This window comes from Triturus cristatus, chromosome 7 (genome assembly GCF_964204655.1).
Source record: "Triturus cristatus chromosome 7, aTriCri1.1, whole genome shotgun sequence".
Lineage (NCBI taxonomy): Eukaryota > Metazoa > Chordata > Amphibia > Caudata > Salamandridae > Triturus > Triturus cristatus.
Window position 1 is genome coordinate 1,202,128,844 of NC_140590.1, and position 288,358 is coordinate 1,202,417,201.

The 288,358-nt window shown below is 45.9% G+C and overlaps 1 protein-coding gene across 1 annotated transcript; it reads right to left on the reverse strand.

Annotated features, from left to right (window-relative positions):
- Nucleotides 1-298: 298 nt before the first annotated feature.
- On the reverse strand, nucleotides 299-161,482 carry LOC146811601 (extracellular calcium-sensing receptor-like). Its single transcript, XM_085615079.1, has 6 exons — nucleotides 161,287-161,482; nucleotides 149,357-149,517; nucleotides 126,980-127,816; nucleotides 87,785-88,012; nucleotides 37,189-37,312; nucleotides 299-1,218 (listed from the first exon to the last, which is right to left on the reverse strand). Exons 1-6 carry the CDS (start codon nucleotides 161,480-161,482, stop codon nucleotides 299-301), a joined length of 2,466 nt encoding a protein of 821 aa, XP_085471205.1.
- Between the last annotated feature and the right edge of the window lie 126,876 nt (nucleotides 161,483-288,358).

Here is a 288,358-nt window from a genome sequence, read left to right on the forward strand (position 1 = left end):
GGTGTAACCGCTACTTGGTTGCCCCTTACTGTTTTGTTTCATATATATTGTTAAGGTACATATATGTGAAGTTAAATTTAGTAAAATGTTGCTTACCTATAGAAATTTACCTTCACAATATTTTTGCCCTCGATATTCTTGACACAATTTATCAACACTATATTTTTTCTTCAATATTTTGTCTAAACACCTGTGCTGTTATAATGTCAGAACCTAAGTATTACATATTCTCCATCACGTTGTTTATACTGCAACTCACTAGAAACCAAATAGGTGCACATGTACAATTGCTAGCATTTTAATTAACTTTTGTGGTTACCTTTGTTTTTGACGTTAAATATTCTCGTGAATTTCTCTCTGGCCTCCAAAATATTATAAATACTTTGGGGGCAAATATACAAAAGAGGAGACCAGCGCTTGAGGATAAAATAGCAAAAATTTCAACAGCAACCAGATACTTTCCCTTTGTGCTCAGATACGCAGGAATAAACGTCAACCAGACACTGACAAACACAAGCATGCTGAAAGTGATGAACTTGGTCTCATTGAAGCTGTCAGGTAAGTTCCTGGCTAGGAAGGAAACAATAAAGCTCACACTGGCCAACAATCCCATAAAGGCCAACATGCTGTAGAACCAGATGATGGAGCCCTCGTTGCATCCAAGGACTATCTCTTTCATGGCAGGGCTTGTGTTGTGTTCTGGAAATGAAGGGGATATTGCCAGCCAAGCAATCCCAATAGTCACTTGAATTGAAGTGCAGGTCAGAACGAGGTTGTAGGCTACCTTTGGACCTAATAACTTCTTGAGATTGCTGTTAGGCTTTGTGGCTCTAAAGATAATGACAACTGTGATTGTTTTAGCAAGCACACAGGAAACACACAGGGAGAAAATGACTCCAAAGATGATCTGTCGCAACATGCAGGTTACTTCCATCGGCCGGCCAATGAAATTCAAGGCACAGAGAAAACAAAGCATGAGAGATACAAGCAGGAGGTAACTGATGCCGCGATTGTTAGCTTTCACCACTGGAGTGTCCCTGTACCAAAAGAAGACCCCAAAGATGCAGCAAGCATTAAGGAAGAAGAAAATAGATATCAACACTAAGATTAAACCCAGAGGCTCCTCAAAGGACAGAAAGTCAATAGATTTTGCTATACATTTGTCTCTTAAGTCACTGGACCAGTGATCCTCAGGGCACTTCAAGCAGTCTGTAGAATCTAGGAAGACATTGAAAGATTATGTAACATACGGATCAACTGCATTATGTATATCGTATATATCCTATATAGCAGCGCTAACTATAACTTGCGTCCCAGGCATGCACTGCTTATGACCTCATATATGACATCACTCATGTTATGTTCTATGACATAATTTAAGAACTCAATGATGACATCTCAAATGTCATCATTGATGACATCCCTGATGACATCATCCAAGCTTCTTTTTCCCACATTTTGCTGTATAAATTGCTATAGATTTACTCGAAGCATAGTTCTCATTAACAATCAACCGCAGATATATGTGACATCCTCATTGAGTATGGTCTTAAATCTGTTCATAACTTCCTCCTTGTCCATGTAACGGCATTTCTCTGCAATCAAATTTACATATCTTCTTCCTTTGCAAATTTTATAAGCAACTCCGCCATAGATTTATCCGACCACTCATGCGCATATATAATTTTACCAAATGCCACTCAGGAATGTACTTTTTATTATCACTGCCTAATCATCTGGTATGTTACTCTGTGGATTCTTTCTTACTTCTCTCATGGAAGACTAGACGACTGTGCAATATCTCCATAGGAATTGTGTGTTTTTATACATATTTGTAACTATTTATTGTTAATATTCTTATTATGAAGGCTGTAGCTCAACTGTGCATGTTTCTACTATTTTTTTATTTGAAAGTACAAAAGCCGATACAAAGGTTGAGAACAGTATCAAGACAACCCTCTACCCTGCCCTTCCCCCACCCCCCACCCCCATCCCCAATGCTAAAAACAGCAGAATTGGCTCGTGGTGAAGAAAGTCCTAATTCATACACACAGTTGCTAGGTATTTCTAAAGTCGTCAAAAATAAAAAGAGAAAGAAATAAAAGTTGCAATGTACAAGGCATAGTCTCATGACAAAGGCTATCAATTTAGTAGCTATACATTTAATCACTACATGGCATAAACAATGTTAACCGAATAGTGTCCCTATCATAAATTCCGTAAGAGTCAAACGGAAAGAGCTTTCCTATCTTCGGGTGTCACATACATTCCAGATTCGTTGAATTAGTAGGTCATACTTAGTAAACCAGGGAGCACTAAAAAGAATGAAAAACATGAATTAGTTCTTACTTTTCAGAGACCCCAATAATTGTATCCATCCAAGCCAAGCAGTTAAAGGTTCCCAGACAGCGAGGCCCTTCTTTTATCCCTGGTTACTCCTTCCTGGAAAATATAGCCTTCTCCATATGGCAAGAGTCAATATCAGTCGGACCAATACAGTGAGAGAATAATGGGGGATTTGGGTCTATCCAGGATGACGCTATACAGATATGAAATATGGTCATTGCCACTAAGATGAGTGTACCTCCGCTCTTTCTGCTGATCTTATTTTGCATTCCTAGTAGAACAATCGTGGGAGTTAACTGGATATTCTGAGAAAGGACTTTGGCAAAAAAGTCTTGTATCTGTCTCAGCAGAGGTGTAAGTTCGGGACATGTTTCGAACATGTGTATTGAGTCTGCGCTAAACTCTGAGCATCTAGGACAGAACGTTCCTGTCCCTGTTCCCCATTTGGCAACTCTGCTAGGTGTGATATATTAAAAAAATGCGGTCTTATAAAATTGTGCCTGCAATTTAGCAGATAGTAGATCGCTCTTGGCGGATTGCACGGCCTGATTAAAGATGTTATCAGGAATATTCAATTTCGCCTGCCATTTATTAGCTATGATAAGCATATCATCAGGCATTAGACTAATTAATGTAGTATAGATAAATCCAATCCTGGGTACAGTGGGATTTTTTTAATTTATCGATAAGGTCCACCTTTGAGAATCAAGCAGGCCCCTCAGCCTTGCGGGTCAAAAAGTCTCTTATGGCAATGTATTTAAAAGTATCTCGTTCCCTCAGATGATATTCAGTTTTGAGTTCAAGGAATGTTTTAATACCATTGGTAGTTATCAGGTCTCCCAATTTTAGGATTCCCGCTCTGTACCATTCTTGAAGATAGGAGGTCCGAAAAACTGCTGGTAGATTAAAATTATTATTAATGGGAGAGTAATAGTTCAGTCTACACAGCCCTAAGGTTTTACGGATGTTGCAAAAAACGATATAAATACTCATCAAGGTCTTAAATCTTACCTGTTTCTAATATCCAAATGAGAGTTGCTGCCAGAGACATCCACGGGTCTCTTCCCCTAATAACAATTGGAAGGGAGATGGGAAACCTGCATTTGGAGTGTATGATTGTTCTTCAAGCAGCTCCTCACTATACTGTAGGACCGAGGCTCAATAATAAAATCTTAAATTTGGGAGCGCCCAACCGCCTCTTTCCCTGGGAAGGGAAAGCTGCTTGAAGGCTCGCCTTGGTCGAGAGTATGCCCAAACAAATTGGGAGAAAATCTGGTCAAATCTCTGGAACATTGCTTTGCCAATTTCTAAAGGGAGAGCCCTAAAAAGGTATAGTAGTTTAGGGACGTAGGTCATTTTAATGACATTACACCGCCCCACGATAGTTAGGTGCAACTTATTTAACCGATTGAGCGCCCGTTTAGTTTCTGTCACCAGCGGAATCAGATTTTCCTCTACTATCAGGTCGGTGTTAGTAGCTAAGGTAACCCCCAAATATTTCGCTTTCTGAACCACCCGACCATCTACCCAGTTAATTTCGTTGTTAACAATAACCTGGGTTTTGCCTTGGTTAAGGGCATACCCCGAGATTCTTCCAAACTTTTTTGCCTCTTGTTCTAATGCATTAACTGCGCTTAGAGGGTCAGGGGTCACTACCGCCAGGTCGTCGGTGTAGGCCATGATTTTAGTGTCTAGCCCAAGTCTGATCACCGCATGAATAGATTGATTGTTTTCTATTGCCTTTATAAAAGGATCTATATATAGTGCGAAGAGCAGAGGTGAGCACGGACAACCTTGGCGAGTCCCCCGTGAGATTTAAATCTGCTCCGTCAGTATCCCATTGATAGATATGTTAGCTGTGGGATTAAGATAGAGAGCTTGTATGGCTTGGATTGCCTTAGGCCCACAGCACATCTTTTTCATGACGGCCCAGAGGAATAACCAGGAGACCCGATCAAATGCTTTTTCAGCGTCAAGCAGAATTAATGATATCGGGTCTCCTGATACCTGAGCTGCGTCCAATAAGGTGATGGCCCTATGGATGTGTTCGGTGGTACTTTTTTGGGGGATAAACCTGTGTTGCCACTGCAACACCAGGGGCTCTATTCTTAGGGATATTGTCATTGCGAAGATCTTAGCATACATTTTAGAGTCACAATTAATTTAAGTTATTGGTCTATAAGATCCCATTTCAAGTGGTGACTTATCCTTCTTTGGGAATATTATAATCTTAGCATTTGACCAGGAAGCGGGTGGGGTGCCCCGTTAAAAATAGAAACTACCAATAATGTAAGATGAGTATTTAATTGAGGGACGAATATTTTGTAGAACTCAACCGGGATGTAGTCAGCACCAGCCGCTTTCCCATCAGGTAATCTTGCCAGGGGTTTGGCTATCTCATCCCATGCGGGAGGTTCCTCTAGTCGGTCATGATCTTCTACACTGAGCTCTGCTAGAGTGATTTGGTCGAGATATTCCAAGCTTTCTGTAGGAGAGTAGGATCTGCTTCACATGGGTACCCCCACTTTTTGCTGGTGTTTCACTGTTTTTCGACCTTAGTCTGGCTGTGGCCCTGCTAATCAGGACCACAGCCTAGCTGCTTCCTCTCTAAAATGGTTTCAATGTACATTAAGTACATATCTAATTGGATTCTTGAGTGCCTTATAAGCCCCTAGTATATGGTATACTATGTACCTAGGGCATAGGTACCTCAGAGGCCTACCAGGGGCTGAAGCATGTATTATACCACCCCTGGGAAGCACTACAAAATGGCACCACAGGTCTGCTACTGCAGCCTGGGTAAGGGTGTGCTTGCACCCTTTACAGTGGTATAGGCTACCTATATCACTATCATTGCACACACATATAAAACCTATAAGTCACTCCTATGGCAGGCCTTAACAATCCTGAAGGTAGAGTGCTTGGTTTTTATGTGAGAGGGTGCCCCTGCATGAGCAGAGCCCCTCTGCAGCGTTCGGAGTACCTCCTCTGATGCTGTTTGTGGTGCAGTCTGACCATATACTCTTAAGTGCATTATAACCTCACGGTAAATGCTAACTTTGGTATGGCTGCATGGAAACATGTCGTGTTTGGTGTCAACCGCTTTGAAATACTACCCCCCCTGCCAGTTCTGGTGGCGGGGGTAGCATTCCACCCTTCTAGAGGGAGAGACATGTTCACACTGGTCTAACCCAGTAGGACTTTCTACAGCCCTGGCATCACAAAATGGATGCCTCTGCCATAGACACGGGTCTGGCCTCCTGCTGCTGACCGAAACTCCGGCAGGGGAGACCTGGACAATAGGTTTCCTGTCCCAGGGAGGTGTAACCACCTTCCCAGACAGTCAGATGTGTATTGGGGCTGAGCGGGAGCACTCTCTGGTGCTTTGAAGTCCTGCACTGGGGGCACACTTGGTGTCCCTGTGCATAGTCCAGTTCAAACCGGTTGCAGGGGCTACCTGCCCTTGCTCTAGCGCAAAACTGGACAAAGGAAATGGGTGTAACCACCCCTCTTTCCAAACCCTCCCATAGGTGGGTCCCTAGAGTATGTCCAACCCCCAAACTTAGTATAAGTATGGGAACCCAGTCCTTGCGACTTTAGATTACCCTGGACGAAACTCTGCAATATATATCCAGGATCTTCGACGTTCTATCCTGACTAGAAGACTGAAGAAATCTCCCTTGGAGTCAAGGAGTGACACCCCTGCTTGGCAGGCATCAAAGAAGCAACTGTCCGGTCTGCAATTCCGAAGCTCCCGTTGGATGCCGAAGTTTCTGCATCACCAGAGGTGGATTTCCTGACTTCCCCGCGGCTACCCTGAGCCCACAGCAAAGCTGAGGCCCGTGGCTACCGTGGGTGATGAGGAACTGTGACCCCTGGGCACCGCATACTATTGCTGGTACATCAACTTCCTGTTTATCCTTGAAGTTCTGCTTTGTGCTCCGAGTAGCCCCAGCCTTGAGCACTGACTGCACCAAAGATCTCCGGCCTCCACTCCCCGAGTGACCCGTGGGCTGGGTTCCAGTGCGACCGCTTGGGGCTCCTTTGTGATCGTTAGCCTGCTGGCTAGTGGGTCCCCACGAAGGCAAATCCTCTTCTGCTTGGACTTGCCTTGTTGCTCCAGACGTGCCCTGACTTACTGTCACTGGGTGAGTCCCTCAGACCTTGCTGGTCTGAACCGATGTCCTTCTTCTCTTTCCACAAGACTTGGCGTTGCCAAGGCTTGTTGGGTCCAATCTGGTCGCTGACACTGCAGCACTCGACAGATTTTGTGGGACAGCTCGAATCCAGCTCATGGACTTCTTTGATGCCTCCTGGACCTCGTGGCTGAAGAGTCAAGACACCTGTCAACTCACCTGAAGCACCCGACATCTGTGGGCATTGGTCCATCCTGTCCTTGGTCACTGGCAAGTGACCCAGACTCTGTCCACTCGGCTTTCAGGTTCCTTCCATCCTAGATACAGGCTTGGATCTCTTCGGACACTTCTCCTATTCACGCAGCAGCAGTTCTTCGCCAGCTTCCATTGTAATCGACAACGCGACCCGACACCAAAAGACACCTATGCACCCGGCTTCCCTGGGTGAGGTAACTCGACTACTCCGGTGCTCTCGTGGGTGCTAGCCCTAGAACTTCCTAAGTCCAAAAGGGTTTGGTCCTGACTCGATTCTAAGTGTCCCTAAACATTGCTCATAGAAGCTAACAGGAACCCGCGGTTGTGTTTACACACTGCACACGGCCCCCGTGATCCCCCTGTGTCACTACCTTGGGTGGTTCCTTGGGGTCCCAGCGATTCTACAGGCTCTAGGCCTTGTGTTTAGTTCAGTCATGGTTCTTATACCACTTTATTGGTATATGGTTTGGTTCGCCCCTAGGGCCCAAACGTGTATTTGTGCTAGTACTGTTGATTGCTAACTTGTAAATTAAGTACTTCGAACTCCAGTCTCATAAAGAGACTAGAGGGGTGTGTTTAATCTTAAATACGTATATTTTAAATATATACCTGGTGTGGTTGTCCTTTCATTTGATCATTCAAGAGATTATAGACTGGTAAAACAAGCTGCTTTACATTCCTTCAAGACTTAGCCTGAAGGCTGCTCTCCATAGCTACCACTAGGATAGCTTTCAATAAAGGTTGTCTTTAACCTATTCACCATAAGGGGTTGTTTGGACTGATACAAGATGCCCACTAGAACTAGTGGACAGCATATATAAGGCCACCTTCTAACATTGGTGCGCAGCGTGTTGGATTCCAGCTTGCTATTGTTTTACCAGATAATCTCAATTGAATTGATCAACTGAAAACCACTAAAGGTACCTAAGGTACATATAATATCAAGTTTAGCTACAGTAAGTTCTACTGGACTTAGAGTTGTGTGTTAAGGGATAGCACACCCTTTCTACAACTCAAGAGAGTTTAGTAGGCCACACTAGTGTAGGTAGTGCAATAGACCACACCACATTATGTTATGTTATGTTATGTTAAAATAATTTCTATAGCGCTCTGTTACCCAGAGGTGTCCTGGCGCTGTGCACTACCCACCTGAAATTAACCTGTGGTTATTGCTGAAAAAGGAGATTATATGAATAGCCAGGTTTTTAATTCTTTTCTAAAAGGGAGAAGCTCAGTGATGTTTCTAAGGTGGAAAGGCAAACTGTTCCATTCCTTAGCAGCACAATGGCAGAAACTCCTGCCTCCCCAATTAGCTTTGTTATGGCGGGGAAGGGTCACTAGTTTGGCTTGAACCGAGCGTAAAACTCTTCCGGGAACATACCACTGAAGGGCATGTTTCAGAAAATCAGGACAGGCTCCACTGAGTGCCTTAAAGACTATGCACAGTGCCTCAAACTGAATAATTTGTTCTCCATAATATATCTTTTTGGTTTCAAAAACCAATTTTATATATATGGAGAGACATACTTTCTAGATCTCTTTTTCATACATTTCATACCCTTTCCTCCACTTACGTTCTAACTTTTTGCGCTCAAGTTTATGTTTTTTAAGATTTTCAGTATACCATGGGGCAGATGGCACTGCCCGTTTGAGAATGCATTGTTTGCCTGGCGCTAGTTTCCAACATTAGTAATGTCTAGTGAGCCAGGAACCAGTGGGTCCCTGCCAGGAACCAGTGAGCTCCTCCCCTATAAATATGAGGATCTCTCTTTTGCACAGCTTAGGACCTTATGTTCCATTAGGAAGCTGAAGACAAGTAAAAGCCCAACCACCCACCATCTCATAAAGATACTTAAGCTGGATGATATCTCAGGGCCTAGTGGGCCTGATGGGGTAGGGAGTGTGGGTGGGGCAGCAGGTGAGGGTGGGCCTAGGGGTGGAAACTCCCCTGACCCTACCTCTAATGCTGACCAGACTGGTGACAATGACCAGAATCTGGTGAACCCAGCTCTCCTGGATGAGGATGAGGAGGATGACATTAATGCTCCCTCCTTTATTCCTCCAGGAAGAGTTGAAAGTAGGGCTAGAAGGGATAGATCTCTCTCAAGGGGATCTGTCCAGTCTAACTCCTCTATAGAGACCTCTGTCTCTTCTCACGGAGGGAGGGAAACTTCCCAGGAGAGGAGAGAGAGACTGCTGAAGTATGAGCAAGATAGGCTCAACCTCTGAAAGCAGCAGATGGCCTTAGATAGGGAAGCCTAGAGCTCTACAGAGCTAGTATAAAGAAGGGACTAGAGTTCCTTGGTGGCAGCAATTTCCCTAGAGATAGGGAGAGGTCTTCAGACCATAGAAACCTAAGTAAGATTGTCCCTCCCTACCAGAGTGGGAATGACATCCACAAATGGATAACTGCCTTGGAGAGGGCCTGCAAAGTACAGAATGTCCCTCAAAGTTCAGTGGGCAGCAATCTTATGGCTCTCCTTTGCAGACAAAGGTAGAGACAAGCTCCTCACTGTAAGGGAAAAGGATGCTGATGATTACCAGGTCTTGAAAAGTGCACTAATAGATGGGTTTGGCATAACCACTGAACAATACAGGTTAAAGTTCAGAGACACCCAAAAAGCACAAAATCAAGACTGAGTTGACTTTGTTGACTGTGCTGCTAAGGCTCTGGAAGGTTGGTTATTCGGCAGTAAAGTGTGTGACTTCATAGGATTGTACAATCTGATAATGAGGGAGCAGATTCTTAATAACTGTCAAAATCAGCTGTTCCACCAGTACCTGGTAGACTCTGATCTGACCTCTCCCCAATAATTGGGAAAGAAGGAAAACAAATGGGTCAGAACCAGGGTGAGGCAGAAGGGACAGAACCAAGGTGGTGACCCAAAGAAGCAGGATTCTAAGAACTCTGACAAGGGTGGGGACAAGGGTAAAAACCAGAAGTCTTCTCAAGGGCCCCAACACTCTTCTTCTAATGGGGAGACACAGTCAAGTAAGGGTAAAGGCCAAAAGAAACCTTGGTGCAAAATCTGTAAGCAGAAAACTCACTGGACCAGTGACTGCACCAAGGCCAAAGAATCTACTCCAGCCCCTAAGGCAACTGTTCCCCCTAGTACAGCTACAGTAGGTGGTGGCAATGTTAGAATAAGGGTGTAGTAGGGTTGACCCTGGGTTCTGAGATGGACTCTGGCCTAGTCAGAGTTCCAGCTCTGGCTGTGCTTGTCTGTGATGGGGGCATGGATATGTCCCCATGTGTGAGTCCCAGTAATCTGGGCAAATACAGACAACAGCCTTTGATAAATGGAGTAGAAGCTTGGGCATTCAGGGACACAGGAGCAAGTGTCACAATGGTGACAAAAGATCTTGTGGATCCTGGGCAGATTATACTTGGTGAAATATACCAAGTGACCAATGCTAGCAATGTCAGAACAGACCATTCTCTGGCAGTTGTTAACTTCTCCTGGGAAGGGGTAACTGGCCTTAAGAAGGTTGTGGTAAGTGCAGACCTACCAGTACAGTGCTTGCTTGGCAATGATCTAGAGATTTCAGCTTGGGCTGGAGTGGAGCTCAGGACACATGCAGAAGTGTTAGGGATCCCTGCTCATGTCTTTACTGTGACTAGGTCACAGGCCAAAATGTCTAAAGCTTGACAGGTCCTGGATTCTGGAATAATGGACCAGGTGCCTCACAAGAAGAGGAGCAGTAGGGTTAAGGCAGAGCCTTCCCACCTGACTCAGAATGCTGATCAGTCTCCTCATGGAGATGATCTTGAGCCTGAAGACGGAATTGTCCCAGAGGAGCTTGAACCTGACCAGGTTGAGTTCTTGGGGACAGGGAGCCCTTCCAGGTCTGATCTGAGCCAGGAGCAGAAAACCTGCCCCTCTCTTGAACCCCTCAGAAAGCAAGCTGCTGATGAGGCTGCTGGGAGTGCTAGTGGCACCCATACAGTTTATTGGGATGATGGACTCCTTTACTCAGAGAGTAGAGACCCCAAACATGGTGCATCCAGGAGGTTGGTTATACCTCTGAAGTTTAGGGGTTTCCTATTGACACCAGCCCATGATATTCCCCTAGCAGGACACCTAGGCCAGAACAAGACTTGGGACAGAATTGTCCCTCACTTTCACTGGCCCCACATGTCTGAAGACACAAAGGATTTCTGTCCCTCCTGTGTAACCTGCCAAGCCAGTGGCAAAGCAGGTGGCACTACAAAGGCCCCCCTGATACCACTACCTGTGGCGGTGGTGCCCTTTGAAATGGTAGGGATTGACATTTGTTGGTCCCGTGGACCCCCAAACAGCATCTGGTCACAGGTTTATACTGGTGGTGGTGGATCATGCCACCAGGTACCCAGAGGCAATTCCCCTAAGGGCCACTGCAGCACCTGTAGTGGCAAGAGCTCTCTTGAGTGTGTTCTCAAGAGTAGGCTTTTCTAAGGAGGTAGTATCTGACAGGGGTGCAAACTTCATGTCTAGTTACTTGAATGCTATGTGGAAGGAGTGTGGAGTGAACTACAAGTTCACCTCCCCCTATCACCCACAATGCAATGGTTTAGTTGAGAGATTCAACAAAACCTTAAAGGGCATGATTAAAGGACTCCCAGAGAAGCTTAGGCAAAAATGGGACCTACTCTTGCCCTGCCTTTTATTCGCATACAGGGAGGTTCCTCAAAAGGGGGTCGGTTACAACCCATTTGAACTTTTGTTTGGTCACGCTGTCAGGGGTCCATTGTGTTTGGTGAAGGAAGGATGGGAGTTACCTCTCAAGCCCCCAAAGCACGTCATAGTGGACTATGTACTTGGTCTCCGCTCCAGTATGGCTGAGTACATGAAAAAAGCAAACAAAAACCTTGAGGCTAGCCAGGAACTGCAAAAAGCCTGGCATGACCAAAAGGCTGTACTGACTGTTTATCAGCCAGGACAGAAAGTGTGGGTGTTGGAGCATGTGGCCCCAGCAGCCATCCAGGACAAATGGAGTGGCCCCCATACAATTGTTGAACAGAAAGGGGAGAATACCTACTTTGTAGGCCTTGGAACCCCTAGGAGTCCCCACAGGGTACTTCATATCAACAAACTTAAACCATATGTTGACAGGGCAGACCTGGGCTTGCTCATGGCTACTGATGAAGGACAGGCGGAAGAGAATGACCCACTCCCTGACCTGCTTTCTCAGAACCCTGATGATGGGTCAGTTGATGGTGTAGCCTTGGCAGGCAGCCTCACTGCCCAGGAGCAAACTGACTGCAGAAATCTTCTCAGCCAGTTTAGACATATGTTTTTTTCTGACTCCAAGTCAGACCACCTGGTGCACTCATGAAGTGGACACTGGGGACAGTATACCTGTGAAGAATACGATCTACAGGCAACCTGACCTTGTCAGGGACTGTATAAGGACCGAAGTCCAAAAGATAGTGGATTTGGGTGTGATTGAACCCTCAGTTTGCCCTTCGGCTAGTCCAGTAGTCCTGGTACCTAAACCTCACACCAAAGATGGCAAGAGAGAAATTAGGTTTGGGTTTGTGTAGACTACAGGGGTCTCAATGCAGTCACTAGGACTGATGCCCATCCCATCTCCAGGGTAGATGAGCTAATAGATACTTTGGCCTCAGCCAAGTTTCTAAGCACATTTGACCTGACAGCTGGCTACTGGCAGATCAGACTAGCTGATGATGCAAAGCCAAAGACAGCATTTTCTACCCCTAGTGGGCACTATCAATTTGTGGTAATGCCCTTTGGTTTGAAGAATGCATCTACCACTTTCCAAAGGTTGGTGAATCAAGTCCTTACAGGCCTGGACGTCTTTAATGCAGCATATCTAGATGATATTGCTGTCTTTAGCTCCACCTGGGAGGATCACCTGGTCCACCTGAGGAATGTTTTGGAGGTCCTGCAAAAAGCAGGCCTAACTATCAAGGCTACTAAGTGCCAGATAGGGCAGAGTCAGGTAGTGTACCTGGGCCACCTTGTAGGTGGAGGCCAGGTCCAACCATTACAGAGCAAAATCCAGACCATAATGGACTGGGTTGCTCCAACTACCCATACTCAGGTGAGAGCCTTCTAAGGCCTGACTGGGTACTATAGGAGATTTTTCAAGGGGTATGGATCAATAGTGACACACCTGAATGACTTAACTTCTAAAAAGATGCCCAAAATGGTTCAGTGGACAGCTAGCTGTCAAAAGGCATTTGATGACCTGAAGCAGGCCAGGTGCATTGCTCCCATTCTGCAGAGTCCTAACTACTCCAAAGTTCATTGTCCAAACAGATGCATCTGAATTGGGAGTAGGGGCTGTACTGTCACAACTGAATGATGAAGGTCAGGATCAGCCAGTAGCTTTCATAATCAAAAGGCTGACCCCTAGAGAGAAACGTTGGTCAGCCTTTGAGAGGGAGGCGTTTGCTGTGGTTTGGGCTCTGAAGAAGTTGAGGCCATACTTGTTTGGTACTCACCTCCTTGTTCAGACAGACCATAAGCCCCTCCTATGGCTAAAACAAATGAAGGGTGAAAACCCCAAACTGCTTTGGTGGTCCATTTCCCTACAGGGGATGGACTTTACAGTGGAACATAGACCTGGGAGTAACCATGCCAATGCAGATGGATTCTCTAGGTAATTCCACCTAGAACATGAAGACTCAACTGGTCAAGGTTAGTTTAATGTCCCTGCGTTTGGGGGCGGGGGGGTTGTGTAGGAGAGTAGGATCTGCTTCACATGGGTACCCCCACTTTTTGCTGGTGTTTCACTGTTTTTCGACCTTAGTCTGGCTGTGGCCCTGCTAATCAGAACCCCAGCCTGGCTGCTTCCTCTCTAAAATGGTTTCCATGTACATTAGGTACATATCTAATTGGATTCTGGAGTGACTTATAAGCCCCTAGTATATGGTATACTATGTACCTAGGGCATAGGTACCTCAGAGGTCTACCAGGGGCTGAAGCATGTATTATGCCACCCCTGGGAAGCACTCCAAAATGGCACCACAGGTCTGCTACTGCAGCCTGGGTAAGGGTGTTCTTGCACCCCTTACAGTGGTATAGGCTACCTATATCACTATCATTGCACACACATAAAACCTATAAGTCACTCCTATGACAGGCCTAACAATCCTGAAGGCAGAGTGCTTGGTTTTTATGTGAGAGTGTGGCCCTGCATGAGCATAGCCCCTCTGCATCGTTCGGAGTACCTCCTCTGATGCTGTTTGTGGTGCAGCCTGACCATATACTCTTAAGTGCATTATAACCGCACAATAAATGCTAACTTTGGGATGGCTGCACGGAAACATGTCGTGTTTGGTGTCAAACGCTTTGGAATACTACCCCCCCCCCCCCACCAGTTCTGGCAGCGGGGGTAGCATTCCACCCTTCTAGAGGGTGAGACATGTTCACACTGGTCTAACCCGGTAGGACTTTCTACAGCCCTGGCATCACAAAATGGATGCCTCTGCCATAGACACGGGTCTGGCCTCCTGCTGCTGACCGAAACTCCGGCAGGGGAGACCTGGACAATATGTTTCCCGTCCCAGGGAGGTGTAACCCCCTCCCCAGACAGGCAGATGTGTATTGGGGCTGGGCGGGAGTACTCTCTGGTGCTTTGAAGTCCTGCACTGGGGGCACACTTGGTGTCCCTGTGCATAGTCCAGTTAAAACCGGTTGCAGGGGCTACCTGCCCCTGCTCTGGTGCAAAACTGGACAAAGGAAATGGGTGTAACCACCCCTCTTTCCAAACCCTCCCATAGGTGGGTCCCTAGAGTATGTCCAACCCCCAAACTTAGTATAAGTATGGGAATCTAGTCCTTGCGACTATAGATTACCCTGGAAGAAACTCTGCAATATATATCTTGGACCTTCGATGTTCTATCATGACTAGAAGACTGAAGAAATCTCCCTTGGAGTCAAGGAGTGACTCCCCTGCTTGGCAGGCACCAAAGCAGCAACTGTCTGGTCTGCAATTCCGAAGCTCCTGTTGGACACCAAAGTCTCTGCATCACCAGAGGTGGTTTTCCTGACTTTCCCAAAGCTATCCTGAGTCCACAACAAAGCTGAGGCCCGTGGATTTCGTGGGTGATGAGGAACTGTGACCCCTGGGCATTGTGTATTATTGCTGGTACATCGACTTCCTGTTTATCCTTGAAGTTCTGCTTTAGGCTCTGAGTAGCCCCAGCCTTGAGCACTGGCTGCACTGAAGATCTCTGGCCTCCACTCCCCGAGTGACCCGTGGGCCAGGTTCCAGTGCGACTGCTCTAGGCTCCTTCACGATTGCTAGCTCGTTGACTAGTGGGTCCCCAAAAAGGCAACTTCTCTTCTGCTTGGGCCTTCCTGGTTGCTCCAGACCTGACCTGACTTACCTTAGCTGGGTGAGTCCCTCAGACCTTGCTGGTCTGCACCGACGTCCTTCTTCTCTTTCCACGAGACTTGCCGTTGCCAAGGCTTGTTGGGTCCAATCGGGTCACCGACACAGCTGCACTCGACAGACTTTGTGGGACAGCTCGAATCCAGCTTGTGGACTTCATCAACGCCTCCTGGACCTCGTGGCTAAAGAGTCAAGACACCTGTCAACTCACCTGATGCACCCGACATCTGTGGGCCTTGGTCCATCCTGCCCTCGGTCACTGGCAAGTGACCCAGATTCTGTCCCCTCTGCTTTCAGGTTCCTTCCATCCTAGATACAGGCTTGGATCTCTTCCGACACTTCTCCTCTTCACGGCAGCAGCAGTTCTTCGCCAGCTTCCATAGTAATCGATGACGCGACACGACACCAAAAGATACCTATGCACCCGGCTTCCCTGGGTGAGGTAACTCGAGTACTCCGGTGCTGTCGTGGGTGCTAGCCCTAGAACTTCCTAAGTCCAAAAGGGTTTGGTCGTGACTCGATTCTAAGTGCCCCTAATCTTTAAATTTCCAACTGCGACATTGCCCGTAGAAGCTAACGGGAACCCGCGGTTGTGTTTACACACTGCACACGGCCCCCTTGGGTCCCCTGTGTCACTACCTTGGGTGGTTTCTTGGGGTCCCAGCGATTCTACAGGCTCTAGACCTTGTGTTTAGTTCAGTCGTGGTTCTTATACCACTTTATTGGTATATGGTTTGGTACGACCCTAGGGCCAAAATGTGTATTTGTGCTATTACTGTTGATTGCTAACTTGTAAATTAAGTACTTTGAACTCCACTCATAAAGAGACTTGAGGGTTGTGTTTAATCTTAAATACATATATTTTAAATATATACCTGGTGTGGTTGTCCTTACATTTGATCATTCAAGAGATTATAGACTGATAAAACAAGCTGCTTTACATTCCTTCAAGACTTAGCCTGAAGGCTGCTCTCCTTAGCTACCACTAGGATAGCTTTCAATAAAGGTTGTATTTAACCTATTCACCATAAGGGGTTGTTTGGACTGATACAAGGTGCCCACTAGAACTAGTGGACAGCATATATCAGGCCACCTTCTCACACTATTCTCCCTCTATCAGATTTAATGGCCCTACATTGTCCTCGGGATAGAGATTCTGGTAAAATTCACAGAATGCCTTTCAAATCTTGGTTGCATAATTCGTGATGTCTCCAGAGTTAAGTTGGATTGAGAGAATTTCGCTGGCAGACACCTGTTGTCTGATTCTGAGGGCCAGTTGATGACCAATGCGGGCTCCACATTCGTATATTTTCTCCCTGGCGGAGGCCTATTTCGCGGCGGCTTTCTCAGCAAATGCAGACCCTATTTCAGCCTTGCTGAATATTACTTCAAGTTGAGCAGCTTCAATTTCAGCTCTAAATTGAACTGCCAGGGTTAATTTCTCCTCTGCCTTTTTCATCTTATCTTGCAGCTTCAAGAGCTGTTCTTTCTCTTTTTGTTCTTCCTTATAAAGTACCGCAAGGTCTCCCCTCGGATGCCCGCCTTCATTGCATCTCATACAATTCTCACTGTGGAGGACCCTATATTGAGCTCCAGAAACTCTTTGAGACACCCCTGCATATATATTCCATATCCCTCATCATAGAGTAAGGCTTTTTCAAAACTCCAGTTCGAGGTTTCCCCCCTAATACCCAGCCCACTGATGATTAAAATGAGAGGGTTATGATTTGGCATGAATCGTGGGGCGATCTCTATAGAGCAATCTTCGAGTAATGAAGAAGAAACAAAAAAATAATCTAATTTTGCAAGGGAGAGGAGCTGGGCTGAGAAGTATGTATAGCCCGGCTGAGTAGGTTTTAAGGTGGCCCACACATCACTAAGCCCATGAGTTTGTATTAAATTGAGCAAGGCTTGATATGCTTTGGGCTTTCTACCTGTATAGGGCCAGTGATCGCTTGCTTTCCAATTGCTAGGTAAGTTGATGTTTAGGTCCCCACATATGACAATTGGAAGTTGCCAGTGAGCGAGTTCTCCTGTGATCCAGTTAATAACCCCGGGATCGTCAGTGTTGCTCCCATATATAGTGTAAAAACCAAATTAGGAGGAAGATGGCATTCCACAATAACCCATCTACAGAGAGGGTCAGATTTCACCCTGTTTGAGTTCCATGGGTGTCTATTTTGTACCAAAACCACTACCCCTTTTGTCTTTGCCCCCTGTGTGGTTCCTCCAATAACCCTATTCACCAAAGAGTTCAGTAGATGCTTCTGGGATCCCTCCACATGTGTTTTCCTGACGGGTAATTACTTCAGCTCCCAGTAAACGCAGACCCTGAGCTTCCTTCTGTCTTTTCAGGGCGTCAATCACACCACAGACATTTACTGACACAATTTTTAAGGAATATTGGTTGTTCATACTAAATACCTTTTTGCTTTTCCCCTGAGTAGTCAGATTTGACCAACATACATTGTGTGTACCCCACATTATCATTATTTTTATTTTCTATGTAATGATACCTCGAAAGGCTCTGAAGACTCCTCCCTACTAGTGCCATGTGTTTACTCAGTTTGTAAATTTTTTATTTTCCTTTTCTCTTTTCTTAGTTTTTTCCCTTCTTTTTCTGTATTTAGGTGACTCCTAACAGTATCATACTCTCAAGTAACGTGATCCCCAACACCACAGTGCAGTGACCCCAAAATCACCCGTCCCTCCCTCCCCCATAAATAGAGCAATCAGGAAAACCCTGAATTATGGTTGTCAGCGAAAGCTCCTTGCCGATAGGCCGCACCTTATATTTTAACAAGAGAAAATATCGGCCTTGAGCTATTTGTACCATATATGATTGAACACAAGGGGAGGAAGGAGAAAAAAGCCTAAGCGAAAGAAATGCAAAGCACAACCACAAGGTCATAACCAATATAAGAGAGGGCTCCCAACCCCTGATGGTCTATCAGAAAGCCCCAGAATGTATGTCTGGCAAATAACATCCCAAGCAATCAGGTGTAATAAGGGAGAGGCATTCCATTGGACTAATACTTATTCGCTAAATTAGCATGCTTCTCTTATTCTAGTAGATTTCCTCTAGTCTTTACTTGCTCCCTTTTTATCTTTGACCTCCCCCAGGATAACTTTCAATCTGGCAGGATTCGTTAAAAACACTTGGGCACCTAGCTGCTGAAAGGGGGTGATTTGTTGGCGCAGATGCGCTCTACCGTTGTGTGACAGAAGTCAGGTTTAACAAAAAACATCACACCGTTAGCCCCCTTCAATGAGTTCGGACGGGCCTGATCCTAGACAAATTGCCTGAGAAGGAAGTTCCCAAAGAACGCTTGGAATGCCCTGGGTTTTTCTCCAGATGAGCTACTGCCATTTCGTCGTTTCAAATTGAAGGGGAAGTGATGCGCCCATTGGACTTTGTAGTTCCAGTTCCGGTTCGATTGATCTGGGAAGGTTTCATGAAAAAGTTTCACGATGCAATGCCTTGGGTCATCTCCCTTGACTCCTTTCGGGATACCTAGCAGGCGGAGATTGTTTCTGCGCTGCAGATTCTCCTGCTCCTCCATTTTCATCTTTATATCCATCAGGCATGCATCATGAGCAGTTACTTCCGTTTCTAGACTCTCTGTGCGGCCTTCAACCATGCTGACACGATCCCTGATGTCGGTGCATAATTTGTTTAGCTTTCGCAAGCCCCCTTGCAACTTTTTAGCAGCCCCCTTAGCTGCTTGGTTATCGGAGCGAACCTCTTCTTGTAATTCTTTAATAGAAACTAGGATTGAGGCTAAAGAGGGTTCTGCCATATTTTCTGTTTTTGGTTTAGCATTTTCGCAGATTGAAGTCTGTTCTGCTTCTTCACAAAGGGGATAGGACATTTGCGAGTCTAAATAGTCCCATTTGAGTTGACTGTGTCTCTTAGGTGGGTTTCTGATTTTCTTTTGATGCTGCACAGTTTCAGTGCCTCTAGAGGGCTCAATGCTGAGGTCTTCGCTTGAGCTAGTTTGGTCTCCATCAGAGGTCGTCAGAGAGCCGTCTGAGACAGAATAGACGTTTTCGCCATTGATCTCTGGGGTCCAGGGGGCTCGTAGGCCGGGATTAGGTTCTATACCAAGAATATAATCCGTGATGCCTGTTGCTAGGCATTTTGACCCAGTCTCGGTTTCGACTATCTGCATGGCGGAGTCCGAAACTAAGGAGACTGAGAAGGCGGAGTCCGGAAGTGACATTAAACCTGAGTCTGATATGGATCTAACAGCATCTTCGGTAGGAGGAATAAAAGAAGGTAAGTTTGCGGATAGATTCACTGAGGCCAGCAGTCCTTCTGTGCTACTTTGATCTTCCGGCTGCTCGCTAAGGAAATGAGTTCTCATTTTGTACAAGAGGGCAGCTTACTTTTAACACTTGGTTCAAGGTTCAGGCTCCTTTGTGTTTCCGCGAGTGAGCTGTCTAGTTCGAGCTCAGCAGTGGATGTGGAGTTTAAAGCAGTGTCTAAAGCAATGTCTGATATAACTGGTGGTGCCTTGGGTCCAGTGAACATTTTTACAATAGTTGGTTGAGAGCCCTCTCTTGCACCCCCACCACCCCCAAATCACCCGTAGCTCTTTTGAAGCTGTTAGCCTCTCGTTTACCTTTAATCGGATTGTCCAACGTCGCTGCTTCCCCAAGAGCAGTACTGACTTGAGCAGGTTGGACTGCCTTCAACTTGTTGCTTTTCCTGATTTTGGCACCTTTAGATGACATCCTTGAGCTCTGCTGCCGTCTTCGGAGCGAGCGCAAAGGCATCAAAGTAGCACAGTATCCAGTGACTCAGAAGCGAATGTAGCGCTCTTCCTAGAGCGGCGAATCCACAGCGAATGCCAGTGCCCTTAGCACTTCCACTAGCTTGAAAGTGGAGCCGAATCACTTACGTCCTGCTCCCTCCCAGGTTCAGCATCGCTGGTCAGTCCGCATAGCCGATGGTCGAAATGCACGACGTGCGTGGCTGAGCAGCGTAGATTCACGCTAACACCATCTTGCTCCCAGACTACCAATACATTTTTGTACTTTTATGATCTTATTCTTAAGAATCGAATAAAGTGATTGACTGACTGCACATAACTGTTCAGAGAAAGCCAAAATAGTGAATGCCAATTCCAAAACAAATGCTCAACTATGGACTAATTTTATTTGTATCAACTCTCGACATACACCTAACCTACATTAAGAAATGAATCTGAGTACTGTAAACAGTCCTTACTCTATGGAGAGAATTTACTTTATACCACGCTGTTTGCAAACAATGAAACCTTCATAAGAAATACACCACAGACTATTAAAACATATCATCGGAAGAACAGTGTACACTCTATGCAACAGCTGTCAAGAAAGACACAACTTGCAAATAAATAACTAAGGGGCTCATTATGATGACAGACGGAAGCCAATCCGTGCTGGTGGCGGTGGTGGAAAACTGTAATGTTTTCTGCCCCAGGTGCGGTCACTGCGACCACCAAATCACAATGGACCTACAGAGGCCATTCACCGTCCACCGCAGACTCACAGGCTATGCCCGTTTTTTGCTTACGCAAGGGTGGCGGATGGAGCAAACAGCAGGACCGGCGTGCAGAAACACGTTCAGTCCGCCAACCTAATCACGATGTTGCAGGCAGCCCTACCCACCGCCGTGTAAAAACCACCACATTGTGGATGGCGGAAAAACAACAATGGAGAGGAAGTGCCGAGACAGAAGCCATCCAAACCCCCGGATCCGCCATGGATCCTGTGCAACAGGCTTTCCCGCTGCATTACCTGCTGCACCTCTAGCAGACAAGGCGCCACCGCGCTCAACAGCAGAGGTACGTAAGAAACATCTCCACGCATGCAACCCCAAAACAACTACAACTCCCAGCAAGCATTGTGGCACCACGATGAATGTGGCAACCTGCCAATTGCAAAGTGCGAATCCCACCCAATCCCCATGAGTGACCCGCGGTGCCACTGAAGGCAATTGGGCCAATGACACGGCCTGCAGTTGCAGAGCGCGCACACCGCAATGTCTAAATATGTACGCCACCGAAGGCTCCCATTGGCTGATGGCTCATTTGCATAGTGTGTGCCACACCGCAGGTGGCCCGGAAGCTGCGACCGCAATCCTGCATCATTCAATTGGGGCCAATGCCTGTCATCACTGCGGATGCCAGCTAACACACATGCAAGCACATACTTCATTTGCATTGGTGCCCTGCGAATTACATCACACATCCCAACTAATTTGCCCAAAGTGATTGGTGCACCCCATGTGTAATGTTGTGGGGCAGGGGGCCCCCATGCATATCAAGTAACCACACAGACACCGTACATGTATAGGAGAACTGGCTCAGGGGATGTGCGTCCTGCTCCATTTGTTGGCATGGCCACATGTCCAGTGATGCCTGTGCTGGGTGGCTGTGGGGTGGAGGGTAAGTCAGCCCTCAGGGAGTGGCTGGTACATCAGACCAACTAGAACAGTGACCAGCTGCTCACTACACTGTGAAGGGGTGAGAGAGTGTGACCCGTGAGCCAAGTCTTCACACACATGGAATGTCCAAGGAGAGTGAAATTACATACACAGTCATGCCTCATGGCTAGATGGACTTAAATGAGGGAAGGAGTCAAAAAGGACAAATGCCTCTTGCACTGTACCAATGTTCTGTAATTAAACATCCAACCTATGAACTCCGCTTGAATCTCCCTTGACATCTGACTGGTGTCTCTTGGCCAGAGGTCGTCTTGTGATGGGTCAGTGACGTTGGCAGACAAACAGAGGTGTCCATTATCTGCAAATCAGACATACGTGTAATTCCTAGCACTCCCAACACACATTCTGGTGTGGCGTGCAGTGTGCCTAGCTGCCAATTGCCTGTAAATGTTCCCACACATGCCCTGAGTCAGTACTTCTTCAGACCAAACGCCCTCAAAAATCCTGTCCACCAGTATGAATGACATGTGATTACCACACCTTGTAATCCTCATTGGCCTTTGTGACATTCCGTGTAGACTGATGTACTTACATACTTGCATGAGTGATTGTCTCTGTACAATGTGTGCATGATGTAAAGTACTGTCACACCCTACACTGATATTAGTAGCGCCATCCAACAAATGAAATGCACATGAGCGAGTGGGTATGGAGAGATGAGGGGTGCAGGACGAGGGTGGCAGTGAGGGAATCCTAGGAGGAGGGCATGAGTGAGAGCATGAGAAGTGTCACTTGCCTGATACTCCCCCCTCAGGAAACCTCCTCCACCGATCAGGAGGACCTTTAATGGACAAAAACATACTTCTTGAGAGTAAAAATCCGATTGGCCGCACTCTGCTCGTCCTACCAGCGTGTTACCCCAAAGCATTGTGGTTCATGAAGTAGCGTCGGCGGGTACGCCTATGCCAAAAGTTTAAAATGAAAATGAGTGTCGCGTTAGCCATCCCTGGACACGTGTTTCGAGGTAGTTGCCTCTCGTAAGCAGGGAGTAGGTATGTGTGTGGGGTTGCTCCGTAGGCTGCCGAAAAATATTCTCAGGTAAAGTACCACTCAAGGCGCGCAGGTGCGTAGCCATGGGCTCGTCAGCCCCACCGGCTCAAGGGAGCCTGAATATAAATAAAAATCCGATTGGCCGCACTCTGCTCGTCCTACCAGCGTGTTACCCCAAAGCATTGTGGTTCATGAAGTAGCGTCGGCGGGTACGCCTATGCCAAAAGTTTAAAATGAAAATGAGTGTCGCGTTAGCCATCCCTGGACACGTGTTTCGAGGTAGTTGCCTCTCGTCAGCAGGGAGTAGGTATGTGTGTGGGGTTGCTCCGTAGGCTGCCGAAAAATATTCTCAGGTAAAGTACCACTCAAGGCGCGCAGGTGCGTAGCCATGGGCTCGTCAGCCCCACCGGCTCAAGGGAGCCTGAATATAAATAAAAATCCGATTGGCCGCACTCTGCTCGTCCTACCAGCGTGTTACCCCAAAGCATTGTGGTTCATGAAGTAGCGTCGGCGGGTACGCCTATGCCAAAAGTTTAAAATGAAAATGAGTGTCGCGTTAGCCATCCCTGGACACGTGTTTCGAGGTAGTTGCCTCTCGTCAGCAGGGAGTAGGTATGTGTGTGGGGTTGCTCCGTAGGCTGCCGAAAAATATTCTCAGGTAAAGTACCACTCAAGGCGCGCAGGTGCGTAGCCATGGGCTCGTCAGCCCCACCGGCTCAAGGGAGCCTGAATATAAATAAAAATCCGATTGGCCGCACTCTGCTCGTCCTACCAGCGTGTTACCCCAAAGCATTGTGGTTCATGAAGTAGCGTCGGCGGGTACGCCTATGCCAAAAGTTTAAAATGAAAATGAGTGTCGCGTTAGCCATCCCTGGACACGTGTTTCGAGGTAGTTGCCTCTCGTCAGCAGGGAGTAGGTATGTGTGTGGGGTTGCTCCGTAGGCTGCCGAAAAATATTCTCAGGTAAAGTACCACTCAAGGCGCGCAGGTGCGTAGCCATGGGCTCGTCAGCCCCACCGGCTCAAGGGAGCCTGAATATAAATAAAAATCCGATTGGCCGCACTCTGCTCGTCCTACCAGCGTGTTACCCCAAAGCATTGTGGTTCATGAAGTAGCGTCGGCGGGTACGCCTATGCCAAAAGTTTAAAATGAAAATGAGTGTCGCGTTAGCCATCCCTGGACACGTGTTTCGAGGTAGTTGCCTCTCGTCAGCAGGGAGTAGGTATGTGTGTGGGGTTGCTCCGTAGGCTGCCGAAAAATATTCTCAGGTAAAGTACCACTCAAGGCGCGCAGGTGCGTAGCCATGGGCTCGTCAGCCCCACCGGCTCAAGGGAGCCTGAATATAAATAAAAATCCGATTGGCCGCACTCTGCTCGTCCTACCAGCGTGTTACCCCAAAGCATTGTGGTTCATGAAGTAGCGTCGGCGGGTACGCCTATGCCAAAAGTTTAAAATGAAAATGAGTGTCGCGTTAGCCATCCCTGGACACGTGTTTCGAGGTAGTTGCCTCTCGTCAGCAGGGAGTAGGTATGTGTGTGGGGTTGCTCCGTAGGCTGCCGAAAAATATTCTCAGGTAAAGTACCACTCAAGGCGCGCAGGTGCGTAGCCATGGGCTCGTCAGCCCCACCGGCTCAAGGGAGCCTGAATATAAATAAAAATCCGATTGGCCGCACTCTGCTCGTCCTACCAGCGTGTTACCCCAAAGCATTGTGGTTCATGAAGTAGCGTCGGCGGGTACGCCTATGCCAAAAGTTTAAAATGAAAATGAGTGTCGCGTTAGCCATCCCTGGACACGTGTTTCGAGGTAGTTGCCTCTCGTCAGCAGGGAGTAGGTATGTGTGTGGGGTTGCTCCGTAGGCTGCCGAAAAATATTCTCAGGTAAAGTACCACTCAAGGCGCGCAGGTGCGTAGCCATGGGCTCGTCAGCCCCACCGGCTCAAGGGAGCCTGAATATAAATAAAAATCCGATTGGCCGCACTCTGCTCGTCCTACCAGCGTGTTACCCCAAAGCATTGTGGTTCATGAAGTAGCGTCGGCGGGTACGCCTATGCCAAAAGTTTAAAATGAAAATGAGTGTCGCGTTAGCCATCCCTGGACACGTGTTTCGAGGTAGTTGCCTCTCGTCAGCAGGGAGTAGGTATGTGTGTGGGGTTGCTCCGTAGGCTGCCGAAAAATATTCTCAGGTAAAGTACCACTCAAGGCGCGCAGGTGCGTAGCCATGGGCTCGTCAGCCCCACCGGCTCAAGGGAGCCTGAATATAAATAAAAATCCGATTGGCCGCACTCTGCTCGTCCTACCAGCGTGTTACCCCAAAGCATTGTGGTTCATGAAGTAGCGTCGGCGGGTACGCCTATGCCAAAAGTTTAAAATGAAAATGAGTGTCGCGTTAGCCATCCCTGGACACGTGTTTCGAGGTAGTTGCCTCTCGTCAGCAGGGAGTAGGTATGTGTGTGGGGTTGCTCCGTAGGCTGCCGAAAAATATTCTCAGGTAAAGTACCACTCAAGGCGCGCAGGTGCGTAGCCATGGGCTCGTCAGCCCCACCGGCTCAAGGGAGCCTGAATATAAATAAAAATCCGATTGGCCGCACTCTGCTCGTCCTACCAGCGTGTTACCCCAAAGCATTGTGGTTCATGAAGTAGCGTCGGCGGGTACGCCTATGCCAAAAGTTTAAAATGAAAATGAGTGTCGCGTTAGCCATCCCTGGACACGTGTTTCGAGGTAGTTGCCTCTCGTCAGCAGGGAGTAGGTATGTGTGTGGGGTTGCTCCGTAGGCTGCCGAAAAATATTCTCAGGTAAAGTACCACTCAAGGCGCGCAGGTGCGTAGCCATGGGCTCGTCAGCCCCACCGGCTCAAGGGAGCCTGAATATAAATAAAAATCCGATTGGCCGCACTCTGCTCGTCCTACCAGCGTGTTACCCCAAAGCATTGTGGTTCATGAAGTAGCGTCGGCGGGTACGCCTATGCCAAAAGTTTAAAATGAAAATGAGTGTCGCGTTAGCCATCCCTGGACACGTGTTTCGAGGTAGTTGCCTCTCGTCAGCAGGGAGTAGGTATGTGTGTGGGGTTGCTCCGTAGGCTGCCGAAAAATATTCTCAGGTAAAGTACCACTCAAGGCGCGCAGGTGCGTAGCCATGGGCTCGTCAGCCCCACCGGCTCAAGGGAGCCTGAATATAAATAAAAATCCGATTGGCCGCACTCTGCTCGTCCTACCAGCGTGTTACCCCAAAGCATTGTGGTTCATGAAGTAGCGTCGGCGGGTACGCCTATGCCAAAAGTTTAAAATGAAAATGAGTGTCGCGTTAGCCATCCCTGGACACGTGTTTCGAGGTAGTTGCCTCTCGTCAGCAGGGAGTAGGTATGTGTGTGGGGTTGCTCCGTAGGCTGCCGAAAAATATTCTCAGGTAAAGTACCACTCAAGGCGCGCAGGTGCGTAGCCATGGGCTCGTCAGCCCCACCGGCTCAAGGGAGCCTGAATATAAATAAAAATCCGATTGGCCGCACTCTGCTCGTCCTACCAGCGTGTTACCCCAAAGCATTGTGGTTCATGAAGTAGCGTCGGCGGGTACGCCTATGCCAAAAGTTTATGGTTACGCACCTGCGCGCTAAGAGAGGTACTAGACCTGATTATGTTTTTAGCAGCTTACACAGCAACCCCACTCTCATTTTCCTACTCCCTGCTGACGAGAGGCAACTACCTCGAAACACGTGTCCAGGGATGGCACACGCCACGCATACTTGCACGCACTCTTGAGCATAGGTGTATCCGCCGACGCTGACCTTCAGGGACCATTTTCATTGGGGGAACACGACTGGTAGGTGTAGCAGTGTGCGACCAATCTGATGTAACTTTATACTTCTTGAGAGTGATAGCATCCAGAAAGAGAATTTGGAACGTAAGAATGAGTCTCCCTGGCCTTGTACAACTGAGGAGAGATAAAGGAGGGTCCTGAAGCAGGCCTGGTGAGAGACATAAGTGATAAATCGGCAGGCAGTGGCCCACCCGAATGCCTTGTAGGACCACACAAATAAAGATTCCTGGGACCGGCCCTGCCTGGGAGGCATCCCAAATGTTGATGGGAGCCATTGATGGTACACACATTGGCCTTGTACCACCACAGGCAAGTGATCCCATCTATGGGAACCGCAAACACTACCACTCCATCAATGTGCAAGTGGCATGACATATGTGTGCAGAGTATCTGGGGTCGGTACATGACTACTACATCTGGCGGACCAGCAACATCACCCCTGCTCCCAACCCACACATAACCAGTGACAATGACAGTGAGGAGGTAGAAGGCCTTGACCAGCGTCAACAGATCATTGTCAACAACTTCCATTGAGTGTGATTCAACAATGAGCGACTATGAATGTGTCTGTGTGCCTTGCTGTTGTCTCACAGACTTTGACAAATGTTCCTGAGATTCCGTACACATACTGGACTACGCGCAGGATTTGAGAACTTGTGCATGCAGGGATTGAGCACCCCGAAGCACCCCTACGCACAGGACACCATTGCCATACTGCCTCACTTGCTCTCTTACTCACTCTGAGGCATTCAAGCGCATGTACACAAGCAGACAAGTTGAAGACGAGAAACGTTTCTAAATGTGAAGTTTTTACTACAGTGTCAAAGCATGCAACATACATGGCACAACAGGTTGAAAATGCATTGGTCCCTAACCAGTAACCACAGTGACATATCCATTTAACATGAAGCAAGATTTCAAATCAATAATCCCTCGGGATGCAGAACCATGAGCATATCCCCACCACCCCTTGCAGGAAGGAGTTGCATGGGATGTCCCTGTTCTATGGACTTTGTCAGCAGAACCCATCACTCCGGCTATATATGGTGAAATTTACACCACATTTGCTGTGTCGCTCTCTTCACTGGATGGATCATCCTCCAAATGTGGGGCATCTAGCTCGCATTCCCATGTTATTTAAAGGGGATCAGTGTCCTCTTGCAGCTGTGAGACTTTGTTGAGTCGGGGTGCTGGGCCTGAATAGAACAGAATGACAAGCAACAATGTTCCCCGACCACGGACAGACTGTTCAGACTACTCCAGGACGCACGGAGAACAAGCTCTGCGGACACTTCTCATGTGACAGACATGTACTAAGGTACTTGCAGGGCACAAGTCCTAAAATAAAAGTGGGGGGACAGACCAAGTAAGACAAAATGCAAATGACCCCACAACGTCACGACGTAGCGCTAGGAAAGAAGTAGAATAGTGCGACTAACGTGATTTGTGCAAATACTGGGACACACTAACCCATCTGACAGTCTTACAGTGTCTGCATTGATATACAGGGATGGAACAAAGGCAAAAGCATGCCTCCCTTAAGTACCTGTGAAGAGAAGGCAGGCTGCATGCCCATGTTTCCCTCTGTGGCATCTACATTCAAATGAAAGGTTCAAGGCGGCCCCCAGTCAGCATGTACAAACAAAAGAAGACCGGATGGCCCTTTCACTTCGGCCCTGCTGTAGGTGAAAAAAGACTCACTCGCTGCCTGCACTTTGCTGCTGGGAATGAAAAGAAGTCAATGTGCAGGTGCTGCTGAACGTTTCCTGTTATCTGGAAAGTAGACCGGGACAAGTTAAGCATGTTCCTGTGGGGACCAATGTCCTGGCAGGGGGGACGGCGTTCACCCGTGCAAAGAAGGGGGTACGACGTGTACCTGCGTATACCCCCAACTCGAGCCCAGGGTACTTGCAAAAGAACAACACCATGTAATCTTCGTGCGCTACAGCTGCATAATGGAAGCCGGGCTCATGCCAGACGACAATGTCCACGACGGACAGATGACAGCCTCCACTTGCTCAGGTCTGTGGTACCAAGCAAAACAGACCACAGTCCTGAGCATAGTCCAAGCCAATGCAGACAGGGCTAAAGCCAGAGAGATGGATGACAATTCTTGTCAGGAGGCGTGAAGAAAGGGAAACGATAATTGAATCAGTCACCAACAGTTACCCTTGCTGTTAAGTAGTTACGAATCCAAGAAGGCACAGGCAGCTTCGAAGGCTATCAGTTCCAAAAGACAATCCAATTCATCTTCAGCGAAGAGGACCACCATCCAATCCAGCAGTATGAAGGAACAGATGTGCTCCTCGCACCACGAGTTTGCAAGAAGCATCCCATTGCAACCTGGGAGAGGTTCGATGTAGGCATTGCACAGGAGCCATTGAGCAAACGCACAGGCGCAGATCTCAGCCTGTCTGACACATTGGAAGGCATCCCATAAACGTGTTTCATCCAAGCAGTCTTGCACGTGGACCAACAAAGGAGTCACCCACAGCTCATGATCTAGGTCAGGAAGGTATCTGTTTGAAAGGCAGACATCCATGGTCCACTCAAACAGATATCTTCTGCAGGCAAAGACAGGTTGCACGCAGGTGAAGTATGCATTGAAGAACTTTAGCCTATAACTGATGCCCAGCACAGCCAATGGGACACATCCAAAGAGAAGCTACATGCGCTCACAGTACAGTTGCAACTGACCGGGCTTGTCCTGGACCACAGGACGGTCAGACATGGTTTGAGAGCAATCTCAGAACCAGCGCTCAGCTGTACAGCCAAAGTGATGATCTGAAACCGCAAAATGCAGAGTGCAAATTGGAGGCATGACACCCGGTGGTACTCCCGGAAAAGCATGGAAGGAAGGGACAAGACCAGACCCCACAAGTCTGATAAAAATTGTGCAACGGCCTTCAGTATCAGACGCTATCAATAATTTGTGAGTCAGTTCACCACGAAAATAGTGGGAGAGCCGTGTTTAGCAGGGACTGAATCGCACGGGACGGTCAAGACACCTGGAATTCAAAGGTCTCCTGGCTGGTGTGGAAGCAACTACTTGTATAAACAGAGGCCCTTTGTGCCTGCACATTCATTGAGTATGCTTTAGCTGTGGGAATGCGAGGCCACAAGTGAGTATCCACAATCACTTATGGGGGTTTTAGCAGAACATTGCCACAAGATGGAAACGTTGTGCAACTGTTCCCATATACGTGATGCCTGGTCTGTGCACGCAGCAGTTGGGCACATGCAGGAACAGCTAAGTACGTTTGGAAAATAGATTTGGCGTGGCTATGTTGTCAGGGACTGGTATTCATGTGGTTGAACATGCATAAATCGCACGTCTTATGTAAATCCCTGGGAAACCGTACTTGAGTGTGTGAATGCGACCATGTCACCATCGTCCACATGACAGGATGTGGTGTGATACTGGCTCTTGTGGGCACACTGCTAAGGATTTTCATTTGTCTGTGCTATGTGATCTGTGACAACTTCTGTCATGTCCATGTTGATGTTATTATGGGGATGGGAGCACACTGCTTCACCTCCCAGCACTGTTCACCCCTTGGCAGTCTGGCAAATGCAGTTCAGTCATGATGCTCACTTGTCATGGGACTGTGGTGTTTCACCCGAGTTGGGCAAGGAGAGGTACAGAGACTCAAGTGGATTGTGGCAGCTTCCTCAGCAGATACCGATCACAATGTATCATACCTCTACTGATGTAGGATGATAAGGCGACACATTCTAGGGAATCACAGCACTGAGCTGCACCAACCTTGCTGACAGATGACAATGGTGACACGAGTAAGCATTTTTGCTGATCTGCATTGGCCAGTATGCTCAGGGGTGAACTGTGTTGGGAGGTGTAGTCGTGTGCTCCAGTCCCCCTACTGTCCATATTGATGGTGTTGGCCGGTGATATCTAGAAGGCATATTGTACAGTGCTGCTTAGCGGTGTGCTTTTGCGGTTATTCCATAATCTGTCAACGCACTGTTTCCATGTATCTACCCAACTTCCTCAACTCTTTCATTGGATTTTCTCATTTACATATTCAGATACGTTGCAATGTGACATGACATGCGACTTACTGTGATGTAAATGCTCTTGACACAAAGGCATACTGTTGTGAGTTGTGTTCCTTGGCCAATCTCTGACAGATGACAGGTGATTTTGAAAGTGATGATACACGGATCGTTTGTGTAGGACACACAATGGTTGAGTTCAAAAGTACAACAGAACACTCCCATCCTCGTGGCAATGTGGGTTCTGATTTACAACAAAGTCAATGCTCGGTATTAGTGTTACAGTGGTGACATCAGCGGTTCCTCCGAGTACTGGTACGGCACGGTGCTGTGCCATGTGATCATCCTGGGTCTTTCTGGGAAGCCCCCTCAGCCGTTTGCCAGAGGGGGAGCCTGCTGCATGCTCAGAGGTGTCTGAGGTTTTGCTGTGGTGTGACTCAACCCTCCCCATGGCCGCTACTGCGGTGGTGTGACTGTCATCTGGCTGGCCACAGGGGGGGGCGGGCAGCTGTCAGAGCAGCTGCCAGGTTCTGCAGATCACCCATGAGCCGGCCCATGTACTCTGCTATTTGTCCTAAGCGAGTGTCCCTGGACCCCTGCAGCAGGCGCGGATCCCGCAGTATTTCAAGGACCTGGCCCATCTGTCCCTGGTTCTGCTGGTATGCACCATGGACATTTAGCACGGTGTCCAGGGCCTCTGTTCTGTTGTCCTCCTGTGACTGTCCACCAGTTGGCCTCCCACCTGCCATAAAGCTACACACATGTGGCGTTGCCTGGCGCCGCCACTGCACACCGTCCCCAGCATCCCTGGTGTTATTCACAACTGCTGACAAATGGATAGTGTTGGAGGCAGCGGTGGTGATGGTGGAGGTGGCTGACACATAGGTAGTTGCTGCAGGGGTCTGCGTTGGCGGTGCAGCTGTTGTGGGAGCCGTGGTGGTGGTGACAGTGAGGGCCTGAGCATGCCCTGTCCTAGGCAAGCCGGAGGGGCCATGTAGGTCCTCCTCACCTGATCAGACCAGGAACTGTGCATCTGAGGGTTCACCTTCCAAGGGGGGGGGGGCTGACTGGACTCGTCCATGGCACGGTCGCCTGCTGTTGCTTGCAAGTCACCTTTGGGAGTAAGGTCAAATTGTCAGTATGCTATGCACACAGCACAACTTTGTTTACTTACATTTTCAGGTCTTGTGATTTCCTATGTATAGCGTAATGGGAGATGAAGTTCATTCCCTTTCTCAGGTGTGTCAAAGGAAGGGGGAGTGTTTCTGCAGGTGCTTAGTGTGTGTGGCCTTTAGAGTGTTAGTTTGCGTCAGACTACATTTAACTTCATTATTTCCTTTGCATTACGACTTTTTTAATGATGTTTACAAAAACTATTTTTTACAATTAACATTGAAGGAAGAACTCAGTGTAAATATCACTCAATTGAATCAGATTAAGTAAAATATTGTTTTCACCTATAGGCTAAATGAAGAATGTTTAATGTTCCTGATTAATTCTACATGAACATTATCATGAGACACAATTACATAGCAAACCTACACATCATGAAAGAATGCTATTCAATAAGTAATTCCACCCTTGGACACTGAAGGATAATCTTCCATTCTCACACTTAATTAGAGCCAAACAAATAACATTGAATCCTGAGAAAGTTAAGGATGAAAACATGAAGATGTCAGAAAAATTCATTAAAATGAGGCTATCCCAAGGAAACATTGAACAAGGCATGCCACTGAATAGAAACAATTGACTGAACTTCAGTACTAGTGGAAAACGTCAAAACAACAGATATCCAAGTATTCACGACATAACAAAAAGATACAGAACCTCATACAGTGGACAATCATTGAAACAGATGAGTTCCTTGCCCTTATTTAAGGAAGACCACTCATGATGTCATACACCAGAAGCAAGAATTTAAAGGAACTACTTAATAGGAAAAAAATCAAAGAGGGAAGAAAGCATTACAATGGGCACACAGCCATGTTTTAAGTGCACTTCTTAAGATAATGTCAATAAATAGAATATAAGTTACCACACGATTCATAAGAAAAAGTATTACTAGAACACACATCCTCATATACTCCTTTCTGTCTACTACATTAATTGTGCATGCAGCCTTGGACATGTTGGTAAAACTGAAAGGAAAATCAAGATTCATATTGGAGAATTTAAAAACACTATACAAAATACCAACATGAAATCTGGAGTAGTCCAAAATTTCAATGAACAAAACATAATGTTTCAGAAATTGGACACTGTGCATCACAGTGAAATGAATGACAAGCTAGACTATGGTTGTTCTCTATGACACCAGACTTCATTTGTAGCAGAGTAAATTCTCTTAAAAGGTTGTCTTAAGTCTGAATATATTCAGTGTGTAGTTTTGCACATGCAGGACCGTATGAAGCAATCCAGATGATCCTGCACACTATTGTTCATATTCAACACAGATTTTAATGAATACATTCTTCATCGGTTTGGTTGTACTCACATAGCAACTTGAAATATTGCAATGCTTTTTAAGCATCTAATTCATATCGGAATTCTAAAGAAAGGGTTGCTATGTTATAGGTTTGATACCCTAGCAAGATTATGAGGTTAAAGAGGGCATCAAGCCAAGTAATTGAATGAGATTATCTGTTTTGATTCCTCTGAGCTGAGTTTAGTATTTTTGGGACACGCGTCTCTGCCCCTCTTTATCACCAGGAGAACAGCAACAAGTTTCTTTCTGGGGAGTCATGCTGAATCTTGCATAATTAGGGAATCAATAACTGGGATGCTCAGTCCACACACTATAAAAGGACACTCATTTCCGCAATCAGATGACATCACATGGATTATTACATAGGAAGGTCTTTGATACCACACCACAAAATGGTGCTCATTTTAGCAAACAGCTGACAAAATCACAGAGACTAATACAGAGGAAGGTCTATGTTGCAAAATTCTGCTCACTTCCACATAAAAAAATAAAGAACGGAATGTGATACTAACTTCTGAGAACATCTCCCACAGACTACAGAAAACCATGGCTTGGCAACAAATCTGGCAGAGAGCTCAATTCACTCAACAACTTTACTGTATTCTCCTAGGACAACAACCTCGTGGATACCTTGTACCTACCTCCACCTGAAAAGCTTTAAACTGCTCGATTAATGCTGCTCGACCCATGCTATTATTGTGAGTCAAGAGCTAAAGGATTAGTACTTGGCCCAGTTACTCCGGGTATATACTACGTCAGTCCCTGAGACAGCACGAATAAAAGGACATAACCACCACCCCCCCCATTGGGCCGAGTAAACCTTGCTTGTCCCATGTCCCTCTGAAAGGGTTTCTGGCAATTCTTGCTCAAGCAATCAATCTGATAATAAGCCTCTTTTATTGGTCATCAAAAAAAGGTGCGCACTTGTCTGGTCAAGATAACCAAGGAAGACAATGGCTGAGTTTAGATCAGTAAAACTAATCTTTGCTGTGTTCCTTAAGAGACACAAGATAGATGACAAGAGCTTTAATAAAGATGGCCACTTTAATGCTGATTTCACTTATGATTGGTCATGAAATTTGGGCATATCTTCTGTTTGAGTCTGAACCTTCCTGGGTGTTGTTTTCTAAAATTGCCTGGCTTCCTAGTAATAAATAGTCATATCATGCACCAAACAGTGGATAACAGTGTGGTGTCTGAATCTATATTCAAGAAATGTTATAATGTATGAATGATTAAAAGACACACTCGTTACAGTACGCACTGTAAATATCTTGACATGTGTAACAACCTGACTTATGACCTAGTTTCCCAAAAAGAAAATATGTTGTTTCCATAAATCCTAAATTGTTAATCTTCACTACAAATGATTTGCTGGATTACTGGTGAAGGAATATTGTCATCAGGCATTAGTGGAGTCTATTATGTTATTGTGAGCATAGTTTCATAAGAGCACAGGACAAAAAATAAGGAACTCCAGGAAGTATATGAATATATTAAGCTAGAATTGTAGATTCAAAGGAAATCCATGGACATGAATACCAAGATCATTGTATCCATAAAGTTAAACTCATGCTCATTCATTCAATCAAATCTGCTTGAGAAACATGTACGAGCTAGGTCTTAATTCTGGGCATTTGAAGACTCCATCCTATATCTCACCCACAATTATGCAAGGGTGACACAATTTGCTGTTAATAATTTTATTTGTGAACAAATATCATTGTAGTTTATACCAACTGATATTGAGAGAAATATTATTTGTAAGTTACAATGTCCTGAGGCCAAATATATTCAGAGAAGTGATTTTGAGCAACACATCTCCTCAGAAGAGTGAGCCATCCCTACCCCTAGAAAATAGCCATTAACCTACCAAAATATTCTGCCAAAAACAAGTTAAGAAGAGGTGAGTGATATTGAAATGTTTAAATGGCAGACACAACATAAAGAGACGTTTTCTTTTGTAGCTGTCAAATTCACACAACTCAATGTTCCTTGACTTCATTGTTAGAGGCTGAATCACCACTGCCTCTTTTGACCCTTTGACCTTCAGGTGTCCATACATCTCCACAAGAGACACATTATCTACTACGTATTTTTACCAAAGCAGTCACCTAAAGAAAATGTCAGAGATATTTTACCCTTCAGATAGAATTTTTTCTCATTCCTGTACAATAGGATTATTGTTACTACTTTTATCAAATAGAGAAAAGAAAAATGAAAGACTGAGTGTGTGTTCCTTGCTTGATTCAAACGTAGACATGCATGCCACAACCTCAATCTTTGTAGCAAATCTATAAAACTGGGAAACACTTTTACAGTTACTGGATTCAGTGACCTTCAGTTGTGCATGTGTCTCTGAGAATGTGCTACAACTGATGAGCTATCATATTAGGACTGGAACCAATAACCTGCACATTACTTATTAGTTTCTGCACAAGCACCAAAAAAGAAACTGAGCATTGCTTCTGGCAAAATAGAGACTGCAATGAATGTTCCTACTTCTATGTGTGTTCTTTCCTCCATTTTAATGAGAAGCCGTATGATTGGCATAGTTACCAAAGCTAATGACTTTAAGAAGGGTATTATTTAGCAAGCTTATTCCAATCTGGATGTGACTTTGGGCATTGGGCATGGCAGAAGAAGCATTTAAACTAATTACCAGACTATCCATATGATGAGTTGGAAACATTTCTTACAAGAGACAATAAATAAATGCACTAATGCCAATCTGTCAATCAAAATTGCTTCTTTTCCACTATGCACCTCAATACCCTGTTTTGATATCATGTGCCATGCTCAAACAGTATCAATCAGAGGTGAAACTAATACATCTGGCCTTCACATTCTGGTGCAATTGCCTTTTTAATTTCTTTCATTGCATATTGTTAGTATAATCATTTAATTGAAACCATACACCGATGTGGCATTTTTATTAGTATTGGATATTAGATAATAAGTCTTTCAGTTGTTCGTACATTTTAGGTGAGATAAGAATAAGTTGCTACATAACATAACACTCACATTTCAGACAGCTACAGCGTTGCATAGTCATTTAAACCCTTTATAATAGCAACTTTAAAAAGGAGATGGAAATAAGTGGGCATCTAAATGGGCATCCAAACTCCAGGCAAAATATTTGGCAATTATTTGAAGGTAATATGTAAAAAATATATTCATTAAAATACACATTGAACCAGATTTGTCACTGAAGAGAAAGGAACAGTTTTACGCAAATATGAACAATGTGCAAAGGCCTTTAGCAGTCTCTCAACAGGAATGCAAAAGCTAAAGGGGGATAACCCATACAGCATGCAGAAGTTGACATAAGCTAAATATGAATGATAATTTAATAGACCAATGAACGTAGTACACTCAGTGTTTACAACGTAAGGGTTTTTTTTAAAACCAGTAGTCTGGCAAGACCGCTTAGGCCGACTCAAAGGCCAGACCAAAAAATGCTGATTTTGAACTTCGTACATACATAGGTAAGATTTCTTTAGTATAATGACTTTTCATATATTGAGGTTTCATGAAACAAATATAAAAGGGCTGCCTCAAAAAGTGACATGAGAGAAGTGCTCGTGCAGTGCAATCAAATGACTTAAAGAATAAAAACAATGTGTTTGCTCAAATCTTTTAATGACAAAAATCAGATTGATCAGTATAGTGCCTAGTCTCCAAATATCCGGTTATGTCCAGCTATGTCAGTTCGTTTTTGTTGTTTCTCACCAGGCATCAGCTCTAGTATGGGGATGAAATATATTGTCGATGTTTTATCCCTCATTCCGTTCACACCAGAACCTGGGCTTCTATTGCTATTCTCAAGGGCATATTATCAAGACCATTATCGCCACTTTCGCAGCAGTTTCCTGCCGCTAAAGCGGCGATAATTTTAACGCCGTTCTTGATAATATGCCCCATGATGTTTTTATTTTTTAATTCACTTGATTACATTGCACAAGCACTTCTATCATGTCACTTTTTGAAGAAGCCCTTTTTTATTTGTTTCATGGAATTTCGATCTATGAAAAGTCAATACACAAAAGAAACCAGACCTATATTTGCTTGCAATCATTTATTGATATAGAGAAATGAATAGATATATTTGTTTAATCCAATTTTTGAATAAAGAAATGAATTATAGTCTTTTTCTACAACAGAGCCCATTGTTGATATATACTGTTGCATACCCAGGTATTGAGGGGCACAGGGTAACCCCACTGTTATTAATGAATGTGAACTTCCGACATGTAGTTATTCAATATGTTTATATTTCTTTATATATATTAAAGATTAGACGGTAGCCCACCTGTTTGGTTGGTAATGCTCCCTTCTGAGCATAGAATGCATTCAAAGCAACAGCTTGGCTTCCCTTCTATAGCTGCTTTTCTATAACCTTGATGACATGGCTTACTGCAAATGGAGAGAGGTACCTGAAGATCAATGAAATAGGAAATTGTGAAGGTAAGAATATAAAAAAATCTGTTAAATTGATGTGCACCTGTCATGCCAAAAGCAACACATTTTCAGCAATGGAGAGACCAAGAAAAACCAATGGAGGCAGCATTTTCTTACATCAATATGGTTTAAAAAGGTTTCAGCAGACTATCCACAGATTTGTGGATTTGTGAACATCTACCAATATTTGCTCCTACTTGCCAACTCACTTATTCAAAGAATGATAAACCCAAGTTGCAGAGGTGACAAAATCAGTCCCAAAAACATGGGGTAAGTTGCCCCTTCATCAGCAACAAAGATCAACATTCCTTTATTTCTTCCCATTCTTATTATATTATTAGTAAACAATAGTCTATTGATCAATTTTACAGCAGTAAAAACATGAAGCACTAGGAGCAGGAAAATTAACTTCACTGGTATTTGAGATGAGTAAAATAAAATGCTTTTGAATGTATGCTGTGTGTGTGAGTGTACTCGTGGGTAAGAGAATGTTTATGATTGGGTGTATATGTGTGAGTGTGTGGGTCTGTTTGTATGTGTGAGTAATTGTGTGTGTGTGCATGAAAGTGAGGCGTGAGACTAAATGTCAGGTAATGAGTGTAAATAGTGAGGATGAGGGAAACTTAGGCCCAGTAACTTAGTTTGAGTGAGCCAGAGAAAGTGAGAATGACTGGACCAGAGAAAGAATGGATGCAAGTGAGTAGGAGTAAGTAAGTGAGAATGATTGAGAAAGAGTTAGTGTGAGGCAGAGTTAGGGGGTGGGAGGGAGTGTGTGTGAAAATGAATGACAGTAAGTGTAACAGTGAGAAGAAAACAGTGAGTCACAGTGAGTGAACCTAAGTCAAAATGAGTGAGAGTAAGAGTGAGTGTAAATGAGTGTGAGTGAGTGAGAATGAATGCGAGCGACAGTAACTGACTGCGAATATACAAATGAGAATAGATTGGTCAGAGTGAGCGACAAATAAGTGAGACTGAGTGAGCATGTTGGAGTTAGAGAAAATGTGAGTAAGTGAGAGTAGGAGAAACTGTGAACAAATAAGAATGCGCGAGTGAAAGAGTGAATGAAAGAGAGTAAGTGCATGGGTGAGTGAATGAATGAAAATGAGTGAGAATATATGAGTTAGAGTGAGTGTGTGCAAATGAATGTGAGAAAATGAATGTACATGAGCATGATTGAGAATGTGGTGTTATGGTTGCAGGAGTGTACTTGGCTAAGACATACTGAGGAAAATTCTTGGATTATAGAAACACAAGTTGCAAAAAGCTCAAGACAATTGTAAGGATAGAAGACACCTGTGGCGAAATATGGGAAATGGTGCATAAGTGGTAATACTGGCCATATGGGACATCCATGGAAAAGTGGTGTCACTTGCATACTGGATGTGGCATTTGGGCACTGGTGGAAAAATGCTGGTGCTGGCACATTAGTGACAATTCTTGGGATAAGAGAGGACATCTGTGGCAACCCTAATAATATACAGTCCTTGACAGAATGGCTGCAATTTTTGGCATACAGGTTACCCATAGTAAATGGGTGGCACTAATGGCAGAGTTCTGGAGTTCGCACACTGCATGTCATTTTGGCCTGGGGTGCGTTCTTGATAAAGTGGAAGTATTCATGCAAAATGTTGAACCTGGTCAAATGGGTACACTTTTTGACATGTTGGGCCACCCATAGCTCTGTCTGTCGTATAAATAATATAGATAGACATTGCTGTTATGTTTTTGTGCATTGTATCCACTTCAAACAAAGACATAATTTTTCATGTAATTAAAAAGATGAATGAGAAAAGTTTACCTGATACAATGTGTCAAAACACTGATATTACTGGCATCTAGAACCCACTTTTGTCGGCGTTGTGCTGTTATAATAATCATATAGATATTATTGAACTTTAGCAAAGTCAATTACTGTAATGTCATCAGGGTTACATCACATCCTGGGAAGATTCAGGGTAAAAATTCGTATGATAGTACTTCCTTTGATACCACAAGGGTTAAGGAGAGGGCACTAGCACTATTGCTACCCCTAAGCATTTTGATTAATTGATTAATACCCAGACATATCATGGTAATATTGTACCTCACCTGGTAAGTCTTCGAAATGGAGGATACTTGTATAATGACTGAAGAAACAATGTTTCCATTAGTTATACCCTAATTTAATAGACTGAGATGTAAATATTGCAAAATTTGTATTGTTGACTACACCCTTCCCAGCATACTTACCAACCTTAGGACTCAGTCATTCGGATTTGATGTAGGGCAGGGCAGCAAGTCACCTCACTGTCCAGCCCTTGCACTGGAACCGTTTCATCCGCCCAATGCCAAGGCAGGCACCATTGCACTATGTCGGCAGGATTGTTTAAGTGCAGGGAAGGGCACCTTCCTGAACAGAATCAATCCATTGAGGCATTTTCGTCTTTCTATGTGTGCTGCAGAATGCAGCACACACAGAAAGAGGAATAAACAAGGAGAAATAAAGTTATTTCTCCTCACTACGCCTCGCCTTGAGAGGCATAAGGTTTTGGAGCATCCCCAGGTTTACATGGTTTGGTAAATCTGGTGAAGCCTCAAAATCCATGGGTGTTGCATGGGAACATCCACCGCAACGCCCATGGAAGGCTTCCCTAGCGCAGAGTAAGGCAGTGCAGCGATTCGCACTATCTTGCCTTACTCCATATCTATGAGGCCATTCAAAGCCATGCAAAGTGGCTTTGTGTGGCCTCATAGATATGATTTCAACACTTGCCCCACCGGAGCTTCACAAAAAGTGATGCTACGGGGGCACAAGGGGCTCATAAATATGCCCTCTAGTTTATAGTCGAAGCGAGGGTTGCAAATCTACTTTTCTAACCATTTTCATCAGACATTGTTTCTTCCGTGACTGTCCTTTTGTTTGATGTTTGTTTGGTAGAATTCTAACATCTCCTGACTTCCCGAGGGAAGCCTGACATATTCTTTTGCTCACCATGCCACTCCAGTTTAGCCCCAGCCATATGCAAATCAGTTTCGATCCTGCTCCTCATTGGAACAGTTCAGCCTGGGACCCACGTCTAGGCATACCTGTGCACAGAGGGCAAGAAAGTGGAAGACACCCAAATGATGGACAGAATGTGCAACAAATCAAGCATTCACCCCCAGTCAAGAGATCTAGGTGAAATCTATTTTTCAAAATCTCACCATGCCGCCCCAATTTAATCCCAGCCATATGCAAATCAGTCTTGACCATGCTTCTCATGGGAACAGTCAAGCCCAAACTGCATCCTGGGACTGATTTCGGGTATCACCCCTCAACAGCTAGGCTAGCTTGAATCCGGTGGCATAGTGAGCAGCAAGAGGTGGGTCTCTCTTGACTGGGGATGAGTAGTTGAAAAGTTTCAGCACTCCATCCATCATCTTGTTGTGTTTGCTATGTTCACTTAAGTGGCCAAGGTGTATGCCAAGACATTGGTCCCTTGCTTGCTGTGCCACTAGATTCAAGCTATACAACAAACAAATGATGGACGGAATGCTGACAATGCAGACATTCTCCCCCAGTCAAGAGATCTGGGTTAAATCCATCGTTCTTTTGCCCACTACACCACCCCAGTTTAGGCATGGCCATATGCAAATCAGTCTTGACCCTGTGCCTCATGGGAACAGTCCAGCCCGAACTGCCAAGCCATGTCTTCCCTGGACCGGAATCAAGCATCCTAGGACCGGTTTCTGGCTATCAGCCGTCATCAGCCAGGATAGCTTGACTCCAGTGGCGTAGTGAGCACGGGTCCCACGTCTGGGAATACCCATCCCACTTAGGGCGAAAAGCGTTACAACAAACAAATGATGGACGGAATGCTGACAATGCAGACATTCTCCCCCAGTCAAGAGATCTGGGTTAAATCCATCGTTCTTTTGCCCACTACACCACCCCAGTTTAGACATGGCCATATGCAAATCAGTCTTGACCCTGTGCCTCATGGGAACAGTCCAGCCCGAACTGCCAAGCCATGTCTTCCCTGGACCGGAATCAAGCATCCTAGGACCGGTTTCTGGCTATCAGCCGTCATCAGCCAGGATAGCTTGACTCCAGTGGCGTAGTGAGCACAGGTCCCACGTCTGGGAATACCCATCCCACTTAGGGCGAAAAGCGTTACAACAAACAAATGATGGACGGAATGCTGACAATGCAGACATTCTCCCCCATTCAAGAGATCTGGGTTAAATCCATCGTTCTTTTGCCCACTACACCACCACAGTTTAGACATGGCCATATGCAAATCAGTCTTGACCCTGTGCCTCATGGGAACAGTCCAGCCCGAACTGCCAAGCCATGTCTTCCCTGGACCGGAATCAAGCATCCTAGGACCGGTTTCTGGCTATCAGCCGTCATCAGCCAGGATAGCTTGACTCCAGTGGCGTAGTGAGCACGGGTCCCACGTCTGGGAATACCCATCCCACTTAGGGCGAAAAGCGTTACAACAAACAAATGATGGACGGAATGCTGACAATGCAGACATTCTCCCCCAGTCAAGAGATCTGGGTTAAATCCATCGTTCTTTTGCCCACTACACCACCCCAGTTTAGACATGGCCATATGCAAATCAGTCTTGACCCTGTGCCTCATGGGAACAGTCCAGCCCGAACTGCCAAGCCATGTCTTCCCTGGACCGGAATCAAGCATCCTAGGACCGGTTTCTGGCTATCAGCCGTCATCAGCCAGGATAGCTTGACTCCAGTGGATGATGATGAACGGAATGCTGACAATGCAGACATTCTCCCCCAGTCAAGAGATCTGGGTTAAATCCATCGTTCTTTTGCCCACTACACCACCCCAGAAACCGGTCCTAGGATGCTTGATTCCTGTCCAGGGAAGACATGGCTTGGCAGTTCGGGCTGGACTGTTCCCATGAGGCACAGGGTCAAGACTGATTTGCATATGGCCATGTCTAAACTGGGGTGGTGTAGTGGGCAAAAGAACGATGGATTTAACCCAGATCTCTTGACTGGGGGAGAAGGTCTGCATTGTCAGCATTCCGTTCATCATTTGTTTGTTGTAACGCTTTTCGCCCTAAGTGGGATGGGTATTCCCAGACGTGGGACCCGTGCTCACTACGCCACTGGAGTCAAGCTATCCTGGCTGATGACGGCTGATAGCCAGAAACCGGTCCTAGGATGCTTGATTCCTGTCCAGGGAAGACATGGCTTGGCAGTTCGGGCTGGACTGTTCCCATGAGGCACAGGGTCAAGACTGATTTGCATATGGCCATGTCTAAACTGGGGTGGTGTAGTGGGCAAAAGAACGATGGATTTAACCCAGATCTCTTGACTGGGGGAGAAGGTCTGCATTGTCAGCATTCCGTTCATCATTTGTTTGTTGTAACGCTTTTCGCCCTAAGTGGGATGGGTATTCCCAGACGTGGGACCCGTGCTCACTACGCCACTGGAGTCAAGCTATCCTGGCTGATGACGGCTGATAGCCAGAAACCGGTCCTAGGATGCTTGATTCCTGTCCAGGGAAGACATGGCTTGGCAGTTCGGGCTGGACTGTTCCCATGAGGCACAGGGTCAAGACTGATTTGCATATGGCCATGTCTAAACTGGGGTGGTGTAGTGGGCAAAAGAACGATGGATTTAACCCAGATCTCTTGACTGGGGGAGAAGGTCTGCATTGTCAGCATTCCGTTCATCATTTGTTTGTTGTAACGCTTTTCGCCCTAAGTGGGATGGGTATTCCCAGACGTGGGACCCGTGCTCACTACGCCACTGGAGTCAAGCTATCCTGGCTGATGACGGCTGATAGCCAGAAACCGGTCCTAGGATGCTTGATTCCTGTCCAGGGAAGACATGGCTTGGCAGTTCGGGCTGGACTGTTCCCATGAGGCACAGGGTCAAGACTGATTTGCATATGGCCATGTCTAAACTGGGGTGGTGTAGTGGGCAAAAGAACGATGGATTTAACCCAGATCTCTTGACTGGGGGAGAAGGTCTGCATTGTCAGCATTCCGTTCATCATTTGTTTGTTGTAACGCTTTTCGCCCTAAGTGGGATGGGTATTCCCAGACGTGGGACCCGTGCTCACTACGCCACTGGAGTCAAGCTATCCTGGCTGATGACGGCTGATAGCCAGAAACCGGTCCTAGGATGCTTGATTCCTGTCCAGGGAAGACATGGCTTGGCAGTTCGGGCTGGACTGTTCCCATGAGGCACAGGGTCAAGACTGATTTGCATATGGCCATGTCTAAACTGGGGTGGTGTAGTGGGCAAAAGAACGATGGATTTAACCCAGATCTCTTGACTGGGGGAGAAGGTCTGCATTGTCAGCATTCCGTTCATCATTTGTTTGTTGTAACGCTTTTCGCCCTAAGTGGGATGGGTATTCCCAGACGTGGGACCCGTGCTCACTACGCCACTGGAGTCAAGCTATCCTGGCTGATGACGGCTGATAGCCAGAAACCGGTCCTAGGATGCTTGATTCCTGTCCAGGGAAGACATGGCTTGGCAGTTCGGGCTGGACTGTTCCCATGAGGCACAGGGTCAAGACTGATTTGCATATGGCCATGTCTAAACTGGGGTGGTGTAGTGGGCAAAAGAACGATGGATTTAACCCAGATCTCTTGACTGGGGGAGAAGGTCTGCATTGTCAGCATTCCGTTCATCATTTGTTTGTTGTAACTAGATTCAAGCTAGCCTGGCTGATGAGGAGTGATACCCCGAAACCAGTCCCAGGATGCTTGTTTCCGGTCCAGGATGGACATGACCTGTGAAGTACTGGGTATTTTAGACCCAGCGGTGCAGGGGCACACACCCTATGACTTCTGGGTTCACCCTGTTCCAGACCTACAGAAACACAGAGTCTTCTTGGTGAAGTCAAAGATCGTTTATTGGCTGCAGACCAATTACAGGTATCCTAGAAGTACAACAGCGTGTATGTTCTCAGGAGACAGCTGAAAATCATAGAAACGGACTTCATCTTAAATACGCTTTTCCCTGCCTCAAGCATACATTCCTAGGTTTTATGATACGGTAATAAACAAGTGTACATTACAAAGAAAAGGCAGAGTCATGATGACCATCCCACATTCCAGTTCGGCCAGCCCACAATGATTTACACAGTAAGGTTCAGATCCCACATTTGATATCAGTAGGCCCCAATAAAACACGGGCAGCTCCTGTTTTGGGAAACAAGTCATAAAGCAGGAACAGTCAGGTGTGAAAGAGATTAGCCGGAGGCTCGTGTAGAATGAAAGGGTTTTATGATGGGTCAAACCCTGATGCTAATCACAGGTGGACGGAGGAATGGGAGCTCGTGAGACCAGTTTGACCTGGGGCAGCAGAGCCAGCTGCCCAGGTCACAGAGAAGTCACGGGAAAGCACATGTACTGTGAGGCCCGTATTTGCTCCATTATAGCCTATGTGAGGGCAATGACAAGATGGCCACCGCTTCCAAAATGGAACCCGCGTAGTGAAGCAGAATAACGTGTACACAGTGCATTCATAGCTAGAACGATATATAAAGCACTCGTACATGCCGCATTAATCATTTGCGGTTTGCTAATACCAGATAAACAGGGGTAGGGCCCTGTCCCCTACGCGGTGCCAGAGATTAAAGTACGACAGACCCTCCTTTTGCCCTTACATAGGCAATCACTATACTCATCTTAATCCGAGTCCAGGTCGATGTTCACGAAGTCATGGAGATGTTGCTGTAGCATCATCCTATTACTTAGCTCGTCCCTCAATACAGGTTTCCTTACACATAAGGTAGCACAGAGGCCACATATCGCAGGAGTACACTGTATGCACAGACAGAACAGGAAAAGAATGGCTAAGATCATTCCAATGACCATCAGAACTTTCCAACCCCAGGCAGATATCAATTCCCAGAACCACCCCACCAGTGACCAATCTCCTTTATCCACGTGTATGGATTCAGATATTTTATGGAGTTTGGAGATGGCTTGATAGACTGTTGGAGCGTTATCTGGTATGAAAATGCAGCAACTAGATTGGATAACCTTACATACCCCACCGCGGTCTGCAAGAATAACGTCTAGAACCATGCGGTTCTGCAAAGTCATAAGGCGATCCGCTTGGAGCTCAGCTGTCAGATTACCAAGGGCACCAGCCGTTACATTTACAGTGGATTCAACCACACGTGTCAGTTGTCTCAGGTTCCTACTATTCACCATAGGTCCCCAAAACGGCAGGAAGCCCAAAAAGAAGTCTCCCGCTTCTTGACCGGCAGTATCCTCCTTACTAATCACACCTCTCACAACTCTGGTCTTGTGATAATCAGAGGCAGCAGTAAATGTAGGCGGTAGCAGATTTGCAATATAACACGTGCCCGAGAAATCAGGGGGCAGCCATGTATATGCTCGGTCATGCAGATGAAATATGTGCCCTTGGCAGCCAAAAACGCAGGGGAGAACTGTGACGGGAAAGTGTACGTTTCAGTACAGTCACTTCTTCCCAGTTGAGCTCTAGGATTCTGACCATTACCCTGTAAGCAGAACCGACCTATGTGGGGTACGACCCAGATTGGGGATGAGATTTTTCGCTGTCTTTCACCCAGACTAATACTATACCCCGTCGCGTTCCATCCTACATAAGGTCTCAATTCTTCTTTGGGAATGGATGAGTATGCATCAATATATCCCTACTCATATCGGCAACTCCTTTCATCAAAGCCTTATTATTGGTGATAGGTCTGATGGAACGCGGTTGGCGAGGGGAGTACGTATCTAGAGCATAGAGAAACATGATCTGGAATGCCCATGACGATCCATTGTAACTAAATGGCAGCACCAAATAGGGGATACCCTTGTTAATGGTATGTGGCATTAACCCACACACCCAGCAATTGGTCGTGTTCATTACTAGTTGGTGCTGGTGCAAAAGCTGGATAAACGAGTTATTTACGAACTCGGATCGTCTGGTCTGTTCGTGCTCAGGCAGAGGGTGAAAAGAGTGAGAGGAGGCAGTAGAAAGAGGTATAGGCTGTACAGTGGGCGCAATGGTCTTTTGAGAGGAGAAAAACACAAATCCTACGATGAACATTATTATACTACACAGCGTAAATAGGCACAGAAATACAAAACATTTACTTTTTACAATTCTACACATCCTTGCTTTAGAGTTTATGTAATCAACGGGTCTCTCCATCTTAAAAAACTCCATCCTCTAAACGGGCCGCTCGCGGCGGATGAGTTTCTTCTGCTAAGGAGTACGCCTGTCAGTCCAGGGAAACGCCCTAGACCAACCAGAACCATTGACCTAACGTCTTCGGCATGTACCCCAAAGTCTTGGCACCGCGACCCTGCGGCTGAACCCGGATGGTGGTTCGAAAAACAAAAATCAAGAAAGTCCTTCAGATGGGAGAGCCGAAAAATGTCAAAAAGGGAATAGTAAAGAAATCTTTATTTGTCCATGGGCCTTGGTCTCAAATTATAGCGGAGACGGCCAGGTGCTGTTTGGTCTTGGAACAAAAGTTCAGGCTCAGTGGTGTCCAGTCGATTTGATGGTGGCACAGCTTCTTGCAGAATATTGGCACTCTCTTGGTCTGAAACTGTGCCTTTTATGCGTGCGTCACTGAATGGTACAAAACGAGGTACAATGTCTGTCTCAGAGTCGGCGATACCCTCCTGGACCCACCGGTCATATGGCAAAGGCAAGGGGACTACTTTGCAGTGGGTGCCATGGATCCAGTGCTTCTTCCCTTTTACTCGCACCGCTGATCTCGTTGATAAAAGCACAAGGTGAGGGCCGATCCAGCGAGGCTCGTCGTTGCTCTTGCGCTGGAAATTTCGGACCAGGACCCACGAGCCAGGGTTGATAGGGTGTCCAGGAGGTTCAGAAGCTTGGGGAAGAGTATCATGTACCTGTTGGTGCAAAACACGCAGTTTAACAGTCAAATCATACAGGTAATCGAGTAGTACTGGATGCTCAATCTCACTAAATTTTGTAGGCCTCGGTACACCCCATACGTTGGCCGGGCGGCCAAAAACTACTTCATAAGGACTAAGTCCCACTCGTGAGTGTATGGTCATTCTGGTGGACAGGAGTGCTAAAGGCAGAGCATCAGGCCATTTAAGACCGGTGCTCGCCTGAATTTTGGCCAGCCTGAGCTTTAAGGCTCCATTGTAGCGCTCTACTAGTCCAGCTGATTGGGGGTGATTTGCAGCGTGGAACTTTTGCTTTATGCCTAAACCTTCACATACATTCTTCATCACTTTACCCACGAACTCACTTCCATTATCACACCACACCATTCTTGGCATCCCAAACCTAGGGAAAAATTCTTTCACAAGGGCTTTGGCTGTGGATAGGGCAGTGTTATCTTTCAGAGGATAAGCCTCTATCCATTTTGAGAAAGCACAAACAACCACCAGTACATATTTCAGGTTGTTGCATCTTTCCATGTGAATAAAGTCCAGCTGCAAGACTTCGAATGGACATGATGGGGGTGCAAAGTGACCAGCTGGAGTTGGGGTTCCCCTACCAGGGTTGTACTTCAAGCATACCATGCAATTCTTGACCACATTCTCTGCACACTTGGGAATTCCAGCATTCTGCCATACTGGAGCCAACAACTTACAAATTCCTTTCGTACTGATATGTGCCATTCCATGTGCCATAGTAACCACTGGGAGCACATATGCGTCAGGTAACAACCATCGCCTATGTTCTGTCAGATCAATCCAACAACCATTCTCATCCAACTTACCCATACTTTCTCTCCACTTGCTTAACTCTTTCTCTGTGGCCTCAGCTTGAAGCGACTTCACACTCTCTATTGTGTTCTCACACATTCCAACATTATCTACCCATCTTGCGGGGCCTGCAACATACATTCTAGTCTTAACATTCTGTGCTGTTTCTTTCGCGGTCTCATCAGCAAACGCATTCCCACGTCCAACATCATCTGTAACTTTCCTGTGCGCACTGCATTTCATGATCGCAACTTGCAATGGTAGGGTCAGTGACTCAAGGAGATCATTCACCAACTTGCCATTCTGAATTTTAGCTCCATGCGACGTCAGAAACCCACGCTCTTTCCACAGTCGCCCAAAATTATGAGCCACGCCAAAGGCGTACTGGCTATCTGTGTATATATTCACTCTCATTCCTTCAGACAACACGCATGCTCTTGTGAGGGCGATTAATTCCGCTGCTTGGGCCGAATTATGTGGCACTCGTGCAGTTTCCACGACCGTGTGTAAAGTCGTGATAGCATATGCAGCAGTCGTGTCACCATTAGGGAGCTTGAAACACAAACCATCCACCCATAAAGTACCATCACACTCAGTCAGGGGAGTATCTTTTAGATCTACTCTCCCTTTCGTCTCTTCCTCTGTTCTGAACAGACAGTCATGTTGCTCAATCTCATCTGAGTCTGCTGGAATTGGCAATAACGTAGCTGGATTCAGCGTATTGCATCTCTTTATGTGTATGTGATTTGCTAACAGTGTAAGCTCATAGCCCGATAATCGCGCACTAGTCAAGTGTTGTGTCTTGGTCCTATTTAATAATGTGTCTACAGCATGTGGAACCATAACGATCAATGTGTTGTCCATTACCAAACCAGCAGATTGTCGGATAGACATTGCTGCAGCAGCTGTCGCTCTCAGACAGCTTGGCAATGCCCTCGCTACAGGGTCCAAGGTTGATGAAAAATATGCGCATGGGCGCGGTCTGTCGCCAAAGGGCTGTGTTAACACTGACAACGCACATCCATCTTTCTCGTGAACATACAACGTAAAAGGTTTGCTGTAGTCAGGAGTACCCAACACAGGAGCTGAGCACAATGCATTGCGCAATTCCACAAAACTTTTCTGGCACTCTTCAGACCATGGGATAGGATTCGGTGTGTCTTTGCATGTTAAGGCTAACAAAGGTTTTGCCAACAAGGAAAAATTAGGAATCCAATGCCTACAGTATGAGGTAATGCCCAAGAAAGCACGTACTTCTCTCTGTGTTCTTGGCACACTCAACTGTGCAATGGCTTGAATTCTTTCTGGGGTCAGTTTCCTTCCCTCCTTCGACAAGAGATGACCTAAGTAGGTCACTTCTTGTCGACAATATTGCAGCTTAGAGAGAGACACTTTGTGATGGAAAGCAGATAAATGGCGCAACAATGACTATGTGGCTTCTTTACAGATCTGTTCAGTATCCGCGGCGATTAGTAAATCGTCCACGTATTGAATCAGAATAGCGCCACTAGGTAAAACAAGTGCATCAAGCTGCGCTTTCAAAGCTTGACTGTATATGGATGGACTCTCACAGTAGCCCTGGGGAGCGCGTTTGAAGCGGAAGCTTCGGCCTCCCAGACTAAAGCCAAAAATATCTCTGCTCTCCTTTGCAATTGGGATGCTAAAGAAAGCATTCTTTAAATCGATCACTGAAAACCATGCAGCAGAGGCTGGAATCATCGTTAACAAGGCAGTTATATCAGGGACAACCGGAAACTGTGGCACAACAATCTTATTAACCTCTCTAAGATCAATCACAAATCTGTAAACAGGTGGCTGTGAAGGGTCCGTTCGTTTTAAGACAGGTAAAATCGGACTATTGCAAACGTTGCCTCTTGTCTCTTCAATCACACCCTTATTAATCAAGTCGCTGACAATGTCTAACAATGCTTTCTGGCCTTCATTAGAGATCTTGTACTGGGGAATACGTGGCAGTCTGACATTAGCCTTTAAAGTCACCACGTATGGCGGTATCTCCAAGAGGCCCACATCATTGGGACCAGTAGCCCAAAGGGCATCCGGAAGGGATGACAATTCAGGTGGCATTGTATTTTTAGATAAGTACATTGGGGAAATCACTTTCTTGCCTAATGTAAGCTGTACTCCTGAAGGAGAACAATACAGTGTAGCGTGCAATCTTTTCAACAAATCTAATCCTAGCAAATTCTCACCACAACCTGTCGTCAGAATCAGGGGTGCTTTCAGCTCGCAAGGCCCAATAGAAAGTGACATGGGACTAGAAATCGGGTTCCTAACCGGGGCGCCAGAAAAACCTACTGAAACATTTATATCGCCAGACAAAGGTGCGCCAGGGAGTTTTGAATGCATGATTGAATTCTTTGCAGCACCAGTGTCTAGCAGAAAGGGCTCCGTTACATTTGCTGTAGTTACCTTAACATACGGTCCACTCTGATCCACTGGCACTGAAACAACTCCCTCTCTCTGTCTACGGCTGTCCTAGTAATCATTACTTTCTGCATCACCGTCCTCTGCATAATAATCATTATTATAATACTGAGCCGTATTACTAGTCGCATTGGCTTGCTGATCAAAGCTATTAATGGCGCTTTGGGGCGGAAGAGGACGCGCGTTCTGGGGAACACTTCCACTCCCTCTGCCTCTAGGAGCTTGCTGACCACCCCTACCTCTTGCGCCATACGCATTACCGTTCCGCTGCATTAATTTAGGACAACTATATTTAAAATGACCTTCCTCTTTGCAATATGAACATTGGTTGGGACCTACAGGGACACGTGGTTGATAATACCCATTCATTTGCTGATTGTTCTGAAATTGTTGGGGTTGGTGATAAACACCTTGGGGTTGCCTATAATTATTCTGACCTCCACGTGGCGGATAGGCCTGCTGCAAAAGGACCTTCGTTTTTAACTCTTTCGTTTTCTTTTCTGTTCTATCTTTCTCGTCTTTATCTCTGTTTTCATAATACTGTGCAGTAGCCAGTATTTGCGCGGAAGAGGAAACAGCCCAAGAACTTTCTGAATCTTTTAACTTTTTACACAGGTCAGGAAGTAGATTCTGCACAAACTTATCCACAAATAACCGTTGGCCACCCTCAGTACTCATATCTTGCCCACTGTGGTCAACAAACGTTTCTTCAAACCTAGTAAAGAAGTCTGACACTGTCTCATCTTTCTTCTGCTTGCATGCAGATAACTTGTCCCAATTTACGCGCATCGCGGGCATTATTGTCTTCATATACGTGATGATTCTACCAGGCAGTTCTGCTATTAAAGGCTCAGGTTTCGCACCACCAGTTTGTCTAGCATCAGCAGCGATGATGTTAGCCCATGTGTCTCCTAGTTCTGCAGCATGATCCGTATTACGTATGGATCCCCACAAAGGCTGTGGAACCACATTCCCAAACAGCATATCTACATCAGCCAGATTCATTACACAAGATTCTGCAGTCTGTGACAACTCCTTATAATAACCAGTAGGGTTTTTACGGGGATCAGGCAATGACTGCTTGAGTGCTAACACCTCAGATCTTTTCCATGGAACATGTACCCAAATACGCTGGAAATGTGCTACGACAGGTGGATTAGCATTTGCATCAGCGGGTCTCCAAACTGGGGGAACCTCACGCATCGGATATTGGCGTGCTTTTACCCTCTTTCCCACAGAGACATCAGGTTCAAACAACGACTGTTGACAATCATCATTCCTGAAGGACAATACAACCGCAACTGCTTTATCTACCTCGCGATCCACAATTATACCAGTTCCAAAGTCAAACCTCACTCTACACAACTCCTGCGGGCTCGGGTCTTTACCACTATCCTCCAATTCTTCACAGAGAATTTCGCACATTTTCTCAAACACATATCTCTGTTTTGGGGCATCCCACTGATGGAAAACGTTGACAACTGATTCCACATCATACAGTGAAGGGAAAACAATCCATCTACGCGCCATGCTATCTATTACCTTTTTCTCATCAGGGTTAGGCAATTGACTACGCAGTTGCTTACGCTGTAAACCAGGAGTCGCACCAGATGACTCAAAGAGAGGAGACATTAATGTAGTAACCACATTAGCTAAGCGCTGTCACGCTGAAGGAGAAGCTGAGGCGAAAACAGGGGGAAAAACAGAGGGAAGAAAAGAGGATGCAGAAACAGGTACTGGAGTGGTGGAAGGAAGAGTGTCAGGGGAGGCAGCTGCTGAATTAGGCAAAGTCGCAGGAAGCGCGGGGGCAGTCGGGAACACAACTGGCGGCCCTTGAGAGGGCTGCGCTATATGGACAAGAGCCGGCTGCGCAGCAGCTGACGGTAGCGGCAAGGCTTGCAGTATATTAACTGGAGGTGGCATATTCACAAGCTGGGGAGGTGCCGTGGCATTTTGAGCATACGGGGGTGGTGAACTCAACAAATGCGACATCAGGGGATCTTTCTCCTTTTCTTCTAACTCATTCTGCTTAGAGTGTGGTAAGGCTGGGTAACATTTGTCGATCCCTAACTTACGCTGCCTGTGCAATTGCTCATTCATCTACTCCTCCTCATTATCTTTAAATTGTACAGCTGCTTGCATTACTGTCATACCTCTCTCCCTTTTATTCTTTTTCGCTAGCTTAATTTCCTTCTGTTTGGCTTCCTTTCGCCATAAGCGGAAAGAGTCAAACATTGCCGGCCGGGCTTTCTTTTTGAACAATTTAATTTCCAAATTATCTAAAATATCGGTATCGAAACTACCATTTTGGGGCCATTTTAAAACACCGTCTTACCTGGTGTAGTGGATCCATACTTCGTTATATGCAATGGGGCCGACGCCATGTTTTACATAGAGCTCATAAGTTGGAGTTCCAACCGGAGGGACCGGGCATGATTCCTCCAGCTGGAAATCTTTTCCACAACCCAAACAGAATAATCTACAAAATATTCTAGAACCAGGCATCTTTGCTCACTAGTCTAGATCCAAACGTCAAAGGATTATCAATTACGATAGTCTCGTGAATACACGAGTCCTCTGGCTTTGGCGTTTGCAAACTCCAAATTACCAAATCAAACGATCCCGAGGGATACCAAAACAAATGGGAGACGCTCCACTTATACTTAACTGAATATTGCTAATCGATGGCGTCACCAGAAGACTCTCTCGATTGTTTCGCTCTCTCAAAACTCGTCAAGGGTCCAAAACAGGTCGATTAATCAGGGCAGCAGTCCTTCGTAGCCGTCGGGACGCGGAGAACCTCGCAGAAAAGACTTTCGGACCACGTCGACATGCAGGGGTCGATGAAGTGGCGGCCTTCCTCCGGAATTTCCACACGAAGCTCCTCACGAACCTCTGGCTTGGACTGGTACCACTGAAATCGTCCCGAGTTGGGTGCCAAACTGAAGTACTGGGTATTTTAGACCCAGCGGTGCAGGGGCACACACCCTATGACTTCTGGGTTCACCCTGTTCCAGACCTACAGAAACACAGAGTCTTCTTGGTGAAGTCAAAGATCGTTTATTGGCTGCAGACCAATTACAGGTATCCTAGAAGTACAACAGCGTGTATGTTCTCAGGAGACTGCTGAAAATCATAGAAACGGACTTCATCTTAAATACGCTTTTCCCTGCCTCAAGCATACATTCCTAGGTTTTATGATACGGTAATAAACAAGTGTACATTACAAAGAAAAGGCAGAGTCATGATGACCATCCCACATTCCAGTTCGGCCAGCCCACAATGATTTACACAGTAAGGTTCAGATCCCACATTTGATATCAGTAGGCCCCAATAAAACACGGGCAGCTCCTGTTTTGGGAAACAAGTCATAAAGCAGGAACAGTCAGGTGTGAAAGAGATTAGCCGGAGGCTCGTGTAGAATGAAAGGGTTTTATGATGGGTCAAACCCTGCTGCTAATCACAGGTGGACGGAGGAAGGGGAGCTCGTGAGACCAGTTTGACCTGGGGCAGCAGAGCCAGCTGCCCAGGTCACAGAGAAGTCACGGGAAAGCACATGTACTGTGAGGCCCGTGTTTGCTCCATTATAGCCTATGTGAGGGCAATGACAAGATGGCCACCGCTTCCAAAATGGAACCCGCGTAGTGAAGCAGAATAACGTGTACACAGTGCATTCATAGCTAGAACGATATATAAAGCACTCGTACATGCCGCATTAATCATTTGCGGTTTACTAATACCAGATAAACAGGGGTAGGGCCCTGTCCCCTACGTGGTGCCAGAGATTAAAGTACGACACCTGGCAGTCCTTTGCTGAAAGACTTAATAGAGAGAAGCAGGGAGCAGGTTATGGTATGCCTGGACAATGAATAAGATGCTGTCTATATGTTACAGGCCTTCACTGGAATCTGTAACTCTGTTACTGACATCTTGACCACTGAGCGTAATGTAATCGCACGTAGGCAGGCCAATTTTAGGCTAGAAGCCTGGGAGAAACTGTACGAAGCTAGTGTAATGAACAATTACCATCTTTTCTGGAAGAAGGTTAATGCCCTCTATTTTGTAGAGACTTATATAACACCCATATTGAGGTCACTATTTTACCGTCTGGATGGGTTGAGCATTTCTATTGTGTTTATGGTAGCGACTTTGAGTCTGAGAGTATCCCTGATACTATACTATGTAAACTTCCTGGGGGTGGGCTCAGGTTAGCTCCTCCCACCTTGAAAGAAGTTATTTACGCCATAGAACAGAGCACCAGAAACAAGGCCCCTTGCCCAGATGAATTGCTTGTTTATCTATAAATTGATAATATCGAACTATGGGCACCTATATTAACTAATGTTTTGGGATGTGCTACTGTGGTCGAACCTCCAAAATCATGGTCAATTTCTACCATAGTTCCCATAAATATATGGGGCGATAGAGCAGATCCGAGATACCGTCCTATCTCATTTATCGATTTGACAAGCTAAGTTAAGGGTAGGATCTTGTTGGAGCGAATGGAAACTTCGCTTACTGATAAGGGCTGTTTTTTTATCCAAGGTCCAGTTAACCAATACTTCAATTTTCAACTTGTTAATGGCACATATACGGTTGCCAAAATAGGCTGTCTCCATTTAGCCTTTAGGATTCTCACCTCAGCCTTCGACTGGGTGAATAGAGGAAAACTATGGCAGAAAATTCTAGAACTGGGCATGGATAGGGCACTGGTCAACTTTCTGGCACAGCTACATGAAGATATGACCGGTCACATTAGATATGAAGCTAATGGGGTATGCACCGCACCCACTAAAATGAGGTGCAGCCTCACGCAAGGCTGTGTGTTAACCCCATTCTTGTTCTGCTCATATAATAATGGCCTTGACACATGGATCAACATTGGAGAGGCAGATTTGCCCAGGGTGGGCTCTAGAAAGCTTTCTGCACTGCTTTATGCGGATGATTGTGTCCTATTGGCAAGAAGTGGTGTGGGCCTTCAAAAGCTGTTGAACAAATTCGCATTGTTCATGGATGAAGTGGGTCTAAGGACAAACTTTGCCAAATCACATATGGTGGAGGTTGGCAACACAAGCTCAAACTTAAAACCAAATAACATTAATGATAACAAACTTTCTGATGTCCCAACTTTCACCTGTGTAGGCATTCCATTTGACCATATAGGCATATGGGTGCATCTAATGAAGGCTAGAAAATGTTGGTTTTCCCAAACCACCGGCACCCTTTTTAGATTTGAGGGCAAGCATCGGCTCCAAATCTATAGATGCAATGATTAACATCTATGAGGCACGCTGCTGCTCTACCGTGACATATGGAGTTGGGGTCTGGGGATATTGTGACTCCTCAAACTTACAGGTTAAAGAAAATGTGTGCCTGCGAAAGCTTTTGGCTGTACCTAACAGCCTACCCAAATTTCTCTTCCACACTGAGTTAGGCTTATGGAGCCTAAAAGACCGTATCACACTGGCCTCACTCCTGCTGAGGCATTCAATCTGGAATAACCACGAAACCCTATTGAATCAAAACATAATAAATGATTGTTTGCCCCTTGACTTGCACACAGCATTCCATTGCTGAGATACATTAAAGACCAACTTGCCTAGCTAAGGAGAGTTGATTGTTTTGACAAACCACAGAACATCTCCACTATCCCTAAACACCAGTTAAAACAGGACTACTTAGCTGTAACATAAAAGATATAGAGAAAGCCTTGTGTGGGAAAGAAGAGGATGTCTTGTTATCTTCCATTAGTAACAATGGACTCTATGGAGCCATACTTTCTGTTTCCACTCCAAAAATCCCAAAGATTTTATCTGGTGAGGTTTAGGTTTAACATAGCTCACGGTCTAGTCTCATATCCCAGTAAGGCCTCTTTGGATTTCACCCTTAATCAATCAATCAATCATAGCATTTGTAAAGCGCACTACATACCCGTAAGGGCCTCAAGGCGCTAGGGGGGGATGCTGCTACTGTTCGAAGAGCCAGGTCTTTTTTTTGAAAATTTTTATTGTGCAGAAAGAAGGGTACAAGCACGGGCCTACAACCGCCTGGGCCGGCCGCTAGTAGGTAAAAAGTTCAAACAGTGCAAACACAATGACTGGCCCACCGGGGCTCCGCACCCTACAGAAGCTCAGACTGCACATAAAGGAAAATCAGGATACACCCTTTTAACATAAATAACAACTTAAAACAACAAGCGAGGCAAGAAGACATGAGGTGGGCGTCGGACCACAGCAGGGGCACTTCCAGACCCGACCACCAAATGGCAGTCAAGAATAAGGGGAACTAAGAGGTAGGGGGGGGGAGAAACGGGAATACCAAATCTATACTCAGATGTGCCAGATAAGTAAGGAACCATCCAGGATCAGGGGGACAAGGCTACCTCAGACGTTTCCACCAGGGGGGGAGCACAAATACTTCCACGATACACATTCCACTGCCCCCAAATTCTACTCCAAGCCCCGGGTTTACCACGAGCCACATACACAGTCTTTTCCCTGAACATGCACCAGTCCATGTTCTCCTTCCAGACAGACACGGTGGGGGGCCGCTGCGAACCCCAAAGCTGCGCTATGTCCCTCTTTGCTATCATGTTCCCCAGGGCCGCCCACCGAGTCTGGGCCGCGTTATAGTCATTGGGCTCCCACACATTCAGGACACAGCGACGCACCTCCGGCAACAGCGTGACCCCGGTGACTCGCCTCATAACCTCATGCACCTGACGCCAGTATTCCACCACCTCGCGGCACTCCCACAGGATGTGGAGAAAGGTGGCACTGAGCCCACAGCCACGCTTACAGAGCCCGTCCTCAGAAAACCCCATCGAGACCAATCGGGGACCCGTCACGTAAACGCGATGGAGAATCTTAAGCTGGACCAAACGGAGATGGGCCGGGATGGCAACCTCCTTAGGAGATGACAGCGCGGACTGCCAGTCCTCGTCGTCCAACTCAACCCCATCCCCCGTCCATGCCTCCCGTAGACGCACCAAGAGGTCAGCCCGATTATTTATCAATTTTTTATAGATCAAAGAGATAGTACTATCGGGAACATGACCGTCGAGTATGCGGTCCTCAAGGGGCGAAGAAACAGGGACCGTGGTCCCTTCCCCAAAAACCAAGAGCAGGGCATGCCGAACCTGAGCGTAGCGGAAAAACTCCCTCTCACTAAGCTCATATTCGCTCCGGAGCGCCGCGAAGGTCTTGACCGCGCCTTTAACCCACAGATCCCCCACTCTGCTAATGCCGATCGTGTCCCAGTGCTCAAAGCCTTTCGTCGTCCAGAGGCTCCCCAGACGGTCTGAGGCGAACAAGGGAGTAGCACACGTTAAACGCTCACTCCAGCCCATCGCTACATTCGCCGCCTTCCACACCCGTACCGCAATCCTAGTAGGGCCCGTGAGGGTCCTACCAGCCGATCGGGAGTAAAGCGCTCTGTTATAATTACCGCCGGGAAGCAGGAATTTATCCATCTCATACGCCGGGTTCAGACCAGGAGCTTACGTGGCATGGTTAATTGCCGACAGTTGGGAGGCCCAATAGTACCGTCTAATGTCAGGAAGCGCGATGCCCCCGTCATACCAGGGGAGAGTAAGCTATGCCAGAGCTATACGCGCCCGCCCGTCCCAAACCAGTCTCCTCTGCAGACTCTCCACCTCCCGAAAGTATGCCACCGGAATGACATCAAAGAAGTTCTGAAGTGCGTAAAGAAATCTGGGAAGGGACATCATTTTAAACAGGGCCGCGCGACCAAGCGGAGACAGGGGCAACTTACACCACCGAGCCGTATCCACCCTCAAACGTCGGAGTGGAGACAGGAGGTTCTGCTCATAGCAGACCGCCGGGTCCAACGAAACATATACCCCCAGGTACTTAAAGCCGGATGAAGACGTTTGGATAGGAAGTAGAGGCGGCAAAAGGGGAGGGCCACCAGAGATAGGGTACACGCAAGATTTGGACCAGTTAATTATCAAACCAGAGTTTCTCCCAAAGGAAGTAAGGACATCAAAGAGAACATTAAGCGACTGTCGCGGCGAGGTGAGGTACAAAAGAATATCATCCGCGTACAGCGAGACCCGATCCTCGAAGCCCGGGGCCCACCGAATCCCTCTGATCGAGGGCTCCCAGCGGAGCCAGGCGGCGAGCGGTTCCAAGGCAAGAGCAAAAAGCAGAGGGGACAACGGGCACCCCTGCCTAGTGCCCCTCCCGAGAGCAAAAGGCTGAGAAGCCCGCCCATTGACAACCACCTGAGCCATTGGTCCGGCGTAAAGAAGCTTCACCCAGCTAATAAATCCCTCCCCAAAGCCAAACTTCTCCAAGACAGCCCAGAGGAATGGCCACTCAATGGTATCAAAGGCCATCGTGGCGTCTAAGGAAACCAATACGGCTGGTTCAGAAAAGTACTCCGCCCTAGCTAGGACGCCATGCAGACGGCGCAGATTAAGGGCGGTATTACGGTGGGGGATGAAGCCGCATTGATCCGGATGAATCAGATCACAGATAACGCTCAGCAAGCGGTTGGCAAGGACTTTAGCAAGGATTTTGGGTTCTGCGTTTAAGAGGGAGATAGGCCTATACGAAGCACAGCGGTCACGTGGTTTACCCTCCTTGGGAATCACGACTATAGTCGCCAGACGCTGGTCGGCGGGAAGGGAACCCCTCTCGATCGACTCCTGAAACATACGACGAAGGAAAGGCGCGATTTTATCCGGGCGTAGTTTATATAGTTCGATCGGCAGGCCATTGGGGCCCATGGCTTTGCCCGAGCGAAGGGAGCTAATCGCAGTAGCAATCTCATCAACGGACAAGGGGGCATCCAACTGCTCACGGTCCTCGACGGATATGCCGGGCAGGGCAATGTCCCGTAGTAGAAGACGAGAGTCGTCTTCATCTCTATCAGACACCGGGGAATACACCGCCCGGAGGTGGTCAGCAAAACATTCCACAATCTCGCCAGGCTCAGTCACACACACTCCATCCGCAACCAGGAGCTCTGGGACCACACGATTCACTCTCTCCTTCCTATCCAGCCAAGCAATCAATTTACCAGCCTTGTCCCCGGCATCATACAACCTGCCCTGCTGCTCCCTATACATGGTCTTGGCAGCGTCCGTGACAAGGGACTTGTACTCGAACTGCTTCAGGCTGAGGGCATGTAGCCCATCCGGGGTGACACCCGTCTCCAAGGCCGCCTCCAACCCCAAGATGTCGGTCTCCAGCTTCACCACCGCCTCCATCTTAACCTTCTTAGCCGCCACTATCTGGGATAGGGCCTGCACACGGAGTACTGCCTTAAAAGCTTCCCACAGGGACACTGCGGACAACACCGACCCATCATTCTCATGGAAGTATTGGTCAATCGACTTGACCAGGCTATCGCGGATCGTGGGGTTCCGCAGGTACCAAGGGTTAATAGGAGCGATCCGCCCAGCAGACCGCGTCCCAGTGTCAAAAAGCAACCACAGTGGGGAATGATCAGAAATACCCCGGGCCAGGTGCTTAACCTCTCGAATCCGGGCAGTCTGGGCCGCGGGCATAAGAAAGTAATCCAATCTGGAGAGACTCCCATGTGCCCCAGAGTGAAAGGTGTACTGACACTGTGTAGGATGCATAAACCTCCAGCAATCTACCAGACCGAAGGTCTCCAAGAAGCCGCCAAGCCACGCCTGGGCAGCAGGGAGGGCCCTGGGCGGGTGGCGATCCCGGTCGCCCGAGACTACCGAATTGAAATCCCCACCCATAATCAGAAGACTATCAGGAAGCTCAAGCAGCATTCGACCCAAGTCTGAAAAGGTGGAGTTCTGGAGGCCCGGGGGAACATAGACAGAGACCAAGGAAAGGGACTGCCCCTCCCACAGCCCAGTCAAAGCCACATAGCGCCCTCTATCGTCCGGGACTACCCTGGTGATCTCCAGCGGAAGTGAAGAACGCAGGAGAATGCCTACCCCTCTAGAGCCAGTGGTGAAACGAGTCGGTAACCTTCCCTGTTCATGGCATGACAAACGTTACCCACCAGATGCGTCTCCTGTAAAAACACCACATCAGGAGACATACGTCGCAAATACTGCAGCACAACACCCCGTTTGATACGATCCCCCAATCCATTGACGTTCCATGACATCAACCTCAACCCGTCCCCCCCCATCCCCTCCAAGAGATCAAGGGTCCCTCAGCAGATGGCGCAACGCCCAAAACTGGAACAGAACAAAGACCTCGCATTAAAAACAAAACACACAAATCAAAACCCCCCAACCCGCCCCCACTTCCAACTCCCCCCACCCTGCACCCCTGCGACCCAAAAAACCCCCCCAACTTGCAGTGTGCCTGTCGCCCCATAAACCCCATTCTACGGAAAGACCCCGGAGGAGGAGAGGGACCTGTCCCCGACCGCCCCCCACATAGATCATAATGAAACAAAATGCAAAAAAGAAGTTGAACCCAGCCGAACAGTACAAAATGGCAAAGTCAAGGACCAAAGTCACTCCGAGGGAGACCCGCCACCCTCGGTACCAGCAAAGGGCCCAGGCCGGTCCCCGCGGCCCGGCAGTGAGTCAAGCCAGTCACTCACAGTCGCGGGAGAGTCAAAAAAGGTAGTCTGATCGTCGTGTTCCACTCGGAGCCTAGCAGGAAAAAGCATGGAGTACTTGAGACCCAGGTCGCGGAGGCGACGCTTCACCCCCTGGAAGCCCATCCTCTGTTTCTGGACAAGTTGGGTGAAGTCCGGGAAAAAGTTAATAGACGCATTCTCATGGCGGACCGGGCCATGGGCCCGCGAGGCCTGCAAAATCACATCTCGGTCTCTATAGTAGAAAAGTTTGGCAACAATAGGCCTCGGGGGGGCCCCCGGCCGCGGCCGACCGCCCGGAACTCGATGGGCCCGCTCCACGGCAAAGAACTTACTCAGGCCAGCGGGGGCAAGCTGCTTGAGGATGAGCTCCTCCACCATGAGATCCACTGGGTGGTTGTCGGAGGTCTCCGGGACGCCTATGACGCGAATGTTATTGCGGCGGGCCCGTCCCTCAAAGTCCTCCAGCCGCCGGGCCATCAGATCGTTGGCCGACTTGAGGTCACCGAGAGTGGCCCGCTGGTCCGACACATCTGCAACCAGGGTGGACGTCCGCACGTCAAGCGATTGAACCCTCTCGTTGGTCTTAGAGAGATCCGCCCGAATCAGTGCGACATCAATAGCCACCGTGTCGATTTTACGGGCCAAGGCCTCATATTGCGTAGCAATGGTCTCCTTGATGCCGTTAATGGCGCCCATAATGTCCTGCAGGGACAAATCCGAAGAGACGGACGGGCCACCACCAGCGTCGTCCGGGGGGGCACCGGCCGCTCCAGGGGACCCTCTTCCTTGAGTATAGCGGTCCATGTTGTTCGTCTGGACCGGTCCCCCGCGGAGGGATGTCTTAGTCTTACGCCCCTCGGGGCCCCCCCTGCCACCCATGAGAACCACGCTCACCAACGGGGACCACCGGCCAAGCGTCAAGGGGGGCACCGGCAACTCAGTCAGGAGCCGCACCAGAGACCGTGATGAGGCCGGGCGAGAAAACCAAAGTCAACGGGCACACTGGTGGCAGGCGGAGACAAGGGCATCCAGCAGAGATAAACACCCAGCCGCTCCAAGCAGTTACGATTTCCAGCCCCTCAGGGATCCAAAAGTGAAACCGAAAGTAATGGAGCGGCCACTGGCACAGATCCGCTGCCGCTGTTGTTCAATTACGCCCCGGCTCCACAGTTCACCCTCGCACCGGGCACAGCCATCGATTGGGCCTCGGAAGTTCAAACCACCTTAGATCAGGATTCCCAGGTCCGATTCGATTTCTGAAAGAAGATCAACGTTCAGCCAGAATTCGCCTTCCAGATTCCATCAGCCAAGTCAGGATAAAGTCAGGATAAATTCCGAGGAGCAGCGAGGGTCCGGGGAGCCCTGTGCTCACGCGACCATCTTGGATGCGCGCTAGGCTCCTCCGCCGAAGAGCCAGGTCTTGAGGAGTCTCCTGAATGTTAGAAGGTCTTTGGTCTGCCGTAGGCGGATGGGGAGGGTGTTCCACGTCTTGGCGGCGAGGTGGGAGAATGATCTGTCACCGGTGGTCACTCTTCGGATGTGGGGGATGGTGGCAAGTGCATGGTCTGCGGAGCGGAGCTGGCGGGCGGGGGTGTAGAGGCTGAGTCGTCTGTTGAGGTACGCTGGTCCGGTGTCGTGGAGTGCTTTGTGTGTGTGGGTGAGGAGCTTGAAGGTTATCCTCTTGTTGATGGGGTGCCAGCGCAGATCTTTCAGGTGGGGTGTGATGTGGCTGCAGCGGGGGATGTCCAGGATCAGGCGATCGGAGGTGTTCTGGATGCGTTGGAGTCATTTCAGGAGTTTGGCCGGGGTTCCTGCGTAGAGTGTGTTGCCGTAGTCCAGTCTGCTGCTGACAAGGGCCTGGTTTCGGTGGGGATCCACTTGAAGATCCTGCGAAGCATGCGGAGGGTGTTCAAGCAGAAGGAGGAGACGGCATTGACCTGCTTTGTCATGGAGAGTGTGGAGTCGAGGATGACCCCTAGGTTTCGTGCAGGGTTGGAGGGTGTAGGGGGTGCTCCTAGTGCCGTCGGCCACCAGGAGTCGTCCCAGGCCGAGGGGGTGGAGCCGAGGATGAGGACCTCCGTCTTGTCAGAGTTCAGCTTCAGTCAGCTGTTCCTCATCCAGTCGGCGACGGCCTTCATTCCTTCGTGGAAGTTGGTTTTGACGGTGTGGGGGTCCTTGGTGAGTGAGAGGATCAGCTGGGTGTCACCAGTGTAGGAGATGATATTTAGGTCGTGCTGTCGGGTGACGTGGGCGAGTGGTGCCATGTAGACGTTGAACAACATTGGGCTGAGAGATGAGCCTTGGGGTACCCCGCAGATAATCTTGGTGGCTTCGGAGCGGAAGGGGGAGGCGGACGCTCTGGGTTCTCCCGGAGAGGAAGGAGGTGATCCAGTCCAGGGCCTTCTCTTGGGTTCCGGTGTCGTGGAGGCGTGCTCTTAGTGTGCGGTGGCAGACTGTGTCGAAAGCAGCAGACAGGTCCAAGAGGATCAGGGCTGCGGTTTCTCCATTGTCGAGCATGATCCTGATGTCGTCGGTGGCGGCGATGAGGGCAGTTTCGGTGCTGTGGTTGCTGCGGAACCCTGACTGGGATGGGTCCAGCATGTTGTTCTCTTCGAAGAAGCTGGTCAGTTGTTTGTTGACGGTCTTTTCGATTACCTTCGCCGGGAACGGGAGCATTGAGATGGGTCGGAAGTTCTTGATGTCCTTGGGGTCCGCCTTGGGTTTCTTTAGTAAGGCGTTGATCTCTGCATGCTTCCAGCTCTCCGGTAAGATCACTGTCTCGAAGGAGATGTTGATGGTTTTCCGGAGGTGGGGTGTGATGGTGCTGCTGGCTTTGTTGAAAATGTGGTGTGGGCAGGGGACTTCCGGGAATCTGGAGTGGATGGTGTTCATGATCTTGATGGAGTCGTCGTTGTTGGTGTTGGTCCAGGCGAGCAGGCGGTTGGTGCGGGTGGTGGTCATGGGAGCGGGGGTGTCGGCAGTTGCCGGGGTGGTGACGGTGTCGAAGCTGTCGTAGATGTCTGACATCTTGCGATGGAAGAAGGTGGCCAGTGAGTCGCACAGGTCTTGTGATGGTGGGATGTCGTTGGTGTTGGAGCTGGGGTTGGAGGGTTCCTTCACGATGCTGAAGAGCTCTTTGCTGTTGTGTGCGTTGTTGTCTAGGCGGTCTCTGAAGGCGGTCCTTTTGGCGGATCTGATGAGTTGGTGGTGTCGGCGGGTGGCGTTCCTGTGGGCTGTGTCGCTTTCCGGTGTTCTTTCGCGGGTCAAGTTTTTTTCTAGTTTTCGGCAGGTTCGCTTGGAGGCCTGGAGGTCTTCGGTGAACCAGCTGGCTCTCTTGCTGGTGTGGGTGTTGGGGGGTCTCTTGAGCAGGGCAAGGGTGTTGGTGCAGTCGTTGATCCTTTGTTTGAGGTTGCAGGCTGCGGCGTCGGGTCGGTTGGGTCTGCGGGTGGGCTCTGGGCGAGGGCGGTGGTTAGCTGGTCCTCAGTGATCTTGCCGCAGCTGCAGCGAGGCATCTGCTGGGTGCGGTGGTGTGTGGTGGGTTTCCGGAAGGTGAAGTGGATGCAGCAGTGGTCAGTCCAGTGGAGTTCGGTGGTGCGGTCGAAGAAGACATGGGTGCTTGCTGAGAAGATGGGGTCAAGCATGTGGCCGGTGGAGTGTGTGGGTGCTGTGACGAGTTGTCTGAGTCTGAGGTTGCCGAGGTTGTCGATCAGGGTGGAGGAGTTGGCGTTGTTGTTGTTCTTGAGGTGAAGGTTCAGGTCCCCGAGGAGGATGTAGTCCGTGGAGGCAAGGGCGTGTGTGCTGACGAGGTCAGTGATGGAGTCGCTGAACTGCGGTTGGGGTCCGGGGGGTCTGTAGATGAGGGTGCCTCTGAGGGTGGTGTTGGGGTCAGTGTGGATCTGGAAGTGCAGGTGTTCGGCGGTGCTGAGGGTGTCGTCGGCGTGTGTAGAGATTTTGAGAGTGTTTCTGTGAACGATGGCAATTCCTCCTGCTATTCCGTTGGTGCGGTCCTTGCGGGTGATCTTGTAGCCTTCCAGGATGGCTATGGCAATGTCAGGTGCCGAGGAGGGGGTCAGCCAGGTCTCCGTCAGGAAGGCAACGTCTGGGGCATTGGTGTCGAGTAGGTCCCCGTGTTTGCGGGCGGAGTGGGTGTTGAGCAGGATGCATCTGAGGAAGATGGTTTTCATGTTGGGCGGGTTGGCGGGCCGGATGCTGGTGAAGCTGCAGTTCCAGCAGGAGAAGGGTCCTTGGGTGCGTTTCAGAGCGGCCTTGCAGCAGGTGCGAGATCGTCTGGCGTTGAGTGCTTGGAGAGTGCTGGGGTCGTAGCGGAAGCGGGCGTCGTGGTGTGTGCGGGGGCCAGGGTTCCTGGAGCTGGGCGCGGTCCAGGCGCGGACGGGCGCAGACGGGCTTGCCTTAAGCGTGCCATCAGTGCGCAAGCGGCGCGCCCGCTGCGAGTGCCCGCTGCAAGCGTCCGCTGCACGGCCGCGCAGTGTCCGGCATACATGGGGAGGTGGGAGGGAGGAGCAGCTGTGAGGCGGGAGCAGCGAATGGGCAGTGGGCAGACATGGGGGCGGGGCCACAGGGGGCACAGGGGAAGGGGAAACGAGTGGCACAGAAAGCAAAATGGGGCACAAAAAGAGGGGGAAACAGTGGCACAGAAGCTAAAAACGGGGCACAAAAGAGGGGGAAACAGTGGCACAGAAGCAAAAAACGGGGCACAAAAGCGGGGGAAAACAGTGGCACAGAAGCAAAAAAACGGGGCACAAAAGACGGGGAAAACAGTGGCACAGAAACAAAAAAAACGGGGCACAAAAACGGAGGATGCGCACACGTACAAGCGAGTCCTTAGCAACGGCCGCTGATGCAGGGGCACACACGCGGAGCTGTGTGGTGGGGGAGTGGCCTACCAGGAGGGTCAGGGGTCGCTCTCCTCACCGCGCAGCATCCGGCATATATGGGGAGGTGGGAGGGAGGAGCAGCTGGGAGGCGGGAGCAGCGAATGGGCAGTGGGCAGACAGGGGGGCGGGGCTGCAGGGGGCACAGCGGCAGGGGAAACGAGTGTCACAGAAAGCAAAATGAGGCACAAAAAGAGGGGAAAACAGTTGCACAGAAGCAAAAAACGGGGCACAAAAGAGGGGAAAACAGTGGCACAGAAGCAAAAAAAAAAAGGGCACAAAAACGGAGGATGAGCACACTTACGAGCGAGTCCTTAGCAGCGGCAGCTGGGTCAGGGGCACACAGGCGGAGCTGTGCGGAGGGGGTGCGACCTGCCAGGAGGGTCAGGGGTCGCTCTCCTCACCGCGCAGCGTCCGGCATATATGGGGAGGTGGGAGGGAGGAGCAACTGGGAGGCGGGAGCAGCGAATTGTGAGTGGGCAGACAGGGGTGCTGGGCCGCAGGGGGCACAGTGGCAGTGGAAACGAGTGGCACAGAAAGCAAAATGGGGCACAAAAAGAGGGGGAAACAGTGGCACAAAAGTAAAAAATGGGGCACAAAAGTGGGGGAAACAGTGGCACAGAAGCAAAAAAACGGGGCACAAAAGAGTGGGAAAACAGTGGCACAGAGGCAAAAAAACGGGGCACAAAAGAGGGGGAAAACAGTGGCACAGAAGCAAAAAAAAGGGGCACAAAAACGGAGGATGAGCACACTTACGAGCGAGTCGTTAGCAGCGGCAGCTGGGACAGGGGCACACAGGCGGAGCTGTGCGGAGGGGGAGCATCCTACCAGGAGGGTCAGGGGTCGCCCTTGAATTGCACCCTTGTGATTATTTTTTAGTGGAGTCTATACTGCACTTTTTCTTTTTGGAAGTTACACGACGTTCCTAGGAAATAATTTCTAATCTATTGTTAAGATCTATTGACAATAGGAGGTGCAGACCTGCCTGTTTTATCTACAATTCTTACAGACTGAATACATCTGTCTGATGATGTACAAATGTGTTTCTGCAGCTGTGAGACTGACGACCCTAGTGGGGAAAAAGTATTTCTGAGCTCTTTTTCTACTTGCTCAGTCACTTTAGAACAATGCACTTTTTAAATTCTGCTCATTGGGCAATTTGAATACCCTAAATGCATATATTTGCACAAGATCTACTGTGATAAAATGACTTGGTGAAGACTGTGATAAGACAAGCTCTTTCCGTACTTCCTCAGTCATTTTTGCACAATGCACTTTTACCCTGACTATGACTGGGCTAGTTGGGTTTAGAGATGGGCATTTTTATATGTTATGTGACCGAGAGTTTGAGTAGAATTTTCACTTTAACCCTTTCACTGCTCGGCCTTTCCCCCCGCTGTACTAAGCTTTTTTTTGTTTTGACTATTTGGGGTGAATATATGACGTTACTTCGAAGACCATTACTACGCATGTCTGTACTGCGATGTTTTTACATCGGAAAAACCATTACTTCGCAATTTTTTATTGCGCATGATTTCACTACGCAAATACATTGATAAATTTAATCTATTCCGTTTCTTACCACATTTTTTTCATTTCTTTCATGTAAAACTAAAAAAGCCATCCTACAGCCAAAAGAATAAGATCACCGTTGAACGAAAAAATAAAAACAAGTATACATCGTACAATGTTCAAATGAACCTATAACGTTATCAAGATATTTAAACCAAACACGATTTTAGTGATAAACTGCTGAGATCCAATACAAAAAGTAGTCAAATTTTGTTCCGAGGAACCTTTCACCTCTTTTTTTTATTTGTATAGTTAGCACTGAATTGAGTCACAGTGCTAATAGTATTTACGCACAAAACGTCACATTTACATCACTTTTTACCCTCCTCGTCCCCCCTGACAACTACCCCACACTACTTAAACACTAACATAACACTACCCTAAACCCTAAATTATTACCCCCTGCACGAACCTCCCCCTTCCCTTACTCTTTGCCCTACATTCTTACACTACCCTTCACGACCCCAACACTACCCTAAACCCCACAGCACTACACCACAGCACTACCCTTAACCCTAAATTACTACCCCCTGCACGAACTTCCCCCTTCCCCTACACTACCCTTCACGACCCCGATACTACCCGAAACACTTACCTGTCTCGCCTCATGGTCCCTCTCTTCACCTTCCAGCGCGGTTCCTCTTTTCATGTGCTTCCTGTCTTCAGATTCGCGTTATACGGAAGCGCCTCAAAAAAACACAACGAAGTAAATAGCCTGCGAAGTAACGCTAGCATGCGTACTTATAGCATGCTAAGTAATAAATGCGTAGAAACAGTCTGCGCAGTTGCCGCCGCGAAGTAAGGGTAGAATACCATTTGGGGTAGTTCACACTGAGGCCCCTGTAACGTTTTGTCCACATAAGGTATCCACGCCAAGTTTGCGTCCTTTTCTTCCAACATCATGGGGATTTTAAAGGTACCCAGGGTTTGTGGATTCCCTTGGAGGGAAATTAGCCAAAATACAGCTAATTTGTTTTGTAAAAATGGGGAAAAAGTGCTGCAGAAGAAAATGTCTGTTTTTTCCCTGCAAATGGTATCTACAAAGGGTTTGTGGCGCTAAAATCACTATCTTCCCGGCTTTCAAGGACAGGCAGACTTTTGTCAGAAAGCTAAATTTTCTCCACAGATTTTGCATTTAACTGGAACACAGCCTATTTATTCTACTTTTTGTGCTTTCAACATCCTTCCAGTTAGAGGTAGAAATGGATGTTAAACCAGTAATGGATCCTATACATTTCTGAAAAGTAGAAAAAAACTCTGTATTCAGCAATGGGTCATTTGTGTAGATCCTTCAAGGTTTTTTAATAGAAACTAACAGTTGAAAATAAGAAATATTGAAAATGAGTTGAAAAAACAGCCATTTATGCAAACAATTTTTTTTTAAAGCAATATAACGATACATCCGCAGGACCCTTCTGGTTGTGGGGATATTTAGGACTTGTAGGTTCACTAAGAACCTGAGGAACCCAGAGCCAATAACTGAGCTGCGTCTTGCAGTGGTTTTTCATTGTGTACTGAGTATATACTATATATATAGCAAGTAATTTGATAAAATATAAAGAGTAAAAAATATGTATCAAGGACACCTATGTATTTCTAAAATGGGAACAAAATATAGAGTTTGGAAGCAGTAGTTATTTGCACACCCCCGAAATTGGTACCTATCCAGCATGTGAATTATAAGACATTTTTCAAAGTGACTTATTTTTTACACAAGTCAGAAATGCATAGAAATGCATAGAAAGTCAATAGGGCTCTACAATTCTGTGTTCCCCTACGTCTCCCAAAACAAATGGTACCTCACTTGTGTGGGTAGGTCTAGTCCCTGCGACAGGAAACAGATTGAAATGCAACAAGGACATATCAAATGTTTCTAGTGAAAACTGACCCTTTTTCGCAATGTGGCTAGCTGTGGATTTTGGACAACAGCTGAGCCGGCACCTGGTAAACCTAGCAAACCTGTACATTTTTTAAAACTATTCACCAAGGGGAATCCAGGATGGGGTGACTCTTGTGCGGCTCTGACAAGGTTCTGCAACCCAGACTCCCTTGCAAACCTCAAACTGTGTAAAAAAACAAACACGTTTTCCACACATGTCTGTGATGAAAAAAGTTCTGGAATCTGCTTGGATCCACATAATTCCACCCACCCCGCATTCCCCAAAGCCTCCCAATAAAAATGGCACCTCACTTGTGTGGGTAGCCTAGTGCTCCCGACAGGAAACAGGCCAAAACGCAACGTGAACACATCACATTTTTACAGTGAAATTTGACCCTTTTTTTTGCAAAGTGCCTAGCTGTGGATTTTGAACCCTAGCGCTGCCAGCACCTAGGAAAACCTAGCAAAACTATACGTTTTGGGAAACTAGACACCCAGGGGAATCCAGGATGGGGTGGCTTGTGTGGCTCTCACTAGGTTCTGTTACCCAGAATCCCTTGCAAACCTCAAACTTTGTTGAAAAAACGCATTTTCCTCACATTTCGGTGATGGAAAGTTCTGGAATCTGCGTGGAACCACAAAATTCCACCCACCCAGCATTTCCCAAAGAAATGGTACCTCACTTGTGTGGGTAGGCCTAGTGCCCGCGGCAGGAAAAGGGCCAAAACGCAACATGGATACACCACATTTTTACAGTGAAAACTGACCCTTTTTTTGCAAAGTGCCTAGCTGTGGATTTTGAACCCTAGCTCTGCCGGCACCTAGGGAAAACTAGCAAACCTATAACTTTTTGAAAGCCAGACCCAAAGGGCAATCCAGGGTGGGGTGACATGTGTGACTCTCACAAGGTTCTGTTACCCAGAATCCCTTGCAAACATCAAACTGTACAAAAAAACACATTTCCCTAACATTTCTTTGATGGAAAGTTCTGGAATCTCCTTGGATCCACATATTTCCACGCACCTGCCTTCCACAAAGCCTCCCAATAAAAATGGCACCCCACTTGTGTGGGTAGGCCTAGTGCCCGCAACAATAAACGGGCCAAAACGCTGTGTGGACACACCGCATTTTTACTGTGTTAATAGACCATTTTTTTGCAAGGTGCCTAGCTGTGGATTTTGTACCCTAGCTCTGCCAGCACCTAGGAAAACCTAGCAAAAGTATACTTTTTTGAAAACTAGACACCCAGGGGAATCCAGGATGGGGTGACTTGTGTGGCTCTCAATAGGTTCTGTTACTCGGAATCCCTTGCAAACCTCAGACTTTGTCGAAAAAACACATTTTTCTCACTTTTCTGGGATGGAAAGTTCTGGAATCTGCGTGGATTCACAAAATTCCACCCACCCCGCATTTCCCAAATTCTCCCGATAAAAATAGTACCTGACTTGTGTTGGTAGGCCTAGAGTCCACGAGGGGAAACGCGCCAAAATGCAACGTTGACACACCATATTTTTACAGTGAAAACTGACCCTTTTTTTCCAAAGTGGCTAGGAGTCAATTGTGAACCCTAGCTCTGCCTGCACCTATGGAAATGTAGCAAAACTATACATTTTTGAAAAACAGACACCAAGGAGAATCCAGGATGGGTTGACTTGTGTGGCTCTGGCAAGGTTCTATTACCCTGAATCCCTTGCAGACCTTAAACTTTGTTCCACAAAAATAAATTTTCCTTACATTTCTGTGATGGAAAGTTCTGGAATCTGTGTGGATCCACACAATTTCTTGCACCCAGCATTCCCCAAAGTCTCCTGATAAAAATGGTACCTCACTTGTGTGGGTGCGCGGAGTGCCATCGACAGGAAACAGGCCAAAACACTATGCGGACACACCGTATTTTTACAGTGAAAATTGACCATTTATTTTCAAAGTGCCTAGCTGTGGAAATTGAATTGCTGGCATCTAGGGAACACTAGCAAACCTATTCATTTTTTAAAACAAGACACCTATGGGAATCTAGGATGGGGGACTTGTGTGGTTCTCACTAGGTTCTGTAACCCAGAATCCCTTGCAAACCTCAAACTTTGTCAAAAAATGGATTTTCCTCACATTTCTGTTATGGAAAGTTCTGGAATCTGTGTGGATCCACAAAATTCCACCTACACCGCATTTCCCAAGGACTCACGATAAAAATGGTACCTCACTTTTGTGGGTAGGCCTAATGCCTACAACAGAAAATGGGCCAAAACGCAACATGGACACACCACATTTTTACAGTGAAAAGTGACCCTTTTTTTGCAAAGTGCCTAGCTGTGGATTTTCAACCCTAGCTCTGCTGGCACCTAAGGAAACCTAGCAAATGAACACATTTTTAAAAAGCAGACACCAAGGGGAATCCAGGATGGGGTGACTTGTGTAGCTCTCACAAGGTTCTGTTACCCAGAATCCCTTGAAAACCTCAAACTTTGTCAAAAGCATTTTGTGGAAAAAGTGATTTTTACAGCTAAATTTGAAGTTTGCAGAGGCTTCTGGGTAGGAAACCTTTAGGGGATCCAAGCAAGACGTTCCTTCCTGGACTCCCCAGGGTGTCTAGTTTCCAGAAATGTGTGAGTTTGGTAGGTTTCTCCAGATGGCCACCGATACCGGGTCCAAAAATTCAGGTTTGCCTTGCAAAACCAGGTCGCTGTGTGATAGGTAATTTTGATGTCTCCACAATACGTTTTGGGCCCTTGCGTGTTGCGGGTACTTGGCCCACCCACACAACTGAGGTACCATTTTTATCAGGAGACCTGGGGGAACGCTGGGTAGTAAGAAATTTGTGTCCACCCAGTGCTCCCACAACTTTCACAAAGAGAAATATGAGAACATTTGATTTTTTTCAGATAAATTTGAGGTATGCAGGGGATTCTGGGTAGGAAAACATTAAGGGATCCATGCAAGCCATACTTTCCTAGACTCCCCAATGTGTCTAGTTTTCAGAAATGTGTGGGTTTGGTAGGTTTCCCTAGATGTTCGTCGTACCCGGGGCCAAAAACCCAGGTGCCCTCCCTTGTAAAACCAGGTCGTTTTGTTATAGGTCATTTTGAAGTCTTCACAATATGTTTTAGGCCCTTGCCTGTCACGGATACTTTGCCCACCCAGACAAGTGCGGTACCATTTTTTTCGGGAGACCTGGGGGAACGCTGGGTGGTAGGAAATAGTGTCAGCCCAGTGATCCTAAATCTTTCACACAGAGTGGATGAAGAACAGCTGACTGAAGCTGAACTCGGACAAGACGGAGGTCCTCATCTTCGGTCCCACCCCCTTAGCATGGGACGACTCCTGGTGGCCTACCACACTGGGAGCAGCACCGGCACCCACCGACCACGCACACAACCTGGGGGTCATCCTCAACTCAACACTCTCCATGACCAAGCAGGTCAATGTCGTCTCATCCTCCTGCTTCAACACCCTCTGCATGCTCTGCAAGATCTACAGGTCGATCCCCACCGAAACAATAAGAACGGTCACCCAGGCCCTCATCAGCAGCAGGCTGGACTACGGAAATGCCCTCTACGAGGGCACCTCGGCCAAACTCCTGAAACATCTGCAACACATACAGAACACACCTGCATACCTCGTCCTCGACATCCCTTGCCACATCACACCCCATCCAAGGGACCTGCACTGGCTCCCTGTCAACAAGAGGATCACTTTCAAGCTCCTCACCCATGCACATAAAGCACTCCACAACACCGGACCAACATACCTCAACAGACGACTCTCCTTCTACACCCCGAACCGCCAGCTCCACTCCGCCGACCTCACCCTCGCCACCGTCCCCCACATCTGAAGAACGACCACCGGCAGAAGATCGTTCTCCCACCTGGCCGCCAAGACCTGGAACATCCTCCCCATCCTTACAACAAAAGTGTCCTCTGTGAGAAATCTTTTTTTGTGTTTTTACATACACAGTCCATAATAAATAAACAAGGGGCAACAAGCGATATTAATCCAAGTCAAAATAAATAAAGACTGAAGTGTATGTCAAATTATTAGAAGATTAAAACATCTTGCTAAATGTTTGGAATATACATTACCCGAACAGGTAGATTGGATAAGCAAAGATATGTAGGGATATAATTATTAGATAAATGCATCCAACTTCATCCTTGGCTAAATTAAAAAAAAAAAACAGGGGCAATGATTCATCTGAATGAAGGTTGATCGAGATAAAAAGTAATAAAATTTAAATTCTATGGTTTAAAGGAGATATACGTGGAGATAATATAAAAAATTTAAAACAGAGTCGAACAAATTAGGTCGATTAAGCTCGTGTTTCTGGTATCATAGCCAATAAAGTTTTCTCTCGTAATTTACTAAAAGAAGGACAAAGTAAACGAAGGGCGTCATTCTAGTTACAGCTTACATTCCATCACGGGGAGACGAGAGGGGCACGTCACCCACGTGATGGAACCACGCCGGAAGAAAATATTTTAAAAACTGTGTTACCGGCAGAGTCCTTTAGACGGAATACACGATACCAAGACGGAGGTACCGACACGCCACTGGTTTGATCTAGAAACGAGGAAGGTAAGAAGGCATGAGCAAGGCACATTCCTTTTGAGTAAAGCAAGAGGTTTTAACGATAGGGGTGAGTAGGGCACTCTTATAATTGTATAAAGTTACGGTTCAAAGTACATAACTGGTTTGACGGAAAACTTTAAAACAGTGTAATTCTGTAACTTTGACATCCGCGAGGCGGAAAGCGAAACTAACCATTGTCGATATAAATTGGGTAAAATATGAGGGAGGAACAATGATGGAGAAATACTGATCAGTATAGATTTCCATTTATGGTTTCTTTTTCAGAACCGGAAATACTAAAAAAGTATACGCTAGGAATAAAAATTAACATAGAATAATCCTGTACGGCGTGCTCGCAAAAAAACAAAGAAGATCCCTAGAAGAGACAGTAAAAAGTGTTTTTAAATACAAGGTACAGATAAATATTTAAGCAATAATTCAAATCAATGGAAATAAAATAACAAGTATAACTTAAATGATAAATCTTGTGTATGCAGCTTAATATCCGACCCGAAAAGATACAGGGATTTCTGAATCAGGGCCGAATCAAATGCTCGCTTCTGGAAATATTGGACAAAGGAAATGGGAAGGTATTATTTTAAATTTAGAATAACCATGGTAAAAATGACTTGATTAAATCGCCTCAAGTAAGTTATATATTGTTTTAAATAACTTGTACATTTATATATGTGGCTTTTGTAGACACAAAGAATGAAAATGAATTTAGAAATAACAAAAAGGTCTACAGACTATTGTTTAAGCTCAGGAATAAAACAAAAGAATATAATGATTTAAGTATGTAGATATATTTGAGGACAGGATTTGGAAGTGCGTTGGTTCACTATATTGGCATAAAATATTTTTGGATGTATAGATGTGTGGTTTAACAATTGAAAAACAGCATAGAGATGGTTGTTAATTATCTGTTGTTATGATGTCACAGTGTAATATATTGATTTACATTTATAGATTTTAAAGAACGGGAGTAAGAACATTACAGTCTTGAAAAAGAAGGTTCTATGCGAAACATACCTGAAACGCGTCGACGCTTCTGATAGTAGTCACAAATCTACTTGTCTGAGTATCACCTTAGATGCATGTAATGTGTTAGGCAACAAGGTGTATGTGTTAGAAATTGATTTTTCTTGGATTGTGGCCATTAATGACAAATGTGATTGTCTGTTGAAAACTCTCGGGAAAACATATAGGCTTTTTTGCATACCCTTTTGATTATTTTATGTTTTTAACTAGGATCTAACAGTTCTTATATTGAACAGATTGCAATGTTTTTATATTGATTTGCTGAAGTCGATGATTTACCTAATTAAATGGTTTTTATTATGTAATGCTTTGAAAACATTTTTGTTTTAATAAACTCAATTGTAATTGCATTTACTATAGGTTTTTGTGCCAATATTTAGTGGACCTAACAGCTTGGATGTGGTGGGTATGATTATACTTGAGAGCGTGTGAATGAAATTAAAAGTATAAAGTTGTATGTAGAAACACAAAAAAAGATTTCTCCCAGAGGACGCTTTTGTTGTAAAGTTCTTGTTTGAACCCTAGTCCTTTGGGTTAACCGAGAGTCCCTCTCTTTTTTCTATACACCCTCCCCATCCTTCTACGGCAGACCCAGGACCTACTTACCTTCAGGAGGCTACTCAAGACCTGGCTGTTCAAGCAATAGCAGCAGCCGCCCCCCCCCCCAGCACCTTGAGACCCTCACGGGTGAGTAGTGCGCTTTACAAATGTTCGACCGCAATCCTCTGCTGATGACGTCAGATATTACATCACTGTATTTAGACACTTATTTACCCATGTCTTCTTCCATTAATCTTTAGCTATACATATATTACAAATATTTATTTTTCATAAAGACACATATGTCATCAGTGATGTAATATCTGACGTCATCAGCAGAGGATTGCGGTCGCGTGAGTTATAGTTGCCTACAGTAACTATAACGGGGGAATTTCATAGGTTTTTTACGAGTGAAATGTCCAGCTAACTATAACATGTGTGAAACCTATGGTTTTTTAAGTGAATTTGCAAGGTTTTTTAAATGCTAATTCGTAACTATATTGTGTGTGAAACCTATGGTTTTTTCAGTGAATTTGTACGGTTTTTGAAATGCTAAGTTATGTATTAATTTTTTTTTTTCAGGTTTTTCACCGTGCGCGCACCGTGAAATTATTATTATTTTTTTAAATCGCGAGGTGCGTGCACCCTGCGCGCACGGTGCGATTCGCGCACCGTGCGCGCACTGTGGGCACTCGGTGCGCGAAGCAACCACGGTTCGCTGTGCATGCCGTCCGCGCACCGTGCGCGCACCGTGCGCACCTCGCGCGATTTTTGAAAAAAAATAAATGTTTTTTTCTCCCTTGGGGGTCCTTCTGTGACCCCCTGCCCAAGGCTAGGGGGTCAGGAACTGTCCACTCTGCCCCCTTTTCACGTTCTCCTCCTTTTTTTTTCACCCCGTCAGACTGCGAGAGACACTTCCTGGTTTCGACCGATTCAAATGTTTACCGACATCTAACAACCAATCAGAATTGCGCTCGCGCGCGGCAGGGTGCGCGCACCGTGCGCGCACGGTGCGCGCGTATAGATATTGTTATGCTTTTAAATGCTATTTTCTAACCGGCGCCAAAGTTATTCAAAATAGAATTTTGAGATTTCCTTAGAAACTAGGTTGTAACTATAACTATCTACTGGCGACCGCCAGTAGATAATATATATATATATATATATATATATATATATATATATATATATATATATATATATATATATATATATATATATATATCCAAAAAGCATTTCTCCCCTTCTGGACAGCTTGGGACCCACGTAGAGTGGTGCACGCACCGGCAGGGAAATCCGGTTCGTAATATCATTTACAACTCCAAAATATGTGCACTCTCAGAAACACGAACTCCGTACACTTGGGTGAAATCGCCGTTTATTCACAACGCGTTTCGCTCGACCTCGAGCTTGATCACGTGATCAAGCTCGAGGTCGAGCGAAACGCGTTGTGAATAAACGGCGATTTCACCCAAGTGTACGGAGTTCGTGTTTCTGAGAGTGCACATATTTTGGAGTTGTAAATTATATATATATATATATATATATATATATATATATATATATATATATATATATATATATATATATATAAATATATATATAAATACACATACGTACATGTACATTTCTATACAATTTTAAAATGATCAAATAAATTCAAATAAATAGATTAATTGTTTTAAAGTAAACATATATGAATTATTATGTATGTGTTTAACGTTTTAAATTACGTGCATTTATTATATTTTTTAACATTTATAGTATATTTACTTTATTATTTTTATATAAATGTAATTATTTAACATATTTAATATTTTACTATATATATATATTTTTTTTTATATATGTATATATATATAAATAAATATATATATAAATAAAATTCTATATTTTGCACAGCTATATTTTTTACATCAATATTTTTGGGGTGATATTTTTGTACTTACCTGTATAAGTATAGGGAGTCGATGTTTTTGCATTTCATATATTTTCATCAATATTTTTTACTTCTATATTTATTAGATCGATATTTTGTCAGTGAACTGTAATTTTGAAGTCTCCATTGAACGATTTGCGCCATTTCCTGTTGCAGCCACTTTGCCTACCCACACAAGTGAGGAACTATTTTTATCAGGAGACCTGGGTGAACACTGGGTGGTAGGAAATTTGTGGTGGCCCAGTGATCCCATAATTTTCCCACACAGAAAAGTGAGGAAAATTTTATTTTTTTTTAAGCTAAATTTAAGGGTTGCAGGTGATTCTGGGTAGGAACATGTTGGGGGATCCATGCAAGCCACACCTCCATGGACTCCCCTGGGTGTCTAGTTTTCAGAAATGTCTGGAATGGATGGAATACATATATCATTGGGGCAGATTAATAAACAATTGCCTTTTGATATGGACAGGCATACAACAACACCTTATGGAATTTTTCACATACTTGAACAATTATGACTGGAATTTGTCATTTACCTATCAGCATAGCCCAGAGAGCATTGTTTTTCTTGATGTGGAACTGTATATTGTAGAAACAGAATATGTAGCCGAATGTATAGAAAGAGTCCATCTTGCAATGCCTTGTTACATGCATCTAGTTGCCATCCCAAGTCTCAGATTGTGAGGAGGGAACCCAGTGCATTATGGAACTTAAAGGCCGAGCAGAAACGGCAATCTACCACACACCTGTGTCCCGTTTCTCCACCGCAGGACCGTTGGACAAACCCGGAACTGGGCGGAAGCAAACCAGGAAGTAGTGTTCACGGCCCAATGACTGGATTGAACGACCGGAAGGGGGAGGCACGGACCAATAGCTGTAAAGGGACGCAGATAAAGAAGATGGGAGGAGGAGATTACGGAGAACCCGGCGAGGAAGACGCGGAGATCCAGGAAGAAACAGAGACCCAGGAAGACGCGGAGCGCGAGGACGACCGGGAGGAAGCAGAGGACGCGTAAGAACGGTGGAGCGAGGAGTGGTGGTCGCCACCGGAGGAGGCGGAAGAGCGGCCGCAGCTCAGGAGAGTTGCGGCGGGCCGGGTGAGTCACGTTACGGGGGTGAACGGGGAGGGTGAGCGGGTGGCGGGAGAAGACGCAACGGGAGGGGAGCACCGGGGGAAAATGCCTGAATAGCTTGTGCACAAATCCTAGGTAATGTTTTGAGTTGGGGAGGGGGTTTACGAACCTCGGAATTCTCCTGTGTTTTTTTTGCACCTCGTTATCGTTTTCTTCCTACCACCGAACTCGTGCCAACACTTGGTTTTCATTCCTGTCTTAAACCGACAGTCAAACACTCCCGGAATTACTATCGTCCCTAGGTTGGGAGTTCCCATTTGACACATTTCTATCGTATCTCCCTGAAGACACAACACTACCTTATTCGGTCACTCCCGGGTGTGGTGATTGGTAAAGGTTCTGAGGCTTCATATAACCAGATAATTGACGGCTCCTTTTCTCTTCTCTCCTATGAGCCTCCGGGGAGACCCCATCGAGACCAGGGAGGAACCAGAACCATCGGCGCCAGCTTCCCAGTCCAGCGCCACCCCGAGCACCTCAAGAGCAGAACGAGGAAAGACTGAAGCCATATCTCCTGTACAAACTTATCCTGATAATAAATCTAGTATCGTCAGAACCTACATTCAGCCTCCTCGCTTGTATATCAAACCCCACCTCCCACACAGATTAACTCAATCCCCTTTGGCGAAATGGTCATTGCACAAAGAAATTGCAGCGAGGATGCGGAATTTGACAATATCCAGACTGTAGATTTCTCAAGAGGGGGTACAATGGATTCATTGTCGATAAAACAGCAAAATGTGCACGTCATCTATCACATTCTGAGACACTCAAACCCAAACAGAAACACAGGAAATCAACTAGTTCCAGTGATAAGACTTGTAACTAATTTTTATCCAAACCAGGTGACTAGCATAAAATTCTTCGCAAAAACTGACATATCGTGACTTTGAATAAGTCAGTCACCCCATTCGTGACTGAACACCCAAACTTGACATCCTGTGGCTTCCGGTTGGGAACCAAGCGTGTTCCTAAGGGACCCACCTGTAGAACCGTGCTCTGTGTGGCAGGCACCTTGGGGTGTCCGTGACAGGGTGCTGGTTTTTAACAACACACCCCATTTCCCCATAGGAGCTTGTGTTGTCATGCGGAACATGGGCTCCCGCAGGAGTCAACGGAAATCTGACCGAACAGTGTTCGCTCACATTGTAATCGGTTGGGCGGAACCGCTGTCCGGAAGTCGGTTGGTCCCAGTTCCGAGTGCTGTCGGGCAAAAAATTTCCGCACAACATCATAATCGGCCCCCAAGTGCATTAAATACCTCAACCTTCCTAAAATGTTGACAGCTCAAACCTTCCCGAAGTTTAATTGGGAAAAGTGTGTGGTATTTGTTGTATCATGTGGATTTTGGCACGTTAAACACCAAAATCCACATGTTATCCCCCAATGAATCACAAAACTCCTCTTCATTACACCCAATAAATAACATACATAATAAAATGGGGATGTCATTATTTATGAGGTGCAATAAATAGCACCTTGTTAACAACTAACAGGCATTAGTGTCTGTTCTACCCACTTTTGTATGCCAATTTTCCCATGGGCATTTTAATGGACAGGCATAACACTTTTTCCATCCACTGCGTTTTTCCCTAACATATGTCAACACACCCATGCTTTTACTTGAATTAATGTGCTCTCAATATCTGCCCAAAATGTTTCAGAAAAAGCACCTTCATATGGTAGTGTAGGGATCAATATCCTGCTTCCACTTTTCAATAGATGTCCTAAAGGACCCTCTCATGCAGTGCCCAATATGTAAACGAATAAGTGCCTGGGCTCGAGTCAGCAGGCCACTTCCACTTGCAAAGCCCATTGCCACTATTAATTACAGTAACAACATAACTAAATTAAACACTGCTCTCATGACCCTAGGAAAGACACCTTCACAGTACATGCCTCAGTAATACTTTGACATCCAATTAATCGTTATTGAACCACCTGCCCCAAATCCCAACCGATTATGAGAGAAGACTATTACCGTTGAAATAGATTTGGAGCAAACTCATCACAGTATTTCTCCAGTATATATAGTTCTTCAATGACAGGGATAGGCGACTAGAGAAATGATCCAGAAACTAAGATGAAAGTGCATCTGGGTGAAGCCAGAATCCAGATTGTTGTGGAATATCCCCAAAAAAGGCTCCAAGAGGCTCTTTTTGGACATGTTGCTAGCCTTCATGAAATGAAATGAGAGATTTTACCTCAAAGGAGAGGTTGGGAGAAGATATTGAGAGTGATTCTGTTATATCATGTTTATGGTTTGTTCCCATACTTCACTTGGTGGTTTCCCATCATTTCTCTCCCCCCTCCTCTTCCTCTACCCAATTGTACTTATTTTGGCATGATGATGTCAAGCAGTTATCAGTGAGGTGTGTGAGAAATATGGTGGTGACCAGGAAAAAGTATTAACTCCAAGCCAACATGCATGACAGGTTATTACTTTTGACACTGGTGAGAAAATCCTTCCACTGCGACAGCGGCAGTGATTGTCACCCTCAAAAGGATGGTTAAAATTAGCATTTCATTCAAAGGGAGGTGTACAGTGGTCAAAGTATATGTAGCAGAATAGGATTTAACTGGCTATGTTAGAAACACCAGAAAGATCTTGGAATCAAACTTGATTCCAATCAAGGTGATATTATGCTATTAATTGACATTGCATTTTTTAAAGTAAATTTTAATGGTGTGTTTAAGTTTTAACAAAGTAATAGATACATCATTGATGTTCATTAGTAATGAGTAACAAAGCTGGGGGGAGCTGAGAACATGACTCACCAGCAATGTCAGTCCTCTGTTCTGCTCTGATGGATACAAAGGCGGGCCATGGATGAGGAAGCAATTGCTAATCCTGGGACATCTCGCCTTGCAGCTGCTATGATGCCACTTCTGTCAGGGCCTGCTCCCAGTGGGGCACCGATCATCTGACATCTACCTAATTGCTCACTGTAGGACCCAGTAAGTCCAGTCAGGCCGCTTCAGGGAGAGCAAGTAGGTTGTCGCCCCTCCACCCTGGAGGAGGACATGTGTATGTGCTCTGCACCTCTGGACCAGTTGGGATTGAGCCATGTAGTTTGAGCCTAAAGGATGGGAATTCAAGCTTGCGGGAGCAAGGCCAAGGGTGGAGAGCATCAATCAAGGATGCCTAGCACCAAAGTTTCTGTGACTCGTCCCTGTTGAGAGGCAGTGTCCCTAAAGTGCAGGCCTCTGTTTCAGGAGAATGAGGGAGATCACTCTCTGGTCTCCACCAATGCCACCTGGTCAACAAGGGCAGAAATAAGGTGAGCAGATGCGAAGAGGAGATCACCAGCCAAAAGCAGGGTCCTCACAGTCCCAGATGCAACTGCTGTCCACATGATTGCCATGAGCCTGGTCAGTAAAGGAGGAACATTTACTGTCATATCTGTACGCATTATTGCAAGGATGACATTTGGTCAATGCTGGATTTCATTACATTACTGGGTGACAGCAGACAGCGGTTTTAAAACTCGACCGCTATGGTTGGCCTTCCTATTCACCTTATTTAGCCATCAACTTCCCATAAATGCAGGAAATGTGGTAAGAAAACGTACGTCCTATTCCACATCTAATGTATGAACCCCTTTAATTAGAGATTGACAGATTGTTGCAACAAAGGATAACTGAACCCACTGACTGTTCAGAATGATTGGCTCTAGTTGTGATAAAATCCAAATCCGGTAATTCTGACTTCCAACTGTGTTGAGCTTTGGGATCTGAATGACCAAATATGGGTGGAAAGACATCGCTTAAGAAGAATATAAGATATGCTAATTCTTGTCAATGATGCTTCTGACTTTAGCATCCTTGATTTATCCTCAGCATATCACCAAGTGGGATTCCATCCCGGTTTGTGTTTGCTGATGTCATTTATAACTCCACTTGGAACAAACAGGTATATTGAATTGCTATTTTGGCTTGTTTCAGAGGCTGCCGTTTTTCAACAGATCCTACAGAACATCTTACAAAGAATGCACAATATCCTTTCCTATCAGGACCACATCCTTATCTTTGTATCTCAGTAAAAGCTCTAAATCAATCTCTCTTACAAAAATGTAGTGTAGTTCACACAATTAACAGAGAGAAGTGCTAAATTAGTGTGAGGTCAGTTGAATATTTAGCCCACACTTATCCTGTGATGGAATTAAGACGACTCATTTGAAGCTGGTAGAAATATTGACGAAAGCTTCCAAACCGTCTGGTAGGGAAGAACTTAAGTCCTTTTTTGGACTTTCTGAGTTCTACTCAAGGTTCGTTAAAAGAATTACTGAAATAAAGTTGAACCAATGTGGGAACTTTGTAGGAAAGGAGTACCTTTTAAATGGTCACAAGAATTTCAAAATGCCTTTGTGGGTGTACACAATGACTCCCACAACAATCCGGCAGCAATGTGGTTAAATTACAAAATCGTCAGACTTGAACTGCTATTAGAACAACAGGTTTTCGACCAACATTCCTGTCAAGTAATACCCTATTATCTAGGGCTAATTCACTCTTGAGGTGTGGACAAACTGCTCCTTTGTCAAGTCAGATATGTAAGTAAGTGATGAGTGTTTTGACCCAATGGTCATTCGCATTTTATGGTTACAGGGAGAATTCTGTTATATAAACAAAGAACAAATATATCCTATTCTTCATGTGAATGCTCTTATTTTTATTTCCCTTAATCAATCCTCAAGTCGTCCTTAGGATTGTATCCTTGAATTACATCATATTCTTCATTCAGCCTTCATTGCATAAATTGCAATATCATTGTGTCAAGTTACAACAAACTCCATTGCATGATTTGTGTTCTGTAATTTCTGAAAACAGCCTGCTCATGTTTCACTTACTGAGAGGCTGTATAGCTTGGGGGTTTATCAAGGCTGAAATAATAAAGAAAGTGTCAATTTGCTTGTTTATGTATTGCAGTGTGTCCACCTCTGTGCGTGAAACGGATTTGTATTAAACATGTGATATCCGACCTGCATAACACCGAATGTGAGATTGTGAGATGTAGCAGGGAAATACAAGAAACAATTTTGTATCATGACACCCTTCCATTATGGTACCAAGCAAAGAGAAATCTTTTAAACATCTTTTAGTGTGGTTCTGGCATGCAGTCTTAATGTCACCAGATTGATCATCAGCACTAGATCTGTGTTTCTAACAACTTAAAAGTTATAAATTGACCAGGTGTCAGATTACAATAACACACACACAGCCTTGCAGCAAATGTTGATCAGATGTTGGTACTACCTTTGTTGTATTTAATAAGGGAAAGACCAATCCCACACATCCCATGTCACTTGTAATGTTATGTACATCACTTAAAGTAAGTGAGAGCTGGAAGGAACTGTATTATCTTTTTCCCCTGAAAATACAGTTCATATTAAACTGGAGGATTTACCAAGTGTACTTTTGAGGTAAAACGTCCATGGGCCATATACATATTCTCACCTTTATAGGATGGGGTAGCATACAGTTCGCACTTCTAATCTCATGTTGCACTAAGTCTCACGCCCATATGCCTGCACCTATTAATCATTGCATGTTTTGTTTTTGTGTGTGTTGTTGTACTTGTTTATAACTTATTTACACACATAATAATGTTCCCTTTTGTGTTTATCCTACCTTATAACTTTTAAGTTGCTAGCAACACAAATCTAGTGCTAATGATCATTCTGGTGACATTAAGATTGCATGCCGGTACTGCAATAAAAGATTTTAAAACGATTTCTCTTTGTTGGTACCATACCAGAAGGGTTTCACGATACAAACCTTTTTTTTGTATTTTACTACTACTTCGCCCTATCTCACGTTCGGGGCTATGTATGATGTATATCATGTGTTTAATACACATACCTTTCACACACAGAGGTGGACACACAGGAATACATGAACAAGCAAAAATCACACTTGTCTCAACATTTCAGCCTTGAGAAAGCCGCAGGTTGGACAGCCTGTCAGCAGGCAAAACACGTCAGCTGTTTTTGGCAAAGCCACAACGTAAACATGCAATGGAGTATGTTATAACTTAACACAATGATGTTATATGATGTTTTGCAATGAAGTCTGAATGAAGAATGTGATGTAATTCATGGATACAATCTAAACTATGACCTGAGGATAAAGTAAGGAAATTAAAAGCAAACACAATCACATGAGGAATAAGATATATTTGTCCTTTATTTATATAACAGAATTATCTTGAAGCCATCTAAAGCAAATGACCATTGGGTAGAAGCATTCATCACATGCAATGCTGACAGGGTAATTATGTATTCTCATGACAAGGGTCTTGAACAGGCCCAATTCGTTCCCATCATACAACAGTGTGGAGAGTATGAATAAAGATAAAAAAGGGTTTTCCTATTAATGTCAACGTGCCTGTATTGCATTGAGATTGTATTAAAGATAAAATGTATGCTATGAGACTTTGTAAATGTATTTTTCCTTAGTTTTTATTCTCCCACCATTCTCTTTTCATCACAGTCTTCTGTGTTGCTCCCCCCATTCCCTCCAAGCACTGTGCTATATATCTTTAAGAAGGGAGATGTATTATATAATTTTCGTTGTTTTTTGCCTTCTTTCACTTGGTGCTTTCAGTCAGTGATGTGTTTAGGAAAGATGCAATGACTGGAAAAGAGTGTTAAATCCAAGTTAACATATGTGACGAGTGATTACTGTTAAAAGGTTCTATTGACAGTAAGTTTTTACTGTCTCAATTGGTTCAAGTTGGATTTGGTTTATCTTGATAAGAATACATTCAGACTCAACCCTCTTTCCTAGCATCCATCAAATGGCAGCGCACATGGTAATTCAATCAGCAAACCTTTGCTCACAGTTCCTCATAGAATTTCTATGGACAGCCTGCCTTCATCTTTTCTTTCTCTCCAATGTCTGGTTCTCCACTAGGCCTGGGCGGTAAATTCCGTTCCGCTCGCGGAATTTGCGGAATTTGCGGAATTTGGGTAATTTCGTGTTCCGCGGAGAACGCGAAATTGCCCAAAATTCGGATTTCCGCGACTTCGCGAAATTCTTTGCTTGTTTGCGTTCTCAAAATGCGTGTTCACAAGATATTTCTCCCCGAGCACGCAAACAGCGATTGTGAACAGGAAAAAAGCATCGCGAACAAGCAATTCCGCGTGTTCGCGGAATTTTTGCGTGTTCACGGAGATTTTTTACCGTTTCGCGGAGATTTGCGTAACGCGATTACGCAAATTCCGCCCACCCCTATTCTCCACCCTCTGTCTTCAGCAATGAATACAATGCACTTCTACTGTCTGGAGAAACTGTACCCACCTTCTATCTTGTGCCATGTTAAACCCTGAGCCATCCAAAAACGATCCCATTTGTCCCTGCAAATATACACTACACACAGTTCCACTATTAAGTATTAACCATGCATTCACAATGTCTACACACACTGGATAAGCACAAGGAATGTCTGTGCAAGGAACACAATGTTATTTTATAGTGGAACTTGTATATGAGATTGAACAGTAGGTTGCACGCACTCCTAGAACAGGGAAAGGTTCTGCTGAGGGGTATTGCTCTTTAAAAAGCTGTACATTGCAACACTTATTAATGTCATCAAACAAGGACATGGACAGTAGTGAAGATGAGGGCTGACTTGGCACGCCTCTCTAGTTGACAGAACAGGATCTGGACCATGACTTTATCATGGACAGACCTATTCCTCAGCACACACACTATATTAACATAGTAGCTAGACCAACAAAAACTCAGGATACCAGTTCACTCATGGCATGGGTACTTTTCCTTATACCATGCAGTGGGCATTGCTATCACAATGGTAGGCCATGGGAGTAGATGATGCTCCCAATGGATTCAACAACAGAGTTTTTGTTCAACTTTGGGGGATGTTTTTTTCCAAAGCAGTGAGTTATGACACTTTAAAAAAATCCTCCTCTAATGCGATTTTCTGTTACCTGATTTTATCTTTGTTGTACCGGGATGTCTATGATACCCTACTATTGGTTCAGGAATAGGAGGCACAGATTGGTGAGGACAATAATGTCATATATAAATTTGTGATTACAATTTACCAATTTGCAATTGTATGGTGCACATTTTATTCATTTAGAAGGGCTATGTTTAATTCCTATTGAAGTTGACATGTTTTTGATTGTTGTTTAGTCTTTCTCTTAAAGGCTGCTTTATGCTGTTTTTGTTTTGTGATATTAAAGGGATGAGATGCTGCTGCCTTTAAAACACATGGTGAATATGGCAGAAGAAAAGTAAGGCTGCATGTAAAAATAAATTTGTGGACATGAGCTTATTAAGAAATGGTCAACAGTGTTATATGTTTAGAGATATACTTCTTTAGCAATATTCTTTCACACATTTCACTTCTACTTTACCCTGTACAATATATTGTAGTACCATCATGTTGTAAACTGATGGTAATGTAGAGCAGCTGTTCTTCACGGACACGGAAACTGTGACGGGCCAGACGGGGTATTCCATTGTTTAGAAAATAAATTAATATTAGCAGAATAATAAAGTATACATACATAAAAAAGAAAGATATAAAATTGTACATTTTTAAATGCTTTTTAAATGAAATTTAAAGTTGGAGTCTAATTTAAAAATTTTAAAAGAGTGATTTAGGATCTGGTAGATTACCCTGTTACAAGTGTGATGGATATCCCTTCTGCCACATTAGTGTCAGATGCATTATGGCACTTGTATTATGCAGATCCCATCTGCCAAGCTCTAAATCAGGCCCTAAGTTGGTATCCTTTGCATGAAACCTGGGAGTATTAGAAGTACCCTGGTATCCTTGTTAGAAGTACAGCAAACATAATCTAATATGTGCAGTTGGTACCCTCAACAGGAGCACTGACATACTCTGACAAAAAGACAGCATGCATGTGAAGCAAAAAAGAAGAATAGACTACTGTCAAGTATATTGCTTCGTCATTTAGAAATAAGACTTTTTTTTTTAAAAGCTCCAACCTTCCCAATAATTGAAATTTAAATTTGGATTTTTAATTTTGTTTGTTTGTGAAATAAATAAAATAGTTCTGCTGCATTTTTTCTGTATTGTTTATGCCAGGGGCCCTGGTTCCACTAGTTAATCAGTAGGGGCCACAGAATTCAAAAGGTTAAGAAGTGCTGATGATGAGTAAGACTGCAGTTTGGAAGTTCTTGTTCAGTTACCTCACGGGACCCTCCAGGCCATTCAATGACACCGCTGTTGATGGTGAGCTGCTGGCCTATTGGCGCATTAGCCTCATAGGTGCCCAGTTTCAGAAACCTGCTTGTATCATTCGAAGTCACCTGCCAGTTCATAAAATCGAGCATTCCTGGAGCATCCCCAAACTTATCAAAAAAGATCTCCTTGCCGACTGGGTTCCTCGCCCGAACATTCTTCAGGTAGTACAGAAACTGGAAAAAGAAAGAGTTTCGTTACTATCATTTAAGTAAAAACAAGTGGTGTTTCTGCTTTACTTTCTTCACTCTAAAGTAGCAATAAGGCAAACATCTTTAAAAACTATACTTCTTTAGAAACCTTGCGTGCATAAGTAACCAGTAAAAACACCAGAATCGACCAATCAGCCCTATCTTCATAAGCGAATCCCTTAAATTACTTAGCTCTACCTTTATTGGTCACTGGCAACTTACACCAAGCCACAGTAGTATTCATTCCTGCTAAGAGTTTCAGCATTTAGATGAAACCGTTTTGGCTGAGGAATAGTGCATAGAAGCATCACACCTTATTGTATGCTGACAATGCTATTGTTCTACACAATAGTAATCGTAAAGATATTGAGACAAATAAGAGTACAAACAACTTTGTTGGTATTCCAAGTAGAACGTCGCCCATCCCTCTGGGTTAGTAAGACAAGGAGGAAGTACCCAGGATCACACTGGTTTATATATCCACTACCGGTCCTCTGCTGATGACCATATCTGGGTTAGGAAGCATTTGTTAAAGTGCTGCAGGGAAAGTACAGTACAGCACTAACTTGATGGGCAGTGAAGATGTTGAGGAAGTAGCCTGGACACCAAGATCCCCTACTCCCTTCAAATTTCAGGGTGCTTTTATCAGGAATACAATATAGGTTTCTCACATATAAAGACACTGTATGCTGTTTTTGTTGATGACTTGCTAGTCTTGGTAAAAAACAAGGCATATTTTGTATTGAGGGCAATTGGTGGTGCATAACTGCCAACCGTCTCGTTTTTGCCGGGACAGTACCAGCAAGTTGGAGCCTTTCCTGGGTAATTCACTATTGCACTTTACTCAATAAGGAGAGAATTGCAGGGAATTGTGATGGAAATTTAAAACCTTGGTTCAAAGTAGCCAAATTGGAAAATTTCTCCAATGCAGCTGAATGGGAGAATTTTCCAACTCAGCTACTTTGGCAGTAAGTTTAAAATTCCCATCTCCATTACTCTGCAATTCTCTCTTAATTGAGTAGACCCTATAATCTGCACTTTGAGAAGTAGGCAGAGTTAAATTATGCGAATTATGTGGGTTAGGCAGAGTGGGTGTAGCTTTGGGGTAGTGGGTGTGGTACATTTTCAAGTAACTAATTGATAGCTGTGCTGCAAAATGTCACTGGAATTTTCTTTCAAATCTTGGCAAGTATGTCATAAGTCCAGTTATCCAGCAAGCACTAAGGTTATGATTTCAATAGTGCAGCAGGTGCAGTACCACTGGGACCAAAAGTTCCTGGCACCCAGGTAAACATCTAATATTGCTATATTTTATTCCTAATCAGGCAACCACAAATGCAGCTACCTTGCAGGTTGATTTGACATGATTTGAATGGTGCAGCAGGTGCAGTAGCATCGGACCCAAAAGTTGTCAGAACTCCTGTAAACACAATGTTGCTATATTTGACTAATAAACAGGCAGTCACAATTGCAGGTACCTTGCAGTTAAAAGGGACTTGATTTGAATTGTGCAGCAGGTGCAGTGACACTGGGGCCAAAAGCTCTATGGACCCACTAAACCCGGAATATTGCTATATTTTACTACTAAGGGGCCGATTCCGATGGCCGGTCGGACAGCTGTCCGTAGCCTTACCGTGCGATCGACACGTACCCGGAGCCGGTCCATCCTGTAGAGAAAGTACGATACGCATAACTGCCAAAAACACGACCGACACGTAGGCTGTGAATAAAGCCCCATTCTCCGTCCGAGCCATAACTCCTAAAGATGAACCGAGTCACCTGGAAGCAGTATCCATAGCAGTTTCCGGCATGACAAGTATGATGCGTACTTCCTACACGCCGGACGGGTTGTCACGCATGGGACGTCACAGCATCTGGAAAACAAGCATATTAGCTACGATTCGCGCCACAAATCAATACACGGCTATGAAACAGACTAGCTTGCAGCGGGTATGAGACGGAGCAACAAGCAGCGTGTACGACACGAACACATCATGAATCCCATCGCGCATGTCATACCAGTACTCTACATCTATGACCGGAACAGGGACCGACACCGGCGGCGCAGGCGGTAAGTCAGAAACCTACCACACAACAAACGACACGTACACTCAAACTGGCACACACACACAGGGGATCCACATCCTGGCCACTAGCAACAGCCCACCATAGGGGTTGCATGGGCAGCACCACAAACACCTCCACCCATAGTGGATCTGTTGCCCATCACCCCTGCCACCCCCACTCACAGGGGACCTGTTGCCCATCACCCCTGACACACCCACTCACAGGGGACCTATTGCCCATCACCCCTGCCACCCCCACTCACAGGGGACCTGTTGCTCATCGCCCCTGCCACCCCCAGCCATAGGGCTTATAATGCCCATCACCCCTGCCACCCCCAGCCATAGGGCTTATATTGCCCATCACCCCTGCCACCCCCACTCACAGGGGACCTGTTGTCCATCACCCCTGCCACCCCCAGCCATAGGGCTTATATTGCCCATCACCCCTGCCACCCCAACTCACAGGGGACCTGTTGCCCATCACCCCTGCCACCCCCAGCCATTGGGCGTATATTGCCCATCACCCCTGCCACCCCCACTCACAGGGGACCTGTTGCCCATCACCCCTGCCACCCCCAGCCATAGGGCTTATATTGCCCATCACCCCTGCCACCCCCACTCACAGGGAACCTGTTGCCCATCACCCCTGCCACCCCCAGCCATAGGGCTGATGTTGCCCATCACCCCTGCCACCCCCACTCACAGGGGACCTGTTGCCCATCACCCCTGCCACCCCCAGCCATAGGGCTTATGTTGCCCATCACCCCTGCCACCCCCAGCCATAGGGCTTATATTGCCAATCACCCCTGCCACCCCCACTCACAGGGGACCTGTTGCCCATCACCACTGCCACCCCCAGCCATAGGATGGCTGATGCGCAACACATCCAGCATACTCCAACATCAGGTATGTCCGCAAAATACATCCCCGTAACATCATGACAACAGTGTGTAGTCTGTGACAAATGCCCACAACAGTGTTTATGGCTACGAGCATACAATGTAAGTAACAGCACATGTGCGACCAACACATGAGTGTGACATACACAAGGCAAGCATCACCATAGCACTGTGGCAATGTAAAAAGAACACCCCCTCACTGTGTAGAACAGAAGTTAAGTGGGGGCTCACAAAATGCAGCAGATGTGGAGCATTGTGGTGATGGGGACCAAACCCCCCTCATCACAGTGACCAAAAGGTAAGTGTCATCATGGTCAAAGCTGCAAATAACAAACAGCATGTATGTTCCCTGCTCACAACACATAAAACAATTCTGGGGCAAACTAGTGGTTGTGTCCCATACACACAGAGATGTGGTGAGGCTAACAGTGCTGTGAAAACATAACACACTCTCGGCCATGTGCAGACAAGCATCACACATGGGGGTTGACAATGCATACAGCGTACAATGACACAACAGCAGAAGTGACCATCACCAAGCATGCACACATCTCGAAAATAGACACACCAATCAAAACAACATGTGTAGACTGTAGGTGCCAGCTCACAAACTCACATTCCATGCCAGCAATTGCACCCAACAACCAGGATGAATGTGCACAATGATGTGAAATGACTCACAGGGACAGCATGCAAAATCACAGAAACAGCATCCAGACAAAGGTCCACAACAGCAATACCAATGCACTGGTGCAGATGCACAAACACAAACAGGCAAATTCACACTGCACATCGGACACAACATGTGTGTGTGTGTCACAGTATCCCCAGGCAACTACACAACACATGAGGGGGGCTGAACCACAGTGACACAGATGCGGGCACAGTGCCATACAAAAGTAAACCATCATTGGGACACCCTCAGTGGGCAATCAGGCATTGGGAGATGAGAGGGAGCACAACAGACACATGTGACACAAGCTGGAATGAACACCAACTAACACAGCAAGAGACTGGCACACAATAACACTACCCCCAGGGACCAGACAGTGGGGTGACACAAGCATGCATGACACCTCCACTGTGATGACAAAGGCAGATGTCGTACAAACTGGGAAACCCAGACATGTGTCCTGTGCCACAAACGTATATCACACATACACAAACACAAATCACTCGGCATGGCCCCTCATCCATGGACAAATGGGAGGTAGGGGACCATCCATGCAAACATTCACATCAGTCCACCCTCAACACCACATACCCTGAACTGCAACAATGTGTATCTGTGAATCCCACATGGACAGGTGACTTGCACATACATCCATGACAAACACAGGAATGTTGGGATGAACTAAGGTGCACATACACATCACACAAGGACAGTTTACAACCCTGGGGAATGACAGACATACTGCACAGTATGTGGGACATGGCCATGACCTCAGAGCTCATGTAACCTTCAGAATCCCTGCCACAGTCCCAGGACAATGCAGATGCCAAGGAGAAACACAATGTACACATGCTGACACCTGCCAGCATCGCAGCCGTGAACCCGACAAGTGGGAGCAGTCACACACACACACAAATGTCTCAATCACTGAAAACTACCACCTATGGACAACTACATGATATTGTGAACAAACAAGTGCATTGAGGAACCCTGACTGTGTCCCATCTGTGTCTGACAACTTCATCACCACTCAGAACTGACAAATCCCAATGATGATACACCAATTAACAGTAGTGTGTCATGCACCCACACATCTGGTAGCCCATTGGAAAAGTAGTGGGATGAACCCAGTACCACTCAGCAAGCATCAACAACAGGAACATATCAAGGGAACACTGTCTGTGTATGAACAGGCCATGTCACTGGACAACACACTTACTTGAGGGGACACAACTTCTGTGGGAGCCCAGCTGTGCCAAACGTATTCACCGCAAGTGCCACTCATGTCTGCAGAACACTTGGTCAGTCAGCCATCAGTTACCACACAATGAAGGCTCTGGTCACAACAGCCTGGGTACGTGAGTCTCCCCTAAGTCATCTGCACATACCCAAAACATATGTCTAGCAAGTTGCACAGAGGCCCCAGTTCCTCCTATTACAATGATGCCCACACCTGTAGGTCCAGTGTTGATGAGCACAAAGTATGTGGAAGTGACAAATTGGACAATGGGAAGCACATCATATGCGCAGGGGTGCAAGCCACAGATGTGACCATGCCAATGAAATGCTCACAGAGAGATGTACACAAATAGTTGATCCTGACACACCCAGGTAGCTGCAAAGGATGACATGGATACCCACCAGAATAGAATACATATCTCATGGACCACAGGGAGTACCTCACATCAACACATCAGTATTCAACATTGTAAACCAAGCATTACATGTGCAAGGACATGTAAAACAACATCAACATAATGTACAGCTAAATCAAGTTCACAGGGATAAAGAAAAAAGCTTTATTCAGCTTATTAAAAGTGAAACGTCTGTTCTAACAAAAGGCCAATGGCCAGTCCATGTCCAAATGCTGACAACTGTCACACCTTGCTTGCCTGCACTGCTAAGGACCGGGTCATCCCCTCGGAGAGGCATACATGGGGGCAGGCCAGGCACCACAGGGACTGGATCAGGGCGCAGCAGAAGGAGGCAGTGAAGAGGTGGGGGATGCAGGCGAGACACTTGCAACTGCAGTGGAGCTGACTGAAGTGCTGGGTGCTGTCAGAACTGTGGGGCACAAGTCAGATGGGGTGGGTGCCAGCACAACTCCAGTGGTCAGGTCAGATGGAGTGGATTGGCTCACCACTGCAGTGCCCAAGTCAGATGGGGTGGTCCTGGACTCCAAAGCAGTGCCTACATCCATGGGAGCGGAATGGGGGACAGGTGAGGTCGGCAGGGCGGGGGGGGACACGGTCCCCACATCAGTGGCACCAACTGTCTGACCAGGTGTGGAGGAGCAAGTGCTAAGGGGGTTGGCTTTAGCATTTTGGGGATGGTGTATCTGTGTGCGGGGGAACCCGGGGCAGGGAGTGGCAGGGGAACCTCTGGAGTGGTGGCCTGGGGGATGGAGGACGGAGACTTTGCCTTGGAGCTGCGTGGTGGTGGAGGTGTCTTGCTCTTCCCGCGCCGGGGGGACTTGCGGGTGGGCATCTCAGTCTGACTGTGCCTGGGGGAGGGTGTCCGGGTGTGAAGGGCACTCCCTTCTGTGTGTGGGGACTTCCTCTTCCCCCTGTAATCAGGATCTGCAGGGTCGGTGGGGAAGAGGCCAAGGTCACAGAGGAAGAGCTTCTGGGGGGATGGTGTTGCAGGTGAGGCAAGGGAGGGGGGCTGGGAGGGAATAGGTCTCGGAGGACTGCGGAGTGGTTGTGGATGACTGTGTGTGTGTCAGCAAACCAGCCCCTGTGAGTGTGGAATCAGTCCCCTGCGCTTGCTTGTGTGCACGTCTAGACCTTGGTTTGGCTGTTTGTGTGCTTGGGCCAGGTAGGCTGCTAGGAATCGTAGGTGGTGCAGGGGTAGGAGGGGTGCAGGACTGTTGGAGGAGGGACACTGCTGCCGTCAGGGAGGAGGCCACAGACTGATTGGTCCTCTGTAGGGCAGACATGCCCGAGGAAATGTCCTCCATGAATGACACCAGTTGTGTCAACAGACCTGTGTGTGTGTGGAGGACCTTCAGCATCGACGTCTGCCCTACATGGATCTGTCGAAGTAAGTCCGCAGACTCCTCACTCAGGGCAGCAGGGGACACAGGGGCAGGGGATGCGGTGCCTGGCATGAAGGAGACATGCTCACGAACACGGGAGCCCACAGAGACCTCTGGGATGGGAGCCGATGGAAGGGGGGTGGTGGTGGTGGCGGTGGCGGGGGCAGCCTCACTAGCTGGGGTTTGGTGGCTGCTGACACCCGCCTCCACAAGGGAGTCATCCTCAGAGCTGCTGTGGCCCTCAGCTGGGGAGGACGGTGCTGACGACTCCTCTGTGTGGCTCAACTCACCCTCCGTGCCACTGGGTCCACCCAACTCCTCTCCTTCCATCCCTGAAAGGCTCTGTGGCTCATCCTGGTGGAGCTGTCCCCTCCTGTGGCCGTGGCTGTATCTGGATAGGAATAGGAATTAAGAGAACAACATCAGTCACCTGCACCGACTGCACATACCACAGTGAGTACATCACATCACAGGGCAAGCCCTGGCATCATCAGCTGAACACAGCTCAAAGTGCCAACACTGTTTAGGATAAGACAATTGTCATTCTCAACATCAACCATGGCACACATATCCCTCCTTGACTTTCACACATATGGCTGTTGCATGTTGGATGCTATTGCTAACACTCTAATGTGACAACATGCACCACCCACACATCAGTTGTACATGCAAGTGAACATGTAGGAGTCTGTCACTGTACACACAGCACATCTCTTGCTACTGACTGATAAGGAGAGTTGACTTACTCTACTTCAATGTTTCAATCCGAGTGGCTCAAGACTTCACAATGTTGCTTCCTAGAGATTGATATCTCTTAGAGCGGTAATTCCTGCATCTAGTGTGTACAAATAAGTACATTATTATGTGCATCAATCACTATATTTATTAACAATTTAAATTTGAAAGGACTTCCTTAATTATATCTGTATTTTCGAATAATGGCAGGTATATTCGGTATTTTTCAGTTTAACCGAAGCGTTTCTCACTGAAAAATAAATAATCAATGAGTGACTATACCGCTCTTAAGTAGTTCTGACCTATTTACGTACTTATTACGTTAAAAAACTAGTGTTACATGCACTTACATTAATGTAGACGCAAGTTCAGCAGTAGGGATAACGCTGTACTCAATTCAAACGACCGGATACCGCTTGGCAACCCGGAACTGGTAGATACCGTGATATAGATGTTGCGGCGCTCCAACGTACCGTAAGACATCAAGGAGGGCTACGTGTATATATACCTGCCATTATTCGAAAATACAGATATAATTAAGTAAGTCCTTTCAAATTTAAATTGTTAATAAATATAGTGATTGATGCACATAATAATGTACTTATTTGTACACACTAGATGCAGGAATTACTGCTCTAAGAGATATCAATCTCTAGGAAGCAACATTGTGAAGTCTTGAGCCACTCGGATTGAAACATTGAAGTAGAGTAAGTCAACTCTCCTTATCACTGGGGTGAGCACATTCACGCAGTAGCTTAGCAAGTGTAATTATACACTGTCCTTTTGATTATAGGATTAAGAGATACCTATCTACCGTCAAGACACATTGGATCCTTCATGGATACAAGTGCACAACTAATGGTAAGCGACCATCCGTGGCCCCCACCTAAAAAGGCCTATTTCCTTTAAGTACTATATCAATAAGGTCACTAACGTAGAGTTTTATTTTGTTTAGTCCCCAGAAAATACAGTCCTGAAGACACCCGGTATCTAGAGTGGGTCGAAACGTCGTCGGCAACACATATAAAGAGACAGTTTCTTTATTAACACTTACAAACAAAATCGAGTCTGTCCTTATATAATTTCCAATAACCTTCTTTCGGTTTTTCACCTTCGTCATACACGAGTATTTATATTAGGTTATGGTGTTTCACATGGGGTCACATGTCACTGTAAATATGAATTGTATATATGTGTAATTTGTATAAATGTATCTAATAAGTTTATGATATTAATGACCTTACAATAAAGTTATACCTGCCTCGGCTGAGGTTAGGTTGATTATATATAACAAAAAGGGAATAGCCTTTTTTTGGGTTGGGCTTACTATTGAGAATGATGTATAATTGATTTGATATGACTTTTGTAAAGAAAAGGCATATGAGGTTGTGATTAATTCAGAGTGACATCATTTGAGTCACACAGTATTGACTATTGTTCATAAATGAGTTCCTTGTGAATTTTGTTTTGTACTTTGAAAGTTTCTTGTCTGTCTTTCCCAGGGTACTTTGCCTGTTGTGTGGTCAACACTGACCCCCAACACCCAGAAGCCAACACCAGTGTTGAAGTTGACAATTCCCATCAACTGATGTACCACACATCCCTGGACTTCCATTCTCCAACACATTGTGAGCGTGCGTCCACTGTTACGTAGAATTACCGTGCAACTAGTGTGGAATAAACGTGTTGTTGATGTGTAAGGAACCTGTGCTATGCTTTGTTATGTGCGTTGTCTGTCTTCCCACATCTGAGTGACATCTGCTTACCTCACCTGTGGACTTGTTACCACTGACTGGGATTGGTGTTGTGTCTGTGCATACCAATGTGTTTCAGGTCAACATCATTGTGTGTGATGAGTAACATGGCCATGGTGAGTATGTTTTGTGTTGCCATAGTGGTGTTTGTCCCTCACATGTGTCACATCCCCATGACTCACCTTACGTTGGTGCCATTGTTGCAGTTTTTGGCATGCACTGTGTTGTGTAGCAGATCGACATCTCCCTGAACATGACAAGTTGGAATCACAACAGAAGCAAGTGTGGTGTACTGGTGAGTTTATTTACAAACATGTGTGAGGGAAGTGCACAGGATGGTGGGTGCAGTACAGTGGTTTGGAAATCCAAAGTTCACATTGGAGTTGGAAGTGCTGGTAGATGAATTGTCCAGAGTAAAGTCCACAGTCATCTGATACATTGGCCCAACATGAACCCTCCATGTCATGTGGGCGAGTTGTGTGCAATTGGACAAGGTGAACGGGTTGCGCACAAAGAACATTGTCCAGAACAGGTTTGGAGGCCCTGGGGGATGTGCTGGGACATCTGCCTCTCACATGTCCTTCTTCGGACGACCCCTCTTCTTCCGGGGGGGGGATCCTCATGTGCAAGCCTCTGCGGTGCAGGGGACTCTCCGCCAGTGTCCTCCTCCCTCCCTGTGGCACTGGCAGGTGGTGTTGCGACAGATGTTGTGGGCACACAGGGGGGCGTGGACAGGTTGGTGTTGATCTGGCGGACGCATTGTAGTATGTCCCGATGCACCGCAGTGATGTCATCCCACTTGGCCTCTACGCGGGCATGGTGGGCGACCTGCTCATGTTGCATGTCCTTGAGGATCCCCACTACCTGGCCAAATCCTCCGGTGCTATCCTGGTACGCATCTAAGATGCGTGCCAGTTGGGGGTCATCATGCAGTCCAGACCCCTCTGCAAGGCATGCCCTATGCCTCCCACCCCTCCCAGCACCCCTCTCCACATGGGCAGGACCAGCGGCAGTACGCACAGGTGACACTGGGACCCCTTGGGTGGTGTTGCTGGTGGTGTTGGCTGTTGCTTCCGGGGGGTCCTGTGTCCCTGTGCTGTGGGTGTTGATTGTCCTTGGTCTGTCTGTGTTGGCGTGGGTGCCCTGTTGGTGTCCAGATGCTGGAGGCGTGGGTACAGGGGGGGCAGATGTTGCTGCTGCTGGTGCTGCATGATGGCTCACACCGGATGGGCCAGGTTGGTCGTCGTCATCCGAAGAGGACAGTGAGAGAGTCAGACCAGAGAGGTCAGTGTCCACCAGAGTCTGGGACTGGGTATCCTCGTCATTTGATGCTGGGTGCCCAGCACCACCTGTGTTTGGAAGAGACACACAATGTGATTTATGTTTCTACATGCATCGTTGGTTCACAAACATGACATTTTCTACTTTTCAAACAGATGCCTGCCTGTACACTGCTTTTTCCCAGCTTGTCACAGACAGAGTTTGATATTGTTGCTGGCCATTTCCCAGCATGGCCTTGTGCTCCCCACAGCAGAGCCCAGTGTCAGACATCTTGTCAGTCCCTTCCCACTCCCTGTGAGGCGAGTATGGTTCAGTTTGGTCTTGCTGGGCCATGTGGGTGGGTGTAGGTTGTCTGTGACTGTGACTCCCTCCATACTCTTGGCTACACCCCCCTTCAGAGCATGCCCATGCTTCCTCCCTCTTGATTCTGCTTCCCTGTGAGGGGGTGTGACAGCAATGGCAAGATGGCTGACTGTGAAATCCTGGTGTTTGTTTGGCTACAAGTCCCAGCATGGCCTTGTGCTCCCCACGACAGAGCCCAGTGTCAGACATATTGTTAGTCCCTTCCCACTCCCTGTGAGGCGAGTATGGTTCAGTTTGGTCTTGTTGGGCCATGTGGGTGGGTGTAGGTTGTCTGTGACTGCTACTCCCACCATACTCTTGGCTACTCCCCCCTTCCCAGCATGCCCATGCTTCCTCCCTCTTGACTCTGCTTCCCTGCGAGGGGGTGTGACAGCAATGGCAAGATGGCTGACTGTGAAATCCTGGTGTTTGTTTGGCTACAAGTTCCAAGTGAGCCCCTGTGCTTCACACAGCAGCACCCAGTACGGGGTATCTTTTGCTGATATTTCAATGAGGTGTGTGTCAATGCATTGTACCCGGTGAGTTGTGTGGAGTTTGTGTTGGGGGGGTGTCTCCCCATGCTGAGTAGCATGGTCAGGGCTGTCAGTCCTCCTTCCCATCATGAAACGTGCTTCCATTGTAGGGTGTGCAAGTTGTCTTTCAGGATGTCAGTCAGTGGTGTCCTGCTTCTTATTTGCACACAAGCCCTAGCAGGGCCTTGTGCTCCCCACAGCAGGACCCAGTGTCGGCCATCTTGTCAGTCATTTTCCACTCCCTGTGATGTGGCATGTTTCAGAGAGGTCTTGATGGGCCAATCAGAAGGGGTAGCATTATCTGTGACTATAGGCTCCATCATGCTTTTGGCTACACTCACTTCACCTGCATCCCCACTATTCCTTCCTGACAGTCAGCTGCACTGTGAGGTGGTGTGTTTGTGGTGTCAAACTGTCTGGCAGGGTGTATTTGGCTTAGTGCCACTGGCTTGCTCTATTTGTTTGTAGGTTGGTGCATGTCATGACACTGTCCCCAGTCACTATGAGATGGCAGGTATTGTGTGTGTCTGACTGGCATACACATCTTGGGCTGATTATCTATTGGTTAGTGTAGCTTTGCTTGGGGTGCATGGTTTCACTGTCCCTTTGCCACACAATCTTGGGTATGTTGTTTGTGTACTCACCAGGCTCTGGGATGTGTGTTAGGCCATGGACGCTCTCTGGTGGTAGGATGTCCCGCACCTTCTCCTCCCAGGTCCTGAAGTAGACTGGTTTGGTAGGAGGGCCACCGCCGGTGCACTGACTCAGGGCGTGTTCTTTTTCGATGAGTTTCTTGACCCTCCTGCGCATGTCATACCACCTGTTCTGGATGTCGTCCTTTGTGCGCCTTGCTGGTGCTTGTACGTTCACCTTGTCCACAATCCTCACCCACATCTTGGTTTTCTGTGAGATGTGGGTCATTTGAACCAATGTACCACACAAATGTGGCTCTACTCTGATGATCTCATCTACCAGCACTTCTATCTCACTATCTGTGAACTTTGGATTCTTCTTTGGAGGCATGGTGATGGGTGGTGGTGGTGGTGAGTGATGTGTGTGTGAGGGTGCAAGTGATGGTGGTTTGATGTTGGTTTTGCTGTGTGTATGAGTGTGTGCTTTTGTATGAGGTGCTGATGGTGTGTGAGTTTTGTGATGTGTGAGTTGTGAGTGTGTCTGTGGTTGATGTGTACTGGTGTTTGCTGCTGGCTGTGTCTCCTGTTTGCAAGGGATGATGGTAGTGGTTGTAGTCCTTTATATAGTTGGAGTTGTGGGTGTGTCTTTGTCCCATGTTTTTTTTTGTTGTATTTATTGGCTTTGTCATTGCTTGTTTGGTCCTTTATTTGTCTTTTTTTCCTTTATGTTTTGTAGGCATGAAGGAGACGTTCATGTGACGGAAATGGACGCTGCTGTTGTCTCGTGCGGGCTTCTCCGCCTCGTTCACGCTGCCTGTGTTCTGTGTTTGGTACGCATCGTTCGCAGCGGTCTCTATTTCTTGTGTGCCGGGTTGTCTGTGCATGTCGGTCATGTGGCTTGGTCTCCGTGCGAGTCGGTTTTACACGCATTGCATCGTACTGCGCTAATCGTACATCGCGGGTACGGGTCGGTCGGGTTCATTCCGGGTTCGTGTTGGTCAGTGAAAATCACGTCGGTTTTCTGGCCAGATCACCATTTTCCCTACGGCTCGGTCGTACGTGTCGGTTGTAATTCACACGTGTTGCATCGTACTGCACGAGTCGTACGGCGCTGGTCCGTGACGGTCGGTATTCGGTCCGGGTCCGTGTCGGTCGGTTCGTTTTGTGGCTGGAATTGGAATCGGCCCCTAAATAAGACCGTCAAAAGTGCATTTATCAAGCAGGCAATAGGGTCATGATTTGAATAGTGCAGGAGGTGCAGTGGCACCGGACCCAAAATATGTCATGACCTTCTTGAAACGCCTAATATTGCTATATTTTACTACTATACAGGCAGACACAATTGCAGTTATCTTGCAGTTAAAAGGGGCTTTATTTGAATGGTGCAGGAGGTGCAGTGGCACCGTGCCAAAAGCTCTAGGGACCCTAATAAACGCAGAATATTGCTTAACTTTACTCCTAAACAAACAGTTAAAAGTGCAGTCTTCTAACAGGCACTAGGGCAATGATTTTTCAATGCTACTGCAGATGCAGTAGCACCAGGGCCAAAAGTTGTCAGCAATCCTCTAAACACCAAATATTGCAATATTGAATTACTAAAGTAGGCACTCACAAGTGTAGATTCCTTTCAGGCACTAGGGTCACGATTACAATGGTGCAGCAGGTGCAGTGGCATCGGGGCTCAAAACTCCAGGAACCCCTCTGAACACCAAATACTGCAATATTTAATACTAAACAGGCTGTCACACGTGCAGTTACCTTACAGGCAATAGGGTCATGATTTGAATGGTGCAGCAGGTGCAGTGACACCAGGGCCAAACGTTGTCATAACTCTTCTAAACAGCAAATATTGCTACATTTTACTAATAAACAGGCAGTTATAAATGCAGTTAACGTGAGGGCTCTCTGGGCGTGATTTAAATAGTGCAGCAGGTGCAGTGGCACCGGGCACAAAATTTGTTAGTACTCCTCTAAACACATAATATTGCAATTACATCAATGAATTCTATTATTTTCCTCATTCATTTTTTTAAATGTTGCTATTACTTACCCGCACTATACCACTAGTAACAGCACAATATATTGCCTTTTTGTAAAAGATCAAGTCATAACACTTTACCAGACTTTCTGTAACTTATATAGTGCAACCACTCAGCAAGCTACAACTTACAACAAAAAACAGCTTATTATTAATCACATAGGCGAAAACTAATGCATTTACCCCATGCTTGTTTAATAACAGTTTGCTTTATGCAATGCTGGATGAGCTTGGTATTCATTAGCCATATTTTCTCAAACTGTTTATTTTGCCCAAAAAATCTTGCTGGAAGTCAATTCAAGTAATTGTCTTTCAGAAAAATGTAATCTTTAGGGAATTTAAAATCTACTGCAAGTCTATACAGCTTCTGTTGAGGAAAAAAGTGCCAAGATTTTAAAGATTCTCTTTAACCATAATCTTAGAGGCACTGGCCACTGGTATAACCATTCGAACGAAGATCAGCATGTTCTACTTTAGGAAAATCATTAAGAGAGACTTGAGAAAAAAAACTTAGAGCTTAGAGTTACTTTTAAATAATCGGGCGAATTATCTCAATACAGCAATAAACTATTTAGGGCAGCTAGTTTTAAGAAAATTTCGTTTTTTTCTTGTTGGCCTTTCTACTATATGCCAAAGGTTATAAAAACTACTATTGGTCAGCCGCGGTCCGTGCAGGTAACAGTGGTGGGGCAGTGGGGCCACATTGGGGGTGGGGGGGGATTTCGAGGGATGATGCGGCCGCCAGGATCCAAAGCATGTGGGGAGTCAGGGTCCGGTGTCCACACCTCCTGCGTGGAATTGACAGCTTCAGCTGGACTCTAGCTATCCTCCGGGTCCAGCCCCGAAGGTCCTGCCACCTCTTCTGGCAGTTGCAGATCCGGCGCTTGTAGACCCCCACAGAACGAACAGCCCGGGCAATGGTCAGCCAGATCTCCTGCTTCTGGTGGGCATCAACCTGTGAGGAGGACAAAGTGAAAAGTACATTAACACACATGCCTCAGATTGCTGCAGCACACATTTGGATAGACATGTCATCATCACAAAGGGCAATACATTACACAGGTAGTGCAACCATGGGGATTGCAAAAGCACATGCATGTCTGACATGTTAACAATGCCTGGATAGTTTGAGCTTGCAATAATGCACTTTAGCAGCATGAAAACTATTCATTGCATGTACCTACACACTTTGGGGGATGAAAGCAGTCATTGAGACTGCTTGCCACTGGTGTACACACTGCTAGTACTGCTAGTCAGACAATATACATAATGAGGAAGGCAGTGGACTGCAGACTCACCTGCTCCCCTGGTTTCCCATAGAGCTTTCTGTACTCTGGAAGGAGCCCGTCCAGCAGGGCCTGGTTCTCCTCCTCAGTGGAAGCTGGGGCCCTCTCCAGAGTACGTGCCATACCAGGAGCCAGAGGATGCAGAGACAGCAGCAGTGGTAGCAGGGATGTGGTCCAGTAGCATGTAGTGCAGGAAAGTGAGCTCCCTGGGGGCTAGTCAGCCTTATATCTGTGCTGCAGAGGCAGACTCTGTGCCATGTGTCCCAAGTTATAGGTCCAACACGGTTGCATTCTATTAATCTGGCCAATCCATTTAAAAGTACGACTCGTACACGCCTTCCGCATCGTTCAAATCTTCACCTTCATGGAACACTTGAAATTGCAACATTGTTGTAGGCATCCAACTGAATTTCCAGTGCACAACTCGTACAACTTTGGAATCTGCATCCGTCTCCATGACAGTCCAGAGCCAATGGGTGCGCACCGCTCGTTCAACTGACTGTACAACGCATATTTTGAATGTACACAGTCACCCGTCTCCATACGATTCAATGACCAAGGTGTACGCCTGTCTCGGACCATGCCTGTCCGATGCGTATGCATGATAGTCACCCACGTCGGACCTCATTGCATTCAATGACAAAGCGTACGCACGGCTCGGACATGACCCGTGCAATGCGTACGCATTGTCACCCGTGTCGGACCTCATTGCATTCAATGACAAAGCGTACGCACGGCTCAGACAAGAACCGTGCAATGCGTACGCATTGTCATCCGCGTCGGACCTCATTGCATTCACTGACAAAGCGTACGCACGGCTCGGACAAGACCCGTGCAATGCGTACGCATTGTCACCCGCGTCGGATCTCATTGCATTCAATGACAAAGTGTACGCACGGCTCGGACATGACCTGTGCAATGCGTACGCATTGATACCCGCGTCGGACCTCATTGCATTCAATGACAAAGCGTACGCACGGCTCGGACAAGACCCGTGCAATGCGTACGCATTGTCACCCGCGTTGGACCTCATTGCATTCAATGACAAAGCGTACGCACGGCTCGGACATAACCCTTGCAATGCGTACGCATTGTCACCCGCGTCGGACCTCAGTAGTGTGACTATTATACGGATGCAACACACATATACTGGCCATGGACACCTGCGCACACCTGCTACACTATAGCATTGGCCACACAGTGTCCCATGGCAGGTAAGGCTGCATTCCCTGGGTGTTTGGGGGGGCCACAGCAGTTTTTTTGGCTGGCACTTTGTGCAGCCACTCCCAGGCTGTGCACGTGTACATGGGGGCAGAATCCTTTGTGTGTTGTGCATATTACCACTGTGATGTGCAATTGCACAGTAATGGGCATGAGTCAAGGCCACTGTGTCAGGTTGGATATGTTTAGGACATGTCACATACACCTTGAGTCCTGGGGGTGAGGGCATGTACGTCACAGTGAGACCTGTAGCCACAATACTGATGTGCACCCACAGTCTGTGTGCATGTTGTGTCTCAGATGTGTCTGATCACATGTTACCAATGGGTGACAGTCTCCACATCCATGTGGTATATGCATCAACCTTGATGGGGTGTGTGTGTAAGAGACATACATGTAGGGCCGGCAGGAACAACAGTGGCCACTACCTGTGGGACTTATGCTTGCCTTGTGGTGTGTACGGGCTACGCCATGTCCATTGCTGTGTTGATGTGGCAATACAGGGAGCCTGGGTTTCTGCATGGCAAAGATCAGTGATGCCTGGGAGACATGAGGCCTCAATTGTCACTGGGGTGTGTTTTTTTAACGTTGCAGCAGCACATAGGGTTGGGTGACACAGCCAGATGATTGGCCATTGCACTACATGGGTCTCATGTGGACATGTGGAATTGAGATGTGAGGTGGTGGTCTTGTAGGTGACATATCCATGTCCATGCCCAACAGCACACACCTCAGTACATTGTGTAATGTCATGAACTAGCATGTGATAGTGATCGTGGTCATGGCCACATGGGTGGATGTACTGACAATCTCGCTTTGTGCATCTCTGTACTGCAGGGCACCAGCTCTCCATCGTTCGTTCCCAGACCTTGCAACCATGCACTGTGGCTACTGCAGGTGGTATGTCACAAACAATGTTTAGTCGGGTGCTACACGATGTCTTGGAGGGGATGTTGCAATTCCTCGACCTGTGTATCAAGTTCCTGAGCCCAGATGAACTCCCTGAAATTAAGGATGCCTTTTATACACTGGGGAGGATGCCGAACGCCATCGGATCTATTGATGGGACACATGTTGCCCTGATACCACCACAGGCACATGAGCAGGCATACTGGAACAGGAAGCACTACCATTCGATCAATGCTCTGGTGGTCTGTCTTGCTGACATGTCAATCACACACGTGTGTGCACGGTTCCCTGGTTCGGCGCACGATGCATACATTATGAGGAGTAGTCGCATTGCAACGCTGATGTCACAGATGCCAGCTCAGCATGCCTGACTTGTCGTTGTGTACTGACTGTTTCTCATTGTGTGTGTTTGTCACTGTTGTATTCCGCACTCCTACAAAACTCAGCTACTTGTTCATTTGTGTGTGTGTAGGTGACTCCGGATACCCCAACATGCCATGGTTGCTGACACCCCTCAGGAACCCTGTGACACCAGCCGAGCTGCGCTACAATGAGGCACATGGTCGGAGCAGGAGGGTGATTGAGCGGACATTCGGCCTCCTGAAAAGCCGCTTTCGCTGCCTGGACAAGACCAGAGGTGCCATCCCATATGAGCCTGCAAAGGTGTGCAAAATAATCCTTGTCTGATACATGCTACACAACATGGCGGTGCGGAAGGAGGTGCCTCTCATCCAGGATGACGATGACGACGACCAACCTCCGTCACCTGTGGAGGATCCCGGCCTAGGCCAAGATGCCAGTGATGATGAAGATGATGGTGACGTCCGCTCCCAGCTCATCAACAACTTCTTCACCTGAATGTGAGTTTCCAGGGTTGTTTTTCTGAATGTATGGAGGTAGCTTGGAATGTGTTGAGCCAGCTCTGTTGCTGTCTGAGTGTGTCTGTGTGCCACTTGACTGGATGCGTGCCGTGATGTGTCCATTCAGGTGGTGTGTACTCCACAATAGGATAGTACTGCTAACTAGTGTTTGTGTAGGTGTTTTGCAACATGTTTTGTGCATGTGTATTGCATTTCTCTCCTGTTCTTCTGTGCTTTTGACTGTATCTTGTCTGTCCTTCCCAGGGTACTTTGCCTGTTGTGTGGTCAACACTTACCCCCAACACCCAGAAGCCAACACCAGTGTGGAAGTTGACAATTCCATTCAACTGATGTACCACACATCCCTGTACTTCCATTCTCCAACACATTGTGAGCGTGTGTCCACTGTTACGTATAAATACCGTGCAACTAGTGTGGAATAAACGTGTTGCTGATGTGTAATGAACCTGTGCTACGCTTTGTTATGTGCGCTGTCTGTCTTCTCACATCTGAGTGACATCTGCTGCCTGTCTTCTGTGTTTGGTACGCGTCGTTTGCGGCGGTCTCTATTGCTTGTGTGCCAGGTTGTCTGTGCGTGTCGGTCGTGCGGCTTGGTCTTTGTGCAAGTCGGTCTGGTTTTACACGCATTGCATCATACTGCGCTAATCGTACATCGCGGGTACGGGTCAGTCGGGTTCATTTTGGGTTTGTGTCGGTCAGTGAAAATCGCGTTGGTTTTCCGGTCAGATCACCATTTTACGGCTCGGTCGTACGGCTTGTATTCCGTATGTGTTGGTTGTAATTCACACGCTTTGCATCGTACTGCATGGGTCGTACGGCGCTGGTCCGTGTCAGTCGGTATTCGGTCCGGGTCTGTGTCAGTCGGTTCGTTTTGCAGCCAGAATCGGAATCGGCCCCTAAATAAGACAAGTGCATTTATCAAGCAGGCAATCGGGTCATGATTTGAATGGTGCAGCAGATGGACTAGTACCAGGACCAAAAGCTCTAGGCACCCTACTAAACACCTAATATTGCTATATTTTACTACTAAACAGGCAATCAGAAATGCAGTTACCTTGCAGACAACAGGGTCATGATTTGAATAGTGCAGGAGGTGCAGTGGCACCGGACCCAAAATATGTCATGACCTTCTTGAAACGCCTAATATTGCTATATTACTACTATACAGGCAGACACAATTGCAGTTATCTTGCAGTTAAAAGGGGCTTTATTTGAATGGTGCAGCAGGTGCAGTGGCACCGCGCCAAAAGCTCTAGGGACCCCAATAAACGCAGAATATTGCTAAACTTTACTCCTAAATAAGCGGTTAAAAGTGCAGTTTTCTAACAGGCACTAGGGCAATGATTTTTCAATGGTACTGCAGATGCAGTAGCACCAGGGCCAAACGTTGTCAACACTCCTATAAACACCAAATATTGCTATATTGAATTACTAAAATAGGCACTCACAAGTGTAGATTCCTTTCAGGCACTAGGGTCACGATTACAATGGTGCAGCAGGTGCAGTGGCAACGGGGCTCAAAACTCCAGGATCCCCTCTGAACACCAAATACTGCAATATTTAATACTAAACAGGCTGTCACACGTGTAGTTACCTTACAGGCAATAGGGACATGATTTGAATGGTGCAGCAGGTGCAGTGACAACAGGGCCAAACGTTGTCATAACTCTTCTAAACAGCAAATATTGCTATATTTTACTAATAAGCAGGCAATTATAAATGCAGATAACGTGAGGGCTCTCTGGGCGTGATTTAAATAGTGCAGCAGGTGCAGTGGAACCGGGCTCAAAAGTAGTTAGTACTACTCTAAACACATAATATTGCAATTACATCCATGAATTCTATTATTTTCCTCATTCATTTTTTTAAATGTTGCTATTACTTACCCGCACTATACCGCTAGTAACAGCACAATATATTGCCTTTTTGTAAAAGATCAAGTCATAACACTTTACCAGACTTTCTGTAACTTATATAGTTCAACCACTCAGCAAGCTACAACTTACAACAAAAAACAGCTTATTATTAATCACATAGGCGAAAACTAATGCATTTACCCCATGCTTGTTTAATAACAGTTTGCTTTATGCAATGCTGGATGAGCTTGGTATTCATTAGCCATATTTTCTCAAACTGTTTATTTTGCCCAAAAAATCTTGCTGGAAGTCAATTCAAGTAATTGTCTTTCAGAAAAATGTAATCTTTAGGGAATTTAAAATCTACTGCAAGTCTATACAGCTTCTGTTGAAGAAAAAAGTGCCAAGATTTTAAAGATGCTCTTTAACCATAATCTTAGAGGCACTGGCCACTGGTATAACCATTCGAACGAAGATCAGCATGTTCTACTTTAGGAAAATCATTAAGAGAGACTTGAGGAAAAAATGGGCATAGAGTTACTTTTAAATAATGGGGCGAATTATCTCAATACAGCAATAAACTATTTATGGCAGCTAGTTTTAAGAAAATTTCGTTTTTTTCTTGTTGGCCTTTCTACTATATGCCAAAGGTTATAAAAAATACTATTGGTCAGCCGCGGTCCGTGCAGGTAACAGTGGTGGGGCCACGTTGGGGGGGGGGATTTCGAGGGATGATGCAGAGGGAAAAATAAATAAATAATCAATCTTCCCTCTGCATTGTCACTCAAAATCCCCACTAACATGGCCCCACAGCCCCACCACGGACCGCAGCGGCTATTGGTCCACTCCAAATTGCTGTTTTACATGTAATCAGGAGAGTAAAGGGGGTTTGCAGCCACTTGCTTATTGCTCTTTGAATTTTGGACTCAACTGTTTTCCTTTCTAGGTGGGCAATTGAACTGTTTGTTTCCACCAGTAGTGTTTACTATGTTGTTTGGTATAGTACAAAATGATGTTTAGAACAATGTTTCCTTTTCAGGGGTGGAGAGGAATTTTGATGTTATTGCTATGTCAACAGCCTGCTCGCTTATTCTACAAAGCTGGAAGACAAATCATGTGCCACTTTTTGCTCATTGGCAGAAACAAATAAGTCCTGATAGAATCTCAATTGACATTAATAAGTGTGATACTATTTTTTGCGCTCCATTATTGACCAATGTTTACAATAGCATTAGCCCCTCACAGATCCCTAGCTCATGGGCTTCATCAGTCATTGTTCTGATTTTTAAAAAGGGTAATAGGGTGGAACCTAAGTGTTACCACCCCATTTCCCTGGTAGATATCCCAGCTATAATCCTGGGTAAAGTTCTGTACAACTGAATAATAGAATGGGTCAATGAAAAAAGTGTCCTTAAAAAGTGTCATTATGAGGTGGTATTGGGACAGTTGACCAATGCCTTAATCTAAATTTGATTATAGGAAAATACACAGTGGCCAAACAGTCCACAACATATTTAGTTTGTGGATTTGTCAATGGCCATTGACTGCGTTAGTCAGGCAAAGTGGTGGCATCTACTCATCAACTTGCAAATTGATACCTTGCTAGCACATCTGCTGGTTTCCTTGCACAGGGTACCAAGGCCCGAGTGATGTTTGGGAATAAAGGAGAAATCACTGATGAATTGTGCATTGGCCGGTGGGTGGACCAGGAATGCGTTTCAGCTCCGCTTCTTTTTATTTTATGTATTAATGATCTCAGCACGGAGCTTAGTAAGTGTACACCAGTTGTGCCTATGGTGAAAGGTGCCCCTTCCCATCATTACTATATGAAGAAGATGCATAGTTAATTGCCTGAGCCCTCAAACCTTACTTCCCTCAGAGCACTCTTTTACTAATTTTATGGCCATCCTTGATTTATTAACTAAGTTTAACAAGTCTTTTATAATAGCTTGTGGCTTAAAGCGCATGCAACCTTTTCTATTACTGTGGGCAACAACGTTTTATCAAGCACTAGCACTTTTTCCTATTTGGGGCTCTCCTTCAGTTCATCTGGGTCATGGTCACTGCATTGTGCACAAAACAGGATAAAGTTCCCAAGGGCTGTTGGCTATTTGCTTAGACTCCCATCACCTAAGTGTGAGAGGACCCTTACACCCCTCTTGCAAAACTATTCCGCCCAGTGCATACCAATAGCTAGGGGTGGGTGGAATTTGTGAAAGTGACTTTCTCAAATTATCGCGAAAATGTTAAAAATCTCCGCAAACACGCGGAAATATCGCGAAGATGCAGAAGTTTTTTTCCCGCCCGTTCGTGGTATTTTCTGCGTGGTCGCGGATCGCCAACTTACCCATGCGGTTGCTCGCGGGCGTGGCCATCTTGTTTTCACTCTTCTCGCGGTGCATGATCGCGAGAAGAAAGACATGATTGCGCGACCAATGACATTACTGCGGGCGCAAACTGTCGCGAGACAGCGCAAATGGCTACCAACAATCCAACATCTTGTGGAGAACGCGACCGGATCGGGAAAACTTGTCGGCGAACGCGGCGATTCAGTTAAGGCGATCGCGCACGCGCAAGAATGTATTATTTTACAGCGCGAGCAAGAGACAAATTATCGCTAAGCTGCGGAATGCGGAAATTTAGACATTTTCCCGCTCTCCGCGGAACGCAAAAATGTCAAATTATCGCAATTTCCGCGAGCGGAACGGAAATTTAGCCCATGCCTACCAATAGCTACATATGGGGAAGGAATATGGGGTGTGGGTCATCCAATCGCCTTCCAAAGAGAAGAAAATTGATTCTGTTGAAAAATGTAGCCTACCCCTGTCTCAGCATCCAGCGTTATTTGTCACAAAGAATTAGGCCTAGAATTTGTGAGGGATTTTATCTGTACTCGGACAGCTCTTTTGTGGCTGTCTATTTGGAGTTCAGATGAAGCAGAACTAACAAGAGATACAATCCTAGTCTGTTTGTCTTGTGACAGGGGTCTTTTTATTACTTGGATAGCGCCTGTTAAGAAAGCTCTGGAATCAATTGGCTGAGGGGACATTTTTTCTGAAGAGAATGGTGGGTGTTGGCAGAATACAAGCGCAGGCCCTATTGTAGAACAAGCAAAAGAAGAGAGGTTGAGGGCTGAAGATCAGAAACTAAGCGTTAAGTTTTTTCTACATCTTAATTTTAGGATTATTTTTACTGATTATTTGCGGAATACCAGTAAAATTTGGGAAAGATCTTTATTGTTCAGTTTTAGGGCTGGGATCTTGACATATTCACTTTGTTTCCCGGCTTCACATCAGCCAAAACTCGATACTAGAGTATGTCCATGTGGCAAATTGCATAAGCAAACAATGTTTCACTTCTGTCAATAGTATATAATGGGGCAGATTTATGTTGCACTTGCGCCACTTTTGCGCCATCGTTGCGTCACTTTTGTGATGCAGCAGCGGCGCAAATCCTGCGCCATGGTGCGGGGTATTTACAACGTGACGCATCTGGGAGATGCGTCACGTTGTAAAGCCCTGCGCCACATGTAGGTGTTCCAGGGCAGATGGGGGCGTTCCGGCGCAGGAACGCCTCCTAAAAGTGGCTGAGTGAAATCTACAAGATTTCACTCAGTCACTTTTAGGCCCATGCTGCGTCAAAACCCTGCGCCTGCTTGAAGCAGGCGTAAGGATTGACGCAGCATTGTACAGATAGGGCCCCCCAGAGCATTGCTGGAGCTGCGTCGCGCTTGCGACGCAACTCCAGCAATGCTCCACTTTTACGGCACAGATGCGTCACGCATCTGTGCCGTTTTTGCCCCATGGTGCGCCGCATTATAAATGCGGCGCATCCATGGTGGCGCAGCTGTGGCGCATAATAACTGGCGCATCCCTGCTGATATGCAGGGATGCGCCAGTTATCATAAATCTGCCCCAATGTATATAAAAAATGAATGAACCCTTTTTGAGGTTTAGGAATTTGCGGTTTTGATTACAAGCCTATTACGGTTTATTAGCCTTGTCAGACGATGAAACTTGTTAATGTGACCCGATTTCTTCAAGCAGTGTTTCGGTCCAGGAGATCGATGCTTTTAGACTAATTTATTTGTTGCACTGGCAGTCTGATGCATTATGTATGAATTGATGCCTTTTCTTGCATGTTTTCTTTATGATGCTATAGGTATTTTATTGCTATTCTGCACGTTTCGTATTACTTTTGTGGCTGTTGGTAGCCGAATAAAGATGATTCTGATTCTGAGTTAGATAAGCTTTTTATAATTAACCTATTTCTTTAAATTAATTTTTTTTAATAACTTACGTGAGAACGTAAGAAAGCTAAATATAATAGAATATTCCAAAATCACTGTCTATATTAAAACAGGATATGAGATTTTTTTTAGGATGCAATGTTAGATAATTGATTAACTGAACCCGTTTTGCTCTTATTTTTGCCTTTACTAATGTAAACTTTATTCGATCTCACAATGGAAGATCATAGAAGTAGACAAAGTAAATAATTAAAATGCACAGACAACAATTTGTATTCATACACATGAATAAAGATAAATGAAGCATAATAAGAACATTTGTCGTGAATTAAATTTAAAACAACACGGCTTTTCGAGTAAAAAGGGCATTTAAAAAAAATAATAAACACTAACCCCTTTGCAGGTGGCAGAATCACCTAATTGCTGCAGAAACAGCAGGACCACCCTCCATTTGCTAAAATTGTTTTTACGTAAAATGGGAAATAAAAACGCCTGGTCAGAGGCAGATAACATGTACAAAAAAACGTAAAATGTAAAAGGGTTTAAGGTGGATGCCTCACCACAAGGACAAACACATGTATCTGATTGTGAAAACTGCCCCTGTGAGAAACACAATAGCCACTCTTTCATTTTCATTGATCTGTGATTTAAGACCGCTATTTTAACACATCATTGTAACTGAATATTTATAAGGAACTCCTCCTGATTAATGTCTGTGTAAAGATCTACTTTTTAACCCCTCGCTTTGGGCATTAAGCTTAAGCTTTGGGCATTAGGCAGGACTGGTTTGAGTCATTTAAAGTCAGCGCAATGTCTAAAGGTTCATTAATGATAGCAAACACTGTGGGTGACATATGATAACCCTGCCTGGTCCAACGTTAACCTAAATGTGTGAACTGGACTACAGCTTAGTACCAATGATACAACAACATCTACATACAGTGAGGTCATTGCCCTTGTGAGTTGGGATGTAAAAGCCGTAAATTGGATAATTTGAAACAAAAAATGTCCACCTCTCAAGGGCACAATCATATGGGTGTTGGACGATGAGCTATTGTGTATGTGTGTTATGTATTTATGTTATCTTTGTGCATGTCTGTGCATCTTTGAGAGTTATATGTGTAGTGCGAGGGTTTCATTTGTTAAGTCAGGGAAGAGCAGCTCCATATCTACTAAGATGTGACACTGTTTCCCTCTTTCCCTGCTCTGGTGCACTTTAGACTGCCATACAGCAATGTACACAGCCTTGAAGCATAGAGCAAGGTGCTTTGCATTGTGTAAGCAATAGTTTTTGTGGTGAAGAGGACCCTTTGAGTACAAACATTATCCTTTAACACCTTTTCCTGCTTCGTAAGTGTGCTCTCTAATGCGTCCTGGATGCAAAGTAGGAAAAAACTAGGAGAAATAAAAACATTTTCTCACTTGCACCTACCTCAAAGAGGTGTATGATTTTCACACAAATCCCTGTTAACGGTTGTAGACCCATGGGTGGCTGCATTGGAACGTCAATGTACCACTCATTGAAAGCTTCCTTGATGCAAAGTAACTCAAAGCAGCGCATTGCAAACTTTGCTTTACATTGGGGAATTAATCCAATGAAAATCCTGCTTTGTTTTGGATAGTAAATCCCAACATAATACTTTGCCTCAGGTTTTTATTACAAATGTTTTGCAAACCCGGCACAAAGTGTTAGTAAATCTGGGCTTGGTGTTTATGGAGAGTGTCTGTGCGCTTTGATTTGTTTTATTTCTGTCTTTATGTTTATGTGTTGTGTTTTATTCTTTTATGGGCTTATTTGATTGCTGGTGCTTTGACTATGTTTTGAAGGTAATCCTTATGGTACATGACTGAAGGTTGTGTACACCCCTGAGTTATATTTTGGTTTCATAAAACCCATAAATAATTGTTACACACAAAATGTCATGCAACTCCATTAAATAGCAACAATGTTATTAGCACATGAAAATGTTATGCCGACCCTTTTAACCTTGCGCTGCCACCCTTAATATATCTGCACAAAACTTGTCAAACCCACAGAAGGCTAAACATGGTATTTGTCTGACAAATATCATGTCGAGTCATCAAATGATGCTACAGATATTAGCAAATATATTCGCTTTGCCCCCAAATTTTAATTATGCTCCTTTTATGAATCTCTATCTATTTACAAATACCAAGAGGAAGCTAAACATTCTTAGGATTTGCCAAAGTTTGTGCAAATTTCTTAAAGGGAGCTAAAGGTACAAGCAATTAAAAAAGAAAACTCAACTGTCAAGATTGTCTAACTTTTTGACCCTGTTAATCTTTCAAAATGTTTTATTTCTACTATTGGACAGGAATTAACTAAAATTACAATTATCCCTGTTAAGGGGCCTGCATTGGAGAAAGTTTCTTCTTTCGCATATCTGCTTTTACCTTCTGAAAACTCTGGGATGTTGCCTCATATAAAGTCTTTGGGAGCCATCTTTGTCCTTGCATCATGGCTGAGCCATGAACTGAATAATTACATGAAGATAATTCATTTAGGCAAATGTTAAAAACAAAAACCCATGGGGGTGGGTGTATGAGGATTTAAGAATAATCCCTGTTTTAAAACAGAAGATAACCGACTCTGCAGACAGCCATCAGTTGTCTCTCAAACACCTTACAAAGAACTGGATATTGGATATTTATGCGACAAAATTTGTCGAGCTCTTACCCAGCTGTGGATTTCTATTTGATCCAATCCAACAGCTTGCTGAAACTGAGAAGTTATACAGGATTGCTGAAAGCTGAATGATGAATATAAGATTCCTTGGTCAGCATGTATCAAAAATTCCCATCCTTATCAGGACTTTGCTAAGCTCTGTTCTAACCCACTTACTATTCAGAATAGTGACAAGATGTGGGCAAATAAAAGGTATGTGGAAAGAGCACCTATATTGAGGGAATTTGAGTAGACTGAGAAACAATCAGTAGTCTTTTATCATTGTTAAAATCATATATTTACTTGAACCTCCTCGTCCGTCTTCCTGGATGCAGTCCTTATACTTGAGCTACTTCTCCTTTCGGACAAAACCAATTCCCTAGCTGAAGCAAAATGTTCCTCCAAGATGGCCCTCATTACCAAGGAGCCACCACAAAAGGGAGGAACCAATGATGCACTTCCTGTAGCATACCACATAAACGACAAAAGACAAACAGTAAACTGGAAATAATCAACCGCCATGCCCAGGCGGGCGGGCAGGACTCAAGACTGCATCAAGGAAGAACAGGACTTAAAGTAATGCAGATTACCGGTAAGTAACCCGGGCATTACCTACTCGTCTTCCTGGATGAAGTCTTTACACTTGAGACAATGCCCAAGCAAACTATCGATTATTTCCAGACACTAAAATCTAAAAACACCAGTTAACCACAGACTATGCTGAATGAATACAGATTTTATCACAACATACACAAAATTGGTTCTTATGATCCCAAACATGCAGAAGTACCCTCCACTACAGATAGGACATGATCCCCAAAGGAGGATGAAAATTGCCAACCCAACTGCAACCGATAGTGGTACAGAAAAGTGTGATGGGAAATCCAAGTAGCAGCAGCATACACATCCCTCAAAGAGGACACTCCTAAAGACTGTCCAAGAGGTAGCAACTCCCCTAATTGAATAAACATGAACCTGTGGGGGAGAGGAAGATCTGATTGCTGATAAGCCCTCATGATTGCATACTTAATCGATCTGGACATGGTAGCAGTAGAAAGGCGTGAACCCTTATTGGGAACACCAAAGTTAACAAAAAGGAAATCAGACTTACGGATGGATGAAGAACATTCCAAATAAACGAAAAAAGCCTTGCAAAGATCTAGAGAATGGAAATGAACTTTCTCACCTAAAGAAGGATCAGGAAAGAAAACCAGTAAAACAATGTCCGTTGAACAGTGAAACTGGAAAGGAACCTTAGGTAGAAAAGCTGGACCTGGCCGAAAAACAACCTTATCTGGAAGGAAATGGATAAATGGAAAAACTAACGTAAAGGCACCAATTTGTCCCACCCTTCTCCATGAACACATAGCAACCAGAAACACCACCTTCTCTATCAGAAAGTTGAAAAAAACAGAATCAAAAAGGAGAACCAGTCAAAACTGTGAAAACCAGAGGGATATCCCAGGCAGGAACAGGAAAACGGGAAATTGGCCTTAGCAGAATGAAACCTCTAAGGAGCTGAGAGGCCAAAGGCAAAACATTTGAGAGATAATCCCCCGAAAGGGTTGAATAGCCGTCCACTGAGCCCTAAGGATAAAAACTGCAAAATCCAGGGTGAAGCAACACTGTAAAAATATCTAAAATCCTTAAAGGAGGGTATGATGTCAAAATCAACTTCTTAGTATGAAACTACTTATCAAAATGCCCCGATGACAATCATACGACCTGCAAGTGGTTGGCTTGCCAGAGAACTGAATGGAAGTTGCCCCAGACTCTGAACAACTCAGATCTAACAGACTCATCTGCTCAGCAGCCAAACCCCCAGATGGATATGCTGTAGGGAGGAAGTCACCAAATGTGGATGAATCAGAGGAGAAGGAGAAAGAGAAAACATGTAAGGAAGACCCATTGACAGCTGAATAAGCAGAGGAAGCCAAGGCCTCCTCGGCCACGTAGGAGCCACTAGAAGAACCTGAGCATGGTCAGACATTACGTTCTGAGCAACCTGGCTATCAAGGGGATGGTAGGTAAACAATACAAGAGACCCCTCTATCTCCTGATTGATACTAGTGCAGAGGCACAGAGATACTGAAGGTGGGAACCTCAGACTGAGCTAGTCTGCAGGCCCATTCTTCTTCCCCAGAAGATAGACTCCTGACAGATAAAGAAGATTCTGTTCTGCCCGGAGTCCCATCTCCTGGGTTAGGACAAAGAGAGAGGTAATCATTTCCCCTTGATGAGAAACATAGGAACTCATGACATGGTTGTCTGTCTGTATACACACCCTCTGACCCCTGACTGATGGCAATAAATGAAACAGAGAAGCTCATACGGCAACCAGCTCCTTCCAGTTGGAAGAATAGAGAGACTCCCCCTGTTCCATACCGCCTGAGTAGTAAAATCCCCCGTCACCCCCCCCACGCCGACCGCTGGCATCAGTGGAGATGATCACAAGAGAGGGAACACTCAACTGATGACCCTTGCTGAGACTGTCAGTTTCAACCACTACTGTAAGTCCTGCAAAATTTGGCAAGTAATTGGAACCAATGCCTTTAAATCCTTAGACACTAGATTCCAGTGATGAAGAATGTGATGTACAATGGGATATAGATGCTGACGGATGGCTCCATGGTAGCAGAGTCAAAGTGGATGATATTTTTCTCTGGGAACTCAGCCACAGTCTCACTGGATTTGATGGGAGAGATAAAAGGGTTGAAAGGTATAACATCAGTTTGTCCCTTCATGCCAGATCTAGAAAGACCTCCCCCAAGTCCATCCAGAAGCGGTCCCCTAGAAACTGTAGAGACTGGGACAGTTGAAGGTGGGACTTGGAGGTGTTAACAAAAATCCATGAGTGCACAACATGACAGACACCTACTCGATGTCTTGGGTAGCCTTACAAATAGAAGAATAGGCCAGTCAGTCAGAACAACTTTATTTCGCCAACACAATGTAGGCATGAAAGTATACTACAGTTAAAAAACAGACATTTCACAGCATTACAATAAAGGATAAAAAATATAAAAATTATTACATTAAAATCTAAATTCATAGTTATTTATACAATACAATAAAATTGATTAATTATTCGGAATATAATTTTAGCAGATTGAACGTCTCTTTTTTAAGGCAGATGACAGAAAGGATGCCAAGGAGAAACAGATGAAAGGGTCAGGTAATAGTTGCAGGTAATAAAGGGCTACACGACACGGTTTTAAGTTCATTTTACGCATAATGGGAATAATAAATTGTTTCCTTTCATCAGAATAAAATTTATAAAAAAACAAAAAGTGTAAATCATTCTGTACAGATCGCTGATCACAGGGACAAAATGAGCAGTCAGAGACAACATAAACATTATGGGGGGAGCCCAGCATAAGCGGAATATAGTTTAATCGAAATCTCACTAGAATGTACCTGTGCTGTAAATTAGTGACGAAGGAAAGGTATATTGTATTTTTGTCCATTTGCGTTATACTCGAAGAAGCCAAGTATGTTTTTACTGTCAACAAATTGATGTTTTTAATTTCCCTTCTTATCTGCCTGCTAGAAAGTAATTGCGCTTTTAGATCATTTTTAGAGATGGAACAACAAGTAGTAAGATCCAAAAAAAGACGATGTAGCCCAGCTGCTTTCAATGTGGTTTCAACTTAAGTTAACCAAGTGATATTACCTACCCCATCTAGTTTCAAAACATCCTTTATAATCTCTCTTATTAAGGCAAGGGTCTCCTTTCGCTATACTGAGTGCCACATGAGAATCGGGGCCACTGCAATTTTATCTGTAATTTAGGGTGCTCCTAATTCCATCTGGCACTTATAGTTGACACATGACTTTGGTAAAGAAAATACCCTTTTTAAGAAGTTATCTTCAAGAATCTGTAGTTTTGAGCAATCTCTCATTCCCCAGACAGCTGCACCATAGGTGGCAGCAGAGTTGGTCTTAGCTTGATACACTGTTTTTATTACATCTATAGGTTTTAAGCCAGTTTTTTAAATACATTTGGTTAATGCCTCAATATTCCTTTCCATCTGTGACACTCTATTAGTAATCATCTTTTGCCAATTAGCTTGGGGGTCAAACATTACCCCTAAGTAGTTAAAACAGTCAACAGCTCCCAATGTTCCCCCTTCAGTAATAATTTGCGGATGATTTTGCTGCTTAGTACCTGCTACTAAAATAAAAGACTTTAAATAATTAACTTTCTTATCAAGGTTATTCATAAATTTCGTATATTCCAGGACTAGGCGACGCAATGCATTATTATTACGAGCTAAAAGCACAACATCGTCCGCATATAATAAAATGGGACCTGTGCTGAATTAATATAAGGGACACCCAGAGTGGAATCTAACAATGTAGATTCCACACCGTTGGTATAGAGTGAAAATAAAAAAGGGGCAAGAACACAGCCCTGCCTCACACCTCTTGCAATTTTAAAAGATCTAGTGCACTCACCATCCCTTCCATAGCGAACACAGGCTGAGGCACCTGAGTACAGGGCACAAATGATATTGATAATAGTCAAGTCAATTCCCATAGCCTCCATGATCTGCCACAGCCTAGGCTGTGCCACACAGTCAAAGGCTGCAGACAGATCCATGAAGGCTAAATGGAGATGACCGTTTTTGCAGCTGTGTATTTTGCTATAATTAGACTCAGGTTCAGACACTGATCCATGGTGCCTTTCCCTTTTCTAAAACCAAACTGGTGTGGGATACTGATATTTTTTTCCAAGGCCCAATCCTCTAGTCTATTTAAAATCAGTCGGCCCATTAGCTTTGCAGTAGAATCTATCAGAGAGATAGGTCTGTCGTTTTTCGCAATTGACCTATCCCCCTTTTTATATATTGGGACAATTACAGTTGTCTTCCACGATAGTGGTGCAGCTGTTTGGGCAATTTTAATAAAAACATTGGTTAAAAATGGAGCCCAAAGATCTTGGTTATCTAAGAACAAGTCAATAGGTCCCGGTGCCTTTGCTCGTTTACATTGTTTTAAAGCATGTTTGGTTTCTGCAAGAGTAAAGCTAGCAGCAACCTCAGCTCTTTCTAAATTTTGGGAGATAGGTTGTAAAGTTATCTTTTCTCCGGCTCCGAAAAGACCTTCAAAATGTGTTACCCAATCTTCCTGGTCAACGTTGTTATCTGTGGTCATAGTCTCCTCATCTTTTAGAAACGGAGCGTTGATCAAAGACCAAAATGCTTGCGAGCTTTTTAATATTGCAGCCTTCTGCAGATTTTCCCACCATTCTTCCTTTAAGATCTTAAGCCTGGTGGTTCTTGCTTTCTTATAAGCTTGCCTTTAACTAATATTGTATTTCGGGGCTTAGACTTCAATGCTTTATGTAAACCTTTTAATGTTTTATCACAGTCAGCATCAAACCAACTACATTTTTTGCGCCGGCCATTACGCATAGCACGGGTTAAATTATTTTTAACATCATTTAAAATTAACTAAAAATCCGAAATCATGCTGTCGTGTAAAGCTGGATCTAGACAAAGCATTATCTCACCAAAACAGTTGGACACTAAGTTGGTCAAAAATCTCCCAGTGTCTACCTTTTCCCACTTTAAAATAATCCCATTCTCTCTTGCAATTACTGGATTTATAGGAAGTGTAAAGGCACAATCAACTTTCTTTGCCGAGTGCATAGAAAAGGTTATTGCAGCATGGTGACTGAATGAGTAAAACACACTCTTAAAGTGAAAAAAAAGGTCTCTCATAGGATCAGAGACCAACACATAGTCACGAGTTGAGGAAGAAAACTGATTTAAAAAGGTAGGTTCTAACTGATCAGTTAAATGTTCAAAAGTGTTTAATAATATTAGATTATTTATTATTAATAATCTATTTAAGCTGTTGCCATAATCTGAGTGACAAAAATGAGAAGAATAGGCAATTAACCAATCGTCAAGTTAAGGAAACACCTGAATACCATAAATGCAAATAAAACTCAGGCTGGGCTGACTAACGTGCGTTTTTTTGCCGCTAATGGGCCTTTCATTGGTTTTTGCCCGTTAACGCCAGACGGAATTCCCATCTCCATCACGTTCATGTGAGCTGCACTTTTCGCTGCCGATCCCTGTAGCTATCGCCATGTAGCGACGGCCTGTAACTACGTCGCTAACATGGCGATAGTTTTCAGCGGTACACGGCGGTGAGAAAACTGCTGCTAACTAACGTTAGCGGCAGTTTTCGCCCATCCTTATACATATGACCGAGAGTCTTTTTTATAGTGAAGTGTTCCACAACAGATAGTGAAGAGGGGTGTCTCAAATTGGAGCTCCCAAAGCAGGACTCCAATTGCTTGTGAAAACATTATACCTGGCAGCCATAAGCCTTTGGCATTAGCACCTCTTGGAACACAAGAGAGCATTGCTTGCGTGGGTCATTCTCTCCTTAGATGAAGGCTTGAAATGGATCTAAGGTTAAAAAAAGCCTCATTGCACGGCTTAGCGTAGCACCAATCCAATTTAGTGGGAGACATTGGCATTCAAGATGGAAGAACAACTGCTGTTCACACCATAGGAAGCAAGCATTGGTGCACCTGAAACCCATGAAGGCCAACCCTTTAGATATAATTTGCATCACTGACACCATGACAGTCTCAGATGGATTTTTTTAAAATTTCTCAAGTGCAATGGATGACAGTTCCCAATGAGTCGAAAGTCTTTTGTTATATTGGTTTTTGCCATGGTATGACATTGCAGAAAACCATACAGCAAAATATTTTTGATTCATAGGGAATTTTCATATACTGCATGGGAGAAAATGTTCACCACACTATACATTTTCTCTGAAATACTCCCTTCATGCTGGCAAAAGCATGGTGAAGATATCAAGATTTGCCAAATCCTAAAGGATTCCTCAAGATGATTAGGGACACAGTTTGCTTATTTTATTGACAATGCCTTAAGCTGTTTTGTCTGCATTTGAGGGAAATAATGACTGTTAATTTCTCTACCTACATTTATGGGCCCGGGGTGAGGTCCCAAATAATGAGGGATGGTTAACAGCCATAATTGATCTCCAGGTGCCAAACGAAAACATGTACTGCTGCTGAAGCATGAGCATCGTCTGACCTGATTGTTTGGGTGAAAAAATATCTCCATCCACCCATGGCGACCCCTGACCTTCTGGTAGGTCGCTCCCCCCCGCTGCAGCTCCGCCTGCACCCCCGCTGTCGCTGCTGCCGCCAGAGTAGTTGAGGCCCTCCACCACCCGCAGGCTCCACCTGCGCCTCATCCCTGGTAGCCAGTGGTGGCCTTAGGTACGTTCTCGCTGCCGCCTGTTGTTTTGCCTGTTTCTGTCTGTGCCCCCCACTCGCGGCTTTGCTCTGTGCCCCTTTTATTCTGTATCCCTCGCCGTCCTCTTTACCCTTGCGCTGATTTTGTGCCCCACGTGAACTTTGTGCCTGTATCTGTTCTGTGCCCCCTGCCCCCCGCTCGCCGCTTTGCTTTGTGCCTCTGTGACCCTGATTTGTACACTTTCTTTTCTGTGCCCCGGTCTCCGGTCCCCCGTCCCCGCCGCTGCCTCCCCTGCGGCCCGCCCCCTCCGTGCCCATTCGTCAACCCGTCCCTCGCCTTCCGTCTCCCAGCTGCTCCTCCCTCCCCACCCTCCCATATATGGCGGCCGCTGCGCGGTGAGGGGAGCGACACTTGACCTTCTAGTAGGTCGCCCCCCCCCAGCTGCAGCTCCGCCTGCACCCCCGCTGTCGCTGCTGCCGCCGGAGTAGTCGAGGCCCTCCACCACCCGCAGGCTCCACCTGCGCCTCATCCCTGGTGGCCAGTGGTGGCCTTAGGTACGTTCTCGCTGCCGCCTGTTGTTTTGCCTGTTTCTGTCTGTGCCCCCTGCTTCCCGCTCGCCGCTTTGCTCTGTGCCCCTTTTATTCTGTAACCCTCGCCGTCCTCTTTACCCTTCCGCTGATTCTGTGCCCCCGTGAACTTTGTGCCTGTATCTGTTCTGTGCCCCTTGCCCCCCGCTCGCCGTTTTGCTTTGTGCCCCTTTTTATTCTGTACTCCTCGCCGTCCTTCGCGCTGACTTTTGTGCCTCTGTGACCCTGATTTGTACACTTTCTTTTCTGTGCCCCGGTCTCCGGTCCCCCGTCCCTGCCGCCGCCTCCCCTGCGGGCCCACCCCCTCCGCGCCCATTCATTAACCCGTCCCTCGCCTCTCAGCTGCTCCTCCCTCCCCACCTTCCCATATATGGCAGCCGCTGCGCGGTGAGGAGAGCGACCCTTGACCATCTGGCCGGTCACTCCCCCCCGCTGCAGCTCCGCCTGCACCCCCGCTGTTGCTGCTGCCGCCAGAGTAGTCGAGGCCCTCCACCACCCGCAGGCTCCACCTGCGCCTCATCCCTGGTGACCAGTGGTGGCCTTAGGTACGTTCTCGCTGCCGCCTGTTGTTTTGCCTGTTTCTGGCTGTGCCCCCTGCCCCCCGCTCGCCACTTTGCTCTGTGCCCCTTTTATTCTGTACCCCTCACCATCCTCTTTACCCTTGCGCTGATTCTGTGCCCCCGTGAACTTTGTGCCAGTATCTGTTCTGTGCCCCCTGACCCCCCTTGCTGCTTTACTTTGTGCCCCTTGTTATTCTGTACCCCTCGCCATCCTTCGCGCTGACTTTTGTGCCTCTGTGACCCTGATTTGTACACTTTCTTTTCTGTGCCCCGGTCTCCGACTACAGACCTCCAGGACCCCGGCCTCAATTCTGCGACTCCATCACCGACCTCATCAGCACACACGTACTAACCTCCACCGACTACATCCTCCTCGGAGACCTGAACTTTCACCTGGAGAACAACAACGACAACAACTCCTCCACCCTGATCGACAATCTCGCCAACCTCGGACTGAAACAGCTCGTCACGACGCCGACCCACAACGCCAGCCACACGCTAGATATCATCTTCTCCTCAAGCCCTCACGTCACCTTCAGCCACGCCTCCGAACTCACCTGGACAGACCACCACTGCATCCACTTCTCCTTCCGAAAACCACCCACACACCACCGCACCCTACAGACCCCCAGACGCCGCTGGGGCAAAATCACTGAAGAACAACTACAGACAAACCTCGCACTTAATCCCCCGACGACCCCAACCAACCCGGATGAAGGGCCACTCGCCCTCGAACGCTGGATGAAAGACTGCGCCAATACCGTCACTCCACTGAAAAACCCCACCAACACAGACACCAGCAGAAGAGTCAGCTGGTTCACCCCGGAACTCCTCAACTCCAAATGCACCTGCCGAAAACTGGAAAACATATGGCACAATGAAAAGACGCCAGACAGCCGCACTGCCCACAAAGACGCCATCCGCAACCACCACCACCTCATCAGGACCGCCAAAAGAACCTCCTTCACGGACCGGCTTGACAACAACGCACACAACAGCAAGGAGCTCTTCACCATCGTGAAGGAACTCTCCACCCCAAGCTCCAACGCCAACGACATCCCAGCATCGCAAGCCCTGTGCGACTCCCTCGCCACCTTCTTTCACCGGAAAATCACCGACATCCATGACAGCTTCAGACCCCGGACGACCCCTACTGACTACACCGCACCGAACCCACCGCACCCCACCGCCCACGAGACCCTGACATCCTGGGCCAACGTGAGCATCGAGGACACAATCAAGACCATGGGAACTGTCCACTCCGGATCCCCATCGGACCCTCTCCCACACCACATCTTCAATAAAGCCAGCAAGTCCATCGCTCCCCACCTGGACAAAATCATCAACCTCTCCTTCGAGACCGCCACCTTCCCTGGGGTCTGGAAGCACGCAGAGATCAACGCCCTACTGAAGAAACCCAAGGCGGACCCGAGCGACCTCAAGAACTTCCGGCCCATCTCCTTGCTTCCATTCCCAGCTAAGATCATCGAGAAGATAGTAAACACCCAGCTCACCCAGCACCTCGAAGACAACAACATCCTAGACCCGTCCCAATCAGGATTCCGCAGCAACCACAGCACCGAGACCGCCCTCATTGCCGCCACAGACGCATCAGGATCCTGCTGGACAACGGCGAGACGGTGGCCCTCATCCTCCTGGACCTCTCTGCCGCCTTCGACACCGTCTGCCACCACACACTACAAACATGCCTCCACGACGCAGGGATCAGCAACAAGGCCCTGGACTGGACCACCTCCTTCCTCTCCGGCAGAACGCAGAGAGTCTGCCTCCCCCCGTTTCGATCCGAGGCCTCTGAGGTCATCTGTGGCGTCCCTCAAGGATCCTCCCTCAGCCCAACACTGTTCAACGTCTATATGGCACCACTAGCACGCATCGCCCGACACACGACCTCAACATAATCTCCTACGCTGACGACACTCAGCTGATCCTCTCCCTCACAAAGGACCCCCTCACCGCCAAATCCAACCTCCACCAGGGAATGAAGGCCGTCGCCGACTGGATGGAGGACAGCCGCCTCAAACTGAACACAGACAAGACGGAAATCCTCATCCTCGGATCCAACCCCTCCGCATGGGATGACTCCTGGTGGCCCACGTCACTGGGGTCCCCCCCGGCCCCCACCGACCACGCATGCAACCTGGGAATCATCCTCGACTCAAAACTCCCCATGACCAAACAAGTCAACGCAGTCTCCTCCACCTGTTTCAACACCTTCCGCATGCTCCACAAGATCTACAGATGGATTCCGACCAACACGAGGAAAACAGTCACCCAGGCCCTATTTAGCAGCAGACTCGACTACGGAAACGTCCTCTACGCCGGAGCCCCGTCCAATCTCATCAGCAGACTACAGAGAATCCAGAATGCCTCCACACGCCTGATCTTCGACGTCCCGCGCCGCGACCACATCACCACCCACCTGAGGAACCTGCACTGGCTCCCCGTCGACAAAAGAATCTCCTTCAAGCTCCTGATCCACGCACACAAAGCACTCCACAAAACCGGCCCAGCCTATCTCAACAGTCGACTCTCCTTCTACGTACCCAACAGGAATCTCCGCTCCGCTGACCACGCCCTGGCCACGGTCCCACGCAACCACTTCCGGAGGCAGGTCCTTCTCCCATCGCGCCGCCAAGACCTGGAACACCCTCCCCCTCGACCTGCGACAAACCGAAGACCTGCTGACCTTCAGGAGACAACTGAAGACCTGGCTCTTCGACCAGTAACAAAACACCCCCTCCCCCCCCCTCCCCCCCTCCCCCCCCAGCGCCTTGAAGCCCTACCGGGTGTGTAGTGCGCTTTACAAATTATGTGATTGATTGATTGATTGATGGTACTCTATCATTCCTTTCCTTAGTAACTGCCCTTTCATATATGACTATTTGGGGAAAGTAGGGAAAACTTTTTTATGTTTTTCTAATTTTCTTTGGCTGATTGGGCTTTCCTCACACCAAAAGAAAGTGGGGGAGAAAAGTGTGAACTGGAAGCTACTAATTAAGAGGCTGAGGGTGTGCCATGGGAGTATGGAGTCATTATTTCACCCACATATTCAGGTGAGAGTTTGCTGTTTCTCCTGCAGAGCTCCCACAGCTCAAAGATGTGACTTTAACAAATGGCCAGCCACAGAATGATCCCTTTGTGGGCTTGAAACATTAAATCTAGTCAGCGAAGGTAGCATTCTAATTGGACAGCCAAAACTCAACATTTCACACTGGCTACCAATTAAAGTGACAACCATCTTCCTGAAACTGGTTTGGAAAGTTTCCCAGTGCTCTTTTTACATAATTTTACATAAACATTCCTGTGAAATGATATTGTCTAATTGAATTTATCAATGCCTGAATTGTTGTCATTTACAGAATCATGCATATTTCTGTGCATTATATCCAGTTAGCTGAATTTAATTAATCATAAAACACGCTAAGCATACAACTGAGGTAAACAAGATATTCTCACTTGCCAAGGTTGAAAATCAGGGTACTCTGCACATGTCTTGTTAGCAAATGGTCCATTCATAGGTACACAAGATTTCAAATCATGCAGCGCTTGTGCTAAGGCATAGATGGAATTGTAAGCCTTGTAGGAATATCTGAAGTTATTCACATCATAAACCGACACATCAAGAGTTTCCACTTTTTCTGTTTGGGTACAAATCCTCTTTCCATCTGTTTTATTTTCAGTTACTGTTGTATTTATATCATCCCGCCATTGACAGTTAAAGGAATGTTCCCAAAACTGCTTCATGTAGATATCATTGGGAAACTTTGATGGATGGATGCTGTACAAAAACTCCTTAAACATTGGAATCTGTCCACTGTACAATCCATATCCCACTGTGCCATGTAGAGTCTGCCATAACTCTTTCAAAGAAAACACTGGAGAAGGAAACCAATTTGTGTTTGCAATATAGACTTTACCAACAATATTCTGTGCAGAGATTTGTTTCAAAAATGGGATCATCTGAGGAGCAAAGGTGAAGCACACTATGACTCTTGCGGTAGACTGTCGTATTGCATTAACCGCAAGAGATACTGACTTTGATGTTGCTGATGTGGCTAGTAATTGAACAAATTCAATACAGATGCCACTCTTCGGAGCATGTAGCATTAGATTTTGAATATTTTCAACTCCAAAGTCATTGTCTGAGGCTAGAATTCCTATCCAGGTCCAACCAAAGTACTGTAACAGCTCAATGAAAGCAGGGGCCACATAATTCCCATTGGCAGTCATTCGGAGAAAAGATGGAAACTGCACTTTATCACTCAATGCAGCCAGTCCTGCACCATAGCTTACCTAATATGGAGAAAAACAAACATGAGATATTATGAATATTTAACCCATTTCATATTTGTGAAATGGCATAAAATATTGTCAGTTTATACATATTATTGAGGAGAACATTTTACAAGGACCCTGCTCAAATGAACCCTGTTCAGTTGAACCTGATGGCGGGAAAGGAAAATTGAGGATTTACAAATACTGCATGCTCTTTTGAGACATGTTGGACTCTTGCGTATGGATTTTGGATTCCTAAATATCACAAGGAAAGGAAATAGGAATTACAATGATTATTTTGGTCTCTTCACATAGAATATAGAGTCATGAAGGTTTGTACATTGTACGTGATTGTGCCATGGTATTATTATGAGTAAAATGAGGAAATGACAAGATGGTGGGATAGATCATGAAATACAGAAAGAGGATCCACTCCCCCGAGCAAGTGGTCCTTGTACTTCAAAACACATGCTGGTGGTAGCATGCAGACATCAACAAATGGTGTCTGCAATAGGAGCAGTGTAGTTCAAATGAGAACTAATTATGCCCATATCAAGCAAACAATAGCAAAAGGGTTGCACAGTGTGGACTCAGGAAACTGTGGTTTGTTGGAATTAAAGACTAAAGTTGGAAGGACCATTAATTGATGTTCAAAGAAATGAACTGTATATATGAACTGTGCAACTGATAATTGTTAATCTTGAAAGGACATTAAAGAATAGAACTTAAAGAATGGTAAACATGTACAAATAATGTTAACATTTTCTTGTTTGTTTACAGATGAAGTATCGTAAATATACTAGTACGATAATAAAAGGGAGTTGAAACAAAAATCATTAATTTGGATGCAAAATTAGTAGAATTTCTATTATATTTTGATTGTTGTAATTTCTTGCCTCCCCACAAAAATGGATTGTAATATTGTCAGTGATTGTACCTAGCTCCCACTTCTAGGAATGCCTAATGAGTAATCAAAACCCATCAAAGGTTAATTTCAGGGTTTGAAATTTTGAAACCAAGAGCTCCCTTGTTGGCTAAGAGTAAGGTTTTGAATTATCAGGACATGGGCTTTTGTCAAACGTGCACAACAGCAGTAACTGATACCCATACATTTGAAGCATCAGGAGAAGTGTAGTATTTTGATACAAAAGACAGCTGGACTTTGATGTTGACATCTATGTGCCACAAGCCACATTAAATAAGTACCCAGTTGCATGTCAGCAGTATAGAGTGCTCTTATTCCAGACAGAAATCTCTCTGTACAGATCATCGTTGGGCCAGTTATAAGGTGGCAATCCTTTCATTTTATAGAGAAGTGCTGCTAATCTAAGATAGTTTATCACTTTTCCTTCCATATCATTCATTCATTCATTCTTTATTTCGGTTTGTACACCATAAAAGAACAAACATAGATAAGTACAAACAATACTAAAACAGTTAAAAAGGCTTCAATATCATTTGGTCACGCTATGTCCAGGAGCTATCAACTTTCCAAGGGTGATTTCTTTTTCTAACAACAGCATTTCCAATCACTCATTTTTGGCCGGGGCTGACACACATCATGATATGAGGAACTATTGGGGCATGGTTTTATTGCTAGAGGTCAGAGGCTTTCCTGCACCCTTGGCTGTGAAGACTCATATCCCTTCTTTGACTTGGGCTGACAACCCCAAGGCCTGGCCATTTAGGGGCCAATCATGGATGTTATTGCACAATTAATTATGAATAACTGTGCTTCTCATCTTGAGATTTTAAATCTTAACCACATGCACACTTGCATCGGCGCTGCTTTTCTTCCAAGTATCCCTCCCACAGGAAAACACTTCCATTAAGCAACTAGATACCTTCACCACCGGATCACAATTGAAGGGGAGTATATCAAGAGCACTTTAAAAGCACCTTCTGTTGACTACATCCCCATCCTACTGTAAAACGGATGTTACCTCTCAGGCTAAATGTGCTGCAGAGGATCAATGTACTCAGTATCAAGAAAAGTTCACTTGATTGTAAGTTTAGTGATTTACTTTACAATGAGAACAATATCAACCAACGTTGCGAGAATGTCATTGAATGTCAACAATCAAGCACTTTTCAACCGCCAATTTCTAACATTCCTTGTTACTGATGTGGTGCTTTATCTTAAACAAAATACATGTTGCTTAATATTGTTTATTCTACTAACCTATGATTGCAATGTACTGTCCCACAGGGCAAAACAATACCCAAACAAATTATGTATATAGCATATCACACACACTACACATTGCATTGACATGGCTTAAATGTCTTTCTTGGTGCACCTAAAATCATTTCATATGGCCCAAACATACTATGAGATACTTTGCAAGCATCCAATAAATCACAGATATGCCATTGTGTTGGCTAATAAGTGACACACATCAGAGATAACCACAACACATTGGAACAACTAACACATCCAAACCAGCACAGATACCATATGCTGGGTATCAATTTACTTGCAATAGCACCAACAAACCAAGAAGCCATATACATGTAACAGCCAAGAAAACATATTATAAATAAACCATCGCAAGCGTTTGATATATTAAAAATAATCCATAGAACGTGACATCACTATACACACAATAGCATATATAATGCAGCATGCCACACCAACCAACAACAAACTATATATACCAGATCTCATAGCATGCAGCCAAAACATGCTTGATAGGACATTAGATATTTACTACAGCACCTTCCATGCCAACTGAAAGTACTCACATAAGACCACACAAGGCAACACTACAGCAAAACAACACAGGTAGCGCCTACAGTTTACCAGGATCTCTAGATACACACTAGCCCTTAAATCCTATCCACAATTAAGGACTAAACACTGCAAACAATAACAGAACTACAACAGAAAGACTGACATTGTTGCTCATAAATTAAACTGAAGTCTGGATTATTGTGGATATTTTGGTATTGCATTGTGAGGAAACTAACTGAAGGGAGCATAGCTGGTGGAGCAATAGAGAGACAAGGAGGAGGTAGAATGGCACTGGTGGTCGGCTGAAGCTGCTAAGGAGCAAGGGTATAGGCTGGGCAATATGGAGGAAGTTGGCAATTTTCAGAAGGCATAAAAACATAAGGTTGTGCAGGCCGCAGCCTTAAGATAAGCTAAGAAGACTGAAGTTGGCACAAGGCACATTATTGTGTCAAAAGGGGTCAGGGAGAGCAAGGGACACTGGAAGAGCTTTCAGAAGTGAGGCTGCATAAGGGGATATATGTGGCAGACCAAGAGGTTGGTACAGAGGGGCGGAAGGAAACACTTGGAACGAGGGAAAGAGGATGAGGGAAAGGGACACTGGTGTGGCTCTCACAAGTGAGGTTGCACAAAGTGGCATATGTGGTGAACCAAGGGTTTGGTACAGAGAGAGTGAGTAAACAGTTGAAACTGGGAAAGTAGGATGAGGTTAGGAAAGTACAGGAGGAGAAGATGGACGAAAGGCAAAAGGGTGTGTGAAGAGAAGGAGAAAGGTAAAAGGAGAAGGTGATGGGTAAGGAGGGAAGCACAGGAAAAGGTCATAAAAAGGTGCAAGGTGTTAAAGGTAAAGAGGTTGACTTACATGGGGATACCATAGGGGAAGATATGGAAGGATTCAAGCTACTACATAGGGAGTTTAGGGCCAAGGAGGAGTCCAAGGAGGATGAATATGAACTGGCTAAGAGACCATGTGTCCCCGTAACAATCAAAATTGGATTTCGACCTTCCTCATGTATGACTCATATATGGTAGTGTTTATTGCGCACAAAGTATCCAGAGCAATGTGTAACACTTTAAAAAAAAACATGGATGTGATCCGAAAGGCCCACATTACATTTTGGGAGTTTGCTTAGATGCAGTACATTGAGGAGTTTAGAGAACACCTGTCAGAGGATGCAGAAGGTAAATGGGGTTTAGATAACAACTTATAGCTGCACACGTGGCTCACACGAGACAGGCTCCAACAGTTTTGAAAGTGACTAGTTTGCTGGTGATTTTTGGCTCTTTCAGGACCATCCCACCCAGGGGGTGTGGGGTCTGTGTTTGGGGGACAGTCAGGAGAGGGTGGAAATTGCAGGCCCTTTAACAGAGGTTCTCGTTGTAGGGAGTTTTGCAAATTTTGATATGGGTTCTCCAAATATGCTGTGTGGCACCCAATTACAGAGTGCAGTGTTAATGCAGGGGGGTCAAAGGTTGTCAGGAGGAAGGTGGTGGTGACATAACCAATGAGATGGGGAAACACGAGGTCAAGAGTCCATGAGGAAAAGCATGTAATCAATTAACCTGGAAATACTAGGGTACTGGTTGGAGTGGTATGGTCAAAAATGGGATGCACAGATATTACTGAAGGGTTTTGAAGGGGGTTTTCAGTTTGGGTATGAAGGGCCACGATTATGTCAGTGGGTGGAGAACTTGAAATCTAGGAAGGATCACCCAAAGGTGGTGCGAGAGAAATTGTTGAAAGAGATAGGGGAAATCAGAATTGTAGGAACATTTACTGGAAGGCTGTTGGACAAGCTTTTGTTTATAAAATTGCTGTTTATTGAAAGATTTTCATACATGCTTCGAGCAGAGAGCCCAGTCAGGCCAGGCAACTAGGTGTTGAGCTCATGGAAGAAAGAGTCATACAGTATCAAAGGGAGGTTGGTGAACAGGTAGAGTAGTCGTGGCAAAGCCGCCATTTTGAATAAAGCTATTCGGCCCAGCGGAGAAAATGGAAGCCATTGCAAGCAAGTCAAAAAAGGGCAAAGGGATATCACCCGTATTTTGAAGTTGCCTTTGCAGACAGAATCCAGCTCCCTATAGGCATGGACACTCGATACTTTAAAACATGTGGGGAGGTCGGGACCACAAATGATGCCTTCTTTGACAGGAAGAGTGCACAGGATTATGACAATGGGAAATTCAAGGTTTATGTGTGTTGATGCAGAGTGCTGAGATCATTCCAAAACTTTAGTCCTGGTCAGCACCAGTACAGAGCTGATGTGGGCATGTAGTGATATGAAATGATTATGGGTTGCTGTGTGTAATCCATGTCTGGGGCTCTTGAGATGTACCCTGCACGCCAGTGGCTCCATCACGAGGATAAAGAGCAGCTGTGACAAAAGGCACAACTGCCTGATGCCTTTTTGCATACCCCAGCGGGTGGAATATTCCTAGTCGATTCAGACCCGCACAACCGGATTTGCATAGAGCACCTTAATCCAGGATATTATCTTGACCCCAAAACCCATGAGCCACATTGCCTCAAAAAAGTACAACCAGGAGAGCCTACTGGTGGATTTCGTCATGTCAATGCAGACCATGGCTGTTCATGACAGTCCGGGCGGCAGGCTGTCCAGCTCATGGAACAGGGGCCTTATGATAACGAGGATGTGCTTCTGCCCAGTATGAAGCCGCTCTAGTCGGGGTGAACCGGGGATGGCAAGTGCGGTTGTATATGATTTGCAGACTTTCCCTAGGATCTTGCAATCTAGCTTAGAGAGATAGCAGATGGTATGAGCCCTTGTCCAATGGGTCACCACCTCGCTTAGGAAGCATAATAATGAGTGCCTCCTGAGTGAATGGAAGAAAGATGCCTGCCTCCTATGCCATCTCCTATGCCTTCTTGTATGTAAATACTAGCCTCTCGACATGGTCATCCCGGAAACACTTATAGAATTCTAACAGAAGTCTGCCAATGGAGCATCCAGATGTAGAATGAAGAACAGGCGTTTGTGGTACTTTGAAATTTGGGACCGCGTAGGAGGCAGGGCCCTACCCCTGTCTATTCCGGTATTAGCGAACCGCGAATGGTCAATGCGGTGTGTACAAGTGCTTTGTATAACGTTTTAGCTATAAATGCACTGTGTATACGATATTTTACATTGACTACGTGGGTTCCATCTTAGAGCAGTGGCCATCTTATGGTTGCCCTCACATAGGCTACACATTACGAACAAGTACGGGCCTTTAGAACACATGTACTTTCTGTTTGACTTCTCTGTGACCTGTGCAGCTTGGCTCCGCTGCCCCAGGTCAGTCCGGTCTCAGGAGCTCCCCGTCCTACGGCCACCTGTGATTAGCATCAGAGTTTGACACACCATAAAGCCTTTTCATCCCACACGAGCCTCCGGCTAATCTCTTTCACACCTGACTCTTCCTGCTTTATGGCTTGTTTTCCAAACAGGAGATGCCCGTGTTTATTGGGGCCTATTGATATCTGATGTGGGATCTGAGCCTCGCTGGGTAAATAATTGTGGGCTGGCTTAACTGGAATGTGGGATGGTCATCATGACTCTGTCTTTTCGTTTGTAATGTATACACGTAGATGACCATATCGTAAAACAAGGAATGTATGCCTGAAGCATGATATTTTGTATTTAAGGAGAAGCTTGTTTCTGTAACTTTAAGCAGTCTCCTGAGAACATACATTGTGTTGTACTTCTCGGATACCTGTGATTGGTCTGCAGCCAATAAATCGATCTTTGACTTCACCTAGAAGACTCTGTGTTTCTGTTGGTCTGAAACAGAAAGAACCCGAAGTCTTAGGGTGTGTTCCCCTGCACCGCTGAGCTTAAAATTCCCAGTACTTCACGTTGGTTTTTGTTTGGCATGCAAGTGGTGTAATGAATAGTAGCCAAAGGTCTGGAAGAACAGGGGGACAGAATAGCATTTCTAGAGTTTTTGGTGGAGGCAGTGGTCTTGTTGGGAAGACATTTTCAAAGAAAGTACTCTTTATTGTGGACAACCTGGCTGTAGTGAGCATAATGAATAAACAGTTGGCAAAAAAGTCGAAGGTTCTGCAGCTATTGTGAGGTACTGTTTTGAAGTGGCAGCAGTACAATATAATTTACAGAGCAACTCATAAGCAGAGATTGACAATCCTCCCAGTCGCTCCGGCGCTTATTTATAGACTCAGTGCTGTGTCAGCATATACGAATATCCTGCGTTCGAAATATGTTGTTGGAAGGTTGGCACCACACTTCCGAGTTACTTTCATGGAGTTTGCGCATCACGCTGGTATGTTTTTCTTCATGTAGCGTGGGTCGAGTTATGAAGAGGCGCCATTTTCTTCATTCTATCGCGCTTGTAAAGAGATGATTTGAGGAGACAAGCAGTTGTGCCCCACTTCCTTGCAACCTGGTCTGGAGCTTGTATACACTTGACCTTCTCTGAAGCCATATCTATTACTGAAGGTACTTAGTGGTACTCTATACATTTATTTAATTCCTTTTTTTTCACCTCTGGAATCCAGGCTGTGCTGTGCACAGCAGGAGGGATTTTCAGTTTCCAAATGTCTATCTAGACTGGTAGTGCTTCTTAGCTACGCTGGCTCATCCTTAGTATCGATTTCTCGTTGTGCACTTCTTGCAGCCATTTCTGATGTAATTTGGGGCCTTCACTGACTATTTTGTGCAATGCACTCAAATTTAAGGGACTTTCTTCGTACGTAGTCATCATTTTGTGGCTAGACTACAATTTCTCCCAGGCAGGCATATTTTTGGGTGACTATAACAAGGTTGCTAAACACCACTTCTTCTTGCTGCCCGTTTCAACATCATTGATTGCTGTGCTGACAACGCCCTGTTGTACTCTCACGGGGTAGTCTCAATCTTTCAATCAGCATATTCTTATTAATAGGAATATTTACATCTCGGTCTCTGCATAAACTCTTCCTTTATGGGTAGAACTTTGAAGCAGCTGGTTAAGGCTTCATCATTGCCATCTTGTACAAAGCTCATAACACACAGAAAAAACTGGTCTCTCCAAGATTTCTCACCGTGGCAGTGGCCTCCTAATTGCCGGTGCGGGACCGCCGCACCACTAGCGGCCGCTCCCAGCACCCCTAGGGTGTAAGTCCGCCCACCATTCTAATCGGCCCCATGGTTCTTGACTATTGCAAGGGACTAGCTGATGCGGTCTATTCTGTGTCCTGCCAGGTTGAAGCTTTTTCCACCTCTCCATGTTTGGAGAAGTGCCACGACCTTAGCCCTGGAGACTGGGCCATGGTGGAGAAACACATTTTGAAAACGAGTCCGAAGCTTGGATGGCACTGACCAGGTTATGCTTGTGATACATACTGCTGTAAAATGTGGGGGTCTTCCCAACTGTATGCATGAGCTCACACTTGTAGAGTGGAGTTTTATCTTGATGATGTGACAGTAATTCTCCCTGAAGTGCAACTCACAACTGAGAGACAGCTAGAAGAGGGTACACTGAGTACTGAGACTCTGCAAGTACCTTTGACAGCACATCATCTGCCTAAGGGGGGTCTTGATGAACTGACAGTTTATAAGTATTGTTCTGAACCACTACCTGAGTCAGACTCAGACCCTGGTGAGTGGCCTACTGCTGTGTCACACCTAGTAGAGACTGAGGACCATTGGCGGGTCAGACAAGAAGGAGAGAGATTAAGATTGCCTATGGAATGAGAACTGAGTACTGTCCCGGATGATATTGAAGATTCTGGCCTCAGTCACAGCGAAAGTGACAACATGTACTCAGGAGAGCAAAAAGAGCTATTGTAGCATGTTGGGTGTACTCAACACCTGAATGGACATACTTTGCTGTAAATGAAAGAAAGAGAGAACCTTTGGATTTGGATAATAAAAGTACAATTCCATTTGAACCCCCATGAATTTGAACTTGTGGCTGAGCTGTGTTTTGACTTCACATTGCCATTGAACAGACTGAAACGAATTATCATTAGTTTGACTTCTATACTGAACTTTGAAATGCATTTTTGAATTGAGATAATTGAATATACTTTGTTAAGAAGAATTAAGAAGAATACCTAGGCCCAAGGCTGCTGAAGGAGCTTAAGGGAGTCATTTTGTAAGAAGACAGAGTAGGGCTGAAGAAGATTCATGAAGACTTTGTAAATAACTTAATCACATGATATATGGACTTAGCTTGTCATGTGCATAAGTAGAAGTGCACAGATGAAATGTATTTGCTGCTAATTTCTGCTTAACTGTTTTGTCCTAGAGAAGTCATGGAAACTAATTTGACAAATGTATGTACATATATATTTGTAGAGGTGTTGTCTGTCATTGTTGTAGTACTAATTGTTCTTCTTGTAGGATTATCCTCACCTACATTTTCCACAGTAGCTAAACTTAAGTCTAGTGTTATCCTATAGACCCAGAGTGCTACCGATAATAGTTTGCACAAACTAGACCATAAATCTCTGCATGTAGATGCATCTAGATGAAACTATTCTTCAAATGCCTATTTTAAGTTGCCTTATGAATATGTTGACACTATGGATGCAAGGGACTGTTATCTCTGTAGGCAGTTACCTGCGTCAGCGGCAGAGAGAATTACCTATCACCACTATACCCATAGACTCAGCAAACTTGAATCAACTGTGTTTTGTTGTGAGGAAACGTTTTACAAATATATTTTTCATTAGGGAGTTTTCACCAGAGTTTCTTTATTGAGACTCTTGAGTCTGCAATTTGTGGTTTCTTTGAAATGTTTAAAGATATATTTGTATCGTACAGAACAAATAAATGATCATTACAAAAAGCAAAGCAGGATAATAAAAATACAAAATCCATAAAAACAAATAAAATAATCTAAAACGCATAATCATACTCAATTTTTCAAAGTAGATTATCCCAAACCTAGAATGCATTCCAAAAAAGTATGAATAATGCATTTGTCCACTGCACTGCTCTTTTGTACTGTCATATGTGGCAGGCCTTTTCACATAGATATTAGATTTAATTGTATGACAAACATCGCCACACTAATACTTCAGAAAGTGTATGTGAAAGGCTTAGGACCTAGAAAAACAAAATGCAGCAAAGAGAACATTTTCCATTCCCTGTTTAGGAACCTGCATGTAGTGAGCAACATTTCTAAGGTGTCTGGCCCAGCAGGGAGCCACAGTGAGAGGAAGCATGCTTTGATTCAATTGCATGCCTTTCAGATATGGCTGTCACTAAGGCATTGTTCGCAGAGTGATGCACATACACAAAGCTGTACACAGAGCTCCCACTCCCCTCTCCATAATCTCTGGGGACAAAGGTTTAAAGGGACCCAATAATTTAGGAGGGGAGACACGAATCCTGGTTGCTTGGAGAGAATGCCGGAGAGACAAACTCCGACTGCAGACTGAGGATCGTCTTAGAGGTGTGTAAGGATAAATACATGGTTTAGAGTAACGTAGTGAGGAAAGGTACTAATTATTCTGCCACCTCCATTATTAGGATGCTGTTAATAATATAGATGTGGAGTTAGATAGAGGTTAGACTAATTATGAGAGCTAAGTTAGGATGAGCGTTATAATATGCCTTGGGTTTTTCCAAGTATTATACAGCCTCATGCATCAAGCCAAAATCCAGTCGGGAAAATACCGAATCGCTAATAACACCCGTTAGCGAGTAAATAAAACCTAATTCCAATGCATCAACCCAAATACAAAAATCGCTATTTAAGGAATCCTTAAATAGCGATTCCTTAAATTGCGATTGCATTTAAGGAATCCCAAATTGAGATTCCTTAAATGCAATGCATGAAAGTTAAAAAATTAGCGAATTCGCTAATAGGGGGAGCAAATTACCATGAAGATGAACTGCATGGTAATTTGCTAAAAGTTTGAAAAATGCACTTTTGTGCATTTTTCAAAGTTTCATGTTGCGCACACACATGCCCTTAGAGCATGTGTGTGTGCAACATATGTGCACATATCAATTTCAGGGGTGCAATAGGGTGTCATTTTGACACCCTTGCACCCTTGAAATTGCATGAGCAATTTGCGAGAACCTACTGGTACTCGCAATTTGCTCATGCAATCTCCAATTCATTCCTATGGGCCTGGAGGCCCATAGGAATGATTGGGACGGCATTCCTTAATTGCTACTCACAATTTGCTAGTCGCAATTAAGGAAAGTTAAGGAATCGCTATTTGAATAGCGATTCCTACATGCATAGCCTTTTGCTATTCCTTATTAGCGATTCCTTATTTTTCGCTAATAAGGAATCGCAAATGGCATTGTTGATGCATGTGCCCCATAGTGTTTTATATTATGGATGTTGAGATGATCATTTGAATTTTTTGCCATTCTGATACACAAAGTTTATGCGCTCATTTGAGATAATAAATAACCAATCATTGTAATCACCAATCACTTTGTGGGTCTACTGCATTCCGGAATCAGAGTGGGGGGCAGCACAACTAGGAATAGACTTTGGAAAAAAGCATGTCTCTCTAACCGCGTTGTATGCTTCATAACGCTGGTGATCTAGATGAGCCTAACTTATTATAGAGGACCTGCCTGTTTCCTTTTTAGGTTGAGCCTAGAGTCAGGGTGCATGTGCTTCTCTGCGAGACTTTATGTATGTGCAATACGGGCTTTAAAGTCCATCCACCACCACTTGCTCTCTGCTTTGCCAATCAGAAATTCTGGTCCCCTATTGGTGTACTGCTTTCGAAAGTCCCTCCCCTGGGTGCTTGGTTGGCCCTCAGGTGATTCCACTAAGAGAACATTTTTGATGGCCATAATACCATCCTCCCGCTTCCTACTGTTACAGTGTGCGTTCACCCCGCCTCCCATCTGTATCACATTTCGCTAAAGCCCGCTTCCCCTGCTCCTCCCACTGCACATGTGGTGGAATTCCAAAACACCCTGATTTTGAAAAGGTTAATACTTCTCGCTATGTTTATTGTAGACTATTCACAGATAAATACAGAAGCAATCTCTTTAAAAACATAAAGTGCTAGATATCATGAGGGCTGTTAAAGTTTTTTATGTAGCTTGACCTGACTCTAAGGTAATAGAGCACCTTACATAAAAGTTGGTAAACTCACACTTGCGGAAATGAATGCCGTTTTGGTCTGTCACTCGAACGGTGTGTAGTTTGCTCTTCCTCCCTCATTTATTTACTGTATTAGACGCAAGCTTGGTCGGAGTTTCACATGCTCAGTGAATTTTGAAGGCCATTGCTTTCAGTTTCCATTAGACTTTGTTTTTCCGTTCCTGTGTTGCAGACGATTCCTTGTTTGTAGTCTGCAGTGGCCTCCTTTTAGGTGTCTTTTGGACAAAATGTTCAATGCTAGTAAGGAGCTCTGAAGCAGCTCTTGCTGGGCTATGCAGCCTGGACTCCTCTGCAGTGAGGCACCCTCCTTCATTAAAGATGCATGTATTCCTCTTTTCTTAGGTCTCCTGTTGATTTACTTATCTTAATTTTACCTTGGTGGCCAGCTGTCCTTATCCGAACAGTGTAACTATATGGCCTTCTCAGGAGCTGGGTGCAGTAAGTCAGAACTCTACTTGAGTTGACCATCAAAAAGTATAAGGAATGACCAGAACACTGGAGAATGTAAAACACAAGTGTTTCTGCCCGTGGTGAAAATGGCCTGCTAAACTTAATGTCCTATTACTTACCGGTAATCTTCATTACTCCTGGTCCTGTTGTCATTGTCCCATTCCTTAACAAGTGGAGATGACCATCTCCACGACAGAAAAAAAGAAAAGGAGCATGCTGGGATACCCAACCCACTCCCTCCCACTGGGAGTACATAAGCGGTACCATCCCAGCATGCAGCCTGAAAACACCAAGCCAACAACCGGAAGGCCGGCCGCCAGGGAGGGAGGGAGGGATGTAAGGAATGGGACGAGGACAACGGGACCAGGAGTAATGAAGATTACCGGTAAGTAATAGGACATTACCCCCAGGTCCCTCCTGTCCTCGTCCCATTCCTTAACAAGTGGAGAATAACAAAGCAGAGAAACCGGCCTTCTTTAACCCCACCAACGCCAACGGCACCAGACCGAAAAAGGGCACCACACAGGAGCAAAAGGAGCCCACAAGAAGGAGAAAAAACGCAGGCAGGAGCACACAACCAAGCATGCCCCCAACCAAGCGGACAGAGCCGACACCCCAAATCCAGCAGGGGACGACCAGAGAAAAAACACAAGAACCCCCCCCCAAGGCAAGCCAGAAGGGGCCACACACACAGAGCCAAGCCCCAAGGGAGCAACCAGAGGGGCCAAAACCAAGCCCCCCCCAAGAACGACAAAAGGAAGGCCAGGGGAAAGGGGCGCGCCCCAACGGGGAAACGGAGCCAGAAAAGGGCAACTGACCAGGGAAAGAGCCCCCCAAGGGCAAAGCCCACAGAATCAGGCACCACCAGGCAGCCACCCAACCAGGAACCAAACAGGCCAACCCAGCAAAATGGCCAAGAGCAGAGGAGAACAGACCGCACAGGGCGGCAGGGCCGAAGGCCCAGGAAGGAACAAAACAAGGCAAGACACGACCAACCACCAAACCACCCCAACACGCCTGGGGAAGCCAACAGCAGAATCGCAAAGACGAAAGAGGGCAGAACCAGACAAGACAACAGGAAACCACCCAGAGGAACAGCCAGGAAAGAGAAGGGGGCAGGGAACCCAAGCAAGCCCCCCCCCAATGACAACAGCAGCAACAGGGAACCCGGAGACCAGAAACCCACAAAAGGACCAGGCCAGAGGGCAGGACCGAACAATGGTCAACCCCAGCCGAGACAACGAAGAGCCGCATGAACTAAAAGACCACCCCACAGGGAAAAGAACCCGGGGGACAAGAAAAGGCCAGGCCCGAGGCACACCCCCAAAGTAGGAGACACCGGGACAAGAAGCCCAGCAACCCGCCCAACGGAGGCCAGGGAGAGCAAAGAAGCTCAACCTGAAGCAGACTCAGCAAAAAACCAGGGCATCAAAAAGACAACAACAGAGGCCCAACACGGAACCGGGGAAACCAAAACCCCCGAACCATAAAGGAGGAAACAACACCAACCAAGAGCAGACCAACCGGCAGGAGTAGAAAGGAGGACACCAAGGAACCACCGAAGGTGAATCCCAAGAGGCAGAAGGGCAAAACAGGAAAGACCAACAATCAGGCCAACAGCCTAACCACCAAGAAGCCAGCTGGAAAACCAGCAGGCGAACCAGCTAGGAGGCACACAACACAGCGCCACCAGGACCCGGAAGGACAGGCAAAAAGAACCCCCAAACAAGAAGGGGCACAGGGAAAGGCACCGCATCCAACCACAGCCAGGCCATCCAGAGAGCGAAGAAGCAGAGGGAGGGAGCCCAGCAGCCCACACCACGGACCCAGAGCCACAGCCAGCCGAAACGAACGGCACAGGAAAGGACCGAAGACCAGCCCAGGACCGCAACAAAGCCCAATAGAAGGAGCGCCCAGGAAAGGACCCAAGCAGCGACCAAAAGGGGACCCCAACCAAACAAGGGCCCAACAGTACAAAGCCAGACACAACCAAGCCCAGAGGCGTACCAGCAACCCAAACGCACATGCGAAGGGGAGGCCAAACACAGGGACCGCAAGGGCAAACCCAACAGAAGCAGAGCCCAGGACCCAAGAGCACACTGGAACAACCCCGGCACCAAAAGGAGAGGAGCCCAGAGAAGCCAAAGGCGCACCACCCAACAGGGGAGCAGGAACGGACCCAAACAAGGGGAGAAGGAACACCCCAGAGCCAACAAGAGAGCAAGGGTCACAGACGCCACAGGCCGCAAACAGCCTGCGCGGGAGTACAGGCCCAACGACAGGCCCCCAAGGGGAAAAAACAGAGCCCCAGACCCTAGGCAAGCCCACCGCAACCCGAAAGCGGAACGAGAGGAGCGGGAAGCACCAAAGCAGCCCATGCACCAGGGGAGGCCGACACCCAACAAACACAAGCAGGGGAAGGGCACAGCAGGCAGGGCATGGCACAGAAGCCGGGCACCCGAAGAACAAGGGGTCACCCAAGGCAGAGGCCAAGGAAGACCAACGACACCCAGCCACCATAGGAGGTAAAAAGAGCGGCAGGCGAGAAGACAAGCCCAACAAGCAAACACCCAACACCAGCCAGAAGCCACCAGGGTCCTGACCAGCACTGCCCCAGAGCCAACAGGCCATCAAGGTCAAGGGTCCACCAGAATCAGAGGAAGGACACAACAGCCCCCCCTGGAAAACTAGGGGGAGGACCCAGCGAACCCACAGAAGGCAGACACCTGAAGCGTGGGGCAAGGGACAAGCAAAAGCACCCGGAAGGACACAAGAAGCACCCAACAGCAAAAAACCGCAGGTAGGCAGGCCCCCAGACAGGCACACACCAGGCCCAAACCCACAGAAGGGCAGGAACCAATGGGAGGAAGGGCCACAAGCAGCCAAAGGAAGCCCAAGAACAGCAAGGCACCAGTCCAGGCATACCCCAAACCAGGCACCCACCAGGACCGACCAGGGACAACAGAAGCCCGTAAGGCAGGACAGCCGGAGGCCCAAAGGACAGAGCACAGAGGCCACAGGAAGAAGTCAACAAACCCCGGGAGAGACCGCCCAAAGCGAGCCACAGCCCAGCAAGCAGACACCATCCCAGGGAGGAATCAGAGCCGACCCGGCCAAATCCCAGGGCGCGCAGCAGGCGCAACAGAAGCCAAGGCCGCAGCCCAGCACACGCAAGCAAGAAGCCGCCAGGCAGCAAGCAACAAGGGGACCCACAGGGTCCGACCCTCAGCCCAGACGCCAACCAGCAACAAGCGCCGAGCAAGCGAGAAACCAAAAGGCTAGGGAACACACAACCCACGGAGAAAGCCCCGAAGGACCCCCCCCCAGGCAAAACCCCCAAAAAAAGGAAGCGACCCAGGGTAAACCATGGCCCAAGACAGGACAGTGAAGGCACGGGAGCCAACGCCGTAGGCAGCAGAAGAAGCCGAAGGACCGCCAGGACCCCGGGAGCAGGGGGCACAGGAGGCAGAGAACCAGGCCAGAGACACCAAGGGCCCCGGACCGAAACAGCAAGCAGACCCACACCACACGCAACCAGCAAAGTACAGAGGGCCAGCACGCAGGAACAGGAGCCAGCAGAGACAGGAAACCACCAGCACCGGAAAAGACCTGAAGACAACTGGATCCAACAGCACCCGAAAGGAAGCAAGAAACCCAGACGGGAAGGCCCAGGGAGACCAGCGGAGCCCAGCGCAAAGAAAAGGGGGCAAGAAACGCAAGCAGGAGGCCCCAGCCACAAACCCCGGCACCACCCAGAGGCCCAGGCGCACAGAGCGGCAGCGACCAGAAGGCCAAGCAGGCAGCAACCCAAACACCTAAAGAGGGCACGAGGAAGAGACACCACCCAGGGCTGCAAGTGAATCCCACGGAAAGCAGAAGCCAACCGAACCCGGAAAACCCAGGCGACAAGGAACAGAGATACCGCAGCAGATAGCGAAACCACAAGCGCGGGCACCAAAGCCACAGGAATGTAAGCTGCAGCACAGACCCCGTCAAACAGCCCAATCCCCGAACCAGCCAAACCACAAACAGCAGCACACGACACCGCAAGTGAAGCGCAACCCAGCCGAAAATGACCAATGCAATGACACAAACATGAGGTACAGCACACATGGGATCAAGTTCGGAAACACAGGCTGCGGAGAGGATGCCAAGGGCAAACCAGCAGGCACAGGCACGGAAGTCGGGAGCCCCAGCCTCACGCCACAACCTCGCCCACAGACAAGAAGAGGAGCACACAGGAAGGACGGCCAGAGGAGACGCAGGTGCAGAAGTGGTGAAGCAGCCCAGCAGAAGAGCGCCCGCACCGCATGCATGGGTCCCCGGGCCGCATCATCAGGAGTCCCAACCCCCAATCCAAGCAGCACCCAGAAGGAGAGCCAGCCAACACATCTCCTTAAAACAGCAAGGAGAAAAAAAGGAGGCCGCTACGCGGTACTCACCAAGGGGGCAAAAAGGGCGCACCACAAGCCCACTGCTCCCTAACAGCCGCCCAGGCGCGCACCAGAAACCAGCGCCGGGCGGAGAAGTCCGCCAAAAACGGCATCCGAGACCACAGCAAGGCCCGCCCCTGCACCGACCCAACCGAGCAGCAGGAAGAAGAGGAGGCCGGCAGGACAACAAACGCCAGGCAGGGGACCCAGGAGCATTGCCCAGCAGAGCCCCAGGACCCACCGAACAGCCTCAGCAGCGCGTCCCACAGACCGGCGAAGCCACAGGGAGACACGCACTGCAACCCGGAAGTCACCGGGAGGAACGGCGCCCCAGCCGCAAAGGGCCGGTCAGCAGTCAACGCGGCTCCTGGCAAGCCCGGCAGGCCAGGAGAATGCGGAAGAGGACGGCGAGGACAGCCCAGCAGCCCCGACGAGACGTCCAGCGAAGAATCCATCAGGTAAGTCCAAACACGTCCCAATCTGTCGGGAGACAGAAAAAAAGAACAGGCTGCATGCTGGAAAGATACCGCTTATGTACTCCCAGTGGGAGGGAGTGGGTTGGGTATCCCAGCATGCTGCTTTTCATTTTTTTTGTCGTGGAGATGGTCATCTCCACTTGTTAAGGAATGGGACGAGGACAGGAGGGACCTGGGGGTAATGAAGTTGCTAACTCTGTCCACATTGATATGGGTTCAGTGTCTGTCCCTTTCTTCTGTGAATTTCATCGTTAAGAGAAAATGTGTGCAGTACTGTGAGATGTTCCAATTAGTATCCCTGGCTCTGATGCTGTTAATTCGTGAATTGGTTGGCTGTGTTTTTGTACTGTTGGATTTTAATAACATCTGTAATTAGAGACACTGAGGACTGGCTAGTGGTGGCCTGAAGAGCGGTCTATACAGTCCTCTGATTTTCTAGTACCCAGGCACTGCAGTGATGATTTTTGCAAATGCTAATTCGATTTTACTTGTTTAGACTATCCTAAATTACAATTGCAGTATCTTTTAGTTTTCTTTCACTTGAATGACCGGAGTTTGTTTTTTCAGAAAAGATAAAGTGGTCTCCAAAGCCCCATTCTGGTCAAAGAGAGTCAAATAAAACTCTTGTCTTGTCACGTGTAATATCCTATTCCAAACATTAGAAGAATGGCAGCACTCTAACCACGTTTATTGTCCGATCATGTTTTCATTATGTACACACAATGTTTTGTCTTGGGTGTAAGCATTTGCTGTCGCCTACTGAAATTAAAACGTAAAACGTGGGGGCATATCAACAAGGGCTTTATCTCTGCTTTTTTGGCTTTAAAAGCCAAAAAAGCAGAGATAAAACTAGCACCCTATCAACAACAGGGTGCTAACACGCAAATTTGCATGTTAGCACCCTTTTACTCTATGCTTCCCCTTGCATCTCTAATGAGATGCAAAGGGGGCGTTCCAGAGTAAAATAATAGGAGAAATGTCGCTAAGCGACATTTCTCCTATTATCAAGAATGTCGCTAACACTGTTAGAGACAAAAAAAGTAGCGCTAACCGCGGTTAACGCTGCTTTTTTACGTCTGCTAATTTTCCGACTTAGCCATGATATCCTATGGAAGGAGGATATCATGGCTAAGTTTGCCTGTCCCTATCAACAAGGTAACGTGTGATTATCGCTGGGTTTCCAGCGATAATCTCACGTTAGCCTGTTAGCGTGTAGATTTTTATCGCTATTGAGATAAGCGTTGCTAATAGCACGCTATCTCAGCGATAAAAATTCACGCTAGCCGGCGATAATTATCCTCACGCTAAGAGCGCTGAGCGATAATTATCGCCGGTTGTTGTTGATATGCCCCCAGGTCTGATAACAACGATCCTAGGGGCATATCAACAAGGGCTTTATCTCTGCTTTTTTGGCTTTAAAAGCCAAAAAAGCAGATAAAACTAGCGCCCTTTCAACAACAGGGTGCTAACACGCAAATTTGCATGTTAGCACCCTTTTACTCTACGCTTCCCCTTGCATCTCTAATGAGATGCAAAGGGGGCGTTCCAGAGTAAAATAATAGGAGAAATGTCGCTAAGCGACATTTCTCCTATTATCAAGAATATCGCTAACCCTGATAGAGACAAAAAAAAGCAGCGCTAACCGCGGTTAACGCTGCTTTTTTACGTCTGGTATTTTTCTGACTTAGCCATGATATCCTATGGAAGGAGGATATCATGGCTAAGTTTGCCTGTCCCTATCAACAAGGTAACGTGTGAATATCGCTGGATTTCCAGCGATAATCTCACGTTAGCCACTTAGCGTGAGGATTTTTATCGCTATTGAGATAAGCGTTGCTAATAGCACGCTATCTCAGCGATAAAAATCAACGCTAGCCGGCGATAATTATCCCAGCGTTAAGTGCGCTTAGCGATAATTATCACCGGTTGTTGTTGATATGCCCCATAATTCTGCTAAAACCTTGGAACATTCTTTCACTCGTCCTGTTCGTATGTACTAGTCAATTTCTCCAGAGTTCAAATTTTATGTTCGAGCACCACTTTCTCTCATCTGGACATTTGTAATAAACCTTGCCAATGACGTAAATGATTCTCAGCTGTAATGATGTGTGTGTTTATTCTGTTGTCCTGCTCTTGCTAGTTCCTGCAGATTCAGCATTCACTGGACTCAACAGTAGGGTTTGATAGCTTCTCTAAAAAAAATACTATCCCTTTGAATTTTTTGAATAGTGCATCCCTTGTGCAAGTTTCCCTTTGCATGTAATGCGCACCTCCACCTGTGTTTCACCAACTTTTTCAACCCAGTTACTGTTTTTTCCATCCATTTGGTATACCTCAAGAATTTGCCTTTCTGGCACCATCCCTTTTTAGGGTCTTTGATTGTTCATGAAGGGGCGGGCTGTTCTTTTCTTCTATTTGGCCAACCAAAAATACACTTCAACTCCCTCTGTCATAATTTCATTTTAGATGGCTTCAAACAGTGCATTAAATGATGCACTAAGCTATCGACAACTGATCCCCACAAACCCTTGTTCATGGACTGTGTTCAGTGCTAAAATTCATTGGCTGTCACAGAAAAGCCTTCTATTTGAACAAAGCAATATTATTTAACCAAGATAGGAATTATGTACCGGTCCCAGTAGCTTTGTTGTTAGTGGTAGTCTCTACTGGTGAGAGGTTTGACATGCTGGAGCACTCTAATACCCAGTCAGATGTGTCTACCTCTAGCCACACCTTTGCAAATACCTTTGAGAAAGAAAGCGCTGAGTTGCAAGACTTGGGATCCTGTGGTCATGAATAATGATTTCACCATTAGTCTAGGTCCTGCACTGGAACCACATCAAACAGACTTGGACACTGTGGTAGATTGATCAAAATTCCCTAAGATGGGTAGTAACTCGCTAAGTAATGAGCATGCTGTACGAAGTTCTACGGAAAAAGACACACAATAGAGTTCTTTGTTTTAGGGCATATCCTTAACAAGTGCATTAATGTATGGTGGCTTAACTCATGTATTATGTAATTTTAAAAGTATTATTAATAGGCGTTTTTGTGCCATGGAAGGCAGCCCTGAACAGCATACCACATCATTAAACTCCACTACAAAACACCCCACAACACAAAATACCATTCCACATATTTACACTCCAGAACACACTTTCCCACTCCACATAGTTCTAGTACAGACAATACCACATAGTTACTGTCCACATAATTTCACAGCATACCATGCCACACAATTCCAATATAAAAATCCACTCCACCCCACACAATTCCATGCAACACAATTATACAACTAACTAATCCAATTCAACCCAAATAATACTACACACCATATACCTACACTCCATAACACATAAGTAAAAGAAATTGCCGTTTACAATGCCAATAGCTCCAACTCCAGCAAATGTGAGACCTTTTGCATTTCCAATGTTTGTTTCCAAAGGGAGGGCAATAAGCAAACTCCCTTTGGGGTTAAGGAAATCTATATGAAATCTATACTGGTGTGCCCCTTGTTTTGAGGGGGGCGGGGGGATGCTCACAATCGTTCAAAAATAAAAAATAAAGATTTGGCAAGATTGCACTACCTTAGGGCCTAATTTAGATTTTGGTAGACAAGCAGATGTGCCGAATATCCTGTATGCCAAAATACAAATGCCATAGGATATCAGACCCTTGTAATAGGGAGGGCAGGATTTCCACTATATTTGTGAAAGTGTAGCATGTCCCTCAAACTTTAAATTAGACTTAGATTCTCAGTTGAAAATATTAATTAACTGCATCTATCTGAGTTATCAGTTTCTCAAAAGAACTATTTAGATTTATTCCATGGATTGCAGCTTATTTATAATTATACACTTAAATTTGACAAGCTTAATGACATTCATATTTGCTAAACTGCAAACACAATATTCAGTTGCCTCAGAAATAGTGCGAAGACCAACCTGGTTAAGCATTAATTGAATTAACTGTTTTCATTGGGGATGCAGCCTTGAGCGGAAGCTAATGACATGTTCAATAGTTTCTTGACTTCTTTACAAAGGCATCATGTCCTCTCTATCATTTGCCAGACCTTCCTGCTGCCCTCAAACAACAACATTGGAAATTAAAAAGCCTAAATTTGAGGAACTCAGAATTTACCATAGTAGTTTAATTTGTCTAAAGATATGGTTGAATATTTAGCAAAGAGCTATGTATATCACATTTAGTGAGACATTTCTTTTCATTGTCAGTTATTTCGTGTCCCAAGAATTTGTTTCAATAAAATTCCAGAACAGAAATGTAATAATTTTACCCAAATACCATCCAGATTCCCAAACCTCACTTCCAAGTGAGCTAAAACAGTACTAAACCTTATAAATATTGTAATCCCTTATCATACCTGAGGATAGCGGGTGATACCAAGGATTCTGGCTGTAGAAACGCAAGCTGCAGATGATGCGTCACCAATGATGGCAGACATTTTGGGTTTGGTGGCGCACCTGTAATTTGGGATAGTTTTCTGATGACCCGATAGCAAACCAAATATCCCCTCAATAGCCCCTGGTTCAGAAAAACAAGAGTCATATATCTTGAATCCAAGTTTCACCCGGGGTAGAATAGTAGAGTTGTTGTTAATTTCCTTAGTTGCAAAAACCATGGCAAGAAGGCTTTGGTATTGTTCCATATAAACACTGTTAAAAGGAAAATATAACAATTAAAGCTTTTTTGAAAGACCGCCATATTGTGTATTCAAATCCTAATGGGTTGAGTAGGCTACACACTACAAAATTAGGAGAAGACAGGTAATGAAGGTGGGGTGCTTCGCTGATGAATCTACACAGTCACACTCAGAGTCATTGTCAGCCGCCATTCTGCTGAAGAATTGGTGTGAAATGATACTGGGAACATAAAAACAGACATTGGGGGTCAGATTTACCAAACAATTGTGTTGCCCTTGAGTTACGCAAGGTGATGCAAGGGCAATGTAATGCTTAAGTCAGATTTACCCAGCCATGCAAAGCCACCTTGCGTTGCCCTGCATGGCTTGGTAAATCTAGAGTAATGCAAAGGAGCACAAGTCCCTGCCTTCTGTTACACTGCACCAGGAAGGTGTTACATGGGTTGAGAGTTGGTGTTCTCAATCACCCACCCACGCTTTTTGGCACATTCCCAGATTTGCTAAGAGTAGTAAACCTGGGTATGCATCAGTATTGTACTCATTCCTGATAGAGGTGCAACAAGGATAAATATCTTTATTTCTCATTTTTGTTTCATCCCTCCAAATGTGATGCAGTCCCTGAACAAAAACAATCTTGCCTGCCACGCAGTCACCCTTGCACCATGGTACACGGGTACCTGCATTGGCGCATAGCATTAGATAGTGTTTAGTTGGGGCAGTGTATGTAGACATCAGTCTTCCTGCTATGCATCTCCTCCCCTAATTCTAGGCTAGCCTGGCAATATTTCTCGTAAAATCTCTAAGTGCAGTATGGTTGCTAACTCTTACATTTGAGAAGAAAGAGCACAGCTTTGGCAGGGAAGGAGAGGGAATGTTTAGAAACGTGTGGGGCATGGGGGCAGGAATCCAGACTTTATGTTTTTATACTCATATGGGGAGAGAGAGTCAGCTAGGGAGTGGTGTGGGATTTTGGCAAGATGCCAGGTGCATGGCTGGTAAGGGAGGGTAGAGGGATGCCAGACATTTATTTCTGTACCTTTATGATGGGAGATTACTGCAAACGATGATGGAAAGGCTGGCAGTATTCCAGACCCCCCTCCTTAACCCCCTCCCACACACTAGATTTACCATGTAATGGAGGCAAATATCTGGCAATTAAGAACAAAGTCAATTACTCATATGCTTGCAATTCATTTGATTCATGCTTCATAAAAGGCATTTAAAAATAGATAGGAAGCGTCATACCAGCAAGCACCAGGGACTATAAAGCTAAATTACTAAAAGTGAAGAATTAAAGTAATCTAGGATGATATCAACATAATTTAGCTATAGCTAAATAATTTAAAATCTAGGTCGAAAATTGAAATTGGGTGGCTAAGTACTTTTGTAAAATGCAAAAGGTCAGCAGTGTTGATTAACCAAAATAACTTAGGAACACCATGGTTAGTTAGAGCAATACTAATTAGTACAAAAGTGGGATAGAACTTTTTTTCCTCGTTAAAACTTAGGTAGATCTCTAGCCTTTGCCAAAATTTGATGTTTCTTAACAAGTATATTTGCAACATAATTCTAAGAATGTTCATGGCAGCAAGGTCAGACTGGGACAGAAAATAGGTCTTTGCACTAACATAAAATTTGACCATTAGCGAATCAGAGAGCTAAAACTGTGGCCCACATTTGTAAACCGGGGGCAGTTTTAAACTTTCATAGACACGCTGTTGGGGCATGCTGCAGGCAATGTTTGTGGTAATATCAGGGAAATCAATAATAAAACCAGGCCCACCTGACCATAAAATAGACCCACAGACAGTTAAAAACAATGTCCCTCTCACTGACCTCTCAGATCAGCCCTTCTGGCACTGCCAGGTGGCTCTATAAGCCCATCCGACATTGCATGGCATAATCAATCCTCTAGTTTGTAATTGGAGTTGTGACCTTGAGATGAAAAAGGGTGAAGGATAAAGCAAGATTTACCGGTACAGAAGAACAATAATCTATAATTTTGGTGGTCCTGCCAAAAACCTTTAGTGAGAAAGATAGCACTCCTTTCATTTTATGCTTTTGCTTGTCTAATAGCTCAAAGGATAACATGTCTGTAAATAATATGCCTCATAGCAGATGACCTGTCACTTTGGTTCCTAGTGCTAACAGTTGTAGATGCTGACACTCTGCTGTGAGGTTAACATTTTAATTTCCTAAGAGGCAGATTGCCCTGTCAGATCAGCTCAAAAGACTCTCTGAGTGTTAACTGTCCCCTTCAAATCTTTTGTCATATGATCATTCGAAGTTTCTTGGTCAATTGTGTGACCACAAAGATCAGTTTATCCTTGATTTCCTCGCATATTTAGTAAGGGAGAACACTGTACATGGGAACCAACTTTAATACAACTCAGGAGCTTCCACCTCATTTGGCTCCCAATGTTTATGTGCATGGCTTTACAGACTACAGACACAGCTCTGGCCAATTAAATGGTTTCTGTATCATCAGTCCTGGAATGATTAGGTCATCAAACACAACTTCAGGTAATTCCAGGCCTGGAGTCACCGGACCGGATTTTTCTGAGGCGCTGCAGGGCCTGAGGGGGCTGCAACAGCTCCTGCACCCCGCAACCCCTGCCCTTATACTTCAGGATGAGGAGAATGAAAAGCTCCCCCCACCTGAAGTTAAAGAAACTGTGTCCTTATATCACTCCCATCCCCTCTAAACTCCCCATGGCCAAAAACAAAAAAGTCCTCGCAACATTTCCCCCTGCTTCAAGCAGGTGTTAAATGTGTCTGAGTGTGAGGCTATTATTTCTCATGAAAGGGGACAAAGCATGCAAAATTTGACCCAATATTACTGGGTCTGCATTTTATTCTCCATTTCGGGGGCACAACGTGTAATCCTCATTATCTGAGGGGAGTTTTTGGTTCAGTACTGTAAATTTTAGCCATAGTATCTCCCAGCTGAGATAACACAGAACTAGGAATGAGGCCTTACATGTTTCAAACCCACATCCTATTAATCAAAGGACTTTAAATTGTGAATTATCTCTGAAAATAAGTTTTCCCTTAATGATTACTGCACCAGTTATCTATTCTTTCCGATGAAAGACTTGAGCTCTTAGAAACTAGTTGGTGACTTAAACTCATCAACTGCCTAGATATTAGAATATGGCAGACAATCTTGTTAACCCTTGCATCTAGGGCTACTGAAATCTCTCATTTTAATTAGTCTGCCAATAATTTGTCATAGCGTACAGTAAAAAAACTCATGGGCCTGAATTAAGGAAGCAACTGTATGTTGCATTTTGAAAAGAGCGTGAGGAAGGTGGATGGGGAATCAGTATGTCATGACATCCTTCTGTGTTGTACTTGAATATTGAAGCCTAAAAAGGGTCTGGTAAGAAAAATTGTCTCTGTAATATCATATACAAAATATTGCCCATTTGAGTAAAAACTAGGAAATCTATATCCAGAGAGCTACATTTTTGTAAACGGGTATATAGGGCAACATATGTATCTCACACGATGTTTGCTGTTGTCAATATTCTTACATACAATCATCTCTGTTTGGTGGCAGCTTTCTCCATTTCTGATTTACTATTGGTCCCCACTGCTTACTCATTGAAGTCTAAAAGCTTCCAGGTCTCTGTGGGTTCTTGTCCCTTTATTTCTTGTTTTGGGCCGTTGGATCCATACCCAATAACTGCTTTCCCTGTTTTTTCCCTCATGTCTGGGCCACTTCAGTTTAGCTTCACTGCCTTCGATGGTCAGGAGATGAGCAGCTATAGTTGTGCAACCATGACATTTCTCATCTATGCACAAGAGAGCACCCACTGTGTCCCACAATCACCCCTTATGCATAAATGTGAGGAGCCACAGAGTGCTGTATGCTAGAGGAGATGACATATCTCAGGGGCTCTTTTCCAAGATTATTTTAATTGGTTTTGGTGGGGCAATATCACAGCATTCCAAAAGAATCCAGCAAATGGAGACACTTGGAGAAGGGAGGGATCTAAGATACAGGTATAAAGGGCGGATTCAATTATACAAGGCATTTAAACTGTAATGTGTTGGCCGACAGATTTTTTATTATATCTACTACTTGATTATGCTGGAATGCTTTTACATACCAGCTCCATTGATTGTGGTCTGTAATAAAGCCCTGGCAATCATTGCAATATTTAGGGTATAATTTAAAGTTTGGCAGAGGGCATACCACCGTCCACTGCATTTGAAGTGCATTATAAACAATGGTAGTTGTAATGTGATGGACCGGATATCTACCCACATTTTGACAGAGTCCACCAAACTCCAAATAAAGCCCATAGTATTTAATTGATAAGAAGATAGGGCTTTCTTCCATATCAGCTATGTGAAGTGGGAACGTAAAGTGCAGAAAATGATAGGTAAACAGCCTGCACAACCCTGGATAAGCCGGTTGTTAGGCATATTTACATGCCATCAGGCTACAAGAATGAGGCTATTGGTCTTCTGGAGCTGGGACCTGAGTGATTGACAATGTCCAAGATATATGCCTGATATGTTCCTACAGGGTAGTAGATAATTAATAAGAGTGGTGCATATTCTTGGGGGATGGACCGGGCCTGTATAGTTTTTCTATGCCTATCTCCACATCTATGCGCGTTGAGTATATACATATCCTAAAGGTACATAGATATGGAGTTGAGAATAATATATCTATACCTTCCTCTGTGCACCTACATGCTCAATATTTTGGTTTTTGATATTTTGGTTAGAATACTCTGGCCCCTTGATAGTCCTTCCATGATATTGCAGATTTCAACGGACACTTAGAAAGGCCTGAGCCAATTGGAAAACTGATTTTCCACTGCACCTGTGTCACAACCCATCCTCAACTACTGGGAGACACACAAGACCTACTGATGGAGAGGAGTCAGAACGTTGACCTGCTAATTCCTTTTTAGGAAATAAGTCTGGGGAAACACTTTGAGTCACCACTTTAAAGCTACCATCCCGGGTTTGTGACTTTTGGTCATTAAGGCCCTTATTACTGAAGCAGTCGGCCAGAGCTCCACCCGCTATTGTTGTGGTCAGGAGACCAGCTGACAAGCAGTTACCGGTCCGTCCCCCGCATTTTGATATGACCGCCGTGCTGGTGTCGGAAAGTGCTCCATATCATGGTGGCTTGTGCTGCAGCAAATGAAAACAAGCTGCAGTGATACAGAGCACCTCCTGCACGTCCATGGACCGTGTGCCATTCACCATGTCATGCATGCCACATAGTGCATGGAGGTGAGTAGGGGCACTACATGTGCACCGAGGGCCACTTTACAGTGTCTCACAACAGATTGGGGCCCTGTTTGGTGGCCTCCATATCCCTTTCTGACAGCCTGTTCATGGCGGTCTTCCTGTCAGGAAAAGGCTGTCAGAAAGGGTACTCGTAATCTCGACCACTGCCCCATCTGGATCCGTGATCCTGAGAAAGGCAGCGGTGTTCCTTCTGACCGCTGTTGGTCTGACCACCGGAATTGTAATCTGCCGGTCAGACCGAAGGGCTGTTTGCAGTCAGACCCCAACCAACAGCCTGTCGGTGGTGGCCTGACCATCATCGTAATCAGGCCCTAAGTGTCATGCCCAGTTTCACTGCCCTTGGGAAGGACCTGCTCCAGGCATTGGCACATGGTGATGGTTTATCATTTCTGGCTAGAACCTTTCACCATTACCTTTTGTTAGATGAGCCTGTAAGGGAACCAGGAGTGACTGCTTTATCTGTGGGTATGTCCCTATGTCAAATCACTAATTCTATTAGCTAAGAGTGATATACTTACTTCTCTGGAGACACCCTACAGAGGAAAGGTGTGACCCTGCCAAAATAATGAGAAAAGTTGGGGACATTACTTCACTTGTGCAAATGTGAGCCAGAAGAATACGAGTATGAGGCATCCATTTAGTGTGTGTCTACTCATTAAAGGATTGTTATATGCCCAGATATCGGTCCCATGATCGCTATGCTACTGGATTCACGCTAGCCTGGCTGGTGAGGGGTGACACCCCGAAACCAGTCCAAGGATGTTTGTTTTAAGTCAAGGGAGGACCAGACATGGCATTTCGGGCAGGACTGTTACCATGGGGTGCAGGGTCCAGATTATTTTGCATATGTCTGGGTCTAAACTATGGTGGCATGGCGAGCAAAGGAACGATGGATTTGACCCAGATTTGTGACTGGGGTTGAATGCTTGACAATGCTCAATATTCCGTCCATCATCTTTTTATGTTGCTATATTCAATAGGCTCTACAGGATTGACATTGTTTTAGCAGTTCAATATGAGCTTGCCATGCTGTGAGTTTGTGACAGGAGCAGAGGACATGCAAGTAATCTAAAGGAGTGTATCTCCCAGTCAACTGCGTGAAAGCTATTCTTTTGGGAAACAAGCGCAGTGAGTTTATAGGATTCCCTCATCCCACTAACCAAGAGAAAGCACTTAAATTTTTTTAATGCCATTCAGTTTGTGAAAAATACGCATAACATGTGAGCCACTCCTTAATAGGCTACGGTGTATATTTAAGTTAGCTGTGAATTTACCCCCCTATATGTGCCGAGAGGTGGAAATCTACAGCGAACTGAAAAAACGAACAAATGATAATTGAAACTGTATTATAATTTTACTGGAAGAATGTTGCATGTCCCTCTCTAGGATTTATTAAAAAACTGTATTCCCTCAGTTTTATTATTTGTTAAGAAATTATTTCTCAAAAATGTTAAATCTAAAAATATCTTCATTCACAAAATCATGCTGATGAACAATTTATTATGATTAACTCTCATTTAACAATACTCTTTAAAAAGATTCCCAATGAAAGATGACCTTCCTCCTTTTGCTCAGCCCATTTCCCTTTCCATGTCATCAGGCCAGGCTCATCACAGAGGACAGTTGTCTGCTAGGGCTGTTCTGTTTGATCCCCACATCATGCATTGTTTTCCTTCGCCTCTTTTTTTTCTAATGAGCTTTGTCAATCTTGTTTAAAAAAAAAAAAGATTTATAACGTTATTGAACAATATTGATTGATCCCCTTAGATAATTTATGAAAATTATTGAAACTTTTACCTGTTTTTTTTATTTCATCCGGAGACTAATACTCCTATTCCTTACTTTATCTCATAATGTTTCCCCAACAAGTTTCACCGGGATTGTATTTTGAGAGTATGTTCTACATTTTGTCTTCATGATGGCTTTCTTAGTGCCAAGAATAAATAAGCATTGAAAATGCAATAGGTCTCGCCTTTGATTAAGTTAAAGCCATTTGCTTTGCTAATGGTATTCTATAGCAAAGCAAATGGCTTTAACTTAATGAAAGGCGAGACCTATTGCATTTTTAATGCTTGTTTTAACTCGCGGCATTTCCTTCTTCCTGCACATGCAGGGGCGGGAACAAAGAGTTTCTCTGATGAAGTCCAGGGGACGCTCAAACCCAAATATGTAATGACTGCTGCAGGGTGCAAGTAAAACCGCAGCTCACTGTTGTTAATGAGATGCAGAGCAGGCCTTGCTGTATGTGAGGCAGCGGGGAGGCACCTTGCTGTATGTGAGGCGGTGGGGAGGTGGACATGCACATATCACATACAACACCAGAGAGTTAGTGTCCCGAGCACTGTGACAAAAGGCACTAATCAGCTTGAGCCTTTCGCTGCCCCTATGTGTAGCCAGTTACACTAACCTGTTTCACTGTGGCATGCACTTCTGATCTGCCCTAACGCAGGAGGGGTGACTCGCCTCTTCACATTGCCATGTTTGGGTCACCCTCTGCAGAGGCGGTGCACAGAACATCCCATAGTGAAAGGGTTAAAGGGAAATAGCATTCCTTACTAAAAAGCACTCCCGGATTAACCGAGAACAGCAGATTTCATCCAGCTTTATTTGTACTGACCCTTTCCAGACCCCGGATGCGCACGACTACGTGTCTTACACATTTGTATATAGTTTGTGTATACCACAGACATGGCATGCACCATGAACTTACCACTACTCCACTATTTCGCTACAGCTTGTACTGTACAACACAAAAAATTAAAGCTATTGCATAGTTAATTAGATTTCTGTGTAAAGCCTGCGCATTAATTCTTCAAAGACACTTCCTGTCCAGCTTAAGCACTTATTTAATTTTTCATTCATTACACAGAAGGACGTCCATTCTCTATAATCTTAGAACACTAAAATATTGATTTATAATTTACATATCAATTAAAGTGTGTAGGAGGGCATTTGTAAATGGCTGCAGTTTATTGTGCTGTACACTGTGGTGTGTCTGATCACCTAGCCCCCACCTGAAAAAGGGGAAGAGGAGCTTGCAAAACAAAGTGCTCCAATTTCCCCCTGAACCAGTTGCATCTGGTTCCCCCATGCCCTGCTCTTTAGACAAAGGAAATGTTAATATAAATATTCGGGCTGTGACGCCATGAAAATGTTCAGTTCTGTACCTGTTCCTAAACCTGCAGGGGCGTGCTTCTGCTGGGGCCCAGGAGGACCGGCCAGGAGGGCTGCCTCCCTGGGCCCAGCATTACCTCCTGATTCCTATGGACCTTGTTCTGCTTGTAGCGCCCGGTGAGAGCTTTTATTGTAATCTATGGGCCCCTGAATGGAGGAGAGAGCGGGGACTTCGCAGCGCGGCGCTGCAGCCCCCTTTGAGAGGGAATCCCAGCAGAGGGATTCCCCCGTGATGCAGGAAATGGCAGGTGCCCACCCCGCATTTTTCTCTATTGCTCGCAGGTGCCCACCCCGCTTATTTTGAGCGTAATTGCGGGTGCCCACCCCACTGGTGTTTTATTTTTAATTCCTTGCGGGTTCCCACCCTGCCTCCTACTATATGAAGATCACCGCTGCGACCTGAGTGGAAATGGCCGCCGACCCGGAAGCCGGGCAATGTTCGCCTGCCTCTGGGCAGGGCCGGCAGCAGAGCCAGAAGAGCGGCACGTGTGATGAGGCGGGGCTCCCGTGAGCAGATGGAAGCCTAGGTGTGCAGAGAGGAAGTGGGAAGGAGTTTGCGGGCTCCTCCGGAACCCAGCAGGAAGCCGAGCTTTCCCCGCATTGGTCCAGGAGAGAGGCCTGACCGGAGCCTCGAGGGCTCCCAGTGTTGAAATCTCCACAGCAGGAAGGAGCCTGCCTTTGCCCCAGTGCCAGAAAAGCCCCGGGTCCTAGGAGGGGGCCCTGGTGAAGAGAGAGAGGCGGCCGGTCCCACAGAGAAGGGGAGAGTAGAGTCTCCACAGGAGCCGGTGAGTGAGGGCTCCAGGAGGGTTGCAGCCACTGCGGCACAGTATTGGTGCCACTTTCCTGAGCAGCCCCCGCCTGATAGGGGGCCGCTCCAACATCGGGGCACATTTGTTTAAACTGCCCCAGTGGGGCCCCGAGGGGACAGAGGAGCTCGGGCCCCTTCACCATGGTTATCTCAGCTGCCCCGCTTGCAGAGGGCAGCTGCACCGAGGGGGTAGTTTAATTTAGAGAGCCACAGTGAGGCCCCGAGGGCACAGTGATGCCACAGGGCCTATTTGCTTGTCCTCAGCTGCACCGCAACAGCACGGGCAGCTGCCACGTTTTGCCTATTTATCCACCCAAAGGGCGCCGGGAGTGTCCAGGCCTAATTTGATATTCACAGCTGCGCAGCACTTAGTGCCAGCTGCTACGTTTAGGCCACAGTTCTTTGGGGGCATTGCTGAGAGAGATAGGAGTGAGATGCACTCCTCTGCCTCAGCACGATGGTGCATTTTGTATTCCGCTGCCTTGGCAGCAGCCCTGACATTTTGGACGTAGGGCATTTGAGCCCCTTTGAGAAGGCCAGTTGGCCAGGGGGACTGTGGGGTTTGTAGGGCGCCAGGCCCTAATGTGATTTATGTGGTGCTAGGAAATGTGATTTGTGTACTATGATTTATGCACCCTGTTTTATGCCTCTAACTGTGGTGTATGTATGAGGTTATTTGCATACTGTGATTTATGCTAGTGAGATTATTTCCTACTGTCAGTTTTGCCCCTAATGTGAGTTATGCTTAGGAGGTTAGGGTCTAATGCGTTTAGATTTATGAGATGATTGCATAATGTGTTTATGCTGGTGAGGTTGGTGCAGAACGTAATTCACACCTAAATGTGATACTGTGCATAATATGGATTATGTTACAGGATGATGCTGAGTGCAGTGTTTGCCAGTGATTACTTGCTGTGTTCTACGTTTATGACATGTCCTACATTTACTAAGTTCACTCAGTGATGGTTCTAACAGTGGTCCAGGTGGCCCTGTCAGGTGTTTATAATCCATTATAGATATTACCTAGTGCCAGCTGGCACCATGTATATTATGCGATTACTATTCTAATGAGTTATGAGAATACAAAGGCTATTTTTGATATAACCTTGTGTGGAGTTCCTTTTGTGGTGTGCCTGGCATGTTGCTGCTGTGTGCGTGCGCAAACGCTTTACACATTGCCTCCGGGATAAGCCTGACTGCACGTGCCAAGCTACCAAGGGGGTGAGCAGGGGTTATCTTTGGCGTGTAACTCCCTTGCCCTGACTAGAATGGTGGTCTCTGCCTGGCTTTGGCGCAAGCCATTTCTAACATTGAGATATTCACGCATGGATATGGGAGCTTGGGCGGCCTGCTCTAAGGTTTGCCTTTCAGGAACCTTTCTTACCCAAGGTTTTACACCGTGTTTTTTAATTGTAGTGCTCAACGCCTGCAATCCCAGCTTGCACTGGTGTGTTACGCGAAAGCTTGAAGTTCCAAACTATTGTTCTGTTTATCAGCCCCAAAAAATAGAACTTTGGCAAAGAAAATCTGATTCAAACGACAAGAATATAATTTAGTCACTGTGAGATGCTGATCAAACTGTAATTCAAAGGCAGTATATGTGCTTCAACCACGGACGTGTGCAACAGACACGCACAAACACACTTTCCTCCCAGGCGGCCCAACCACCTCCTATCTGCGTCTCTGCTCCCTGCTCTAATGACGCAGACGAGGCAAGCAGTTTATCTGCAACTAGTGAACAGCAGCGGCTCGGCAGCCACAGGCAGGGAGAAGGAATGCAGCATACACAACGTAGGATTACCATATCAAGTAGCGAGGAATGTACCAAAGCGGCTGCTGAAGGGGTGGACCTGAATAGGCACACGCCGGTTTCCAAACCAACCAGCGATGACGCAGCAACCGCATCCTAAAACCAAACGAGCCAGCAGCTTCACCGAGCCCCATCTGCTGGGGGGCGCCAGGAGGGTGCAAATGAAAGCAGCTCTGATTAGACCGAGCCCATGAGGCGAGTGCATCGACCTTTCCGGGGCACACACCCCCTCCGCCATCTACATACTAATGACTTGATTTGTTAACTCTCGGAAGGTTGAAATAGCGCTGCCCTCCACCCACTTGTGGCCAGCGGGTGCCCACCAGCAGGTCAGAGGCAAGCTTTTTGCAAAAAAAGAGTGAAGCAAAAAAAAAAAGACTACATATTAGATTTTTCACCATCAGATGAAAGAACAATTGGGGTCGGGGGATAACACAGGTATGTGCCGACATCCCCATCCACAGGCAGCACTATTGAAAGGCAAAGGCAGGGAGGCATAAGGTAATCTATTCCCCTCACGAACCACCCTGGTGCAGAAACCGCCGGGGCTCCGTTATCGGTGGAGAGGGTTCCGTTCCTTACCGGCCTTGGCACCGAGTGTCGTGGGCAGCTTCACCCTTCTGGCCCCGGCGGTCCCATGCTCTCGATGCTTCATCTTGTGAAGGTGGCTCCCCTCCATACACACCACCTCCGTCTCTTCCCCATCATCATCAGCATCACCGGGGAGGGGAGTTAACGGGTCCTGTGCTTTGAGCAGGCGGGTCCACAGAGCCTCCATGCTGGAGCCTCACATGTGCCTGTAGGGGGTGGAGGCAGCAAAGGGCTTGAGGAGGGATGTTAGGAGCTGGCATCAAAGCACTGGGCTGGTCGTATTCACTAGTTCTGCAGGAGTAAAAAACAAGCATCGATCTCTTGTCTTTATGGGGCTATGTGTTTCTAATTAGAAACACATGGCCCCATAAAGATAAGAAAGTGCTTTGCGACAGCAGCAAATCAGGCGAGACAGTCCGGATGGGCCAGACCAAAAGACGAAAGGGAGGCAACACAAACAGCTAATTTCCAATGGCAGACCACCTTTTAGCATAAACGGTGACACCAGCCAATGGAAATGAGGGGCGGGGCATCAAGCCCTCTTCTGATAGTCCTTTTTGAGAATAAATCTCACAGAGTGAGCAGCGCATGCATGTGCTGCAACGCTAGGCGAGACCTAAAAAGGATTATAAGTAGGGCTCCCGGTTTTCCGTTTATACGGATTTGTACATATAAATACAGACGGGAAACTATGTTTCCTTTGTCTGTATTTATATTTAGAAACGGCAAAATACTAGTAAAGTTTGCCGCGCTGCCGTGCTTAGCCCAGAGTTGCCACAGCTCTGTTCCTTTTGTTGCTGCCCCAGCCCTTCTTTTGAATTGGGCATCTCCAGGGCTCTGCCGCTCCAGTGAGCTCTGCGCCAGGCCGTCACCATTTCACAAGATAAATGTATTTCTGTGAAGTCAGGGGGTAGATTAATGGCGACCCCTTGATTGCTGCTTTTGACACTGTCTGTCCTGCTGCAGCCTCGGGCTCTGGATCCGGTTCCCCCCACCATGTATGAACAGGCAGCACCAGGGGGTTTTGAATCGGCAATTAACCTTCATTGAGCCGAAGGATTAGGATAACTGCAGCTCAGGGAGTGTCCATTGTATTCTGCGAGCTGTGCTTTTAAATAGTTGTGTTTGCATGTTGAAAGCTCTGTGCGACTATGAACTTAAAAAGATACACTTTCCTGAAGTGAGGTGATGACAGCACCTCAGCTTTTGAGACCTTGCTGAAAGCCTGCACGCAGTCGGGTTAATAAAATATTAAAACGCGATAAAGAGACATGTTGGACATTGTACTCATTGTAAATATTAGCAGCCCCTCTGCAAAAACAAATGCAAAACAAACCAGCGTTATGGCTTTAACTTTACCATCTTTTGATAGATGAAAGACTAAGGTGACTGCTGACATTTGAGCTTACGATATGTCAGAAACCACCACTAAACTTGCTGAGCCATCTGATAGAATGGCATTACAGTAACAGTGCTGGGCTCTGAACAGAGAACTGGCATATCAGCAGGTTAGGCTTCAGTGTGCTGATTCAGGCACACTGCATTTGTGCTTTCCTTTGCCTCCATGCGCTATCAAGTTAAAGACCGTTGGTTTCTATTTTGTTTTAAACAGCTGGATTTTGCGCCCTTACTCGTGTGTGGTTGTTTGTAAGCCTATTTTAATGCATGGGTGTGTGAATTGCATATGATTCCTCATGTGGGTGGGGGGGGCTTGTGGTGGCCCTTTTGCATTGTGATCGGTGTGCTTTGCGTTCGTTGCCATTTAGTTTGTTGTTCCCTCAGCTCTTGTGTCCGTGTGCAAGCAGTTGCACATGTGTTTTTTTAACTGAAATAAATGTGGAAAAATACTAGCTGTAGCATCGTCTTTTGCTTGTGGAAAAAATGAATGCGGATAAATACAGAAAAAATGCCCAAAAAATAAATATGGATAAATACAGACGGAAATGGCAAAAATATAAATACCATAAAACCGGGAGCCCTAATTATAAGAAACTGCTTTAACAGTCTTCCACAGCGCTCTTCAGCCACTTTACACCATCTAAGCAGGTGACTGTGTATGTTGCTGTGTACATATCTCTTTAATTCATATGTGAAGACCATCTACTCATTCGTTTGTGTCAGCGGAGTTGTTAGAAAATATGCAATAGGCCGCATTTAGGGGCATATTAACAAGCCAGGCGATAAAATTATCCCCGCTTTAGCGGCAGAAAACTGTCGCTAAAACGGCGATAATGGGCTTGATAATATGCTCTCTGGAATTCCAATTGAAACCCATGTTAAATGTGAAGGACGTCTAACATGGGCTTCAATTGGAATTCCATAGAGCATATTATCAAGCCCATTATCGCCGCTTTAGCAGCAGTTTTCTGCCGCTAAAGCGGCGATAATTTTATCGCCTGTCTTGTTAATATGCCCCTTAGTTCGAGCGTTTGCTCCTCCATTTTGTATGTCACGTCTTCAGTGCACATCTGTTTCAGGCTGTTCCTTGCTCACTGGGTTGCTGTTCTTGGCTAATCCAAAGAAATGTCTTAATATTCCTTGTAAATTTTGTGACTCATGTGAGACAACCCAGCTGCACTTTATTTTAGAGAGTACTCTGCCCTTTTCAAGGCTGCAGTGTCTGATACTGGAAAGAACATGTTTGCCGCATATGCAGATTTCTGTAAGACTATCTAAGCTTGTGCTTACTGGAAAAAACTGGTTCTAACCGGTCTGTTATCCCCTACGTGTTTGTTCTCTACTATAAATGTAGCCCTCAGATACCTTACATCAGCTCACTCCTGTACACCATCCCTGGAGGCGGAAAGGATCTGTGCCCACTCGAATGTAGGATAAATATTTCTCTTATACTTTCCCTCCGACTACCTGGTTATTTGTCTACAAGTGGACAGAGTGGTTTTGAACCAGACGAGATGGTCCCGTTGTGTTACTAATAATTTCTCACCTCCACAAATGGCACCCGAGCAGGGGCCTCTTTGAGGAAGATTCATCAGACGAGTTCAGAGACAGACTGAGGCTGAGAAGCAACGACCCGAGACGGCTGGATTATAGGGCTCCAAACAAGGAGACAAGTTCATCACATCTGTAATCTGAAGTTTTGAACTGAGGCTCCTTGCCACTGGGTCATCCTGACAGAGGTCCCGAATCGGTAAGCTTGGAAAAGAAGACCGTTTGGTCCCAGAACAGGTGGTCGGACAAAGAGAAGAATCGAGAGACATTATGAGGTGAGATTTTTCTGAGTCGAAATTTGGTGTTATTTGTTTGATGAAGACCCCTAAGTATTGGTTTCTGGTAAAAGTCCTCGAAGTATAAGACGAGTTAGATCGACCTTTGAGAGGCACTAAAATATAGTTCAGAAATTGGGTGTGAGAAGCGTAATTACAAAATGCAGTGTTTTAGAAAACTGCAAAGATGTTTTTCTAGGTGCTGTTGTTGTTGCTCAAGGGTGAGATTGGATAAAAATCAGCCTGTTCCTTTAGAGGGAACACCAGCATGGGACATGATGAAGACCAAAGGTTATCATGCAGTATTGTTTAATTTTTTATGGCATAAATACACAAAGAAAAAGAGTAACTTACAATGGCCGTTAAATGGGACATTTGATTTAAATAAAATAACGTATCTCCAACAGTGCTTATTCGAGAGGAAAGCTCGTCAGGCAATGTTTGAGACGTTGGGAAAATGAGGCCCAGCGTTGACATCATAGGGAGCAGAAACAAATTAAAAAGCAGAAACACAAGTTGGTAATACAGAAAGCTCAAGTACATGACACAGATAGAATACTGAGTGATGTAGCGTTTAAAAGTTTGAGAATTGTAGGGGTGCGCCATATTCACTGTTAGTCGGCACCCGTATATAACCAAATGTGTACTCAGGGATTTCGTGTGCAATGTATTACAACTGTATAACCTATATCGATTTTAAGTAGAAGTGCTAGCTATGTACAAGCACATGGTAAACGTATTAGAGAAATGTATAGTGTTTAGCTACGGGGAATGCAATGTGGTGTTAGAAATGTGTATCCCAGACTTCGTGTCTGTAGGTTGTTTAGGTTGACCACACATGAAAGAAAGACGTAAATGTCAATACTGTGATTGAAACCTGCTTGTGTAACCGAAGTAGTGGCCAGAATTCGCATATATCGTTGAGGCGAAAGGCCTGGTATTTTCTTATGTTAGCCAAGGGCAATAGGCCAAAAAGGATTTATTCCAGTAGAGGTTTTAGGCTGTAGTAAATTGCAACTTAAAAGATGTGAAGAATGTCTGCTTTGCATGATCTCACCCCAGGTGCAAGGACAGTTGCTCGTTAGTAGAGAAGCTCTTTGTTCATAATTTGAATTATGTAGAGAAAGCCAGACATGGGAGTGTATTGGAATGTGCCAATCGTAACTCCTAGTGCGGATGGCGTCTGGGACTCAAGGCCAAGCGATGGACGATGGAACTGGACAGCGCTCTGTGGAAAAGTACTGAAAGACGACCCCGGAAGGAGAGGAGGCGCAAAGGGCGTGTTCGGAGACTTGGGGTACTGTATTAGGGACAGCGCCCCGAGGGTGGAGGCAGAGCAGAGCGGGGCAGCCCAAAGCAGAGGACGGCTAGGCGAAGGGTAGAGGGGGCAACTTAGACCAAGCTCTCTAAGTGAGGACTTCTTAGGAAGTTTCGCTCTGACACCTTTTATTCTGATGAGGGTCTCAAGGGATTGCTATGTAGGGATATCACCTAGTACAGAGTAGGGACAGAGATGGTATGGTTCAGTGTCCCTAGTATCGACATTTGCTTGGTAGTGTTCTACCTCATGCTTTTAGAGATTGTACTTTTAGTTATTTTTAGCCGGATGCGGATTCTTCGTAGAGTAGCATTTGTTTTAGTGCCTATGTACTTGTTGTGCCTTGTGTTGAGGACTTTGTATCTCCAAATCTTTATGTTGATAATAAAAACCAGAGAGCCAAGAGATTAAGTTTCGAGTCTTTGATTACGGAAAATTGCAGACTGTAATTGTGATAACGGTGATTTTCCCTCCATGCTATCAGGCAAGTAAAAAGTTCCATCTGACCAGAGTGGGTTCCAGTAGATAATTGCGAGATACTAAAATAGGCCGGAGCAGTTGGTAGCAAACGAGGATGGTTTCTTACTGATAGCGAGGGAAGATTAGATAAGGATAAGTGACCCTTGAGGCCCAAGAGACGATAAGTGATGCTGAATCATCAGATGGCGAGCAGCAGACGGTGGCAGATGAGCATCGACGGCGAGTAGCAGCGCGGCAGAAAGCAGCAGTTCCAGGAGTGAGTATGAACATAATGAGTGGTTGTAGATTGCGGTGTTGATTTGTTGTGTGATGTCTTGCGGAGTTGTTGTGTATGTCGTGTGATTGTGAGATCAGGCTGTGAGCGCGCGCAGCCCGGGAATTGTGGTGTAGAAGACACCTGAGATAGATTTTGTTGACCACCCAAAGGAGATCGTGAGGTACCATCGATCACCTGGACCGAGATAGGGGGAGCGAATGCGTGTGTGTATGGCAACTTAACGCTGGTCGTGGGTTGTGGTGAGCAGATCGGAGTGTTAGTAACCTATCAGAGGCGTTTTTGTCTGGCCGGACGGGGGCAGACGGGCGCCAATCGAGGTCAACAAGGTCGAGAGACTGTGGACGGACAGTCGGAGGCTGTGGACGGACAGCCAGAGAAATAACTTAATTGGTTATTTCAGTGTATGAATGGGACGTGAGTAAGCGTGAAACGAGTTTGGAGAAGGGAACTGCTGCGAACGAAGGAAGGTGACGTCAGAGGGTGTCGCGCTGTGATAGGCCGGTTGGTGTGAGTCGCGCTGTTATTGGAGGATTTGAGAACAAGAAGTAAATAGAGCGCGAGATCGAATTTGCTTATTATGAAGTGTCTTAGGGCTTTGCGAGAGTTGTGTAGAGGTGATAGGCATGTGGTTGTCCGCGGGGGAGAAGAAGCTCCTCCCGAGGATACACCGGCACATTACATGGCACAGAATGTGGGGTTACATACTATCGTTTGGATCGAGAATTGGCACAAGGTTACACAAGGTGAAGGGGAATTAGCTTTCCCGAGGTACGGCTCATTTAGATTAGCGGTGCTGTACCAACTGAAGACGGTGATGGGGTCCTTAAAACCCTTGCCAAGACCAGCACAGTTTGAAGCATTACATGCGTGGATCCGAGCAGCGCATGATAAGGAAAAGGGAAGAAGTCAGGAGAGGATGAGGAAGTCGATTAGGGCGTTTCAGGATGCCAAATGGGACGCAGCGGAGAAAAGATGGAGAGTGCAGACAATTGAGGAAGCGAAACTGTATCCCGCGATAATGGAGGAGACGGGGATAAGGAATGGGAAAGCACAGAAAGAGGATAGTGATTCTGATGATGATATATTGCAAAGATTGCTAGACGAGAGACCACCCCCTTATAATCCAGATGAAGCGGATGATAGGTGGAGCGAGAGAGAGGAAACTAGAAGGGTAACGATCCAGCCCGAGACCCGAGTGGAAGGGTTGGTCTCGTTTGAAACAGCGAGTTCACAGGGTCAGTCGGGGACCAGCCGAAGGATTGAAGGAGAGATGAGGTTACCGGATGCATTGAGGGTACCGGTCACCATTGGACCGATTGTGTCTATATACAGCCCGGAATCAGAGGCGAGAGAGAGGTCCGAACGAGAGGCAGAGAGAACTAGGCGAGAAAGTGGGGAAAGTGAGTTGGAAGGGGCAACGGCCCGACCTCCAAGCCCTGTGCAGTGGAGTACACCATTAGCAGCGGTGTCGGACACATCTAGGGGCGAAGAGGACGAGAGACCGGTGAGGCCGAGGACTCCGATGGAGTCCAGACCAGATTTAGGGTCATGGGTATCACCCAAGAAGCAAATGAGCTGGAATATGGGCCGAGCGGGGACAACCCCAGTTGCCTTTAAGAGCCACTCTGCTCCCATAGAACTACCGGAGGAAAGGGGAGAGCAGGAATCGGAATGCGAGTATGATGAGGGACGTGGAGCAAGTTGTCAGGTGTTGGAAGGAGCCTTGAAGGCAGGAATGATAGATGTAGTAAGACTTAAAGCAGAGGCGGATGAAATAATATATGGGAATCTACCTCTGGAGAGAGTATTGACCTATACTCCCGATGAATTGCTTTTTGTGGCAAGGGATGTGACTCGTAAAGCACGAGTGGCACATGAGAAACTGGCGGGTTTGGCTAGAGAATATGGGGTGGATCTATCCAAGACTAGAGCATTACAAGGGAACCATAGGATGCATTGTACTGAGCGGGAATTGGAAGAGAAAAGAGTGGTTGGTCTAAGGTCACATACTAAGGAACTGATTGTAGCTATGAGAATATGGCTGATGCTCGACAAATGGCAAGAGAAATGGGCTAGGAAAAAGAATTCTAGGGGAGCGAAAGGAGGGAGCTCTGAAGGAGATTTGCAGGAGGTAAAGATCCTTCCTTTGAGAGAGGTGGCGAATGGAGGATATGTGCATGTACCATGGAGCAGGGGGGATTTGGCATCATTTACGAATGATTTTCCCAGGCTCAGGGAGAAGCCTGCAGAGTGGTACAAGCAAGTTGAGCGTTTCGTTAAGATTTCGAAGGTGTTGTGGATAGATCTGAACACCTTATTCGATATCGTAGTTCCGGGAGATCTGTGGCACGCATGTAAAATCGCTGTTGATTGGCCGGACTATGAGCCCGATAGGAACATAGTTACAAATGGTCCGTCGCCCGTGGTAATGAGGCTGTACGATAAGGTAATTATGTGGTTGAAATCGAAGGTTTCACCCCAGGACATCGATTGGGTGAAGATAGACAGGACGGTGCAGGAGCCAAAGGAGACAGTACATGAATTTTATGAGAGACTTTTGAAGGCTTTTAAGCAGTATAGTGGTTTAGATGAGCTGGAAACGAAGGACATGGGACAGTTTGTGTCTAAGTTTGTGCTGGGTTTGAAACCCGAAGTCAGTCTCATGATACAGCAGCATTTGATCTGTTGGCAGAATAAGCCTGTAGATGAGATCTTGCGGTATGCTAGATACTGCACGGATGAGATTGAGTCCAAGCACAAGAAGATGAAGGATAACTTATTGCTCATTCAGATGCAAGCGGCTCAGGGACCGCCGAATGGGGGTCCAGTGGGGCGAAGACAGGGAAATTATCAGACAGGGAATCAGAATATGCAGGGTCAGGGAAGGCCGAGACCCGTAGACCCTAGGACAGGAATAGATGTAGCGATCTTGAAGAAGACGACTGCTTGTCACCAGTGTCACCAGGTGGGACACTGGAGGCGCGAGTGTCCCTTGAACCCCTATAATCAGCCGCAGATGGAGGGAGGAATGGGTCAGGTCCCTGGGGCGGAACAGGTACAGACGGTGACTGTACCGAGAACGATGCAAGGGGGGACAGGCGTCTCGCAGGTGCAGGTTCCCCAGCCACCCAGGATGCAGAACATACAGCAGGGAGCTCGGACTTATTTGCAGATGCCCATGTTCGAAGTGGAAGAGGAGAGGGATGCAGATTTGCTGGCGCAGTTAAGTTTGGGTCAGGACGATGATTGCCTGCTCAGGGCCATACTAGAGGTAGATCAGAAGGGACCCTTTGTGGAAGCCGAACTCGATGGACGCCCTACTACCTTTTTGGTAGATACGGGGGCTACCAGGTCAACCATAAGATCAGCAGTAGTTCCGGGGGTAGCCCTCTCGGGAGAAAGTATACAAGTGGTTGGAGTGGCGAACAAGAGACTAGTTAGCCCCTTGACGGAACCGATTCCCGTCAGGATAGGAAACTTTAGGGATCGACATCAGTTCGTGGTGTGCGATTCTAGTCCTGTTTGTCTGTTGGGAAGAGATTTATTGTGTAAGCTCAATTGCACCATTTACTGTACCCCGAGGGGAGTAGAGGTACAGACCAGAGATGACGATGCGACCTTTAAGGTTGCAAATCAGCAGGGGTGCGTGGAAGTGTACCCGGCTCTGACAGTGGAGGAGCTTCCACAGGACTTGAGGGAGTCAGTTGCGACCGATGTGTGGGATCTAAGCGGAGAGGAGATCGGCTTAGTCAGGGGAGTGGAACCAGTGAAGATACAGGTTAAGCCAAACGCGGAATTCCCGAGAACCCCTCAGTATAAACTGTCGCCTGAGACGATTGCTGGGATCAAACCTGTGATTGAGTCTATGATTAGGCAGGGAATACTGGTGGAGATCATGGGTAGTCCATGTAATTCACCCATTATGGGATTGCAGAAACCAAGTGGGAAGTTTAGGATAGTGCAAGACCTGCGGAAAATAAACGACATAGTTGTTCCATGTTGTCCAGTGGTACCGAATCCATCTGTGATACTGTTCCAGATCCCATGCGAAGCTGGATGGTTCACAGTGATTGACTTGTGTCAGGCATTCTTTTCGATTCCCCTACATGAAGAGAGTAGATTTCTTTTTGCCTTTAGGCTAGAAAATCGTATATTAACGTGGTGCCGTATCCCACAGGGGTATACGGAGAGCCCATCGATTTTCAATCAGCTGTTAAAGAAGAATCTGGAAGGTCTTGTGTTGCCGAAAAACTCTGTTTTGGTGCAGTACATTGACGACCTGCTTGTCGCGTCAGAGACAGAAGACGCTTGCAGGATCGATACCATTGCGTTGTTGAATTTCCTGGGAGAGAACGGTCACAAGGTGTCTCCAAACAAGCTGCAATACTGTTTACCTGAGGTACAGTATTTGGGGCACAGAATTGAAAAGGGTAAAAGGAAGGTGTCTCCAGATCGCATTGATGCGATTTTGAGAATGCCAGTTCCCTCGACGCAGAGGGAAGTTAGAATGTTTTTGGGAATGGTGGGCTATTGCCGCCAGTGGATCCCAAACTTTTCCTTTGAAGCGAAGCCTTTGCAGCGGCTGACGCGAAAGGATGTAAGTGATCCGGTACCATGGGACGACGATTGTTTGAAATCATTTCTGAGGCTGAGAGAAGCCTTATGTAGCGCTCCTGCGTTGGGAATGCCGGATTATAACAAGGCATTTGCATTGTTCTGCTGCGAAAGAGAAGGTTGCGCATTAGCAGTGTTAACCCAGAATCATGGAGGTGTCCGTAGACCAGTTGCCTATTTCTCAGCTACTCTAGATCCAGTAGCTTCTGCGTTGCCCGGATGTCTCAGATCCGTTGCGGCAACAGGTGTCAGCATCGAGAGATGTGAGAGCATTGTGATGGGTCATCCACTTACTGTACATGTGCCACATTCTGTTGAATTGTTGATGACTAGGACTAAAACGCAGCACCTCACGAATAATAGGCTGACTCGTTATGAGCAAGTTATTCTTGCAGCAGATAATGTGACATTGAAGAGGTGTGCTGTTTTAAATCCTGCTACACTGTTACCTGTTCTAAAAATAGATGATAATGAAGATTGTGAGGACCATGATTGTCTCGATGTGACTGAACTATGCACCAAACCGAGACCCGACATTGTCGACGAACCGCTCCCGGTGTCAGATGAGATTTTCTTCGTGGACGGTTCATGTTTAAGAGACAGTGTCGGTCGATTGAGAGCAGCGTTTGCTGTATGCACCATTACGGGTGTGGTTGAAGCCGCTTGTTTAGAAGGAGTACACTCCGCGCAGGTGGCTGAGCTCATTGCTCTGACTCGTGCCTGTTTGGCAGCCGACAAGATCCGTGTAACTATTTACACGGACAGCCAGTACGGGTTTGGTGTGGTTCATGACTTCGGACAGCTATGGTCCCAGAGAGGGTTTATGACGTCTTCAGGTTCTCCTATAAGAAATGGTGATTATGTGCGGAAATTGTTAAAAGCATTGCAAGGTCCTGATGAAATTGCTGTTGTTAAATGTGCAGCCCACACGAAGGGAAGCGACTTTGTCTCGTTGGGAAATAACTATGCAGACGAAGTAGCTCGATTTTGTGCAGAGCAGGGATGCAACTTTACTGAGACCCACATTGAGAAAACTGGGGAGGAGGTGGTGTATGGTCAGATGTTAGCAATGGCTGACACATGGGAGGAACTGAAGCAGCTACAGGAAGGGGTCTCAGATCAGGAACGGGACAGCTGGATACGAGCTGGATGCGAGAAGGGAGATGTGGATATATGGGTTTCGAATGATGGACGAGCAGTGTTGCCGGAAAGTTTGTTGAATCCCATGGCGAGGTTGATACATGGTGCTGTACATCTGGGTAGGGATGCCATGATGAGAGTGTTTCGTCAGACTTGGTACAATCCGAAGTTTCGTGCAGTGGCTGAAACTGTGTGTCAGAGGTGTGTCACTTGTCAACAGATGAATGTAGGGAAAAGAACCGCTGTGACGTTGAGCCACATAGGGAGGTCAGGGGGACCTTTCAATAGGATGCAGTTGGATTTTGTCGAAATGCCGAAGTGTAATGGGTTGAGGTACATATTAGTGATAGTATGTGTCTTTTCCAGGTGGGTGGAGGCGTACCCTACACGCAGATGTGACACACTCACAGTAGCGAAACTCTTATTGAGAGAACTCATTCCAAGGTACGGGTTCCCGACGTCCTTTGAATCGGACAGAGGAACTCATTTTCACAGCGAAGTTATGAAATTGCTTTGTGCTGCTTTGAATATAGATCAGAAGTTACACTGTAGCTATAGACCAGAGGCTTCAGGGATAGTGGAGCAGGTGAATGGAACTCTGAAGGCTCGGATGGCGAAAGTGTGTTCGTCTACGTCTCTGAAATGGCCTGACGCATTACCTTTGGTCCTTATGAGCCTTCGAAGTGTGCCTGATAGAAGAACTGGGTTGTCACCCCATGAAATCCTCATGGGAAGAGCGATGCGTTTGCCTGCAATACCTGCTACTGCTCTGATAAATATCACTGATGATATGATCCTGGACTATTGTAAAGGCCTTGCTGACGTGGTCCGTTCTGTGTCTCAGCAGGTGCAGACAGCAACGGTTCCAGCTGCGAGTGACAGGTGCCACGACTTGGACCCAGGCGATTGGGTCCTGGTCCGAAAGCACGTGAGGAAGAGTTGTTTGGATGCTAGGTGGCGTGGCCCTTTCCAAGTAATCCTTGTTACGAACACTGCTGTCAAGTGCGGAGGGTTACCGAACTGGGTGCATGCTTCTCATACCCGCAGAGTTCCAGCACCCTTGGAAGATACAGCCCCTCTCGAGAACCAAGATCTCAGTGAGCCGACAGAATCGCCAGAGAGGGCCAGTCAAGCTGTAAGGGTTGCTGAAGCGGCTGATGGTGCACTGAATCGAGTTGGGGAAGAGCGTGAAAGAAGTACTGACCCAGAAACCGGCGAAGGAGCGAGAGGTGCAGTGGGTAGTACAGACTCGAGTTCTGCCGAAGAAGAGGAAGGCAGTGCACAGGGTATCGGAGAGAAGACTGGGGGAGCCACCGAAGCGGAAAGGGTTTGGCCCGCAAAACAGAACCGGGTAAACCTGAGGTTGGCCCCAGACACCGACCTTGCACCAGTTTCGGAAGAACCAGAAGAAGAATCGGGAGACGAGGAAAATCCTCAAGGTGGTGTGAGAAGGTCCAAGAGAACTCGAGTGCCAAGTCGGAAGTACGCTTCACCAGAGTGGGCATACCAAGTGACTGATGCCAGGGGTACCGAGCACGGGAAGATTGAGGTCGATGACATTGGTCAACAGTGTCCCGCTCCAGAGGGTGGAAGTGTTGCTGAAAGTTCCGGGATTGGAGATCGAAGGGATTCTGACGATTCATATCCCAAGTCCGCCATTCCTGAGTACCATTCGAGGTATGATCTTGGACAATTTAGAGTTCCCGACGTTCACAGCATTGCCAGATCCACAAGAACTGATTATTCTTAAGCTCGAAATATTGCAGGGAGTCCTGGAGCTGTTGGGACCGGCGCTTATGTTAGATTGATTTGAGAAGGGTTGCCAGCTAAAAAGAAGATTACCTAGAGCCGAGCGGAAGAAGAACAAAATTAGGGATTTTTCCGTTGTAGAACGAAGAAAGTTAGGGAGGTTTGCCTAAGTTCACGAAAGAGACATTAATGAGAAAGAGACTTATCCTTTCAGAGACTGCATTGGACATTGAGCATATTCCGAAGATGGCAGATCCTGTAAACCCACATCGTAGGGCTAAACTGATAATAGGCACATTGATCGGAGTTGTAGTAGTCACCATATTTGCGGTAGTGATCAGTTCCTACATGGTGGCTCACAGGCAAGAGGGGAAGGTTCAGGGAGCACCCACACCTATTACCCCAGGGCAGAGTGGTGTTAGTATTAGCGAACAGGAATCATCGGAGTTGAGAGATGTTCGCAGACTTCACATGGATTTGTCAAAGGGTGATTTTAAGCTTAACGCGTATGCAAGGTTGCTGTATGAGTATGTTGATGCGATGGATGTGAAGGATTGTTATGTGTGCATGCAGTTGCCTGCTTCAGTGGATGAGGGTATCAAGTATCATCATCTCCCATTGACTTATGGGATTTCTTGTAGCATATGGCTCAGTTTATTTTATGACAGGAGACAGTTCGAGTATTTCTTCTCAAATTTTGACACGGTACTTCCCGAGGTGCCAGCAATCAAGCATTTGAATAGATATGACCTGGATAAGAAAGAGGACAGACTCCTGAAATATTTTAGACCGACTGTGAAACTGGATACGGCGCATGCTCACAGGAATAACCTGACGTGTGCGTTATCAGAGATAGAGAAGAAATTCATAGACCAAGTAGAGGACAGGTATAGAAAGTTGACCGAGACACGACACACCGGAGAGAGCCCAGTAGATTGGACGGACGAGGAGAGAGCTCACAGATCTAAGGGAAGTTATGGACCAATAGCATTGGATGAGGCGCAGAGAGGGAATTTGTGTATTGCACGGCCTCAATCCAAGACGGAGAAGGTCGCAGTAGGACATAGCATTTGTTCTCAGACTTTTACAATGGAAGCTTATGCTAAGAATTTTATGCAAGGTCCAGTAGAAGTAATCCCGACAGTGTATTATGTTTGTGGGACGAATGCTTATGTCAGACTACCCGACAATTGGTATGGAGTATGCTATTTGGCTATCATATTCCCGAAGATTTATCACACAAGGGACTTGGAGTTGTTAGAGACGAAGCGACCGCCCAGGAAACGTAGGGCTACAAATGCCGGTGCAGTGATTGGGGACATATACGGAGCAATGATACCTAGTATGGGTGTGGTGTTGAATGATGTGAAGATCCGAAGGTTGGCGACTGTAGTTGATGAGTTGTCTATGAACACGGCGAGATCTTTGATATTGGTGGCTGGAGAGATGTTGTCGATCCGGAATATGGTTTTGCAGAATCGCCTTGCTTTAGATGTGTTGTTAGCAAAAGAAGGCGGAGTCTGCAAATTATTGAAAGTTCAGGAATGCTGCACGTATATTCCAGACAACTCGAAGGAGATAGGGAAGTACATAGACAACATAACGACTATTCACAAGGAGATTACGGATCTGACGGAGGTGAATGTGTGGGAGAGGATTGGATTAGGATTTGGAAGAGTGGGAACTTGGTTTGCGAATCTGGGAAGGGGATTTCTAGGTTCAGTGTTGAAACCAATTATTATTGCCGTGGTTTGTGTGATCTGTTTGTGGGGATGTGTGAAGGCATGGAAGTGGTATCAAGGAGGCAAGGTTGAAAGAGCTCTAAAGGCAAACGAGAGGAGGTTGGCAAAGCTCCAGGAGCAGCAATATGAGAGTCTTAAGAAACTGGAGGGAGTCCGACATGGAAATGTTATGACTAGCACGGTTTAAATCAGTTCTGAAGAAGGAAATGTAATGGTGTGATGACGGATGTCATCAAAGGGGGGAACTGATGTAGCGTTTAAAAGTTTGAGAATTGTAGGGGTGCGCCATATTCACTGTTAGTCGGCACCCGTATATAACCAAATGTGTACTCAGGGATTTCGTGTGCAATGTATTACAACTGTATAACCTATATCGATTTTAAGTAGAAGTGCTAGCTATGTACAAGCACATGGTAAACGTATTAGAGAAATGTATAGTGTTTAGCTACGGGAAATGCAATGTGGTGTTAGAAATGTGTATCCCAGACTTCGTGTCTGTAGGTTGTTTAGGTTGACCACACATGAAAGAAAGACGTAAATGTCAATACTGTGATTGAAACCTGCTTGTGTAACCGAAGTAGTGGCCAGAATTCGCATATATCGTTGAGGCGAAAGGCCTGGTATTTTCTTATGTTAGCCAAGGGCAATAGGCCAAAAAGGATTTATTCCAGTAGAGGTTTTAGGCTGTAGTAAATTGCAACTTAAAAGATGTGAAGAATGTCTGCTTTGCATGATCTCACCCCAGGTGCAAGGACAGTTGCTCGTTAGTAGAGAAGCTCTTTGTTCATAATTTGAATTATGTAGAGAAAGCCAGACATGGGAGTGTATTGGAATGTGCCAATCGTAACTCCTAGTGCGGATGGCGTCTGGGACTCAAGGCCAAGCGATGGACGATGGAACTGGACAGCGCTCTGTGGAAAAGTACTGAAAGACGACCCCGGAAGGAGAGGAGGCGCAAAGGGCGTGTTCGGAGACTTGGGGTACTGTATTAGGGACAGCGCCCCGAGGGTGGAGGCAGAGCAGAGCGGGGCAGCCCAAAGCAGAGGACGGCTAGGCGAAGGGTAGAGGGGGCAACTTAGACCAAGCTCTCTAAGTGAGGACTTCTTAGGAAGTTTCGCTCTGACACCTTTTATTCTGATGAGGGTCTCAAGGGATTGCTATGTAGGGATATCACCTAGTACAGAGTAGGGACAGAGATGGTATGGTTCAGTGTCCCTAGTATCGACATTTGCTTGGTAGTGTTCTACCTCATGCTTTTAGAGATTGTACTTTTAGTTATTTTTAGCCGGATGCGGATTCTTCGTAGAGTAGCATTTGTTTTAGTGCCTATGTACTTGTTGTGCCTTGTGTTGAGGACTTTGTATCTCCAAATCTTTATGTTGATAATAAAAACCAGAGAGCCAAGAGATTAAGTTTCGAGTCTTTGATTACGGAAAATTGCAGACTGTAATTGTGATAACGGTGATTTTCCCTCCATGCTATCAGGCAAGTAAAAAGTTCCATCTGACCAGAGTGGGTTCCAGTAGATAATTGCGAGATACTAAAATAGGCCGGAGCATGAGCAACCTTGAATGTTACGTTAGGGAGCATATAATGTGAACTGATCAAACTTATGTTTTCCAGCCGTGCACTGAGAATCCACAAGATGATGAGGTAATGGAACACTTATTACAGACAACTCCAATGGCCCCTCCATCGTATGTGCCCAACGCCACAGCACCCCCACCCGTAATAATTATTTCTCCTACCCAAATATACCCGGACGTTCGGGTATTTACTGAAGGAGGAGCTGAGGGTGGAATGCCGCATCCTCTATGGCATCTCAAGGGAAGGTGGAGGGGCAGTTTGTCACAGGGATGGATAGGATGATACAGTTGAGGTCAGGTTCACCTCAGGAAGAGAAGGATACAATAAGGGATATATGCAACAAATGGATGGATTCAGATATCTACACCGTCAAGGACATTATGCAAAGGGTGGGAGACATGCCTTTGGTATCCCAAAATTATGTCATAGAATGCATGGCTGCTAGAATAGAGAGAGCCTGGGAAGGTTTACGGAGGTACGGGGAATATTGCTCGAAAGTGGTTCGGGAAACAGGTGCCCTTATGCACCAGAAAACATAGAACAGGTGGTGGGCGACTGTGTATGGCATGGGGAGAAGTGTTCTGGATATTTTGAGGATTGAGAGACCTAACTCCTCCCTACTAAGAGGGCAGCAGTACCCTATGAGGTAAGTGCCTTCCATTCTGGGAGATCCTGCTGCAGCAAATGAGGTAGACAAGCAGAGTATGCCCCAATTCAATCATGTCCCTTGGAAACGTGAAGAGGTTATGTCTATAAAAAGAGACCTACCCGGCCCACGAAAAAACCCATCTGAGTTTTATGAAGAACTTAAGATGGCAATTTCCATGGCCACAATGACCCTAGGAGATGTTGATTTTTTTTAAAGAGCTTATTACCCACTGAAACATGAACTACATTAGGACGAATGATGACGCAACTACGCTAGGGAAAAAATGGGAACAATTCGTTGAGTTAGAAGAAAAAAGACCAGCTGGTGCGCCCCTAGACACAGATACTGCTAAATTTCCAGAGCGTATTTTGACAAAATTACAGACGATCATGCCTCCACAGACTATTAATTGGGGTAAGTTAGCCATTTGCAAACAAAACCTGAATGAAGATGTCTGACTATTTTACCAGATTTATATCCACAGAGTATGTTTTCTCATAGGTTGCTGGAAGGAAAGGGGCAAAGGTAAGATGTATTCAAAAGGTAGGGCCTTTCCTTCCACAAGGATGGAGTTGGTCAGAGTAAGAAATCGCTTTTTAATTTTCAGCAGCTGAAGGGTATAAGTGGTCTTCATGTTGGCCACAGAGAACTGCATAGGTGCAGGTGTTTCTCTGTGACTTTTGCTCTGTTCTTGCTCTACATTCATTTGGATTTGGTTTGTAGATAATTAGGTTGCAGCTGGATTAGAAATAATGACCGGGGGGAGTGGCCAGAATGACACTCAAGATGGGTGCCTAGACTCGGGGCCCCATACTGCGCTGTTACTGCTGAGCACATTTTTGGGGCTTTGTACTGCACCGGTACCGACAAGCAAAATTTTCGCAGCTGCCACAATGTCACTGAATTGAAACAACTTCTGCCATGCTTCGGACGATCTCCTGACCTGATTTGTATCCGTGTGGGGCATATTTGTGACTGCTAGAGTTATTTGCCAGTGGATGGCGTCACTAGAATGGTCACTGACGCTATCTTGATTTTCATAAGCTCACAGGCATTCGCTCTTCAGCACGTTTTCAAACCCTGAGGTTCTTCATTAATTTTATCTTGTTGGCTCTAAAAGTACTGCCTGGAAGCATTCTCCTTTATATTACACAGGCTTCTTTTCCATGTTCATGACAGGAATTTCATAACTAATGTTTCCTCCTTATAAATATATTTATGGTGCCCATGTTTCATTCCTAGTCCTGAGAGCCACTCTGAGTCTATTAAGTACATTTGACAGTGCATGTACTTCCTCACTTGCCTTGGTTCATTCAAGTGATTTATGGGCAGAATTAGGAAGTCATTATTCTCCAGTAAATGACATACTACTGCTATATCAGACTCTGACATATGTTCTAACGTTCCCCTAATGGATGATTTGTACTCTGTTCTAAATATGGCCTTGCCTGGCAGCCCTCGTCCACAATGTCTAAGCTCTCATCAATAAAAGCGTACTTGTCCTCCTCTTCTACTAAATGGATCAAACAGGACCCTCCTTCTCCACCAAAATCCACACCGCCTGTATCTTTAGAGATTGTATTGGAGAAAATTCGAGCCCTGCCACGATTTATTGAAAAAACAAATACTCACATTCAAGCCCTTGATGATAAATGGTCAAATATGGAATCCAGACTAATATTGGTTGAGCAACAGGTCAGTGACATACAGGATATTTCGACTAAGTTTGTAGCTTAGGAGAAGTAAGTGCTATTGCTAAGGAAACATGCAGAGGACCTGGAAAGTAGGAACAGGCGAAATAATGTGCATTCGTATGGTCTTCCTTAGGGTTTTGAGGGCGATGATATGGTTCCCTTTTTTGCCTCATTTTTGCCAAAAGTTCTAGACTTGCCTTCTTCTACCAATCTGAACTTTCAGTGTGCTCATAGATTGGGTCCTTTTGTCCTCTGCAGCTGCTCCATCCAAGCCTTGTGGAGTGATAACTGTATTCTTGCAGTTCACAGACCTGAAAGTTCTGAAAGGAGCCACATTTTAAAAAAAAACTGCTTGTATGGGCTTGTGCTAAGATTTTTCTCTAACACAGGATGTTTCAATGGCTACGGCTAAATGAAGGAAAGATTTCCTTGTGCTTCGCCCTGAATTGTGAGCTTTAGGAGCACAATATAGTTTATTTAACCCTTGCTCTTTTAAGATCACATTTCAGAACAAAATGACCACCTTTGATGATCCTCTTCCTTGAGAAATGTATTAACTGTGACTTGGCTTCTATGGTGGATACTGTTGGTCCTTCTTCCTTACGTTGACTATAATGCAAAGTTTATGGTGCCTTTAACTTTTATTGCCTCTCCTTTAGATTGACAACAGCGGAATATCTTGGTTATTTTACTTGGTTGCTCATCTTCTTTTCTTTTTACTTCCCATGCAGGTCAGCAACACTTCTACTGTGTCCATTTCCTATTTCCTATAATTTACAAGAAACTCATCTTATGGAGGTTGAGGCCCTAAAGCCTAAATGTGCTAGGGTGGGTTTGGTTTTTGTTCCTCCTACAACTAATAAGAAGAATGAGGTTATTATTTTATGTCATAAAAGTTACAACATACTGTTCTTACTCAGTAAATGGATACAGTTGCTAGGAGGCTGATTTTTAAATTGTGGGAAAAGGGCCCTATGACAACAAATCACAAACAAATTCCAGTGGCCCTATGTGACCAGCAATGTTGTATGACTGTCTGCCTATATAAGCAAGTATTTGTGGTGAGTACTGCAATTCATGTTTTTTTTCTTCTTTCCTTGTATCATCAAGCCACTCCTGTCGAATGTCAGGCTCTGTAGTACCAGAACGTGATTGCCGCTTGGCTGTACCTCCAGAAGATGGAGGCTTTTGAGGTGGAATATTTATGTCTGGTGATCTTGGAGGAAAAGTAAGAGGAAGCCACCGCTTTGGATACTTCCTCAGATTACCAGCCAATAGCACCTCAGCAACATCATCTCCCCAACAACAGCAAGCAGCTGAGGTCTAGCCAGCAGCCACTCCCCTCCAAGCACAGAGGCCCTTCTCAAGCCAATCATGAAGCGCCTGGAGGAATTTAAGGAGGGACAGTGGGACATTTGTAGGAGGCTAGATGGTAAATATTCTCAGAAAGCTAACAGGGTTAACGCAACTAAGCCAACGTTTCATCCATGAATATTCAGTACTACTAGGCATCCCCACAGAAAATTCACGGCATAGCCTGTTATCTTTATGAGATTATTTTCCTAGCGGGGGATTGCCAACTACAATTGCGCATCAACATTGGGGATGGGCAATGATGACGCTGTTCATCTGACTACAGCCCAACTTGTGACTGGCACTGGGCGCTTAGAACCATAGGGGAAGCCATAGACAGATTGTCATGCCGTAGGACTGATAGATACTACGATTAAATGACAACCAGGTTATTCTGTAGATTATACGTGATGACCTGCAATATTTTCAATATTTTCGAAATTGTGATTATTAACCTAAGGCTCAATCTCAATTTTATATTTATGTTTTGTTGACCGAATAACAGCCATTTATTTATTTTCATGGTTTTGCCATGATAGCATCATAATTAATTGTGAATGAGTGGAACAATAACGTTTTGTTATGGCATAATGCAGTTTTGACCACTCCAAAATGGATGCCATATTGATGAGTATGTGGATTAACCCACAGTAGTCCTCTGTTTATGTTTTCACTCTATATGTATGACAGCCAGTACCCAGAATACAGTGTGTGAACATGCTTGCCATGCAAGCGAAACGCGTTACTGCATAAACCATCTGCTGATGAGGAATACAACTCTGCGTGATCGCTTTATTTGAAATTGCTTTATGGATTGGATATGATATCTATCTATCTATCTATCTATATACATATTCACTGAAAAAACCATAGGTTTCACACACGTTATAGTTAGCGGACATTTCACTCATAAAAAACCAATGAAATTCCCCCGTTATAGTGAGTGCAGGCAACTATAACTCACGCAACCGCAATCCTCTGCTGATGACATATGTGTCTTTATGAAAAAAAAATATTTGCAATATATGTATAGCTAAAATTTAATGGAAGAAGACATGGGCAAATAAGTGTCTAAATACAGTATTAGCATCAGCAGAGGATTGCGGTCGCGTGAGTTATAGTTGCCTGCACTAACTATAACGGGGGAATTTCATTGGTTTTTTATGAGTGAAATGTCCGCTAACTATAACGTGTGTGAAACCTATGGTTTTTTCAGTGAATTTGCAAGGTTTTTTAAATGCTAATTGTTAGAAGGCGACCTCAGAGGGGCCCGGAGGGGGCCCTGACTGTCCTGAGACCCACCCTCAAAGTATCGTAGCCGGGCACTGGCGGGAGACTCCGCAGGGGAGGTATCTCGTATCTAGGATCGTACACTCTGCACCACACGCCAAAGAGACACCACACCGAGGGTTCTTAGGATTCAAGCTTTATTAAATCGAAGTGGTAAGATCTTTATGATCAGCAAGGCAGATATTTACAAGCAGAGCGTGGGCTCACAGAGTCTTGGCGGGGGTAGGAGGTAGCGGGACAGTCTTTGGGGGGATATGGATCAAATGCAGGAGCGTACCCGGCGCACAGCTCACAATCCTCGAGCTGGGGGATACGCTTGTCGTCGTGGGGTCCGGCGGGACCAAAGAGAGTCTGGGGGAGACGCGAGTCACTCAGCAGGCTCAAGCACAAGTTCGGAGGTCTTACGATCTTCAGGGAGCCGCGAGTCACTCAGCAGGGCTCAAGCACAAGTTCGGAGGTCTTACGATCTTCAGGGAGCCGCGAGTCACTCAGCAGGCTCAGGTACCAGTTCGGAGGTCTTAGGATCTTCGGGGAGCCGCGAGTCACTCAGCAGGGCTCAAGCACAAGTTCGGAGGTCTTACGATCTTCAGGGAGCCGCGAGTCACTCAGCAGGGCTCAGATGTTCCAAGGCGAATCTGCCGGACAGTCCCAGAGCACCCCTTGTTATAGGTCGACCCCTCTTTGATGTCCGGAGTCTGTGCAGGCAGGGGTCTTGTCACCTGGGGGTCGCTTGTCGAGGTTTCCTGCCATTGTCTTTTGATCCTTTCAGGGCCGGGTCGGGAGGAGTCCCAGACACCCAGCAGGCGTGGAGCCAGCCCTCAGGGAGGCTGGAGGGCCAATCGAAACCCATCGTCCCAGGGGAGTTCAGAGGTGCGATAGAAACTGCTCCTCCCTCTCTCATCCCCTGGAAGCGTGATGTCCTCCAGCCGGAGTGGCGCCGCTAGGCCCGGGTTGTGCTGGGGCCGGGCGGCCATCTTGGTGCATGAAGTGGGCACGCGTGCCCGGGGTGGCCGAAAGGAGAGAGGCCATGGACGGTGAGGCCCGGGTCGCGTGTGTGTGTTCTGGTGGGAAGGATCGGCTGGGCCGTGTGCTTGGGGTCCCAGGTACCAGGTTAGGTAGTGCGAGGACAGGAAGAGCCATGCTACGAGGCCGGGTCTAACACGCGTCCCCCCCAGCTGAAAGCCGGAGAGAACTACCCATCATCTTGGGGGGTTCTCTTCGCTGAGGCGGAAGAACCGGGAGAGGCCGTCAGCGTTGGCGTGGTCCGTACCAGGGCGATGTTCTACGGTGAAATCCATCCCCTGGAGGGAGATCGACCACCGCAGTAGCTTGGGGTTTTCTCCTCGCATCTGCATGAGCCATCGCAAGGGCCGATGGTCGGTTTGGACTTTGAAATGGGTGCCAAACAGGTAAGGGCGCAGCTTCTTGAGGGCCCAGACTACGGCAAATGCTTCGCGCTCAATGGTGCTCCACCTCTGTTCTCTGGGCAACAGCCGCCGGCTGAGGAAGGCGATGGGCTGGTCTAGGCCTTGGTCATTCACCTGGGACAGGACAGCTCCAATGCCATGCTCGGAGGCATCGGTCTGGACTACAAACTCCTTGGAGTAGTCGGGAGCCTGGAGGACGGGGGCCGTGCACATGGCCTTCTTTAGGGCATCGAACGCTTCCTGGCAGGCAGTCGTCCACTGCACCCTCTTGGGCTGTTTTTTTGATGTGAGTTCGGTGAGGGGGCCAACCAGGCTGCCATACCCCCGGATAAATCTTCGGTAGTAGCCAGTGAGGCCCAGGAAGGCTCGGACCTCCGTTTGGGTGGTGGGTGGTTCCCAGGCTAGGATGGCGTCGATCTTTGGCTGTAGAGGGGCGACCTGACCGCTCCTGACCTGGTGCCCCAGGTAGACTACTGATCCCTGTCCAATCTGGCACTTGCTGGCTTTTACTGTGAGGCCTGCCTGGCGCAGGGCAGTTAGCACTCTCCGGAGGTGCTGGAGGTGCTCACTCCATCCGGAACTGAAAACGGCGATGTCGTCTAGATAGGCCGCACTGAACTGTTCCATCCCGGCCAGGACCCTATTCACCAGTCGCTGGAAGATGGCCGGGGCGTTTTTCATTCCGAAGGGCATTACGCGGAAGCGATAATGCCCATCTGGGGTGGAGAAGGCGGACCGCTTCTTGGCTTCCTCTGTGAGCGCAATCTGCCAGTATCCGCAGGTGAGGTTGAATGTGCTGAGGAACCGGGCCGCCCCGAGTCGGTCAATGAGCTCGTCGGCTCGGGGGATGGGGTGGGCATCGGCCCAGGTGACGTCATTGAGCCCCCGGTAGGCCACGCAGAATCGGAGCTCGGGGGCGACACCGGGGGCCGCTGCCTTCAGAACTAGGACCACGGGGCTGGCCCAGGGACTATCGGATGGCTCGATCACCCCCAGGGTCAACATCTTCGAGACTTCAGCTTGAATGCAGGACCGGACCCGGTCAGGGACTCGGTAGGCTCGGTGTCTTACTGGCGGGCTGTCCCCGGTGTCCATTCATGGACACACCAGTCGGTGACTCGGGGGATCAGGGAGAAGAGGTCGGAGAATTGTCCTAGGAGCTGGCGACAGTCCGCTTGTTGCTGGTCAGTGAGGGATGGGGAGAGGTTCACTCCTTCCACGGAGCCATCCTTCTCCTTGACACACAGGAGGTCCGGGAGGGGATCGGACTCATCTTCGGCCCCGTCATCGGTGGCCAGCAGGAGGCTCAGTTCTGTCCGCACGAAGTGAGGCTTGAGGCGGTTCACGTGTAGGACCCGCAGGGGATCCCGGGGCGACTGGACGTCCACCAAGTACGTGACTGGACTCTTCCGCTCCATCACTTTGAAGGGCCCGGTCCACTTGTCCTGGAGGGCGCCAGGCTTCACGGGGGCCATGACCCATACCTGCTGGCCCGGCTGGAACTCGACCAGAGTGGCATTCTGGTCGTACCAGCGCTTCATCTCTTCTTGGCTTGCCTCCAGGTTGGCCTCGGCCAGCTCTCGGAACTTCCTGGTCTGGTTCCGGAGGGCCAGAACGTATTGGAACACATCTCGTGGGGTGGTCTGGGGTGCTGCCTCCCACCCTTCCTTAACCAAGCTGAGGGGACCTCGGACGGGGTGTCCATATAGTAATTCAAATGGGCTGAACCCCAAGGACTTCTGTGGGACTTCCCGGTAAGCGAACAGGAGGCAGGGGAGCAGGATGTCCCACTTACGCCGGAGGGGTTCTTCTAGGCCGTTGATCATCCCTTTCAGAGTCCGGTTAAACCTTTCTACTAGGCCGTTCCCTTGGGGATGGTACGGGGTGGTGAACTTATAGGACACTCCACATTGTTGCCACAGGGACGTCATGTATTTTGAGATAAAATTAGTGCCGCGATCGCTCACGACCTCGCGGGGAAAACCCACCCGGGAAAAGATCCCCATCAGGGCTCGGCCCACCACGGGAGCCATGACGGTGCGTAGGGGGATCGCCTCAGGGTATCGGGTGGCGTGATCCACTAGGACCAGGATGAAACGGTGACCTTGAGAGGTGGGGGGATCCAGGGGCCCCACGATGTCGATTCCGACTCGTTTGAATGGGGTACTGATGACCGGGAAGGGTTCGAGGGGAGCCTTGCGCTTCCCCCCACTCTTCCCACTAGCCTGGCACGTGGGACAGGACTTGCAGTGGGCTTCTACAGCTGCTTTCATCCTAGGCCAGTAAAAGTGGGTCACGAGACGGCTGTAGGTTTTGTCTTGACCCAGGTGGCCGGCTAGGGGGACGTCGTGGGCCAAGCCCAGGAGAAAGTCTCGGAAGCGTAGGGGTACCACCAGCACCCGGCCGGATCCTAGCTCCACCAACTTCTGCTCACTGTACAAGAGGTTATTCTCCCAATATACTCGGTGCGTTCCGGTTTGGTCGCCTGCGGCTTGGCCCTCGGCCTGGTGCCGCAGTCCGACCAGGGAAGGACAGGTGGCTTGCTCCCGGCAGAACTCCTCCCGGGTGGGCCCGCCCTCGTGGCGCCACGGGGCCAATTCGGCCAGATCGCCTAACTCGGGGACCGGGGTGGTGTCGGACGGTGAGGGTTCGTCGCTGGCGACTGACCCTCCCGATGGGGGGACGGGAGGACCCTCGGCGGGGACTGCTCTGACTCCCTCGGTCGGGGTGTCCTCGACTTCCCCCAGGGGGGTGAGTCGGGCGGACATAGATCGGGTGGTGGCGCACACCCACTCGGGGAGTCCCATCATTCCTAGGTGGGCCTTGCGCTCGACGTACTTCCAGGGAGAACTCTCCAGGTCGTTCCCTAAGAGGCAGTCGACCGGCTGGGAGGTTCTTACGGCAACCCTCAGTTTACCTATCACCCCTCCCCACTCAAACGGCACCAGGGCTACCTGACACATACTCTCTCTATTGTCTGCGGAAATTACGGGGCAAAAGACGTTGGGTAGGATCTGCTCCTCGGGACTAAGTGCCTGAGGACACCGGTGATGCTGGCCCCGGTGTCTCGCAGGGCTTCTATTTGGTGGCCATTGATCTTGACGAGCTGCCCGTACTTCTTCGTGTTGGAGGGCAGGAGGCTACCAGGGACCATCTCTCTATCTCCCAGGGATACTAGGGCCATAGCTGCGGGTTCCCACTCCCCGGTGTCCTCAACCTCCTCCCCCAGGGCTACGTTGGCTATCTGTCTAGCAGGGTTTGCAGCAGGGGGGACCTGGGGGGCCATGGGGCACTCCGGGTCATTGGCGTAGTGCCCGGACCTCTGACAACGGAAACAAGTGATGGTTACCCGGTGCCCCCGTCTCCCGGGGGGTCCGGAGACTGGTGGGGGGGGCGCCGGGAAAGGTGGAGGTTGGGCCTTCGGGGGACTCGACTGGGACTCTCTCTGCCCTCCCTGGTTCCCTCCCCCTCTCTGGCGGGGTGGTCCCTGACTGGCTCGGGGGTATTCTCCTACAATGCTCCGGGGGACCCGGGTGTTGGTCCAGCGGTCTGCTTCCACAGCCAGCTTCCGGGGATCGGTGAGTTTGCTGTCGAGCAGATGCTTGCGTAGTTCCACAAAGCAGTTCGCAGCCAGGTGTTCCCACAACATGAGGTCGGTGAGTTCCTCGAGGGTGGTGACCTTGCTGCCCTTGATCCACCCATCGAAGGCCCGACTGAAAAAGTTTACATACTCCACCCAGGTGGTGCCCGGGATCTTCCTGCAGTCCCGGAATCGCTGACGGTACATCTCTGGGGTGAGGCCGTACCTAGTGAGGAGAGCCTCTTTCATGTGGCTGTAGGAGGTCTGCAGGGAGAGGGGTAGGTCGAGCAGGGTGTCCCTTCCTTCGCTCAGAAACCGTCCCCACAGCCCTGCCCCCCAGTCTTTCTGCGGGACCCGATGAGAGGTCATGGCGTCCTCGTAGGCCCTGAACCATTGTTGAATGTCATCATTTTTATAATATTCTTTGACCACGCCCTTGGGGATGTGGACCTTCTGTTCCGCCGGGGAGGCCGCCTCTCGGTTCCCCGGGGGCCTCCCTTCCTCGTTTCTGGCTTTGAGCTCGATCTCCTTCAAGCTGCGTTCGTGCTCTAGTTGGAGCTTCCTTCCTTCGTGCTCCCGTTGGAGCTTCTTCTCTTCCAATTCGCCTTGTACGCGCATTTGTTCTACTGCTAGCTTTTTTTCCGCTAATTTCAACTCTCCTTCGATTTTGAGTTTGGCCAACTCGAGTTCGTGATTGCGACTTCTCTCTCTGTCTGCGAGTTCTTCCGGGGAAAGGCCCCCGTCTGGCACGAAGCCTCGCACCTGATTGCTGCTGCTTTCGCCTTGGGGGGGTTCTGCTTCGTCGTGTCGCTCCCCCATGCCTTCTGGGCGGGAGGCCCCGGCATCCACCCAAGCTTTCAGTGCTTTCTGCAAATCTTCTTTGGTGTTGAGACCGGTGGTAGCGATTTTAAGTTCTTTGCAGAATTGCTTCAGTTCTTTGTGCGTGTATTCTTCTAGTTGCTCCACCTGGAACACCCTGTTGGTGTTGGTTTCTGCGGGGCTCATGGCGATTCCTTCTGCCATCTTTGTCGGTAGTGCGTCAGTCGTTCACGGTACGATCTCTAGGTTATGGGCCCGAATCCCGTCGCTTGCCACCAATGTTAGAAGGCGACCTCAGAGGGGCCCGGAGGGGGCCCTGACTGTCCTGAGACCCACCCTCAAAGTATCGTAGCCGGGCACTGGCGGGAGACTCCGCAGGGGAGGAATCTCGTATCTAGGATCGTACACTCGGCACCACACGCCAAAGAGACACCACACCGAGGGTTCTTAGGATTCAAGCTTTATCAAATCGAAGTGGTAGGATCTTTATGATCAGCAAGGCAGATATTTACAAGCGGAGCGTGGGCTCACAGAGTCTTGGCGGGGGTAGGAGGTAGCGGGACAGTCTTTGGGGGGATATGGATCAAATGCAGGAGCGTACCCGGCGCACAGCTCACAATCCTCGAGCTGGGGGATACGCTTGTCGTCGTGGGGTCCGGCGGGACCAAAGAGAGTCTGGGGGAGCCGCGAGTCACTCAGCAGGCTCAAGCACAAGTTCGGAGGTCTTACGATCTTCATGGAGCCGCGAGTCACTCAGCAGGGCTCAAGCACAAGTTCGGAGGTCTTACGATCTTCAGGGAGCCGCGAGTCACTCAGCGGGCTCAGGTACCAGTTCGGAGGTCTTACGATCTTCGGGGAGCCGCGAGTCACTCAGCAGGGCTCAAGCACAAGTTCGGAGGTCTTACGATCTTCAGGGAGCCGCGAGTCACTCAGCAGGGCTCAGATGTTCCAAGGCGAATCTGCCGGACAGTCCCAGAGCACCCCTTGTTATAGGTCGACCCCTCTTTGATGTTCGGAGTCTGTGCAGGCAGGGGTCTTGTCACCTGGGGGTCGCTTGTCGAGGTTTCCTGCCATTGTCTTTTGATCCTTTCAGGGCCGGGTCGGGAGGAGTCCCAGACACCCAGCAGGCGTGGAGCCAGCCCTCAGGGAGGCCGGAGGGCCGATCGAAACCCATCGTCCCAGGGGAGTTCAGAGGTGCGATAGAAACTGCTCCTCCCTCTCTCATCCCCTGGAAGCGTGATGTCCTCCAGCCGGAGTGGCGCCGCTAGGCCCGGGTTGTGCTGGGGCCGGGCGGCCATCTTGGTGCATGAAGTGGGCACGCGTGCCCGGGGTGGCCGAAAGGAGAGAGGCCATGGACGGGGAGGCCCGGGTCGCGTGTGTGTGTTCTGGTGGGAAGGATCGGCTGGGCCGTGTGCTTGGGGTCCCAGGTACCAGGTTAGGTAGTGCGAGGACAGGAAGAGCCATGCTACGAGGCCGGGTCTAACACTAATTCCTAACTATAACGTGTGTGAAACCTATGGTTTTTTCAGTGAATTTGTACGGTTTTTTAAATGCTAAGTTACTTTACGCCGTTCGTGGCGTGCGCGCCCACTTCACGCAGTTCGTTCCGTGTGCGCACGGTGCGCTTCGCGCACCGTGCGCCCACTTTACGCAGTTAGTGCCGTGCACGCACGGTGGGCACGCGGTGCGCTACGCGCACCGCGTGCCCACGTTACGCGGGATGGGCCATGTACGCACGATGCGCTTCGCGCACCGTCCGCACACGGAGGACATATTATGCGCTTCGTTGTGAAAGGTTATCTATTAAATGTTACAATATCTGCATATACCATGCACAAAAGGTACCTTTTGTACTTGGAGGGGGGGGGGGTTTAAGGATCATTTTTTTTTATTATTCTTTTTTACCGTACACGTACGTTAAGCGCAATCGGCGTTTTAAAAAAAAAAAAAAAAAAAAAAGAATTTTTGCCCTTGGGGGTTCTTTTGGGACACCATAACCAAGGCTAGGTGTTTAGGAGCTGTCTAGCCTGCCCCTTTTCCTGATATCCAACTTTGTTTTTCCTCCCCCCCTCAGAGTGCGATAGAGAAAATGGCGGCCGCAATTTCCTGGTTTCGACCGATTCGAATGTTTACTAAGATCTAACAGCCAATCAGAATCGCGCTCGCGCACGGCCCCGTACGCGTACGGTAAGCTTACCGTAAGCGCACGGTAAGCGCACGGTAAGCTGCCACAGATATATATATTGATTTAAATGCTATTTTCTCAGGAACTACTGAACAGATTTACACCAGACCTACAAAAGGCACTTCCTTGACCTGTAGACTACCTCTCTGCCAAATTTCAAGTAACTCTGTTCAGCCGTTCGGGCTGTAGCTGTGTCTAAAGGTCCTATGGAAAAATGCATGGGGAAAACGCGTTTTGGGACCCCCCTTTTTTCTCAGCCCCCGCTTGACGAATCCCCCCGAGACTTTCAGGGTAGGAGCGGAGCGTAGCGCCCCATTAGTTTTGAAAATTTCGCGAGGATTCGTCGACCGGCGCCAAAGTTATTCCAAATAGAATGTTGCGGATTTCCTATGGAAACAGGGTCCTAACTATAACTATCTACTGGCGACCGCCAGTAGGTAATATATATATATATATATATATATATATATCGCTGCTCCGTAGGTCTTGCCCGCTGCCGCACTCATGAGCGGGTGCCCGGTCCAGCGGTGGCAAACCGCTATATATCAAGCTCCTTACTTCTCAGTAAATTAGGGCCAGCACTCGCGTTAGTTATAAACCTTTAAGATTTATTTACGAGACTCGATAGTAACAACAAACCTATATATATTATCTACTGGCGGTCGCCAGTAGATAGTTATAGTTACAACCTAGTTTCCATAGGAAATCTCAAAATTCTATTTTGAATAACTTTGGCGCCGGTTGACGAATCCTTGCGAAATTTTCAAAACTAATGGGGCGCACCGTTCAGCTCCTACCCTGAAAGTCTCGGGGTGATTCGTCAAGCAGGGGCCGAGAAAAAAGGGGGGTCCCAAAACGCGTTTTCCCCATGCATTTTTCCATAGGACCTTTAGACACAGCTACAGCCCGAACGGCTGAACAGAATTACTTGAAATTTGGCAGAGAGGTAGCCATAAGTTCAAGGAAGTGCCTTTTGCAGGTCTGGTGTAAATCTGTTCAGTATTTCCTGAGACAATAGCATTTAAAAGCATCTATATATGTGGGCGGAGCCTAACCACACATCTCATCCTGAGATCTGATTGGCTGTCAGCACTTCATCCAAGAAGTGTTGGCAGCCATCTTGGGACCAATATACATGATAGCACCTCATTAAAAATCATTGCAGTTAATAGAAGGTTTTAAGACTTTAGTTACATTATAAATCATTTGTTGATGGTACCATACTCATTTTAGGAATTGTGGTATGTTCTAAGGTGATTTCACCATGTGAAAAAGCCTTCTGCTGGGATATCATGATTGAGAGAAAAATATTTTCTCATGCTTTTACCACAGAGGTTTGGAAGGTGATCTATAAACTAAACTGAGAGATTATTTTCTGTAAATTCACATTATCTTTCTCAGTCATGTGAGAATGAAGTCTGACATTCTCAGTAAAACATGTACATCCAACAAGGGCAGAGACTGTCAGTTGATTCCTTTGTGTTCTACTGCAGCTTCCCAGAGTGTTCCAAAGAACTACTAGAGCGCTAACAGTCCTACTTATGATAAACGTATGGCACACCTGAAGCCATCTTGCTTGGATTAAAGTGGTAACTCTTAAAACATTTAATTTAAAAAGGAACAAAATGAGGGGGTTCATTTTTCCATAAAAAGTATGATTAGTGCTGCAGAAAGAAAAATTAGGGCACATTTTGAGTGACTTCTCAAATCCTCTTCTATTTCATTAAAAAATTCTGACATGCAGACTGAAACATGCACTTTCAATACCAGCAGCAGTTTTCCCTGGTGAGCAGTAGCTTTACTACAGTGATCTAATGAGCAAAAAGAGTGCTAACATTCTGAATTTATGGCAAATGTGTGACACATCTGAATGCCTTCAGGATGGAATCAAAGTAAAAAACTGAAAGTATTTCCTACTGAGGAGACTGCAGTAAATGAGGAAATTAGGAAACTTCATAACAAATAAGTCTCCCAAGATGGCCACCAGAGACAAAAGAGTCCAAATGTAGCCCAAATATCACCCAGATGTAGCCCAAGTATAGCCCAATGACAGAATGTCCCAGAATGTTCTTAAAAACAACTGTCTTCATTATGACAAAAGTATGGCACACCTGAAGCCATCTTGATTGGAATAAACTGGTAACTCTTAAAACATTTAATTTAAAAAGGAACACAATGAGGGGGTTCATTTTGCCATAGAAATTATGATTAATGCTGAAGAAAGAAAATGAGGGCACATTTTGAGTGACTTCTCAAATCCTCTTCTATTTCATTAAAAAATTCTGACATGCAGACTGAAACATGCACTTTTAATACCAGGAGCAGACTTCCATGGTGAATAGTAGTTTTACTACAGTGATCTAATGAGCAACTAGAGTGCTAACATTCAGAATTTATGGCAAATGTGTGACATATCTGAATACCTTCATGATGGAATCAAAGTAAAAAACTGAAAGCATTTCCTACTGAGGAGACTGCAGTACATGAGGAAATTAGGAAACTTCATAACAAATAAATCTCCCAAGATGGCCACCGGAGACAAAAGAGCCCAAATGTAGCCCAAAATCACCCAGATGTAGCCCAAATATGGCCCAATGACAGAAGTGTGCAAAACACTTATTATTTTGTGTTTTTGCAGTGTTATATAGTGCAAAATTGTCAGGTATTGGAGTGCTTTACATGAGCATTGGTTACATCACACAAGAACAAATTCATTTTGGTTGTAGACATGGGGAGACTAAGTGATTTGACCAGAATCACAGAATGTCGAGCTGAAGCAGAAACTTCAACCTGGTTCCCCAGTTGCAAAGTCTGCAGTTCTGGAAGTAACACCACATCCTCTCCCCTAAGTGCAACATTTAATCAAGTGGTCAACTGGATAAAAAAACATAAAGATAACAAATTATTTAAAAGTGCTTTGTCGCTATTTGAAAACTCAGAAAATATGTCCTTATTTTAGTCTTTTAGAGCACTAACCATAATTTTGATGCCAATAAGACCCTCTCATATATGTAATTTCTAAAGGAAATGCTCTAGGTATTACAGTTTTGATTACATCAAGATGATGTCAGGCGTTCCACACTTTTGTTATAAATATAGAATGTTAGCAATCTAGTTGTTCATTAGGATACTGTTGAGAGGCAGAGGCCAGGGGCACGGACTCTGAAAATTGAAGGCAGGTAGGAGGGTGCAAAGGCAACAATTTAACCACACTGAGCAGGCAGGAAGGGCCGTGGAAGCACAACAGACTATGGAGGGCAGTGGAAAGGGGGGCAGGGGCAACAAACCAACAATACAGGACTTGCAAGAGAGGCTTTTGGAGGGAAGATCTATTATGGGTCAAGGAAGCTAGGGGCGGTCCCCAGTGCCCCGGGAGCCACCACAGAACTGAGCAGGAGAGTGAGTCAGGGACAAAAGGGGCACCTTAATTTGAGCCTGGGTGCCTAGGAACGCTTGCTCCAAAAATGAAGAAAACAGACATATGAGACATGGAATTGGAGGCAGAATACAATGGCAGTTTAATGAGAAGATGCAACTTCAAAGAAACAGCAGAATAGAGACATAAAGTACAAAATACAGAATCCAGATAATCATACAGCTGTCATGATATTCTCTGTATCTCAATTAATGTACTGACAGAGAGAGAGAGAAAACACATCTATAAATGCATCATGAGAGACAAGTTACACCAAGGAAAATGTTACCTAGGAACACTCACGTTTACTCTTAGAGCAAGCATTCCTGCAATTACAATACAAAATCTTTTAAATGCAAAGTAAAGAGAACAATGGTTAAACATAACATGACATTTCATATAGGTAAAATAGAATAAGATACTTCAAGCAAAGCAGAGCAAGACATTTTAAGCAAAGGAAGACAAGAGCTCCCAGCTCTTGGGGAAAACCTGCACAGCCTGTTAACCTACATACAGACGGCGAGGTAGTCCGTCGATATCTGTGGGTGCTCCCTTTTTATATCATTTGTGGGCTCCTTTGTACGCTACATCTACCTACGTATGCTACCCAAAAGCTTCGTCTGCAGATTTTACCAGACATTTCGTCATTTACCCACTTAATGCTGACAATGGACTGGGTGAAAAGGTCAGTCTCTCAGGCCAATCGCATATCGTAAGTTCCATAGAGCAAGCAGAAAATAATGGGTATTGTACGGGAATTCAATATATTCATGTATAAAATCTCCTCAGTTCTCCTAACTTGACGCTCTGCGGTTACCACTTCCTTAAAAGCGGGAAACCTGCCCAGGAAGCAAGTACCAGTCCAGGATGCAGCCTACTGTATGTCGACAGCTTCAGGGGGATGTTGAACTTTGAAACCGAGCATGGAGCACTCGGGTAGGGTGGGGGCTACTAGTTTGGAGCAGAAGGCCTCGCAGACCTGCCTTCAGACTGCTATACACTAAAATTGCAGAGCTATGGTCAATTTAACAAAGAGGCCTACATATTGAACAGAAGGGCCTACACAGAGGTTTTATGCTGGCTGAGTGGTAAGGATGTCTCAGGATAATTATATAGCAACACAGGACCCGCTGGTCAATGTAATACGGCCTACAAATGCGGCTGGCAGGGCAAGGACAAGGGTCTCATACTTCAGGTGTGGACAGAACGGGCCAGGGGCCCCCTGTGATACAAAATTTATCCTCCTTCAAGGCTGTGGCAATGTAATAGACCATTGTGGGCAGAAGGAAGAGGCAATGGTAGTACAACCATACATGCCAACAGACCCGATTCAGCCAGGAAACGTCCAATGTTTTTAAGCTCAAATGGGCTTTATTTGACTGTCTCCTGTCTACAATATCCTCTTTTTCAATGTAACTCAAAGGGGAAAATCAATACCCCAGTTCTTTTTCAAAATATCCCTCTTACCAAGTTCAAAATGTTCGCAAGTATGGTACATTGGATCATGGAAGGAAATGGGATAGGGACATGGACTTGGATAACAGAGGACAGGAGGGACATGGAGAGGTGCACCAAACTGACCCTGCAGGGCAGGCATCAGGGTTTGCAGCAGCACAATACACCACACAGGACATGCAGGACAGGAGTGCAGCACAACAATCCATAGAAAGCAAGAGGGAGGGGACAGGACCATGCACATGGACAACAGAGAACAGAGGGGCAAGAGGCAATGGTAGCTAGCTGACCATAATGGACAGACAGGAGAGAAAGCTGCAGCATAACAGACCATAAAGGGCAGGAGGGACGGATCAGGGGCATTACAATGGAACAGACAAGCCAGGAGGGAGGGAGTAGGGGTCTGCACATGTAAACAGAGGGCTGGGGGCAAGGGGGCAGGGCAGGAGCAGCAAGATAGCCATGGAGGTCAGGCAGGATGGGCACTAGAAGCAAGACACACCATGAAGAGCAACAGTGAGACTGTGATGGCATACACACAGACCATGGAGGGAAGGTGGGAGGGGGTCAGGGGCAGCTAACTGACCACACAGGGAAGGTGGGAGGGGCCATGGCAGCACAGAAACCCATGCGTGGCAAGTGGGAGGGTTAGTGGCAGCACAATGGCTATGATGGGCAAGAAGGAGGGTGCAGGGACATGCACAAAGGATGATGGAGGATAGAAGGGAGGGTCAGGACCTGTGCACAGACAAGAAAGTTCAGGGGAAGGGACCTCACAACAGACCACACGGGGCAGGAAAAAGGAGCAGTTGCAGCACAACAGACCAGGGAGGGCAGAAGGGTGTTGCAGTACAATGGACCATGTAGGACAGGAGGAAGAGGATAGGGGCATGGCATGTGGACAGGCAGGGTGGAGGTGGCAGGGACAGGTTACAGTCATCTGACAATGCTAGGCAGGTGGGAGGGGAGTGGCAGCTCAACAGAACACTCAGAGTAGATAGGAGTGGCAGGTCCATGGGACATGGTGGGCAAAAAGGATGGAGCAGGGGCATGCACAAAGACATCGGAGGGCAGGGGGAAGGAGAATAGGGGCAGCAAGCTAAGCACAGAGTTTAAGCAGGAGGTTAATGATGGGGCATAGAATTGGGCAATGGAGGGCAGGAGGAGTGGACTGGTACATCATACTAAATTGAGGGCATTGGCAGCACATCAGACCATGCATGGCAGGAGGGAGGAGGCTAGTCCATGGATTCACACAACAGAGGATAGGGAGGAGGGGGATGGGGCAGCAAGCTAACTGTTCAGAGAAGGCGGGTATTAGGAACTTTATTGTTTTTAAAAAATTGTGTCCGTGTGAACTACTTAAAATATGAACAAGTATGCAGCATAATCTCACTTTTATTCAGGAAGAAGAGGACGTTTGTGACTGTGACTCCGGGCTCACTTGGCAGAAACACCCCCTGACCCTCCACCCCCTATCACAAAATGTAATGCCCGTGAAAAGGGTAGGTGAACACAGTGTTATATAGAACATAGTCCTGAGAGCACGATTGAAAATGAAAACTAGATATAGTGTATGGTATAAACTATGCACCAAAAAGTGTGATATAAGATGAACCGGGCGTGAAATATAATATGCAATACATTGTGCGCAATGACAGATTCATTGGAGAGCGCGAGATAGCACAGGCACTAGCGCGTGCTATGCGATATGCGCCTTGGAGTGTAATATGCACAGGGCAGTGTTGTGTAACCTAACTAGTCTCTAAAGTTGTAATATAAAATATGTGCTGGGGAGTGTAACGTTGCATATGCACTGTGACAAAGATATGGATCCCAGATTGTAATATGTATGGCATAGCACTGTGCGTTATAACATAGGCATCGAGGAAGGCCCGTTAGATGGGGCAATATAACCCGTGCGAAGACAAGTGTGGCATGACATATTCACGGGGTGGTGTTACAGTGCACATGGGCTAGAGAGTGTCATAGCATATGCACTAGCTAGTGGAATACAACACAGAGGTGTGTGGCACTCGGTAGGCAATGGTGGGTGTAACACAGCATTGGGCTCTGTCAGGAGCGCGCTGTGACTCTCAAGTGATGTTCGTCCCCTTTCCAGAGAGTAAAATAAAAAGTATTACACATCCAGCAGTGGATGTGTGTTTTATTAACCGTGAGGGGGGTTTCTTGCATAGTTTTGGTCGAATTTTTGTCGAATCCCCTTTGAATGTCTTGGTGTGCATGTGTCTTAAATGTGCCCGTCAATAGCTACCCATGTTTGTATAAATAAACGACAAGGGTGTCTACCGGGATTAGGCATGGTAGGGCATCAGACATGTCAGAGCTTCACTAGTGGTGTAAATACATTCCACGTGGATTCCTTGCATGCATAGTCGCCTTTTAATGAATATCACGCAAATCGTCATGGTGATAGGTACGTACGGTTTGTCCAGCATGTCCTAGGTGTGTCTATAAATATATATTTTTTAAAAATAATAAAAAACAGTGGCCGGCCCTGGGGATTGGGGTCAAAAAAATATAATTAGGAGACAGGCCCTGGGGGATGGGGTCATCAGGGCCAATAAATTAGAATAAGAAGGGGAACCACACAGCCCTCCTTCTTAAAAAATTTAAATAAATAAAAGACTGGCATCGTGCCGGAGGCCATGCCCCCTCCGTGCAGCACTCTGCAAACGCGCCCCCAACAGGCATCTCCAGTATGCGCCAGGGAGCTGCGCTGCAGACAGGTGTTCTGAGGCCAAGCCCCTTTTTACACCTCTCTGCAACGCAGCTCTGTGGCGCTTACTGGAGGTACCTAGTGGTCTAGTTTGACCCTAGGGACCCTTAGGATTCAAGGGGACTTAATCTCTCAACTTAGAACAGCCACAGGGCGCGTTTACACAGTGGTGAAGGGAGGGGACGGGGCCTGAGGTGACGTGTGCAAACACGCAATATGGCACGTTTTAAATTGGGGATATCATTTCCCTTCAATACTGAGGGCCCCTGGGGGCTAACTAGCCCACCAAGTGCTTCCAGTAAGCGCCACTGAGCTGCATTGCAGAGAGGTGGTCCAGGCCGTGCCACTTTTTACACCTCTCTGCAACGCAGATCTGTGGCACTTACTGGAGGTACCTAGTGGGCTAGTTGGACCCTAGGGACCCTCAGGATTCAAATGAACTTAATCTCCCAACTAAAAATGGACACAGGGCGTGTTTACACAGTGGTGAAGGGAGGGGACGGGGCCTGAGTTAATGTGTGCAAAAACGCCCTGCCGCCTGTTTTAAGAGGTAGTTTTAATCCCCATGCCCTATTATATACTAGGGGCTTACAGAGGAGGTCATGCTAATCACAGGGGGACCCCAACGCATAATGTTCCCTAGTGTATGTAGGTGTTTTCACTGTATTCTAAGTGTCTTTTAACATAGCACTGGCTCTAGGACTGGTTAGTCAGACTCAGTTACCACCAGTATCCGTCTGAAAAAGTTGAGGGTACAGGATGATTTTGCAACAAGGCTTCTTTCTGCTCTTCTTTTTGTTCTTTCTGTATGTTATCCTTCTTCCTGCACTTATCTTCGTATTTGAGGACTTCTGTTGCTTCTTTCTGCACTTCTTTTGTTTCTTTCTGTGCATTTTTTCTTCTTTCTTCACATGTCCTATCTCTGTAGGCATAGTTAGAAATTAGCATTTAAAAAACCTTTGAAATTCACAGAAAAAACCATAGGTTTCAGGCACGTTATAGTTAGGAATTAGCATTTAAAAAACCTCAGAAATTCACTGAAAAAACCATAGGTTTCAGGGGTGTTATAGTTAGCTGGACTTTTCACTTGTACAAAACCATTGAAATTCCCCCGTTATAGTTAGTTCAGCTAACTATAACTCGCGCACCTGCAATGCACTGCTGATGACATCACATATTACATCACTCATGACATGGTCAGTGACATCACTCATGACATCACTGATGACATCTCAAATGACATCACTGATGACATCACTGATGACATCATCCTTGTGATAGACTGGCAGACATCCTCCCACCCTAATATAACCTTTGATACACATATTCAAAAATTGAGACAAAAATTTTCAAAACAATGGACATACCAATACCAGTTACAACAACCTCTTCAGTAATTCTAAGATCCACATACACATCCACTCATTCACCAACAGTCCTATACAGTCACTCATACATGTACTCACTCATCATATGTACTCATACACCTATACATCCTGTTACACAATGCCACTCATCCATAGAGTTACTCACACACATAGTCACTCATGCTAATAAAGAATCAAACATACATTTACTTGCATATACAGTTATACACACACCACCACACTTACTTCTACAGAAACTTACACATACATAGTCTTTTAAACAATCACTTATAGAAACACATACTTATTCATACAGGAACTCTTTCAATCTCTCACTCTCACATATACTCACTTATATACACCAATAGTCACATATACTAGTTTAAAACATATGTAGTTACTCATAAAGACACTATTGAGACAGTCATTCACTCACTAACACACCCATACACACACTCATCCACCCATACGGTCCTGCACACATGCTGTGTTCAACACATACAAACAGTGAGTCACTCATTCATGCACCTATGCACTACGTAATACCCCCCACCGAACCATGCAGACACTCAGACTGATTCTCAAAAAACCAACTAATAACCTATATAGACACCCATGTAGCTACTCACCAACCCATGCAGCCACTTATACACAAAGTGAGAGACTGAAACAGATATTTACATATTTAAACATTACTCACTAAGCCATGTATTCACTATGATACACTTAATCAGTCAGTTACACAATCAATTTTTCAAAAACAAATCATCCATTTAGACACTTATATACCCATTTATTCTTCCATCGACCTTGAGATATACATATATAAAACATATTTAATTTTCGGAAAAACACACATTCACTGGATGATGTCATCAGTGATGTCATCAGTGATGTCATTTGAGATGTCATCAGTGATGTCATTAGTGATGTCACTGACCATGTCATGAGTGATGTGATATGTGACGTCATCAGCAGTGCATTGCGGGCGCGCGAGTTATAGTTAGCTGAACTAACTATAACGGGGGAATTTCAATGGTTTTGTACAAGTGAAAAGTCCAGCTAACTATAACACCCCTGAAACCTATGGTTTTTCCAGTGAATATATATATATATATATATATGTATATATATATATATATATATATATATATATATATATATATATATATATATATATATATATAATCTACTGGCGGTCGCCAGTAGCTAGTTATAGTTAGGACCGTGTTTCCATAGGAAATCCGCAACATTCTATTTGGAATAACTTTGGCCCCGGTATAAGAATCCTCGCAAAATTTTCAAAACTAATGGGGCGCTACGCTCCGCTCCTACCCTAAAAGTCTCGGGGGGATTCGTCAAGCGGGGGCTGAGAAAAAAGGGGGGTCCCAAAACGCGTTTTCCCCATGCATTTTGCCACAGGACCTTTAGTCCGAGCTACAGCCCGAACGGCTGAACAGAATTACTTGAAATGTGGCAGAGAGGTAGTCCTCAGGTCAAGGATGTGCCTTTTGTAGGTCTGGTGTAAATCTGTTCAGTAGGTCCTGGGAAAATAGCATTTAAATCAATATATATATCTGTAAGCGCGCTCCGTGCGCTTACCGTAAGCTTACCGTACGCGTACGGTGCCGTGCGCGAGCTCAATTCTGATTGGTGGTTACATGACTGTAAACATTCGAATCGGTCAAAATCAGGAAGTGTCGGCCGCCATTTTCTGTCTCTCGCCCTGACAAACAAAAGTGGGGAACGTGAAAAGGGGGCAACGAAGAGAGTTGCAGACCCCCTAGTGTTTGTCAGGGGGTCCAAGAAGGACCCAAAAGTACGAAAAATACATTTAATAATTTAAAAAAAAAATCGCGGAGTGCGCGTACGGTAAGCTTACCGTACGCGCACGGGAAAAAAATAAAAAAAAAATAAAGAAGTAACAATCACATTTATTAAATAAATTAATGGACCCACAAGGGAGAAAAAAGCAAATGTTACTGTGTAAAAAAAGGGGACGCGCGCACGGCATGGACTGCGCAACATGGGCGCTCGGTGCGCGAAGCGCACCGAGTGCCCACAGCGAGCGCACGGTGCCCGAAGCGCACCGTGCGCGCAGGGTGTGTGCACAGTGAAAAACCAGAAAAAACAATACAAAATAAATACATAACTTAGCATTTAAAAAACCGTACAAATTCACTGAAAAAACCATAGGTTTCACACACGTTATAGTTAGGAATTATCATTTACAAAACCTTGCAAATTCACTTAAAAAACCATAGGTTTCACACATGTTATAGTTAGCTGTACATTTCACTCGTAAAAAACCAATGAAATTCCACATTATAGTTAGATCAGGTAACTATAACTTGCGCGACCGCAATCCACAATGTGTAATTTCAGATGTCATCATTGATGTCATGAGTGATGTCACTGACCATGTCATGAGTGATGTAATATGTGACGTCATCAGCAGTTTATTGTGGGCGCGCAAGTTATAGTTACCTGATCTAACTATAACGTGGAATTTCATTGTTTTTTTACGAGTGAAATGTACAGCTAACTATAACACGTGTGAAACCTATGGTTTTTTAAGTGAATATATATATATATATATCCATCACAAAGAATTGCTCCTTTTGGAAAAAGCCTCACTTGTAAGTACATCACTCCATTATTGAAGGTGCAGCGGGAGGGCAGCTGCAAAATGCCAAAGTAGCAGCAGGGGATTAAACACGAAGAATGCTGTCACATGCTTTTATTTTCAAATTAGCCCCGTCCATTCAGGCTTCCGGGAATTCTGTTACTTGTAGTTTAGCACATTACTACCCCAGTGGGTTTCGTGTTAGTCCCCAATTCATGCACAATAAAAAACCACAGTGGGTTGGCTTTTAGATGTCCGCACACACCATCTGCCAATAACAATGCCTCCAGAGGGGATCTCACAAGTCACAGGCCCCACAACATCTTGGGCTTTGATCCGCGGTTCAGCGGCGGGCAGTTTCCACGACTGGGCCAGCCGTATATAAATCCATCACAAAGAATTGCTCCTTTTGGAAAAAGCCTCACTTGTAAGTACATCACTCCATTACTGAAGGTGCAGCGGGAGGGGCAGCTGCAAAATGCCAAAGTACTCAGCCATACGCGAAAGTACATCAATACATTGAACACCAATAGTTACAATCTACACTTCTCTAGCAACATAAGTTCTACAGAAGTAGCATTTTTAGATCTTTTGGTGTATCTAAATGGGAACCAGCTCATGACAAGATTGTACCAAAAGCCGACGGCAGGAAATGCCCTATTACATTATACCAGTCAACACGCTAGATGTCTATTAAACAGCATCCCCTATGGGAAGTTACTTCGCATGAAGCAGAATAGTACCACACAAGACAGCTATGAGGAAGCCAGAGGTGAGGCACTTGATTGCTTCATTGCAAGGGGTTTCCCACAAAAAACATTAATGATTGCCACAAGTAGAGCAAATCAGAAAAGTAGGGATGAACTCCTGAACAGAAAATCTGAAAGGAAACAGGAAGACGTTTGTAGATTAATTCCGACATACTCCACTAACTCAGGGAAGGTTAATAAAGAACTTAATAGACACTGGGGTATCTTGCAAACAGACAATGTAATCCATTTCAGCTTTAGAGCCCTTCCAGATGATAAGAATATCATCTATATAACGGCCCAAATAGCTATCTTCTGTGCCCACACACCACTCAGATTTAGTCTTCCTCGTTTCCATAAAAGCTAAACTATGAACTCAATGAGACACAAAAAAAGAAGGAACCACTGAGGAGCACTTCTGGACCTAGTCAGAGGTATGAGCAGGGACACTGGAATTATGTGACTGTTTGGCTGCACCAACTTTTGCACAATTATACATTTTCTGTGTTTGCCACATAATTCATTATCTGTTGCCTAATCTGCAGATTTGAACAAAAACAGCCTTGTTTCTAGCTCATACTGATCAAATGTTACCAAAAATGCAGCGAGAAGTGTTACAGTGTGGTGGAAGGTCCTTTGTAAACCTAGAATAGTCACCTGTTACTTATTACTATATGTGGGTGTTAAATTGGTACTAATGGTGTGCAAGCCCTCTTGCTTCTTTCTGCGCCTCTCTTGCCCCTTTCTGCATTTCTGTCGCTTCTTTCTGCACCTTTCTTTCTTTTCTGCACTTCTTTTGTTTCTTTCTCCACCCCTCTTCCCCCTTTGTGCATGTCTGTTGTTTCTTTCTGCACTTCTCTTACCTCTTTCTCCACCCTTCTTCCCTCTCTGCCTCTCTGTTGCTTTTTTCTGCACTTATCTTGTGTCTTTCTACACCTATCTTCCCTCTTTTTGCACCCCTCTTTCTTCTTTGTGCATACTGGTTCCCTCTTTCTGCACCCCTGCTGCCTCTTTCTGTACCTATGTTCCTTCTTTTTGCACCTCTCTTGTTTCTTTCTGTATCCCTCTTCCCTCTTTCTCCACCCTCTCCCCTCTTTCTGCATCTCTGTTGCTTCTTTCTGCACTTCTCTTGCCTTTTTGTCCACCCCTCATCCCTCTTTCTGCACCGATGTTGCCTCTTTCTGCACTTCAGTTGCTTCTTTCTGCACTTCTTTTGTTTCTTTCTCCACCTCTCTTGCTTCTTTCTGCATCTCTTGCTTCTTTCTGCACTGCGCTTGCTTTTTTCAGTACTTCTCTTGCCTCTTTTTGTATCCATCTTGCCTGTTTCTGCACCCCTGTTCCCTCTCTGCACCTTTCTTGCCTGTTTCTGCACCTCTTTTGCCTCTTTCGACACCTCTGTTGCTTCTTTCTGCACTCCTCTTGCACCTCTGACTTAGAGGTAGTTTTAATCCCCCTGCCCTATTATGTACTAGGGCCTTACAGGGAAGGTCATGCCAATCACAGGGGTACCCCAACCCATAGAGTGTCCTATTTTATGTAGGTATTTTCATTGTATTCTAAGTGTCTTTCAGGATAGCACTGGCTCCCGGGCTGGTTAGTCAGAGTCAGTTACCACCGGTACCAGTCAACAAAAAGTTGTGGGCACAGGATGACTTTGGTGGGTGCCCTGACGCATTAATGGAACTCGTACACCGGACATTCGTAAACTTATCAGCCGCTATCTATTGGCTTGGGTCCAAGACGTCCAATATATTCCCATAACGCTTGATGACGAACTTAGCGAGGACCTTGCTTTACACGCCCATACAGTTCACTTCTACGTTAGCAGCTCCGCATTGCTAAATTAACGATCTCCACTTCAAGATATCTATTTCCGGATATTAGCTTGTGTTGATGACCCACAGTTTCATAGTAGCCCGTACGTCCTGGCACTGTACAACAGACCGTTCGCTAACTATTGGCTTGCCCTGACTAGCCACCTAAGAAATTATATATGGTTAATCATTGTATTATTAAGGAGCCCCTTCATCTCGCTACTTGCATATAACAAATCTAAAGAAACTTTGGAAGGAATATTGACCACCTGAACAAATTTATTTCCTGCGCCCTGACGAAGGAACTGCTCGACTTGAGGTCCATTTCCAAAACGCGCGTCGGCGCTTTGTTTTGTTATATGCTGGATATAGAAGGTCCCATTTGCTATTTGTAGCCTCTTATGTGTTATTAGAGTTCAATTGTGACCTTTGTCATTATTGCTCATCTGATCTGTTTTTTGCTTATTTGTCTTTCTTATGTATGTGGTGTTGGTATGTGTGCCATCTGTATATGTATTTTGAATTTGTGATTTTTTGTGTTGTATATACACTTTCGATTTTGAAGGGGTTGCCCAGATTATCTCTACATGCAAAGAGATTTAGAATTGTTGAAATTGCATATATATTTATAGTTTGTTTCTACATATTTTTCTCTTAAAAATAAATCAGTATGAAAATATATTCTGTGGGACAATGATGTTTTTAAATATTTGTGGACATATTGCCTATTAAGAATTGCCTTGGGGGAGGTTCTGCTTTTTGCTCACAGGATGACTTTGCAACAAGGCCTCTTTCTGCACCTCGGTTGCTTCTATCTGCACCTTTCTTTGTCTTTCTGGACTTCTATTGCCTCTTTCTGTATTTCTTTTGCTTCTTTCTGCGCTTTTCTTCCTCTCTATGCACATGTCCTACCTCTGTAGGAATAGTTAGAAATTAGCATTTAAAAAACCTTTGAAATTCACTGAAAAAACCATAGGTCTCAGGGGCGTCATAGTTAGAAATTAGCATTTAAAAAACCTTTGGAATTCACTGAAAAAACCATAGGTTTCAGGGAAGGTATAGTTAGAGGAGTGAGGTGCTGCATCAGATTATCACGTGGATGATGTCATCAGTCATGACATAAGTGATGACATAAGTGATGTCATTTGAGATGTCATCAGTGATGTCACTGACCAGGTCATGAATGGTGTAATAAGTGACATCATCCGCAGTGCATTGCGGGGGCGCGAGTTATAGTTAGCTTAACTATACCAGCCAAATTTCTCTGGTTTTATCAGTGAAATGTCCAACTAACTATAACATCCCTGAAATCTGTGTTTTTTTCAGTAAATTTCTATGGTTTTTTAAATGCTAATTTCTAACTGTAACGTCCCTGAAACCTATGGTTTTTTCAGTGAAGTTCAAAGGTTTTTTAAATGCTAATTTCTAACTATAATGTCCATGAAACCTATGGTTTTTTCAGTGAAAATATATATATATACATATATTTTACATTAGCTACTGGTGGTCACCAGTAGGTAGTTATAGTTAGGACCTATTATCCATAGGAAAACGTAAAATTCTATTCCCAATAACTTTGGCGCCGGTTGACGAATCTTCACAAAAGTTTCAAAACTAATTGCCAGTTCCGGTCAGCTCCTATCCTGAAAGTTTGCGGGTGATTCGCCAAGCGGGGGCTGAGAAAAAAGGGGGGTCCCAAAACATGTTTCCCCCATGTTATTTCCCATAGGAAATTTTAGACACGGCTACAGCCCGAACTGCTAAATGGAATTGAACCAAATTTTGCAAAAAGGTAGCCTTGATTCAGAAAGCTCCCTTTTTTTAAATGGTGTAAATCCATTCAGTAGTTCCTGAGAAATTCAAAAAATAGTGGTGAAAATATCATTTTACCATAGGAAAATTTAGACAATGTTATAGCAAAAAGTGCTGAACAGAATTACACCAAATTTGGCAAAAAGGTACTGCTTGGCTCAGAAAGCGAACTTTTTAAAAATGGTGTAAATCCGTTCAGTAGTTTTGGAGAAATTAAGAAATAAAGATAGTGATATCTATGGCCGCGGAGGATCCGCGCATCCTCCCAATCACAAGCTTCATGCTAGGCCTGCTCAGGGGTCCCAGAAGGACCCCCAGGGCCTAAAAAAGCATAGCGGGATGAGCAGAGGATCTGCGGATCCGGCCCAAAATTTGAAAGAAAACGAAGCGGGGGCTCCCGCGCTTCATATTAATAAAGCCACTGGGTGGGCCAGGTCCGGGGGCAGTTGAAAAAACAAGTGTGGGGGGGCCCCAATCCCCCCAAACTTTCCCCGGGGACCGCCATCCCCCGGGGCAAATTTTTAAAATTGTGGGGGGCCTCTAAGGCCCCCCCAAGCCCCAGGGACCATCACCCCCAGGGCTTTCATTAATTATAAGCGGGGGCACATGGCCCCCCGCAGCCCCGGGGACCACCACCCCCAGGGCTCTAATTAATCACAATAGGGGGTCCATTACGGACCCCGAGCCCCGGGGACTACCACCCCCAGGGCTTTGCTTTAAGTAAGAGGGGGGCCATGTGGCCCCCTCCTGGAGCCAATGATTGCCCTGGGGACCGCCACCCCCCAGGGCCGGCTCCTGCTGTGTCCTAGGGTGCCCACCCCCGGGACACTGCTGTTTGCAATGACAGGGCAGGAGCCTCGTGGCTCCCGCCCTGTCATTGCAAACTCTGCTTTGCTTCATTGAAGCGAGAGCAGGGAAACCTGCTCTCACTTCAATGAAGCAAAGCAGAATTGCTTTTCCATAAGGGGAGCTGCATGTCAGCAGCTCCCCTTGTGGAAAAGCAATGCCGGCTCCCACAGGACGCGGGGAGCAGGCGGGACCGTAGCGAATTGGCCTGGGAGGGGGGCCATGCAGCCCCCCTTCCCTAAAAACGTTTAAAAAAAAAGACAGGCCGGCCCCGGTGGATGGGGTCCCCAGAGCCATAATAGACCTGAGAAGGGGGGCCACCAGGGGATGGTGTCCCCGGGGCCAGAAGTGGCCACATGGCCCCCTCCCAAAGAAAAAAAAAAGAATTAATAAATAAATAAAGGCCCTGGGGGATAGGGTCCCTGGGGCCAATAGAGGCCTTAGGAGGGGGGCCACGCAGCCCACCTCCATAATAAAAACAAAACATGTGGCCATGCCCCGGGGGATGGGTTCCCGGGGCTGGAATTGGCCACGGGAGGGGGGCCCAAGCGGCCCCCTTCCCGTAGCATTTTTGTTTTTTTTAAATGGGAGTCAGGCGTGGGGATGGGGTCCCCAGGGCCCATAAAATAGAAAAGGAAGGGGGGCCACACAGCCCCCTTCTTTAAAAAAAATTAATAAAAAAAGACCGGCATCGTGCTGGAGGCCCCGCCCCCTCCCTGCAGCACTCTGCAAACGCACCCCCTGGCGCGTTGTAAGATGGGGAAGTAATTCCCCTTGAATACTGGGGGTCCCTGGGGGCCAACTAGCCCACCAGGAACCTCCAGTATGCGCCAGGGAGCTGCGTTGCAGAGAGGCGTTCAGAGGCCACGCCCCTTTTTACACCTCTCTGCAACGCAGCTCTGTGACGCTTACTGGAGGTACCTGGTGGGCTAGTTGGAACCCAGGGACCCTCAGGATTCCAGGGGACTTAATCCCCCAACTTAAAACGCACCACGGGGCGCATTTGCACAGTGGTGAAGGGAGGGGGCGGGGTCTGAGGTGATAAGTGTGCAAACACGCCCTGTGGTGCCTTTGAAGTTGGGGAATTAATTCCTCTTCAATCCTGAGGGTCAACTAGCCCACCAGGTACTTCCAGTAAGCGCCACAGAGCTGCGTTGCAGAGAGGTGTAAAAACGGGCATGGCCTCTGAACACCTCTCTGCAACTCAGCTCCCTGACACATACTGGAGGTACATGGTGGGCTAGATGGTCCCCAGGGACCCTCAGGATTGAAGAGGTATTAATTCCCCAAATTAAAATGCGGCATAGGGTGTGTTTGCACACATGTGACCTCAGGCCCCGCCCCCTTCCTTCACCACTGTGCAAATACGCCCCATGGCAAGTTGTAAGTTGAGGAATTAATTCCCCTTGAATACTGTGGGTCCCTGGGAGCCAACTAGCATACCAGGTACCTCCAGTATGCACCAGGGAGCTGCGTTGCAGAGAGGTGTTCAGAGGCAACGCCCCTTTTTACACCTCTCTGCAACGCAGCTCTGTGGTGCTTACTGGAGGTACCTGGTGAGCTAGTTGGATCCCAGGGACCGTCAGGATTCAAGGGGACTTTATCCCCCAACTCCAAACGCGCCACAGGGTGCGGTTTTGCTCAGTGGTGAAGGGAGGGGGCGGGGCCTGAGGTGACATGTGTGCAAACACACCTTGTGGTGCGTTTTAAGTTGGGGAATTAAGTGTCCTTCAATCCTGAAGTCCCCTTCAATCCTGAGGGTCCCTGGGGGCCAACTAAGCCACCAGGTACCTCCAGTAAGCGCCACAGGGCTTCGTTGCAGAGAGGTGGGCCAGGCCATGCCCCTTTTTACACCTCTGTGCAATGCAGCTCTTTGGCGCTTACTGGAGGTACATGGTGGGCTAGTTGGACCCCAGGGACCCTCAGGATTCAAGAGGACTTAATCTCCCAACTTAAAATGGCCACAGGGCGTGTTTGCACACATGTCACCTCAGACCCCCCTCCCTTCACCACTGTGCAAACGCACCCCGTGGCGTGTTTTAAGAGGTAGTTTTAATCCCCCTGCCCCATTATGTACTAGGGACTTACAGAGGAGGTCATGCTAATCACAGGGGTACCCCAATGCATAGTGTTCCCTAGTGTATGTAGGTGTTTTCACTGTATTCTAAGTGTCTTTTAGCATAGCACTGGCTCTAGGCCTGGTTAGTCAGAGTCAGTTACCACCAGTACCCGTCTGAAAAAGTTGTGGGCACAGGATGATTTTGCAACAAGGCCTCTTTCTGCTCCTCTGTTGGTTCTTTCTGCACGTCTTCCTTCTTCCTGCACTTTTCTTCGTCTTTGTGGACTTCTGTTGCTTCTGTCGGCTTTTCTTTTGCTTCTTTCTGTGCTTTTTTTCTTATTTCTTCACGTTCTACCTCTGTAGGCATAGTTAGAAACTAGCATTTAAAAAACCTTTGAAATTCACTGAAAAAAACATAGGTTTCAGGCACGTTATAGTTAGAAATAAGCATTTAAAAAACCTTTGAAATTCACTAAAAAAACCATAGGTTTCAGGCACGTTATAGTTGGAAATTAGCATTTAAAAAACCTTAGAAATTCACTGAAAAAACCATAGGTTTTAGGGAAAGTTATAGTTAGTTGGACATTGCACTCAGGCAAAACCATAGAAATTCCGGTGTTATAGTTAGTTCAGCTAACTATAACTCGTGCCCCCGCAATGCACTGCTGATGACGTCACATATTACATCACTCATGACATGGTCAGTGACATCACTGATGACATCACGGATGACATCTCAAATGACATCACTGATGACATCACTGATGACATCATCCTTGTGACAGAGTGGCAGACCTCCTCTCCCCCTAATATAACCTTTGATACACACATTCAAAAATAGAAACTACATTTTTCAAAACAATATACATACCAATACCAGTTACAACAACCTATTCAGTAATTCTAAGATCCACATACACATCCACTCATTCACCAACAGTCCTATACAGTCACTTATACATGTAGTCACTCATCATATGTACTCATTCACCTATACATATTACAATCTGGGATCCATATCTTTGTCACAGTGCATATGCAACGTTACACTCCTCAGCACATATTTTATATTACAACTTTAGAAACTAGTTAGGTTACACAACACTGCCCAGTGCATATTACACTCCAAGGCGCATATCGCATAGCACGCTGCAGTGCCTGTGCTATCTCGCGCTCTCCAATGAATCTGTCATTGTGCACAATGTATTGCATATTATATTTCACGCCCCGGTTCATCTTATATCACACTTTTTGGTGCATAGTTTATACCATATACTATATCTAGTTTTCATTTTCAATCGTGCTCTCAGGGCTATGTTCTATATAACGCTGCGTCTACCTACCCTTTTCACGGGCATTACATTTTGCGATGGGGGTGAAGGGTCAGGGGGTGTTTCTGCCAAGTGAGCCCGGAGTCACAGTCACAAACATCCTCTTCTTACTGAATAAAAGTGAGATTATGCTGCATACTTGTTCATATTTTAAGTTGTTCGCACAGACACACATTTTAAAAACAATAAAGTTCCTAATACCCACCTTCTCTGAACAGTTAGCTTGCTGCCCCATCCACCTCCTCCCTATCCTCTGTTGTCTGAATCCATGGACTAGCCTTCTCCCTCCTGCCATGCATGGTTTGATGTGCTGCCACTGCCCTCCATTTAGCATGATGTACCAGTCCACTCCTCCTGCCCTCCATTGCCCAATTCTATGGCCCATCATTGACCTCTTGCTTAGCATCTGTGCTTAGCTTGCTGCCCCTATTCTCCTTCCCCCTGCCCTCCGATGTCTTTTTGCATGCCCCTGCTCCATCCTTTTTGCCCACCATGTTCCATGGACCTGTCACTCCTATCTACTCTGAGTGTTCTGTTGAGCTGTCACTCCCCTCCCACCTGCCTAGCATTGTCAGATGACTGTAACCTGTTCCTGCCACCTCCACCCTGCCTGTCCACATGCCATGCCCCTATCCCCTTCCTCCTGTCCTCCATGGTCCATTTTACTACCACACCCTTCTGCCCTCCCTGGTCTGTTGTGCTGCAACTGCTCTTCCTGCCTGCCCCGTGCGGTCTGTTGTGAGGCCCCTTCCCCTGAACTCTCTTGTCTGTGCCCAGGTCCTGACGCTCCCTTCTATCCTCCATGGTCCTTTGTGCATGCCCCTGCACCCTCCTTCTTGCCCATCATAGCCATTGTGCTGTCACTAACCCTCCCGCATGCCATGCATGGTCTTCTGTGCTGCCATGGCCCCTCCCACCTTCCCTGTGTGGTCAGCTAGCTGCCCCTGACCCCCTCCCACCTTCCCTCCATGGTCTGTGTGTATGCCATCATAGTCTCATTGTTGTTGTTCATGGTGTGTCTTGTTTCTAGTGCCCATCCTGCCTGACCTCCATGGTTATCTTGCTGCTCCTGCCCTGCCCCCTTGCCCCCAGCCCTCTTTTTCCATGTGCAGACCAGATTCAAAAGAACCCGCACAGGAGGTCGACAATTCTCCGTTCAAGCGGCTAAGGGCTGGAACGCACTCCCTCGCGCCCTCAGACTAGAATCCAACTACCTTGCTTTTCGCAAAAAACTAAAGACCCATCTGTTTCCTAAATAACACCCTTCGGTCGCCTTCCCCCCTCTCTCCCCCTCACTAGGATCCAAGTTACATAGCGCGGGGATGCCCTTGGGTCACCAGGCGCTTTAGAAATCGCTAAAATAAATAAATAAAATAAATTCCCTCCCTCCTGGCTTGTCTGTTCCATTGTAATGCCCCTGATCCGTCCCTCCTGCCCTTTATGGTCTGTTATGCTGCAGCTTTCTCTCCTGTCTGTCCATTATGGTCAGCTAGCTACCATTGCCTCTTTCCCATCTGTTCTCTGTTGTCCATGTGCATGGTCCTGTCCCCTCCCTATTGCTTTCTATGGATTGTTGTGCTGCACTCCTGTCCCGCATGCCCTGTGTGGTGTATTGTGCTGCTGCAAACCCTGATGCCTGCCTTGTAGGGTCAGTTTGGTGCACCTCTCCATGTCCCTCCTGTCCTCTGTTATCCGAGTCCATATCCCTACCCCAATTCCTCCAGCCTACCATGATCCAATTGAGGTTCCGTGTGAGACGGAACGACACTTTTTGAGTGGTGACGAATATGGATGAGTTTGGTGTCTACGAACCGCAAATGACGAGTATAGTGGGTGTACGCAGTTTCGCTACGCAACCACGTATGGTTCGTCTCATTTTTGGGTTTGTTCATCCGAACCCTCGGGTTCCATTTTAGATACGGCATCCATTTTGTTTCTTGCCCTCAAGTAGCCAGCGAACGGACGATGCCCGCTTCGTGACCCTGGGACTCCCAAGCTTACACGAGAGACACGTGTTTCTTTGAGGGTGACTTTTACGATAAGGGAAATGACACGGCGAAGGCAGATGGCCCCGCTCGAGACTCATCTTGCCGTGCTAGCCTATTGTTTCAGTCATGCATGCATTGGACACGAGGTCTTTGATCCAGTCGTCAAGTTTCCTTTATTACTCCCGACACTTTTTTTAACCTGTTGTGCATCTTTGTCCTTTCTTTGCATCTGTTTTTGTCCTCTCTCCTAATGTGTTTACGGTCAGGATGGAATATGTTTTATTGCGGGGTAGGCATGTTTTTACAGTTGGGAACCGGCAATGCTGCTGTAATTATGTTCCGGCCTCTTGAAACATGAACACGACTCTTTTGAAGTTTATTGTGGGAACTGAGTTGTAACCTTTGTTCGCCATACTGTGCAATGGCAAAAACGTGTATAAAAGGAGCGATCCACTTTAGCAATTTGAAGCAGTCTCCGAGAACCTACACGTTGTGTACTTCTTGTGATTTCTGTCTCCCTGCAGTAAATAAACGCTGATCTCTGACGTCGCTGGAAGTGTCCCGTGTCTCTGTGTTTTGTACGCCAGAACAGGTAACCCACGAAGGTTTCAGGTGTTGTCCCCTGGCACCGCTGGGTCTTAGAAAAACCCAGTCCTTCAGTTGGCGCCCAACGTAGGGCGACATCAGCGGTACCGGTCCAAAGCCCGACGATCGTGAGGAACTTCGTGTGAAATCTCCGAGGGAAGGTGCACCCCGCTTCATCGATCCAGTTGTCGAAATAAGTGGCCCGACGTCTTTTCCCGCGAAGATCCCCGCCTCCTGACGGCTGCGACGGACTGATGCCCTGACTGTCGACCTGTTTTGGCGCCTGGTGTAGTCCTTTGTATGGCGAGACGATAGGCGGGCCTTCCTGGTGACGCCATTGTTCTTTCAGTTAAGTATTTGTGGGTCGCTCCCAGTGGTCCTGTTGTTTGCATGGTTCCATAGCATTTGTGGTTCTTAGTTGTTGGGTTTTATTTGACGATTGCAATTGCCAAAACCGAGGGTCTTGCATTTTTTTGCGAGGACATCATAATTCGATAGCCCTTGAAGTTTGTAAACTCGGTTAGTGTGCACGATGCCTGGCCGTAGTACTTTGTTTGGGTTTCTTAAATGTTGCAGAACGGATTCCCGGCTGGAGGATTCATGTCCGATACCTCCGGTTGGAACTCCAATTTATGAGCTCTATAGTCGCCATGGCGTGGGTCCTATCGTATATAACGATTATTGGGTTCGTTACACTAAAAATGATGGTGTTCTTAGTTGGCCATCACATGGTAGTTTCGAAACTACCGTTTTAGATAATTTGGAAGCTAAACTGTTTAAAAAGAAGGCTAGGCCAGCCATGTTTGATTCCTTCCGGTTATGGCGTAAAGAGGCTAAGCAGAAAGAAATCAAACAGAGTAAGAAAAATAAGAGAGAAGGTGTCATTACGGTGATGCGAAATGCTGAGCAGTATCAGCGAGACAAAGATGAGAAAGAGCAGGAAGTTAGTGCTCGACTTCATCATATGGCGGTGGATAAGTGTTATCCGGTGTTACCGTCTAATGTCGATAAAACGGGAGAAGAAGTGATAGAAGATTCGCTATTGTCCTATCTGTTGAAATCACCACCTCCGTATGCTCCAGATACTGTGGGTCCTGTGATTCCTCCTATTCCTCAACCTGCTGTTTTGGCGGCTGCTGGTCAGCCCGTCATTCCTCCCGCTCCCCCGAATCCTCTTGTGCCGCAAATTGTTCATCCTCCTTTACCGGCTTCTCTTCCTACGGCGCTTTTCCCAGCCCCTCCTCAGCCTGTCGTTCCCGCTACTCCTGGTGCCGCGTCCACTTCTACTGTTTCTACTCCTACTGTTGTTGCTCCTGTGCCTTCTTCTTCCTCTCCTTCTGTTCGTAGCCGTCTCCTGAATGCTGTTGCTACTCTTTATTCTCCGCTTTTTGGGCCAATACTTGGATCGACTCTTTCTGATGTTGCTCAGAGGCGCAGCCAGCTTCCTGATGGTAGGGAACGTGAATCGTTGGTAAAAATGGCACGTAAATGGATTCGTAATCCTGTTAAGTACACTTCGCGTATAGTGTTTGAAACATTTTCCCAGTTTAATGCGCCCACGCAACGATTCGTGTTTGAGGAAATGTGTAAATCGTTGAAGGAAGAGTGGGATCATGATGTGGTCGATAGTGTACCGTCTGAGGTTTCTGAGCTCCAGCATCAATTTACAACTGGTGTGATTGTAGGTGATAAGGTTCGAGCTGCTCTAGAACGCCTGTTATCCTTTCGATGTACAGTGCAACCTCGAGCACTGTTTAAAGATGAGACCGAAGAGTGGATGGCAAAACCTGGTCAATATCCTATGCGGGAAGTTCCCCCAGTGTGGATGCCAGGTGATCCTAATGCTAATCCTGCTGTCCCAGGACGTTTTCAGAGAGTGTGGATACACCTCCCTTGGAAGCGATCGGAAGTTTTGCAGGTGAAGCAAACTTTGCCCGATCCTCGTAAAAATCCTGCAGGTTATTATAAGGAGTTGTCCCAACTAGTGGATGCTACTGTTATGAATCTTGCTGATTTCGACATGTTGTTTGGCAATGTAGTGCCTCAGCCGATTTGGGCGAAAATTCGTCACGAGAATCACGCGGCTGAGTTAGGCGGTGACTGGGCTGCGCTTACGGCGGCAGACGCCCAGCAAGTTGGTGGGGCTAAACCTGAACAGCTTATTGTGGCTTTGCCCCAGAGGATAATTACTCTTATGAAAACGCTTATGCCAGCAATGCGCGTCAATTGGGACACATTGTCCGCGTGTAAGCAAAAGAGGGATGAGAGTGTCTCCGATTTCTTTACGAGATTTGAGGAAGCATTTGTTGATCATAGTGGTCAGGACATGAGTTCGGAGGGTGGTCAGCGATTGTTCGTTGATAAATTTGTATCGAACTTGTTGCCCGAACTCAGCAACAAGTTGAAGAATTCTGAGAGTTCGTGGGCTGTTTCTACCACTGCTCAAATATTGGCTACGGCCCAATATTACGAAAACAGAGAAAAGGAAGAAAGCGAACGTGCAGATAAAAAAACGAAGGATCTTAAAACTAAGGTCTTATTGCAGCAAGCGTATCCTCCGCGCTCAAATTTCAATGACTCGCAACAGCCAAATCGCTCACAATCTCAGTTTTCCAGATCACAGGTGCGCAATGACTCTCCCGCACCTCGCTTTGTGTTGGGGTATAATCAATGTGCGTATTGTCGAGGGGAGGGCCATTTGAAGTTTAATTGCCCAGTTCTACGTGATAGGAACAATGGTGTGTCGGCTCGAGGGGGTCGTGGTGGTCCCCAACAAGCTTCACGTGGTAGAGGTCGCGGTGTTACTCAGAATCAGGCCGAGCGTCTTGCCACTTCCTCAGACTCGCAGAATTGTTTCGATCGACGCGATCTCTCGTCTGGTAGATCTGCACAGTATCATGTGGACGACTATTATGTTGAGCGTGATGTTGATACGGATGGTATCTACTAGGACAGCCATAGACAAAGGAAGGGAGAAGTATCAGTTCCGGTAGATCAGAGAGGGCCTTATGTCGCAGTTGCCACATTGGGCGTCGTTGAGCCTTTTCTGTTGGACACTGGTGCAGCAAAAAGTTCCATCATGCATTCGAAACTCCCTGGCGCGCCTTTGTCTGGCTTAACGAATGTTTCCGTTGGATTCTCTGGCGCCCCCGTTAGCAATCCAGTTTCTAGCCCCTTGCCCCTTACGATTGGGTCTCATGAGTTAGAAGCTCCTTTGATTTTGACTACTGGTTGTGGTGAGAATCTTTTGGGCTTGGATTTGTTGAAAAGGTTACATGCGAATTTGTACTGCTCTCCTACGGGAGTGGAGCTTACATTGGGTCAGAGAGTGATTTCCCCTATGTATCTATCGATCGACAAGCTCCCACCGGAATTGAGTTCTCTTCCGACTTCTTTGTGGGCGACAGGTCCCAATGATGTGGGCCTGCTGGAAATACCACCTTATGTTGTTCAATTGAAAGTTGACGCGCGATTACCGCGCATACCCCAGTATCGTATCTCCCTTGATGGTGAACGGGCACTATTAGCGATCATCTATGATTTGATCGATAAAGATGTTATTGAGGAGACACGAGGTAACACGTGTAATAGTCCTGTGTTGCCTATTCTGAAGCGAACTGATCCCTCCAAGCCTCCCGTGTACCGTCTAGTTATTGACTTACGGGAGGTAAATAAAATTGTTGTCCCGCAGTTTCCTGTGGTGCCTGACATTACAGCTTTACTGACTCTGATTCCAGCCTCTGCATCATGGTTCTCGGTAATTGATTTGAAGAATGCGTTCTTTAGCATTCCGATTGCTGAAGAAAGTCGAGATTTGTTCGGTTTTTCATTAGGTGGTCGTAGCTTCCGGTTCAAACGTGCACCTCAAGGCTATTGTGAGAGCCCATCGATCTATAGCCAAGCTCTCAAGAGCCAACTTGATGCATTCGTGCTGCCAGCTGGTGCGGCCTTGATTCAGTACGTTGACGATCTGTTGGTAGCTGCAGACACTGAACAAGTTTGCAAAACTGCTACTGTGTCACTGTTGCAGCATCTATGCGACTTACACCACAAGGTGTCACCTTCTAAATTGCAATATTGTTGTCAAGAAGTTACCTACCTAGGTCACTTATTGTCAAAGGCGGGAAGAAGGTTGACCCCTGAAAGAATTGCAGCAATTGCTCGAATGTCTGTGCCGACGACTCAGAGAGATGTGCGTGCCTTTTTAGGTATCACGTCATACTGCAGACAGTGGATTCCGAACTTTTCACTGTTAGCGAAACCATTGATAGCTCTCACGTGCAAGGATGTTTCGACTCCTTTGCCATGGACGGAGGAATGTCAGAAAAGTTTTTCTGAACTTCGTGATGCGTTGTGCTCGGCTCCTGTGTTAGGTACTCCTGATTACAGCAAGCCATTTACACTATACGTCCATGAGAGGGAAGGTTGTGCGTTGAGTGTTTTAACGCAACAATTTGGTGGCAAGCAGCGTCCGTGTGCATATTTTTCCTCGACCTTAGATCCGGTAGCTAGAGCGTTGCCGAGTTGCTTGAGGGCGACGGCGGCAGCTGTGGCATCTATTCGACAATCCGCAGGTCTTGTCATGGATAGTATGCTCATAGTGATGGTTCCGCATGCAGTTGATACTCTCCTGAATCGTACAAAAACTCAACATCTGACGAGTGCAAGGTTGTCTGGGTACGAGCTGACACTTTTGGCAAGTCATGTACAGATCAAGCGTTGTAATGTACTGAATCCGGCGACATTGTTGCCGATTAATATGGAATCAGATGAGGTACCACCACATGATTGTTATTTACGAACTGAGGAAGAAACAAAGGGTCGTGTGGACCTGAAAAACACTCCATTGACAGATCCCGATGGTACTTTGTATGTGGATGGTTCTTGCTTTAAATTGTCGAATGGCGATGTGACGACTGCGTATGCTGTAGTGACATTGAGCACGGTTGTGGAAACTGCGAGATTGAATCAGAATTCAGCACAAGCGGCAGAATTGATTGCATTGACAAGAGCGTGTGTTTTGTCTAAGGGAAAGCGAGTGAATGTGTTTACCGACAGTCAGTACGCATTCGGCGTTGCGCACAGTTTTGGAAGACTGTGGAGAGAAAGAGTATTTATGACATCGCATGGTACGAAGACCCAACACGGGCAGCTCTTGAATGATCTTTTGGATGCACTTACGTTGCCTAAACAAGTGGCGATTGTTAAATGTAGTGCACATCGGAAAGTGACGGATGATGTTGGTCGTGGTAATGCATTTGCGGATGAGATTGCTAAGGAAACGGCTAAGAATCTTACAACCCGAATGTACGTGACAAGTTCAGTAAGATGGCCGACGGAGACTGGTATGTGTGAAGACACTATTGAGAGTGTGAAAGCAATTCAGAATGAAGCAACTGAAGCTGAAAAGACCAAGTGGAAAGAAAGTATGGGAAGGTTGGATATGCATGGATGTTGGGTTGATTTAACGGAACGTCAGAGGTGGATGTTACCAGATGCGTACGTGTTAGCTGTTGTGACGATGGCTCATGGGTTGTCACATATTAGTGCAAAAGGAATATGTAAGTTCTTGTCCCCTGTATGGAAGAATGAGGGTATTACTAAGTGTGCTGAGAGAGTGGTTAAGAATTGCATGGTGTGTTTGATGCACAATCCTGGCAAGGGCACCTCCACTCCACCTGGTCATTTTGCTCCACCTGTTTGTCCCTTTGAGGTTATCCAACTGGACTTTATCCATATGGAGAGATGCAATAACCTGAAGTATGTTTTGGTTGTGGTTTGTGCGTTCTCTAGATGGATTGAGGCCTATCCTCTTAAGGATAATACTGCCCTGTCCACAGCGAAAATCCTGCTGAAGGAATACTTTCCTAGGTATGGAATGCCACGAATCGTGTGGTCGGATAATGGAAGTGAGTTTGTGGGAAGTGTGATGCAGAGCGTGTGTAAGGGCCTTGGAATTCGTCAAAAATTCCATAGCGCTAATCATCCTCAGGCAGCGGGTTTGGTTGAAGGGTACAATGGTACCCTGAAACTGAAACTTGCAAAAATACAAGCTACGACTGGTCTATCATGGCCTGATGCCTTGCCTCTGGCTCTCCTATCAACCAGAGCGACTGTACACTCTCGAGTAGGGCTTAGCCCATATGAGATTGTGTTCGGCTGCCCTGCAAACATTTGGGGAGTCCCGAGACCTAAGGCCTTTGATAGTCTTGAGTATCCAATGCTAATTGATTACCTTCATGATTTGACCACTAAACTACGGTTAATCCATCAACAGGTCTTTGAAGCTCTACCGGTGCAGACAGAGGGTCCTGGACATCAGCTCCGGCCAGGCGATTGGGTCGTTACCCGAAATTTTGGTCGGAAACGTAACTTGGAGCCAAGATTCGTAGGACCCTTTCAAGTCTTGTTGACAACGAGGACTGCGGTTCGATTGGAGGGCCGGAAAAACTGGGTTCACGCCGGCCACATGAAAAAGGTACCGATCCCCTTACCAACAGACGGTTGGGTGAGAACTGGGATTTCGGCAACGGAAACTGAGACTCCTTTAAACTTTGTGCCGTTTAGTGACGCTCAACCTGTAGGAGATGATTTGTCACTGCCAAACCCACGTGTGGAGTCATCAGTAGCAGAGAACCCAAGGTCCGACTCGTTGTTCACCTCATCGAACACTGTTGCGCCAGCTGAACACTTGTTTGTAGAGCAAACTCGACCTGGAAGAAGTCGATACTTTCTTCGTTCAAGGACTAATAAAAAGTAGTCGTATATTCGTTTTCTCCTTTTCCTGGTGTTATGAACATTATGGACAATTATATCCTTTCTTTTTGAGTTCTTATGTGCTTTTCACTGCTAAGAGATTTGTATTAAAACTGAACGTTTTGAGAAAACCCTACCATCCGGGTTACCGTAGGGCCGTGCGGGTACTCCTTTCTGTTTAGCAGGTTTCTGACGCTAGGTCGGTTACTTTTGTCGATTCTGGGAACTCCTGGGGATTGATAATCGCTACTCAGAACGAAGTGCGTCAAGTACGTCACGGACGGTTTGTAGAGGATGGCATTCTCTAAGCTGTTGGAAGTAGAAAGGATGTTGGCGCAGAGATCAGAGTTATATAGGGTTGTACGAACAAAATGTTTTCTGTTTCAGGTGTTCCTACTGTTTCTGACTGTGTCTATTCTATTGGTGGGCGGTGTGTATTTTGGAATACAGCTGTTATTACCTTCTGTTTCACCTACCCTTTCTCCTAAACTAAGTTCCATCACCACTGTTTCCCCACATTCTTTTCATCCCTTGCCTCAACACGAACAGGTTAGACGTGCGGAATTTATGAATAACTCCTTCGTTCAACTCCTACATCAGCATCAGTTGGTGATGAATACTACCAACTGTTGGGTGTGTGGGTTAATGCCACATACCATGGATAGGGGTATTCCGTATTTGGTTCTTCCTTACAGCTCCCAGGGTTCAGCTCGAGCATTCCAAACTATGTTCCGTAGTGCACTAGATTCCTACCCCAGTCGAGAGCCACGCTCCGTCAATTTTGGTCCTGGGCCGTACCACAAGCCTTTGGCGATAGCGATAGCGGATTTAGATAGAGATGTTTTTGATGCATCGCTTATCCCAGATGAAGAGGTGCAGGCCTATAAGGATCTGAGTGAGGCTGAGTATAGTACGTCAGTGGGTGATAGACAGCTTAAGAGCTCGTCCCCAATATGGATCGTACCACACATCGGTAATTTCTGCTTGAAAGGTTTGGGTCGAAATCCGAGAGCACAACTTGGGAACAGTGCTTGCACTGACACGTATGTCCTACCGATGCTCTCTTCCCCTGTTTTTCTGACTGCTAAGGGCACTTATTTTGTATGTTATGAACGCGCATATACATGGCTACCCCGTGATTTTTCGGGTACCTGTTATATTGCGAATCTTTTACCACCGACTTTCACAGTTGCCTCAGACTATCACAAGACTAGAGTTGTGAGAGGCGTTATTAGCAAAGAGGATACTGCCGGTCAAGAAGCAGGAGATTTCTTTAAGGGTTTCTTGCCGTTTTGGGGACCTATGGTTAATAGTAGGAACCTACGACAGTTGACCCGTGTAGTTGAGTCAACTGCTAATATTACTGCGAGTGCCCTTGGTAATTTGACAGCTGAACTTCAGGCGGATAGACTCATGACGTTGCAGAACCGGATGGTTCTAGACGTTGTTCTTGCAGATAGAGGTGGTGTGTGTAAAGTTATTCATTCGAGCTGTTGCATTTTTATTCCTGACAATGCTCCAACTGTCTACCAAGCCATCTCAAAGTTGCACAAGATTTCCGAGTCCATACACGTGGACGAAGGTAATTGGACGCTTCTAGGATGGTTTTGGGGTCTGATGTCAACTTGGGGTTGGAAGATTCTGATGATCGTAGGGGTTGTTGTAACGTTTCTATTCACATGTTGTCTTTGTGTACAGTGTGGTCCTGCCTTATGTGGCCTCTGTGCTACAACGTGTATAAGACGGCCATCTGTTACCAAGGAGACATTGATAAATAGAATGATGTTCCAGCAGCAGGTGAACGATCTGATGAATATTGAAATCGATTCCGATCTTGACTAGTGCTTGCCTACATGAGGGCAAAAGGAGCGTCTGAGGTTCCGTGTGAGACGGAATGACACTTTTTGAGTGGTGACGAATATGGATGAGTTTGGTGTCTACGAACCGCAAATGACGAGTATAGTGGGTGTACGCAGTTTCGCTACGCAATCACGTATGGTTCGTCTCATTTTTGGGTTTGTTCATCCGAACCCTCGGGTTCCATTTTAGATACGGCATCCATTTTGTTTCTTGCCCTCAAGTAGCCAGCGAACGGACGTTGCCCGCTTCGTGACCCTGGGACTCCCAAGCTTACACGAGAGACACGTGTTTCTTTGAGGGTGACTTTTACGATAAGGGAAATGACACGGCGAAGGCAGATGGCCCCGCTCGAGACTCATCTTGCCGTGCTAGCCTATTGTTTCAGTCATGCATGCATTGGACACGAGGTCTTTGATCCAGTCGTCAAGTTTCCTTTATTACTCCCGACACTGTTTTTTAACCTGTTGTGCATCTTTGTCCTTTCTTTGCATCTGTTTTTGTCCTCTCTCCTAATGTGTTTACGGTCAGGATGGAATATGTTTTATTGCGGGGTAGGCATGTTTTTACAGTTGGGAACCGGCAATGCTGCTGTAATTATGTTCCGGCCTCTTGAAACATGAACACGACTCTTTTGAAGTTTATTGTGGGAACTGAGTTGTAACCTTTGTTCGCCATACTGTGCAATGGCAAAAACGTGTATAAAAGGAGCGATCCACTTTAGCAATTTGAAGCAGTCTCCGAGAACCTACACGTTGTGTACTTCTTGTGATTTCTGTCTCCCTGCAGTAAATAAACGCTGATCTCTGACGTCGCTGGAAGTGTCCCGTGTCTCTGTGTTTTGTACGCCAGAACAGGTAACCCACGAAGGTTTCAGGTGTTGTCCCCTGGCACCGCTGGGTCTTAGAAAAACCCAGTCCTTCACAATGTACCATACTTGGGAACATTTTGAACTTGGTAAGAGGGAGATTTTGAAAACAAAATGGGGTATTGATTTTCCCCTTTGAGTTACATTGAAAAAGAGGAGATTGTAGACAGAAGACAGATCAAATAAAGCCCATTTGATCTTAAAAACATTGGACATTTCCTGGCTGAAATGGGTCTGTTGACATGTATGGTTGTACTACCACTGCCTCTTCCTTCTGCCCACAATGGTCTATTATATTGCCACAGCCTATCTTGCCAGTCCTGTATTGTTGGTTTGTTGACCCTGCCCCCCTTTCCACTGCCCTCCATAGTCTGTTGTGCTGCCACTGCCCTTTCTGCCTGCCCAGTGTGGTCAAATTGTTGCCTCTGCACTCTCCTACCTGCCTTAAATTTTCAGAGTCCGTACCCCTGGCCTCTGCCTCTCAACAGTATCCTAATGAACAACTAGATTGCTAACATTCTATATTTATTACAAAAGTGTGGAACGCCTGACGTCATCTTGATGTAACCAAAACTGTAATACCTAGAGCATTTCCTTTAGAAATTACATATATGAGAGGGTCTTATTTGCATCAAAATTATGGTTAGTGCTCTAAAAAACTAAAATGAGGACATATTTTCTGAGTTTTCAAATAGCGACAAAGCACTTTTAAATTATTTGTTATCTTTATGTTTTTCTATCCAGTTGACCACTTGATTAAATCTTGCACTTAGGGGAGAGGATGAGATGTTACTTCCAGAGCTGCAGGCTTTGCAACTGGGGAACCAGGTTGGAGTTTCTGCTTCAGCTCGACATTCTGTGATTCTGGTCAAATCACTTAATCTCCCCATGTCTACAACCAAAATGAATTTGTTCTTGTGTGATGTAACCAATGCTCATGTAAAGCACTCCAATACCTGACAAGTCTGCACTATATAAAACTGCAAATGCACAAAAAATAAGTGTTTTGCACACTTCTGTCATTGGGTTACATGTGGGCTACATCTGGGTGATATTTGTGCTTCATTTGGGCTCTTTTGTCTCTGGTGGCCATCTTGGGAGATTTATTTGTTATGAAGTTTCCTAATTTCCTCATTTACTGCTGTCTCCTCAGTAGGAAATGCTTTCAGTTGTTTACTTTGATTCCATTAAGAAGGTATTCAGATATGTCACACATTTGCCATAAATTCTGAATTTTAGCACTCTAGTTGCTCATTAGATTACTGTAGTAAAGCTACTGCTCACCACGGAAGTCTGCTGTTGGTATTAAAAGTGCATGTTTCAGTCTGCATATCAGAATTTTTTAATGAAATAGAAGCGGATTTGAGAAGCCACTCAAAATGTGCCCTAATTTTTCTTTCTTCAGCACTAATCATAATTTCTATGGCAAAATGAACCCCCTCATTGTGTTCCTTTTTAAACTAAATGTTTTAAGTGTTACCATTTTATTCCAATCAAGATGGCTTCAGGTGTGCCATACTTTTGTCATGAGTAAGACAGTAAGCGCTCTAGTTGTTCTTAAGACTACTCTGGGACATTCTGCCATTGGGCTATACTTGGGCTACATCTGGGTGATATTTGGGCTACATTTGGGCTCTTTTGTCTCTAGCGGCCATCTTGGGAGATTTATTTGTTATGAAGTTTCCTAATTTCCTCATTTACTGCAGTCTCCTCAGTAGGAAATACTTTCAGTTTTTTATTTTGGTTCCATCAAGAAGGCATTCAGATGTGTCATACATTTGCCATAAATTCTGAATGTTAGCACTCTAGTTGCTCATTAGATCACTGTAGTAAAGCTACTGCTCACCAGGGAAGTCTGCTGCTGGTATTCGAAGTGCATGTTTCAGTCTGCATGTCAGAATTTTTTTATAAAATAGAAGAGGATTTGAGAAGTCAAAATGTGCCCTAATTATTCTTTCTGCTGCACTAATCATAATTTCTATGGCAAAATGAACCCCCTCATTTTGTTCCTTTTTAAATTAAATGTTTTAAGTGTTACCACTTTATTCCAATCAAGATGGCTTCAGGTGTGCCATACTTTCGTCATAAGTAAGACTGTTAGCGCTCTAGATGTTCGTTGGAACACTCTGGGACATTGTGTCATTGGGCTATACTTGGGCTACATCTGGGTGATATTTGGGCTCCATTTGGGCTCTTTTGTCTCTGGTGGCCATCTTGGCAGTTTTATTTGTTATGAAGTTTCCTAATTTCCTCATTTACTGCAGTCTCCTCAGTAGGAAATACTTTCAGTTTTTTACTTTGGTTCCATCAAGAAGGCATGCAGATGTGTCACATATTTGCCATAAATTCTGAATGTTAGCACTCTAGTTGCTCATTAGATCACTGTAGTAAAGCTACTGCTCACCAGGGAAGTCAGCTGCTGGTATTCAAAGTGCATGTTTCAGTCTGCATGTCAGAATGTTTTTATGAAATAGAAAAGGATGTGAGAAGTCAAAATGTGCCCTAATTTTTCTTTCTGCAGCACTAATCATAATTCCTATGGCAAAATGAACCCCTCATGTTGTTCCTTTTTAAATTAAACGTTTTAAGTGTTACCACTTTATTCCAATCAGTCTCTGCCCTTGTTGGATGTACATGTTTTACTGAGAATGTCAGACTTCATTCTCACATGACTGAGAAAGATAATGTGAATTTACAGAAAATATGCTCTCAGTTTAGCTTATAGATCACCTTCCAAACCTCTGTGGGAAAAGCATGAGAAAATAGTTTTCTCTCAAACATGATTCATGATATCACAGCAGAAGGCTTTTTCACATGGTAAAATCACCTTAGAACACACCACAGTTTCTAAAATGAGTATGTTACCATCAACAAATGATTTATAATGTAACTAAAGTCTTAACACCTTCTATTAAATGCAATGCTTTTTAATGAGGTGCTATAATGTATATTGGTCCCAAGATGGCTGCCAACACTTCTTGGATGAAGTACTGACAGCCAATCAGATCTCACAATAAGATGTGTGGTTAGGCTCCGCCCAGATATATCTATCTTTTTAACTCTAATTTTCTCAGGAACTATTGAACGGATTTACACCATTTAAGCAAATAGCACGAGTCTGATTTGAGGACTACCTCTTTGCCAAATTTGGTGTAATTCCGTTCAGCAGTTCGGGCTGTAGCTGCGTCAACAGGTCCTACGGGAAAATGCATTGGGAAAACGCGTTTTGGGACCCCCCTTTTTTCTCGGCCCCCACTTGATGAATCACCATTATATATTATTCACTGAAAAAACCATAGGTGTCAGGGGCGATATAGTTAGCTGGACATTTCCCTCGTATAAAACCCTAGAAATTCCCCCGTTATAGTTAGTTCAGCAAACTATAACTCGCGCGCCCACAATCCACTGCTCATGACGTCACATATTACATCACTCATGACATTGTCAGTGGCATCACTCATGACATCACTGATGACATCATCCTTTTGATAGAGTGGCGGTCGAGCGAGTTATAGTTATCTGAACTAACTATAACGGGGGAATTTCATTGGTTTTTTACGAGTGAAATGTCCACCTAACTATAACATGTGTGAAACCTGTGGTTTTTTAGGGAATTTGCAAGGTTTTTTAAATGCTAATTCCTAACTATAACGTGTGTGAAACCTATGGTTTTTTTCTGTGAATTTCAAAGGTTTTTTAAATGCTAAGTTATGTATTTATTATTATATTTATTATATATTTATTTTACAATAAACTACATATAAAAAAAATGTTATGGTTTTTCACCGTGCGCGCACCGTGCGCGCACCGTGCGCGCACCCCGCGATTTTTAAACAAAAAAAATTTAAATGTTTTTTTCTGCCTTCGTGGTTCTTCAGGGAACCCCTGACAAAGGCTAGGGGGTCAGGAACTCTCTAACCTGCCCCCTTTTCACGTTCGCCACCTTCCTTTTTCACTCTCGGACTCAAAACAAACAAAATGGCGGCCGACAGTTCCTGATTTCAACCGATTCGAACGTTGACTGACATGTAACCACCAATCAGAATTACGCTCGCGCACGTTAGATATTAATGTACTTTAACTGCAATTTTCTCAGGAACTACTGAACAGATTGACTCCATATATGCAAAAGGCACATCCCTGACCCGAGGACTACCTCTTTGCCAAATTTCAAGTAATTCTGTTCAGCCGTTCGGGCTGTACCTTCGACTAAAGGTCCTATAAGAAAATGCATGGGGAAAACGCGTTTTGGGACCCCCCTTTTTTCTCGGCCCCTGCTTGATGAATCCCCCCGAGACTTTCAGGGTAGGAGCTGAGCGGAGCACCCCATTAGTTTTGCGAATTTCGCAAGAATTCGTCATCCGGCGCCAAAGTTATTCAAAATAGAATTTTGAGATTTCCTATGGAAACACGGTCCTAACTATAACTATCTACTGGCGACCGCCAGTAGATGATATTCGTATATACGTATACATGTGTATATATATATATATATATATATAAGCATATATATAGATATCCATTCATATATTCACTGAAAAAAAACAAAGGTTACAGGGATGTTATAGTTCGGACATAGATCAAAAAAACCTTAGAAATTCACTGGAAAAATACAAAGGTTATAGAGACCTTATAGTTAGGCTCAGATTTCCCTCATACAAAATCAGTGGAATTCAGCAGTTATACTTACCTGAGGTAACTTTAACTTATGCCCCTGCATTGCACTGCTTATGACCCCATATATTACATCACTCATGACGTGTGAATGCGTACGTAAGTGCATGTGTGGATGTTTGAGTGAGCATGTGAGTGTTTGTATGGGTGAGTAGGTGGCTGTGTTGAGAGGCTGTATGAGTGAGTGAGTGTGTGTGTGAGTGACTCTGTAGGTAAATAAGTGGGTGTGTCAGTAGCTGTATGTGTGAATGTGTGGCTATGTGACTGGCTGTACGGGTGAGTGACTTGTTGTATGAGTGGCTGTATGATTGAGTGAGCAGGTGTGTGAGTGACTTTAATGGAGGAGCAAGTGGGTATGTGAGTACTAGTATGGGTCTGTGAATGGGTATGTGGGTATGTGAGTGGTTGTATAGGTGTGTGAGTGGGCTCACAAGCGGTTGTATGGGGGTGTGACTGGCTATGTGAGTGTTCTGTAGATGATGTCATCAGTGATGTCATTTGAGATGTCATCAGTGATGTCACTGACCATGTCATGAGTGATATATGTGAGGTCGTAAGCATTATATTGTGGGGACGTAAGTTATAGTTAGCTGCTGAATTTCACTGGTTTTGTATGAGGAAAATCTAAGCCTAACTAAAATGCCCTAGGAACCTTTGTTTTTTTCAGTAAATTTCTAAGGTTTTTTACAATCTATTTCCTAACTATAAGGTCCATTTAACCTTTGTTTTTTTAAGGGAATATCAATGGTTTTTTAACTGTTTGTCGTGTTTGCAGAGTGGTGGAGGAAGTGGGCAGGGCCTTTGACCAGCTCTCAGGAATCCCACTGTAAGGGACTTCCTGGAGGTAACAGGAGGGCTTCTTGGCCCCCAAGATCACTCAGCATCCAAGAGGACTCCATTCCCAAACAAGTATAGTGCCAGGAGCTGTGGTGGAGAAAGAGTGCATGGCCTCTGAAGTCCTCACACCATTTGTGCTCAGTTGGAACTTACTTAAGGTAACAGGATGGGTAGTTGGTCCCTAAAGCCCTCTTGAGCCACGAGGACTTCATCCCCCAACCAGCAGTGCGTCAGGAGGCGTGTTTGCAGAGTGGTGGAGAAACATCCTCTCAGCAATCCTGCATTCTGGCACTTACTGGAGAAAACAGGAGGGGTAGTTAGATCCCAAGGACCCTCTGGAGAAAGGGGACTTCATCCACCAACTAGTACTGTGCTACAAGGTGCATTTGCAGAGTTGTGGTAAAAGGGGGCAGGTCTCCAGCAACTTGCCGTTTTTATTTTTTATTTTTCTGGGGAGGGGGGCAGTGTGGCCCCCATCCCAGGCCGATTCCGTGCCTGGGGACCCCATCCCCAGGAGCCTGGCATTTGCATTTATTGAATTTGTTTTTTAAAGGAATAAGGGGAGAGGGGCGATTTTAGCGAATCGCTATTAAGGACTCACAAAATGCTATGTAGGTAGGAATCGCAATAATATTTAAGATTCCTAAATATTCCTTAATTGTGAATTGCAAATTGTGATTCACAATTAAGGAATACCTTCCAATTCATTCCTATGGGCCTAGAGGCCCATAGGAATGAATGGGAAGACATTCGCAATTTGCAAATACCCATTAGGAACTCGCAAATTGTGAATGCAATTTCAAGGGTGCACGGGTGTCAAAAAGACACCCTGTAGCACACCTAAAATATGTATGTGTGCACATGAGGCGTACATACATGCCCTAAGGGCATGTATGTGTGCCACATGGCACTTTGAAAAATGCTAAAAAGTGCATTTTTCAAAGAGATCGCAAACCAAGTCGGTGGTAATCTGCGATTTCTTAAGGACAAATCGCACAACTTGGGTACTTCCTACATTGCATTTAAGGAATCGCAATTTGCGATTCCTTAAATGCATTCACAAAATAGGGAATCGCAAATTTTGCGACTGCCTATTTTGCGAGGGCCTTTTGGGATGATCAGCCCAAAATGCTTTTTCCTGTTCCCAAACAGGCCGATTCTGGGAATTGGCCCGTTTGCGAACGGTAAAAGGGCTTCATACATCTGGCCCTACGTTCCTAAAACACGGGTAGAAACAAACAAAAAATAGTGTGCCGAAACTAACCTAAATGCACAGAAATGAAAGGCTACAAGTAATAGGAACATGTTCCATGAGTAGAAGCAACACACTAAAAGTAGGGACAAAGAAGACATATTAACCACATGAAAGCAATTCTTTTTAAAGGACATGCAAAGTAACTAATCAAAAGTGATGGGAGGGCTGTAAGCTCACAGAAAAGCTAAATCTGTCTATAAAGCTGCCTCCCCCAAGGAAGTTTTTAAGATTGTGCAGGGTTTTATGAAACCTGCAAGCAATAAAAAGCACTTTTGTCCCCTCTGCCACTTTATGTGAAAATCTTTCGACTTTCTTTCAGGAGAAGGTCCAAGCAATTTATTCTGCCTTTACCAGGGAAAGGTCTGATTCTACTACTATAGTGCCTATTACCCCTGCCAAGGGTTGGGATGAATTTCATCCATACTGCCTAGAATCCTCTCTATTAGATTTGAAGAGAGTTAATTCGGGTTCACCCCTTGGCCCCTGTCCGGCAAGCTTTTTTAAACTGCTGGCCCCTCTGCTCAACCCCCATCTAAACTCAATCTGGAACGCCTCTTTGTCAACAGGCTGTTATCTATCAGCATGGAAACAGGCACATGTTGTGCCGATTCTTAAAAAAGAGGATGCTGACTCTGCTATACTTAAAAATTTCAGGCCCATCTCTCTTCTGCCTGCACCCGCAAAAATCCTAGAAAAGGAAGTTCAGCGGCAGTTATCTGACTTTCTGGAGACCAATAACCACCTCCATGACTCTCAATCAGGCTTTAGGGCGGGTTACAGTACGGAGACCCCCCTATTAGAAGTGGCGGAAACTATACGTGAATCGCTTGACCAGGGCATCTGTGCCATGTTAGTGCTGTTGGACTTGTCAGCAGCATTTGACATGGTATCACACCAGATTCTACTAGAAAGACTGGCACTGCTTGGAGTTACGGGAACTCCTTTAGCCTGGTTCCGTTCCTTTCTCACTACTAGGTCACAACATGTTTTCCTCCACCCTCATGTTTCCTCCTCCAGCCCTCTTGTGTGTGGAGTCCCTCAGGGTTCGGCACTTAGCTGCAATCTATTCAATGTGTATCTTGCCCCCCTGGCATCAGTAGTTAAGCACTGCGGAGTCCGAGTGGTTTCATATGCTGATGACACCCAGATGGTATTCTCCTTCAAAGATCACACAGAGGTCGCTTTTGGCAGATTTAGACAATGCCTGCTGGAAATTTCTTCATGGATGACTGACAGTTGCCTGAAGTTGAAAACCGATAAAACGGAGGTGATTCTTTTTAATCAATCGTCCCCACCACAGGCCGATCTATGGTGGCTGGTAGAGCTCTATCCCCCTCCCGTCCCTGTCACATCTGCCAGAAATTTAGGTTTCAAATTTGACTCTTCACTTTCGTGCAAGGTCGAGATAGGGCATGTCTCCGCTTCCTGTTCCTGGAAGCTGAAAGCCCTGCGGAGATTCCTGCATCTTTTGCCGATGGACTGCAGAGAAACGGTGGTTCGCACTTTGGTTACATCCCAGCTGGATTATGCCAATAGCTTGTACCTGGACCTTCCAGCCTATCTGATGAGAAAATTGCAAACTATCCAGAATGCCGCTGCTAGGCTTATTAGAAACGTGCTGCCACGTCATCATATCTCCCCTCATCTGCACAGTCTACATTGGCTCCCAGTTAGGAAAAGAATAGAGTTTAAGGCTCTGTCTTTGGCCTTCAGAGCCTCTAGAGACAGAGGTCCAGGATACCTGAAGGTGAGACTCCAGAAGTACATCCAGACTAGGACCCTGCGATCCAGTTCTCAGGAATTGTTCCGAATTCCTCGCTTTTCCAAATCCAGGATTGGTGGGCGAGCCTTCACAGTGAGAACTCCTACCCTCTGGAATTCCATGCCTGACCATCTTCGTAAAGCCGAGCCGGAGACTGCGTTTAGAAGGCCTTGAAAACTTGGCTATTTGATTTGCCTTAGCCCGTCTTGTTCTCTTTGTTCTCCGCTGGGTTTTTTCAGCTGCTTTGCGCCGGGACACCACCATTGGTGGTAGCCGTGCGGTGTACAAATTAAATGGAATGGATACAGCATGTCTCGATGACACAGCGCATGCGCTGCCTAGGGGAAACCTAAAGATTGCCCACTCACTAGTCCTTTCAAGCAGGCCTGTCTAGCAGTGCCAGGTTTCCTGAAAGGTCAGTCCAACACAGGACAGCACCAAAATATGAATTCTGAAACATCCACAGTGTAGGCAGAGTGCTGTAATTCTTCCCTACCTCTATCATCGCAGCACAAGCCATCTCCTTCATTTGTGGCTTCAGAATGTAACTTCGTAGAGAGATACAGAGGTAATTGATCTTACCTTCATCCCGCCACCAAAGTCCTCCAAAAGTGCTTGGTTTGATAAATGATTCCACATGAATGTGAATTTTTACTGAACTGCTGCCCCAATCGAGCCTAATATGAATCCGTTGTGCCCCTCTTCCGAGGCGTTTGCCATCTCATTGTATATCTTCCTACCGGATTCGATACAAGCTAATATTTTATATTTTTAAAACATTTCCAAAGAGGCTTAAAATCTCGATTTGGGTCTGATGCTTTTTGGACAGTGCCAAGCTGTAGCAGAGTGCATGAAGTAGTGCCAGACCTGCGCTCTCGTAGCACATTCTGGCCACTAGTGCCTTCCCGTCTACTGCAGTGTTAGATTTTAGCACTGGTCACCCTATTGAAACTCATATTCGTATGAAAAACGCAACACTCATAAGCTTGGAAGACTCCAGTTGTTTAGGCAATATCTAGAGGAAAGACCATCTGTGTCAATAACAAAATTAAATAAAAAAAGGTCAAGAGATAAATATTATCCCCATGCCCTTCAAGATGGTGGGATAAGTCTTCGGGTTAATGGTTATTAATGTTTATTATATCCCATGCTACAATAGCCTCATTAGTTGTCCACATACTATGGGGCCGATTTAAAGACCTAACTTAAGACAAAATCCTAAACTTACTTCTTTTGGTATTCACAGAAGTTAGGATTTTGTCTTAAGTTTGTCTTAAGACAAACTTAAGACAGACTTAAGACAGACTTAAGAAAAACTTAAGACAAACTTAATACAAACTTAAGACAGACTTAAGATAAACTGAAGACAAACTTAAGACAAGCTTAAGACAAACTTAAGACAAACTTAAGACAGACTTAAGACAAACTTAAGACAAAATCCTAACTTCTGTGAATACCAAAAGTAGTAAGTTTAGGATTTTGTCTTAAGTTAATTCTGTGAATCGGGCCCTATGCCAGTCGACTCTCCTCCCCTGTTCCTGCTGAGATACCTCTAAGAGAGATAACTGTTGGTGGCACCACGTTACACGGTGGTGCTGCCACCTAAGTTAAGGCAAGGGAATACACCATTGACCACGGCTCGACCAGGGAAAGCAGACAGGTTTCTCTGCTGGTGTCCCTCGTCCAAAAAAGAACAAGTTACGGATCACGTAACAAGCATATATTATGGGAGGACAGTCTATCGCAATGATAAAATATCAATTTAGGTTAGGATAGGGCAGGCCAAAAAGTAAGCATTCCACAATTTGTGCTTCTTCCCCTTGTCACCCACACAACGGCTGTTTTTGGCATAGATGTAGTACCTGGGGATGCAAAAGATGTAAAACCAGATGTAAAAATAAGAATGTAAGTGTTAGCTTAGTTATATGTTAATCATTGCATTTGCTGTTTGCCCATTATATATTAATTATTGTTGGTAATCCATTTGCTATGCATGGGCCAAACAATTGGTTGCAGTATATACTGTTTGCATGAAAAGCCCACTCTGTAATTTAAAGAAGGAATTTGCAATATTTACTTTATGCAGCGCCTGGCACCAGGGGGTTCAGTGAAAAGGGTGGACGTCGTAGAAGGAACAATGTTTTGATGAACTGGAGCGAGACCGCCAAAAATAATGTCGCCCTCCTGTGAGTAAACTTGAATGTTGGGAAACGGAAGTTGGCAGCCTGGAGGTGGAGTGATGTCAGCAACAGCAGAAGAGAAGATCCACGAGTAAAGCCATGTAGCTTTGAGAAAACTCATCATCTCAGACTTCAAACTTCAGATCACTCAGAGAGGTATCTGCTAAAAGAACAAAATTAATTAATTGATGAATTAATGGGTAAATGAATGGACTGATATATAAATAAATAATGGATGGATGTGATGGATCTGTGAATGGATGAATGTAAGATAACATGGGAGTGTTATTCATCTACGGGACTGTATACATTTATCTGTATAAATGATGACATAATGCGAAGCGGTAACACGCATAAAATCAGACAAAATAAAGGATGCCTCAATTTCAACCTATTTATATCTGTCTATTTAGTCTCAAACTGCAATAAAAGTGTTAAAGCAAAGGGCCATCTTAGAGGCCAAAGTCCTCAGTATAGTTTGCAGGAGGCTCATCAGCCTGCCAGGAAGGGCATAGCTTAATCTGTGAAATTCAGCGGGTTGAATCAAATGTTTTCAAACTAAAAAAGCAGTAGGCGGCTGGGTGAATGGGTGAGACGAATGAGGTTTGGGATGGACTTTCCCCATGAGGAGGAAAGTCAGTATTGATTGGCACTAGGTAGGCCTCTGGGCTGATTTAAAGTTTGGACGACAGGTACTCCATTGCAAGGATAACAGTGTACCCTGTCCATCTAACTCAAGGTCTGCCCACCCAATTTTGAGTTGGGTGGACTGCAATTCTCACAATGATGGAGCAAAATGTATTTGATCAGTGTAAAACTACCTCAGACACCTCCCTCTGGAGTAGGGGCTGTCGAAGGTAAGCCATCTGACTGTACGCCCTATTTAGATTGGATGGTTGAATGGCTTTTTTATTTGCTCTCCGCCACTGCGGAGGGTAAAAAAAAGAAAAATGACCCCACATACCATGGGAGAAAACTCCAATTCTGTGGGTGTTATTTTTTTCCCCAAAGCTGGAGCTCCATCATGTTTGAGGGATCCAACAATCAAACTTTCCCTACATTGACAGGAACCATCAAGACGGCAGTTCCTGTCAATGTATAGAGATGTCTGTGGGGCTGGTGGACATCTTTAAACTCAGTGGGCAGAGTAAAGGCAGGGTGGCAGATGTAAAGTCCCTCCCCCACGCTGTGTGCCTTTATTCCATATGTCAAACCCACAATCAGGTCCTATGTCTAGTGTGCCACAGTGGGCGAAATAGGGGTGGCTCAGAATGCCACCCGGAACGATTGCCAGTCGGTTTTCATGCATTTGTCCCATCATTTCTTTGGTGCATAATTGCCAGCAGTATGCCTAAACATGGTGCAACTTTCCTAAAAATGGTGCAACTTTCCAAGACTACTACTGCCAATGTTTGTGATTTCCAAAAAGTACTGCATTTACATTCATTCAAGGAGGACTTCTGTGGTGCAGATTTGCTATAATATGGTAAACCGATAACAATATATATAACTTTCTGATTCATAAAATGAACAACTTAAAATCTCTTAGTGAAATTGGGACAATAAGAAAAGCCCAAGCAGACACAACACACCCAACTCTGGGCCCCAAGACCCAACTACTAAGCCAAGAAGCATTTATTGAAGGGGCCTAGTCTGACTCAAAACAAAGATGACTGACTTTCATTGAAGTGCTCGGGCCACCAGGCAGTTTTCCACAGAAAGTGGCCAGGCCAAAACTGGGCCCTCTGTTGCAAGCCACATAGCAACACAGCTTTGGAACATTAGGGGGCCCGAAAAATGACCTTTTGGGTAGAGGGTGAGCCCTGGACAGTGCCGACACTGTTTGGTTGGGCTAGGCCTTCTTTGCTCCCGGACATCCTGTGACTGCTGTGGAGGTTGCTTGAGTGTGGGGAGCCTGCGCTTTGACTGCCATGGCTGAGAGGTGTGGGCAACCAGCCAGGAGAAAACACGCTTTACTACACAGGTACTCTTTGACTGAGTGCGACCTACCTACGGATCCCTCATGGCAGTAGCAGCAACCGCTTCTGGCTACTCTGCCTAGACCTAGGCACCCACACAAGAGATCTACCAAGACCCTGGACACTTTCATGCTGCCAGCAACTGCACACCACTTAAATTTGCCCAGAGACCCCACTTCACAGTACATACTTACTGGCGGCTGCGTTCCCTTCTCCCACCAACTCCTACTAATGGCTATTGGCCCTTAACTTTACTGCCCATATTTGAATAACTGCAGGGATAAGATTATGGGACTGCTGTTCTACCTAAACCATTATGTGCACATGTTGGTTGGCTCTGGGGACAGGGCCCTTTTTTTATGACCCATCATAATTGGTGAGCCTAATTATACCGGTGCAGCCTTCAGTACCAGACTGGGCCTTGATTACCTGTCAGAAGTAGATAGAGTTTCTTAAGTGACTCCATGCAAGGCCCTGTTCAAAACACTTTCATAGTTGAGGAGGGTGGCACTATATGCCTTATGAGCTGACTATATTGCCCCCTCTGAACAAATTTACAGCTTTGGTCCTGTGTCTAGTCTATCCAACACGACCTGGCTTAGTAACTATCCCAGATTTTAAAGGGGAAGTCAACACTTCAGCTCCTCCTGAAGGAAATAGTGGCTGGCAAAACAAGACACCCTTCGTCAGCCATGGTTAACATCACTTTGTAGACTATAATGAGCAAACTTGTTGATATCAAATAAATCATGGACGATACATGCTGACACTAAATCAACGTCAGCTGACCTGAAATCCTTATCGACTGATCGCAGCTCTTACAATGCATGTCACGATGCCGCAGGCCATAAAGTGGAGGCTGTGGAGGACTGCCTAAATATCTTTGAAACATACCCTTATGTCAGTAGCAAAGTGTGGCACTTAAAAAGGAAGCTGGTGGAAGTGGAGTACTGAAGTCAAAGGAACAACTTCCACTTTCTCACAAATACCGGTGAAGATGGAAGGGAAGGAAATTAATGAGTTTCTCACTACTTTCCTATCAAAGCTAAGCGGTCTGATTTTCAAGTCCCATTGGAATTTCAAAGGTGCACAGCGTCTGTGTCATGAGGAATGCATGACTAAATACCCCAAAGCCAATAATTGCATTCTTTCTTTGTCATCAACAGGCCTGGCATTTAATCTCTACTGCTAAACATCACAATAGCCCTTTTATGTAGAAAGACAACAAGAACCTTAGTGCAGCTGACTTCTCTCATGATACCATAGTGCGCTGGAAGAATTTCCAGGTGCTCCAAATGACCCTTTGGAAAATTGACATCTGCCTACTTGAGTAGGCTACCACGGTGCTCACCATAAATGGCCAAAACAGAGAGTATGAGGATCTGGAGGAACTGTAACAGTTTATGTCCTCTCTGGTTGGGATGGCTGTGTACACCCAAACATTGGCGACAGGACCACAAGTCACTGAGGGACAGGATTTGCCCCACTCAACATCAAGGCCCTACCAAGAGCGGTGCCTCTCTACAACGCCAAAGATTGTAGACTGTACTGAAACAATGGGAGGAGGGAGTGCCTTGAAATGGGCCCAGAGGTTCAGATAAATCACACTCACCCATCAAACCCTTAACATTTTGCTCTCTTCAGGGGTCCTTCTGAGGAGTTTGGACTCTCTTTTTGAGGCCTCATTCAGTAATACCCACCTGATATTCCCTGTTGTTATCCTCTGATAATAGTTATGTGCTATGTGTCCTTCTTTGGGAGCTGGACAGCTATTTGGGACAAGTCTCAAAAGGCGCTCCCCCTTGTAAATTTATCAATGCTATCCTATGCCTACTCTTTAGCCGGGCTGTACTTGCAGCTCCATTTGGAACCCGTTATGCCTAGGGTGGGCATCAGATTTTTCTCGGCTCTGTTACTTTCAGAAGGTGCTGGGTGGGAGGAGGTCTGGGAGGTTCCATCCCCATGCAAAGTAGTTTATAGCTTTGTATTGTGAACCACACAGCTGTATTGTTGATATATTGAATAGATTTAGATTAGCACCGCTTTACTAAACCATATTCTACTGTTGTTCTGCTGTTCTCTGTCTCCCTACTGACCATATCTACAAGCCCGACTTATGCGCCCATATTAGCCACACGTATTCTCCCACTACATATTGGTTAGTTCAGATCATGTGCCTACCCGACTGCTCATGCCACAACTTACAACTCCCTCACCTTGTGAAGGGGGTCTCATATTCCTCGCCGCTACTTTTAATATCTTGACACACCTCAGGACTTCTAAACCATGACCGATATATCTCTGTATTGCTTCCCTCAATGTCAATGGCCTTACCCATAATATCAAGCTGAAGAAGACACTTACATACATTGGCTCAAAACCCCCTTACACTGCCCTACTACAGGAAACACATTTGCCCCCTTTGAAGTCTAGCAAATTGAAGAGGGGCTGGTTGGCAAGGGTCATTAGTAGTAGCCTCCTTCCAGATGACCCTGCAACCCTTAGCCCTTCCGGGACCTCCTAGGCCCAGAAGAGGTGCAAAGTGGCTACTCTCTTTTACAAGTCTTTCTCCCCCAATATTTGAAAGAGGTGGACTGACCCATTCAGCAGCTACATCGTTGTGAAGTTCAAAACACGCTACGAGATCCTAATACTCGGATCCATTTACATCCCCAACATGAAAAGAGCCTGTGTCTTCTCCTCCCTATCTACAACCCTGACACAGTCGGCAACACCAGTATGATATTGGGAGAGAGCTGGAATCTGGTGTTGTACCAATATTAAGCACCATATTTACAATGAAATGCCATGGCGCTGCAAGCAACTTTGCTGTGTTGCACTGCATCATCTCAAAAACAAAGGATGCGCCATATTTACAAGAATACGGTGCGCCCCTGTGTTTTCCCTTGTGCAGGTGCTAAGAAATCTGCTGAGGGCCTCCACAGGCACCCTTTCACCATGGAGCAAAGGACCCTGTGTTGTAAGGATGATTGAGTTAGTGCAGGAAGGGACAATTTCCCCAAAACATTCATTGATGGTGTTTTGCTCCTTCTAAGTGTTCTGCCGAATGCAGCACAAACAGAAAGAGCAAAAAACGAGGAGAAATAAAAGTATTTCTACTTGTTGGAAAATTCGAATGCCTTCTTTTCAAAGGCATTAGCTTTTGGCACTCCTTCAGATTTACAGATCCTTGTAAATCTGGGCAGTGTCAAAAAGCAATGGGTGTTGCGTGAGAATGCCCACAGCAAAACACATTGCACGCTCCTTTACTGCAAAAAACTGCGGCAAGGAGGTCAGTATTTACAAGGCGGCATTAAGCCACGCAAAGTGGCTTAGCTCTGCCTTGTAAATATGGAGGATGGCAATGGGCAACCGGAGCGTCAGAAAAAGTGACGTTTCTGTGGAGTAATGCCCTTGTAAATATGCCCCTCTGTTGTCTAAAGCAATGCAACATGTTGGGGAATGGGAATACTAAATGGCACTAGCTATCGATATTTGCTTTCAGGTCTCATTGCTCTGTGTCACTCTTAATTCATTGGTACAATGATATCTGGTGCCGAGTCAAAGATGGGTCTGACTACTAAATAGAATACAGGTCAAACAGCATGTATTGGTAGGTGAGCAATAAAGGACACTGCCAATTACATCTACAGTCTCTCTCTTTGCATCAATGATGGCATTTCTATTATAAAGTCATACTGTGAAGAGCAAAGATAGGCTTAGAGCGTAATACCATCATTACGAGTTCCATGTTGAACTAATGGAGATTATGAGTTAAGCTCTTAGGACTATGCAATAATCTTCCTGGGCCTTTTACCACAGGTTATCACTGATTCTGGGGACTTTAAGGCAGCTATATACTACCCTCTTTAGCAGGAGGTACTTTTCGGTGATGGGGTTTACATGCCCGGGGTGGTGTACAGGAGTCAGGGAGGGTATATATACTAACTTCTTTAGCAGGAGTACTTTTTTGTGGTGGTAGGGTTTACATGCCAGGAGCTGGTGTACAGGGGTCAAGGAGGATGTCTTGGGGTGGGCTATGGTTTCTCTTGGAGTAGTCTGGCCTGATCCCCCTAATGCTTGATGAGGAAGGTGGAGCTAAGCTGCACCTCTGCCACCAGCATCTGGTCTGCCCCTACCTATATTTCTGGACCTAGAGTTTCATGATAAACACCAGAGAACTCATAGCAGCTGGGAACTTTGTAAAAATTGTAATGAAGGCCTAAGTGTTGTATATGGCATTGCACTAGTCTAGGGAATATGACAATTAAGAGGCTGCACTTAATATTGCAATCACTGCGAACTGCTACATCTGAAATACAAAACAACTTTATTGACTAGTGTGACCTGACAAGTATACATTGTGTTCACATACATGTCTTGATCATACTTCTAGCAAGTCTTTCTTTCTGATTATTCATGATGACATCAGTGTGTATATGTTTTGTGGTCATGCTCAGCATTCTCTTGTTAAGCATGGCACAGTCTTTCCTAATGTTCTTAAGGGCAGTAGTTGAAAATACTGATGACAAAAAATCAAAAAATGTTGTCTTACAAAAAAATTAGGTCAGAATATCTAGATCACAATAAAAAGTTAATTTCTAAAACATTGAGTACGCAATACCTACTACAAACATTTTGCCTACGAAAATATATGATGTTATTCAATAATACAATTTGAAAAACATCCACATTAAAACACATTGCCTAAGCCATGCACAGTATTGTCAAAAATTATATAATTTCAGATGTCAATGATGTTATCAATGCGGTCTTTGAACTAGTCATGTGTGATGTGATATTTGAGGATATATGCCTTACATGGTGAAGGGACATGTACTTTATGCCAAAGTTGCTTCAGTTAATTATGTGGTGAACTTCAGTGTTTTTTCTATTTTAAAATTTTAGACTGTAAGTGAAATCTTTATCTAACTATAAAGTCACTGAAACCTTTGTTTTTTCAGTGATTTTTTTTTTGATACAAAGTATGATGTTATTACAATACCTAACTATATTGTCACTTTAACCTTTGTTTTTCTCAGTGAATTTCTATGATTTTTGGAACATAAAGTAATAGATTATCACCATACCTTACTATGCCAAACCTGCACTATGCACATCGTTTGGTCACTCCACTGTATGCCACTCCACTCTACTACTCTGAACTCTATTCCAGTGTATTGCACTGCAATCTATAGCACTCCATTCTACACTATTCCATTTTATCACAATCCACTCATCTACACTTCACTTTACACTATTAGACTGTACTGTATTCCACTCTACACTATTCCACTATATACTACTCCACTGCACGGTCCTCCACTTCACGCCACTACAGTGTATGCCACAGCACTCTACACTGCTTCACTGTGCAACACTCTGCACCACTCTAGAACTGCCCTGCATAAAACAATACTGCACTTTATGGCACTATGCAAGGCTCTACTCTATCTGTGTACACTCCACTGTCTAACTCTACAATTCAATCTATGCTCATACACTCCATTGTACAATACTGTATTCTAGTAAAGAACACTTTTTGATACTCTATGATACAGGGCCAGCTTTAGTGCTGGTGGCGCCCGGTGCGACAATCACTTTTGGCGCCCCCACGTCCCATGACAGCCTCCGTAGATTCTTTCCCTACCACCTGCAAAAGTGCATCTCATCTCTCCTGTCATAAGATATTACTAAATACAGTGCCCCCCTGAGGTCACAGTGCCCCGCTCCACACCACACCAACCGCACTGCCCCAAAGCCGGCCCTGCTATGATACAGCCACAAATCTACTAATTTTGAAAATTACATGAAGAATCGTCAAGCAGGGCACCAAAGATATTGGCAAAACAAACATGTCTTACCTATAACTATCTGATAGTAGCCACAAGTAGGTAAAACAGTTATATATATATATTGTATATATATATATATATATATATATATATATATATATATATATAGCAATCAACCTTTCCTCGAACGATCCTCTTTGTCCTGGATCAAGAAGGGGACGGACTCCAGTATATATATATATATATATTACCTACTGGCGGTCGCCAGTAGGTAGTTATAGTTAGGACCCTGTTTCCATAGGAAAACCGCAACATTCTATTTGGAATAACTTTGGCGCCGGTCGACGAATCCTCGCGAAATTTTCAAAATAGGTGGGGCGCTACGCTCCGCTCCTACCCTGAAAGTCTCGGGGGGATTCGTCAAGCGGGGGCTGAGAAAAAAGGGGGGACCCAATACGCGTTTTTCCCATGCATTTTTCCATAGGACCTTTAGACACAGCTACAGCCCGAACGGCTGAACAGAGTTACTTGAAATTTGGCAGAGAGGTAGTCCTCAGGTCAAGGAAGTGCCTTTTGTAGGTCTGGTGTAAATCTGTTCAGTAGTTCCTGAGAAAATAGCATGTAAATCAATATATATATCTGTGACAGCTTAGGGTGCGCTTACGGTGCGCTTACGGTAAGCTTACCGTACGCGTACGGTGCCGTGCGCGAGCGCGAATCTGATTGGCTGTTAGATCTTAGTAAACATTCGAATCGGTCGAAACCAGGAAGTGGCGGCCGCCATTTTCTCTCTCGCACTCTGAGAGGGGGTTAAAAAACAAAGGCCAAAAACATGTAAAGGGGCTGTTTAGACAGCTCCTAAGCACCTAGCCATGTTGAGGGAGTCCCCAAAGATCCCCCAAGGCCAAAAACGGAATTTTAATTTTTTCGATAATTTCGGCGATTATGCTTACCGTACGCGTACGGTAAAAATTATTTAAAAAAAAAAATATCCATACTCTCCCCACCCCATGTGCAAATGGTGCCCGAAGGCCACCATTTGTGCATGGCATATATATTGATGTGAAAAATTAAAATATTACCTTTCACAACTAAGCGCATCATATGTCCTCCATGTGCTCACAGTGCGCGAAGCGCATCGTGCGTACATGGCCCATCGAGTGTAATGTGGGCACGCGGTGCGCGTAGCGCACCGCGTGCCCACCGTGCGTGCACGGCACTAACTGCGTAAAGTGGGCGCGCACGGTGCGCGAAGCGCACCGTGCGCGCACGGAACGAACTGCGGTAAGTGGGCGCGCACGCCACGAATGGCGTAAAATAACTTAGCATTTAAAAAACCGTACAAATTCACTGAAAAAACCATAGGTTTCACACACGTTATAGTTAGGAATTAGCATTTAAAAAACCTTGCAAATTCACTGAAAAAACCATAGGTTTCACACATGTTATAGTTAGCTGGACATTTTACTGATAAAAAACCAATGAAATTCCCCCGTTATAGTTAGTGCAGGCAACTATAACTCACGCGACCGCAATCCTCTGCTGATGACATATGTGTCTTTATGAAAAAAAAATATTTGTAATATATGTATAGCTAAAATTTAATGGAAGAAGACATGGGCAAATAAGTGTCTAAATACAGTATTAGCATCAGCAGAGGATTGCGGTCGCGTGAGTTATAGTTGCCTGCACTAACTATAACGGGGGAATTTCATTGGTTTTTTATCAGTAAAATGTCCAGCTAACTATAACATGTGTGAAACCTATGGTTTTTTCACTGAATATATATATACACACAACAAAAAGCGTTGTCTCGCTAATTCCAACAGACAACACGCCGAGCCACAAACTTTCTTAAGCGTAATTTTATTACAGCAAAGTCACCCTACGCGTTTCGGAGCATCCACTCCTTGCTCACGAGTAGAGTGAATGCAAAAAATTAAGTTTTATACACAAATAATGTGATATTCAATTTCATAATTAGTGCAAACAGACTTCATGAAATGTTTCTCGTTTTAAACAAAATTACGGAAAGACATATCAGCGGTTCTGCCATAATCCAGTCAACATTAAATTTTTAGCAATTATTATTACAGTGCACTGGGTTATTTACATTTATTTACAAATACAGATTTTGTAAATACAGTGGAATTTACGGCAAGGTGCAGCGGTGGCAGCCGTTTAAGTTCGCTTGATTTTGATACTATGTGCTGTACACAAGAAAAAGGTAAAAGAAAGATAAAAACAAGAAAAGGTGGCAGGGTAGAAACACTCTGATCCCCTAGGCCTGCTCAGGGGGTCCCACAGGGACTCCCAGGGCCCCAAAATGCTTATTTTTCTGGCTGAATTTGCACTGGTTGCACGAATCCCGCTGAGAAAATTGTTAAAAAATGAAGCGAGGTCTCCGTACTTTGTTTTTATTAAGCCCCAGGGTGGGCCAGGTACTGGGGCCAATGTGTTATTATATAGCGGGGGCCCACAGGGGCCCCTGCAGCCCCAGGAACCGCCAGCTACCTGGTGCTTTATTGATATTGTGCGGGGGAGCACGCAGCCCTCCCCGCAGCCCCGGGGACTGCCATCTCCCCAAGGCTTTATTTTATAAGGGATTGGGGCCTCATGGGCCCCCCCATGCCCCGTGGACCACCACCTCCCCGAAGCTTTATTAAAATAGGGTGTGGGGCCTCATGGACCCCCAAGCCCCGGGGTCTGCCACCTCCCAGGGCTTTGATAAATAATTAGTGTGGGGCCCCCCCCCACACTTCCACAGGGACCACTACCTCACCGGGGCATTGAATTTGTAAATACGGGGGCCCGTTTTTGACCACCACCTCCCCGGGGCTATTTGCATAATGGGGGGGCTGCGCGCCCACCCTCCTGGAGCCCTCAATGGCCCACCCCAGGGACATTGCTGTTTGCTATGGCAGGGCGGGAGCACGGTTCCCACCCTGCCATAGCAAACACTGATTTGCTTTTTGGAAAAGAGCGCAGGAAACCTGCTCTCGCTTCTAAGAAGCGAAGCAGAATTGCTTTTGGGCAAAGGAGGCTGCATGTTAGCAGCCCCTATTGCCCAAAAGCAATGCCGCGACCCATGAGGCAGTGGCGCATGCACCAGCTGAGTGTGTCGGTAATCAAAATCCACAAATGTCCACAACTATGTGCGCTCTCAGTAACAAACGGACTCCGCCACAGTAGAGTATCCAAAAGGTGTTTATTCCACTGGATATTTATGAGTTGGAACAGAGTCCGTGTTACCCCTATACAGTGTCAGGTTCTCCTTGCCATGCACAGCAATGCTCCAATGTATTATTTCGGAGATCACGAGTGAGTGCTGTAGTCTGTGGTCGCGAGTTCTCTGCTCAAATAGACCCGTCACAATCAAGGGGTTCACAGAGTGTATATTGTCTCGTAAAGGCACCGCTTCCCCGGGAAGTAGGTCAAAGACACCCAACCACTGCAGGGCAGCTCACCTCCCACATCCCAGGGGCGGACACCACGAACGCAGGCTTACCTCTCGAAGGTTCGATTCGTCGCTTGCATAGACTCGCAGATTTCCCTGTAGACGGCAAAGTGTGGCCGGTCCAGTTGGCAGTCTCAGATTCAAATTTCACAAGTCCTTTGCTCCTTCCGACTGCCGGGGACCCATGAGGCAGTGGCGCACGCACCGGTAGAGCGTGCCGGTAATCAAAATCCACAAATGTCCACAACTATGTGTGCTCTCAGTAAAAACACAACCGTAAAGTATCCAAAAGGTGTTTATTCCACACATGTATATATATATTATCTACTGGCGGTCGCCAGTAGATAGTTATAGTTAGGACCCTGTTTCCATAGGAAATCTGCAACATTCTATTTGGAATAACTTTGGCGCCGGTCGACGAATCCTCGCGAAATTTTCAAAATAGGTGGGGCGCTCCGCTCCGCTCCTACCCTGAAAGTCTCGGGGGGATTCGTCAAGCGGGGGCTGAGATAAAAGGGGGGTCCCAAAACGCGTTTTTCCCATGCATTTTTCCAAAGGACCTTTAGACACAGCTACAGCCCGAACGGCTGAACAGAGTTACTTGAAATTTGGCAGAGAGGTAGTCCTCAGGTCAAGGAAGTGCCTTTTGTAGGTCTGGTGTAAATCTGTTCAGTAGTTCCTGAGAAAATAGCATTTAAATCAATATATATATCTGAGCCAGCTTACGGTGCGCTTACCGTGCGCTTACGGTAAGCTTACCGTACGCGTACGGTGCCGTGCGCGAGCGCGATTCTGATTGGCTGTTAGATCTTAGTAAACATTCGAATCGTTCAAAACCAGGAAGCGGCCTCTGCCATTTTCTCTCTCGCACTCTGACGGGGAGGGGAAAAACAAAGGCCAAAAACATGTAAAGGGACTGTTTAGACAGCTCCTAACCACATAGCTTTGATGTATGTGTCCCCAAAGTACTCACAAGGCAAAAAAATTTTTTTTTTTGTTTTTATGAAAAATCGCCGATTACGCTTACCGTACGCGTACGGTAAAAAATAATTAAAAAAAATAATTATCCACACTCTCCCCACCCCGTGTGCAAAAGGTGCCCGTAGGGCACCATTTCTTCATGGCATATTATTTTGTACCGCTAGAAATCTAAATGCTTACCTTTCACAACGAAGCGCATAATATGTCCTCCATGTGCGCACGGTGCGCGAAGCGCATCGTGCGTACATGGCCCATCCACGGCACTAACTGTGTAAAGTGGGCGCGCGGTGCGCGAAGTGCACGGAATGAACTGCGTTAACTGGGCGCGCACGCCACGAATGGCGTAAAGTAACTTAGCATTTAAAAAAACGTACAAATTCACTGAAAAAACCATAGGTTTCACACACGTTATAGTTAGGAATTAGCATTAAAAAAACCTTGCAAATTCACTGAAAAAACCATAGGTTTCACACATGTTATAGTTAGCTGTACATTTCACTCGTAAAAAACCAATGAAATTCCCGCGTTATAGTTAGTGCAGGCAACTATAACTCACGCGACCGCAATCTTCTGCTGATGACATATGTGTCTTTATGAAAAAAAATTATTTGTAATATATGTATAGCTAAAATTTAATGGAAGAAGACATGGGCAAATAAGTGTCGAAATACAGTATTAGCATCAGCAGAGGACAGCTAACTATAACATGTGTGAAACCTATGGTTTTTTCAGTGAATATATATATATATATATATTATCTACTGGCGGTCGCCAGTAGATAGTTATAGTTACAACCTAGTTTCCATAGGAAATCTCAAAATTCTATTTTGAATAACTTTGGCGCCGGTTGACGAATCCTCACGAAATTTTCAAAACAAATGGGACGCTCCGTTCAGCTCCTACCCTGAAAGTCTCGGGGTGATGCGTCAAGCAGGGGCCGAGAAAAAGGGGGGGTCCCAAAACGCGTTTTCCCCATGCATTTTTCCATAGGACCTTTAGTCGAAGGTACAGCCCGAACGGCTGAACAGAATTACGTGAAATTTGGCAAGGAGGTAGTCCTCAGGCCAGGCATGTGCCTTTTGCATATATGGCGTAAATCCGTTCAGTAGTTCCTGTGACAATCAAAAGTAAAATCATATACATATCTGGGCGGAGCCTAACCACACATCTCATTGTGAGATCTGATTGGCTGTCAGCACTTCATCCAAGAAGTGTTGGCAGCCATCTTGGGACCAATATACATGATAACACCTCATTAAAAAGCATTGCAGTTAATAGAAGGTTTTAAGACTTTAGTTACATTATAAATCATTTGTTGATGGTACCATACTCATTTTAGGAATTGTGGTATGTTCTAAGGTGATTTTACCATGTGAAAAAGCCTTCTACTGGGATATCATGAATCATGTTTGAGAGAAAACTATTTTCACATGCTTTTCCCACAGAGGTTTGGAAGGTGATCTATAAGCTAAACTGAAAGCATATTTTCTGTAAATTCACATTATCTTTCTCAGTCATGTGAGAATGAAGTCTGACATTCTCAGTAAAACATGTACATCCAACAAGGGCAGAGACTGTCAGTTGATTCCTTTGTGTTCTACTGCAGCTTCCCAGAGTGTTCCAAAGAACAACTAGAGCGCTAACAGTCTTACTTATGACAAAGTTATGGTACACCTGAAGCCATCTTGATTGGAATAAAGTGGTAACATTTAAAACATTTAATTTAAAAAGAAACAAAATGAGAGGGTTCATTTTGCCATAGAATGTATGATTAGTGCTGCAGAAAGAAAAATTAGGGCACATTTTGAGTGACTTCTCAAATCCTCTTCTATTTCATTAAAGAATTCTGACATGCAGACTGAAACATGCACTTTCAATACCAGCAGCAGACTTCCCTGGTGAACAGTAGCTTTACTACAGTGATCTAATGAGCGACTAGAGTGCTAACATTCTGAATTTATGGCAAATGTGTGACACATCTGAATGCCTTCTTCATTGAATCAAAGTAAAAAACTGACAGTATGCCTACTGAGGAGACTGCAGTAAATGAGGAAATTAGGAATCTTCATAACAAGGTTCCCACGATGGCCACCAGAGACATAAGAGCCCAAATGTAGCACAAATATCACCGAGATGTAGCCCAAGTATAGCCCAATGACAGAAATCCCAGAGTGTTTTAAAGAACAACTAGAGCGCTAACAGTCTTACTTATGACAAAGGTATAGCACACCTGAAGCCATCTTGATTGGAATAAAGTGGTAACATTTAAAACATTTAATTTGCAAAGGAACAAAATGAGGGGGTTCATTTTGCCATAGAAATTATGATTAGTGCTGCAGAAAGAAAACTTAGGGCACATTTTGACTTCTCAAATCCTCTTCTATTTCATTAAAAAGTTCTGACATGCAGACTGAAACATGCACTTTGAATACCAGCAGCAGACTTCCATGGTGAGCAGTAGCTTGCTACAGTGATCTAATGAGGAACTAGAGTGCTACCATTCAGAATTTATGGCAAATGTGTCACATCTGAATGCCTTCTTGATGGAACCAAAGTAAACAAGCATTGAAAATGCAATAGGTCTCGCCCTCGTTTAAGTTAAAGCAATTCTGTTTATAATTAGGTGGCTTTTTAGCTTTGCTTTTATTAGTGTTTTTCAAAATTTCATATACATACCATGCATATGTATGAATATATGTATATGTATATGTTTGCATGAATTTATATTTATATAGATATGCAGATTATGGGCCCGATTCACAGAACTAACTTAAGACTAAATCCTAAACTTAGTACCAATCTGGTATTCACAGAATGCACCTAGTACTTCTGGTATTCACAGAATGAACTTACTACTTTTGCGATTCACAAAATGAACTTAGGACTTTTGCTATTCACAGAATCCATTTACGACCACTAAACTTACGTCCGCACCCGGGCCGGATTTTCCGCCCCCGGAGCGGAGTTTCCGGGCCCGGAGCGGGAAGTCCGCATGCGGGCCGGAAAGTCCGCTCCGAAGGCGGAATACCCGCTCTCGGGCCGGAAACTCCGCTCTCGGGCCGGAAATTCCGCTCTCGGGCCGGAACATCATTACTCTTGCCATTGATCATTTGAGCCAAGGGGAAACACCTGTTCAAGTCCCTACCATCCCCCACCATGCATCAGCTGACGCACTCCAGCCAATCCCAGCCAACAGCTCCAGTTAGCCATCATGTTGCTAGTGCCTACCATCCCCCACCATGATCCAGCTGAAGCCAATTAACACAGATTGACCAGCAGCAAAAAACATTTAAAAGCAGCACACAGTGAAGGCACCGGTTTGGCCACACGCAGTTTGTATTTCCAAGCAGAGACCGGCCAAGAAAATGGAGCTCATGAAGAGAAAGAGGAACTTTACAGCAGAGGAGACCACCATGCTTGTGGAGTTCATTGTGAGGCACCATAAACGCCTCTATGGACTCCCACCCTACTGCACCAGTGGGAGCCAGAAGGCAGCCCTGTGGCAGCAATTAGCCACTGCTGTCACAGCATTGGGGGAGGACAGGCGCACTGTGCAGGACGTCAAAAAGAAATGGCAGGATGAGCGGCTGAGGGTAAAGGATAAATACTCCAGGATGGAATTACAACAGATCCTCCCAGCCGCACACTCTGGACCACGCATCCGCCTCACCACACAGGAGGAGGACATCCTGACGACCATACACCCCCACTTGGTCCATGGGCTGCCTGTCAGTGACGTCCGCTACGTGGTACCAGGTAAGTGGGATGAAAAGTGAAAGTGCATGAATAGAAGGTCTGTGTTGCACTGTCAGTGTGAATAAGGAAGTAGTCCAAAGTGTATTAATTAATCCGTAAGTCACAGACTCCTGTGTCACCCTCTGTATGTAGCACTACAAGTCCCACAATCCTTAGGGATGGAAATGGCAAATCCCTCCTCCACTCCTGAAAACATGGCCACTGTCCAGTTGCATTAATACACCAGCATGCTAAGTAGCAATTGACAAATTACAGCAGAGATGCCCCAGTAACAATGCCACACCCAATCCAACTCTTGTGCAACCGCGGATGCGTCACATTGACAATGCGGTGCACTGTGGCGCTGGGATAGACAGATGGGTGTCGCAACTGATGGCATCAGGGGGATGCTCTGCTGGAGTAGTGTCGCAAGTGTGACGCAACTCCAACTATGTCCATGGACCGCCTACACCTAACGCTCAGGGCAACTCATTACAGGTGCCTCAAGCTGGTTTAAGTTTGCATGGCAACACCCTATGAAAAGTGACTACGTGAAATGCCGTCAATTACAATGCATCACTTGTACGAGGCATAACCAAATAAACACACACCCTGCCAAATCACAGCTGATGCATGTTTAATGTTGCGCAGGCCCGCACACCGTGAGGCATCAACATAGATGCATAACATTGGGAATAAGTCTGAAGCCCTAATTTTCATCTCTACTGCTGTACTCAGAATCTTAATCTCAGCAGCTTGGAAAGATACACAGGCCCCAACATTTCAAATGTGGTTATCCAGATTTCTAGGTATACATAATGTGGAGGCGGCTCTGTATCAACTTAAGGGGAAAAAATCAAGAGAATTGGGGTTGAAGATTTGGGCACCAGTGGCTGCCTGGCGCACTAGTAGATTGTCATAATCTTACTGATTTTCAGAATATAGCTACGTCTGTCTTCTAATATTTATATCTTCATTAGCTATACGTTCCTTCTCGCTCTCTTTCTTCCTCTGATTGTGGCAGATGGCTCTTTGTTTTACTATATGTATCTTAACTTCAATATCAACATCGACGCCACATCATTCTATGATTTACAACCTCCAATCTCAATTAGACACTAGAAATGTAATTCGTCAACCGACTTCTACATGCCTTGTTCTTGCTTTATCCATATTTGTTTTTGGGCTATTTTTGTAATTTGCTTATACCTCATTCAGCTTTCTTATTTAGTCAAAATGTATTCATATTGTATTGCTATAGTGTAACATGAATCCTCAATAAAAATTTAAAAAAAAAGAAAAAAAAAAAAAGGGAATAAGTCCAAATGTGTCACCTGTATTACCCCACCGCTGTGACACAGAAGTGACGCAACTGCCGTGTTAATGTATTACAAGGGGCGTGGAAACATGCCACTAAATCTCTATGAAGTAAATCACCCCGTGCAAGCTGAAAGCACAAAGCAGAAGGTGAGAGAACCATCTGGTCCAAAAGTCAGACACCTATTCTGTTGTACATTTCCCACCCTGCCACGCCACTACGACCCCAATGCACCACTGCTCCTACCTGCCCAGTCAGCAGCAGTACTGCAAAACACTGTTAGCATGCAGAAGAAATGGGGAAATCACAGAAATGTTCCACCAGCACATATTCCAGTTGTTTAGTTTTCTCTCTTCTCACCCATTGACACATTCAGCCAGAGCACAGACAACTGCCGTAGCGGAGGTCCCTGCATCTACTGGGAGGCATCGCCACCGTACACCCTCACCGACTGGTAAGTCAAAGTGGCCAGGAGATGGTCAAAATGCATACATTGCCAGGAGTGACCGAGGGACATGTAGTGCCCACATATGAAAGTCAACCAGAGATGTACAAATCGCTGCATTACTATTGGAGTAGTCAATGGACATCCACCTTTAGATAATTATAATTGTGAACAGCTGAAGACAATATATTACATGTCTTGGCTCATCAAACCTTCGTAATTGCGGAACATGACATGTTTTACAGCAACAGGCCCAGACCTGGGAATCCAATCCTGTTATCGAGTGCCACAACTACTCAAAAGGGTGTCCCCACTATGTTGTAATGGTGTCTGTAGACGTAAGCAATCAAAGTAATTGACTGAAATATGGCAATGATGAACAAGTTAGATCCCAGGGTCATTAGTATTGACAATGCATACACTGTCCAACTTTGAATGTTTCCAATATAGATGAAATGCCCAGTCCACACAGCTGGTCATGTACCACTTACATTGTCTGGCTTCTGTGTTGGCCATCAACAAAACACGATAGTGGACCGCACATCAGGATCCGTAGACATGTCATTGTGATATAGGTTGCATCCAGGTAGTGGGCCCATTCGAAGTAATGTGGGAGCAATCATGATATTACGTATAACACACTAATGCAACGCTGGTGCCCACAACTGCTTGTGCTCATCCTTTGTGCCAGAAATCTAGTGCATCACATGTGGCTGCAGGAATGTTAAGTAGCAAAACACACTTATCATTGTAGGTACAACGAGGTCCTCCCAGAATCAAAGACACATACTGACTTCTGCTACAAGGTTGGATGTGACATCTGTTCAGGGCCCACACACTGTTCCGGTGCTGGGCCAAGGGAGGGGAACCCAAGAATATATCAGGCTGACTGCTCAAGAAATGTGCCTTTCACGTCCGCCGTATGTTGCATGTGTATTACAACACTGTTGTCCTGCATCACAATATGCTCACATATGGCATTTGAACCCATGCAAGATCAGACCCTGGTGGCTAATGAAAGGATGACACAAAATGTATGCCAAGTGAGTGCAGAATGGACATTCAATAGTACCATGAGTCACATGAAGTGACCAAAACACAACCGGCTTGCAATTCAATGATAGGAAACACCACGATGATATTGCATGGCTGAGGCCAACACTTATGCCAGTAGTGTACCTTTGAGATGAATGTAGGGGCTGCTAAGGTGAATCTTCATGTAGTTACACCTGCTAAATGACTAGGCTGAAGAGCAACACGCTAATCCAGTGCAGGCAGAAGGCATCAAAGCCTTTCAGCCTATCCGCAATGTTACATTCTGCTTGCCTCCTCTCCTACTGTATTCACATGTATAGGTTAGTGTTTGACAAAAGAGGTTTGGATGTCTGCTGTACAAGACACCAATCGTCGTCAGCTAAGTAGTACCATGATCTGGGAAATAGAGTACGCAAAGAGAGGACACTCAAAGGACGGACGTAAGACATCTGTGTTCTCTCATACAAATATGTGTGACTTCATGCGTGGGGAAGCACAAATGAGCAACATCATGTCCCTGACAATTGTAAATCTCACACATGAAACCCTTTCTGACTTGACAACAAACAACATGAGACTCTGGAAATATGTAAGTCTGAATGGCAAAGGTGATAGCAGTGTAATGGGGAGGAATCGGGGTCATTTATCCCTTCCTATCAGTAATCTTCTCATACATGTGTGTCTGTTGATGTGTCATCTGATTGATGTCACTGCTGTGTGGAGGGAACGGTTGGCAACTGCTGCATGTGAGCAGGTGCCTAAATGTAAAGTTCAGGAGCTAAACATGCTGCACATAGTCCTGGATTACCCACAAATGGTCTTTGAGAATGACATGTTGGCTCCGAACTACCATCTGTTGTTGCAAAATATAGACCTGTATGTCTTATCACAGATGCTGACCGGATTACACCCCAGCAGCATGCACCATCCCGGGGACTGTATGACATCCAACCCTCGCGCAGCCGTCCTTCAGGTAATTCTAGCATGAGGTGTCTGTTGATGTGTCATCTGATTGATGTCACTGCTGTGTGGAGGGAACGGCTGGCACCTGCTGCATGTGAGCAGGTGCCCAAATGTAAAGATCAGGAGCTAAACATGCTGCACATAGTTCTGGATTACCCACAAATGGTCATTGAGAATGACATGTTGGCTCAGGGCTACCATCTCTTGTTGCAAAATATAGACCTGTATGTCTTATCACAGATGCTGACCGGATTACACCCCAGCAACGTGCACCATCCCGGGCACTCAATGACATCCTGGCTGCAGCTGTTCACCCCTCGCGCAGCCGTCCCTCAGGTAATTCTAGCATGAGGTGTCTGTTGATGTGTCATCTGATTGATGTCACTGCTGTGTGGAGGGAACGGCTGGCAACTGCTGCATGTGAGCAGGTGCCTAAATGTAAAGTTCAGGAGCTAAACATGCTGCACATCGTTCTGGATTTCCCACAAATGGTCATTGAGAATGACATGTTGGCTCAGAGCTACCATCTCTTGTTGCAAAATATAGACCTGTATGTCTTATCACAGCTGCTGACCGGATTCCACCCCAGCAGCATGCACCATCCCGGGGACTGTATGACATCCAACCCTCGCGCGGCCGTCCTTCAGGTAATTCTAGCATGAGGTGTCTGTTGATGTGTCATCTGATTGATGTCACTGCTGTGTGGAGGGAACGGCTGGCAACTGCTGCATGTGAGCAGGTGCCTAAATGTAAAGTTCAGGAGCTAAACATGCTGCACATCGTTCTGGATTACCCACAAATGGTCATTGAGAATGACATGTTGGCTCAGAGCTACCATCTCTTGTTGCAAAATATAGACCTGTATGTCTTATCACAGCTGCTGACCGGATTCCACCCCAGCAGCATGCACCATCCCGGGGACTGTATGACATCCAACCCTCGCTCAGCCGTCCTCCAGGTAATTCTAGCATGAGGTGTGTCACTGGCTTCGACTCCAAAGCCATGACAGAGATCCTGATTCCCCTCTGCATGTAATCAGCAGTTGTGTACAAAGTGAAATACAAATCAGGAGTGTCATGTGCCTGTCTGACAATTGGTGATGCAGATAATTGAGAATGTTGTCACTTCCCTCTACAGCTGCTGGTTCAGGGACAGCTAGGCCCGTGAGGAGACAGGTCCAGCAGGTGACACTAGGGGGGAACACCAAGGGACAGAGAGTTGTGGCTGGAGCTGGTGAGTTTGCCTGTATCTGTGTAACACCTCAGTGCTATGGTGTGAGCTGTCATTTGTGGTGGTACCCTACACAGGTCACATGATCCTCATCTGTTGATACAAAGTACAGTTGATACAAACCCTTGTTTTGCACCACATGTCATACAAGGTCAATCCCTAATACGGTTGCAACCTCTGTTCCAGGGGATGCTGATGACGAGGATGACAGGCCTATGACCAGTGCGGGCCGACGTGGAATCAGAGGGGAGAATCCCCTGATCCTCCAAGCTGTCATGTCGGCTGCAAGCACTGCTCAGGAGGAGGAGGAAGAATATCCTGAGGACCTCTGCTTGGTGGATGATGAGGACTACATGTCTGACGATGAAGATGGCAATGCGCGATATCGTGCCAGACTGGCTAAATCGGTCAGGGCATCAACTCCTCTGCCAAGCAACGTCCCTCCGCCTCCTCCCAGGCATACCATGGCCTGTCCCCAGACTCGAGCAAACCAGCCACAGCACACACGCATCACAACACAGACATCACTCCCTCACAGTCCTCACGTCCAGGACCAACATGGTGGTTCCCCTACCCACTCTTCCCTAGACAGTGTATCCCTGCCAGCCTCTCTACCATCTGGGGGTAGTACCAGCCCTGTTGTGCTGCTGGAATCCCCTGGGCACCATTCACCTGCCCACAGGCTCCCACCTCCCACCCCACCCCCTGCCGTAGGACCTGCACATCCCATCCATGGCAGACAGCTGCAGAGAGGGCCTGCACCTGGCTGTGATGACCAGTGGGAGCAGGACTTCTTCCAACAGCAGAGCGATGTGAGGCAGGACATTAGTGCCATAGGGGCTACCCTGTCCACCATGTCGGACTCCCTGCAGGACATGGTCCACTTCCCTCAGGCGGTGGAGAGGCTGAGCCAAGTGTTGGATAGGATGGATAGGACTTGGCAGGACATGTCCAGAAATATGCGAGACATGCTATCCATCCAGAGGGAAGAGAGTGCAAGACACCATGCCTTGGCCATGAAGATGATGGAGGGCATTTTGAGAGTGAGCCAACCTTTCCCTTCACGGTCAACGCAGGGAGGGGAGCCATCATATCTGCCCACAGGACAGCACATCCCCACACCTGTACCAACTGCACACCAACACAGCGAAGGGAGACATCCACACCAGCGGGCTGAACTGGCACTCCCAACACCACCCCCTGTACAGTCACTCCCGCCACCTGCACAACCATCCCCACCTGTACAGTCACTCCCGCCACCTGCACAACCATCCCCACCTGTACAGTCACTCCCGCCACCTGCACAACCACCACCACCACCACCTGTACAGTCACACCCGCCACCTGCACAACCACCAACACCACCACCTGTACAGTCACACCCGCCACCTGCACAACCACCACCAACACCACCTGTACAGTCACACCCGCCACCTGCACAACCACCACCACCACCACCTGTACAGTCACACCCGCCACCTGCACAACCACCACCAACACCACCTGTACAGTCACACCCGCCACCTGCACAACCACCACCACCACCACCTGTACAGTCACACCCGTCACCTGCACAACCACTACCACCTGTACAGCCATCAAGTGTGCAAACACCATCTGCCACAGCACATGTGGATGACCCTGGACAGTCCCTTGGACAGTACCCACCTCCACGTAGGCGGCGAGCCAGACCTGAGCACTCGGAGCGGTCATCCCCCCCCAAATTGCAGCGTCGCACTCACCAGTGACAGGAACCCGGGACAATGTGATCACGTGTTTGTGTGTGCACCAAATAAACACCTACCAAAACTAATCATCTGTTGTGTATCATGTCCTGTGTAACGTTGCAGGTGGCCTGGAGATGTGAGAAGGTATGTGTGTGTGTGACACAGTTACAAGTGTGACCCATCGTTGCAACCAGCCATTATGTGCATAGCAGATGACCCACCAAATATGTGTCCATATTCAGAACCAGACATTCAGAATGAAGTTAAACAAGTGGAAGTTATGAGTATTCCAAATTGTATTTTGAGAAGGTACATAAGAACAACCGTCCGTTTGGAAGGGAGAAAGGAAAACAAATGAAGATCTTAATGCAGAGGGAGATGGGAACCTGGATTGGGGTGGGGCAAAAAAAATATAACACGTCAGGGAGCGTCAGGGAAAACAGTCTATTTACAAGGGGAAAATGAAATAGTTGTTCACGTCTAAAGTCAAGTGTCCTTCTGGTCATCCTCTAGGACCACAATGTCCAGATCCTCAGAGTCCGATGCAGGCACACGTCTGGCGGGTGCAGGAACAGGCACCACTTGGGTTCGTGCCACACGAGGAGTATGGGGGGAAACAGTGTGGGGCAATGGACAGGGGGAGACATTGACAGTGGTATGGGAAGGGATTGGGGAGACAACAGACGACATGGCTGCGGGCAGTGAATTGATGGCGGTGGTGAGGGTGGCCATACATCGGAGCATGTCCTCTCGCATCATGCGTACCTCCATACACACTTGTAGCGCGATGCGAGCGGACATGTCTGGCTGACCCTCACACATCCACATCAGGTCCACTGGCACAGCCACAGGAGGAACAACACCGGGAGGGGCCTGGGGGGAAGAGGAGGGATGTGGTGCCTGAGGTCCGGAGCCAATGATGTTGGGGAGCTGGCGGCTACGATGAGGGGGACTGGTTGCAGGGGATGCAGCTGGGTCCCCCGATGGAATGGGGAACTCTAGAGGTAGGGAGGGGCTGATGGCAGGCCCAGATTGTTTGTTGGCCTGCCCCGAGGACACCTTTTCAGGGACCACAGGTGAAGAATCCTGAGGAGAGTTGCTCTCCAACACCTCATGGTCCGAGGTGTCGTGTTCACCCCCCCCCCATTCAATGTCTGCAGCCTCCACCCGGGATGTGGCACCAGCATCAGGGTGTCCCTTGTCAGTCTGGGTGGGTGCAATCCCCTTGCCTCTTGATGTTGAGGGTCCCTCCTCATCCTCCTCTTCCTCGCTGGTGGAAAGTGGGTGTAGCCGCCGCCGCACTGGTGGCCTCTTGCTCTGGACCAGGTCCTGCTGCCCTTCTGTTCCGCCAGCTGTGCCTGCTGAAATGTAAGCAAAATCCGAATGTTATGTTTGTGTCATGCAGGACGAGACACATTCATAGGATCCAAGGTCAGACTTATTTTCCTCCGATCACACTCAATAGTTGTCAGTGTCTATGAGCTGACATTACGTGTATGTTCACCGTCAGTTCCTGGATTGAGTCTGACATGGCCATCTCACGTGGATGTGTGTGGCTTACACGACTGTATTGGCCAACCCTCAACCTGGCATTCTGGGAATCTGTGTGTCCTGCCACAGCTACATGTGCAGGTTCCACAAGCAGTCCACCAATGGAGAACATGAAGTCCCGAATCTCAGATTATGGCCATTCATAGGGAGTCACAGCTGTTGAAGGTCTGGACAAGTGTCATCTGCTTTGTAGCATTGTATGGGACACGACAATTGGCGAATGTGGGTCACACATGCACTGAGGCTCTGGCCTATTTCTGTAGCTAAATTGTGAGTCTAGCCTTTGGCTGTCCCCACACATGTACTGACAATCCAGTGGCACATATTGGCTTTGGTGACTGATATGGTAATGCTGTACACCGCTGAACACTGGGGGAATTTAGTGACAGCTACCTGTACATGTGAAATGTGAAACAGGCCACTGAGGCTGAGCCGTCTGTCAGTGAACACCCCTTGTAAATTTAGAAGCGCTTAAGAGTGATGAAAGGATGTCAAAGTCTGTCTTGACTCCATGCCACATGATGTTTTGTCACAATTGGAACCCACACTCTAAAAATGCTATGCAAGTCATAGCATCCAATGCCCTTTGGCCTGCCATGCGCACACAGGACAGTGTCTGTACCATTGCTCATCCAATGCACACATGATTTCCTAGTGCCAATTGTAGTGGTGCGGGAAGAGCTGATTTCAGTCCAAATGCACAAATATGGCTCATTTAGCCAGTTGTCATGGCGAGACTCCAACTCCCAAAATGCACTCTGCCCTGTACAGTCCATATGCCACAGTGTGCCTTTTTAAGCTTGGTTACTGCTGCATGGACACGGAATCTGTGAATGGAGGCATCGGACACACAATGGTACAGCACTGTTTCACTCACATCATACTCCCAGACACATTTAGCATATGATGCACTTACCATGTCCCTGCTGCTCATGCTCCTCCAGCTGAGCATGGAGGGTCGGCCAAGCTGATCGCAGGACCCTCCTGTACAGTGGGGATAGGCGAGGACGATGCACATGGTGCTGGGAAGACTGACCCACCAGCTCCTCAGCCTTGTGCCGGGCCCACCGTTTTAGGTCCTCCCAGCGCTTGTGGCATGCCCTCGCACTCCTGGTGTGGACTCCCACTGCACTGCAGCGCTCGGCGATGTTGGCCCACAGCCTGGCCCGGGCTGCATTGCTCAGCTGGTGTTCAGGGTCCCCATATAGCTGAGAAAATTTGGCCAGCACCCCCTCAGCCAAGATGTCCAACTCACTTTCAGTGAAAGGGGGTGCCTTCTCTTCGTAACCCTCAGCCATTATGGGGATAATAAGAAGGATGAGAGCAGCAGGATGTCAGAGGATCTGTCTGTGATAGAGGATGACTCAGAATGAACACAAAATGGCAGCAAACTATTTCCTGTGATGTATTTCCTGCCTCCCACTTCCTGTAAAACATTTCCTGAATGAAATTATGTGTTCCGGGTCATTTTCGGAGTTTACGGCCCGTAAACGCAGTTTCCGGTTCCGGAGCGGGAGGTCCGCACACGGGCCGTACGCTCCGTAATCGGCGTTTCCGCACACGGGCCGTACGCTCCGTAATCGGAGCTTCCGCTTTTTGGCCGCAAATTCCGAAAATGACCCGGAACACATTCTTCCATACAGGAAATGTTTGACAGGGAGTGGGAAGCAGCAAATACATCACAGGAAGTAGTTGCCTGCCATTTTGTAGTCATCCAGATCCATCCACAATCTGGGATCACATCTACTGCCATCCTGCTGTTCTGTTGTGGATAAAAAAAGTAAAGACAGTGCATGTGAGAATTAATTAAATGTGACAAGAGGGTGAAGTGACCATTTCAAGACATGTCTGCAGTTTCTGTTTCAGTTTCTCATGCTTTGCATTATGGTACATGTAGTCCATATTAGGTGCTCATTTGCAGAGTTGTGTGATGTGTTCCAGAACATTGTGTTTGAGAAGTGTGGATATATCACAAACACAGGGGGGCAGAGTTACGGCTACGGACGCATCTCTGCTAATCAGCAGAGATGCGTCAGAAGAGTTGCGATGCATCTGCCCACCCGTGCGCCAACACAGATGCGCGGCATTGAAATTTCGGTGCACCGTGCAGCTCGGATGTGCAGATGCGTGACGCATCCCCCGTTGGAAAGGCGGCGCATTGCTGGAGTTGCGTCGCATGCACAACGCAGCTCCAGCAAGGCTCGGGGGTGCCCTATCCCTATGATGCTGCGTCAATCCTTACGCCTGCTTCAAGCAGGCGCAGGGTTTTGACGCAGCATGGCCTTAAAAGTGACTGAGTGAAATATTGTAGATTTTTAGGAGGCGTTTCTGCGCACGGAAGGCCCCCCCCCAGCACCAGAACGCCTACATGTGGCGCAGGCCTTTACAACGTGACGCATCTCCCAGATGCTTCATATAGTACATTCCCCGCAGCATGGGGCTGGCTTTGCACCACCGCAGCGTCACAAAAGTGACGCACGGCAGCGTGAAAGGGCCGCAAGTCCCACATTAATCTGCCCCATGGCGTCTGATTGACCCATTGCATCACTCACGTCGTGGGCGCATCATTTGTGGGGGAGTCACATCTGTTGATGGCACAGGGCCGACAATGCTATGGTTATGGCCTTTTCTGATTAAGAGACCCATCCTCATGAGGTCCGGCTGTGTCTCTCAGTACATGTATCATCTTGCATCTGTGGCTATAGATTCTTTCGGGACATCCACTACACTGATCGCTGACATGGGCACATGTGCTGATGCAGGCTCAACGTTTTGACTACTGTCAAGAGCTGTGATTAACATGCAGTTAGTGTGGCTTGCAAAGTAGCCTCAGGAAGGAATTTATTGACACAGTCGTGTATATCCAAGTTTCATCATTGGCAACAGACAGCAATCCACATTTGGTCCATTCCACTACAGGTTGCTCATGTGAAGAACGTGGCAACAAGCTGCTCACGGACTTGCATGCCCTGACCTCGGTTATGTGCCATGGCCCGGTTTCCCAGATGCATAGGTAGCCGAGGTTCCAGCGGTATCTGTAAGCCATGCGTTAAGGCAATGTTGTGCAAGACACAACAGGCTAATATGATCTTGCACACTACTTCTGGGGAGTACTGCAGCACCCCCCCTGTACGGTCGAGACATCTGAATCGCGACTTCAACAGACCAAAAGTGCGCTCTATGATGGCTCGAGTCCGTATGTGTGCCCTATTGTACCTACGCTGTGGTACAGTGTCTGCACGCCTGTAAGGGGTGAGGAGATGTGGGGTAAGTGCATACCCAGCGTCACCTGAGTAGAGGGGAAAGGGCAGTTGGTTAGATTTCCCTCTTTGACTTGCACAGGACATGATCTATACTGTATTACATGCATTGTCAGGTGGGCCCTGTATCTAGCTTTATGAATCTTAAAGTACTATGGTTAATTTTGGGGGGCATTCAGACATTTCAAAAACACATAATCCTCCTTTCTTACGCTTGGTACTTACCCAGTAGCCACATGTTGCCAAATTCTCCCGCAGCTATCCGCCGGGCAAGAGGTGACATGCGGAATATGAAGCTGTCATGGGTACTGCCGGGGAACACCGCATGCACATCAATGAACCTCCCTCTGGAATCACAGACAGCTTGCACGTTGATGGAATGCCATCGGTGTCTATTGCAGAAGATGTGTGCAATGTGGCGGGGTGGCTGCAGGGCCACATGGGTACAGTCAATTGCACCCAGCACACGTGGAAATTGTGCAATGCGAAAGAAATCTCGTACTGCCCTTTGTCTCAGGGCCAGTGTCGGTGGCATATGTATGTGGAGGTGGGATCTTGCAGTGATGCATCGCAGTACCTGATGCAGGCACCGCGACTGACTTGCCTGGGATATGCCCACATGGTCACTGGAGACCCTTTGGAATGAGCCAGTGGCGAAGAAATGGAGCGCTGATAGGATCTTGAGGTATGCTGGTATTGCATGTGAGCAGCAGGTCACGGAGTCAAGTTCCTGCTCCCACTCACATACCATTTCCAAGATGATTTCTGGAGGGAAACGGTACCTGGCCCTTATATCTTGACTGGACATTCCAAATAAGTTGGTCCTCTGTCTGAAGATCCTCTCTGCTCTGGCTCTCATCCTCCTCCTCCTCCTCAAGTGGTTTTGCTGCATGGCAAGGGGCAGTGCAACAAACACATTCAGTGACATGTTGAAAGGGTTTGTGTGTGTCTGCTCTGCAGTTATACATGGTGCCGAGCTAGGATTGGCTGGAGTGCGTCAGCTGATGCATGGTGGGGGATGGTAGGGACTTGAACAGGTGTTTCCCCTTGGCTCAAATGATCAATGGCAACAGTAATGATGTCCCGGCCCGAGAGCGGAATTTCCGGCCCGAGAGCGGAATTTCCGGCCCGAGAGCGGGTATTCCGCCCCCGGAGCGGACTTTCCGGCCCGCATGCGGACTTTCCGCTCCGGGCCCGGAAACTCCGCTCCGGGGGCGGAAAATCCGGCCCGGGTGCGGACGTAAGTTTAGTGGTCGTAAATGGATTCTGTGATTAGCAAAAGTCCTAAGTTCATTTTGTGAATCGCAAAAGTAGTAAGTTCATTCTGTGAATACCAGAAGTACTAGGTGCATTCTGTGAATACCAGATTGGTACTAAGTTTAGGATTTAGTCTTAAGTTAGTTCTGTGAATCGGGCCCTATATGTTTATATATGTATATATATATATATACACATACATATATAAATGCATATCCATATATATGCATATATATATGTGCATATGTGTGCATGTACAGAGAGGTAGAGAGGTAGAGGTGTATAGGTAGAGGTGTAGAGGTAGAGAGGTAGAGGTAGAGAGGTAGAGAGTAGTAGAGAGAGAGGTAGAGAGGTAGAGAGTAGAGAGCGAGTAATAGAGAGTAGAGAGTGAGTAGTAGAGAGTAGTAGAGAGTAGTAGAGAAAGTATCAGAGAGTGAGTAGTAGAGAGTAGTAGAGTGAGTAGTAGAGAGTGAGTAGTAGAGAGTGAGTATTAGAGAGTGAGTAGTAGAGAGTAGTAGAGAGTGAGTAGTAGAGTGCGTAGTAGAAAGTAGTAGAGAGTAGTAGAGAGTGAGTAGTAGAGAGTAGTAGAGAGTGAGTAGTGGAGAGTAGTAGAGAGTGAGTAGCAGAGTGAGTAGTAGAGAGTAGTAGAGAGTAAGTAGTAGAGAGTGAGTAGTAGAGAGTAGTAGAGAGCGAGTAGTAGAGAGTGGTAGAGAGAGTAGTAGAGAGTGAGTAGTAGAGAGTAGTAGAGAGTGAGTAGTAGAGAGTAGTAGAGAGTGAGTAGTAGAGAGTGAGTAGTAGAGAGTAGTAGAGAGCGAGTAGTAGAGAGTGGTAGAGAGAGTAGTAGAGAGTGAGTAGTAGAGAGTAGTAGAGAGTGAGTAGTAGAGAGTGAGTAGTAGAGAGAGAGTAGTAGAGAGTACTAGAGTAGTAGAGCGTGAGTAGTAGAGAGTGAGTAGTAGAGAGTAGTGGAGTAGTAGAGAGTGAGTAGTAGAGAGTAGTAGAGAGTGAGTATTAGAGTGAGTACTAGAGAGTACTAGAGAGAGAGTAGCAGAGAGCAAGTAGTAGAGAGTGTGTAGTAGAGAGTGAGTAGTAGAGAGTGAGTAGTAGAGAGAGTAGTAGAGAGTGAGAAGTAGAGAGAGTAGTAGAGTAGTAGAGAGTGAGTAGTAGAGTGAGTAGTAGAGAGTAGTTGACAGTGAGTAGTAGAGAATCAGTAGTGGAGAGTGAGCAGTAGAGAGTAGTAGAGAGTGAGTAGTAGGGAGTGAGTAGTACAGAGTGAGTAGTAGAGAGTAGTACAGAGTGAGTAGCAAAGAGTAGTAGAGAGTGAGTAGTAGAGAGTGAGTAGTAGAGAGAGAGTAATAGAGAGTGAGTAGTAGAGTAGTAGAGAGTGAGTGGTAGAGAGTAGGAGAGAGTAGTAGAGTGAGTAGTGGAGAATAGTAGAGAGTGAGTAGTAGAGCGGGTAGTAGAGAGTAGTAGAGTAGTAGAGAGTGAGTAGTAGAGAGTGAGTAGCAGAGAGAGTAGTAGAGAGTGAGTAGTGGAGAGAGAGTAGTAGAGAGCGAGTAGTAGAGAGTGAGTAGTAGAGAGTGAGTAGTAGAGAGTGAATAGTAGAGAGTGAGTAGTAGAGAGTAGTAGAGTGCGAGTAGTAGAGAGTGAGTAGTGGAGAGAGAGTAGTAGAGAGCGAGTAGTAGAGAGTGAGTAGTAGAGAGTAAATAGTAGAGAGTGAGTAGTAGAGAGAGAGTAGTAGAGAGTGAGTAGTAGAGAGTAGTAGAGTGAGTAGTACAGAGTGAGTAGTAGAGAGTAGTAGAGAGAGAGTAGTAGAGAGTGAGCAGTAGAGAGAGAGTAGTAGAGTAGTAGAGAGTGAGTGCTAGAGAGCAGCAGAGAGTAGTAGAGTGAGTAGTAGAGAGTAGTAGAGAGTGAGTAGTAGAGAGTGAATAGTAGAGAGTAGTAGTAGAAAGTAGTAGAGAGAGAGAGTAGTAGAGAGTGTAGTAGAGAGTGAGTAGTAGAGAGTAGTAGTGAGTGAGTAGTAGAGAGTGGTAGAGAGTGAGTAGTAGAGTAGTAGAGAGTGAGTGATAGAGAGTTGTAGAAAGTAGTAGAGTGAGAAGTAAAGAGTGAGTGGTAGAGAGTGAATAGTAGAGAGTAGTAGAGAGTGAGTAGTAGAGAGTAGTAGAGCGTGAGTAGTAGAGAGTGAGTAGTAGAGAGTGAGTAATAGAGAGTAGTAGCGAGTGAGTAGTAGAGAGTGAGTAGTAGAGTAGTAGAGTGAGTAGTTGAGAGTGAGTAGTAGAGAGTGAGTAGTAGAGAGTAGTAGAGTAGTAGAGAGTGAGTAGTAGAGAGTAGTAGAGAGTGAGTAGTAGAGAGTGAGTAGTAGAGAGAGAGTAGTAGAGAGTAGTAGAGAGTCAGTAGTAGAGTAGTAGAGAGTAGTCAGTCAGTGTCAGTCAATGTCAGTCAATGTCAGTCAGTGTCAGTCAGTATGTCAGTGTCAGTCAATCAGTGTCAGTCAGTGTCAGTCAATCAGTGTCAGTCAGTCAGTGTCAGTCAATCCGTGTCAGTCAGTCAGTGTCAGTCAATCAGTGTCAGTCAGTGTCAATCAGTGTCAGTCAGTGTCAGTCAGTCAGTGTCAGTCAGTCAGTGTCAGTCAGTCAGTGTCAGCTAGAGCAGCTCTGCTGACCTGGTTCTCTGGCTCTAAAGCAGCTCTGCTGAGCTGGTTCTCTCTCTCTAAAGCAGCTCTGCTGACCTGGTTTCTCTGGCTCTACAGCAGGTCTGCTGACCTGGTTCTCTGGCTCTAGAGCAGCTCTGCTGACCTAGTTCTTATGCTACAGAGCAGCTCTGCTGATCTAGTTCTCTGGCTCTACAACAGCTCTGCAGACCTGGTTCTCTGGCTCTAAAGCAGCTCCGTTGACCCAGTTCTATGGCTCTGAAGCAGTTCTGCTGACATGGTTCTCTGGCTCTATAGAAGCTCTGATGACCTGGTTCTCTCCCTCTAAAGCAGCTCTACTGACCTGGTTTCTCTGGCTCTGCAGCAGCTCTGCTGACCTGGTTCTCTGGCTCTAGAGCAGCTCTGTTGACCTGGTTCTTAGGCTCTAGAGCAGCTCTACTGACCTGGTTCTCTGGCTCTAAAGCAGCTCTGCTGACCTGGTTCTATGGCTTTAAAGCAGCTCTGCTAACCTGGTTCTCTGGCTCTAAAGCAACTCTGCTGGCCTAGTTCTCTGGCTCTAAAGCAGCTCTGCTGACCTGGTTCTCTCCCTCTAAAGCAGCTCTGCTGACCTGGTTTCTCTGGCTCTACAGCAGCACTGCTGACCTGGTTCTCTGACTCTAGAGCAGCTCTGCTGACCTAGTTCTTAGGCTCTAGAGCAGCTCTGCTGACCTGGTCCTCTGGCTCTACTGCAGCTCTGCTGACCTGGTTTTCTGCACTCACGACGCACGCACCCGACTTCGCGAAAATATATTTAAAAATAATAGAAGTTTCTTATAAGTACAAATATATTATTTTGATGAATATCTTACATAATCTCTTGCCTTAATATGTATATTAAAGACACATACATATCATTTTGGAACATAAATGTTTTTTGCGGGAGTTGCGCACCCAGCGCGCCCCAGCACGTATATGATGTCACGCGGGACCCGCAAGCGCGCAAACATCTTGTATCGTAATGCGCATGTGTCGCGAATGCACGGGAGCAGGAGTCGCAGACTGGTCGCATACCAATCGCGCATATCACGTGATATTAAATGTATATGATGTAACTGAAAAACACGCAGCCGTCGCACACCATACGCGGATCCTTCATGACTTTTTTAAAATGGCAACTAGAATGCGCGCACCCACCGTGATGTGTACACTTTGAGTGCGCGACTGCGAAAAAAAAATGAATTTTTTTTTAAGAAAATGATATAAATATATTAAAATAAAAAACGAAAACAAGAAAATTAATCAATATTTCAGTTTTAATTAAAAAATGTTTTTTTGCAATTTTCAAAAAATATATGTTATTTAATGAATAAAATATTTATAAATAAACAGTTAAAAAACTGTAGAAAATCAGTACAAAAAAATAGATATAACTACTATCACACTTAAAAGTTAGCATTTAAAAAACCTTTGAAATTCACTGAAAAAAACATAGGTTTCAGAGACGTTATACTTAGAAATTAGCATTTAAAAAACCTTAGAAATTCACAGAAAAAACCATAGGTTTCAGGGGTGTTATAGTTAGCTGCCCATTTCACTCGTACAAAACCATAGAAATTCCTCCGTTATAGTTAGTTCTGCTAACTATAACTCACGCGCCCGCAATGCACTGCTGATGATGTCACATATTGCATCATTCATGACATGGTCAGTGACATCACTGATGGCATCACTGATGACATCTCAAATGACATCACTGATGACATCATCCACTTGACAATCTGATACACCACATCATACACTATTATAACCTTTCATCACTCACTGTAAAATACAGAGTACCATATTTGAAACCATTGACACACCAATACCAGTTACTACATACCCACTCACTGATTCCTAAGTCTACACACACAACTACCCATTCAACAACAGAATCATCTATACATGCAGTCATTAATTAATAGAACACTATCAAATGCACTTATACACATATATAGATATTGACACATCAGCAGTCATCTTAGTCGGTTATGCAGTCATCCTACTCACTCATGAAAAAAATGTATCACACTTAAATTTACTCACTTACACAATTATCCAACGACACCTCATTTATTCAAACACATAGTAACTCATCGTTAATATGTTAAAAAAGCACCATTACAATTATACACTCATTCATATATTTACTCTCACAATCACTGACTCTTACACAAACTTATTTATATACACCAACTCTCACATACAATGCCTTTTATTTTTTTACCTTGTTGAAGATGTACAACTAAACATATATTCGCTCACCAACACACAAATAAATACACTCAGTCACCCAAACAACTGTTTCCACATGCACTCTTAAACCCATACACCTAGTCAATCAACCATTCACACATCTATGCATAGAGTTACACACACCCCATCCAACCACACACAAACTCAGTGTCCCATACAAATACTCACCCAACTAATCAATAACTAATATACACACTCATGTAGTTAGTGACCAACTGAGGCAGCATGTTATACAACAACAGAGACAGTGCTGCACACATTCACATAGTTTCGTTACTAATCCATGTATTAAGTGAGACACTTTTAATTACTCACTTAAAAAGACAGTCAGACCGCTACTAAATTCTCCATCCAGACAGTTATATATCCATTCAATCTTCAATACAGATTGGTATATATATATAATACACATTTAAATTTCAAACTAAACCACATTCAGTGGATGATGTCATCAGTGATGTCATCAGTGATGTCATTTGAGATGTCATCAGTGATGTCATCAGTGATGTCACTGACCATGTCATGAATGATGCAATATGTGACATCATCAGCAGTGCATTGCGGGCGCGTGAGTTATAGTTAGCAGAACTAACTATAACGGAGGAATTTCTATGGTTTTGTACGAGTGAAATGGCCAGCTAACTATAACACCCCTGAAACCTATGGTTTTTTCTGTGAATTTCTAAGGTTTTTTAAATGCCAATTTCTAACTATAACGTCTCTGAAACCTATTTTTTTTTCAGTGAATATATATATATATATATATATATATATATATATATATATATATATATATATCTTCGTGATTCGCTGCCAAAGTAGTCCCCAGCCTGCGACGTTGGTGCCGTCGGTGGCAGCAGCAGCCACCATCAGTATTCCACGATTCTTATTTCGGGTGAACGCTTCCACAATAAGAGGACGGCACACCAGGAAACGGCACAAAAACTTTATTGTGCGCTAGCAGTTAAAGGACGACGCGTTTCGGCGTATTGCCTTTGTCAAGTTACTTCCTGCAAGCCTACGGAACATAGAAATACTTTGCCGAGGTTCATGGACATAAACAAAATACTTCGACTATTCGTAAAGAAATTTCATAGATGTAACCCGAATCACTTACAATGAATTACTGTGATATAAAAATATATTACATGTGATAAACATCTGAATGCACAATTTTACTCGCAATTGCATCAAAAGAACCTCGGCAAAGTATTTCTATGTTCCGTAGGCTTGCAGGAAGTAACTTGACAAAGGCAATACGCCGAAACGCGTCGTCCTTTAACTGCTAGCGCACAATAAAGTTTTTGTGCCGTTACCATGTCATGAATGATGCAATATGTGACATCATCAGCAGTGCATTGCGGGCGTGTGAGTTATAGTTAGCATAACTAACTATAACGGAGGAATTTCTAACTATAACGTCTCTGAAACCTATGTTTTTTTTCTGTGAATGTCAAAGGTTTTTTAAATGCTAACTTTTAAGTGTGATAGTAGTTATATCTATTTTTTTGTACTGATTTTCTACAGTTTTTTAACTGTTTATTTATAAATAATTTATTCATTAAATAACATATATTTTTCTGAAAATTGCAAAAAAACATTTTTTAATTAAAACTGAAATATTGATTAATTTTCTTGTTTTCATTTTTTATTTTAATATATTTATATCATTTTCTTTTTAAAAAAATGAAAAAAAAATTCGCAGTCGCGCACTCAAAGTGTACACATCACGGTGGGTGCGCGCAGTCTAGCCGCCATTTTAGAAAAGTCATGAAGGATCCGCGTATGGTGTGCGACGGCTGCGTGTTTTTCAGTTACATCATATCCATTTAATATCACGTGATATGCGTGATTGGTATGTGACCAGTCTGTGACTCCTGCTCCCGCGCATTCGCGACACATGCGCATTACGGTACAAGATTTTTGCGCGCTTGCGGGTCCCGCGTGACATCATATGCTGGGGCGCGCTGGCTGCGCGACTCCCGCAAAAAAAATGTATGTTCCAAAATGATATGTATGTGTTTTTCATATACATATTAAGGCAAGAGATTATGTAAGATATTCATCAAAATAATATATTTGTACTTATAAGAAACGTATATTATTTTTAAATATATTTTCGCGAAGTCGGGTGCATGCGTCGTGAGTGCAGAAAACCAGGTCAGCAGAGCTGCTGTAGAGCCAGAGGACCAGGTCAGCAGAGCTGCTCTAGAGCCTAAGAACTAGGTCAGCAGAGCTGCTCTAGAGTCAAAGAACCAGGTCAGCAGTGCTGCTGTAGAGCCAGAGAAACCAGGTCAGCAGAGCTGCTTTAGAGGGAGAGAACCAGGTCAGCAGAGCTGCTTTAGAGCCAGAGAACCAGGCCAGCAGAGCTGCTTTAGAGCCAGAGAACCAGGTTAGCAGAGCTGCTTTAGAGCCAGAGAACCAGGTCAGCAGAGCTACTCTAGAGCCAGAGAACCAAATCAGCAGAGCTGCTTTAGAGCCATAGAACCAGGTCAGCAGAGCTGCTTTAGAGCCAGAGAACCAGGACAGTAGAGCTGCTCTAGAGCCTAAGAACCAGGTCAACAGAGCTGCTCTAGAGCCAGAGAACCAGGTCAGCAGAGCTGCTGCAGAGCCAGAGAAACCAGGTCTGTAGAGATGCTTTAGAGGGAGAGAACCAGGTCAGCAGAGCTTCTATAGAGCCAGAGAACCATGTCAGCAGAACTGCTTCAGAGCCATAGAACTGGGTCAACGGAGCTGCTTTCGAGCCAGAGAACCAGGTCTGCAGAGCTGTTGTAGAGCCAGAGAACTAGATCAGCAGAGCTGCTCTGTAGCATAAGAACTAGGTCAGCAGAGCTGCTCTAGAGCCAGAGAACCAGGTCAGCAGACCTGCTGTAGAGCCAGAGAAACCAGGTCAGCAGAGCTGCTTTAGAGAGAGAGAACCAGGTCAGCAGAGCTGCTTTAGAGCCAGAGAACCAGGTCAGCAGAGCTGCTCTAGCTGACACTGACTGACTGACACTGACTGACTGACACTGACTGACACTGATTGACACCGACTGACACTGATTGATTGACACTTACTGACTGACACTGATTGACTGACACTGACTGACTGACACTGATTGACTGACACTGACTGACACTGATTGACTGACACTGACAGACTGACTGACACTGACTGACTGACATTGACTGACATTGACTGACACTGACACTGACTGACTACTCTCTACTACTCTACTACTGACTCTCTACTACTCTCTACTACTCTCTCTCTACTACTCACTCTCTACTACTCACTCTCTACTACTCTCTACTACTCACTCTCTACTACTCTACTACTCTCTACTACTCACTCTCTACTACTCACTCTCAACTACTCACTCTCTTCTACTCTACTACTCACTCTCTACTACTCACTCGCTACTACTCTCTACTACTCACTCTCTACTACTCTCTACTATTCGCTCTCTACTACTTACTCTCTACTACTCACTCTACTACTTTCTACAACTCTCTACCACTCACTCTCTACTACTCTACTACTCACTCTCTACACTCTCTACTACTCACTCGCTACTACTCTCTACTACTCACTCTCTATTACACTCTCTACTACTCTCTCTCTACTACTCTCTACTACTACTCTCTACTATTTACTCTCTACTACTCACTCTCTACTACTCTCTACTACTCACTCTCTACTACTCTCTACTACTCACTCTACTACTCTCTGCTGCTCTCTAGCACTCACTCTCTACTACTCTACTACTCTCTCTCTACTACTCACTCTCTACTACTCTCTCTCTACTACTCTCTACCACTCACTCTCTACTACTCACTCTACTACTCTCTACTACTCACTCTCTACTACTCTCTCTCTACTACTCACTCTCTACTATTCACTCTCTACTACTCACTCTCCACTACTCACTCTCTACAACTTGCTCTCTACTACTCTCTACTACTCACTTTCTATTACTCACTCTCTACTACTCTCTACTACTCTCTCTGCTACTCACTCTCTACTACTCACTCTCTACTACTCTACTACTCTCTACTACTCGCTCTACTACTCACTCTCTACTATTCTCTACTACTCACTCTACTACTCTCTCCTACTCTCTACCACTCACTCTCTACTACTCTACTACTCACTCTCTACTATTCTCTCTCTACTACTCACTCTTTACTACTCACTCTCTACTACTCTATACTACTCACTCTGTACTACTCTCTACTACTCACTCTGTACTACTCACTCTCTACTACTCACTCTATACTACTCTCTACTGCTCACTCTCCACTACTGATTCTCTACTACTCACTCACAACTACTCTCTACTACTCACTCTACTACTCACTCTCTACTACTCTACTACTCTCTCTACTTCTCACTCTCTACTACTCTCTCTACTACTCACTCTCTACTACTCACTCTCTACTACTCTCTACTACTCACTCTCTACTACTCCACTACTCTCTACTACTCACTCTCTACTACTCACGCTCTACTACTCTACTACTCTCTACTACTCTCTCTCTACTACTCACTTTCTACTACTCACTCTCTACTACTCTCTACTACTCACTCTCTACTACTCTCTCTACCACTCTCTACTACTCACTCTCTACTACTCTCTACTACTCACTCTCTACTACTCTCTCTCTACTACTCTCTACTACTCACTCTGCTACTCACTCTCTACTACTCTCTACTACTCACTCTCTACTACTCACTCTCTACTACTCTCTACTACTCACTCTCTACTACTCTCTACTACTTTCTACTACTCACTCTACTACTCACTCTCTACTACTCTCTACTACTCACTCTCTAATACTCACTCTCTACTACTCACTCTCTACTACTCACTCTACTACTCTCTACTACTCACTCTCTGATACTTTCTCTACTACTCTCTACTACTCTCTACTACTCACGCTCTACTCTCTATTACTCGCTCTCTACTCTCTACCTCTCTACCTCTCTCTCTACTACTCTTTACCTCTCTACCTCTACCTCTCTACCTCTACACCTCTACCTCTCTACCTCTCTGTACATGCACATATATATATGCACATATATGCATATGCATTTATATATGTATGTGTATATATATATACATATATAAACATATAATCCGCATATCTATATAAATATAAATTGATGCAAACATATACATATACATATATGCATACATATGCATGGTATGTATATCAAATTTTGAAAAACACTAATAAAAGCAAAGCTAAAAAGCCACCTAATTATAAACAGAATTGCTTTAACTTAAACGAGGGCGAGACCTATTGCATTTTCAATGCTTGTTTACTTTGGTTCCATCAAGAAGGCATTCAGATGTGACACATTTGCCATACATTCGGAATGGTAGCACTCTAGTTCCTCATTAGATCACTGTAGCAAAGCTACTGCTCACCATGGAAGTCTGCTGCTGGTATTCAAAGTGCATGTTTCAGTCTGCATGTCAGAACTTTTTAATGAAATAGAAGAGGATTTGAGAAGTCAAAATGTGCCCTAAGTTTTCTTTCTGCAGCACTAATCGTAATTTTTATGGCAAAATGAACCCCCTCATTTTGTTCCTTTGCAAATTAAATTTTTAAATGTTACCACTTTATTCCAATTAAGATGGCTTCAGGTGTGCCATACCTTTGTCATAAGTAAGACTGTTAGCGCTCTAGTTGTTCTTTAAAACACTCTGGGATTTCTGTCATTGGGCTATACTTGGGCTACATCTCGGTGATATTTGTGCTACATTTGGGCTCTTTTGTCTCTGGTGGCCATCTTGGGAACCTTGTTATGAAGATTCCTAATTTCCTCATTTACTGCAGTCTCCTCAGTAGGCATACTGTCAGTTTTTTACTTTGATTCAATGAAGAAGGCATTAAGATGTGTCACACATTTGCCATAAATTCAGAATGTTAGCATTCTAGTCGCTCATTAGATCACTGTAGTAAAGCTACTGCTCACCAGGCAAGTCTGCTACTGGTATTGAAAGTGCATGTTTCAGTCTGCATGTCAGCATTCTTTAATGAAATAGAAGAGGATTTGAGAAGTCACTCAAAATGTGCCCTCATTTTTCTTTCTGCAGCACTAATCATACATTCTATGGCAAAATGAACCCTCTCATTTTGTTTCTTTTTAAATTAAATGTTTTAAATGTTACCACTTTACTCCAATCAAGATGGCTTCAGGTGTGCCATACCTTTGTCATAAGTAAGACTGTTAGCGCTCTAGTTGTTCTTTGGAACACTCTGGGAAGCTGCAGTAGAACACAAAGGAATCAACTGACAGTCTCTGCCCTTGTTGGATGTACATGTTTTACTGAGAATGTCAGACTTCATTCTCACATGACTGAGAAAGATAATGTGAATTTACAGAAAATATGCTCTCAGTTTACTTATAGATCACCTTCCAAACCTCTGTGGGAAAAGCATGTGAAAATAGTTTTCTCTCAAACATGATTCATGATATCCCAGCAGAAGGCTTTTTCACATGGTAAAATCACCTTAGAACATACCACAATTCCTAAAATGAGTATGGTACCATCAACAAATGATTTATAATGTAACTAAAGTCTTAAAACCTTCTATTAACTGCAATGCTTTTTAATGAGGTGTTATCATGTATATTGGTCCCAAGATGGCTGCCAACACTTCTTGGATGAAGTGCTGACAGCCAATCAGATCTCACAATGAGATGTGTGGTTAGGCTCCGCCCAGATATGTATATGATTCTACTTTTGATTGTCACAGGAACTACTGAACGGATTTACACCATATATGCAAAAGGCACATGCCTGACCTGAGGACTACCTCTTTGCCAAATTTCACGTAATTCTGTTCAGCCGTTCGGGCTGTATCTTCGACTAAAGGTCCTATGGAAAAATGCATGGGGAAAACGTGTTTTGAGACCCCCCCTTTTTCTCGGCCCCCGCTTGACGAATCACCCTGAGACTTTTAGGGTAGGAGCTGAACGGAGCGCCCCATTTGTTTTGAAAATTTTGCGAGGATTCGTCAACCGGCGCCAAAGTTATTCAAAATAGAATTTTGAGATTTCCTATGGAAACTAGGTTGTAACTATAACTATCTACTGGCGACCGCCAGTAGATTTTATATATATATATATATATATATATATATTCCTCTACGCTTGCCCTCCGGATAAGAAGCACTCGAACACGAGCTCCAAGCATCATGCTTTATTCCCAGTATGCGCACATAGCAAATGTCAATTGCAATACAGCTCCGCCGTGATGAGTGCCTGACGCGTTTCAAGGTGAGTTCCACCCCTTCCTCAGAGGCTCCGGCAGTTTCCTGGATGTGGTGTGACACTCCCTTATATTCAAATGCCTAATTGCACGTCCTGATTGGACTTCTCAGTTACTTCTTCACACTGAGAATTGTGGGTATTGTAGTGTCACCATTTTTCCCCAGGTTTTTAATTTACGCTGGCAAAAATCTAAGCCCTCAATGGGCCTTGACATGAGGATGTGCGCTCATCCCCCGCTCATGTTCCACTTAGCGAGACCCCATTGCATATCAGATCTCCGTGGCCCCCTGCTTCATGGGGTGGTGCTCCTCGGCGGTTGGGCGACCGCCTGAACATAGTCCTCTACGCTTGCCCTCCAGATAAGAAGCACTCGAACACGAGCTCCAAGCATCATGCTTTATTCCCAGTATGCGCACATAGCAAATGTCAATTGCAATACAGCTCCGCCGTGATGAGTGCCTGACGCGTTTCAAGGTGAGTTCCACCCCTTCCTCAGAGGCTCCGGCAGTTTCCTGGATGTGGTGTGACACTCCCTTATATTCAAATGCCTAATTGCACGTCCTGATTGGACTTCTCAGTTACTTCTTCACACTGAGAATTGTGGGTATTGTAGTGTCACCATTTTTCCCCAGGTTTTTAATTTACGCTGGCAAAAATCTAAGCCCTCAATGGGCCTTGACATGAGGATGTGCGCTCATCCCCCGCTCATGTTCCACTTAGCGAGACCCCATTGCATATCAGATCTCCGTGGCCCCCTGCTTCATGGGGTGGTGCTCCTCGGCGGTTGGGCGACCGCCTGAACATAGTCCTCTACGCTTGCCCTCCGGATAAGAAGCACTCGAACACGAGCTCCAAGCATCATGCTTTATTCCCAGTATGCGCACATAGCAAATGTCAATTGCAATACAGCTCCGCCGTGATGAGTGCCTGACGCGTTTCAAGGTGAGTTCCACCCCTTCCTCAGAGGCTCCGGCAGTTTCCTGGATGTGGTGTGACACTCCCTTATATTCAAATGCCTAATTGCACGTCCTGATTGACCAAGGTTGGTGAGCAAGCCTGCAGGTCAGGAGAAACGCGTCCAGCAGCTGACGAATAAATCTATTTTCAGCACAAGACACGGCGTCGTCATTCCTTACTAAGGAACTTTGGTGGCAATTCATTACGGACCTTGCTGGGTTGGTCCGATAAGACGACGTGCCCTTTGGTCTGGAGACGCGGCAGGAGTATCCAAGCGCCTTCTCGTAAAGTTTATATATATATATATATATATATATATATATATATATATATATATATATATTACCTACTGGCGGTCGCCAGTAGGTAGTTATAATTAGGACCACGTTTCCATAGGAAATCCGCAACATTCTATTTTGAATAACTTTGGCGCCGGTTGACGAATCCTCGCGAATTTTTCAAAATAGGTGGGGCGCTACGCTCCGCTCCTACCCTGAAAGTCTCGGGGGGATTCGTTAAGCGGGGGCTGAGATAAAAGGGGGGTCCCAAAACGCGTTTTTCCCATGTATTTTTCCATAGGATCTTTAGACACAGCTACAGCCCGAACGGCTGAACAGAATTACTTGAAATTTGGCAGAGAGGTAGTCCTCAGGTCAAGGAAGTGCCTTTTGTAGATTTGGTGTAAATCTGTTCAGTAGATTCTGAGAAAATAGCCTTTAAATCAATATATATATCTGAGCCAGCTTACGGTGCGCTTACGGTACGCTTACCGTACGCGTACGGTGGCGTGCGCGATCGCGATTCTGATTGGCCCTTAGATCTTAGTAAACATTCGAATCGGTCGAAACCAGGAAGCGGCGGCCGCCATTTTCTCTCTCGGACTCTGAGGGGGGAGCTGATAAACAAATGCCAAAAACATATAAAGGGGCTGTTTAGACAGCGCCCATGCACATAACCATGTTAGTTGAGTCTTCAAAGATCCCCCAAGGCAAAAAACGGTAATTTTTTATTTTTCGAAAATTTCGCCGATTACGCTTACCGTACGCTTACCGTACGCGTACGGTAAAAAATTATTTTAAAAAAAAAAAACCACTCTCTCCACCCCGTGTGCAAATGGTGGTGGAAGGCCACCATTTGTGCATGGCATATAAGAGCACAGCATTTCCCCAAAAAATTTCAACAGATTACCTATCACAAGGAAGCGCATAATATGTCCTCCATGTGCGCACGGTGCGCGAAGTGCATCGTGCGTACATGGCCCATCTAGCGTAACGTGGGCACACCGTGCGTGCACGGCACTAACTGCGTAAAGTGGGCGCGCGGTGCGCGAAGCGCACCGTGTGCGCACGCAACGAACTGCGTTAAGTGGGCGCGCACGCCACGAATGGCGTAAAGTAACTTAGCATTTAAAAAACCGTACAAATTCACTGAAAAAACCATAGGTTTCACACACGTTATAGTTAGGAATTAGCATTTAAAAAACCTTGCAAATTCACTGAAAAAACCATAGGTTTCACACATGTTATAGTTAGCGGAAATTTTACTGATAAAAAACCAATGAAATTCCCCCGTTATAGTTAGTGCAGGAAACTATAACTCACGCGACCGCAATCTTCTGCTGATGACATATGTGTCTTTATGAAAAAAAAATATTTGTAATATATGTATAGCTAAAAATTTATGGAAGAAGACATGGGCAAATAAGTGTCTAAATACAGTATTAGCATCAGCAGAGGATTGCGGTCGCGTGAGTTATAGTTTCCTGCACTAACTATAACGGGGGAATTTCATTGGTTTTTTATCAGTAAAATTTCCGCTAATTATAACATGTGTGAAACCTATGGTTTTTTCAGTGAATATATATATATATATATATATATGTATATATATATATATATATATATATATATATATATATATATATATATATATATATATATTTACTTAAAAAGCAAAGGTTATAGGGATGTTATAGTTAGGAATTAGCATTTTTTTAAACGCAGCACTTCACTGAAAAAACTAAAGGTTACAGCAATGTTATAGTTAGGTTCTGAATTTACACACACAAAACCATAGATATTCAACTGCTATAGTTAGACTTATTTCAGGTAACTACAGCTTGTGCCCTAAGGTAACTATAACACGCACCTACACCATTGCACAGTTTTCTCATCAATAATTGTATTGTAAACGTTGCAGAGATAATATCAATGATGCCAATGAAAAGGTCATGAATGATGTAAAATGTGGGGGTAATTAGCTGTGCATGGAGAGGGAGCAAGTTAGAGTTACCTTAGGGCAAGAGTTTTTGTATCTTTTAAAAAAAAACTGTCAAAGCAATTCCTTAATAAAACTCACAACCAGAAAAAAACTTAAACAAGTGTATAAGATAAATAAAAATAATTAAACATGTAAATAATTATTAATAAATAATGCATTTGCATTCAAAACACTTAATTAATATTAAATAACATGCATAAATAAAACACCACCCCCTTAAATTCCAACATAAACCACGTAACCCAAAAAAATACAAAATTATAATATTATAGAAACAATAGTTACTTTTATGTTTCAAATAAAATAATATACAAATATAAAAAATGCAACAATTTAAAGAGCTGGACAGGCAAATGTAGGCAACAAAGAAGAGAAAGTTACTTCAGCCCTGTGCATCCACCACCACAAATGGTCTTTTGGCCAGGACATTGTGGTCCTCAACCATTTCCGGGCCCACCACAAACTCAGCACATGCCGTTCTTCCATCAGAATCAGCAGTTTCTAGGGAGATGCAACAGGAGAGGAGGATGAGGGCAACTACGAGGAAGGAGACTCCTGTGGAATGAAGAGATGGTAGGCATGAACACTCTGGGCCAAACAGAGGACCAACAACCAGGCCTGTGATTACCAATTCGCTGCTAGCTCAGGAATGGAGATGGGTGGCTCAAGTCAAATGGATAATGAAACTTGCAGAGCTAGCATTGATTGTGAATTTTTTCACTTTTGAAGATCAAAGCTTTTTACAACACCACATGACTTCCATGAGGAGTACCTTTGGCCAAGTATTTCTTGCCTCTACTTGAGTTGGTTTGAAGAAGAAAACATATGGACCAACAATCTATTTCAGGAACAAATATGACTCTGGAGGCGAAATATAGATGACATATTTGTCATTTGGGATGGAGATGAGAACCCGACAGAACCAGAAGTAGAAATTAAACAGCCAGAGCACAAGCACCTTGATGGCATCCTATTATGATGTCATAAAATAAAGTAGACCACCTACAAAAGATCTACACCTGATTGAGGGGCATATTTACATTTGAAGTGACGAAGTGTGGCGTAAGCATTCCTGGCTTATGCCGCACTCCGCCACTTCAGAAACATAGGGCTGCATCAGATTTACAACAATATGGTGCAGCCCTGCGTGTCTCTCTGCGCTGGCACTAAACCTCAGCAGCCTAGTGCCAACGCAGGCATCCTTGCACCATAGTGCAAGAGTGTCTGCATTGAGGGGAAGATTGTTTATGTGCAGGAAGGTCTCCCTTCCTGCACATAAACAATCTTTAAATGCTGTTTTGTAACTTTTATGTGTGCTGCTTAATGCAGCACACATAGAAGTTGCAAAACAGCATTTTTTTTTGTAAATGATTGTTTATGCGCCGGAAGGAGGAACTTCCTGCACATAAACAATCAAAGGTAATTTGCTGTTTCTATGTGTGCTGTACAAGGTAGCACACTTGGAAACAACAAAATCGGGGCGAAATAAAGCATTTCTCCTTGCTTTGCCTGTTTAAACCCAGGTTTTCCTGTGGAATGTCCACCACAACACTCATTGTCCTCCCCTTTCACGCTAAATACAGTGTGAAAGAGTGCCTTATTTACAAAGCAGCGTTAAGCCACGTTAAGTGGCTTAACGCTGCCTTGTAAATAAGGCGAGTCCCCTATCGCCAGCACAATGTCACTGAAAGTGATGTTGCGATGGTGATCGGGGCTTGTAAATATGCCCTGAGTTTGTTAGATTGGGTTCAACAGTTCAAAAGTAATCCATCTTGCTTGGTCATGTGTTTGGAGAGCTTGGTACGCTTAAAATGCTTGGAGTAAGGTGCACCAACTGCTTGAGGTTCTAGATACAAGGAAGGGGGGAGCAAACACAGAATTCACACACCGCACCCCGACCTAGTAGGGTCGTCTCTATGAAGACAGGCTCAACCCAGTGTGGCCACTCTAACAGCCACCCTACCGCTCCCCCTTTGGGATTTTAGAATTGGAATTTTGATATCTCAGTATTTCAATGTCAATATTTTCAGGGCTCAGAGCTCGGTCTCTGGCCCCCTAGGAGCGTGGAGCTTGGAACACACTTACCCACTCTCTCTGCTTCGGGACAAAATCCTCGGGGCAAGGGGCTCAAAGCCCTGAAGCAAAAAGTGCAAAATGCACTGGCTCACTCTGGGGCATATGTACAATCCCCTATCGCCACGGGAACATTACTTTTTATGACATTACCATGGTGATAGGGGCTTTGCCTTATTTAGAAGGCAGGGATAAGCCCTTAATGTGGCTTCACACTGCCTTGTAAATAAGGCCCCCTTTCATGCTATGCTTAGGGTGAAAGGGGGAGCAGTGGGTGTTGCTGTGGGCGTTCCACCACAACACTCATTGATTTTGACGCTGCCCCCTATTTACAAGGGCAGCGTAAATAGGAAGCAGCGCAAAAATTAAGACCAGAGAAAACCTGGTCTTACGTTGGCAAAATGAGAAGAAATGGAAAAACCAAAAACTAGGGGAAATAAAGCATGCGTGCTGCCTTGTGCAAAGACTTTTATTGTTTAGGTACAGGAAGGTCCCCGTTCCTGCACATAAACAATCTTTTAAAAAAAATACATATTGTGGCTTCCTTGCGTGCTGCACTGCATTAAGCAGCACACATAGAAGTGACAAAATGGCATGTCAAGTTTGTTTATGTACAGGAAGGGGGAACTTCCGGTACATGAACAATCTTTCTCCTGCATGCAGACACCCTTGCTCTAGGGTGCAAGGGTGTGTGCGTTTGCGCTACACTACTAAGTGTAGCACCATCGCAGGAGAAAACACAATGCTGGACCATATTGTTGTAAATATGGTGCAGCCCTGCGTTTCTGAAGTGGCGGAGTGAGGCATTAAGCCATGACGGCTAATGCCTCACTCCGCCACTTCTGTTGTACATATCACCCAGTGTCTTCAATGAGCCTGGCATCTAATGTAAGAGGCCCCACCGTTCTCCTCTGAAGCACTGCTGAAATGCTAGCTCCCAGTTACGATGTTAGCCCACACAATATGGGGAGCACTTCCCTGCCCCAGGTGATGTCTCTTGGGCCAGTCGACTTAACCCCCCAGATGCCCGTCAGCTTTTGCTACACTGCCTGCGAGGAGTCAGGTGTGACAAGAAGAAAGGGGAGGGCGGGTTGGAACTGGAGCCGTTAGCACAGGAGCAGGCGGAGGAGCATTCCCCCTTACCTCTAACCGCCAGCCCCCAACCGCACGGTGTACACAAAAGCTGTGCGCTGTGCTTGTGTTGCAGCAGGCCGCCGAAGTCTCCATTGCTTTTTATAGAACCGTCACTCGAACTCGGCCCTCGGACGCCTCAGGCACTCCAAGACGCCCTATGCATTCTCCTCCACAACTCTGCTCGGATGCCTTGGGCAGCTCGGTCTTCTCCTCTTCTCTGCGATTGTGTCTGAAGTCAGACCTCATGCACTGCACTATGGGAATTCACACACTGTGACTACTACAGTTCCCCAACACAATGTCCAAAAGCATAAACAGTGGCATTCATTAAGCTAGCTTAGGAAAGTCACAAAATAAATACTCTCTAAATTCTAAATGAAATTTGTGATTCCTTAAGATCTAATGTCTAGTGACGGATCTCAAATAGTTTGCATAGAGAAATGGAAAATTGCAATCATTTGCATGCACAATATTGTGCATTTGCAATTTGCCATCCAGTGAAGGCAGGTTGTAACCATGTGCACTCGTAAGAAACATCTAAAAATCACATTGTGACCTTAAAAAAAGAAAAGAATTACAGAAAAACAATGTAAGCTGGATGTGGGTAAAACACATGTATTCCCCCCAACCCAATAGTGAATGGAATTCAAATAGATAGGCAACTACAACCAAATACAATGTGAAAGTCACGTTTACCGCTTATTCATAGGGTATCAAAACAATGTAAGTTTATTTGATATCAAAACCCAAGTCATTGAAAGACTTACATTAATTTTGAAGTAAAAAATGGGCATTAGGGGGGAACTGAAAATAAATGTTTCCATGTTGTGTTTCATTCATCTTTTTAGGCTCCCTCTGTGTCTCTTAGTTGAATGCATTTTTGTTGCTCTATCACTTTCTCCTGAATGGGTCCAGGCGCATAGCACCTCTACAAGTGATGGGGTGCTTCTGCTCCTCAGTCATCTCAACTGAAGATCCAGCAGTTGACTGTGCATCTGCACAGAGTAGCAGCAGCACTTACTGGACTATCTATGGACCTTCCAAATGTTTGCATCCATGCTTCAACACTGTGTTATTGATGCTTAGGTGGTGTTGAATCATCAGATACAGAATGGATAGAGCTACTACAGCCTTTGGAACTTCACTGAATTTGTGTGCCAGTGTCTCAGATACGTCATTGGCTGAACAAGTCAGTGTCTTTGAAATATCATTGGCAGTATTGTTAAGAGCAAACACTCAACATATGAGCTGAGTAGTCTTCACATGTGCATGGGACGCTCAAGTTATCAAACTCTCTGGCTCTCAGTTTTCCATCTTCAGCAGCAGAAGTCAGAGATACCTGCTTCATGATGGTTGCTCTCAGGCTCCTAGGGGCTGGCAGGGTTACCTGACAGGATGTTGGGAAGACTGGGTAACCCAAGCTGATGCTGCAGGTACTGATGTTAAGACAAAGGTGACCGTAGTATCACAGTCAGGGATTGTTGTTGAAGTAGACATGACTAGTCTAGAAGTTAAAACTTCCCCACTCACTCCTGGGGTCTCTGTTTCAGTATCCTCATTTTGAATGATCATTTCTACTGTCTCCTCAGGTGACGTCACATTGCTTCTAACTAAGAAGTAGAACATTATAAATGTAATGTACCTCAGGAAATAACATTCCATGCTTTTTCTCAGCTAATGTGCGGTTCAGTTAGAGCTCCTCGCCAAGGCTGCGTGCATGTCTTTCGGATTTGTTTCTCAAATCGACAGAGAATCAAATATTTTGCTTGCTGACAACATTTTAGACGCAGCAGCATTACACTGAAATATACAATAGACATGTATGTGGTTAGGAGCTCGTACGCTCCTAACTGGCTTACAAAATAACAGTGTGTGTAATTAAGGGAGTAGCACACCTCTCTAAAGGTATCCTAACCTTGTTTAACCCTTAAGGTGTATTTAAAAAACCTTTATGTTTGTAAACCCTTTCTTAAAATTTCAGACTAGAATTCCCAAAATGCAACGCACTTGGGTGAAAGCAAACAGGGGTGGAGTTAATGTGACGGTTACATATTGGGGGTGTCCTATGTGTGACAATATATCTGAGGCATGCATAATATGTGGCGAGTGTGACTGATGTACCCTTCATACGCTTATAAAGCAGGGGCTCTCACCTGTCACAGTGGACGTATCCGCAGATGTATCAATGCTGCTGACACCAGCTACAGATTCATCTTCAAAGTAGATTCAAGGATCTGCTAGGATGCTGGTTCTCTGTGAGGTTCCCCACCTGTTGTCATTGCCTCCTTGCTTCTGGTGGCCAGCAGCTCTTTAATACGTGTGCTGAGATCATACCACTGCTTTCTGATTTCACTGATGCTTCTATTAACCACACCAACAGCAGTAATACCCTGCTGAGTGCTAGTCATATTCCCTTCTTGGTCCATCAGGGCTGTTTTTTCCCCAAAAAACTTGAACTTTTTCTGGGCACATTCTTCTACTAACAGTTCTAATTCAGTAGCACTAAACTCACCTTTCCTTTCTACCTTTGCTTTTCCTGCTGAATTCAGCTCCTTGCTGCTCCTGACTTGCCGTTTTGAAAGTGAGGCGTGCGGTGCTCCTGTCCCCCTCTCCTCCGCACTAAACTTGGAAACCAATTTTGATGGCAATCGAACCAAAACTGATTTCAATGTTAGCCTAAGGGTCAGTAGCCTTCCCGGGGAAGCTAATCTTATTCATGAAAAACTCTGCAAGGATTTCCACCTCATATTCCACCTTCCTCAGCATACCTCACCAGGGCAGATTCACTTAGAGTTCGGGCTACAAGAGCAAGGGCTAGTGCGGCAAGGTGTCCTTCTTAAGTATATGTGATCACCAAGACAGGGCTCGCAGGATACATTAAGATCATTCATCTGGAAAGACTTTTAAGATGGCGGCAAAATGAATTTTTGGGCCCATGCCAAAAGTGAGGCTTTAGAAATGCTGGACACCAGCATCTTTGGGAAGCAAACATACCCCACAATGCTTTTAAACTTGCAATGAACAAACAAATAAAATAAATGTTGAGGGCAAAAGACAAGGAACGCTTCAAAAGGTGCAAGCACTCATGGTGATTCATAAAGACATACAAATTGCCAATTCCACAGAGCTACCTGTTTGAAACAATCAAAACCTTCCATACATCCAGGTTCTTAGCACTGATATTGGTCTATCGCCAACAAGTTACGCACGCCCAGCATGGGCTCCAAAACCTAACATGATGCTAGGCAGGCTGTGCATTGGACCACAAAAAAACACTCTTGCACATACTGTGCATATGCCCTGCCTTGCGATCTGAACGAATAATGTTCCTGCACAACATCCTTAACACCTATGGAATGCCCTTCTTTTGTGTCTGCAAGGCTTGGGTGCCCAGGTAATAGTCTGCCTGGTAAACTACATCACTGTTGCCGAGGAACTGCATAAAGCTGGTTGCATAACGACTCTGAGGAGGACATCGGCACAGCAGCCACCTCGATTAAAAATCAAGATGAACCCCAAAGCCCAGTGGAAAATTGCAGTTCACGGAAAGTCAAGAAAGTAGAGATTCAAATAGAATCTTCATTGTGTGGCATATTTTCCCCATAGTCTGAGCTGGACAACATGTTGCAAAGTAATAACCCCTTCCAGGCCTGCGAGTTCCCCCCACCCGTCTCGGCCATTCCCTGGATCGTCCCCTTCCTACCACGCATTCAGGGAACAACAGTTGGTGGTGCATAAAGGCCACAGTTTATTACAAACACATGGATCATACATCTTGCAAATTACTGGTTGGTCATTCGCGACCCATGTTTGTTTATTACATATCGCTCCTGAATATTGTCCACTGGTTTTCCTTCTATTTTCGTCTGACAGCACTGCCTCTGCACGATGGCCCTTTAGCAAGTGTCTCAGGTTCTGCGGGTTCTAGGCGTCCCTTGCTCCCGACTTTGTGGGCGGCTGTCAGACCCAGCCGGGCTGCAAATGCCGTTCCGCTTCCCTGGACCTTTGCTGGCAACTCGCCTGCTCCCAGTGCGCTTGCCGTGTGGCATCCCAAGGACACTGTCTTAGCAGCTCTTCTATTCTGGCTGTCATTGTGTGCTGTCACCTGCCCCCCGTGTCCCTGCCGTGAGGAATCCCAAGGACACTGTCTGAGCAGCTCTTCTACCTAGGTTACTCTTTTCTCTGGGTCTCCTTTTTGTGCTGCCTCCACCTCGCCCTCATCCACTGCCCTTACGGCTGCAACAACCGCATTCTCATGGTGTGGGTGGGTGGAATCCAAGGCGATGAGGCGAGGACCAATTGTGGTAAAGGTCAGCCCCTGCTGCCTTTTGACCCTCTTGGTTGCCCCGTCCTTCTTCCTGTTATTGAGCAGTTTGTACTTTCAAAAGACGTGCCCAATCTTTGCACATCTATTTCGCGGGCTTTCTCTCTTTGCACTTCCGGTGGTGGTCCCGCAGCCGTAAGGAGTTCCCCGCGGGCCTTTATCCGGTCCGGCTTCCCTCCCCTAGCCCACGTCACATCTCACACCTGTCAAACGTAACAATAATGTGTTGTCACTTGAGCGTGCAGCAGTGTCAATTACGTATCCTTTGCTGCACGCTTCAAGCACCGCCATCTTAACTTTGAGTGTCATTTTAATGTCTCGTAGGGGCATATCAACAACAACCGGTGATAATTATCGCTCAGCGCTCTTAGCGTGAGGATAATTATCGCCGGCTAGCGTGAATTTTTATCGCTGAGATAGCGTGCTATTAGCAACGCTTATCTCAATAGCGATAAAAATCTACAGGCTAACAGGCTAACGTGAGATTATCACTGGAAAACCGAGCGATAATCACACGTTACCTTGTTGATAGGGACAGGCAAACTTAGCCATAATATCCTCCTTCCATAGGATATCATGGCTAAGTCTGAAAATTAGCAGACGTAAAAAAGCAGCGTTAACCGCGGTTAGCGCTGCTTTTTTTGTCTCTAACAGGGTTAGCAACATTCTTGATAATAGGAGAAATGTCGCTTAGCGACATTTCTCCTATTATTTTACTAAGGAACGCCCCCTTTGCATCTCATTAGAGATGCAAGGGGAAGCGTAGAGTAAAAGGGTGCTAACATGCAAATTTGCGTGTTAGCACCCTGTTGTTGATAGGACGCTAGTTTTACCTCTGCTTTTTTGGCTTTTAAAGCCAAAAAAGCAGAGATAATGCCCTTGTTGATATGCCCCGTAGAGGCATATCAACAACGACCGGCGATAATTATCTCTAAGCGCACTTAGCGCTAGGATAATTATCGCCGGCTAGCGTGAATTTTTATCGCTGAGATAGCGTGCTATTAGCAACGCTTATCTCAATAGCGATAAAAATCCTCACGCTAACAGGCTAACGTGAGATTATCGCTGGAAACCCAGCGATAATCTCACGTTACCTTGTTGATAGGGACAGGCAAACTTAGCCATGATATCCTCCTTCCATAGGATATCATGGCTAAGTCAGAAAAATACCAGGGGGCATATTATCAAGGGCCATTTCGCCGCTTTTTTGGCTTTAAAAGCCAAAAAAGCGGCGAAAATTACATCGCCCTATTTACTAGGCGGCGCTAACATGCATTAGAGCATGTTAGCAGCCGGATTCCTAACGCCTCGCCTCGCATCTCCAATGAGATGCAAAGTAGGCGTTCTCAGAGGCAAAGTAGGCGTTTCCATTCAAATGCAACATGGAAGAGGGGCCACCACAACAGCGCCGTATTTACAAGGCGCCCCTGGACTTGAGGAGCGATATAAAAACTCCCGCTAACCGCGGATATCGCCGATAATGTACGTCTGAAAAATTCCCGACTTAGCCATGTGCATAAAGGGAGGTGGATTATAAGGTTGCATCCACTTCTCCCTATTTACAACATTCCCTTCAGCGCAGGTCTCACATCGCTGGTTTTTATGCGATATTAACGGAAATTGTCGTATATCGCCGGATTTCACATCGCCTGTTGGCAAATCGTTGTAAATACGCTGCTAACATGGCGATGTGATCTGGCGATAATGAGAAACGCGCTAGACGCGTTGAGCGATATTTATCGCTCGTTGTTGATAATATGCCCCTAAATGTTAAAAAGCAGCGTTAACCGCGGTTAGCGCTGCTTTTTTTGTCTCTAACAGGGTTAGCGACATTCTTGATAATAGGAGAAATGTCGCTTAGCGACATTTCTCCTATTATTTTACTCTGGAACGCCCCCTTTGCATCTCATTAGAGATGCAAGGGGAAGCGTAGAGTAAAAGGGTGCTAACATGCAACTTTGCATGTTAGCACCATGTTGTTGATAGGGCGCTAGTTTTATCTCTCCTTTTTGGGCTTTTAAAGCCAAAAAAGCAGAGATAAAGCCCTTGTTGATATGCCCCGTAGTGCGTAAACGAACAACTGCTCTTATTCAAACTGAGCACACTTCTGACTGGACTAAGCGCTATAACATGCACGGTTTGTTGTACTTTCCAAGCACTCCCACTTTAACGACGTGTGCTGTTGCACTTCCATCGACAATGCTGAACTAGACCAATGGTGCTGGTGCCCACTATCTGTATGAATAACCAGCTGGCGTAGCAGTCACATAACAGTGGCCATTTTGCACGTTTTGTTGCACATTCCAAGCACTGCCACTTTAACGACGTGCGTTTCTGCACTATTATGGCAGTGCTGGAATAGATCAAGGGCAGTGGTGGCTTCTACCTGTATGAACCATCAGCTGGTACAGCAGTTACTGCCAACTGACTTTTTGCTCCTCTTTAACCCGTCATTTCATCCTTTCTGTGAAACTCAGAGAGCTAACTCGTCTGCGCCGGGCATCTGGATGGCACTAACAATATAATAGCTTTTTAGTATGTTTTTAAAGAGACCTTTGACTGCGCACTTGTTTTATATGTGTTTCTTTTCTGTCGTTTACAATTCTTTTATCATGCTAAAGTTTTCATTAGCTGAATCGTGATGAATGAAATCAATCAATCAGTCAATCCTCTGCACTAAAGAACAGCAGGATTGATTCTTCTACCTGTGCACGTCCTGCTGTGATGACGCCACCCCGCCCGCGACCTTGGCGTTGCAATTTGCAAATTCTAGCAGTCGAAAAAAGCCATTTGGCAATTCGACATTCCAAATGTTACTGAATCGTTATTATAAACCGGATACCTATGTACATAAAAGACTGCGGCTTTAGAATTATTGTTCCTTATTTCTCACAAATAACAAATCACATCGCATTACCTTCATGCATTAGGCTCTTAGCTTTTTCTGGATGAGCGAGCAGCTAGGCATGACTGGACTCTGCTCCGAGGCGAAAGGAGATGAAAGGCAGATATCAGGACAGCTCAAAACCTATCGCATGCCTCTGAAGCAGGTCGTGAAGTCCACGAACAGGTTCATGGATGCCAAGAAGAAGAAATCCGCCCCTCTGCCGTGTTGTAATACAACGAATTTCAACCAGGGCCCTTCTGATGCAAGATAATGTTGCACTTTGTCAAAGTTATCTACATACCACAGCAAATAAAACCGGGAGATTGCGTTTTCATTTGTTCTCGAAGTGTGTCATGTTAAAGGCTTATACTGCCATTTATTGA

Bases quoted from the DNA above. Each gene is read 5' to 3' on its own strand.
- LOC146811601 (XM_085615079.1), bottom strand. From the start codon at position 161,482: ATGGAGGCTCTGTGGACCCGCCTGCTCAAAGCACAGGACCCGTTAACT. The intron at 37,313-87,784 runs GTAACTGAACAA...ATTGATCTTCAG, and splicing joins GGCCTGGAGGGTCCCGTGAG to GTACCTCTCTCCATTTGCAG. The intron at 1,219-37,188 runs GTGGGCTACCGT...ATGTCTTCCTAG, and splicing joins GAGCATTACCAACCAAACAG to ATTCTACAGACTGCTTGAAG.